General features: G+C 36.3%; 69 protein-coding genes and 3 non-coding genes across 105 annotated transcripts in view; 33 read left to right on the top strand and 39 right to left on the bottom strand.

Annotated features, from left to right (window-relative positions):
• Window positions 1–299: 299 nt before the first annotated feature.
• LOC17876190 (subtilisin-like protease SBT1.3) lies at window positions 300–2,991 on the bottom strand. The gene has a single exon (XM_006279979.2). The coding sequence runs from the start codon at window positions 2,766–2,768 to the stop codon at window positions 429–431; it is 2,340 nt and encodes a 779-aa protein (XP_006280041.1). The 5' UTR covers window positions 2,769–2,991; the 3' UTR covers window positions 300–428.
• An 802-nt stretch (window positions 2,992–3,793) lies between these two features.
• On the bottom strand, window positions 3,794–6,067 carry LOC17876312. Its single transcript, XM_006280409.2, has 3 exons — window positions 5,037–6,067; window positions 4,740–4,888; window positions 3,794–4,201 (listed from the first exon to the last, which is right to left on the bottom strand). Exons 1-3 carry the CDS (start codon window positions 5,967–5,969, stop codon window positions 3,952–3,954), a joined length of 1,332 nt encoding a protein of 443 aa, XP_006280471.1. The 5' UTR covers window positions 5,970–6,067; the 3' UTR covers window positions 3,794–3,951.
• A 2,193-nt stretch (window positions 6,068–8,260) lies between these two features.
• Window positions 8,261–10,281, bottom strand: LOC17877291. Its single transcript, XM_023780777.1, has 8 exons — window positions 10,142–10,281; window positions 10,016–10,037; window positions 9,585–9,895; window positions 9,466–9,501; window positions 9,197–9,372; window positions 8,946–9,092; window positions 8,665–8,859; window positions 8,261–8,571 (listed from the first exon to the last, which is right to left on the bottom strand). Exons 1-8 carry the CDS (start codon window positions 10,160–10,162, stop codon window positions 8,517–8,519), a joined length of 963 nt encoding a protein of 320 aa, XP_023636545.1. The 5' UTR covers window positions 10,163–10,281; the 3' UTR covers window positions 8,261–8,516.
• A 1,400-nt stretch (window positions 10,282–11,681) lies between these two features.
• On the bottom strand, window positions 11,682–12,409 carry LOC17875348 (CDGSH iron-sulfur domain-containing protein NEET). Its single transcript, XM_006281299.2, has 2 exons — window positions 12,024–12,409; window positions 11,682–11,916 (listed from the first exon to the last, which is right to left on the bottom strand). Exons 1-2 carry the CDS (start codon window positions 12,239–12,241, stop codon window positions 11,814–11,816), a joined length of 321 nt encoding a protein of 106 aa, XP_006281361.1. The 5' UTR covers window positions 12,242–12,409; the 3' UTR covers window positions 11,682–11,813.
• Window positions 12,410–12,578: 169 nt separating this feature from the next.
• Window positions 12,579–17,073, top strand: LOC17877262 (K(+) efflux antiporter 5). Of its 3 annotated transcripts, none has more exons than XM_023780772.1 (20): window positions 12,579–12,917; window positions 13,090–13,133; window positions 13,224–13,291; window positions 13,396–13,477; window positions 13,567–13,628; window positions 13,725–13,800; window positions 13,910–13,984; window positions 14,364–14,435; window positions 14,535–14,618; window positions 14,701–14,769; window positions 14,876–14,953; window positions 15,050–15,138; window positions 15,235–15,331; window positions 15,438–15,491; window positions 15,706–15,801; window positions 15,914–16,102; window positions 16,203–16,280; window positions 16,375–16,419; window positions 16,529–16,624; window positions 16,701–17,073. In XM_023780772.1, exons 1-20 carry the CDS (start codon window positions 12,716–12,718, stop codon window positions 16,710–16,712), a joined length of 1,668 nt encoding a protein of 555 aa, XP_023636540.1. In that variant the 5' UTR covers window positions 12,579–12,715; the 3' UTR covers window positions 16,713–17,073. The 3 variants fall into 3 exon arrangements, with proteins under 3 accessions (XP_023636540.1, XP_023636537.1, XP_023636535.1); XM_023780769.1 differs by having other exon boundaries at window positions 12,580–12,917; window positions 16,722–17,073; XM_023780767.1 differs by having other exon boundaries at window positions 12,582–12,917; window positions 16,713–17,073.
• A 433-nt stretch (window positions 17,074–17,506) lies between these two features.
• LOC17875154 (cysteine and histidine-rich domain-containing protein RAR1) lies at window positions 17,507–19,399 on the top strand. The gene is made up of 6 exons (XM_023784871.1): window positions 17,507–17,667; window positions 18,255–18,257; window positions 18,359–18,441; window positions 18,548–18,702; window positions 18,792–19,021; window positions 19,109–19,399. The coding sequence occupies exons 1-6, from the start codon at window positions 17,560–17,562 to the stop codon at window positions 19,208–19,210; spliced, it is 681 nt and encodes a 226-aa protein (XP_023640639.1). The 5' UTR covers window positions 17,507–17,559; the 3' UTR covers window positions 19,211–19,399.
• Window positions 19,400–19,591: 192 nt separating this feature from the next.
• LOC17874605 (probable aminotransferase ACS12) lies at window positions 19,592–21,844 on the top strand. Of its 2 annotated transcripts, none has more exons than XM_023780309.1 (5): window positions 19,592–20,010; window positions 20,094–20,228; window positions 20,447–20,607; window positions 20,718–21,568; window positions 21,692–21,844. In XM_023780309.1, the coding sequence occupies exons 1-4, from the start codon at window positions 19,669–19,671 to the stop codon at window positions 21,565–21,567; spliced, it is 1,488 nt and encodes a 495-aa protein (XP_023636077.1). In that variant the 5' UTR covers window positions 19,592–19,668; the 3' UTR covers window position 21,568; window positions 21,692–21,844. The 2 variants fall into 2 exon arrangements, with proteins under 2 accessions (XP_023636077.1, XP_023636072.1); XM_023780304.1 differs by having other exon boundaries at window positions 21,689–21,844.
• On the bottom strand, window positions 21,650–23,184 carry LOC17875296 (proline-rich receptor-like protein kinase PERK10). Its single transcript, XM_006280698.2, has 2 exons — window positions 22,052–23,184; window positions 21,650–21,916 (listed from the first exon to the last, which is right to left on the bottom strand). The coding sequence occupies exons 1-2, from the start codon at window positions 22,967–22,969 to the stop codon at window positions 21,809–21,811; spliced, it is 1,026 nt and encodes a 341-aa protein (XP_006280760.1). The 5' UTR covers window positions 22,970–23,184; the 3' UTR covers window positions 21,650–21,808.
• Window positions 23,185–24,969: 1,785 nt separating this feature from the next.
• LOC17874805 lies at window positions 24,970–26,887 on the bottom strand. The gene is made up of 2 exons (XM_023784861.1): window positions 26,295–26,887; window positions 24,970–26,178 (listed from the first exon to the last, which is right to left on the bottom strand). The coding sequence occupies exons 1-2, from the start codon at window positions 26,762–26,764 to the stop codon at window positions 25,200–25,202; spliced, it is 1,449 nt and encodes a 482-aa protein (XP_023640629.1). The 5' UTR covers window positions 26,765–26,887; the 3' UTR covers window positions 24,970–25,199.
• Window positions 26,888–30,237: 3,350 nt separating this feature from the next.
• On the bottom strand, window positions 30,238–30,864 carry LOC17875918 (defensin-like protein 11). The gene is made up of 2 exons (XM_006281313.2): window positions 30,739–30,864; window positions 30,238–30,639 (listed from the first exon to the last, which is right to left on the bottom strand). The coding sequence occupies exons 1-2, from the start codon at window positions 30,803–30,805 to the stop codon at window positions 30,440–30,442; spliced, it is 267 nt and encodes an 88-aa protein (XP_006281375.2). The 5' UTR covers window positions 30,806–30,864; the 3' UTR covers window positions 30,238–30,439.
• Window positions 30,865–31,198: 334 nt separating this feature from the next.
• On the top strand, window positions 31,199–34,100 carry LOC17874986 (pentatricopeptide repeat-containing protein At3g63370, chloroplastic). 2 transcript variants are annotated; one of them, XM_023777691.1, is made up of 2 exons: window positions 31,540–31,681; window positions 31,801–34,100. In XM_023777691.1, the coding sequence occupies exons 1-2, from the start codon at window positions 31,641–31,643 to the stop codon at window positions 34,043–34,045; spliced, it is 2,286 nt and encodes a 761-aa protein (XP_023633459.1). In that variant the 5' UTR covers window positions 31,540–31,640; the 3' UTR covers window positions 34,046–34,100. The 2 variants fall into 2 exon arrangements, with proteins under 2 accessions (XP_006281476.1, XP_023633459.1); XM_006281414.2 differs by having other exon boundaries at window positions 31,199–34,100.
• A 1,096-nt stretch (window positions 34,101–35,196) lies between these two features.
• On the bottom strand, window positions 35,197–44,532 carry LOC17874626 (cleavage and polyadenylation specificity factor subunit 1). Of its 2 annotated transcripts, XM_006282110.2 has the most exons (26): window positions 44,105–44,526; window positions 43,873–44,019; window positions 43,484–43,637; window positions 43,239–43,374; window positions 42,732–42,877; window positions 42,303–42,398; window positions 42,102–42,154; window positions 41,800–41,931; window positions 41,642–41,693; window positions 41,430–41,549; window positions 41,209–41,340; window positions 40,768–40,896; window positions 40,470–40,547; window positions 39,957–40,097; window positions 39,778–39,872; window positions 39,368–39,564; window positions 38,488–39,257; window positions 38,268–38,348; window positions 38,091–38,156; window positions 37,896–37,973; window positions 37,191–37,421; window positions 36,863–36,994; window positions 36,591–36,767; window positions 36,266–36,451; window positions 35,677–36,035; window positions 35,197–35,545 (listed from the first exon to the last, which is right to left on the bottom strand). In XM_006282110.2, exons 1-26 carry the CDS (start codon window positions 44,443–44,445, stop codon window positions 35,431–35,433), a joined length of 4,344 nt encoding a protein of 1,447 aa, XP_006282172.1. In that variant the 5' UTR covers window positions 44,446–44,526; the 3' UTR covers window positions 35,197–35,430. The 2 variants fall into 2 exon arrangements, with proteins under 2 accessions (XP_006282172.1, XP_023636900.1); XM_023781132.1 differs by lacking the exons at window positions 35,197–35,545; window positions 35,677–36,035; window positions 36,266–36,451 and having other exon boundaries at window positions 36,644–36,781; window positions 44,105–44,532.
• A 1,800-nt stretch (window positions 44,533–46,332) lies between these two features.
• On the top strand, window positions 46,333–49,935 carry LOC17875893 (65-kDa microtubule-associated protein 3). The gene is made up of 12 exons (XM_023777399.1): window positions 46,333–46,566; window positions 46,716–46,803; window positions 46,896–47,102; window positions 47,191–47,442; window positions 47,546–47,755; window positions 47,839–47,994; window positions 48,121–48,432; window positions 48,510–48,597; window positions 48,698–48,771; window positions 48,865–48,939; window positions 49,038–49,254; window positions 49,338–49,935. The coding sequence occupies exons 2-12, from the start codon at window positions 46,732–46,734 to the stop codon at window positions 49,793–49,795; spliced, it is 2,121 nt and encodes a 706-aa protein (XP_023633167.1). The 5' UTR covers window positions 46,333–46,566; window positions 46,716–46,731; the 3' UTR covers window positions 49,796–49,935.
• Window positions 49,936–52,139: 2,204 nt separating this feature from the next.
• Window positions 52,140–55,047, top strand: LOC17876718 (AT-hook motif nuclear-localized protein 4). The gene is made up of 5 exons (XM_006280468.2): window positions 52,140–53,108; window positions 53,639–53,706; window positions 53,883–54,014; window positions 54,109–54,270; window positions 54,376–55,047. Exons 1-5 carry the CDS (start codon window positions 52,598–52,600, stop codon window positions 54,772–54,774), a joined length of 1,272 nt encoding a protein of 423 aa, XP_006280530.1. The 5' UTR covers window positions 52,140–52,597; the 3' UTR covers window positions 54,775–55,047.
• Window positions 55,048–56,905: 1,858 nt separating this feature from the next.
• LOC111832541 lies at window positions 56,906–57,824 on the bottom strand. The gene has a single exon (XM_023789462.1). It carries the CDS (start codon window positions 57,753–57,755, stop codon window positions 57,051–57,053), a length of 705 nt encoding a protein of 234 aa, XP_023645230.1. The 5' UTR covers window positions 57,756–57,824; the 3' UTR covers window positions 56,906–57,050.
• Window positions 57,825–58,442: 618 nt separating this feature from the next.
• On the bottom strand, window positions 58,443–60,397 carry LOC17874861 (hypersensitive-induced response protein 4). Its single transcript, XM_006279597.2, has 5 exons — window positions 60,168–60,397; window positions 59,946–60,066; window positions 59,754–59,845; window positions 59,198–59,294; window positions 58,443–59,029 (listed from the first exon to the last, which is right to left on the bottom strand). Exons 1-5 carry the CDS (start codon window positions 60,360–60,362, stop codon window positions 58,659–58,661), a joined length of 876 nt encoding a protein of 291 aa, XP_006279659.2. The 5' UTR covers window positions 60,363–60,397; the 3' UTR covers window positions 58,443–58,658.
• Window positions 60,398–60,826: 429 nt separating this feature from the next.
• LOC17875427 (LRR receptor kinase BAK1) lies at window positions 60,827–64,237 on the bottom strand. The gene is made up of 4 exons (XM_006279420.2): window positions 63,605–64,237; window positions 62,668–62,928; window positions 61,650–62,510; window positions 60,827–61,564 (listed from the first exon to the last, which is right to left on the bottom strand). The coding sequence occupies exons 1-4, from the start codon at window positions 64,044–64,046 to the stop codon at window positions 61,083–61,085; spliced, it is 2,046 nt and encodes a 681-aa protein (XP_006279482.1). The 5' UTR covers window positions 64,047–64,237; the 3' UTR covers window positions 60,827–61,082.
• Window positions 64,238–71,449: 7,212 nt separating this feature from the next.
• Window positions 71,450–72,829, top strand: LOC17877036 (protein EXORDIUM-like 3). Its single transcript, XM_006280709.2, has one exon. The coding sequence runs from the start codon at window positions 71,572–71,574 to the stop codon at window positions 72,583–72,585; it is 1,014 nt and encodes a 337-aa protein (XP_006280771.1). The 5' UTR covers window positions 71,450–71,571; the 3' UTR covers window positions 72,586–72,829.
• Window positions 72,830–74,868: 2,039 nt separating this feature from the next.
• Window positions 74,869–76,239, bottom strand: LOC17874736 (protein LOW PSII ACCUMULATION 2, chloroplastic). The gene is made up of 2 exons (XM_006281062.2): window positions 75,811–76,239; window positions 74,869–75,174 (listed from the first exon to the last, which is right to left on the bottom strand). Exons 1-2 carry the CDS (start codon window positions 76,211–76,213, stop codon window positions 75,029–75,031), a joined length of 549 nt encoding a protein of 182 aa, XP_006281124.2. The 5' UTR covers window positions 76,214–76,239; the 3' UTR covers window positions 74,869–75,028.
• Window positions 76,240–76,420: 181 nt separating this feature from the next.
• Window positions 76,421–80,652, bottom strand: LOC17874842 (mitochondrial intermediate peptidase, mitochondrial). Its single transcript, XM_006280033.2, has 17 exons — window positions 80,482–80,652; window positions 80,198–80,279; window positions 80,038–80,090; window positions 79,883–79,937; window positions 79,377–79,515; window positions 79,229–79,283; window positions 78,905–79,127; window positions 78,675–78,770; window positions 78,459–78,578; window positions 78,242–78,367; window positions 77,922–78,077; window positions 77,669–77,785; window positions 77,438–77,563; window positions 77,274–77,341; window positions 77,035–77,170; window positions 76,771–76,936; window positions 76,421–76,697 (listed from the first exon to the last, which is right to left on the bottom strand). The coding sequence occupies exons 1-17, from the start codon at window positions 80,643–80,645 to the stop codon at window positions 76,459–76,461; spliced, it is 2,121 nt and encodes a 706-aa protein (XP_006280095.1). The 5' UTR covers window positions 80,646–80,652; the 3' UTR covers window positions 76,421–76,458.
• Window positions 80,653–81,342: 690 nt separating this feature from the next.
• Window positions 81,343–81,960, bottom strand: LOC17874858 (pectinesterase inhibitor 4). The gene has a single exon (XM_006281908.1). The coding sequence runs from the start codon at window positions 81,958–81,960 to the stop codon at window positions 81,343–81,345; it is 618 nt and encodes a 205-aa protein (XP_006281970.1).
• Window positions 81,961–87,190: 5,230 nt separating this feature from the next.
• On the bottom strand, window positions 87,191–88,902 carry LOC17877254. The gene is made up of 6 exons (XM_006281146.2): window positions 88,735–88,902; window positions 88,592–88,647; window positions 88,075–88,198; window positions 87,873–87,979; window positions 87,543–87,606; window positions 87,191–87,433 (listed from the first exon to the last, which is right to left on the bottom strand). The coding sequence occupies exons 1-6, from the start codon at window positions 88,814–88,816 to the stop codon at window positions 87,354–87,356; spliced, it is 513 nt and encodes a 170-aa protein (XP_006281208.1). The 5' UTR covers window positions 88,817–88,902; the 3' UTR covers window positions 87,191–87,353.
• Window positions 88,903–92,427: 3,525 nt separating this feature from the next.
• Window positions 92,428–94,291, top strand: LOC17876227 (probable pectinesterase/pectinesterase inhibitor 60). Its single transcript, XM_006282041.2, has 2 exons — window positions 92,428–93,355; window positions 93,502–94,291. Exons 1-2 carry the CDS (start codon window positions 92,428–92,430, stop codon window positions 94,197–94,199), a joined length of 1,626 nt encoding a protein of 541 aa, XP_006282103.1. The 3' UTR covers window positions 94,200–94,291.
• Window positions 94,292–95,640: 1,349 nt separating this feature from the next.
• LOC17875596 (probable pectinesterase/pectinesterase inhibitor 59) lies at window positions 95,641–97,683 on the top strand. The gene is made up of 2 exons (XM_006281558.2): window positions 95,641–96,633; window positions 96,924–97,683. The coding sequence occupies exons 1-2, from the start codon at window positions 95,715–95,717 to the stop codon at window positions 97,619–97,621; spliced, it is 1,617 nt and encodes a 538-aa protein (XP_006281620.1). The 5' UTR covers window positions 95,641–95,714; the 3' UTR covers window positions 97,622–97,683.
• A 104-nt stretch (window positions 97,684–97,787) lies between these two features.
• On the bottom strand, window positions 97,788–101,184 carry LOC17877179 (monocopper oxidase-like protein SKS2). Its single transcript, XM_023784709.1, is given in 9 exon segments — window positions 97,788–98,180; window positions 98,267–98,466; window positions 98,556–98,634; window positions 98,726–99,094; window positions 99,181–99,547; window positions 99,737–99,872; window positions 99,964–100,234; window positions 100,333–100,442; window positions 100,885–101,184. Coding segments are annotated over 9 exon segments (1,806 nt in total). The 5' UTR covers window positions 101,050–101,184; the 3' UTR covers window positions 97,788–98,071.
• A 1,523-nt stretch (window positions 101,185–102,707) lies between these two features.
• Window positions 102,708–104,798, bottom strand: LOC17875304 (4-substituted benzoates-glutamate ligase GH3.12). Of its 2 annotated transcripts, XM_023777545.1 has the most exons (5): window positions 104,512–104,798; window positions 104,293–104,394; window positions 103,733–104,195; window positions 103,411–103,597; window positions 102,708–103,323 (listed from the first exon to the last, which is right to left on the bottom strand). In XM_023777545.1, exons 1-5 carry the CDS (start codon window positions 104,796–104,798, stop codon window positions 102,758–102,760), a joined length of 1,605 nt encoding a protein of 534 aa, XP_023633313.1. In that variant the 3' UTR covers window positions 102,708–102,757. The 2 variants fall into 2 exon arrangements, with proteins under 2 accessions (XP_023633313.1, XP_006281771.1); XM_006281709.2 differs by having other exon boundaries at window positions 103,411–104,195.
• Window positions 104,799–106,678: 1,880 nt separating this feature from the next.
• LOC111828646 lies at window positions 106,679–107,564 on the top strand. The gene is made up of 2 exons (XM_023777114.1): window positions 106,679–106,816; window positions 107,183–107,564. The coding sequence occupies exons 1-2, from the start codon at window positions 106,711–106,713 to the stop codon at window positions 107,323–107,325; spliced, it is 249 nt and encodes an 82-aa protein (XP_023632882.1). The 5' UTR covers window positions 106,679–106,710; the 3' UTR covers window positions 107,326–107,564.
• A 229-nt stretch (window positions 107,565–107,793) lies between these two features.
• LOC17875264 (trehalose-phosphate phosphatase A) lies at window positions 107,794–111,450 on the bottom strand. Of its 4 annotated transcripts, none has more exons than XM_006280566.2 (11): window positions 111,166–111,450; window positions 109,760–110,179; window positions 109,521–109,664; window positions 109,344–109,415; window positions 109,139–109,261; window positions 108,999–109,055; window positions 108,816–108,917; window positions 108,655–108,732; window positions 108,483–108,552; window positions 108,225–108,391; window positions 107,794–108,139 (listed from the first exon to the last, which is right to left on the bottom strand). In XM_006280566.2, the coding sequence occupies exons 2-11, from the start codon at window positions 110,045–110,047 to the stop codon at window positions 108,089–108,091; spliced, it is 1,152 nt and encodes a 383-aa protein (XP_006280628.1). In that variant the 5' UTR covers window positions 110,048–110,179; window positions 111,166–111,450; the 3' UTR covers window positions 107,794–108,088. The 4 variants fall into 4 exon arrangements, with proteins under 4 accessions (XP_006280628.1, XP_023644413.1, XP_023644424.1 ...); XM_023788645.1 differs by lacking the exon at window positions 111,166–111,450 and adding an exon at window positions 110,304–111,098; XM_023788656.1 differs by lacking the exon at window positions 111,166–111,450 and adding an exon at window positions 110,304–111,098 and having other exon boundaries at window positions 109,521–109,661.
• Window positions 111,451–114,998: 3,548 nt separating this feature from the next.
• LOC17874702 (root meristem growth factor 5) lies at window positions 114,999–116,180 on the bottom strand. Its single transcript, XM_006281338.2, has 2 exons — window positions 115,416–116,180; window positions 114,999–115,325 (listed from the first exon to the last, which is right to left on the bottom strand). The coding sequence occupies exons 1-2, from the start codon at window positions 115,509–115,511 to the stop codon at window positions 115,176–115,178; spliced, it is 246 nt and encodes an 81-aa protein (XP_006281400.1). The 5' UTR covers window positions 115,512–116,180; the 3' UTR covers window positions 114,999–115,175.
• A 119-nt stretch (window positions 116,181–116,299) lies between these two features.
• On the bottom strand, window positions 116,300–121,215 carry LOC17875880 (E3 ubiquitin protein ligase RIN3). The gene is made up of 13 exons (XM_006280168.2): window positions 121,119–121,215; window positions 120,461–120,770; window positions 120,029–120,106; window positions 119,666–119,752; window positions 119,441–119,562; window positions 118,883–118,979; window positions 118,686–118,791; window positions 118,402–118,559; window positions 118,154–118,291; window positions 118,008–118,075; window positions 117,703–117,921; window positions 117,080–117,446; window positions 116,300–116,776 (listed from the first exon to the last, which is right to left on the bottom strand). Exons 2-13 carry the CDS (start codon window positions 120,695–120,697, stop codon window positions 116,717–116,719), a joined length of 1,737 nt encoding a protein of 578 aa, XP_006280230.1. The 5' UTR covers window positions 120,698–120,770; window positions 121,119–121,215; the 3' UTR covers window positions 116,300–116,716.
• Window positions 121,216–121,384: 169 nt separating this feature from the next.
• LOC17876129 (23.5 kDa heat shock protein, mitochondrial) lies at window positions 121,385–122,285 on the bottom strand. Its single transcript, XM_006281042.2, has 2 exons — window positions 122,069–122,285; window positions 121,385–121,944 (listed from the first exon to the last, which is right to left on the bottom strand). Exons 1-2 carry the CDS (start codon window positions 122,265–122,267, stop codon window positions 121,514–121,516), a joined length of 630 nt encoding a protein of 209 aa, XP_006281104.1. The 5' UTR covers window positions 122,268–122,285; the 3' UTR covers window positions 121,385–121,513.
• A 303-nt stretch (window positions 122,286–122,588) lies between these two features.
• Window positions 122,589–126,667, top strand: LOC17876921 (conserved oligomeric Golgi complex subunit 7). Its single transcript, XM_006279945.2, has 10 exons — window positions 122,589–122,948; window positions 123,216–123,305; window positions 123,393–123,512; window positions 123,595–123,696; window positions 123,788–124,068; window positions 124,212–124,357; window positions 124,784–124,982; window positions 125,092–125,764; window positions 125,855–126,190; window positions 126,263–126,667. Exons 1-10 carry the CDS (start codon window positions 122,664–122,666, stop codon window positions 126,539–126,541), a joined length of 2,511 nt encoding a protein of 836 aa, XP_006280007.1. The 5' UTR covers window positions 122,589–122,663; the 3' UTR covers window positions 126,542–126,667.
• A 706-nt stretch (window positions 126,668–127,373) lies between these two features.
• LOC17876432 (luc7-like protein 3) lies at window positions 127,374–130,474 on the top strand. Of its 11 annotated transcripts, none has more exons than XR_002834023.1 (10): window positions 127,374–127,554; window positions 127,699–127,827; window positions 127,921–127,960; window positions 128,189–128,264; window positions 128,343–128,543; window positions 128,744–128,953; window positions 129,053–129,479; window positions 129,583–129,651; window positions 129,781–129,836; window positions 130,153–130,474. XR_002834023.1 is itself a non-coding variant. In XM_006281752.2 (7 exons), exons 1-7 carry the CDS (start codon window positions 127,512–127,514, stop codon window positions 129,356–129,358), a joined length of 1,005 nt encoding a protein of 334 aa, XP_006281814.1. In that variant the 5' UTR covers window positions 127,374–127,511; the 3' UTR covers window positions 129,359–129,577. The 11 variants fall into 11 exon arrangements, 1 of the variants encoding a protein (XP_006281814.1); XR_002834015.1 differs by having other exon boundaries at window positions 129,977–130,474; XR_002834024.1 differs by having other exon boundaries at window positions 129,583–129,655.
• A 613-nt stretch (window positions 130,475–131,087) lies between these two features.
• LOC111828544 (cell number regulator 6) lies at window positions 131,088–132,630 on the top strand. The gene is made up of 6 exons (XM_023784635.1): window positions 131,088–131,117; window positions 131,194–131,264; window positions 131,344–131,451; window positions 131,680–131,794; window positions 131,933–132,201; window positions 132,296–132,630. Exons 2-6 carry the CDS (start codon window positions 131,262–131,264, stop codon window positions 132,506–132,508), a joined length of 708 nt encoding a protein of 235 aa, XP_023640403.1. The 5' UTR covers window positions 131,088–131,117; window positions 131,194–131,261; the 3' UTR covers window positions 132,509–132,630.
• LOC17877174 lies at window positions 132,422–133,461 on the top strand. Of its 2 annotated transcripts, none has more exons than XM_023784639.1 (2): window positions 132,422–132,507; window positions 132,909–133,461. In XM_023784639.1, exon 2 carries the CDS (start codon window positions 132,983–132,985, stop codon window positions 133,313–133,315), a length of 333 nt encoding a protein of 110 aa, XP_023640407.1. In that variant the 5' UTR covers window positions 132,422–132,507; window positions 132,909–132,982; the 3' UTR covers window positions 133,316–133,461. The 2 variants fall into 2 exon arrangements, with proteins under 2 accessions (XP_023640407.1, XP_023640412.1); XM_023784644.1 differs by having other exon boundaries at window positions 132,490–132,507; window positions 132,957–133,461.
• LOC17876751 (F-box protein At5g51380) lies at window positions 133,403–135,486 on the bottom strand. Its single transcript, XM_006281466.2, has 2 exons — window positions 134,190–135,486; window positions 133,403–133,812 (listed from the first exon to the last, which is right to left on the bottom strand). The coding sequence occupies exons 1-2, from the start codon at window positions 135,359–135,361 to the stop codon at window positions 133,545–133,547; spliced, it is 1,440 nt and encodes a 479-aa protein (XP_006281528.1). The 5' UTR covers window positions 135,362–135,486; the 3' UTR covers window positions 133,403–133,544.
• A 1,047-nt stretch (window positions 135,487–136,533) lies between these two features.
• Window positions 136,534–138,329, bottom strand: LOC17875726 (F-box protein At5g51370). Its single transcript, XM_006280386.2, has 2 exons — window positions 137,148–138,329; window positions 136,534–137,014 (listed from the first exon to the last, which is right to left on the bottom strand). The coding sequence occupies exons 1-2, from the start codon at window positions 138,233–138,235 to the stop codon at window positions 136,738–136,740; spliced, it is 1,365 nt and encodes a 454-aa protein (XP_006280448.1). The 5' UTR covers window positions 138,236–138,329; the 3' UTR covers window positions 136,534–136,737.
• An 833-nt stretch (window positions 138,330–139,162) lies between these two features.
• On the top strand, window positions 139,163–142,481 carry LOC17875767 (leucine-rich repeat receptor-like protein kinase TDR). The gene is made up of 2 exons (XM_006279910.2): window positions 139,163–141,942; window positions 142,052–142,481. The coding sequence occupies exons 1-2, from the start codon at window positions 139,470–139,472 to the stop codon at window positions 142,357–142,359; spliced, it is 2,781 nt and encodes a 926-aa protein (XP_006279972.1). The 5' UTR covers window positions 139,163–139,469; the 3' UTR covers window positions 142,360–142,481.
• Window positions 142,482–142,895: 414 nt separating this feature from the next.
• Window positions 142,896–144,834, top strand: LOC17877107. 2 transcript variants are annotated; one of them, XM_006279463.2, is made up of 3 exons: window positions 142,896–143,064; window positions 143,496–144,163; window positions 144,490–144,834. In XM_006279463.2, exons 1-2 carry the CDS (start codon window positions 142,971–142,973, stop codon window positions 144,143–144,145), a joined length of 744 nt encoding a protein of 247 aa, XP_006279525.1. In that variant the 5' UTR covers window positions 142,896–142,970; the 3' UTR covers window positions 144,146–144,163; window positions 144,490–144,834. The 2 variants fall into 2 exon arrangements, with proteins under 2 accessions (XP_006279525.1, XP_023636471.1); XM_023780703.1 differs by having other exon boundaries at window positions 143,496–144,172.
• A 271-nt stretch (window positions 144,835–145,105) lies between these two features.
• On the top strand, window positions 145,106–149,267 carry LOC17876572 (bifunctional fucokinase/fucose pyrophosphorylase). Of its 4 annotated transcripts, none has more exons than XM_006281851.2 (7): window positions 145,106–145,562; window positions 145,743–145,995; window positions 146,179–146,543; window positions 146,652–146,778; window positions 146,872–147,882; window positions 147,960–148,678; window positions 148,758–149,267. In XM_006281851.2, exons 1-7 carry the CDS (start codon window positions 145,224–145,226, stop codon window positions 149,148–149,150), a joined length of 3,207 nt encoding a protein of 1,068 aa, XP_006281913.1. In that variant the 5' UTR covers window positions 145,106–145,223; the 3' UTR covers window positions 149,151–149,267. The 4 variants fall into 4 exon arrangements, with proteins under 4 accessions (XP_006281913.1, XP_023636434.1, XP_023636447.1 ...); XM_023780666.1 differs by having other exon boundaries at window positions 145,740–145,995; XM_023780679.1 differs by having other exon boundaries at window positions 145,477–145,579.
• A 210-nt stretch (window positions 149,268–149,477) lies between these two features.
• LOC17875322 (sister chromatid cohesion protein SCC4) lies at window positions 149,478–154,245 on the bottom strand. Of its 3 annotated transcripts, XM_023780698.1 has the most exons (13): window positions 154,133–154,245; window positions 153,864–154,035; window positions 152,795–153,386; window positions 152,594–152,710; window positions 152,000–152,498; window positions 151,667–151,705; window positions 151,444–151,565; window positions 151,101–151,247; window positions 150,871–150,960; window positions 150,657–150,781; window positions 150,232–150,437; window positions 150,019–150,143; window positions 149,478–149,924 (listed from the first exon to the last, which is right to left on the bottom strand). In XM_023780698.1, the coding sequence occupies exons 3-13, from the start codon at window positions 153,350–153,352 to the stop codon at window positions 149,730–149,732; spliced, it is 2,223 nt and encodes a 740-aa protein (XP_023636466.1). In that variant the 5' UTR covers window positions 153,353–153,386; window positions 153,864–154,035; window positions 154,133–154,245; the 3' UTR covers window positions 149,478–149,729. The 3 variants fall into 3 exon arrangements, with proteins under 3 accessions (XP_023636466.1, XP_023636460.1, XP_006280081.1); XM_023780692.1 differs by having other exon boundaries at window positions 153,864–154,245; XM_006280019.2 differs by having other exon boundaries at window positions 152,795–153,319; window positions 153,864–154,245.
• A 775-nt stretch (window positions 154,246–155,020) lies between these two features.
• On the top strand, window positions 155,021–158,613 carry LOC17875846 (protein DYAD). Its single transcript, XM_006280083.2, has 9 exons — window positions 155,021–155,071; window positions 155,207–155,250; window positions 155,584–155,665; window positions 155,759–155,859; window positions 155,969–156,669; window positions 156,761–157,144; window positions 157,238–157,358; window positions 157,446–157,529; window positions 157,810–158,613. Exons 3-9 carry the CDS (start codon window positions 155,590–155,592, stop codon window positions 158,272–158,274), a joined length of 1,932 nt encoding a protein of 643 aa, XP_006280145.2. The 5' UTR covers window positions 155,021–155,071; window positions 155,207–155,250; window positions 155,584–155,589; the 3' UTR covers window positions 158,275–158,613.
• Window positions 158,614–160,568: 1,955 nt separating this feature from the next.
• LOC17876565 (gibberellin 20-oxidase-like protein) lies at window positions 160,569–162,418 on the top strand. Its single transcript, XM_006282015.2, has 2 exons — window positions 160,569–161,066; window positions 161,752–162,418. The coding sequence occupies exons 1-2, from the start codon at window positions 160,735–160,737 to the stop codon at window positions 162,398–162,400; spliced, it is 981 nt and encodes a 326-aa protein (XP_006282077.1). The 5' UTR covers window positions 160,569–160,734; the 3' UTR covers window positions 162,401–162,418.
• Window positions 162,419–162,928: 510 nt separating this feature from the next.
• Window positions 162,929–166,483, top strand: LOC17876625 (splicing factor-like protein 1). 2 transcript variants are annotated; one of them, XM_023777781.1, is made up of 2 exons: window positions 162,929–165,485; window positions 166,202–166,483. In XM_023777781.1, exon 1 carries the CDS (start codon window positions 163,029–163,031, stop codon window positions 165,447–165,449), a length of 2,421 nt encoding a protein of 806 aa, XP_023633549.1. In that variant the 5' UTR covers window positions 162,929–163,028; the 3' UTR covers window positions 165,450–165,485; window positions 166,202–166,483. The 2 variants fall into 2 exon arrangements, with proteins under 2 accessions (XP_023633549.1, XP_006280024.1); XM_006279962.2 differs by having other exon boundaries at window positions 166,097–166,483.
• Window positions 166,484–168,787: 2,304 nt separating this feature from the next.
• Window positions 168,788–173,028, top strand: LOC17875383 (ceramide kinase). The gene is made up of 13 exons (XM_006280097.2): window positions 168,788–169,008; window positions 169,115–169,285; window positions 169,371–169,538; window positions 169,626–169,718; window positions 170,244–170,336; window positions 170,642–170,852; window positions 170,943–170,966; window positions 171,086–171,173; window positions 171,457–171,606; window positions 171,826–171,927; window positions 172,061–172,426; window positions 172,508–172,574; window positions 172,647–173,028. The coding sequence occupies exons 1-13, from the start codon at window positions 168,850–168,852 to the stop codon at window positions 172,782–172,784; spliced, it is 1,830 nt and encodes a 609-aa protein (XP_006280159.2). The 5' UTR covers window positions 168,788–168,849; the 3' UTR covers window positions 172,785–173,028.
• A 118-nt stretch (window positions 173,029–173,146) lies between these two features.
• On the bottom strand, window positions 173,147–175,025 carry LOC17876078 (DEAD-box ATP-dependent RNA helicase 35). Its single transcript, XM_006281429.2, has one exon. It carries the CDS (start codon window positions 174,935–174,937, stop codon window positions 173,162–173,164), a length of 1,776 nt encoding a protein of 591 aa, XP_006281491.1. The 5' UTR covers window positions 174,938–175,025; the 3' UTR covers window positions 173,147–173,161.
• A 2,683-nt stretch (window positions 175,026–177,708) lies between these two features.
• Window positions 177,709–181,029, top strand: LOC17876871 (putative U-box domain-containing protein 53). The gene is made up of 9 exons (XM_006279762.2): window positions 177,709–177,949; window positions 178,034–178,158; window positions 178,248–178,369; window positions 178,456–178,649; window positions 178,744–179,066; window positions 179,153–179,251; window positions 179,357–179,737; window positions 179,831–180,595; window positions 180,685–181,029. Exons 1-9 carry the CDS (start codon window positions 177,709–177,711, stop codon window positions 180,865–180,867), a joined length of 2,433 nt encoding a protein of 810 aa, XP_006279824.1. The 3' UTR covers window positions 180,868–181,029.
• Window positions 181,030–181,963: 934 nt separating this feature from the next.
• Window positions 181,964–183,553, top strand: LOC17875850 (acid phosphatase 1). The gene is made up of 3 exons (XM_006280914.2): window positions 181,964–182,605; window positions 182,746–182,955; window positions 183,173–183,553. Exons 1-3 carry the CDS (start codon window positions 182,217–182,219, stop codon window positions 183,348–183,350), a joined length of 777 nt encoding a protein of 258 aa, XP_006280976.1. The 5' UTR covers window positions 181,964–182,216; the 3' UTR covers window positions 183,351–183,553.
• A 71-nt stretch (window positions 183,554–183,624) lies between these two features.
• Window positions 183,625–184,779, bottom strand: LOC17875015 (F-box/kelch-repeat protein At5g51250). 3 transcript variants are annotated; one of them, XM_023776904.1, is made up of 2 exons: window positions 183,811–184,779; window positions 183,625–183,753 (listed from the first exon to the last, which is right to left on the bottom strand). In XM_023776904.1, the coding sequence occupies exons 1-2, from the start codon at window positions 184,777–184,779 to the stop codon at window positions 183,625–183,627; spliced, it is 1,098 nt and encodes a 365-aa protein (XP_023632672.1). The 3 variants fall into 3 exon arrangements, with proteins under 3 accessions (XP_023632672.1, XP_023632675.1, XP_006281431.1); XM_023776907.1 differs by having other exon boundaries at window positions 183,625–184,047; window positions 184,177–184,779; XM_006281369.1 differs by having other exon boundaries at window positions 183,625–184,779.
• Window positions 184,780–185,159: 380 nt separating this feature from the next.
• On the bottom strand, window positions 185,160–190,999 carry LOC17875212 (polycomb group protein EMBRYONIC FLOWER 2). Of its 2 annotated transcripts, XM_023784158.1 has the most exons (22): window positions 190,705–190,999; window positions 190,519–190,614; window positions 190,286–190,433; window positions 190,031–190,086; window positions 189,760–189,874; window positions 189,508–189,667; window positions 189,369–189,419; window positions 189,027–189,166; window positions 188,756–188,818; window positions 188,543–188,664; window positions 188,222–188,286; window positions 188,084–188,136; window positions 187,923–187,976; window positions 187,781–187,840; window positions 187,316–187,362; window positions 187,127–187,227; window positions 186,741–186,960; window positions 186,542–186,590; window positions 186,385–186,468; window positions 185,929–186,008; window positions 185,667–185,756; window positions 185,160–185,577 (listed from the first exon to the last, which is right to left on the bottom strand). In XM_023784158.1, the coding sequence occupies exons 2-22, from the start codon at window positions 190,554–190,556 to the stop codon at window positions 185,460–185,462; spliced, it is 1,914 nt and encodes a 637-aa protein (XP_023639926.1). In that variant the 5' UTR covers window positions 190,557–190,614; window positions 190,705–190,999; the 3' UTR covers window positions 185,160–185,459. The 2 variants fall into 2 exon arrangements, with proteins under 2 accessions (XP_023639926.1, XP_023639931.1); XM_023784163.1 differs by lacking the exons at window positions 190,031–190,086; window positions 190,286–190,433; window positions 190,519–190,614; window positions 190,705–190,999 and having other exon boundaries at window positions 189,508–189,657; window positions 189,760–189,829.
• A 564-nt stretch (window positions 191,000–191,563) lies between these two features.
• Window positions 191,564–193,899, top strand: LOC17875184 (ubiquinol-cytochrome-c reductase complex assembly factor 1). Its single transcript, XM_006280870.2, has 7 exons — window positions 191,564–191,879; window positions 192,300–192,513; window positions 192,621–192,787; window positions 192,876–193,000; window positions 193,142–193,202; window positions 193,284–193,332; window positions 193,508–193,899. Exons 1-7 carry the CDS (start codon window positions 191,721–191,723, stop codon window positions 193,567–193,569), a joined length of 837 nt encoding a protein of 278 aa, XP_006280932.1. The 5' UTR covers window positions 191,564–191,720; the 3' UTR covers window positions 193,570–193,899.
• Window positions 193,900–194,546: 647 nt separating this feature from the next.
• On the bottom strand, window positions 194,547–195,413 carry LOC17875512 (oleosin 14.9 kDa). Its single transcript, XM_006282156.2, has 2 exons — window positions 195,035–195,413; window positions 194,547–194,919 (listed from the first exon to the last, which is right to left on the bottom strand). The coding sequence occupies exons 1-2, from the start codon at window positions 195,343–195,345 to the stop codon at window positions 194,790–194,792; spliced, it is 441 nt and encodes a 146-aa protein (XP_006282218.1). The 5' UTR covers window positions 195,346–195,413; the 3' UTR covers window positions 194,547–194,789.
• Window positions 195,414–196,874: 1,461 nt separating this feature from the next.
• On the top strand, window positions 196,875–198,626 carry LOC17877230 (ethylene-responsive transcription factor ERF105). Of its 3 annotated transcripts, none has more exons than XM_023787374.1 (2): window positions 196,875–197,008; window positions 197,405–198,626. In XM_023787374.1, exon 2 carries the CDS (start codon window positions 197,800–197,802, stop codon window positions 198,472–198,474), a length of 675 nt encoding a protein of 224 aa, XP_023643142.1. In that variant the 5' UTR covers window positions 196,875–197,008; window positions 197,405–197,799; the 3' UTR covers window positions 198,475–198,626. The 3 variants fall into 3 exon arrangements, with proteins under 3 accessions (XP_023643142.1, XP_023643141.1, XP_006281570.1); XM_023787373.1 differs by having other exon boundaries at window positions 196,875–197,172; XM_006281508.2 differs by having other exon boundaries at window positions 196,875–197,210.
• Window positions 198,627–199,416: 790 nt separating this feature from the next.
• Window positions 199,417–200,476, top strand: LOC17876873 (ethylene-responsive transcription factor ERF105). The gene has a single exon (XM_006280985.2). It carries the CDS (start codon window positions 199,610–199,612, stop codon window positions 200,294–200,296), a length of 687 nt encoding a protein of 228 aa, XP_006281047.1. The 5' UTR covers window positions 199,417–199,609; the 3' UTR covers window positions 200,297–200,476.
• A 981-nt stretch (window positions 200,477–201,457) lies between these two features.
• LOC17876529 (putative lipase YOR059C) lies at window positions 201,458–204,696 on the bottom strand. Its single transcript, XM_006280638.2, has 10 exons — window positions 204,094–204,696; window positions 203,906–203,973; window positions 203,683–203,753; window positions 203,356–203,598; window positions 202,840–203,003; window positions 202,692–202,747; window positions 202,556–202,608; window positions 202,368–202,479; window positions 202,025–202,122; window positions 201,458–201,812 (listed from the first exon to the last, which is right to left on the bottom strand). Exons 1-10 carry the CDS (start codon window positions 204,228–204,230, stop codon window positions 201,741–201,743), a joined length of 1,074 nt encoding a protein of 357 aa, XP_006280700.1. The 5' UTR covers window positions 204,231–204,696; the 3' UTR covers window positions 201,458–201,740.
• Window positions 204,697–205,045: 349 nt separating this feature from the next.
• Window positions 205,046–207,603, top strand: LOC17875186 (U6 snRNA phosphodiesterase). Of its 2 annotated transcripts, none has more exons than XM_023789527.1 (6): window positions 205,046–206,327; window positions 206,418–206,510; window positions 206,645–206,891; window positions 206,972–207,076; window positions 207,178–207,234; window positions 207,326–207,383. In XM_023789527.1, the coding sequence occupies exons 1-6, from the start codon at window positions 206,147–206,149 to the stop codon at window positions 207,381–207,383; spliced, it is 741 nt and encodes a 246-aa protein (XP_023645295.1). In that variant the 5' UTR covers window positions 205,046–206,146. The 2 variants fall into 2 exon arrangements, with proteins under 2 accessions (XP_023645295.1, XP_006280896.1); XM_006280834.2 differs by having other exon boundaries at window positions 205,065–206,327; window positions 206,972–207,068; window positions 207,169–207,234; window positions 207,326–207,603.
• Window positions 205,169–205,269, bottom strand: LOC111829104. The gene has a single exon (XR_002832663.1). It is a non-coding gene; the product is annotated as a small nucleolar RNA snoR31 (small nucleolar RNA).
• On the bottom strand, window positions 205,366–205,462 carry LOC111829128. The gene has a single exon (XR_002832686.1). It is a non-coding gene; the product is annotated as a small nucleolar RNA R30/Z108 (small nucleolar RNA).
• On the bottom strand, window positions 205,625–205,734 carry LOC111829096. The gene has a single exon (XR_002832655.1). It is a non-coding gene; the product is annotated as a small nucleolar RNA Z107/R87 (small nucleolar RNA).
• Window positions 207,604–209,207, bottom strand: LOC17875373 (ankyrin repeat-containing protein BDA1). Its single transcript, XM_006279750.2, has 2 exons — window positions 208,643–209,207; window positions 207,604–208,566 (listed from the first exon to the last, which is right to left on the bottom strand). Exons 1-2 carry the CDS (start codon window positions 209,150–209,152, stop codon window positions 207,769–207,771), a joined length of 1,308 nt encoding a protein of 435 aa, XP_006279812.1. The 5' UTR covers window positions 209,153–209,207; the 3' UTR covers window positions 207,604–207,768.
• Window positions 209,208–209,765: 558 nt separating this feature from the next.
• Window positions 209,766–212,899, bottom strand: LOC17876248. Its single transcript, XM_006280230.2, has 8 exons — window positions 212,446–212,899; window positions 211,830–211,969; window positions 211,576–211,675; window positions 211,409–211,507; window positions 210,896–211,240; window positions 210,697–210,789; window positions 210,385–210,591; window positions 209,766–210,291 (listed from the first exon to the last, which is right to left on the bottom strand). The coding sequence occupies exons 1-8, from the start codon at window positions 212,788–212,790 to the stop codon at window positions 210,025–210,027; spliced, it is 1,596 nt and encodes a 531-aa protein (XP_006280292.1). The 5' UTR covers window positions 212,791–212,899; the 3' UTR covers window positions 209,766–210,024.
• A 1,175-nt stretch (window positions 212,900–214,074) lies between these two features.
• Window positions 214,075–216,805, top strand: LOC17877281 (RNA pseudouridine synthase 7). Its single transcript, XM_006280524.2, has 12 exons — window positions 214,075–214,257; window positions 214,329–214,372; window positions 214,469–214,546; window positions 214,634–214,734; window positions 214,841–214,928; window positions 215,166–215,244; window positions 215,338–215,420; window positions 215,523–215,588; window positions 215,821–215,877; window positions 215,972–216,100; window positions 216,277–216,485; window positions 216,569–216,805. The coding sequence occupies exons 1-12, from the start codon at window positions 214,095–214,097 to the stop codon at window positions 216,666–216,668; spliced, it is 1,197 nt and encodes a 398-aa protein (XP_006280586.1). The 5' UTR covers window positions 214,075–214,094; the 3' UTR covers window positions 216,669–216,805.
• Window positions 216,806–216,858: 53 nt separating this feature from the next.
• LOC17875878 (probable RNA methyltransferase At5g51130) lies at window positions 216,859–219,526 on the bottom strand. Its single transcript, XM_006279723.2, has 8 exons — window positions 218,941–219,526; window positions 218,710–218,824; window positions 218,452–218,499; window positions 218,009–218,267; window positions 217,646–217,733; window positions 217,503–217,568; window positions 217,349–217,417; window positions 216,859–217,094 (listed from the first exon to the last, which is right to left on the bottom strand). Exons 1-8 carry the CDS (start codon window positions 219,253–219,255, stop codon window positions 217,005–217,007), a joined length of 1,050 nt encoding a protein of 349 aa, XP_006279785.2. The 5' UTR covers window positions 219,256–219,526; the 3' UTR covers window positions 216,859–217,004.
• A 492-nt stretch (window positions 219,527–220,018) lies between these two features.
• Window positions 220,019–221,999, bottom strand: LOC17876906 (polyadenylate-binding protein 1). Its single transcript, XM_006280989.2, has 6 exons — window positions 221,752–221,999; window positions 221,535–221,637; window positions 221,206–221,273; window positions 220,816–221,007; window positions 220,609–220,724; window positions 220,019–220,425 (listed from the first exon to the last, which is right to left on the bottom strand). Exons 1-6 carry the CDS (start codon window positions 221,905–221,907, stop codon window positions 220,380–220,382), a joined length of 681 nt encoding a protein of 226 aa, XP_006281051.1. The 5' UTR covers window positions 221,908–221,999; the 3' UTR covers window positions 220,019–220,379.
• Window positions 222,000–222,265: 266 nt separating this feature from the next.
• Window positions 222,266–223,663, top strand: LOC17876792. Its single transcript, XM_006280916.2, has 3 exons — window positions 222,266–222,705; window positions 223,178–223,373; window positions 223,452–223,663. The coding sequence occupies exons 1-3, from the start codon at window positions 222,331–222,333 to the stop codon at window positions 223,541–223,543; spliced, it is 663 nt and encodes a 220-aa protein (XP_006280978.2). The 5' UTR covers window positions 222,266–222,330; the 3' UTR covers window positions 223,544–223,663.
• Window positions 223,664–224,040: 377 nt separating this feature from the next.
• On the bottom strand, window positions 224,041–224,619 carry LOC17875455. Its single transcript, XM_006282294.2, has one exon. It carries the CDS (start codon window positions 224,549–224,551, stop codon window positions 224,189–224,191), a length of 363 nt encoding a protein of 120 aa, XP_006282356.1. The 5' UTR covers window positions 224,552–224,619; the 3' UTR covers window positions 224,041–224,188.
• Window positions 224,620–225,882: 1,263 nt separating this feature from the next.
• LOC17875089 (superoxide dismutase [Fe] 2, chloroplastic) lies at window positions 225,883–228,311 on the top strand. Its single transcript, XM_006279610.2, has 9 exons — window positions 225,883–226,026; window positions 226,120–226,157; window positions 226,364–226,441; window positions 226,752–226,940; window positions 227,342–227,513; window positions 227,604–227,722; window positions 227,818–227,844; window positions 227,949–227,972; window positions 228,046–228,311. Exons 1-9 carry the CDS (start codon window positions 225,960–225,962, stop codon window positions 228,244–228,246), a joined length of 915 nt encoding a protein of 304 aa, XP_006279672.1. The 5' UTR covers window positions 225,883–225,959; the 3' UTR covers window positions 228,247–228,311.
• Window positions 228,230–230,585, bottom strand: LOC17876805 (protein FRIGIDA). Its single transcript, XM_006280119.2, has 3 exons — window positions 229,597–230,585; window positions 229,198–229,370; window positions 228,230–229,107 (listed from the first exon to the last, which is right to left on the bottom strand). Exons 1-3 carry the CDS (start codon window positions 230,552–230,554, stop codon window positions 228,415–228,417), a joined length of 1,824 nt encoding a protein of 607 aa, XP_006280181.2. The 5' UTR covers window positions 230,555–230,585; the 3' UTR covers window positions 228,230–228,414.
• A 5,000-nt stretch (window positions 230,586–235,585) lies between these two features.
• Window positions 235,586–238,948, top strand: LOC17875032 (probable pectinesterase 56). Its single transcript, XM_006282292.2, has 4 exons — window positions 235,586–235,731; window positions 235,849–235,956; window positions 236,845–237,109; window positions 238,144–238,948. Exons 1-4 carry the CDS (start codon window positions 235,600–235,602, stop codon window positions 238,836–238,838), a joined length of 1,200 nt encoding a protein of 399 aa, XP_006282354.2. The 5' UTR covers window positions 235,586–235,599; the 3' UTR covers window positions 238,839–238,948.
• A 6,494-nt stretch (window positions 238,949–245,442) lies between these two features.
• LOC17875447 lies at window positions 245,443–247,941 on the top strand. Its single transcript, XM_006280643.2, has 10 exons — window positions 245,443–245,526; window positions 245,729–246,067; window positions 246,167–246,325; window positions 246,417–246,509; window positions 246,623–246,703; window positions 246,813–246,905; window positions 246,982–247,125; window positions 247,226–247,333; window positions 247,467–247,518; window positions 247,613–247,941. The coding sequence occupies exons 2-10, from the start codon at window positions 245,747–245,749 to the stop codon at window positions 247,633–247,635; spliced, it is 1,074 nt and encodes a 357-aa protein (XP_006280705.1). The 5' UTR covers window positions 245,443–245,526; window positions 245,729–245,746; the 3' UTR covers window positions 247,636–247,941.
• A 193-nt stretch (window positions 247,942–248,134) lies between these two features.
• Window positions 248,135–252,578, bottom strand: LOC17875729 (chaperone protein ClpD, chloroplastic). The gene is made up of 12 exons (XM_006281812.2): window positions 251,772–252,578; window positions 251,466–251,626; window positions 251,137–251,366; window positions 250,929–251,037; window positions 250,710–250,840; window positions 250,426–250,527; window positions 250,051–250,332; window positions 249,859–249,962; window positions 249,452–249,746; window positions 249,130–249,363; window positions 248,750–248,986; window positions 248,135–248,629 (listed from the first exon to the last, which is right to left on the bottom strand). The coding sequence occupies exons 1-12, from the start codon at window positions 252,407–252,409 to the stop codon at window positions 248,315–248,317; spliced, it is 2,838 nt and encodes a 945-aa protein (XP_006281874.1). The 5' UTR covers window positions 252,410–252,578; the 3' UTR covers window positions 248,135–248,314.
• A 2,635-nt stretch (window positions 252,579–255,213) lies between these two features.
• Window positions 255,214–257,788, top strand: part of LOC17876012 (respiratory burst oxidase homolog protein C) — a 4,967-nt gene continuing 2,392 nt past the window's right edge. The window contains exons 1-6 of the mRNA XM_006282199.2: window positions 255,214–255,903; window positions 255,997–256,153; window positions 256,226–256,274; window positions 256,428–256,541; window positions 256,634–257,065; window positions 257,143–257,744. Coding sequence (XP_006282261.1) covers window positions 255,318–255,903; window positions 255,997–256,153; window positions 256,226–256,274; window positions 256,428–256,541; window positions 256,634–257,065; window positions 257,143–257,744 — 1,940 coding nt within the window. The 5' untranslated portion in view covers window positions 255,214–255,317. The remainder of the gene's footprint in view (window positions 255,904–255,996; window positions 256,154–256,225; window positions 256,275–256,427; window positions 256,542–256,633; window positions 257,066–257,142; window positions 257,745–257,788) is intronic.

Here is a 257,788-nt window from a genome sequence, read left to right as displayed (position 1 = left end):
GATGATAATATAAGACACGTAACACATCTTGAGTACGGTACTTACACTTAACAAAAACGATCTCACTATAGCACGAGTAACACCAATGCTATTCCAATAGTAAGAACCGTCCATCGTCGATAATATCTTACCAAACACAATCTTGGACCAACCTTGTGTCTCATCCATAACCCAAATCTCCACACCCTTCTCGCAACACACGAATCCTAACTTCCCTTTGTAGTTTATTAAATAAGAAAGATAACTTAGGCTTTTTCTTAAGTGTTCCCATTGTGACAAAAGAAGCGTATGGTTGTGAATTATAATGACAAAGAACAATTCTATTCAGGTTTTAAAGCATTGATCTAGAGAAGAGCTCTCATTACATTAGGAAATTTTATTCGTGGAACTAATGGAAACATTAAAATTATTCAAACAGTGGTTGTTGTCTACAGAGGAGGCAACCACGTGATTATAACCGGACTACGAACTTTATGTGTCGTGCTCTTCCACACAAGACCACCAAACTCAGGCCTATTCATCCGCATTCTTGTCCTGAAAGTAACCGTGTAGGATAGCTTCTGGTGTTTCGAAGTGAAGTTGAGTGTTTTAGGCTGGACAGTGACGGATGCGCCTTTGAAAGGCGAGACAAAAACCTTGTAGCTTGAAATATGAGGACCAACGTTGATCACAGTTCTTCTAAGTGTCATGGATTTAACACGTGTGTTCTCCGGGAACAAAGCTGAGATCGCCGGGTAGTTCAAGTTTCCAGGATTCTTGGCAAGAGTGTGTTTGCAGGTTCTGTTTGAATGTTTTGTGAACACCTTAAGCTGTGAAGGACTTAAATCTTGAGTGCAGAGGAATTCAAAGTAATCTTGAGGTCCAATGTCGTAGACCAAACCAGGATCCATAGCTTTTAATGGATCTATATGTCCTGCACCGTGATCATAAGGCGATGAAGGAGCTGCTCCTGATGCATCCGAAAGAGGTTTTAGTGTGTTGTCGTGAACATAAGCAGTTGTCATGAGAGCTGATTTGACTGCTGCAGGGCTCCAATCTGGATGCCTTGATCTTATCAAAGCAGCCACACCACTCACATGAGGACATGACATTGAAGTTCCAGACAGTATATTGAACTTAACCCTCCTTGGATCAGATGATAAACTCGATGGCGCCAAGTCACCAGTCCAAGCTGCAAGGATGTTAACTCCTGGAGCCACCAAGTCCGGTTTCAAAATCTCTAGTGACAAGAAATTTGGTCCTCTTGATGAGAATGCTGCTACAACTGGTGAAGGTTTGATTCCAATTCTTGTTCCAAGAATCTCTAGTGTCGCCGTAGCTTTTTTACTAGTCATCGCGTACTGTTTGATCAGTTTACCTTCTTTCTCTCCAACAGCAACTGCTGGAAGCAAATGAGAATCTGCAACAAGCTCTTCACCATTTGTTGCAGTGTTGGTCAAAATCATCCCAATTCCACCTGCTTTTTTAACAACTTGACCCTTTTGCACGCGTGGAGTAACACCACGGTCGCATATCACGATCTTTCCTACTACATGGCTCCGATCAAGAGCACCGTCTAAACAGAACGAAGTAGGATCAGGACTACTAGCGTTCCTTCCTAAGTAAACAAGAGGATACTGTTTGTTCTTAGACAAAACTGCTCTGCCTTTGTAAAGGGACACTCCTTTGAATGTTCTCATAGTTCCTAGCTTCACTGTTGCTGGAAAATCTCTGTCCATGGTACTTGCACCAACTGTTGTGATCCATGGAGAAACATTAGTAAGGCTAAGAGGATCAGGACCTCCATTACCAGCTGAACACGAAACGAAAACTCCCATCTCCATTGCTCCAAACGTTGCTATAGACAAACTGTCTCTGGAATAAGTTGAGATCCCACCACCTAATGATATAGAGAGGACGTGGACTCCATCAGCAACAGCTTGATCAACAGCTGACAGAATGTCTGAGCTGAAACATCCTCCTACCCAACAGACTTTGTAAGCAGCCACTCTTGCCTTTGGAGCCATCCCTCGAGCCGTACCATAAGCGAATCCAAAAAGATTAGCTCCTTTAACAGGTGAGCCAGCTACAGTAGCTGCAGTGTGTGTCCCATGACCATCTTTATCTCTTGGTGATTTGTATTCAAGCTCTTCCTCGATCTTCCCCGTTGCAGCCTCATAGCCTTTGTAGAAAACTCTAGCACCAACGATCTTTCTATTGCAACTACGTTTCAAGAACCTTTTTCCTGTTTCACAAGCTCCTCTCCAATTAGAAGGAACAGGGGACATACCCGTGTCGTTGAAGCTCTCACTCTCAGGCCAAATCCCAGTGTCTAAAACACCAACTATCACATCATGGTCGGTGACTCTCTCAGCCCAAACTCTCTCACTCTCTTGTCTTTCTAACCCGAGAAATGTTGGACTTCTTGTCGTGTGAAGCTCGTATCTTGTCTCAGGAATCACAGCTACAACACCATCTTCTTCTTCGAGCCTCTCTGCTTCTTCTTCAGTAAGCTGAGCAGCTAAACCGTGAAAGGCAGTCTGGTAAGTGTAGAGTATCCGGTCGTCACCTTGTTCTCCTTGTTGAGATTTGTGTTGTGTTACAGAGTTTATCTTGGAAGAGTACCATTGTAAGTGATTAGTGTAAGGTGAAGGCATGGCTGATCTATCCATGTGGACAACATAAGTCTTCTTCTGAGAGATTTGAACAGTTTCTGCTTGAACAAAGATGAGATTGATGGACAAGATAATGAAAAGAAAGCATTTTTGAAGAGGGTTTTTGTTAGCCATTGTTGGAGTGGAGACTAGTAAGAGATTCTTCTCTCTATCTCTCTGGAGAAGATAAAAGAGATACAGAGAAGAGTGTTGTTGTTGTTACTTGGATGGAGAAGGTAATAAAGGTGAAGGCAGAGGTGGTTTCCATACATGTTCTGTGTGCACAATTACTAACAAGTGGTTGGTATTGGCAGAGAAGAGTAATTAATGACCTCATGCTTCCTTCTCCTACTTCTATGCAAATATTAGTACCGTTAGGTTTGAGAATTTATGACTCAGTATCGAATTCAATTATTTTATGCTTCTTTGTTTTGAGTATTTTGAGGTTAGTGTTAGCATTGCTCTGATGTATAAACTATGAAGGCATGAAAGATTAATATAAGTTGAGTCTTTGGAGTCTAGGAGCATGTTCTTTGATTTATCACTTTCTCTATTCTCATTTTACGTAGAAAACAAAATAAGTCACATCAAGCTTTTCTCATTTGCTTTGGAATTTTGTGAGGTGAGAATATATAAGCAAGTATTGTTATTTAAAAGTTTGAGACATGAGTCTGTAGGATTCTCTTTGGTAGACTGAATCATTCGTACCTCCTTAAATGAGTCTTTTAACGCTTCAATACAATGCGGTGGATCCGTGTTGCCGTATCTTAAATGGTATTAAAAGCTAAACTTACACAAATGTTGAGTATAATGCTATCTTCTTTGGTCATAAGTTCAATTGAAAATAAGGTTTTGTGACATACAATAATTTTGTGTAAAATAGAGTTTCTATCTCTTTCAATGGAATTGAATTTACTGAGAATAGCAGTGGTCAGCTCAACGGTCTATTACAACATTTAAAGCTCATGAGCAAAATGGACCACTTTTTTTCACTCTCAAGCTATTATCCCAAAAGAAGCAAAGAAACTTTTGATATTTCTGAAATGACTTGTATCAATAGATCAATTATGATTCATTGAATCAATAGATGTATTCAATTCAGTGTTTATGAATTATTCGATTGGATGTTCTTTTCCTATTCCCACCATTTGCATTATCAATGTCTAAAATGTTCATCTATATTCCAACTATATGTCTCAGTCATAATCACTTTATTGCATCAACGAGAACATACTAACATAACATGTAACATGTATAAAAAGAAAAGCTGGAGAGTAAATAACGTACAGATGCAAGCTGAGAGATGAGTGGAGAAAGGCTATAGAAAGCCTTCAATGCCTTGGCGACCTGATTGGACTTCTCTATAGATCATTAGTGCTTCTTCCATCACATGGGCTTGAGCCAAAAGCTTTGATCTCGTTTTCCCCGAGGGATGTGTTGATAGATAGTCTCCTAGTGTGTCTCCACCGAGCTTACCCAGCTTCTCATAAACTGAGGGAGCTACTCGTGGATCATATCCCGCAGATGCAAGCAACAACAAACCAATGTAATCCGCTTCCATCTCCATCCTATAATGTAACACACAAAAAAAGAATCTGAATGCATCAGAACTTGTTTTCCTCCCTCACACCCATACGCATCTTTCATTTTCTGCTACATTTCTCCTCCCATTACCCTAACTACAATAACAGCTACTTAAAACATTAGCTATTGGAGCAGAATGGTTCACTAGATGATTAGTTTGTTTAAAATACATCCAATCTTACCAATTGTTGCTCCTGATATATTTCGAAAAAGAATGTGAAAAACTAATTCTCAAACTGTCCTTATTCGCTTCTTCTCCTACCATGCCTAACTACACCAGCACCTTCTAACGTTAACCAAGTGATTAGTTTCTTACAATATATTGAAGTTCCGAACTGTTGTTCCTGATCATTTGCAAAAGAATGTGAAAATTTGAACCAAAAACTTCCCAAAAAGCTATTTTTCCTCAATATAGACCTCATGAGCTATTTGAGAACTAAAGAGCTATTGCAGTAAAAAACAAAGGATTGACAGTAAAAGAGAGTAGATAATGTTTGATGGGAAGAAAGGAAGAGGAAATACTTTCTGGAGAAAGGAAGCCTCAAGAAAAGGGCAGACATCGTGTTCACAAGATCGGGCATGACAAACTGATAGAGCACCAATTGAAGGATTGCAAACCACAAATTCTTCGTTATTCCCTCAGCTATATGTCGGGCCACCGCATGACCAACCTAATCCCATAAACAGAACAAATCAGAAGAAGAAAAAAAACCATGCTTTCGTTCCACTAGCAACTCACCTAATCATTTTCAGATCAACAAGCAGCCTAACAGAAAACAAAGCACATCTACAAAATGAAAACAATCGAAGGTTTCATACCTCATGCCCAATCACAGTGGCAACTTCAGCATCTGACTTGAAGTGATTAAGCAGGCCAGTGAACACCACAATCTTCCCACCAGGCATGCAAAACGCGTTAACATCAGGCTGATTAACCACAAGAACCTCCCAATTAAGCCCTTCAAGATGAGAAGTGGCAGCATGAGCATGTAAATCTTTCTTCCTGCTTTGTTGAATCCATTTATCATCAAGAACCTGATCTTCTTTAGACCATTTCATATCAGTCATTGTATCTTCACCACTCATAGCCATTGCAGTCTCCTTCGTTCCCTTATCACTACCACCCAAAGTAGTCTCCGTAGAAGCATACCCTAAATCAGTCCACACACGCTCATTACTCAAACCTCTCTGCAACGCATCAATGATCTCTTTAGATATCAATCTAACCCTAATACTCTCGGGATGAATAGCAGGAAGAATCTTTCCCTTGTACTGCTTTTTAATCTCCTCAAACTGATTTTCCCCTAGTAATTTCTCCATAGATTTCGACAATAGAATGAAATGTGTTCTCTTTGTGTAAGGAACCGTTTCTAAATTCCCAAAATACAAAGTGACCAGAGCAGCAGAACCAACCAGCGTCACCGTCAACACTGCTCTAGGGTTTTGAAACCATCGTCTTGGTCCTCGTGGCTTGAAATGACGAACTTGGTATCGATCAACGTAGTAATGTCTCTTGGGCACACTCAGAAACGGGTTATACGCGATTCTATTCGAGTTTTGCCCAAGAGATGTGTATGATCTTAACCCCAGTTCTCTCGAAGGAATTGAAGAGAACCCAGAAAAATTAGTTGTGGGATTAGAAGACCCAGCTGGATTGATTCTCGAAGGGACATGAGATCGAGGTAGACTCTTCGGATTTATGTTACGTCGCAAGGTATCGAACGCAAGTTTTGATCTTCGGTACCATGACATTGCAGCTGTGAACGGAGCTTGAAGAAGCAATTCGGTGAAGAAATTTGCGGATCAAAGCTAAAACTTTACAATGTGAGAGGAAATTTTTTTGGCGAACGTTCGAGAAAGAAGAAGAAGGAGAAAGAAAGGGGGGTTTTTATTCGGTTGTATCCGGTATAAGTTGCTTAATAACCGGAAAAATAAATAAACCGAGATAAAACCTGGTTTCGAGTGAATGAAATTTAATACTACTGTAGTAAATTTGTTGGTGGACAAAGCTATGAACTTAACTACATTTGTTACAAAATTGACTAGATGAAAAAGATAGTATAGTATGTTATGATGTCATATGGTTTAATGATTGTGATATAAAATTATATATTTATGGTAATATTTAACCAATTCAGATAATTTTAAGTTTATATCACAACTTTACAGTTTCACTCATATAATTTATGTGTTTTTTTTGTGTGGTAATGATGTGGAGAATGGATCTTAAAAACAGAACAAAATGTTATTGTTGATTAATTCTTTCCCAGTTATGTAAAGCCCATAAATTATTCAACAATTCATATTGGTAAATCTTTTAAACTAAAATCTCGTGCGAGTACAATATTTAGTTTTATAATGTGAGAGAGGAGGATGAAAAGAAATGTTCGTCTTTAAATTCGGTTTAGAAATGATCTAATTTCATAAATAACATGTCGGTTTGACGGCTAATTCAGCAATTGTAAGTCCAATTAAACTTGTTTGTTGCTTTTATCAAAACATTGATTGCTTTGCTGTCATCAAAGGAGTATGTACATGCAATTCTGGATTCATCCAAAGAACCTTCTGCCAAGACACTATGGAGTCCTTACAGCTCAGATGATTTATCAATGTATGATTAATATGTGCAAGACGCATTATTTGCGAGATGAATATTACCCCTTTTCAAATACTACTTTTCAAAAGTACCTCTTTATTTAAAATTTATCAAAAACGCCACAAAATGTTGAAATTTATCCAAATATGTGGATGATTTATCAACATATGAATATTATGTGCAAGACGCATTATTTGCGAGATGAATATTACTCCTTTTCAGATACTATTTTTCAAAAATACCTCTTTATTTAAAATTTATCAAAAAGGCACAAAATGTTGAAATTTATCCAAATATATGTGTAAATCTATAAATATATACACAAATTACCTTCAATTGAGTGAAAGGCGTATTAGGTATGTACGGTATCTTCATCCTCCAGCTCTAAGAGGATTGGCTCTGAGAAAATAAAATATTAGAAATGATAAGGTAATAAACAAAAATGAATGCACCAAATATGTCCAATTAGCAATGTTCAACTAATCATCTGCGGAATGGCTTTGTTAACTTCTTCTTCTTTGTCATCACATGATATTCCATTAAAGAATGGATCATCAAGAAGCTTAGCTGCGATAGTTTTCCCATTGTTTTAGTGCATTTCCTAATAAATGATGCAGCAACTGAGTCATTGCATCCGTCATAGGGAACCACAAGCTCTGAAATCAACATATATATATATATATATATATATATATATATATATATATAATAATCATTCACTAATAATCATTCACATTAATTCTCAAATAATAATCATTCACTAATTTCATTTTCCAATATTAAAAATTACTTTTTGTGTTTCACTATATTATTTTATATTTAAATAATTATTTAGTATTTATAATTAGTAATTACTTATGGTTTTTATTATTAATTATGTTTAACATTTTTGCACCTTTTCATAAAATGTTTTATCATGAAATGTACTATTTGGGTTTTTATACCGTTTATATTTTTTAATTTAACCGCTATTGCACCTACTGGTCAACCAGTCACAAACCTCCCCGCAAACACACTTATTTTTAAACGTTAAACCAGTCGTTCAAAACGCCAAGTGACCAGTAGTTCTGATAAGAACAAGCCACTACTATCACACACTTTGAATTTCTTCTATGTTACTCTCATCTGTTTTTATGAATTCCGGTTCAATCAATCATTTGGTTTTAGTTAATTCAATTTGTATTTAGTAGGTTTACGTGTGTTGAACCAAGTGGTTTGTCCTTCTCAACGCTTATTTCGGTTGAAGAGTAAATAACATCTTCTTCTTCTTCTTGGGTCCTCTACTCTCTCAATCATCATCATCGTTTATCATCATCACTCACCAAATCACTGAACTGATAAGAGGGATGAAGGAACGCAGAAAAGCTGAAGTTGAAGCAAGTGCTGAGAAGATTTGTGTGAGGTTGAAGACTCCTTAACAGAATGGGATCCAAGTGTATAGCCTACATGCAAGAAACCCCATATAAAGGTCTCAATCTTAGGATTGAACATCTCTCAGGATCTATATATCCAAGCTTACAAAGGTTGTCCTAAGGCTAAAGTAGCTAAACCAAATAGTGAAATACATGAACGCAGTTTCATAACATTATCATTAGGCCACTATTCTTATATAAATAGATATAAACACAGACATAATATTATTAAAATTTTAAATGTGAGCTGGTCGAGAAACAAGTCACATCAGCAGTAGCTGCAGCTGGTCTCTATGACTTGTTCATCTTGCTAGAACTGACAATGCCATACACAGGAGGGCATTCTCTAAAAGACCAAAAAACAAAAATCACAATTCAATGACACTTTGTTGTCAAGAGACTAGAATAAATTTATCAAGAACAAAATTTGTGTGTGTACCTTGCGCTTGCGTACATTCTTGGATCCACATGCTGATTACGACGAACCGGGATATAAGGAATATTCACATCACGAAGGCCATAGTATTCCTCTCTCTTTTTCGCATCATGAACTTCAAGTTTGCATCCTCCCAGGTCACTTCCATTAAGTTTTAAAGCGGCCTCTGTGCCTTGTAACATTTCAATGAAAACATGTCTGTCAAAAGAACGGGAAAACATATTAGCATTTTTAACTTTAATTAGTTCATCACAAAATTGGAGTAAGAAAGCAGTCACATAGACCTCAAGATAGCTGAGGTTCCATCTGTGTAAAAGTATATTCTTCTGACCATTCCACATGGACTGAAATGCTCAAGCATTGCTCTCGCGATATCATCCTCAGAAAGCGAAGAATCATATCCCTTTACGAAAATCGTGCCACTATCATATCTGAATTTACCATGCACCAGTGTCATCAGTGCAATGACTTGCAGGAGAGAATATAATCAACACAAAAGAACACATGTCTCCAAAACTTGTATAATCAATTTTACCTCGCCCCAGTTTCTGGCTTGAATACGACTCTCTCGCCTACCTTAGCAGTCTTTTCAAGAGGATGAGGTTCAGCAGTGCCAGGACGAAATATTAGTTCTGGGGTTACTACAGCAGATTCCTTGCTAGAAACATTACTACTGCTCTCTATGTTAGGAGTATTGGTGTCTGCTTTAGCCTGTACATACATATAAACAGAATACGATTTGTGTTAATTGGCACTTACAGTTACATAAGAAAAAAAATAATATAGAAGATTAAATATGCTTAACTTTTTCTTGGCAGGCTCTTCACCTTCATCACGTTTCTGCCAAAATCAACCAAATCAAACTTAGTGCAAAACACAATAACTAAGCACAATAAGTGAACAAGAAGAGAGATTTTATATACTTTGAATGAGGTCGAAAAAGCAGGTAAATCCTTCTTGGTCGGCAACAAATCAATTGTTGATTTCACAGTTGCTTTGATAGAAGCCACCTCTTCTTTGATAAAACGCAGATCGCCTTTGACAGAGTCCACATATTCTTTGAAAGAATCCACATATTCTTTGACATAAGCCACCTCTTCTTTGAAAGAAGCCACATATCCTCTAATATATTCCACATAATCTTTGACAAAAGCCACACAATCTTTGAAAGAATCCACATCTTCTTCTTTGAGAGAGCCCGCAGCTACTTCGAGAGGATCCATGGAACTCACATCTACAGACCCGATAAAGTGTAAAAAACAATTCAGAGCTAGACTCATAAGCGAGACAAGGAGACAAATCATCCCGTGTTTAGTAAGGAAAATACTAAGCTGCCGGAAAACGAAATTCTAACCTGGAGAAGGAGAAGCTTCATCCTGAAAATCGAAAAGAGAAAAGAGCAAAGTCCGTTTAAATTTTGTATAAAAATTTACCATTGTTAACAGAGAAAGAGACATATAAAAACAGAGAAGAAGATTACTTCGGTGATAGATTTTGCCATTGAGAGCGAGAGTGCTAGCTAGGGTATTCGAGAGGGAGTCTGGAGTCTGGACCCGAGAAGATGGCGATGAAAATATAAAATCTCAGCCGGGATCAACAAAATTCTAAACCCTCTAAATTCTAAATCCAAAAACTTTGGGACCGATACTCGAAAATAACCCAAATCTAATTATATATCTAAATTTAGTTTGAAAAAATACCATATTTCTGTTTTAGATAAAAAAAAAATCTATTGCTATTTTAAATAAAATATATATTTTACATATATAGAATGATCGATTTGTCATGATTTAAATGAAAAGATTTATATTTAAAAAATCAAAATTAAATTTACAATTTAGATTAGAAAATAGTTTAAATTTGAAATATATATTAATTATTTTTTTTAAGATAAAGATTTTTTTTCAAAATATTATAAAAATTTTAGTTGAATATTCATCATGCTTATATCAAAATTCAAATCAAATTTCCAAAATTGAGTCTACTTCTCTAAAAACAATTATAACATAAATGCATAACTTATTTTTTGTCTTCTTCAGAAGTTTTTAAGTTTTTATAAATGTTTATGAGCTAATCATAATAAAAAAAAAGTTTGTTTATATCTTTTACATTGTGAATTTATTTATTTATTTTTAATAACATAATATTTATTATCATTTTAAGAAAATATTTGTGTAAAACATATTTATTCCTATTTTAAGAAATATTTGTGTAAAACATCTTTAGAATAGATAGTTAGATACAAATTTTGTGAAAAAAAAAAATCACAAAATTATTACCTATAATTCAAAATCGATTTTATATTTTTAAATGTAATTTAAAAAAAATTATTGATTTTTAATTTGGTAAATTAAGTCATTTTACATATTAGAACACAGGACATTTTTCCAAATTTCCTCTATCTATATATAGGGTATAATGTCATATTTATATGATGAACAAAATCTTGTGAAAAATATAATGGAATACAGAATACTTGATCAAAACAACACAACATGCCAATTGGTGTCAGAGATACGAGATGAATTTTATTAACGTTTTTATATGGGATAAATTTGTAAAATTTAGAAGAATAAATTTAAAAGTTTAAATCAAAGACTTTGATAGTTTTAATACGTTATCACAAGTAACTTGTCCAATAAAAAAAAATTCAATATAAATTTTTATATGCAAAAACAAGTGATCTAAGAAGAGAGATTTGTATACTTGGAAAGAGGTAAAAAAAGCAAGTAAATCCTCAATTCGTGGGCAGCAAATCAAGTGTTGATTTCAAAGAGGTTATAGTTGCTTTGATAGAAGCCACCTCTTCTTTGATAGAATGTACATCGTCTTTGACAGAGTCCACATCTTCTATGATAGAATCCACCTCATCTCTGATAGTATCCTCCACATCTTCTATGATAGAATCCACATTGCCATTGGCATAGTCCACATCTTCTTTGAAAGATTGCGCATATACAAATCACCCGATAAAGTGTAAGAACAACAACACCACGTACCCACATATAAAAAGCTAGACATAAACAAGACCGTTTCACTAGATAATATAATCTTTTTATTCAATAAGACAAGTGTCAATCAATACATCACCCAAACAAAAAAAGAGAAAGCTACTGCATCATGCAAAGGGGAAACAAGACACAATCGAACAACTACTGTTTCTTGAGAAGAAGAGGGCCAACGTTATCTCCATTAGCTTTGTTGTGCTTCACATGACTCCCATCACACAATGGAAACGTCCCCGACCTCCAACACCTAAACACATCATATCAAATCCATCACCATGCAAAGCTCGTTCTTTTTTATATACATATGCACACAAAATATCCTAGGAGTTAACTATATATATCTATGTGAAAAACCTGCAATAGGGAGTTATGTTCTTGGAAAGCTCGGTGACGACTACAGAGTCAACCACCTTCTCTTCATTCTTTCTGATCTCTGGATTGATTCCTCCTCCTCCTTCTGCTCTCACCACCACCACTCTCTGCTTCTTACGTCCCACCTCTCCGGCACGCTTGACCGGAACCTGTCCGGCGTAACTTATCCCCGTGCATAACGTGCTTGCGAGGGTAGCCATTGGAAAATCTAGCTCTCTCTCTCTTTCTCTTACTCTCTATGTGGTCGTGATTTGTTTATGGAGTAAGAAAGAAGATATGTGAAGTGTATAAAGGGAGACAAGAGCTTGTGGTCATCACGCTCTCTTTACTAAACGATGTCGTAAAGTGTGTTTTTTGTGGCCATTATGATTTGGATTTGTTATTGAACACACCACTATAATGTTATTTTATTGGTGTCGTGAGAAAAGGACTGGTTCTGTCACGAGACTTGTTTAATTATAAAGAAGAACCAAACCAAATTGTAATCGCACGTATTTGACAATTAACAAATATTAACAACCATTCATTACGAAAAACTTTTTTCCATTGATTTAATTTCAAAATTTTGGATCTAAGAAGGAAAAAAACAAAAACAGAATAGAAAACAAAAAGAAGGAATCAATCTGATTTCTAAAGCAATTCGATTCGCGGCGATTCCCAAATCTCTGGGATCAATGGCGAGATTCGTAGTGATTGGATTTACGTTCTTCCTTCTACTTGGTTCGTCTTTATCAGCGAGATCTGATGAAGAAACGCGGGAGCGGTTTTACGGCAACCTTGTCAACTCGACGGCGCCGGGAAACGGCGAAGGAAGTATCGCTAAAATGTTCGATCGGGTTCTGGAAAAAGAGTTTTCCGAAAACGATTCTCCTGAAGGTTAGGTTTCTTCTTCTTCGATCTCCTTTGGTTGAATGTGAAGAAAATAAAAACAATAATAGTTTTGTGCGATGATTATAGCAGAGTTAGTATTTCTAGTGTTTGTGATTGTGATTTGTATTTCGTTTGGTGGATGATGAAGAAGCTTAACATCTTCTTTGTTTTTGCTTAGGATCGGATGGAGCTAGCTTTAACAGCAGTGTTGCTGATCAACAAGTAGGTTTTAGTTACTTGTTATAGTTTTTGAGTTTGAGTTTTTAATGTTCTTGAGCTCTGTATTCAGAATTTTATCATTGTGTTTGCCAGGCTGAAATAGAGACTGTTGCTAAAGTAACGCATGAGAAGGGCAAAAGGAATGATACACAAGAAAATAAGTACGCAGAAGCTTGTTGTAATTGTTGAATATAGCCATGTTAATTAGTGGTTCAGTGAGGGTTTATGACTTGTTTTTTTTTTTTTTTTTCCCTAATGTGTCTAGTGGTACGAGACCGTTTCAACTTCAAGATGTCTTTTCCCTGGAAAATGAAGATTCTGATGATATGACTCTTATTGACAAAAAGGTTTTTTGGAAGACTAAGCAACATTTTAATACTTGATCTCACCATTTTTATATAGTTGCAGCTAATGTTCTTCTTATGCTACTATGCAGAATAATGTTTTTGTCATGTCAAACAAGAAATCTAAGTATCCGATACTTCAAGTAGATTTGAGGTTGGTCTCTCTCTCTCTCTTTTCTTCTGTATTGGAGCATTTTGGTACATACACTGTTTCAGACTTGTGATGAATAGGTTTTGACAATTTTTTCAGACTGATATCAGATTTGGTTGTCATTATTGTTTTTGCTGCTATTGGTGGGATCGTCTTCTCTTGTCTTGGACAACCGGTATGCAACCTTACATAATAGCATGAAATACATCTGATATTAGGATCGTAGTATCTCTAAGTCAATTATCTATTCTAATGTTATGTTATTCTATCTTTATGTGCCTTAGGTCATTGTTGGATATCTTCTTGCGGGGTCAATTATTGGGCCAGGAGGACTGAAATTCATTAGTGAAATGGTTCAGGTATTATCAGAATCGGAAGACATATTTTGGTTGTTATTTTAGACAACGCCATGCAAATTTTAGTGTAAGAGGACCTTAGTAGACCACTTAAGTTTCAGGGCTGTTGTCACATGTTCTATATACTGATCTCGCTTTTCGTTCTCTTACAATTAAGGTTTGTTGGAAATAGAATTCTTCTACTGTATAACAATTAGATGTTTGGATAAACTTTTTGCTTCTTGCTGAACATGTTAAGGCTTCAGCATTGAAATTTGTTCTTCTCGTTTGAGTTCAAGCCATCAGTATGGGTATAAAAGGGTAACTTGGATCCCCACATTCATACGGAAAAACTATTCTGGTATTCATAGTTTCGGTGTTTCCTCTTCTGATGCTATGGCAGGTTGAAACCGTAGCTCAGTTTGGTGTTGTTTTCCTTCTTTTTGCTTTGGGCTTGGAATTCTCAATGACTAAGGTGGGTATCTACATACTGTTTACTGTAACTTGAATAGAATTTCATGTCTACTTTTCAATATCACTCTGATAATCTCTTGTTCTTTTGTTAATGCTGCAGCTGAAAGTCGTTGGCCCAGTTGCTGTCCTTGGAGGGCTTCTTCAAATTATATTACTCATGTTTTTGTGTGGTGTAACTGCCTTGGTATGGTCAAACAGCTCAGTATATGTGCATATACTGCAATCTTGAAATTATTTTTGAAATTTATATCTTATGACATGTGCAGTTGTGTGGAGCAAGGTTGTCAGAGGGGATTTTTGTTGGTGCCTTTTTATCTATGTCATCAACTGCAGTGGTACATTTTCTTTTCTTTAATCTTCTCAATTTTCTACAAAAGCAACTCTTTTTCCCCCGTTTCATCTCAGAGTTTCTGTTTATTATCTACTTGTCAATTTGAACAGGTAGTGAAGTTTTTGGTAGAACGGAATAGTACAAGTTCTCTTCATGGTCAAGTTACAATAGGGATACTTATCTTTCAGGTTTCACTCATAACACTATACTTACAAACTGAATATTTCGTTATATGAAGTTTTTGTTTCCTTTAGCTATTTTCTTCCTTCATCTTGAATTTTCAGGACTGTGTTGTTGGTTTACTATTCGCCTTGCTTCCAGTTTTGGGTGGTAACAGTGGTTTACTACAAGGAATTATATCAATGGGAAAGCTGTAAGTGGGGTTCCATAGTAAAACTATTGTCCAGGAACCTCTTATATATCCTTGTTACCGTATCTGACATTTAACATTTTATTGTTGTAATTTTAGGCTCCTGATATTGTCCATATACCTAACCGTGGCATCTTTGCTAACATGGTCATTTGTACCCCGCTTTCTGAAGTTAATGATTCAGTTGTCATCTCAAGTAAGTTTTACATGAAGTATTTTCCCAGACATTACTTTGACTATCGTCCTTTCTTTCTTCAAATGGGATCCGAATTATTGCCAATGTCTCTCATTATATAATGCAGACAAATGAACTTTACCAATTAGCTGCTGTGGCATTCTGCTTGCTATCTGCATGGGTTAGTAATTCTATCATTTCTTTGCTTTGGTTTTTGATCCCTTTTGGTGCATTATAACATCTGAGTAAATTGGTACCTGAGCTGCATCTTACTAATAGACTACAGAGAAAACAATGATGATTACAATAGACACGGGAGTATTCAAGTATAATAGCGTATTGATGTAATTTCAATTTCTTAACTTTAGTGTTGGTTCCTTGCAAAACTTTTTCAGTGCAGTGACAAGCTGGGTCTTAGTCTTGAGTTGGGATCATTTGTGGCTGGTGTTATGTTGTCTACGACAGAATTTGCTCAACATACACTAGAGCAGGTACTGATTTTGAACTCGTTGTTGTTTTTACGTTGCAAATACTTGGTACAAAAGTGAAGTCTCAAGGTCAGGTTATTGATATTTCTGAAATCTCCCTTACTTTGTGATGTAGGTGGAACCAATTCGTAATTTGTTTGCCGCTCTCTTTCTATCCAGTATCGGGATGCTCATTAATGTTCACTTTCTATGGAACCACGTGGATATCCTTTTGGCGTCGGTGATTCTAGTGATAGTTATTAAGACAGCAATTGCAGCAGTAGTTGTTAAGGCTTTTAGGTACAACATGAGGATATCTTTCCACGTGAGTTTTTGGCCTCTCCTTCTAAATCTTCTATGAGTTCCTTCATATCGAAACCCGTCACTGAACAATCCACGTAAATCTGTTGTCTCTAATTGAACAGGTCGGGGTATTACTTGCTCAGATTGGAGAATTCGCCTTTGTGCTTCTAAGCCGAGCGTCAAACCTACACGTTATCGAGGTAACACTTTTATGCTTTTGTAATTCAACACACCCTTTACCATTTGCTTCTTACTTAACTTTGTGACTTCTTGTTAAAATGAATGACAATGTAGGGGAAAATGTATCTCCTCCTCTTGGGCACAACAGCTCTAAGTCTGGTAAGTTACCTCAACGTACAAATAAGCCTCTTCCCATTCCAGGAGAACATACTTGAAATAATATTATACTGAAAAGCTTATTTACACCTGCAAATGCGGAATGTTACAGGTAACGACTCCATTGCTGTTCAAGTTAATACCGAGTGCAATGAACCTCGGTGTCCTCCTTCGATGGTTCCCTTCTGAGAACAGTTCCCAGAACGAGGTCATTCCCTACTCTTTTCCAGAGCTAAATAGATGTATTGATAAAATGAAATGAGTAATCATCTTAAGGGAAATAGTTTTGTTTATAGAATTTGCAGGAGAAAGCATCATTGATAGAAGTACATAACAGAACCAAGTGATGTCTCTTTTATACATTGACTGAAGAAGATTTAAGAAAGGAAAACAAATTTTGATCTCAAACCGGAAGCTCAAAAAACAATTTAAAACTGACCAAATCAGATCCAGGACTCGCTTTTTTTTCTAGTTTCTTAAATCATATTCCTTTGTAATATGGTATATATCTATCTAGTAGTAATCAGTACCTCTTCTTGTGTAGTTCAAGCGACTTATATAGCTTGTTTATTTGGTGTAAGTTGTAATGATATTAGAGCCTTGTATGCATGCTTTTGAATCCATCTCTCTTTTTTATTATTATTTTTCAAAAGCGTACTCAATTTTATTTTGATCAATCGAAACCATTTAAAATGTCTTGTAGCTTACATTTATCCAACGACAATACAAACTAAGTTGTCTCTAGCTTTCCATTATTAATTAGTGTAAAATATGTTAAAATGACATTATTTAGAAAATGGAGGGGGGGGGGGGGGGTATATTTTAAGTTTTAACTAGTTCTGCTATTATTATAACCTTAAGCTTCTGTTAACAAAAAAAAAAAAAAGTAATATTAGGGCTTCTTCGAGTTATGAAATTTTTACTTTTTTTTTTTTACATAAATAAAGATAATTAAGATTAATTATGAATTTTTGTATATACACCTTCCGTGGACCGTGGCTCCGTTGATTTCTTAAAAGTCAAGATTATGCTAAAGACGAAAAAGCCCCTTTAGTTTTACATACTCCCAAAAACTTTTTCTCACGAATTCGTCGTCCACTGCGATTTCTGCACAATTTCACGAGCAAGAGAGAAAGAGAGAGAATGGAAGTAAGATCTGCAACGAAGAAGCTTCAGTGCCAACGTATTGGCTGCAACGCCATGTTCACCGATGACGATAATCCTGAAGGTTCTTGTCAATTTCATGCTTCTGTACGTCTCTCTCTCTTTCTTTCTCCAAGTCTTAGTTTAAGTTTCTGCTACTCAAACCCTTTTTGATTGATTAGTCCTCCTTCTTATTCTTCAATTCGGATCAATTTTGGGTTTTTTTTATCCGAATTTTATTTGGGAGCTAGCTTTTCAATTTGGAGAATGTGTTTTTGAAGAATTGTGGATTTTTAATGAACTTTTGAGCTTGAGAAGATGAATGGTTAATTAGGTTTTGAACTTTTTGATTAGCTGATTACATGTAGATTCATATAGATGTAAGTAAATAAAGCCTTGAAAACTGCTTTGATTCTCTAATTGTCAAATTCAAAACTCTCTGCAACCCTTTGAATTTAGTGAGCAAACTGATAGAAGGAAACAAAAGTATGATTGTGTGTCTTTGTTGGATCTTTTGGCTTCGTTTAGTAGCTTAACTAACCTATGCTTTGCTGCATATGCATTTGGCCTTTGTTTATTTCATATTCATCTATTGCTTTGAGCTTTTATAGGAATTCATGTTCTTTTACTATTTTGTTTTTTCCGGTGTGGCTTGGGCTGGTCTTTTCACTGACTACCCGTTTTTGTTCAATCAGGGAGTAAGTCAAATTTACTTTTCAACTGTTTATGTTTGTTTTTTTTTTTGTTTCAGACTCGTATGCTCTGAGAATTAAAGCTATGAATGTTTTTAAACTCGCAGCCGTTTTTTCATGATGGAATGAAAGAGTGGAGCTGCTGCAAGCAACGAAGTCATGATTTCAGTTTGTTCTTGGAAATTCCTGGGTAATAATAAATAATACCTCCTCATCTTATAAGCTATGCTTTATCTTTCATATTATGCAGGTTGTGGTTTTATTGCAAAACACTGATACTTTTTTTTGCAATGAAGATGTAAAACAGGTAAACACACAACTGAGAAACCAGTCCTGGCTAAGCCGGCTCCTAAACAACCTGTCACGGTTCCTACTTCATCTCCAGTTGTCAATCCAGCATCAAAAGACTCTTGCCCCAGATGCCGGCAAGGCTTCTTCTGCTCAGACCATGGTTGGTATCTTCACTCTCTCTGGTTTTAAATTCTCGTTATACATTGGTGAATTCAAAAGAATATATGACATTGTATCCTTATCACACAGGCTCCCAACCCAAAGAACAGATCAGGCAGACCTTGAACACACCGGTACAAGCAGAAGAAGAAAAGATTGAATCATTAGCACCTCCTATTAAAAAGGTTGTTATAGACATTAATCAACCGCAAGTCTGCAACAACAAAGGATGTGGCAAAACATTCAAAGAGAGAGACAATCACGAGACTGCATGTAGCTATCATCCAGGTCCTCCCGTCTTCCATGACAGAGTGAAAGGAGTGAGTAACGCCTATCGTTGCTCAGTCAGCTTCTTTGACCCTTTTTTTGAGTTTGTGTTGAATTTTATCAATGTTTTCTTTGTGCAGTGGAAATGCTGCGATGTTCACGTGAATGAGTTTGACGAGTTCATGGAAATACCGCCTTGCGCTAAAGGTTGGCATAGCAGCAGCCCCGGTCAGGCCGTCTGATATTATATTTTTTTCCTGAGGATTTCAATACCAAAGTTTTATCTCCTTTTATAAATGTGTTTTCATGTCCTTTTTAGTTTGATATAGAACCTTTCAATTGTCAGATTATATATGTACTGGTTAAAAAAGTGCTCATGTACTGTGGTTTGAATGCTAAAATTTGGATGAAGAAGTTTTGGATTTGGATCATGATTAGGGGTTTGATTGTTATTTCCAAAACTTAAAAGATCTTTGAATATTTTCACCAATATTGAAAGGGCTATTTATCCAACTTTTCAAACGTAAGAGACAAATTGGTAATATGCAAAAATAATTCGCCAATTTATCTCAAAACTTTTGTATTTATTCAACACTTTGCCACACATTTTTGTTTCTCTCTCTCTCCTTCCACTTCGTTACTCTCAACGAACGGTTCGAATCTCTTCAACGCCGGAGGCAACTCGGCGGAGTAGTTTCCGATGAGGCTGATAGTACCTCTCCGTGGCGTAATCCAAGGCCGTGGTGGTCTCTTCGTCGGCTCTCTCATCCCTTGTTGTCTCTTCTACTTTCTCCAGCTTTACCTGAAACGACGCCGTCCTCCTCCCTCCGACCCGACGGAGTTACCGAGAACATCTTCACTGTCTAATCTCTTCTCCCGCGGGAACTCGATCGGACGAGTTCGAGTCTCCTCTCGAGCAGTTCCTGTGGCGAAACCTTCTGATTCTCCTTATTACATTGGATTGGAGAGAGTCAAGACGGATCCGTACGATCGGATTACGAATACTGATGGGATTATGCAGCTTGGATTGGCTGAGAGTACGGTGAGTGTTGTGTAAATTTTTCTATTCTTTGTGATTGTTTATAGAAACTTATTCATGGGAATTGCGTTTTGCGAGTTTTGTAGCTGTGCTTTGACTTGCTCCAGAGATGGATGTCTGAGAATCTGATGGACTCGATAATGCAATCTGATGATGGTGAATTCGATATTAGTAGTATCGCCATGTATAAACCTTTTGAAGGATTGCTCGAACTCAGAGTGGTAAGTATAGATAACCATTTTGTAGTAAACATTTAGTGCTCTTTGCTTTGACTATAAAACTGTATTAGAGGTTTTTTGATTGATGTCTCTTCAAACTTGTGGATTTAGTTCTTTGGCCTTTGCTTGATGGCGTATGTTTTCAGAACATTGTATGGAGAAATCATATTTCTTCTATCCTCTTCACTGCCTAGTCTAATTTCTATTTTTGGAACTATCAGGCTTTTGCTGATTTCATGTCACGAATAATGGGAGGTAATGTGTCATTTGACCCATCAAATATGGTAATAACAGCCGGTGGGACTCCAGCTATGGAAGTATTGGCCTTCTGCTTGGCAGATCATGGAAATGCTTTTCTAATTCCGACGCCATATTATCCAGGGTAATTTTAGTATAGACTTCTCAAACCAATGTATATCTGATGAAAAGTGCTTGATTCATCCACCAGTTTTCTCATTCTATGTGATATACTTAAGGAAATTGAATTTGCAGCTTTGATAGGGATATTAAATTTCGGACAGGAGTGGAGCTTATACCAGTACACTGCCGTAGCTCTGACAATTTTACTGTAACGGTTTCCGCGTTGGAACAAGCTTTGAATCAGGCTAGAAAACGAGGAAGCAAGGTTTCTGGCATCCTATTTTCAAACCCATCAAATCCTGTTGGAAACATACTATCAAGGGAGACGCTTCATGATATTTTGAGATTTGCTCAAGAGAAAAATATCCATGTTATTTCTGATGAAATCTTTGCTGGTTCTGTTTACGGGGACAAAGAGTTTGTTAGCATGGCAGAGATTGCTGAGTTAGGGGAATTTGATAAGAGTAGGGTTCATATAATCTATGGATTATCAAAAGACCTTTCAATTCCTGGTTTTAGAGCTGGACTCATCTATTCCTTTCATGAAGACGTAGTAAATGCCGCGAAGAAGCTGATGAGATTTTCATCAATGTCAGTTCCAGTCCAAAGGATACTAATCTCTCTGCTATCGGACGTAAGATTTATTGAGGAATACATGAAAGCGCACAAGCAAAGGATCCGGGATAAGCATATTCGGTTTGTGGAAGGTTTGAAGCAATTAGGAATTCCTTGTGCTGAGAGTGGTGGCGGGTTGTATTGTTGGGTTGACATGAGAAGCTTACTGACATCTTACAGTGAGAAAGGAGAACTCGAGTTATTTGAGAAGCTATTAACTGTTGCTAAGATTAATGCCACTCCTGGAACAGCTTGTTATTGTATAGAACCGGGTTGGTTTAGGTGTTGTTTTACTGCTTTAGCTGATGAAGATATCCCAGTGACTATGGAACGGATCAGACAGCTTGCTGAATCATCTAAATCTTGAGGTAAAACCAGATTTTGGGTTAGTGCGGTGCTCTTTTTTTATTGATAGACATTGTTTTGGAAGTTGTTAGAGATTTAGAAGATAAGAAAGAGATCAATGATATGAGTTGCTTGTTCTGCAGCAGAAGGAGTCTGGCATTCAATCTTACAGTACTACATTTACAAGTTTCTTGTCTTTAAAAGAGAAAACGACTTCTGAAATTTTCTATGCAAATTGTGAGGATCTTTATAAGAATTTTCTTCTAAATGAGCTTCAACCTCGGTTGGTATTTTTTCCACTCAAGTCCTTCTATCATTTTGATGCCCGGCACAAAGAGGCAGCAGCTATCAGCTCCATTCTTTGTAAATTCCTGCTAGTTTATCCAGGCAAGTGTTAACATTTCAGAATCTTTTCTCGCGATTGAATTTAGGTATGAGCGTGATATACTGTTACTGTGTATTTGGCTTTGAAAGAGGCAATGAAAAAAAATATTTGAGGGTTTTACCTTGTAAGGATTCTGCTTTCTCATTTCAACAGCTCTTCTCATATAGCTTCTCCTTCGGCTCATCATTATCAGCTCCCCAAGTGTCTGTGGCATCCTCACAGGAAAGCCAATACTCATGTTGTCAGATTCTGTAGTAAGCTTTCCTTCTTCATTCAACGGATGAGTAGGAACCTGAACGTCCTCAGAATCAGCAGCTTTGACCTTTTCTGCTGGAAGGAGACGTGGAAATAGCTTTTCCAAGAACGAAGCTCCCACAAGACTGGAAGCTCCAGTCATGTAACTGCTCGTACTGTCATCAGATTCATAAGTTGGTGACGATGGCGTTGAGCTTGTCTCTCTATGCTGTTTGTCATCAAATTCATCCATTGCGACCACAGTATTGGATATCGAGACCGAGCGGTTTGTTGCTAATAGAGACGGCACAGAGCTGAAGGAATCACTGCTTGCGTCGTCAAAAATATCGCTGTTGGTTTCAACCTCACCGTACATGGGAGGAGGTGGCAGCGGTTGATCCAACGGCTCACGTGGATTAAAATCAACAAAACAAGGGTATGGTTGTCCAGGGGTTTCTTCCCAATCGAACGGAACCGAAGTAACCAGCTTAACCGGAACAGGAACCGGAGGTGGTAATGAAGTCGTCGTAGCGGTTTCCAATGGTGGATGTGGAAGCTGAGGTTGGTTGTTTGAGGAAGCAGGGAGAGGTTTTCCAGGCGTTTCTTCCCAACGGAAAGGAACTGATGTAACCAACTTAACCGGGACTGGAACAGGTGGCGGAAGCGGAGGAGGAGACGGCACGAAGGTGGCTAACGAAGGTTGCCAATCCTTCTTAGGGTAGCCAGGCCTTTCTTCCCATATGAAAGGAACAGAAGGAGGCTGTCTCAATTGTTTTCGAGGTGGCTCTGTTTCTTTGGGTTCCATTTTCAAACATTTGTTTGGTCTCTATTACACAAGTCTTGTTTATTTATAGCTTTTACGAGTCCGATTAGTCAACGTGATGTTGTGTTACTAAAACCACTTTGGTTCAAACAAAGTATGCGTGTTTAAGGCCAACTTTTTTTTTGTTATGAAGATTCACCTAAACCATTTGGTGTCGTGTCACCAAACTTGTAGATCCACTTCATGCTGACTTTATAAACTTCTTTTATGTTATGTCATCATTGTCTGTTCCACTTAAACTCACAATCTAATCCACTAAATCTTATCTTCATAAAATTAATTCAGTTGATATAACTCTTGTCATGTCAACAACATTTGGAGTTTTTTCTATGGATGGAGAGTATGAACATAAAAATACATAATGGTAACACTAGCTTCATATGATTTCTCACAAGTCCAAACCCAAATTTGATTTCTCATTTGGAACACTAGCTTAGCTTCATATTGTTTTTTCTTTTTAGTTCAATCATAAATCATTCAAATCAAGTGATTCTTTCATATACACATTCACCAACCCATTAAGAGAGGCGAGCCAAAGAAAACAAAAAAAAATCAATGAATCAATGGTCACCGTTTCTTTACAGTATACGTTCGTCCATATGACCCCCACATGAAATTTCAGAATTTGTTGCAAGATAACAACCGATAATACCAATGAATACAGAGGTGAAGAATGATTGGAAATGAAAGTAGATAGAATCCTGAAAAGAATAAAACAAACTCTGTAGAAAATACAAAAGGAAATCTAAATATGTTTTATAAATTCCAAAACTATATTTAGAGGAAGATGCGAAGTCACTAGCCTAGGCCACTCGTCTTCGTGATCATGTGTTGACCCCGTCCGTCTAGGTAAGTACTCTACTCAATCCCACCACAAGTCTCCCTCTTATACTACTCAGTTAAGTTTCCAAAGCTCTCTACTGTTCGCTGCCGTTCTAACTTCTCCTACACGCACTCCATGCCGTGTTTGTGCTACGCTGACTAAACAGCGTGTCGTCGTCATTTTAAAACACCCAACGGCAAACATTTATATTAGTTTTCTTCTGGACCGATCTCGTCGATCCATTGTTAGAATCTAACTAACTTAAATTACTATCATGCCAATTAAATTACTATCTTTAAGAATTAACGAATTGTACACTTAAAAACTAAAAAAACAAACACTACTGTCTTCTAGTGATTTAAAAAAAAAAAACATTACTAGCAATGAGGTATGTAGATCTCTGAGTTACAAGATATGTAAGTTTTTAAATTTAAAACTAACTAGAAAATAATTTCGATAACACCTTTAAATTGTGGATTAAGTCTCAAGGTAATCTTAGGAAAGAAAAATACCATGCAGAGAACAATATATAGAATTATACACTTAGGTCGTCAAATCCACAACAAAGGAATATATATTAAAACCTTCTACTTATATATACCGAATAAAATTTTACGTCTACATTCATTTACGACTATGTTTTTTTTGTTTTTGAAACACTTTCTTAACGGGTTAACCTTAACCTTAACATTTAGCATATAATGTCATCTTTAAACATTTATAGAATGGCTATACAGCTCAATTTGCCTATAACAAATCCATCAAAGTAATTATGAAAACACAAAACTTAGTTGACTCTTGATCTCTAGCATGAGCTGGACCCATCTTAACTATTTGATTAGTACTTTCTAATGTAAAGTCAAAACAAATTTTAAAAGCATTTTAGGTGCACTTAATATATTCGACATCTAATTCTATTCTCTAGATTCATATCATCAAATTATTCATATATACAACCTTTTTCTTAAATTTTATATTTCCTTTATAATTTCGGCTCCTTTCAAAATAAAGAAGCAAAGAGCAAATTCAACTTTACCAACCTAATTTAACCATCAGGTTATGCTCCAAAACCTTCATTTGAAAGAGCCGGTTTAGTGAAAACACAGTTTTCCCATGAGTAAACTCATTGATAACCTTTGTAATAACATCTTACAGAAAATAATCACTCAAAAATAATCCAATATCTACATTGTAACACATCACATCACATCTTCTTATATATATTTGTCTCTCAAGTCAAGAAAAAATAAACCCAACCCAATCCACTTTTATCATTTTCATAACTCGTATTATCAAACTAAACCCCAAGAAAAAAAAAATCAAAATCAACCCACCAAACAAGAATCAAAACAAAAAAGGACAAAACTCTACAGTAAAAATTAGCTGTGATTATGACTTTATATGAGTAGTAGTAGTAGTAGTAAGAGGAGACTGTAGATTGAACAGAGCTTTAGCAGTCATCTCTCTTTCGAATCTCCAGATGTAGTTCAACCCAACAAGAAGCTCTGTTATTGCTGCTTCTGTCTTAACTTTATCTGCAAACACAAGTGTCTGAACTAACATCACTCTGTTCTGGCTATTTCCTGATGTCGCCATGTGTTGCTGCTCGAAGCTTCTTTCACTCTGCCACCTTATCATATTCTGCGCCAATGGTAACAACCACCGTAATATCCGACCTAACGCCGCCTTCCACTCCGTCGCTAAACCACCGTCTGTCGCCGTGAAACCAACTCCTTTTAGCCTCGATCTGAGCGATGATCTCACGCTCGCCGGTAACATTGAATACAGATCGTCTCTCGCGTCAAGACCTACAAGCTGAGGTTGCTTTATCATTTTCTCCATCACGACTATCAGATTCGCGTAGTGAAGCGCCACGCCAGCTCCGCCGAGAGTTGTCTCCGGGGGTTTCAAAAGTCTTGAGCTTTCTTCAAGAAACGCAGAGGACGACGGCGTTTTGACTTTCTCCTCGTCGTTTGGGCTCGGGTGGACAAGATTCATAGAGGAAGAAGAAGAAGAGAGAGAACGAGGGAGAGAAGACACGACCGTTGGACCCATGTAGCTAGAGGCTGCGGCGGAGGAGAAGACGGATTTGAGTCTAGCGAGTGCTGTGAATACCGATCTGGCGAGGATCAACACGACGGTGTCGAAGCTTTTGTTCCAAAGAGATCGATCTTTCAGATACTTGACATGTTGCTTCTGTCTCTCAATCTTGCTCTGCAGATCTATCACTTTCATTACATCTTTCTTGTTCTCGTCGTCTTCTTCTTCGAATTCGATCCCAATCTGTAAACTTTGTTTTCTCAGAGAGTTCTCTAGTATCGTCATCTCTTCCATCTCTCTATACAAAGCTGTTGTCACACTCACGTATCTATTTCATTAACAAAACAAAGAAACAATTTTTCAATCAGTCTCTCTGTTGATACTCTGCTTTTGCTCTGTTTTGCTCTGTTTTTGTATGTTTAGAGTAAAGAGATTTGGTTTTACCTTTCGATTTTCTTGTTCTTAGCTTCGCTGTCTTTAGAACTCATGACCCAGCCATGAGGGTCACGACCCATGTCAGCGAACTCATGGAATAAGCGGTGGAAAGAACGTAGGCTGGCCGTGGTACAGCGACTGCTCAGCCTTGAAACAGAGTTAGCTGAGTGGGCTAAACTATCTGCGAGCTCAGCACAGACTAGGCTGAGGTGGAATGTTTCATCTCCGGTGACGATTTTGGCGAGACCTTCTAAGGAGAGAGAGTGGTCTCGAAGAGTAAGGAGATTAGAGTCGGTGAGAGAGTGAGTAAGGTGAAGGAGTTTGGTCATGACACGAGCCCCCTCGAACGATAAAACTCCAACAGAGGAAGTGGTGGTAGTGGTAGTGATCGGAGGTGATGAACGGAGAGGTCGAGTCCGAGAAGAAGGTTGGGATGAAATAGCGTTTTTGAGTTTAATTAGGAAAGTTTCGAGAGCCATTAGTGGTGGTTTAGGAGAGCAAAGCAAAGGAATGATTGATTTGAGAACTTTGAAGAAGAAGAAGTAAAATGGAGATAGTGTGAGAGATAATGAGAGATATATAATGTAATGTAATGTTTCTTTCTTTCTAGGGGACTAAAAAAGTTGAAAGTGTGTGAATGGCTCGTGGGGTGTTCAATCCATCATTACACTTTTAGATTTTTCTTTTAAAAAACTTTGGTATATCAAGAATTTATATAATTTATGGAAATAATGCGTTTTGTTATTCGTTTACATTATTTAAATGATTGGGAGCTAGGAATGTAAAAAGATGTGTATGTCAACTACAACTAGAATCCTCTAAAACCAATTCTTATTTTTTTCTCATTATCCATATTGTAAAATGTAAACACATACATTTTTTTGTCAGTGAGTGTGACCTATAATTTTATGCAAACTTTGTTTCTTTTAACAAAGATCTATAAAAGATAAAATATAAGATAATATAGCATTGTAAAAAAATACATCAAATTTATGTAAATTCTTGAAAATGTTTGATGACAATTACACTAATATGTATCAAAGAATAATGAATCAAGTAGAGTAGTGGTAATAAGGCACATGAGGAGCAAATAAAGGCGTAACAAAAGCATTACGAGAATCATAATGAGAGGTTTCTATATAGTTTAATATATATTATAAACGACAACTAATAATTAAAAAAAAAAGATTGGAGGATGCATGCGAATACGAAATGGTAAGGCTAAGGCAAAACCATTTTGTGAGGAAGACAAAAGTATTGTCGTTAAATGGAGAGGCAACATCCCATGCCTTCATTCTTTATTCTCTCTCTCATGTTTTTATATTTTACTTTTATAAATTATCCCAAAAAATTGTTGCTGTTATATTTTCTTTTCTTTATACTTTGATTTTGGTATTTTCTTTTTCTTTTCATTTGGATGAAAGACACCATTTTTTTTTCCAGGAACTTACATCGATAATTTTTGGTAAAATTATAAATCGAAGCTAAAATCCTGAAAATGATTTTTTGGAATTTGTTATTGAGTATTTTTTTATATTCTTTTGTTACAAGAAATTTGATAGAAATCAAATTTTATTTTTATTCTTTTGAAAGAAATCAATGTTTTTGTTTTCAAAGAATTTACACTGAAAATTTTGGTACGATTATAAATCGAAGCTAAAATAGTAAAAATGATTATTTTGGAATTCGTTATTGTTTTTTTTTCTTTTGTTATAAATCAAAAAATTAAAACTATTTTTACATTTTTCCTAGTAGGATTCTTATTAGAGCATGAATTTTTGTTTTCCTAATGAATTTCCTAACTTAATAAAAGGTTAGTTACTAATACTACCCTAAAAAAGAAATTGCATATATTGTAAATTTTTTTTTGTTCCTTTTGTTAAACACATGGATTTGGATGTTTACGAATTTTTCGGATGATATAAAAATTAAATTTTTTGTTTCAACGAACCGAAACTAATAGACTCGAAATACAAAAATGTTGAAAATATGTCAATTGCATTCTTGAAATTTTGTGTTGTTTTGTTCTAATGGTTTTGTTCGTTTAATCATGTAGTCAAAATATATTCTAACGTTTTCTTCCTAGCTAAATTAGATTTTTAGAAGACCAAATTCTCATTTTTCTCCAGCAGTAGTCTTCCAACAAAGAAAAAAGCATAAATCTCAGTTTAGGACTCTTCTGTTTCATTTGCAAATAAAATAAATCTCATCACCGTATCAATTGTGTATATATCGATATTCGCCAAGTCTCCTAATGACAATTTGACTTTTGCAATAAACAAGATATATTCATTCTCCTATCCTATATAACCTGATTAACTTTTGATCTATATATATTGTATTTGAAATCTCCTACTCAGACTAATCTCTAACTTTTGACTAGACTTCTAAAATCTCTAACTTTGATTATACTAAAACCAGACTAATCTCTAACTCAGACATCAACATATATGTGTGTTCTTTTATGATCACCTTCATATTTTCTTCTTTGTACTAATGCTGATTTCAGCTTCGACCTACAAACTTGAAATATGTTAAAAGATGATTATAAGTCTTACGTACGAGAGTAATATATTATTCTGTACTCAAAATCTATCATATAAATTTTATCTACTACACGTCAAAAAGAGGCAGAAACTTACAATTAATTTTCTCATGATGTGTGAAGATTTTATCTAAATTTGCCTATAAACATAGAAAGTATAAACATGCATATGCGTTTTCAGACAAACTATTTATATAGATGCATGCATGTTCATATTTTAATAATTGTCTCAATCAACAATTATGTCTCTCATGAATATACCTTTCAAAGTAAAATGCATGCATCATGATCTACAATTCTACAACATTCATATCGATCAGTCTTATAATTTACACGACAAGCAGGTTACAACTTAAACACGAATAGATCTGTTATTATAAGACTTGTCTTGTGATATTTGTATATATAGTCCATTAATTAGTATACGTTACAAAAGATTAGTGCTTACACCAATGGACACATCCACTTGTAAATCACTAATACTTGCATGAACTTATTTTATAATGAAAAAACAAATTAAAATTGTATATAATCCTGCTGATGCACCGGGATTTGTAGTGATTGGAGAAAGAGACATCCCGTCAAATTAGCATGAAAACCCCCGTAAACACAAAATTACACATTACATTAAAATGTGTGTATGCATTAATATACACAGCATATCTTGTAGACATATATATCAACCCCACTTGCTTAATCAATCTTACAAAATGTACATAAAATGGTCAATTGAATACTTTCATACTTTGAAATTACGGAGTTGAATATGAGAAGAGAAGGAAGCTTCGTCAGACATATATATAGATTTTGGTTATGAGATTTGAGGTCGACGCACATCCCAAAACGACGGCATTTTTGTTTGCTTTTGACCCGATCGATTCACGATTCTTAGACCAACATTATTGGTAGTATTTAAGGGGTATCTTAGGAGAAAATACCCTTCACAAAGTATGTTGCACAAGATACTTTGTGAAGGGTATCTTCTCCTAAGATACCCCTTAAATACTACCAATAATCTTGCCCTTAGACCTTCTTTGATCATCTCAAGTAATCTTTTGTCTGCCATATTGTTTATATCTATAAGTGGAAAATTTAACGTACAAGACAAAGAAAAAACAATTTTGAATCAAAACGTGTTTCATCCAAAACAGTCTCCACACGCCGCAAATCTTATATACGATTTACGATTTTATATACCATTATTAAAAGTGAGTCTCTTATTCTACACACCGATTTCAGAAAATATATTATTTAACTTTTTTATATATATTTAACAACTTCGTCATTATTCTACGTACCACGTTCACTTTTTTATACATATGGACGGGTTCTTGGAATAGTTATTGATGAAGGTACTAGCATTAGGATCGATAAATCAAAGCAGATGAATACGAAGATCCAACAAAATGAACGAGATGTGTATGATGATTAGGAGTTACCTAGCTTACACCATCATAATTTTATTAATATCACAATCCATAATTCCATATATATAGCACTCGATCACGTACAGAAGACAACATCAGAGCTACAATATATATATGGTTTTCTTGCGTACGTAAAACAAACGGCTGGTTGAATATAATATGGCGAATGAGGGTATATAAAATCAGGAGCAGCCGGGCTTGCGACAGAGGCAGCGGTGGTGAGGGTCAGAGACACAAAAGCCGGCAATGGCTCCTTCGGACATGCACAAGTCGTGGCAAAGGCGTTCTCCGACACCTTTTAACCAACACGGGAAGTTTGGTAGGTGCTCGCATTCCCACTCACATGATCCTTGTGCTTGCGCTTCTCCTTGCTCCATTAATCCTATATGCATATTAAGTGTAATAGACAAATCACAACAACATGTTATATGAGACGTACATAGTTGTAAGTGGATCTATCGAGTATGTATATGTTACTAACCTGTGGAAACCAATAGGATCATCGATACGATGATAATAGTTGAGAAGTTTATCATCTTCTTCCCCATGTTTTCGTTGACTCTAACGAGGGGTTCTGCTTGCTATATAGCTACAAGCCTACAACAAATTAAGAGAGATGTCAATGAACATGATTTATATGTCATACCTAATCGATGACGTGCGAGACACACCATCTCCGTCTCTTGTTCCATTATTTTATATATCTGTGTGAGCTTAAAACCCGCAACACCAAAGCCAACTTGCGAATAAATTAGTTCATCTTCTCTTCTGTGTGATGTATTTGCCAACCTTAATGATTTCGATGTTTTTGGTTTCTTTGACTTGGTCGGCCACGTGTCCTTCTTATCGTATCACCAGTTACACGAAACGGGCCCGAGAATGTATTTAAATGGGCCTGGCCCATATCAGAACCTTATCTGAACTAACACAAGAGTGAACAAGAGCTATGCTGTAAAATGAAGCTACTCTACTCTGCTGCGGCGAGTTCCAGTGCCACGTTTCGTCTCCATGCTAGTCTCCCGATTCGGACAACCCCATATCTCAGTTACCCTGTAAAGCCTGTCCAAGTCGTCTCTTCTCTGAACCTCTCTTGTTTCGATGAAGCTTTTCAACGTTTGGACTTCATCGACGATGAGAACCTTTCCATGGAAACCTATGCGGACGTTCTTGAGCTCTGTGGCAAATTCAGAGCACTCTCTCAAGGTCGCCAGCTTCATTCCCGCATTTTCAAGACTTTTCCTGAATCAGACTTTTTGGCTGGTAAGCTTGTGTTCATGTACGGTAAGTGTGGTTCCGTGGATGACGCAGAGAAAGTGTTTGACGAAATGCCTCAAAGAACGGATTTTGCATGGAACGCGATGATTGGAGCCTATCTTTCCAATAATGACCCTGCTTCTGCTCTTGCTCTGTACTACAAAATGCGGGTACAGGGCGTTCCTCTCCATCTTCACTCCTTTCCTGTCTTGCTTAAAGCTTGCGGCAAGCTTAGAGATTTCCGGAGTGGGATTGAGATTCATTGTCTTCTCGTTAAACTTGGCCACAGTTCAACAGATTTTATTGTCAATGCGTTGCTTTCCATGTATGCTAAGAATGATGACCTATGCGCAGCAAGGCGTCTGTTCGATGGATCCCAAGATAAAGGAGGTGATGCTGTTCTGTGGAATTCTATTATGTCTTCGTATTCCTTGTCTGGTCAATCTTTCGAGACTTTGGAGTTGTTCAGAGAAATGCAGATGAGTGGTCCTGCCTCCAACAGCTACACTTTTGTTTCGGCTCTTACAGCTTGTGAAGGTGTTTCATATGCAAAGCTAGGCAAAGAGATTCACGCTGCTGTCCTGAAAAAATCTACTCTTTCTTTTGATATATACGTGTGCAATGCCTTGATTGCTATGTATACTAGGTGCGGTAAAATGCTTGAGGCAGGAAGGATCCTTCGTCAGATGGACAATGCTGATGTTGTGACATGGAATTCCCTGATTAAGGGATATGTACAGAATTCCATGTACAAGGAGGCATTAGGATTCTTTTGTCATATGATCGCTTCTGGCCATAAACCCGATGAGGTTTCAGTTACCAGTGTCATTGCAGCGTCAGGAAGATTAAGCAATCTGTTGGCAGGAATGGAATTGCACTCTTACGTCATTAAACGTGGCTGGGATTCTAATTTGCAGGTTGGAAACACGTTAATAGATATGTACTCTAAGTGCAACAGCACATGTTATATGCGCCGTGCCTTTCTTAGGATGCATGAAAAAGATCTTATTTCATGGACTACAGTCATTGCTGGTTATGCCCAGAATGATTGTCATGTAGAAGCCTTAGAACTCTTCCGGGATGTTGCTAAGGAGAGGATGGAAATTGATGAATTGATGCTGGGAAGCATCCTTCGAGCTTGTAGTTTGCTGAAATCCGTGCTCATTGTCAAAGAGCTTCATTGTCACATCTTGAGAAAAGGCTTACTGGATACTGTGATACAGAATGAGTTGGTGGATGTTTACGGAAAATGCAGGAACATGGGCTATGCTACTCGAATATTTGAATCAATTAAAGGTAAAGATGTTGTCTCTTGGACAAGCATGATTTCCTCTAGTGCTCTTAATGGTAACAAAAACGAGGCTGTTGATATCTTTCGACGCATGGTTGAAACTGGTTTGTTAGTTGATTCTGTGGCTTTGTTGTGTATACTGTCTGCTGCCGCAAGTTTATCTGCCCTCAAGAAAGGGAGAGAAATTCATGGCTACTTACTCAGGAAGGGTTTTTTACTAGAGGAGTCCATTGCAGTTGCAGTTGTTGATATGTATGCATGCTGTGGAGATTTACAGAGTGCAAAGGTTGTCTTTGATCGGATAGAAAGGAAAAGTTTACTGCAATACACAAGTATGATCAATGCATATGGAATGCACGGCCGTGGAAAAACATCTGTTGAGTTGTTCAATAAAATGAGGCATGAAAACATCTCGCCTGATCACATTTCATTTCTGGCTCTTCTTAATGCGTGCAGCCATGCTGGTCTACTTGATGAGGGTAGAGGGTTTCTGAAGATCATGGAGCATGAATATAAATTGGAACCATGGCCTGAGCATTACGTGTGTCTGGTTGACATGCTGGGTCGTGCTAATTGTGTTGTGGAAGCCTTTGAATTCGTTAAAATGATGAAGACAGAACCGACCACAGAAGTGTGGTGTGCACTCCTTGCCGCATGCCGATCTCATTCAGAGAAAGAGATTGGAGCGATAGCAGCTCAGAGGCTCCTTGAGCTAGAACCTATGAACCCGGGAAATCTTGTTCTTGTATCTAATGTCTTTGCGGAACAAGGAAGATGGGACGATGTAGAAAGAGTGAGGGAAAAAATGAAAGCAAGCAGACTGGAGAAACACCCTGGATGTAGTTGGATTGAGATTGACGGAAAGGTTCATAAATTTACAGCAAGAGACAAGTCTCACCCAGAGACCAAAGAGATATATGAGAAATTGTCCGAGGTTACTAGGAAGTTGGAAGAGGAAGCAGGTTATCAAGCCGATACAAAGTTTGTTCTGCATAATGTAGATGAAAGGGAGAAGGTTCAGATGCTGCAAGGACACAGTGAGAGGCTAGCAATTGCTTATGGTCTGCTCAGAACACCTGACAGAACATGTCTTCGGATCACAAAAAATTTACGTGTGTGTAGAGATTGCCATATTTTTTGTAAGCTGGTCTCTGAGTTATTCAGACGAGACATTGTGATGAGAGATGCCAATAGATTTCATCATTTTGAAAGTGGACTGTGTTCTTGCGGAGATTTTTGGTGACCAATGTTAGTAACGTTTGCCAATTATTTAATGCGATAACTATGGTTTCTGATAATATGAACTAACTAATAAAGTACTATAACTTATATTTGTCATATCATATATGTCATAATGTCATAAGATGCATTACTGAAAATTACGTATACATATGAAGAGAAGAGGTAAAAAAAAAAAGATTCAAATCCAATCATAAAAAATGATGTAAAGAGAAAGGGAGCAAAAGGAGAAAACGCTGACTTGCAAACAGCAGCAGAGTACCAGACGCAGTCACGCTGCTAAGCATATCACCAACATTCTCCTTCTGACTCCAATTATTATTTCTTCTTCCAATCATATTTTTTATGCTATCTTTTTGAACACCTCAAAAACTAATGTGACAATGTTGTTTATTTCGATATGATCCTATGTAGAACCGATCAACTTTTATGATATGAAAATAAAACAATATACAATTCTAAATTCTGATGCATAATAAAGATAGAGTTGTTAAATGGCCAACGAGGGATAGATTGGCAAAAAGATGTTGTATAAACACTTGTTTGGCATTTTGAGATCTCTCTATCAATTTTTTGAGGTGTGAAGTGTATTGAAACGTGTCGAGTTTACAGTATTCCAAACCGGTGGAGTGTGTTTTTTGTTTTATGGGATTGATCGATAATTTCTCACAAAATCAAATTTCAATAACCGAATAGAGAGATTCTTGAAAGAGAAAAGGGAGTTGTAGTAAAAAGGAACAAAAGAAAAGGTTGTGTAAGTAAAATGATGTTACTTTGTTAGACATTCTAAAGTGAAAACAAAAGAAGATTGGTGGTACAAAGAGACAACATGTTACTATGATTGTGTTTCGTTATTTTTTATTCTTTAAACTCGAAACTTTTCTAATCTACTTTTGATTTTTGTTGTACCATTTTGAGTGTGGAGTGGTGAGTGAGTATGTGTGCACGTCTATGCTCTCTCTGTGATGGACACAATGATCAATCCCTTAACAAGCCTGACCTTTTGTTTTGTTTTGTACCACTTTTATACTTTCATTTTCACTAACCCCAATTGCAAGTTAGAAATTACCATTCAGATTGCTTTCTTCTTTTTTAAAAAAAAAGTGAGAAAAGATCAATTTGACAAATTATAAAATACTCAAAATTAGACAAGAGTTGAGTAATTAACTGTCCAGATCTTACGTAACTAAGGATTCAAAGGAGACATGAAACAAACAATTAGAGTGAAGAAGAATCTTAACATAATCTAAAAATGTTACAAAACATCAAAATTCATGATTGTGTTACAGTTACACCATTTGTACAACATAAGCAACTCTGCCTTTTTTGCTTTCTTTGTCGGTCCATGGATGAACAACGCATTACGATCTGCCTTTTTTCTTTCTTCTTTCACAAGAAGCTGGTTCCGACAGAGAGATCAACTAAATTGTCTAAAATCAGAGATCGGGTTGTCCCAACCTGGTGAGCTAGTTCAAGCTGTTCCTCCAATGGAAGAATCTCGTAACTGCAAAAAGATTTCAAAACCATAAGGATATGCGTCTATGATTGTTCTATTATGTGATTTTCGAGTATTATCCTATGCGCTCTCTCATCTCTGCTTTGAAGTCCATTTGTTCTACGGCCAAGAAAACTTACTGGCATAGTAACTCGCAGTCGATTATGCTGTCAGGCCCAGATCGTCGAGCCTTCCCACTTGAGCAAAATTGACGGAAAGAGCGTGGGTTCAGACCCGCAACATGAGGAACGGCATCCACGAGCTTTTTCTGGAGAGATTGTAACCTCCGGAATGTGACTTCATCGAGTGGAGCAATGCAACCAAAACTGCCGTCTAGGGTACCAAATAACGAAGCATAGCGATTTGTTTTATCCGAGCCAGAAGAAACCATCTGCAGACGTTGGAACTTTGTCACATGGGCACCAACGTGAAATTCCGCTCTTGAAAGAAGTTTCTGACCCTTCCAGCTCTCAGCCATCTTTGGTGCAAAATAGAATATCTGTTGGGGATCAATACAAAGTCAATTTACGAGTTAGGGTATTTCACATTATAACATCACGTCCATAAGTAAGGCCTGATCTCATCACGTACACACTAGGCGATAAGAGAGATGATAACTTGCTAACCTTAATTTTAGGTGGAATAGAAAATGGCTGTTGGGGATCGGTACATATAAGTAAGGCCTGATACCATCACGTACACTAAAGGGGATAAGAGAGAGATGCTAACCTGGACATTCTTTTGTTCATCGGAGACAGCCAGGCTAAGCGTACTTCCATCAATCAAGAACTCTGTAGCAAAACAATCGAGGGATCCAAAATCTTTGGCTAGTAAGCTAAGTTGGGACCCTTGTTCCTTCCAGCTAAGAAAGTATATGCTTTTGTGAACATCACCAAGAAGGATGAAATTCTTTACCTGCAAGTAAAAGAAAATTACCAAAGTCAGATCACGCAGAAGAAAACTGATCCTCAGAGCCAAGTCATGTCAGTTTAGTGAAGTAAGCTCATAAAAGCAACACAGCACTAGGCCAACTGGCCAAGAAAGTAAAACGTACAACATTCATGCTGACTACATAGAGCGGCGGAGCATCAAAGAAGGCAACCCCATTTAATTCGGTGCCAGTCCATTTGTGCAAGATGATTTTAGGACCAGATGATATTAGAAGATGACCCTGAATGGAAGCTACAGCTGATATAGCACCTTTTAGCTCCTTTGAGTAGACTTCGGTAACCTACAGAAAAGTTCCTATACAATAAATAGAATATCCAAGATGAAAATGAAAGCAAAGAAAAAGATTCACCAGATTGTAGGCCCAACTAAATATACCACGTTTGGGGAATTATCGCCATTTTTTCCAAAAGAGAAAAGAAGCACACGGCCCCTTGCAGCAACATCCTCCCCTTGGACATAGGCTGTTCCAACAGCAAGAAGTGTTTCATTCTCCCCTGTGCTTGCATTCTGAAACACCACATGGAGTAAGAGAATGTGGCTCGGTTATTGCAATTAAAACAAAGAGATTTGATAGATTTGATCCCTAGATCTGATCACAGCAATAGTCTTTTGATCATCATGTCATAAAGATAGAGAAGCTCAACATTATTCATGGAGGCAGAGAGCAATTATATGACATTACGCGAGTTAGTAGCTAACTCACAAGAAGTGTGACAACTCGCACGGTCAGTGCATGTTCTGAGCTCTGCATTGGGATAGTGGCTTTAGTTTCCCAGGGGCCACCAGATCTTTCTGGTTCCAAAATTCGGATTTCAAATTCTTCTACGGTGTATGTCCGTTGGAGATCATCTGAGCTGAGATTGTGGTTGTCAATCTGCTGACCCGCTTCTTGATCAACTAGTGAAGAAAGAACTTGATTTAATGGCTTGCTGACCTTCAAAAGGGAGAGGGAAATGACATTGCTTGGGTTAGTAAGATAGAAAAATTAATATCAAACAATGCTGGTCAAATAAATAGACGGGTAATGCATAATTGGCAGAGAACTTTCTTTCTTCTCAACAAAAAGAAAATGACTAAATAAGCATGCAAACATAGCATTAGTTCAGGTGTTTATCTATAAGAAAAACAAAGAAGTATGATCTACTAATATTACTGCAGCCAAGAAAGTCAACCAATTTCTTTGATATTAATGAAAGAAATTCAGAGAGGCATCCAGTTGAATCAATTTGCGAAGGGTAGTTGAAAATATGAATTAAGAACAAATTGAGATAGTTAAAAGAGGAAAAACGGGGGAGCTAGGTAGCCATCTCAACCTCAAAAGAGTTCTAAATTCGTTGCAGGCAACCAAAGATATGCAATTCGGATCAGGTAAAACAATTAGAATATATTATCATGCAAACGCGCTCACCGGATATGATACTATCAGCGGGTACAAGTTCTTCTCCGCGTAGTAGGTAACTTGGTGAGGCGTGGCCTTCAGAGGGATCTAGAAAAAATATATATATATCAGGCAATCAATGTGATCAGTCCTTACGCACTTTATTTTCCATATAATTAACATGCGACCACAGTACTTAGAGCTGATTTAAAAACTAGAATTTACCTTCTGCACTGGCCAATAATTATCGTAGATTGATGCTGACGGTAATTGGCAAATCTTCAAAACCCCCTGATACAAGTGAATATGAATTATCTTCCCAAAGGAATTGATAGTCTAGATGCCACAATAATAAGAACAGAAAAGTAACCATAGAAATGTGGTGTAGACACATTATTAAACCTGTGAAGTGACATATATGAACCCATGATTGCAATTCACATTGTGAAGAACAGTAAAGGCCGCAATTGATCCATCGCACAGCTGAAAAATTGATAGCATGAAATGGAGAAACTTGATTCAGAAAAACTAAAAAACAAACAGATTAGAATAATAGTAACCATTGCTTCAGTTCTTTGAGACACAAGAATACAAAAATCCTCTCTAGGTGAGTGTATCATACCTGTGAGTGAAACCGAAGCCGCTCTCTGAACAACATACACCACCCTGGCCTTGAGCCAGAAAGAAAAAAACCCTGGTGGCCACTAATATTTTTGAACATGGTAATTCTTTTGGATGCAACTCCATCTGAAGTCCCCTCTCTTGTAGAGGTGTCCAAGGGGATACGTAGAAATTTCAGATTCCTAAGCTTAGAACTACCAGAGGAATTTAAAGCAGCAGGATGTTCTGAAGATACACTATTCTCTGCTTTGATACTATCAACACCTTCAAATAGGTACGCATGGTAACAAAGAATTGTGCCATCAGCCAATACTGCAAAGAGAAATGGGCGTGTATGTTGCCCAGACCATCTTTGCATAGCTAACTCAACGACCTTTGTGTCCTTTATCTCTTCATTCCTTGACGAAGAATTATTCTCGGAGCTTTTGTTGAGTTCATACTCTAACTCATGAATAGGCATATCAGAGAGGTGGCGTCTTCCAGACGCAAATTTATCAACAGAGAACACACAATTAAAACTAGGCACATCAAATATCTCAAGGGCACCACTTTCGTAACAGAGAACACAGAATATGTCTCCCTGATCTTGAGGTCCACCATCAGTACTATCAACAGCCTCTCCAACACCTGACGAAAGCCATGCATCAGTGCTACATTTCCTTAGCCATGGTTCTGGTCCTTTATCATGGTACAAAGTACAGGCTGATATTTTCCGTTTAGAGCCTTCAAGTACAGATGGACTACTTATGGAAACTGTGCAAGTCGACGGATCTGTAATTCAAAGTTTCATAATTGACTGCTTGAGTAAAATATTTCAAGATGCTCCAGTTATAAGAATACACGATCAACTATTGCAATAAGATACATCTTTCCATACATACCTCCAACAAGCAGACGAATACTGTCATCTGTCATTCTAAGTAAAACATATGGATCAGCGATTGAAACAGATGACACAGTGGAACTTTCAGAACCGGAATTGGATTCTGAGTTAGGAGCTCCAAAGCTTAATTCTTGATTCATAAAAGAACCATCCAGGATACGGGCACCATGCTCAAACACCTGTATTACCCGACGTCTGAAAAAGAAAAATGGAAATTAATATTACACTATTTAGTATCTCCTACAGCTGCATGTAGTAAAAACAACTCAATGACTGAAAAGCCATGGATAGAGCTTACTAGACATCATACGGGAATAATAATAGAAATAGATAAATGTAAAGAGGAAAAATGCTTCTATAACAAACATATCTCAAAAGATGCAGCAAAAACATAATATGTCATCTTACCTTCCAAATAGATTTCCAGCAGCAATTGTTCTTCCCTGAACATAATAGTCAACACTCTCAGTGACTTCTGTGAGAAGGTCAGCAGTTTCAAGTACCTGAAAAGCCAAACAATAAAGTTGTTTCTACGGACAACAGAAGGATCTAATGAAATACGACCAAAACACAGAAGCAAAATATACCATCGTGCGAGCCTCCAAACTTATAATCAAATAGGCATGATATTCATCTTCATCAGCAGCCATTTTAGAAGAATCAACATTATGACCACGGGAGCTCTTGTGATAAACTGTCCATATTCCTTTGCAGCCTGGAAGTTCAACCTACCCCACAACAACAAGCGGAATAGAGTGCTTAGGATTGAAGAGACTAGGTCACATACAGAGAATTACTAAGTGAGGTCCCCGTAAGTTTTAAACTGTACTTTTCACACAATAATTTTCACTTTTCTTTTCTGTATTACTACTAAACAGATAATTACTTCAGTGGTGGATATAATTGTGAAAGATATAACCCCACGAGACGAGACTATCAAAATAATGTCTTCCCTTCAGAGCACACTAACTAATACAATATATATGAAATCATGGTCTATGCCACAGTAACGGGAGTAAGGGTTTTTAAACTAAAATCCCAAAAACTGGAAAATTCCCATTCTTCTCATATACCAGAAACAATTTGAGATATAGGCATACCTCAGTAATCATTTCCGGTCTAATTGACTGCCGAAGAACACATAAAGAACCATTCTTCCCATGACCAGAGCAGCACACCTAAATGCCAAAATACAGATATTTAGTTTGGCATTTACAGTTTTTGGAGAAACACGGCAAGCATGTCAACACTAAAGTTGTGAAATAAAGGATTTCGTTGTTAAGTAAATGAATACTTCAAAAATCGACAACAGTAAATAACGACCCTAAGCAAGTTATACTTTGTGTAAATCATTTCCAAGGCTAGTATAATATAAGAATTTCAAAACAAACGGCTCACCAATTCATGGTTGCTCTGTTTGGAAACCCCAGTGGCATTTGCATCAGCATTAATCCTTAATCCATAAGCAAAATCTTTCACTGGACCAACATTAACTAGTGAATCTCTCACTGCAAATGAAAACGATTTCTGCATTTATTGGAAAAGAAAAGATGAGAAACTTCATGGAGAAGAGAACATAGGATATCTAACTTTAATTGATATAATACATGCTGCACAAAGGCAAACTCTTTCTTCAGTAATTAAACTACCTAAGTCATATTCCGTTCAATATGAGATTTTTTAGACTGAATGATTGCTACTGAAAGCACACACAGATAGAGATATGGAGAATACTGGAAAAGAAGCCCAATTAACATAGTAGTGCCATCTAATGATGGAGAAGAATATGAACCTCAACAGAAAATTCTACAAAACTCTAACCAAGGCAGAACTTGCTACCTGTGCTGAATCGGAGTTGTTTGGAGTTGAACCAAACAGTGAAAGCTCCTCATTTCCAATTGTATCTTGAAAACTATCAGAAGATATCCGCAAACGTTTTGCTTGATGACCCTCACCTTCAATGTCTTCATCCTGCATAAATTAAGGAAATTTTCAAGTTCTGAATAAACATTAGAAAAAAGAAGTTACTTTGACGAGCCTAAGAAAGTTTGAATTATCACCTCATCTCTCAACCCAGGTAATGATGCTGCAGGCCCAGATCTACAGGAAAATTGCACCAGTAAACTGTCACCCAACCGGCTACCTAAAAAGAAAAGGGAATTTCCAACACTGGTAATGTCCTGCAAGAAATGTGGTATATTATCATAGGGAATCTCTAACCGAACTGAATCCAAACTGAAGCACAAGTATCTGAAAGAACATATTGACTAACCGAAGCAAGCACAGAGGCTTTTGATTTGGAAAGATCAAGTCTCTGTACAGCACTTCAAGAAGGAAAGTAGCAGTCAGTTTCACAAATTATAAACAACATAAGTTGCAGGCAGATTTACAAGCGTCAGCAGAATTATTTAAAGAAGATCAAAATATTACCGCCCATCATATATAAGAGTCAGAAGTAACAATTCCCCAGATTTTGTTGACAATAGGGCCACATCGTTTGATATCCAGGTTCCATGGGCAGCATCGAGTTCCACACTGAAATTCGATGCAGGCAGTTCTTGACTGAAAGAAATCAGACACATAAAGAGAACGAAATATGGTTAACAATATAAACGGAGCTTTACAATTGTTAAAAGTTCATTCTAAGCTATAGGATTCTAAACTGGTAACAAGATTATATCCACAAGCAGAAAACATGTTTTGAAGAGTAGAGAGTGAGCGATAAAATGTACCTGCTATCAGCTGAGGAGGCATAATTGTTCAGTGCCAGAGCACAGGAGGCTGACTACAAAAAATAAAGGTATCTCAGATGTGTAAGTAATTATCGAACTTATTCTTCAATAAAATAAATATCAAACGTGGTTGAAGTTGCTGGAATATATTGAATTGCAAACAACAAAAAACAACAAAAAAGCTAAGTAATATTAACCTACCTGACTATGATAATGGATTGTATTTGCACACAACACAAGAACACCTCCAATCGGAGATGGTACTGCAAGTAGTTTGTAGGCATCATGGGGCAAATTCTGAAAAAAAACAAAAGAATAAGAATAAGCATGATCAGGGACTTAAGTCTGCCAAAAGGATTTTTCAGTATGACCATCTTTCCAGTATGCATAAAATAGCTTGTTATGTCCTAAAGAAAGATTAGCCAACCCTTTAAGCATTCTAAACAAAGAACAGAGACGAAAAGACAGCTTATTGAAAAGCCTAGTCATGTAAAACAGTGAATATAAAATTACCTTTAATACAACTTTCATTTCTGCTCTCAACTTACATAGATTAGTAGAGCAACTCAAATATTTGAATTCTTGGGAAGAAATTTATTTTAAGATAGAAAGAGGAAGCTAAGAACATACAATAGCTGACCAGATGACTGGGTGTTGTTTTAATGTTGTGTTGATACTAAGGGCAGAAAGCATGCAAGTATGGTGCTTCCATGAAACTCGCCCAGCCCAAGTATGCTCTTCTTCCTGAAGGATGACAATCACAGGCTCAATATAACCTGAACAAGACACAAGATGCAAAAACACATAATTATAAGAGGAAGCACCACTATTTTTTTTTCACATAATGCATACTAGGAAAACCAGAATACCTAAAATTTCAGACAGCTAGCTATCGCAAAATCAAATAAACAATACATTTACTCTTGTTTCAAACCATCATCATGACCAAAATACATTTGCTATCGTATTGAATTTATAACCAACAACTTAGTAAGCTAGATCCATTCAAGGTAACAAGATTCAATGCAATTTTAAATGAAAGTTGAACAGCTAATAAACAATCATCATAATATGATTCACTACTTATTAAGAGATATAACGAGAACTCCATGGAGAAACCTTGCTTGCTAAACCTACCATGTAGAAAAACAAAATCTTTGACGTGTTTCATTTCCAAATCGCGCAAGTTGATTATGTAAGATGATTCAACTCGGGCAGAGACTGTCCCTCCAGAGCTGAACGCATCATCATCTCCAACTAGTCCAGAGCCAACCTAAACACAAAGCACAAAGCTAGTAAAAGAAAAGATAGGAGGTTGGAAATTTGTAGCAGATGAAGTGACAGTTAAACTGAAATTGATCAAGGATGCCAAAAAATTAAACCTGAGAAGCCTTAAGTATGACCATCTGCAAACCATAAACAAGAACGCCACCACACCTGCCTTGAGGATCCACTTTTACCAAGGGCCCTCGTGGAAAAGACTCTCTTCCTTTTTTCAAATGAAGCCAGTCTGGACCCTCAAAACAATGCATTGAACTGAAAAGAAACAATTAGACAAAGACAATAAGAATGCTTCAGTATAGGAGCCTACATAACTTGCATTGCTAGAAACAATAACACTGCTTCAGCTTAAGACTAAAATTTGAGACGTATCCAACCACAGAACATCTAGTATATAGGTCAATCCGGATGCAATCAAGTAAGCAAATGCAATCCAGAGCTGAAACTAAAGCTGATTAAATCTCTCCCATTAGAAGAAGAAGACACTTACGTCATTCTAAGGCCGTGAATTGAATCATCAAACTCAAGAACAGAGATTTTGGCGTCACGAAATGTCAGTACGATTGAATCTCTCCCTTTAGAAGAATTCCCACCTCCCATAGGTAGAACCGCAATTGACTCAACGTTACCGTGCAACCTACAATCCAACACAAACGGCATCGTCGTCACATTGGAAATCAAAGTCCCCCAGATTGAAGTGACTTAGGTGAACAAAGACGTACCTATAATGACACACGAGCTCGAGGGAAACACCAGAGAGACCATCCATAACTCCACCACGCTTAACAAGCTGCTTGGGATTCCTAAGCTCCTGAGTATTTCCTTCCTCTTGAGCCCTAACCACGTACACCTCAAGGATATTTCCGGCGGTTATAACGACGTTGGGCAATGGAGCGATACCTCGCTTAGTATTATTAGACAACTCGGCTTCAAGATCATCATCATCGGCGGAAACAATCGGAATCTGTAGCGTTGAATCGGAGAGAGAGAGGGTGATATAGCCGGAAGCACAGTTCTCGACGCCGGTCGGCCAATGCATCATCTTGAAGGCCGCGAAACTCATCTTCTCTTAACAGATTAGAAATTTTCAGAAATGGAGTTTGAGAATTGAAATTGAACTAGAGAGATATAGAGATTGAGAGAAGTAGTGTAAAGTGAGCGCAATTAGGTTTTTGGATTTTATGAACATTAAAAAAAATCAATCCTTGAGTTTAAACCCTCGGCTTTTAATTCTAGTTTTTTTTCAGAAAAATGAAAACAACAGTACTCTTTACGAAATTACTTTTTACTTTTTGGAAAATATTTACTTGTGTTATTTAAATTCGATTTTCTACTTTTACTCCTTGATCAACTTCAATGTTGTTATTATCAGTTAAAATACTACTACAAGTATAAATTTCATAATGAAATTTCCCCATGTATATGTTAGGCTTTGACTACAAAGCTACTTTCTTCTTAGGTTCAAGAATAGGAGGGTCGATGTCTATCCCCATGTTAGCTGCAGTTCCTGCAATGGTTCTCATAGCTGATACGATGGTTTTGCTATTCAGATCAGGCATCTTTTCTTCTGCAATTTTGCGCAGTTGGTCTGTTGTTACCACCCCAACTTTACTATGCTTTGGATCTTTTCATCCTTTATTAACACCTACCACATCCACAAGTCAATAATGTTAGAACTTTAAAGAAGTGAAAGAAACTACACCACAAAACATATGAGACACATGATTTTTATTCTCTTACCCAATTTGGTGTTTGTTCCCCGATATATATATACAAATGGTTTGAGAAGAGACACAAATAAATGATCTAGCAAAGCTAGCTTGTATGGCCTAGTTAAAAACTGCGTCTATTACGTAGACAACAACGAAATGGGAATAGTCAATCTCGTTATGAATGATAATGCTCGAACGTTTGCCACGTACCCGGCCCCTTACTACATTCATCCCGGATCCTAATGTTAATCAAAGGGTTTGCTTCTGAGTTTTATTTGGTCTAATAATATATCAGCCAGCTCTGCTTCAGTTTTCTGTATTCGTCTCATTTTTCCTTTGAAGAGGACTCTCTTTTTGCTTTGCATCTAGAGTCGTCGCACTTGTCCTTTGATTAGACAAAACCTTTACTTCATGTTCTGCTTTGAAACAGAGCATTCTCTGTTTACTGTCTACTTCTTACTTTACACCCAAAATTTTTTTTATTGAAACAGAGCAATCTCTACTTCTTATTAAGTACTCCAATTCCAAAGCTAATTTGTTCTGTCTTCCTAGTTTTTAATTAACACTTTTGTGGTTATTTATAGTTCATTGACAGAATTTACCAACCACTTATTAATAACACCAAAATGTGAAGAGACATCTCTTGATTGCTATGTAAAGTAATCCATCTTCCCTTCTTTAAACCATTGAGAATAAAGTATTTTACAAGGTCGCGTTTACAGATATATTGGTATTTGTTTACAACCTACTGGGCCAATGACCATAGAGCTCTTCATGTCAATAAGGTACATGAAAAAAAAAAAAAGCCAATATATTCAGATTACTACGTAAAAAGTCAATATATTCAGAGGAGGTCTATGATTGCAGGGGAGTATATGAATTTGATCGATGGAGAAAATTGATAAATTTTGATTTGGTATGAATATTAGACCGAAATCATTGAAATCAGACCGGTTCTTCTCAAAACAAAAGAGTCGGCTAACAAACACAATGTTTGGAAATTTTCTTTTGTGAGATCTCAACCGTTAATAATGAACAAGAATATCTCAACGGTTAATATCTATTCGCCTACTGATAGCGCGATGCGCTAGATCATAACCCACTCTAGTCAGATTTTTTGAAATTCAAAAGTTCGAAAAAAGTAAAAAAAAATCCTAAATTATACAAAAATTGGAAAAGAGCTGGTTCGAGTAACGGACGAAATTCCCAATCTCATCATCATCACTCTCAATCTCTCTTTCTCTCTCTCTCTCTCAACCCCAAAACCTTTACATCTTCGTAACGGCTCCTATTTCTCTCCTCTATTCTCTATCTCGATCTAGGTTTCTAAATTTGGTTCTCTATCTCCTTCATCTGAATCTTCTTCTTCTTCTTCATAGATACTCAGCACAGTTTCAGTGACTGATTCGATCCATCAAACTTCGAAATCAATCATCAGTTCTGGAAAACCTTAGAGAAATCTCCATTTTCAGGCAAGTGTTTTAGTTTCTCTCGATTCAATTTGAAATTTGTTGCTTCGCAATGTCAAAATTAGTTAGGTCTTCAATCAATTTGCTTCGAATTAGCTGCTAGTTTCGAGATTGACATTGTTAGGGTTTTTTTTTTTTTTTCTCTGTTACAGGCTGAAGCATTTCGAAATGGCTAGTGTTCAAAAGGATCCGATTCTTCAATTAGAGACAACTTGTGGATCTCTCTTATACGAACTCCAGGTTTTTGGGAGATCAAGCGTCTTTTATATATTTGATACTGTTCTGTGTTCTGTGTGGAGTCTTTATGAGATCTTGTTTGATTTGTGCAATAGATTATTTGGGATGAAGTTGGAGAAACAGAAACTGATAGGGATAAGATGTTGCTTGAGCTTGAGCGGGAGTGTTTGGAAGTTTATAGAAGAAAAGTTGACCAAGCTAATCGATGTAGAGCTCAGCTAAGACAAGCAATAGCTGATGCTGAAGCAGAACTAGCTTCTATCTGCTCTGCAATGGGGGAACGTCCTGTGCATATTAGACAGGTGGGTTATAATTTTGTAATGTATGATAGTGATTTACTTAGTCTATGATTATGTAGTTTTCAAATTTAACCTTTTTGGTATGTGTTAGTCTGATCAAAGTGTTGGGAGCTTGAAGCAAGAGCTTGGAACGATTCTTCCTGAACTGGAAGAGATGCAAAAGAGGAAAATTGAAAGAAGAAACCAGTTCATAGTTGTCCTGGAGGAAATAGATAGTATTACTAATGATGTTAAAGGTCAAGGAGAACATGCTCACTCGAAACCACTTATCAATGAGACTGACTTGTCTATGAGAAAGCTTGAAGAGTTACACTGCCAGCTACAAGCACTTCAGAAGGAAAAGGTGAGATTTGATTTGAACTTGCGTAATTTGCTTCTTTGTTTTTCTTTGATTATCTAAACCGTTAGATATGTATTTACTCCTTTTGTGGTGTTGTTTCCCTCAGAGTGATCGTGTGGAAACGATAAGGAAGCACTTGTGTACTTTGTATTCCCATTGTTCAGTACTTGGAATGGACTTCAATGAGGTTGTTGGCCAAGTGAATCCTACATTGAGTGATCCAGAAGGACCAAGAAGCTTAAGCGATCATACGATTGAGAAATTGGGGAATGCAGTTCAAAAGCTTAGGGAGATCAAGATACAGAGAATGCAGAGGGTAAATGATGACTTAATTTGACGAGTTATCTATAATTTTCTTCTTTGTTGTTGCTTAATAGTTGCCTATTTTATTTGATGAAGCTTCAAGATCTAGCAACAACCATGTTGGAGCTCTGGAATTTGATGGATACACCCATAGAAGAGCAACAAGAGTATCAGCATATTACCTGCAATATAGCTGCATCAGAACATGAAATAACTGAAGCCAACAGTCTCTCTGAAGACTTCATTAAATATGTAAGCTGTGGATATGATATTTTTTATATGGTTATATCGTTCTATAAATTCTACGACCAAACCTGAGTGAAGCTTTTTGATGTCCATCTTTGTAACTTATAACCTGACTTCCATTGCAATATACAGGTTGAGGCAGAAGTTGTTCGATTGGACGCGGTCAAAACAAGCAAAATGAAAGAACTTGTTTTGAAGAAAAGGTCAGAACTAGAGGAGATATGTAGGAAAACCCACTTGTTGCCAGTATCAGACAGTGCTATAGATCAAACTATAGCGGCAATAGAATCTGGTATCGTGGATGCGACAATGGTCCTGGAGCATCTTGAGCAACATATTTCTAAGATCAAAGAGGAAGCTTTAAGCCGAAAAGAGATACTTGAAAGGGTTGAGAAATGGTTATCTGCCTGCGATGAAGAAAGTTGGCTTGAAGAATACAACAGGGTTAGAGTCGAAATCATAAAAACTTTTATAAAGTTGCAAAAGTTCGTTTAAGCATTCTGATAATTTTCAATCTACAGGATGATAACCGATACAATGCTGGAAGAGGAGCTCATCTTACTCTCAAGCGTGCTGAGAAAGCTCGTAGTCTTGTTAACAAGCTTCCAGGTAAGTTACTTTTTGCTTTCGATATATCATACATGTTTATGCTCTGAAGTCCGAATGGATTATGAAGGTAGTATCGTGTAATATGCATTCATTAATTCAGGAATGGTTGAAGCATTGGCCTCCAAGACTATAGTTTGGGAACAAGAAAAGGGGATTGAATTTCTCTATGATGGTGTATGAATTCTCTACAAATCCGCTATTGTTTCAGTTGACTATTATTCATTATGTCATAGCTGACCATTTGTAATTCTCATTCTGTGTGTCTAGATCCGTCTTCTTTCTATGCTTGAAGAGTATAACTTGCTGAGGCAGGAAAGAGAAGAAGAACACCGTCGCCAACGGGTATGTACAAGTCCTTCTCCTTTTTGTTTCGATCAGAAACTTTTGACCAATATCATCCTCCTAATCCAACTCTATGAACTGTTTTCTACAAATTAAAGGATCAGAAGAAGCTTCAAGGACAGCTCATAGCAGAACAAGAGGCGCTCTACGGGTCCAAACCAAGCCCATCTAAACCCCTTGGTGGTAAAAAGGCTCCAAGAATGTCGACCGGTGGTGCAACTAACCGAAGACTCTCCTTAGGAGCAGGAATGCATCAGACTCCTAAGCCTAACAAGAAAGCAGATCACCGACATAATGATGGAGCTTTATCAAATGGTAATATAATGAAACCATTGGTTATCAACATAGTACTGAGTAGATTTCTTAATAGCATTGGTGAATGAATCTGAATCTTGCAGGAAGAAGAGGGCTTGATATTGCAGGGCTTTCCACAAGGAAACAGTCAATGAATCCTTCTGAACTGTTGCAAACTCCATTAGTTCGCAAACCATTCTCCCCCATTCCGACCACGGTGGTTGCATCAAAGGCCAACATAGCAACGACACAACAACAACAACTTCCGAAGAACAACGCAGTAAATGAGATGTCATCATTTGCAACTCCTGTCAAGAACAACATTCTTAGGAATCTGGAAGAAGAGAAGATGATGACTATGATGATGCAAACACCAAAGAACGTTGCTGCAATGATTCCAGTCCCATCGACACCAGCAACAATCTCTGTGCCAATGCATACGGCACCAACACCATACACCAACAATGCAAGGTTGATGTCTGAAAAGCCTGAGGTCGTAGAGTACTCGTTTGAGGAACGAAGACTCGCCTTCATGCTACAGTCTGAATGTGGTTTGGTTTGATTGACCATCCTTTGGTTTCAATCTTAAGTTCTTTTATATGTAAAACTCCAATTTGAACGTGGTTTGGTTTGTAAAAAGGTCAATTATATAATTGGCTTTTTCTTTTAAGTAATCAAAATACACGTATGGTTTCTTCGAGACTGAGAAGAAGAAAAATTAAAAAAAAAAAAAAATCTAGTCAACCTAATTTGTATTGACCACTTCACATTATTATTCGAAAATCCCACAAATTATTATTACCTGACTTGTCATAAGTTTGTTGTGGCTTTATTTGTTTGTTTAATCTTTAATCTACTGATGCATTGACCACTTTTTCGTCTCCATGTAAGAAGAGTTCAAACAAGCTTGTGGGTGACACAAGATATAATCAACTTTATAATTTACCTTACACAAAGATACTTCCATAGTTAATGTCTTGCGTTGCCTATTTTTGTTACTTAAGATTCACAGTAATTATATTTTCTAAACCAAACTGTTTTAATTATATGGATAGTTCAGAATTTAGTATGTTCAATAGGATACAAGCATTCATCATCTTTGGATACTTGTATAACATTTATTTGGAAGGCATTTGGATGGTTATTTAGCAAAACATCACTAGATCACATTTTATTTGGATGATTATTTGCATATCTAAATTTTTTTTCTTTGGTTTTTCTTGGCAAAAATAGTACTAATTGCGGATTGCCTATAATGTAACGAAAAGTAAAACCTCTATAAATTAATACTCGATAAATTAATAATTTCTATAAATTAATAAATTTTTCCGGTTCCAATTTGGGACCAGTGTAATTTTAGACACATTTCGATAAAATAATAAGATAATATTTTTTTTGAAAATCTTTTATAAATATATGGTCTCATCGATATTATAAATTAATAATTAGGTAAAATTTTCAATATATATGTATATATAGACACATCAGTTTTTGTTAGAGTTTAATTCTAATATTTTATTATATCAAAAATTGTTAGCATTCTTTTTCAATACATAATAATTCATTTTTCTCTGTAACTGATTATATGAAATACTAATTATCATGATTAAATCTTATTTTTAAATTTTTTTTGAAAAAACTTTCTAAATTAGGAAAATCTCTCTATAAATTAATAATTAGTAATTTATCTATAAATTAATATCTCTATAAATTAATAGATTTTCATGGTCCCAACATTATTAATTTATAGAGGTTTTACTGTATCCTCCGATATTTTCAACTGTACAAATAGTAACAATATTATTGGACATGTGTAAATAAGTCAAATCTTTTGAATTTAAAGCTTATTTTACAGCTAATTCTTAGTTTAAAAGGTTTGAGAGTTTGAGTTTTTTAGATATACTTTTCAAAGTTTTATAAGCTAAATGGATTTATCCAATAAAATTCATCGTTCAGGTTATAACTGAAGAATATAATTATCATAAAATCTGATTTTTACGGAAAGAGACAAAGTGGCTTGGTTATGAAATGTCTGTTGTTTGTAAAATATAAAAGTTTTGCTCCTAGAATGGGGAAATTAAAAGTCTCTAAACGAAATATATTATCATATATACAATTCATAATCAAAGTTGTTAGATCGATACTTAGGTCTAGTCTTATAAGTTATAACATAGGAGACCAAATCAACGACTGAACTATATTGTGCAATTTGTATCATTGTATGTTAATCACCCCCAACAACGATCATGATTTACATATATAGTTACATTTAATTCACTATAATAACTATAGATTAGGCTTTCTTGGTGGCGACTAAATAACCCAATTGACAAAAATAGATAGTTTTTGGTACGGAGCCATTACCAACTAAACTCCTAATATCAGGGATTAGGACAAGAGATTATGTTAGTTAGCTGGGAGGATTTAGAAGAAGGCTAAATATTGGTCAACTTGTTTTGGTATATAGAGTCAACCATGAATAATATTAGGTGACAGAAATGTCTCAAACCTTTTTATATATATATTTTTTAAAATAAAATGTGGAAAACAATCTCAAATTCAAAAGTCCAATTCGTATAGTGTGATTAAAAAATATTTAGCCCCCTACTCATTTTTTTATTAAAGTAATTAAAGTCTTTAGCTGTATCCCAAACTCCAAGACTTGTTAGAAAAAAGAGTGTAATTTTTTTTGAATTTTCTAATTAATCCCCATTATTACAATTTTTTAAAAAGAATTACACTTTTCTCGTTTCTCTCTCCTTTTTGTAAAAAAAAACTTATAAATTCAAAATGTAGGAATGTAATAATAAATAATATCCGCTCCTTTGATTTATATATTTTTTCCTATATTTATATAATTTCTTTTTGATCTCTTTCCATTCTCCCCAAAACCCTAATTTCTCACATCTTTTGTAAAGAAATTTATTTCTGCCTAAAACTTAACCCAACTCGTAGAAAAAAAAAAGAAAAAGAGAAAAAAAAAAAAAAACTACTGGTAATTATGAATGTTTTAGGAGAAATTTTTCTGAAATTAAGATTCCGCCATGGAAGCTTTTGATCTTTCTCTTCTTCTTCACTAGTTTTTTTTTTCTACTTAATTTCAAACAAATACTCTTCCGAAAAAAGAAAGAAATAAAAACTTGATTTTTATTCTTCCCCTTTTCTCTGAATCTTACGTTCTCTGGATCTTTCTTCTCTCTCTCTTTTTCTTTCTCTATCTATATTGTCTATACTTTAAGTGTCTGTCTGAAGAAGCTTGAATCTGTCGTGATCAAACTATATTCGACTTCTCTTGTCTTTTAAAGTTTGTTTCTTTTTTGTTGGGTCTTCTTCTTCCTTAATTCTCGGAATCAGAATCTTTGGGATGGAGGAGAGAGAAGGAACTAACAACAACAACAACAACATCACTACCGGTTTTGGTCTGAAACAACATCTACATGAAGCTCCTCCTTCTGGTGATGGTGGTGGTTTCCACATGGAACCACCACGGTCTGAAAACCCTAATCTTTTTCCGGTGGGTCAATCCAGCACTGCCTCTACGGCGGTGAAAGCTTCTGAGAATGCTGCTCCTCCTTTTAGCTTGACAATGCCGGTGGAGAATTCGTCTTCTGAGTTGAAGAAGAGGAGAGGGAGACCGAGGAAGTATAACCCTGACGGCTCTCTCGCCGTGACTCTCTCTCCGATGCCTATCTCCTCCTCTGTTCCGTTGACGTCGGAGTTCGGGTCTCGTAAACGAGGTAGAGGACGAGGGAGAGGGAGAGGAAGAGGAAGAGGTAGAGGAAGAGGAAGTGTAAGTGGTAGTGGAGAGCCCAACAACAATAACAATTGGCACAAGAGTCCTCAGATGTTCGAATTCGACAACAGTCCTAGTTCTGGTAATGTCTCTATCTCACAACTGTCTCTATATACATTGGTCTCTCTTGGAATCAATAGATGGCTTTTTAAATGGATCGTATGCTATATTGGATCTCCTTTGTCTTTTGGTTTGACTTGTAAAAAAGGAATTGGAATAAGGACAAAGGACAACATTGGTCCTGTAAAGCAAAAGGAATGTTACTGTCCAGTAAACTGGATTTTGTGTCAAATCTGAAAAGGGTTGAATTAAAAGGAAAATGCCCTTAAGAGTAGATGAAGAAGAAGAAGCAGTTTAGGGAAACTAGTTAGGATTCTTTGATGTGTGTGATTAAGAATATACATTTATGTAATATCTCGATTAATTTGTAGGCACTGGTCTTGTTTACATAAGGGCTTTCACTTGACCTGCTTGCTGTTTTGGTTTTAGCAATTCTTCTGTTTGGCAACTAACAACTCAAGATTCCATCTTACTAGAGATCTTTTTCTTGGTTAGATTTTGTGTGTTTTTTTTGCTGTTTTTACTGATTCATTTTGATGTTAACTTTTGCAGGTGGAGGACCTGCAGAATTTGTCAGTCCAAGTTTTACACCTCATGTGCTCACAGTAAATGCCGGTGAGGTATGTCCTGAGTAATTCTCTTTTACTTGTTCTCATTTACTGAATATACGTTAGTATAAATGTCAGTTTAGTGACCTTAATATGAACAGATTGTCACTATGATAATTTACTAAGCTTGTTAATCTTGACTAAGTCGTTTCGATTTCTTACTCTTTTTGGCCCACTGGTTCTAACAGGATGTGACAATGAAGATAATGACCTTCTCTCAACAAGGCTCTCGTGCTATCTGCGTTCTTTCGGCCAACGGTCCCATTTCCAATGTTACACTTCGTCAATCTATGACATCTGGTGGTACTCTCACTTATGAGGTCTGCTCTCTCTCTCTCTCTCTCTTCGCCCTGTCTTAGCTTCCAAGTTTTTTTTTTTCTTTTTACTGAATTATAGCTAACAATTTGTGGTCAGGGTCATTTTGAGATACTTTCTTTGACTGGTTCATTTATACCAAGCGAGAGTGGAGGAACCAGAAGCAGAGCTGGCGGGATGAGTGTGTCTCTTGCTGGACCAGATGGTCGTGTCTTTGGTGGTGGACTTGCCGGTCTCTTTATAGCCGCTGGACCTGTTCAGGTAAATAACTTAGAACCTGATGAGGTGTTGATCTCTTTAATGGACTCGAGTGTTTGTATATCGTTTTAAGCATTTTTGTTTTTGGAACCGATGTATATTGTTCAGGTGATGGTAGGGAGTTTTGTAGCGGGTCAGGAGGAATCACAGCAGCAGCACCAGCAGATAAAGAAGCAAAGAAGGGAAAGACTCGGGATCCCGACAACAACACAAGCGTCTAACATCTCATTCGGTGGCTCAGCGGAAGATCCAAAGGCTAGATACGGGATCAACAAGCCTGTTGTTATTCAGCCACCAACCGCGCCAACACCACCAGTGACCTTTTCGCATGAGCCAAGTACTAACACAGTCCACGGTTACTATGCAAATAACACAGCTAACCATATCAAGGATCTCTTCTCTTCCCTCCCAGGAGAAGATGATGAAGAAGAAGATGAGGATTTAGAAGGTGAAGATGATGAAGAATTTGGAGGCCATAGCGAATCTGACACCGAGGTTCCAAGCTGATGATCGATGACATTGATCAACAACCATGATCTTGAGTTGCTGCGGCTTTTTATATCTGAGATTTGTTTAGAGAGTGTAACGGTATTTTTTTTTTTGCTTCAGATTGTAGTTGTTTTCTTAAACAAAAGATATTTCACTAAAAGTTAGGGTTTATTAGAGGATGTAATCTTTAGGGTTCTTTGACTTGTTTCATTCCTTATTATCCCCAAGTGGGTTGTTGTAGAAGTGCAAAACTTTAGTGTGTGTTCTTCAATCAACTCTTCAATGACTTCATTATGAAACTACCCTTAATTTGATTGATTCATCTTTTATGCAATCTATCTAACATAGTACATCCTACAACTGTCCCATTCATAAATATGTGTGTTCATTGAATCAAGATTTTGTGTATATATGTTACTTTAAAGTTTGGTAAACACACTAGTAGTTGTATTCTACCAAGTTATAAATACCTAATGGATTAAGAAGTAGATACTTGTGTTAGTTTACTAGAGTGTGTAGGTCTTTGGGGTTCTTTGACTTGTTTCTTATTTTCTTACCCCAAGTGGTTGTAGAAGTTGTGTGTTCAGTTCAAATTCTCTTCTTCAATCAACTCTTCAATGGGTTCGTTTTAAATACTCAACTAAACTTCATTGATTCTTCTTTATAGAATCTATATACTGTTTACAACTACTCGATTTAATAACAATGTGTTCATTGAAATGACAAATTTACATTTATCATGTGATTCATATTTAAAGTTTAAAACTTACTTGTATTCAAGTGTAGTTATAAAGACCTCATGGTTCCATATAGAGTTTCTTAATTTACAATAATATTTCACGTTTAATTTTTCTTCGCTTGTAAAAATATTTCAGAAACTGAATATAAAAATGATTTGTTGAAGAGAAGTTGTCAAAAAAAAAAAAAAAAAAAAAAAAGTTGCAATTTAATTTGAGAATTTAAAAAGTTGGTTTGGATACAGTCTCTCCCGACAATGACTTCATTTTGAAACCCAACTGAAACTCAACTCTACTGTTCCGTTCATTGAATTTGACATTTTAAAAAACTTTTTAATGTATATATTTTTTTTCTTTGAACAAAATTTATTATGTCTATCTATGCTACTTTAATTTCTTTAGTGTTGTAAAAAATAAAAATAGTGTTAAATATTTTTATCTTAGATGTAGTTTGAGCATTTATCAAATATTTTTATCTTAGATGTAATTAAATAGTACTTTTAGGTTTACAACTTTTTTTCTTGCGTGGGTCGTGACACATTTTTTCTCAAATCGCAAACTTTTACACATTTGATAATGGAATCTTCTTTTTCTAAATAGGGTGTTGTATTCGAATTTGTTTTTCTAAGCTAGTGAATGAATAATTTTGTAGACATTTTGCTAATTTATCAATTTGATAAAGGCTCATATGGTGGCTGACAATGACAATAAGGAAGAAGAGAAAATAAATAAATAAAAGTATTCAGAAAAATAGCACAAGAAAATTCATATACAAGCCTCCAAAATTTGGCATTTCGCATAATGAGTCACATAATATTATATTTACCAATTTTTTTTAAAAAGAATTTATAATGAAGAGAAATTGCAATTTCATTCAACCAAATAATTGAAAATGTTAGATATCTTCCTTAGTTGGCAAGTGTTTTCAAATAATCTATATAATAAATCCAAATTTGATCTAGAAGATAATCACATCATCTTTGTCGGATTTATTCATATGTTAGCTTATTCTCTTTTTTTTTTTTTTGTAAATAGACTTATGGATTTGATTTTAACTAGAAATATGCTTTTTCCTCTCTGTCGAAGAGTCGAACAAACCACAATAATAAATTGTAATTTTCAACCTACCAAATATGTTATACTTGCATCTACACATATTTACTCTACTCATGAATATATTAGTATTTTCATTTTTTTCATTTGGTACAATAATCTTTTTGGCTGGTTGCAAGAGGATTAGGCGTATTAATTTTTATTTTCTTGGAAAACCATGGCTACAAAATTATCCACATGTATACAAAATCCTGGTTGAATCGGATCAGGAAATATATGATTTGTTCTTTAATTTGATTTTTTTGAGTGTCGTTTTCTATTTGTTTCGTTTGTAACTTTGTTTGATAGTAAAAATTACAAGTAACCAACTGTGATTTGATTTTAATCTGGTTTCCTTACAAATTTACTTTTAGTTTTAATTCATTAGAAGAAAATTACAATTATGTTGTCTTCATATAGTATTAAGAACACATTGTTACCATAAGTATAAACAGAAAACTCTGATTAATTAGTGTAAGAGATAATTACAGGTCTCTTAGTGTTCTCTGATTTCCATTGAGTATTAACTTTACGAATAAACTCTTCAACTCTTCTTCGAAGCACACGTTCCATTTCGCTCTCATTCTCTTCTTCTTCTTCTTCTTCTACTACTACTACTAAGCTCCCTTTCTCGTCCTTCTCCGATAAACTTGAACCGGGTCTCAAACCGGGTTTTTTGGTTAACGATTTATCAGAACCGGCTGGTTTGGAGGAGAGACTAGTTGACTTAGATATCAACCCGGGTTCTTGTAAACCGGTCTTAGAGATGAGATTCGACTTAGTCACCAAAACAGATTTTTGAAAACCGGGTTTAGAAGAGTTAACCGACTTAGATATCAAACCGGGTTTAGAAGAGGGAACTGATTCATATATCAACACAGGTTTCTCAAGACCGCATTTAGGAGAGACATTCGACTCAGATGTTACAAAACCGGGATTGGGAGAAAGAACCGAGTCGGATATCAACACGGATTTCTCAAAACCGGGGTTGGAGGAGAGAACCGAGTCAGGAAACATTGCGGATTTCCGAGAACCGGGATTCGATTCGTCTTGAGAACCCGGTTTATAATTTCCCATGAGGATCAAGATGATGATGAAGTTGCAAAAAAGGAACATGAATAAAGAATTGGAAGTAGTCTTGTTGACAAGCTCAAAAACTGAATCTATCATCTTCTTTAAATCAGAGAAAAAAAAAACACAGAGAAATTGAGAGATTGAAGAAGAAGAAGAAAGGGTTGGTTGGTGTTTTGAGGGAAAGAGACTGGCTTCAAAAAAGAGGTTTAAATTGAGGAAGAGAGACTTCTAAGACAAGTTCTATGATGACAAAGACTGCTGACTAAAGTTGTTGGTATCTTATTTTTTAATAACAACATTTTTATTTAAAACAACTATAAGTGATTAATATCAAACTCCTTGCCAGCTAAGTTGCACATAATAAGTAAGTCCCTAACAACTAATTTAAGTCTTTTTATAACAACACATGGGTCTTTCTTAATTCAATTATTTATAATTACTACATTATAAATCAAATATACTGCTTACTGTATACACATGGGTTTTTTTTTTCCCTTAATATTAAAATATGACTGTGATTTGTGAATAAGATTTTATTTATTTATTTATTCATTGGTTTCAACTTTCAACAATGATTTTACAATTTGTTTATTACAAAAGATGATTGTCTATTCAAAATATAAAGATTTCTTTCTTTTTCCCTAATAGTGCGTCGTATTTTCTCCTACATATCATAAACAAAATATATATATACTGTATGTTTATAAATCGTTGTCAAGATTTTTGATGACAAAAAAAAAAAAAAAAAAAAAAAAAATCGTTGTCAAGATCAAAAGAAACAAAGGTAAAATTCGCTTTTATTCCTCTTCATAAGAATTCAAAGTACTTTGTGTTATTATATATGTACCGTAATAACAACAATATCACCATGGATGAAACCCATTGAAACATAAAAAGAGACAAAATCCAACAAATTCACACTAGTTATATAAATTTAAAACATAGTCTGAGAAATCCAAAGAAACAAATTCAATTCACAACCCCCAAGTGAATCCTCCTTTAGTCATCGTTGACCTGAGCACTAGCCGCCTCCATCAAACCGTTGCGTATCTGGTCGCTGATGTCCCTCACATGTCCAGGACCGTGAGGAAGAAACACTGTTGTGTTCTTTGAAGAGTTTCCAAGGTCTCTTATAGTGTCAAAGTACTGTGTGATCATGATCAAGTCCATTACTTCTTTGGCTGATGTGCCTGTTACTTTGTCAGAGAAGTTCAATATGTTCTCCCTCAATCCATCAGTGATTGCTTGCCTCTGTCTAGCCACTCCCACACCGCCTAAGTATTTGGCTTCCGCTTCTGCCTCAGCTCTCTTCACTTGGAGAATCTTCTCTGCTTCTCCTTTGTAAACACTAGCCAGCTGGAGTCTTTGTGCTACATTTAAGCATAATGTATTTAAGAAGCAAAAAATAGAAATGAAGTCCACAAACTGTAAATTAACCAAACATTTACAACTTTGACAAAACATACTAATAGACAGAGTCCTCTCATCATAAAATGTATAAATTTTTCTATGCTTCAATGTGAAAAACTAAACTTTACCTGCATTGATTTCGTTCATTGCCTTACGTACAGAGGGATCGGGAAGAATGTCAACCATTAGAATGTGCTCAATGCTGTATCCATAAGCCCCCATCACCTGCAGAGACAATTCCAATCATGACCATTACAGAACTCTACACCAGTCCCGAAAGCACGCTACCCTCGAATATATGTTATTACTTTTCTAGTTTTCTCTATGCAATACACAAATCACACATACCTATGAGAACACTTTCTAAGGCTCAAGTTCCACCCATTAGTTAGCTCAAAACTTAGGATCACGATAAAACATCAAGTGTCTCACAAACTGGTACCTATATATTGCCATGAATACAGAGTCTCGAACAGAACCAAACAAACACTAAATGTTTGTAACTTTTCTATATGAAATCAAAACATGTCTACTTGATCACCACTTTATAAAGGGTCAGAATTCACCCATTAGTTAGCTTAACAAATGGAGGATCACGATACTGAAATCTCTATCTTATTATGAACAAAGAGTCTCTAAACATACACAAATGAATGAGATAATAAAAGGAACAACAAGTTATACCTTCTCAAGCTCCTCAAGAACAGACTTGGCAACTTCACCCTTTTGCTCAAATAGAGCATCTAGCGTCATCATTGGAACCAAAGCTCTAACCACTATGATTCAAAAAAACAAACACAACAAACGAAATCAAGAATCAAAAGAGAGCTGATTCCACAACCAACCAAAAAAAAAGATATCAAGCTAAAAAATTACCATCAAAGACATAAGCTTGGATCTGCTCCCTAGGGTTTTGTAGCTCATAAAAAGCATCATCAGCACTAGCTTTCACTACACGATACTGAATCGAACAAACCAGCTGCACAAACACATTATCCTACACAACAACAAACAAAACAAAAACACCTAATTTACAAGAATTCACAACACATAATAAACCAAAAATCCCCAAAGATTCGAAATAAACTGATCTGAAACCTTAGTTTTGGTTTCAATCTTGACATCAAGAGAGTTGATCCTGGTCGATAAAACTCCGGCGAGCCATTGACCAGCGAGAGGGTTAAAGAAATGGCACCCTGGCTCAGCTATATGCTCGAATCGACCCCAACGTTCGACCACACCAACGCTCGCCTGATCGATACAACCACCGAGGATACAATACGCGTTCCCCATCTCTACGCGGCACTCAAAAAATGAAGAAGAAGACCAAGTCCCTGGTTTATAAATCTCTGTGCATATAATAATGATCAATGTCTTTTTTAGCTACCGTCCGATCAAGCGGTTTAAGAGAATTTGGACGGTTAGGATTAGTGAGCTATACTATGTCCACGTCACCAGGATTTTTCCTAGTTTAGATATTTTCGTATAATCCATTTTTGACCAAGGAAATTATATTTTCTGTGTTTTCCAATTATATACTCTTTAAATTATAATTATAATTATTTCGTTTATAATCGATTCAGATGAAAAGTTTCATAGACTTTATAATTTTTGTATCCAGATCTAGATCCAAATTGTGACTTTATAAATTTGATATTGATTCATTCTCAATCTCAAAAATTAAAATAAAAAAAATTGTCTTTTGTTATACTTTTAGTCAGATTTTATATATATTTGACAAAAATTGTGTGGGAAAGTATTTTTAAAAAGACAAAAGTTCCATATTTATCTGGAAGGAATGTACTTACTTGTCTTCTTCTAAGGCTGAAGAGTAGCTTAAGACAGAACAGATCATACCACAAAACAAAAACAAAGTACAACACATTGAACTTAAACGTCAATGGGAAAGGGGAAAAAAGCACCTTTTCTTCACCCTAAACACAAGAAAAGATGACTAACAAACCCTTCCTTGATTCCTAAGATACATCAGAAACTAGCCTCAAGAGAGAGTTCTCAGAGACAGCTACTACAGTTCCCGAGCTCATGAACAACAGCTTCCACGGACGGTCTTTCGATGGGAGATTCGTGAGTGCATAGCCACGCGATTCTGGCTAGCTTTGTGGCTTCGTATTCAAAGAATCTTCCTTGAAGATTTGGATCGATGTAATCATTGAACCTACAAGCTTCAGTTCCTAGCTTAACAAGATGCCTAACCTTCTGTTTCCCGGAGATTATCTGAAACACAAGGACCCCGAAAGCGTAGACATCGGTTTTCTCGGTGAAACGTCCTGTTGTGGTGTATTCTGGAGCGAGATATCCCATTGCTGCACTGTCTTTGAGTGCAGAGAAGACAATGTCGTTTGTCAGAAGCGTGTGGAGGCCTGAGTTTGAGAGTAGTGGATTGTATCGATGGTCGATTAGGACTTTCTCTGCTGAGATGTTTTGATGAACCAATGCTAGCTTGTTTCCTTTGTATGAATGTAGATAGGCAATCCCTAAACACAAACATGAAATGCATAAACAAACTATCAAAGTTGAGAGAATCAAGAACTAAGAAATTGGCTTGGCATAAAACCATACCCTTTGCAATGCCTTTGGCGATAGATACTCTTGTGGACCAATCAAGAACATGTGTATCGCCATCTTTAAGATCGAGATAGCTCAGTAGATTTCCATTGGGAGCAAAATCATAGATGAGAAAGCATTCTCCACGGCCTCTTGAGCAACAGAAACCTCTAAGTCTTGCCAAGTTTTCATGCTTCAGAGACGCCAACATGTTGAGTCCTTTCAAGAACTCAGGTTCTTCGGATTTGCAACTGGTTTTACTAAACCTTTTGATCGCTACAGCCGAACCATCTCTCAAGATTCCTTTGTAAGTCGCGGAGAAGTTGCTTTTTCCGAGCAAATTCACTTCTGAGAAGTACTGTGTAGCAGTTTCAACCTCTTCTAGATTAAATCGAAAGCTCTGGATAACTTCTTGAGCAAAGACACTGAGATTCCTATTGTCTGAAAGTGGATCCCAACCATTGGTATATTCAAGACTGGCTAATGGAGAACCATTGTTCTTCCTAAAGCCTCCTCCTAAGGTGTTGGAAGGGGTGTCCGACATTTCATAAGCGGTTGAAAGCTTCTGTCTGCGTCTGCGATAATGCGTGAACAAGAGGATGCTAACAGCAGACAAGGCAATGGTCGAGACAACCAAACCTATAAGGATTGCACCTTGGTGAGATTTTGGAGGAGCATTACAGTTTGTTCCATTACAAGGTAACCGGAGATTAGCTGATTCTGGTATATCCCGGGATGGGAAACCAGTCACGGTGGCACTGTAAGGCTTGGGTTCCTCGTGAGCTGTGCCATTGCAAGATTTCAAAGACGAGAACTCAGCTCCACATAACCCCAAGTTGTTATCAAAAGCAAAACCTTCATTCAGTCTCTTCAATACTGTCAAATTGGTGCAAAAGAGTAAAAAAAAAAAACATAAGTCCATGATGAGAAACACTACACAAATAAGTCTTAACATATACATATAGCGTAATGTTTCATAAGAATCACTCTTCTAAGCTGTTATCTCTAATAATGAGGGAATCAGTTGTCTTACCAGGAGGTACATTGCCAGTAAGAGAGTTGTTGCGGATGTCGAAAACTCGAAGCATAGGAGGGTTAGCTAACTTGCCTGGCACAGAACCAAACAAGTGATTGTAGCTCAAATCTAACCGCTCTAAAGCACTTAAATCCCCTAAACTCGCAGGTATAGCTCCCGTGAGTTTGTTAGATTGAAGAGCAAGAACACTAAGCTTCCTCAATGAGCCAAGCTCCCTTGGAATGCTCCCTGTCAAGTTGTTGTAACAGAGCTGCAAAACTACAAAACAGTGGAGACCAAACAAAGAATAAAGATCAGTTTAGCAATACAAAAGACATATTTTGAAACTTAGTTTTACCTCATTTTCTAATATACATCAACTTAGAAGTTAGAACTGAATGAAGTCTAGAATTAGAAACCTGGTCATACTACTAATTCAAACTCAAATTTAAAGCCTTTTGGAGTAATTGAATCAATAATCTATATGAACATTATCAATCAAGAGAAGTACAAGTATCTCCAATTGAAGGCCATATCATGTTGGGACCAGTAAGCAAATAATGGTATCCAGTTCAAAGTTTGTATCTTTTAAAAGTAGCAATAAATTTCTTGACTATTCTTCATTGAAGGAAAATTACAAAAAGAAAAATCCTATCAAAAAGACATGAAAATGACGTTTTTGAGGACAGATCATAAAAAGCATTAAAGTCCAAACACAAAAGCCATCTACCATTTCAAATGATTTCAAAACTTAATTCAATAATAGTGAAGTAACTCAAACCCCTGAAACAAGGAGCTCGGATATCTAGATTTCAAATCTTAATTGAACCTTGATGAATCTTGGGACAAGTACTTTGCACAAACCAAAGATCTAAACAAAGCTAAATATAGTATAGTTATTAATTTCAATCAATGATTTAAGATTAAAATTAGATTAGAGTAGAAAAAAACTAACCTTGCAAGCCTTGCATCTTTCCAATGTTTGGAGGAATCTCACCGGAGAGGTTATTAACGTTAAGATAAAGATCCGTAAGCTCCGACAAGTTACCAAGTTCTCTAGGGATGTCTCCGACAAGAGCATTGTAATGCAAGAACAAACCCGTCAAATGTCTAAGCTTTGCAATGTTGGGAGAGATTTTACCAGACAGAGCTTTCCCTTGTAGAGAAATGTTAGAAACTTGTCCTTTCCAATCACAACCAACGCCTTCAAAGTCTTTACACGGATCTCCATTAATGCTCCATGAAGCTAAGTGTTTGTCTTCTGGGTCAAGCTCTGTTTTGACCTCCATCAATGTCTGTAACTCGTCGGTGAGCTCTGCTCCGACTCTGTTACTGAAGTAGACAACGAAGAGAAGAGGAAGAAGTAGAAGACGAAGCAGCATTTGTGTCGCCGTCATTTTTGGTTTTAACTTCTTTCTAGGGTTTGGTTTTTGAGCTTGAGTATATGAAGCAGGGGGTTGAAGAAGCTTAAAGGAGATGTAAAAAGAATTGAACTTTATCTCTTCTCTTTCATCGCTGGCTTTTAAAGTTTCAGTTTTTCAAGGAGAGGAGAGAGAGAGATGATAAAGACACAGAGATGTCGCATGCTTTTGTTTCCATTCAGACAAAAGAAAAATCACAAATCAAAAGGAGTGTTTGTGGTTTGTGTATGGTATGTTCTTGTTTTGGAGATACCACAGATGACTAAAATCTGATCGTTCGATGTTGCTGTTGTTAATACGAACCGTTGGATGTCTTAGAATGGTTTTAGTTATGGTAAGTTAGTTTGTATAGTATTTTGTTTCGATGATCTTGGTCCACTCTGACGAAGGCATGCATGTTCTCTTGGTTTTATAATTTATATATATTTTTAATTCTATTTCTTTTCGGGTTCCTTCTTTTTCCAAAATTCAAATTATATTTCTATCATTAATATTTACTACACTCTACAAATTTAAAAAAAAAAAAAAGATTTTCTTTTCTTTCTTGATAGCACTTCAGAAACAAATATTTCTCCCATATGTTTTTTTTTTTTAAAATGGGTATTTCTCCCATATGTTAACTGAGGGTTCTATTATTAAGTGAGTTTTAAAATTAAATAGTTAAAGATAATTACAATGAAGGAAAGAAAATAGAGACAGGTTCTAAAACTTTTCTTTAAGAACCTCAAATGCTACATGTCTTATTAAAATTTGTTTATTTTTATTTATTTTTTAAAATTTAAAATTTAACTAAAAAACTAAAAAACTAAAAAATAAATACTATAATATTCATATAAGATTCATAAGATGAGTATCTAAGAATTGGAAGTGCTATAATATTGCTATATTTCTAACAAACAAATTTAGGTAAAGTTTACACTAATATTTATCAATATATTTCGATGTCATATTTGGTGATGCTATTTACCCAACTAGTTAATCGTAGTTTTCAAGATTAGTGACTGTGGTTAAATTATATTTTTAACTAACACACAAAAATGCATAGAGGAAAGAGAAATACTTAAAACTTGATCTATGGATTCATATACATCCCAAACTATTGATGACCGATTGAAACCAAAATTACAATAATATTTGTTTCTTAACAAATTAAATGCACAAAGTAAACACATTATAGATACTAAGCATAAACAATTAAGAACTAATAATGTTGAAAAATGTAGGAAAATGCCAAAAATCAAGATAGCATGCATTCAACTTAGATAGTTTGATTAAAACAGTGAATTATGGTTGTAGGCTTTAGACTAAGGCCATGAATGTTTTGTAATTTTTAAATGGGTTTTAGTTTTTAGTTTTTGGTTTTTGGCTTTTGATTTTTTTTTTTTTTTAGTTTTTGATTTTTTCTGTAGATTTTAGTTTTTGCAAAATCTTTAAAAAAATTTTCTAAAAATAAATTAAAAAGAAAATTTATGTTATATTTGTTAGAAAGCCACAAAAATTGGTTTTTGGATTCTATGGAGGAATAAGTAAAATCTACTAAAATCTGATTTTTCTAAATTGTAGGGAATCCAATTTTGCTAAAATCATGAATGACTAATTTTTTAGTTTCTTAGAATCAAAAACCAAAAACTAGTAAAATCTGCTGTCATTCAAAACCTTAATTTCCATGATAGCATTTGGGAAAGTAGCTTTTATTTGTCTAGGTCATTGGTTGTTGCTATATTTGGAAATAGGAAGAATCTAAACATGCAATGATGTTTATTGGTCAACATGACTTGAGAAAAAAAATATATGGACAAAATATTTTATCGGGATATCATATACGCTTGTTTTCCATTAAATAAATTTTTAATAATAACAGTTTGTCGATTTCTTTTTTAGTTTAGTATAATGCCGTGTACATTGCATGTACAAATATAATTTGAATTTGACAAATATTTAGTACAGTAAATCTATAGTTGAGAATGTCTGGATAAAAGAACTGTCTTTAATCCTATGCATGACTCATGTATACTCTATGACTCCTATTCTTCCATGTTTAATTATTCAAGATGCTAAAGTTAAAACAATAACCATAACCTCAAGATAACAAGACGTAAAACTATATAAATCTACTTCCAGTAGCACTAAAAATGTTACGTTCAACTATAGATAACACATTTAGGAGAAAACATAATAACAAGTCCGAATCTTATAACAAAAAGAGATATGTGGATCGATAACACATTTAGGAAAAAAGATAATAGCAAGTCCGAATCTTATAACAAAAAGAGATATGTGGATGGAGTTGGGAGACAAATTGTAAACTCAAAAACAAGCATGCGACAAAGAATCACTTTCAATTGGGCTTTAGAAAATATTGTAAGGAGCGAGTATATATTTGGGCTTTAGTGAAATGATAAAAGTCCCATTAGTGAGAGCCCAAAAAAGAAACTAGTTTCTGCGTCGGAATTGGTATTGAGCTACCTGATCATGATGAAGACATGAACATATTACATAGCACATAGACTTTAAAATATATATTAAAGAGAGAACCATCTTAGTCAAAAAAGGAACGACCCTAATATGATTTTGTACATGCTTTATTTTGTTTTAATGATGTGACTTTCTCATTCCTTAATGATTATATACATTAATTTAGTTTATCTTCTGCTAATACTAACTTATGAGACGATTAGAAAAAAAATTGCATTCTACCATATTACTGAAGTTATGCAACATCTAGGCTATAAATATAAATGTGCATGCAAAAAAAAAAAAAAAGCTTTAAAAGGCTGACAGTAAAATGGCTGAACAACTTGACATGAGAACTCAAAAAAAGAAGTGGCTAGAACTATTTAACTAGGTTCAATTATTTGATTTTTCGTTATATCACTAAGTTTCATACTGTATATGTAAACTGAACTTGTTTAAGGTTATTTAAATTTTCATTATATCACTAAGTTTTTCATATTAATATTTGTCTACTCTTGGTTTATAGAATATACATATATGGTATTGCATACGTACATTATCATCTATACAAATTGCTTATGGGCAAACAAAAAAACTTTGATTAGTTTTCACCGAAGCTGTAAATAAAAAACAATCAGTCATGTCATCATGTGGGTCACGCTCTGTCACCTTAAATTATTGATCCCAACATTTTCGACATATATAACTTTCAAAATAAATAGCAGTACTGATAAAAAAAATACTAGCAAATGTACAACTAAAACTCACAAATTATTCAAATAAATAGTTTGATTTTTCCTGACCAGAGTAGTACTAATAGTCTAAATGTTGACTTATGAACTATATACATACATGTATATATATATATATATATACATCTCTGGAAAACAAAAGTCATCATATAAAAGAACCCGATCCAGCAAAATATATATCTATTGTATATTATGTGGATCAGTTAGTTTCCAAAATTCATCGTTGACATATTATGTAAATAAGTAATAAAATTGCATGGTGGTCACTCACTACTCACTGAATCATAGACCGAATGTGAAAACTTGAAAATAAAAATCTCATTGTCAAGAAAGTCATTTTGCACGTTACAAAATAACTGTAGTATGAAACACAATCTAAGGCTTTGATTGGTAACATGCTTTAACATTGAGTTAAGTTAAGTTAAGTTATAGACTTAACTCAAACATTATTCAAAAATGTTACCAATCAAGAATAAAACTAATTTTCTTGAAGTTAAGTTTGAGTTACAGTGTGATATGGTTGAATTACAAGTTTGAGTTATGTTCTTTGAAAAATTGCTAACTCAAAAGATTATGTAACATCATGAAAAATTCCATGTAGTAGAATTGGAGTATCCATCCATTTATTTTTAATTAATGATGCTTTTCCTTTTCAAAAACTTAATTTTTAATTAAAAACGAAAATTCAGTTATTTATACAAGCATTTATTTATTTTCTGTTTTTATTTAACTCATATATCAATAAAACAATTACTTTTACTATTTTATTTTCTTTAATAATTTTTCTTAAATATTTTCGTAAATTACTTATATGTTGCCAAATTATTAAATTTTTTTTATTTTTTAAATTATTATATTTTTATTTTAGTTTGATTAACTTTTTATATATTAAAGTTATTTAATTATTCATATATTTTAAATTTATATATTTCTATAATTTAATTAAATATAATCACTATTAATTATAATTATCAATTATATCAAATTAACCTTATTTAATGAACATATCACAAGTCAATAATTTTTGTAAAATTAATAAATCATATTTTTATAGCGATTTACTAAATCAAACAGCTGTTCCTACCACATAATATTTACTGCAAGTTACTATCAAATCAAAATATTTACTACAACTCCCATAACTTAAGTTACCAATGGGAGCCTAAATGTCTTGTAAATAAAAATACTACATACACATAAGTAACACATTATGAAACCAATTTAATGCACGATGGACCGGAGCGTAGAGTTGACGCGCTGAGACCCGCAAAATTAACGCGACGTATGTCTCATTCACACACAAACGATGACGTGTCAATGAGAAAAGAAGAAAGGAGGAGTCAACAACAGTGCCAAGTCAGCGTATAAATCCACAAAAAAGACAGGTGGCGCCTGTCTGGCGTCAGTGGTTGTCCTTCCGTGTCACCGTAACGTCAGTGTAGTAAACATGTAAAAGTGAGAAGGATGAGAGAAGTCCCAAAACCAAAACCAAAACCAAAAAAACAAATAAAGGAAATTAGTGGACCAATTTCGAACAGAGAGCTTTCAATCTCAGCTGTACGATTCTTTTTTACTGCTTTGCTGACTCTATATTTATATATATATATTCAATTTTATTTAGGATTTTTTATAGACAAATTTTATTTTCATAATTTTAAAAACAAAATACAAAAAAAAAATGTAGGAAACATAGACAAGAGAGCCGCGCAATTCGCTCCGCGATTGAGACGGCCCCATCCTCCTTATCCTTCCCCCAGGTTTTGTTTTCCTTTTTTTTCTTCTTTTTCCATTTTAATTTTTTGGATAATATTAATAAAAATGTCTTCTTCTCTTTTTATCAACATTAAATAAAAAATGTCTATAATAATATGAACAGCTATTATCAGATTTTTAAAAAAATATTGTCTTTGTTGGGTTATCCGAATATATATGAATTTGTGTGATAGTTTTTCATGTGTGAAAAGAATAAAATATATATATATATAAAAAATACGAAAAACTAAATATTCTCTATATGGGAAACTTCAAATGCGAATTACGGCACTTATGGGATACAGTGATACTACTACACAGACAGTACACACCACCACCACCTCGTATATTGCAACTTCCGTGCTCATTTGTCCCTTTTTTTTATTAAACTCTTTTTTCCTTTTTAATAAGTAAAAACGTATAAACTATATAGTAACATTTTTTAATACTAGTATGATTGGAATTATATAGTCTCTCATAGATAGAGAGATGGTCTAGAGAAATCGTGGTTAGGTTTTAGCTAATTGTTTCCCCATATTTTCTCCTACTATTGGTCGTTATGTCTTATAGAGAGAGATTTGTTAAAATAGTTGAGTCCTGAACTTGTTGTAGTCGTGGACATTTGTATTTTACCTAGTAGTAAAACTATATAAGTCTAGATAGGTACGTAGGTTTGTTTTGTTGTTAGTAGTGTTCAAGACTTTTAGGTTAACTATGATACTGAATTCATATGGATGTTGTCTCTTCTTGTATAGTTTAATTGTATACTGAATTCATATGGTTGGTGTTTGTAGCCTTAACCGATTTGGGTTTTGGCTGTGCATTATAATATTATATAGAATAGAAACATCGACGTGAATATACATTATCTCTGACCCATTGCTCTTTTTGACTTATCCAAATTTATGTACCATAATTTATAGTTACTTATTACAAACGTATTATACTATTGATATAGCTAACTCTTAAACTAAAAATGAGCTGATCGAAGCCAAAGAAAAAAGCCTCGTGAATTTGAATGATATATAGCTGCCTACTTGTTTGGGTGACATGATTTTTTTTCGATTTCGCATATATGCTTGCTGATAGCGAATGATATATACATAAATAAATGAATGAAATTTATGTTTTTAAAAGATAATAATGTTTTTGAAACCATTACATGCAATACAACTATCAAAGCAAAAGTATACAAAAAAGCACATTTGAGAGTGATCATCTAAAAAAAAGTTAAAGCTGGTTCTCTTGTCATATTGGTTTCAAAATTATAGTCAGTTACTCATTCTCTCGATCCGCTGTTGATTAGTCATTACTCATTAGTCATTAGTGACATTAAACAATAGATGGGTCATTATTTGTATAATTCACCTTACAAAAAACCCATATTATTATATATGAAAAGAAAAAAGTAAATCTAGAAAACATAAAACAACTTTTCGAGGGTTATTTAAAAACAGAAAAGCCAATTTTAGTGATTAGTGTCTTTTACACGACGACGATATTATTCCTCCTTCCTATTCATATTTACTATCCTCTCTCAAGACTCTGTCAGTACTCAAATTGCCCAAACACGACAAATAACAAATGACACAACTCTCGTTTTTTTCTCGCAATGATTTTTAATATTCTTACAAATGAAGAGTGTTCTCAAAACTCGTGGTGGTCCTCTAGTCCCTTTTTTTTTTTTTTTAACTCTATATTAATTTTGTAAAGTGAGGTCCATACTCAGGAAAAATAAAAAGAACCAGTTGAAAGTGAAACTTCATATTTACCCCTAAACAAAGATTAAAGATTTTCCCGCGCAATGGGGGAACCAAAAAAAATCAAAAACGAGGGTTTTAATTGATGACGTCAGATCAATAAACAATCGGACGGTTGTTAACGACGCCACTTGTACTTGTCCACCTCACTTCTTCTCTGTCCTCCATTTACATTTCCCTTTTGATTTCACCCATTTCTCTATGCATTATTACTTTACACTTTCAACAATTTTTAATCAAAATTCCATTTTTACTCATTAACAAAAGCAAGTAGTTTAAATATAAATTCCATTTTCACTACAATATATCTTAACAACATCTTATATATATATATACCATTTGTTTGACTGTTTATAATCTAATTTATTTAAACATTTATAACAGCCAACTAAACTAATAAAATGTGATTTTATGATTTCAAACGGTTTGAAAATTAACAATTACAAAAGTAAATAACAAATAGTAATCACGCCAAAACCCAAAAACAAAATAAATTTTAGTATTATAATTTTCGATAATAAGTCCTAAAACAACAAATTAAAATCTCTATTTTGGGATGAATGAGCCAAAACAAATTATATAATTTACATCTTTTATAGTATAAATAAAAATATGTAATAATGAATTAAATAACCCTATATAAACACCTACTCGACACTCCATATCTCTCTACTCTTCAGAGAAGTCGGTCCACCATTCCAACATTTTCAATTTTTTTTTTTGTTCCTCTTTTCTCTCATTTCATTCCCAATTATTATTTACTTTTTTCCTTTTTTTTTAAACATGCATTCAGTTCCGGTGATCCTCACCCTCACCGTACTTACGGTACTCTTAACATCACCGGCGCAAGTTATCGGATACCGTCCATACCCACCTAAAACCAACGGCTCCGATCAAATCTTCGCCTCTTCTAAAAAATTCGAAGGCTCTTCCAACCTCGTCCGCCTCCGTTACCACATGGGTCCTGTCCTAACCAACAACATCACCGTCCACCCAATCTGGTACGGCACGTGGCAAAAATCCCAGAAAAAAATCATCCGCGAGTTCATCAACTCTATCTCAGCCGTTGGATCTAAACACCCTTCCGTCTCCGGTTGGTGGAAAACCGTACAGCTCTACACTGACCAAACCGGATCTAACATTACCGGTACGGTTCGTCTCGGCGAAGAAAAAAACGACCGGTTTTATTCTCACGGCAAATCGCTAACCCGGTTATCGATTCAGTCCGTCATCAAATCCGCCGTCGGTTCTAGATCCCGCCCCTTACCGGTTAATCCCAAAAGCGGTTTGTATCTCCTCCTAACCGCCGATGACGTCTACGTCCAAGATTTTTGCGGCCAGGTCTGTGGGTTTCACTACTTCACGTTCCCGTCGATCGTCGGATACACGTTGCCGTACGCTTGGGTTGGGAACTCGGCGAAGTTTTGTCCCGGGGTTTGTGCTTATCCGTTCGCCGTACCGGAGTACATACCGGGATTAAAACCGGTTAAATCGCCGAACGGTGATGTGGGAGTAGATGGGATGATAAGTGTGATAGCTCACGAGATAGCTGAGCTGGCGACGAACCCGTTGGTTAACGCTTGGTACGCAGGAGCAGACCCGGTGGCTCCGGTAGAGATAGCGGATCTTTGTGAGGGTATTTATGGAACCGGAGGTGGTGGTTCGTACACGGGACAGATGTTGAACGATCACAGTGGTGCCACGTATAATGTAAATGGGATCCGACGGCGGTATTTGATCCAGTGGTTATGGAGCCACGTGGTTAGTTACTGTATCGGACCCAATAAGCTTGATTAGTAGCGAGTGAAATGGTTTGGTTTTGTGATTTAAATTCGTAATTTTCAAATTTGGGATGGAGCAATGTTGGAGAAGAATGAATGAAGTGATCAAGAATGGGGTTTGTGAGTCGATGGCATAATTAAGATTAGTTAAAATGATAGCGTTTATTTAAGTTTCTTGATTATGTTGCTTTACCTTTTCATCTTCTTGTTGAAACAAAGCCAATCTTAATGCGAAATATATTTAAAGGCTTAATACAGTATGAGTTTATAATGTCTTAATGCGAATTATACACGAGTTGTCTTAACAAAAAGACAAAAGTTATCTTTCTTTTAATTTGTTTTCGTTTTCGTTAATCATTTCGAAAATTCAATCCTAATGATTGCAATGATTAAAACATTAATTTTTTTTTTTCCTTCTAAAATTATAATCCTCATGAGAAGTGAGAACGCCTATGTATAAACCCAGTTGATATAGTTAACTTATAGTTCCACTTCCAAACTATAAACTCTTGAACTATGTATGTAAATGTGTCACAAAGGATTATGATTGGAGCGTTTAAAGATTATTATGTATCATATCGTTTGAGTCTATCTATAGTTGTCCTTTGTACGAAACTAACTAGGAGATATTTTTCTCAAGACATCAAGTAGTAAGAAAAGTGTAAGAAAACGAAAACAGAAGACAACAGGATAAATCATGTAAGGAGATATTTTGTTTGGAGGAGTGTGAGAAGAAGGAAGGCTAGGTGAAAGAACCAAACCTAACATAATTGTCCTTTTAATGTTTTCTTTTTTTTTCCCCTTAGACAATCATAACTTATTTACCCTGATTTGAGGCAATTGTTTTTTTTACTTCTTTTTTCACAGTGGCAAATCTTGTTTTAGAGGTGTCAGTTTCATCACAAGTAAAATGGTCACAAAGAAACAAAAAAAAAAAAGTAAAAAACACTACAATTAACAGGGTAAAAGCATCACATAAACTTTCACTTTTACTAGAATCAGACAAGTTGTCTGAAAACACAAATTTACCATTCTCAGTCTAAGTTGAAAGAAAATTACAATAAAGTGTCTTTATGTATGAAAATGGAGAAAAGATAAAAGAAAAAAAACAAAATGTAAGAAGGATTTGTTTGTTCATCATAAGAGTTTTGTATATAAAGAAGTGTTTTGTTAGTGTTTTTATAGTATTTATTATACTATACAGTTAGTAACAATTTTGTTAGGTAGACTTGGTAGTCGTAGTGACTAGGTATACTTGTGTTTGTTGTAATATGTGTGTTTCAGTATACATGTAATCATGAATGCATACGCGTGTAATGTGGTCAAAATTTTGTTCATTGCATTCAACGCCGTTGACAGATTACATTGATGATGGTGTTTGAACAACGACTCTACATATCGTTTACATTGAAAGTCTACCACAGATTTCACAAGTATTGATCAGTGGGTATGTTGTTACTCTGAGCTTAAGCTTGATGCTTGTTTAGTATTAGTGTGATCAGTGTCAAAGAGTCAAAGGGAGTCAGTAGTAGTGTAGCTGGATGTCAATTTTAAGTTAAAGAGTAGTCAGAGAAGTCTACAACTACAAGTCCGCAAACTTAGACGAGAGACTTTGAAAAGAAGCTACGTATAAACAAAAAAAAACATAAAGAAACTTTTTTATAGAGAAAGAAGAGAAGAGAGAATCAACATGATGGTGATGATAAAAATCAAAACAGCAAAAACAATGATAACAAATGAGCAAATCAATAGCACGATGTCTTGATAGTGGGAGCGAGAGACTTAGCGGCGCCTCCTATTAGGTCCCCCCAACACTTGACTTTCACCCTCCAAATTTTTCGGTGACTCCATTATTGTGTTTCTGTGTTTATATTTTTAGTTATTTCCCCTAAAAGTTGTTTACTTTTTAGATGGAACAACAAGTCTCGGACTTGTTCCTTTGGTCATGTATTCTTGTGTCTGGTCCATTCGTATAAGTATAAGATACAGACTCTTGTAGCCATGTTTGATTTAGCCTTAGTGTTTAAGTAAAGAGGGATTGGTAACAAAAACTCGATATTCTTGGAACCGAAACCAAACTGCCCAAGCTGTGATAATGTAGCAGATTTTGTACTGAATAGACCGGATCTGCTCCTAACCTGTATATATGTCCAAAGAATTAAAAACCAGCACGTCCCTACCATGACTGGTCAGGTCAGGTCGGCCCGTGAGCTTTTCTCTGGTATATTCATGGCAACAAGACAATTACTACATACAATGGCTTGGCTCTTGTTTTTTTCTTTCTCATTTTTGTTTATGGTAAAATGAAAATGGCACTGGAATAACTTGAAACTGATTTTAATTTTACATAACCAGCTCTCTCTGCATATACAATGACTAAGGTCCGATCAATACACACACCCTTTAACACCAATCTCTCTCAATCAACGGCAAGCTCTAATATCCATGGTAGAATAGTATCACTCTTGACCTTTCATTTTCTCATTCTGTATGTACTTAAGAACTCCATATGCAGTTGTCCCAGCCACAAATAATACAACTGATGGAGTAAACACTGGATACACATACTTCACAAACAACTTATCTAACTCTTCGGGAAGGAATCCTGCAGAGCCAACACAAACACAAAGGAGTTTTCAATAACTGTGTATCACCACCATGCCCTCAATTCTATCTTCTGTGAATTCTATTCTCACATATTATATGCATGAGTTAAAAAGGAAACCAGTTGTTAATTCTCGCTGTAACCATTTAGTACCCACAAAAGCAAGAGACCAAGCCGTTGTTTCTACAGCAATTGAATCAGGCCTCAGATCACACAGAATCACCTTATAAAGGGATAAACCATTAAGTAAGATGACAAGCTCGACTATAAGATATAGTCTAAGCACGAAAGTGAGTATAGAGCTACGGACTCAAGTTTTCGATATAAGCCTGTCAAGGCAAGTTATGACCAAATATCACTCTTATATGATTCCTTTCGAGTCGACTAAGGAAAAGGTAGTGACTAGTATCCTCTTGACAATTCGTTTCTATCTCTAGCTAAATCTTAGATTTAACACTTGGCTCAATTACGAAACTAGAATCAGACTGTTGAACCTCAGCTCATTGACTTAACAAACGTAAGCTCACCACAAACCTAATGATTGTTCTTGGCTAAAGATTCTAGAGTTATATGCAAATGGCCGAATTCGTATAATCTCCAGCAGGTGTTTAGTGAAAGCTATAGGGAATGAAGTACCTGAAGCGGCTAGAGCAATTCCTTCGATGAGAATGACGATACCAAGCCCAGCCCAAGTAAGAAGAAACGCGTTCTCGTTCTGTCTCTGCTCCTCTGCCTTCGCCGCTCCTTGTTCGCTCATAAACACCGGTTTCTCCACCGGTGTACGCCGATTCACCACTCTCTTCCCTTTCCCTTTCTTACTTCCCGATGTATCCGCCGCGCTAAGTTTCTTCGCCGGAGAACCGAATCCTACGCCGGAAGAGCTCGAATTCTTTGGTTGAGCTGGATCCTCGGTTTTCTCCGTTTCGATTTGGGGATTTTGACATTTGATTGCGAAATTAGGGTTTCTGGTTGTGAAGTGACGATGAAGATGATAAGGTCTCGAGGCGAAGGAACACGAAGAGTGGATTTGTAGCGCCATTTTTTCAGTTGGATTTGTTTTGCGATAGAACTGGATAATACTATAGTTTACTCGAAACGGCATAGCATTTGCTCAAAACCAAACTGCTTGCCGTTTCACTATCAACTAAAAGTTAGTAACTACGTCGTTTTAGGTTGGTCAATGACTCAATTTTGAAAAGGAATGATTCTCTGTTTTGCTTTTTTTTTTTTTTTTTTTTTTGTCGTCCGATTCTCTGTTTTGCTACAACCAAAGTATTTGTTCATTTATAATCTCAGCTCTTTTAAAAGACCTGTGGTTGCAGGGACAATGCCTTCACCATGAACACTAATGATCTCTTTGCCTGCTAGATCCGTAAGTAGCTCAGCTGGATCTTTGGCTCCTCCATGTTTGAAGAATTTCTCTCTCAGCAATGTTCCTGTGCTCAACGAGAGAGGATCCTCTTCACATATTGATTGCCATATTGTTGACGCAAAGCATTTGGCGTATAAGTAGCTATAGTACCCTGCATGCATATATACACCAGAGTTCAAGATACATCTGTGAAATCGCCTTTTAAGTAGATAGATAATATGTACCTGCTCCGTAGTTAAGTAGGTGACTGAAACGAATATGCCAATGTGTTCCTTCGACATGGCTCCAGCTCGTGTGTTGCTGTTTCAGTTCAGCCACGAGATGACTCACATCTCTTGCTGTCTCTGGTTGTTCCCCAAACAGCATTTGGTCAATCAGCGCATAGAACACCTACCAAAAAACCATATAGAAACCGACGTTGAACTCTCTAGCCCACATTCGTGTTTTCTGCATTGAGCCTATTTGAGAGGTGAATCAATTAAGCAGACCTGACGTTGCAGTTCAGTTGCTACAAACATGTTCCTCGCACCTTGTAATGAGTTGACTAACTTCTCGGGTATTGTCTCACCGGTAGAGTAATGCCGGCCAAATCTCTTCAGGAGGCGATAGTCCCATGCGTAGTACCTGAGGGATGCATGAGCACGTTCATTATGTACCACTCGAAGGTTGCAACTCAACTTTGAAAGAGTATTGAAACAATAGTTACATTGTTGGGAATTAGACTCACTCAAATAGATTTGAAGGCATTTCTGCTAAGTCAAGAGCCACCCTGGTACCAGAAAAATGTTGATAATCCTGCCAAATTCAGAAAACATAACAATCAGCAAAGCAGGAGCGAAATTTGAGGGGGGACCGTATGTAGTTTCTTGTATTGATAAATTAGTACAACACCGTTCGTGAGAGCAGAGAGTGAAGAGCATGGCCGAATTCGTGAAACAAAACTTCAACTTCAGAGTGATTAAGCTTCACGACTAATGAATCACGAGCTCGTGAAAAATTGCAAACAAGAGCCAAAATCTGCAATTGGATAAGATTAACAGGCAGGTGTAAGAATATGATATTATTTTCCCAGGAGTCAGTCTACATATTTTTTCCATACAGACGAAGTTTGATGAAACATACAGGAAGTTGGTATTCTGTCTCAGATATCTTGCGTCCTCCTCTGATTGCAAAGCTAGCACACCCAGGGTATTTGTCTTTTCTCGAGTACAAGTCAAGGTAAAAATACCCGAGATCACCCTGCAAGAAACGGTTGCATGATTTGTGAACATGAGGGAGCAAAGATGGGTGTGGTATGAAAAATTGGAGTGAACTATTATTGTTTTGCATCAACAAGACTTATGCAAGGATTATCTTAGTTTTGTACACAGCATACCTCGTTTGGGTGATGAAGAGACAATTTAAGCACATCTGGGTGCCAGGATTCACCTGGGGCCAGAGGAATGGTATGAAATGTTGCACCAAATAATGATTCAACCAGTACTTTTAGGCCTTCAATACATTGAGGCAGAGGAAAATATGATGCTACAACCTGTACAAGAATATTCCAACAGAGCACGGTAAGAAAAGTCTTCGCACAAATCTCTCTTGAGGAAAAAAAAAAATAACCCAAAAGATCCCGAAATGAAGACACAGAAACCCAAGTGCTTTTGCAGCACACTAAACAGATAATTCAAATATTAAAAAACAGCTTACACTGGTGTCAACATCATTGACGGAGGATTTCATCATTGAAGTATAGTAAGTCTCATCCCATGGTTCTAATTCTGCAGATTTGTTACCACATTTCTCTCTTTTAAAGTTTCTAATGGCTATGTATTCCTACAGAGATGGAAAACTAGTTATTAGAGCCTCAATTTTTAACAACAAAAATATCATAAAAGTGCCAGATAAGGTGCAAAGATGAGCTTACTTCGTCTGCCTTTGATCTGACTGTCTTGCTCAATTCTTGTAGGAAGGATGTCACAACCTTTGGCGATTTGGCTAAGTTTGGCTCGACCATAAAGTCAGCGTAAGAATTACAACCCATTATCTGAGAGCAAAAAAAAAAAAGCAGCTATTACAAAAAAGTAAAATGCAATATTTTAACACTGGAAATATACTAAATAGCATCATCAATGAACTTAACCTGGGCAAGCTCATGGCGTGCAGCGATAAGCTTCTCAAGAACTCCGTGATTCGAATGAGGAACAGAGTTCCCTTTAATATATACCATTTTTCTCACCTGAAAATAGAGGTATTGAATTAGAGTGGAGTAGTAACTAAAACTGTTTGATATCCAAAACTGATTGATATCCCACCTCCATCCTTAAAAAGATATCAGAAAAAGTTGATAGAGAAATTAGGTAAAGTAGGCACCTCTTCGTCTGATGTCCATTGCAAAATAGAAGAAAGGGTTCGTTGATCAGTATTTATTCGAAATCCCTTCTGTTTCGACTTAAACATTGCTCTTGTAGACCCTCTTGGACCCCTTTCAGTGGATCGGTAGATAGGGTTGACAAGATGATGCACATGTCGAGGGATGCGTGATGCTGGAAATATATCAACATGTCCTGGATCATCAGCAATGTTTTCGCTGAACCTGGATATAGATCAAAAGGAAGTTAACACTAACAGCACAAAGCACCATGATAATACCAGTTTTTCAATGGAAACAAAACTTGTGTAATTATGGGTACTCACTCCCTGCATGATTGAAAAATATTGGTTGTTAAGCTATTCACTTTATCTAGCTTTTCTGCAAAGAAGAAAAGAGGCATTCAACATCAGGTACACCAGCCACATCATAAAGGCCTAAAGGGTAAAGAAAGAACCGCAATAAATAACAAACCAGGGTCTAGATGAATGCCACCCCGTTCAAAGTCCATTCGGAGGTGATGTGCAGTCCTACTTGCTTCTTTGGTAAGCAAGTTAGAATCTTGCTCTGCTTTTTTCACCGCAGCATACAAAGTATGGTTTGTGTTAAGATGCTGAACATCAATAACCCAGAAAAAAAGTTAAGAAATCGCCAAGAATAAACATAGACACAACTCTGTCTACTCTACTGAGATGGATGAGTCTAGAGAGGTTATATATATCCTCAGTTTGGTAACATTTAATGCCTCAAGTTTCTACAGCTGAAAGGAAAAAATATATTGATTTGCAGATCTTTTTGGACAGCTGCGTATTCATGTCTAAACAAGAAAAAAATGTTCAAAGATGGAGGAAATTTCATATATTTCCTTTTGACATAAGGTAACTACATACTTAACATGTCATTGTTATAGGCATTTCAAGATTCAAACATGTAAACCGAAGAAAAAAAATCAAAGCTGAGCAAATTCTTGGTCACCTCACATGTAGATAATCATTCATCTCAATTGCTGCTTTATTCGCTTCCTCAACAAATTCTCTATCACATTAATAGAGAAAAGTAAGCAAATTAAGAATTTATATATCAAAGAACATAAGAAACCAACTATTGAAAGATCAGAACTAGAGAGAAAAGAGACCTGTCAGGATGGGTTTGTCGACAGAGTTCAGCAGAGTCAACAACACAACAAACCTACCCAAAAAAATTGAATTCAGAAAAACAGCAGTCACTTCAAGTACCATAAGAGCTAATAACAAGAAACACTAATAATAATAACACAACTGCAGCAAGAACCATACCGTGTCTGAAATCTCATCCATGGCTTTAATAATCTCTGGAGACGAAGGCATTCCTGATATGTAGCTCACCAACTCACCAGACCTAACACAATGGTTCCAGAACCAATTTTTCAATAATCATAGAACATCACAACACAGCACAGTAGCTGTAAAACTTCATAGAGCTCTCTAGTGAAACACACACACACACACCATGATTATGACTAAGCTACAATACCATCCCTATCAATATCAATGGCTATTTTGACAAAGCACACACATTACTAATTTGATAAAAATCATACCTTTCAATGGCATCAGCGACGAAGCGCTGAAACCCTTTAGCCGTTTTAAGATGATCGAAGCCGTAGAGACCAGTGGCGTCTCCAGACCCTCCGCTCCGGAAATGTCGGATTAACCATCGGGTCGAATTGATATGCGGCTGCAATCGCCGCGTCAGCTTCCACATTGCTCTGCTTCTTCTTGCGGCTTGTACGGAGGAAGACACTTGACGTTTAACTTGAAAACGCTCAGGGTTTTGGTAGGGGACAAAGCGATGTGCTGCCATTTTGAAATTATGAAAACGGCATGGCGTTTGAGACGGGAACTAAAAAAAACTTTGAAGAGGCTAAAAACTTTATACTGTAGTGTGAAATTGTGATGAAGAAAAATTAAATTGTTGATCTTTCATGTTTCAAGTCCAAATATTTCCACGAATTTTGTGTTTAACACCAACAAGAAGACCATTCTACATTTAGGTCTCCACTCTTCATTACACTTTTTGTAATAATTTTTTTTTTCTTTTCATATTTCGGAATTTCTGAGTATAGTAATTGTAACAATACAAAATCACACTACTAGCTAAAACCAAATTATTTTCTTTTCTAGTAGTGTGATTTTGATGCCATTTGATTCGACTTAACCAAATTAGACAACTCTATTATTCTGGTAACCATCCATAAATATATGTGATCCATATCATACAAGTCGGCGTAATTAAATTAACTCTAACATGATAGAATATAATATAGTAGATACAAGAAATTCATCGCATCAATTTTGACGTGAATAAAAAAAAACATGCACATGCAAGGAGTAGTAGTAAATTAATAATCCATTCAATAATAACTTTCATAACCTTTTCTTCTTATAAAATCGTGAATTAGCTAGTAACGTAGATTCGTAATAAGCGCCAAGGTATTACTAGTCGTCATTGCAAGTTCCTCAACAACCTTTTTAACCTTCTTCGTTGTTTCTTTATTCACTTTCACCTCCTCGAACCCGTCAGTACAAGTCCCTTCGTCGGTCAACGCCGAGCTCACCCATGTCCTAACGTTCGTGATATGCTCAGCCACCGAAGCACCGTCTTTGAGAGTCTTCATCTCTGTGATCGCTTGCTTGAGCTCAATGATTGTGTCCTTCATCTCCTCGAGGCAGTCTTTGAGAATAAGAGTCTCCGGTAACATTTTATTCTTTCGTCCGGCGGTGGATCTCTGAGACTTTTTGAGAAGCTTAGAGACGACGGACGTTGCTTCCTTTGCGGATTTCACGTTGAGGTTTAGCGCGGTGGTGCATAGCTTGATAGGATCGGATTTGATGGTGGTGGAGTATGAGGATAAGGACTTGTAGCATTTGTCAGGTGATGTTGTCGAGTTGCAAGCCGTTTTCACGAACGTTTTGTGGTTTTGGGAGTATGATGGTGGACTGGCTGCTGATGTTTTGTCGATGTTTGTCGATGCTATGAGAATGAAGATGGTCGTTAGAGAGTATAGGAACTGCGACATGTTGATGGTGGCCAGCTTCCAGTTTTTGTATTTTTGTTTTCGTGTATTTGTGGACAAATTGTGTTGGGACGAATTGTGAAACTATGTAGTAAGTTGTGTCTTGTGTGTATCTTATATAATAAGATAAGGTTTTTTCTAACTTTGCCTCACAAAGCGACATTTGGCGCTCTATATGCTTGACATGTGTCATTTTTATTAATTTCTAATTTAACATTTAAAATTATTTTATTTATGATATTGTGTTGAAAGTTATAAGATATGTATTGTTTGCTTTTAAAAAAAGTGTCATTGTTGCAAAAATTTTTTTCCCTAATTTAAGTTTCTATTTAAATTAAATATCATATAAACTAAACATAAAATGGAGTAGTTAAATTTTTTTTCTTTGTATTCAAAGAAAATTGGTATGAGTTTTTTTCCTTAAGATTTAAAGTTCAAAAATCACAACAAAATTTCCTCCTCCTTTTAAAGTATTTTTTCCTAAAATTATTAATATGGGTAATAGATTATTTATAACATATTTATATAAATTTTGGGAAATAAGTTTATAATAAAATAATTAAAGAGAATTATTTTTTCTTTACTTTAGCACGGTGAAATCTACGGTAAATAATGAAATTAGAGAAAGTTTGATCGTTTTTCAGTATAATAAATTAGTACATCTACAATATTTAGATAAAGTAACTATTTAACCAAAAAAATATTCTACTATTTAATTTACTATAATTTAATTTAGAAAAAAAAAATTATTTAATTTACTATTATTAAACAGTTGAGAGAGGAAACACTGTCTAATAGAATACAATATCATGAAATTTAATCAAAAAATAATTATCATATTATTCACAAATCATATATATATAAATAAATTTTTACGCTCTTCTTATTGGTTCACTTGGCATCTAACTTAAAACAAATATTATGTATTATCACATATATAATATATATATTTAATTCCCAATTTAATATAAATCTAAAAAACAATTAAAACACAAAATAGTTGACAAAAAAAAAAACACAAAACACATTTAGTCATATACATTAAACTCACACTTTAATATAAAAACTGAAATAATATAAATTTGCATTAACTATATTTTACATTGAATTTTTCAGCACACAATAAATTATAATTGATTCCCATAATTGTTTTATGAAATTGTAACTTCCATCCTCTAATTCTCTCATCCTCTCATCCCCTATCTCAATTATTATATAAAAAAAGAGCTTTGTGTTTTTTTTTTGTATGAGTTTTAGAAAACAATCAAAATATTGTTTTATAAAAGCTCAACTGTAAAAAAAATAAGAGACTATATGATATACATCTTATGTTATTATAGTTTTTGTTTTTTGAAAATTCATCTCTATTTTATATATTAGATTATCATCATATAAGTAATCATTCCCTCACCCTATTCAATTATATTCATGTATCTTTAATATTTTTCTATTTTTTATATTGTCTATGGCATAAAAATCCATGAAATGATCATTTAAGAATTTGATATAAATAGTTTTAGAAAGTATGATACAAATCTAACATAATTTTAAATTTAATCATACTTATAAATTAAGAAAGTATGAAACAGATGTGTAAAATAAAAGATTTTGAAGGCTATAAAAATATAAATTTTGATTTAAAAATATTAGTTCCAATCATCCTAACAAGAGAATTAAGTTAAAAAGATCCATTTTGTTATATATTTTTGATGTTCGCATAGTTTCTTACATATATATTATTATATGCATTTTTCTTTTTTAATTATGAAATTTCTAATTAAATATGTAACCGTAACACATTTTCCAAATAATTTTTTCTTTCCTCTTTTGTATTAAAATAATTCTTTGTAATTTATTTTAATATTATGCATCATTATAATTAATTTTTGTGATCTAATAAATTATTATATAAATATCGTTAAAATGTTAATGAGGGCTAAGTATTTTTTGAAAACGAAAAAACGTGGCTAAAAACATTTGGTCCTTCAGATTTTTTTTAAAACAAAATATTTTTACTCCTACCGGCTAACTAACCATAACTTTGAAATCTTCTTATACGATCATAGTACAATAGATGAACTTTACATTGAACACTATTTTTGTATAGAAACATACAAAGAAATCAACACTTTGGTAGATAAATTAGAGAACTTACCTGGTACTACCTTAATATATCTTCTTTCAAATTATAATATTTTCCATTTCTACTCTAAAATTTTATTTTTTATTATTTCATTATTTTCCTATAATTTATTTATTTATAAATTCCCATGATGTTATTGTTACATTATTTATTTTTTCATTTAAATTAGAATATATTATTTTTTCTCGGGAATCGTGGTAGAGAGCAAAACGGCTATGGTAAATTGTATGTGACTTTTCTTTTTAATTAACATAACCTATTTTTAAGAATGCATATGGTTCACTTTTTAATTGTATGTGTAATTAATATTAGGCTATTTTGATGCTCTGGATTAATATAAAGGTTGTTGACAAAAAAATTGAAATATTAATGTGTCATTATATAATACTATCCGATATGAAATATTAGAAGATTTGATTTTTTGAGAGACCGAAGGAAAAAGTAATCAACACTTAATAAGCAATGATATTTTTTAAAACAAAAAAAAATGAATATGACACCAGGACAAACCTAAAGTAGATTTGTATAGATTATAAGTTCAAAGAGTTGTTTGTAGTGTGATCTAAGACTATAAATTTTACTCTTAGTATCCTACTGTAGTTGAATAAAAAAAAAATATTCTAATGCTTATTTTAATTGATGATGGAATTTGTTGAATACAAATTAAAAAATTATTTCACTTTTTGTTTTTTTTTGTAAAAAAATACCATTTATAATGTATTTTAAATAATCTATGCAGTAGATAGCAATCTGCATAATACAAAATAATCATGAAACATATACACTTAGTTTTATATTAAAATTTGGAAATATCAAATAAATATTCTATGAGATAGTGCATAGAAATGAAGAAAATTACTTAATTGCTTCAATCAAATTGATTTCCAGAAAATATAGTAAAATTATTATAAATATAATATCAAATTTATCTCGCGCATCGCGCGGGTCTACTTCTAGTTATATATATACAACACACATGCACATTTTGTTGTAATTAAAAATTGAATGTAGATCTTTCTTTTAAAAATAGTTAAAATATATGTATCAAGTTTCTGATATATAATTAAGAACAAAATCGTATTATGCGTATGAGTACGTAACTTAAATTTTCAAAAAAATGGTCAAGAAATCGTAAAATATATCATAGTCAACTCTCAACTGTTCGTTCGAATTAGATAATTCCCAATACGAATGGGTTTTTTAAAAAAATTTTATATAACAGTAAAGATGATTCCGTTGTGAATGTGATTATGGGTTTCTTCTTTTGCTATATATGGTTAATTAGTGTGTACTCAACAACAAAGCCACAGATAACATAGAGTATCATAATATCCGGCATTCATATTGATAATGTTTACATTTTGAGTATGCTAGGGACTAACGATCCCATTAACTCCTCTCATTTACATCTATAATTGTTAATTAAGTTATGATTGATGCCGATATAATTTTCCACCAATTTAATCCTGTTATAAAATTAAACTATGTCAGTTTGACTTTTTAACCATCAAAAACTATTTGTAGATCATGTGAATCTTTAAAAGTATGTAATTTAGTGTGGATTGTTTTATTTTTCTATATATAAACCGTAAATTTATGCATGCATGTTACGAAAATTCAACCGAACTATATGTCTATATCCAAACATAGGAATATATACTACATAGTATCTCTCTTGAGAACACTCCTTTGGGTGTGAAAAAGAGATAAACTTTTCAGAAATAGTGTAGTGTGAAAGAAAGAAAAAAATAACAATAACAATGGACCATATAGTAAGTCTTGAATTGTCTAAAAATAAAACAAGAACATTATTACAAGTTTACTCCGTGATTCAAGCCTAATGAAATGTAAGGTACGTGACACGTGATGTGATGAACATGGATTAGATAGATCTCCTCTTTTGAAGGAATCATAAACTCATTTGCAAATTGGTCTGTCATGCATTACCTAATAAGTAATAACTATACATGATTTTTTTTTGTATTGGTTGGCATTTTACAAATAACTAACTTGTTATTTGAATTGAATTAGCCATAAAAAATTTTATAATTTAAATATATGAAACACGATGAAATTTAAAGTTAACATTTAAAGGGCATGAACTAATCTAGTTGTAGATAACTTGTTTTGAGTAGTTGGACTTTTAAGAACCTTTACAATATTCATTATCTTTTATGCAAAAACGAAGATATAAATTATATAAATATGATGAGAATCTTGGTGTGTTATTTTATGTTTCTATAAATGCAATCCGAATTTCAAGAAAGAGGATCAAATAAAGTCTCAAATGCAAACTCCTAACTAAGTATGGTGGCGGGTGACATTGAACAATGAACATGATGAATAGAGAGTGTTTTCTAATGTTCTACGTTAATTCGAACTGTATTTTATTTATTTTACTCTTGCTTACAAAATACTATCTACTTATTAGTTGCCTCTTTTATTGAGATTCATCTATTATGCTATATGCAACGTATTGAGGACGTGTTTATCAATAATTATCATTACATTAGTATGACAAAGTGTTTGCTTGCCATTTCAATATTTTATTCTATGATCGAAAAAATATATACAAGTTTCGAACTTGAGAGTTTAGCTAGCTAGCCTTGCATGCAGCTGATTGTGTTTGATACTATATGATATAATGATACAATTATAGACCGTCGCATCGCAAACTCGCAATAATATTTCGCATAGTAACATGTGATAAGTACGGTTTCCACATTGGAGCCCTGATTATACTATCATAGAAAACACAATAGTACATAGTACTAATATTAATGAAATGATAATTGGGAAGAGGGCATGACATTAACATGGGCCACTTGGTGTTCTTGGCTGGAAAACAACAATGGCCATGAGTCTCTCATTGACTCTAATACAACAATGTCTCATCCAATTCTCTTAAAGTATATTAACATTGTCGTCGTCTAAGATTCATATATATTGCTTCCCTTAGGTACCGGCCGGTCGACGAGTTATATGTTTTATCATTTCGTAATAATCATTATGTAAACCCATCTTTAATTAAGTGACTAAGAACTATCTAAGTGAATTAGTCAAGGCACTTAATATTACGGTGTATCGCTCTATCAATAATGTGTTTTTGAATGGTTAATTGAAAACGTTATGAATAATTTTTAACAAGAGTTTTACAACTATTCATGTAGTGGAGAAAACTAAACGGTTCAAAATTTCAAATTTCTTCATGTAGGAGAATTACGCACGACAGAACCCAAATTCTCTGTAATCCCTATTCTGCTTTCGTAGGTGGAGACATGTTATTGACAAGGGAACCCGTCACGATGATCACTAATATCTGCACCACTGCTCCTGCATTCGACAGAAGAAAACAGAATATTTATAACCCACGAATGTGTAACTCAAGTAGCATCGGGATGTACTTGAAGAAGAAGTGAGTAGAATCTTCTGGATGTTTTACCTAATTGAGCACTAATGAACCCTACGAGCTCAAGCTTCGCTGTTGTTCCTGAGCTATTCCGTTCCTACAGCATTTATCGAGAGTCAGGTGATAGCATCAATATACAAGCTAAAATTCATCTTCTGAGACACCATTACTACCACAATCACCAGTAGTCCACAACTAGGAAAGTAAAATTCTTTCCTGCTTTGGATCATCATCGGAGCTTTAACAGGTATACCGTATACTTCTAACTAATCGAAGCTTATCAGTTAATTAACTAATTATGCAAGTAAAAAATTGGCAGTGCATATAACTAGAGTGAAAGTTTGTTCGAGTCAGTCCATTTACCTCCATCGTTAATCTGCTCCTAACAGCACAAAACACCGAAAGAACCATAACAATGGTAGATGCAGCCGTATAGAGCCTCAAAAGGTTTACTCTGCTGCGTCTACAACCTTTAAACAGAGACAACAAACACATATAAAGAAAAGAAAAGAGGATGCTTTTAGTTATGCATAACCAGTAGAACAACAAAGAAGAGAGGGTTAACCTAATTCTCCTATCAATGAAGACACAAAGCCAGCAGCAGCAGCTGCAATTGGAAGGGTGTTCATCTCATCCTTTTTAGTTGTTGTCAGAAACGCACACGCTAGTCCGATTAAATAAATCGCAGCCTGCAAAAGCCAAAACCTGAAAGATTTGAGCTAAAAGAGATACATCTCCATGAGATGAGACCATGACAATATTAAGCCTTTTTAACTAATGCTACAACAATTTCAAGAACACTACAATCTCAATGAAATCAAAACTGCATGTAGCACTTTTGAAACCTATGAATTTGCTAGACACTAAACTAAATGATTTGGTTAATTTTGAAACTAAGCTATAGGAGATTGAGCTAATTGCAATTTGTTCAACCCCCTCAATTGTGAGAACAAACTAGTTCTGAACCTTTAAGTGTGATACACCAAACATGAACTGATAAATTCAGTGCTCAAGTATGTAACATTTTGCAAACGCATCATAAAATCGAATTCTAGACCAAATCAATCGAAATCCAAGAGTACCTGAACAAAGATCAAAGGACGGAGACGAGCTTTCTCTTGAGTGACCTTGGTGTAACCTAAACCAAAACGTAACGAACGGATCAAGAACAAATCGAGATTAAGGATCTGGAGTCAGAGGAGACTTTGGGATTTTGTAAACTCACGAGAGTCAACGACCATGCGGTATGAGAAATCGGATCCATCGGTACCACTAGGTCTTCCGGCCGTCGGCTTTCTCTGCTGCATCTTCTCCGGCGAAATTGGTAACGCTCTAAGTTTGGCGTCGATCGGAGATTGAAAGTGAGGTTAGAGAGGGTAACGTCGACAAAGATTTTTGTTTGATGTTTTTGGGTTTGGGTTTGGATTTGGATTGAACATTATAACCGAACTGAACCGTACCAAATCCAAACTAAACCGAGCGAATTTTGGAAGCTACCCAATTTATATATGGTTTAGATTTTTGTGAATGACTGAAAAGTTTTTTTTTTTTTTTGTTAACAGAAAGACTGAAAAGTTATAAGAAAAACACTAATAAATATCCACTTCTAAACATGTTACGTTTAAATATCACTCAGCATTAAACCCAACAAGGAATTCGATATATATTCTTTACAAGTACGTATCGAAAATGCCCAAAACCAACCATATATCGATACTTAATTCAAACCTCTTATTAAAAAATCAAACTCCTATGCAAAACAGTATATATGGTCTTATATTTTGAGCATATATAAAAGTAATTAATATAAAGAACAAAAAAAAAAAAACAGATTTCAGATTTGTTTATATATGAAGTGTTTGTTAGGAAATAGGGAGCCAAGCCAAACACGAGGAGAAATAGAGATAGAACGAAAAGCCCATTGGTGTCTGAATTTGATGGCACATTTTGATGAGTGACGACCCTCAAATTAGGTTTCCCGTTAATTTTGTTGTGGACTACATTGTATCAAATTATCAATACATATAAGAAACCATTATCATATTATTATGTTCTTCAATTACTTTTATCCTGGAAAACTGAAAACAAAAAAAAATCGAAATCACATATAGTGAAAGTGATAAGCGAATATTGCGGTGGGGATAATAATAATAGATAAAGCACATTTAAGTGCTTATCATTAGTTTAGAATCGGTGGTGCAATGGCAAGCAAAGAAGTCAACGATAACTTCTGTGTTCTGTCTCTTACAGATCCAATCCAAACCATAAGTTTCCATTCCATTCCATGTGCTTCTTGACATTCACGCAACTACGTACAACTTATGACTTTTTTTTGCTGATACTTCTATTACATGCCAGAGCTAGTGCTGAAAAATTATGAAGAATATACAACAAAGATATAATTCTTGACGAAACAGTACGTTTGTTTACAATAATCTTAGAGATGATAGATGAAATTTCATAATAAAATAAGCAAGAAAGCATGATGGGATCGATGTATAGTACGAGAAAATGTAGTGATTGCGTGAGAGTGTATGCATGGACATTCGAGAGATCTATCACATGCATGGGTCATTTTTTTCCTACGTATTAATTAGATTTTTTTTTTTTTCGTCAAATCAATATATTGATATCAAAAATTGTTTACAAGATACAAAAAAACATTCTAAAACACCATTATACGCAAATATAGGAAATTGATACAATTTCGATGAAAAAGTGGAAGTAACCCCGCTATCAGATAGCCTTACAGGCAACATATATAATATGTTAAGTCCCTCCTTCACATACTTTTTATTGGCTATCAACATATAGCTGAAACTCCAAAATGCCACTGGCATTACTTTAATTTGGAAACGTGAATTCAATATCGTTGAAGATGTTTTTGTATCTTGTTGCTTGGTTGAAATCAATACATTTGATGCTTCCGCCAAATACCCTCTATGATCCTTTGAGAGTCTTCTTGCTGCTCTATTCCGTTTTGCTCGAGTAAAAAGAGAAAACCAATCACATGAGATGAATGGTTGAAGATGAATAAAGTAATAATACTTTCTCGGTAAAGGTAAGACTTCCGACCAAAGATAATAATCGCCATCACTCAAGTGTTGTTTCATCGTCTTTCTTATTGGACAGTGATGTTCTCCGGTTCTGATTAATAAACCGATCTCTGTTTCGAAAACAGCCCATTTGATGTCTCCTTCATCGATAACAGAGTTGAAATTTGGCCATAATCCATTTTTTGTCCAATCCTTGTGATATGAAAAGTTTCCCCCTGGATCCAATAATCTTAGAGATGATAGATGAAATTTCATAATAAAATAAGCAAGAAAGCATGATGGGATCGATGTATAGTACGAGAAAATGTAGTGATTGCGTGAGAGTGTATGCTAAAAGCATCTTTTTCTTGATAAAAAGAAGAAGAACATGCCATCTTTCTCGACAAGTTGAAATGTTCATTATAAATATGAGATTATACATAATTATTCAACATATATATATATAGTTGAAATTACATTCTATAGTAACTAACTTACATTGGCAAAATGAATGACAAGAATTTCTAGCAGCATATAAAATTAGCGTTTATAATAGTGTCGCAATCGGATTCAATTCGCGTGGTTATGTGTATGATATACGTTACAGACTAAAATATATCGTTTGTGTGAAATAAAGAAGAAACAAATATTTGTACTAAAATAACAATTAAAAAGTCGACACTAATTAAACTAGGGTCTTGGACTCTTGGTGACGATAATGAAGACAATAGAAAAAAAGTTAACAGGTTTTGCATTTAATTGTGATTTGAACGTAATAGTTAATTATGTTTGTTGACGATACATCAATAGCACGTGAAGTGAAGGATCCACAGCAGAAGTGCCAGGAGAGAAAGAAAATGGTATTAGTATGAGCAACTAATTAAGTCTAATTAAGCGTTTGCTTATGACTTTTCTTACTTCTTGGATTCTATATTATTGGACGTTAATAATTCATATTTAATAATTTGAATCGTTGTCCTATATTTTAATTTTATTTCAAGAATCCAAGATCTCGTACGGCGTTCTTCTAGATATTATAACCACTTCAAATCATTTACATATTGCCGGACCTGTCGGTATTAGAAGTTAGGAAAAGTATATATAATTGCATGTTTAAGAACTAGTTTCTTTTACAGCTTATATCAAGTTTTTGTGTTAAATTAAGAATAAGTGACCATTTGGAAGAAGTAAAAATGCAAACATAATGTCTTAATTATCTAACCAAAATTATAACATATAACCTAAAAGAGAGAACGCTAAACACTATTCAAATATTGGTGAACTCATCAAACTGATGAATCTATAATGGGGTTATCCGTAAAGGATATATCTAGCACAAAGAATTTAAATTATGAATTGTGATGGTTGATCTCAATGAAAATGTTTTAATTAACTACTTAACGAGATTATAATACGTAGTCTCAACGAAAAAAGGCTAAATCCTAGTTATCGCTCAAACCCATCTGTGTACTCTACAAGGGACATTTAGCATAAGAACATCTAAACTGTGATGATGAACCCATATTAGTTAATGTACAATACATCATCCATAGGATACTATACATATAATAATGAAATCTAAACATTGAATTGTAATGTGGAAACTCAAAATGAAAGTGATTGAATCGTTCACGCAATAAGAAAAGAGCCATCGAGCTAAGTCCACCTCACTCATGACCTCACAACATATATTTTTATTGGTTAATGTTTGGCTTGTTTTGCTTCAATATTGATATTACCACAATATATAAATATAGATTTAATTAAGTGAGATTAATTGGAGTCATGGTTTCACTCTCTAGTCACTAACATTTTACTATGAGCTACACTCAGTTCCACCTTCTTATACCAAACCACATCACTTAGCCAAAAAAGAAAGCAACATGAATATGGTAATGCACAAAGTCTGTTTTCTATCTCTACATTTACTCTCACTACTACTCTGCCTCCATCCTCTCACCACCGTAGCCGACAACAATTCCACCGGCATTGACCCGTGGTGCGACAAAACTCCATACCCTTATCCATGCAAACGCTACTTCACAAAACACTTTGGTTTTCGACAGCCAACACAAATATCCGAGTTCCGAGTACTCCTCGTGGAAGCAGCCATGGATCGTGCCATATCCGCTCGGGACAAATTGGCTAACTCCAGCAAGAACTGCACCATCGATTGCAAGAAACAAGCCGTCTTGGCAGATTGCCTTGACCTCTATGGAGACACTGTCATGCAGCTTAACCGCACGTTACAAGGCGTGTCTTCAAAACCGGGTCTCGGGAAACGTTGCACTGACTTCGACGCTCAGACGTGGCTAAGCACCGCGCTTACAAACACCGAGACTTGCCTACGAGGCTCCTCCGATCTCAACGTCACAGATTTCATCACACCCATTGTTTCAAACACAAAAATATCCCACCTCATCAGCAACTGCTTAGCCATCAACGGAGCCCTCTTGACCGCCGGAAAAAACGAGAGCATCACCGGTGATTCGAAGGGTTCTCCGACGTGGTTTTCCGGTAAAGAGAGGAGACTTCTCCAATCGCATTCGGTGCGGGCCAACGTCGTAGTGGCCAAAGACGGATCGGGACATTTCAAGACGGTGCAAGCGGCTATTGACTTGGCTGGACGGAGAAAGGTGATGTCAGGGAGGTATGTTATATACGTGAAGAGAGGGATATATCAAGAAAACATAAACGTACGTCTTAACAACGATAACGTAATGTTGGTCGGAGATGGAATGAGATACACCATTATCACCAGTGGTCGAAGTGTTAAAGGAGGTTATACAACTTATAGTTCCGCCACTGCCGGTAATTTTTTTTTTTCACTAATCTTTGTTTTGTTGGCAGCATTATTATGACTATCTAAACTAACGTAACATTCACCATTTACATTTTTTGTTATATTTTTTTCCTGACTATAATCGAACAAATTGGCCAAATTGCGTATGATTTAGGTATCGAGGGACTTCACTTCATAGCCAAAGGCATAGCGTTCCGAAACACGGCTGGTCCGGCAAAGGGGCAGGCCGTGGCACTCCGGTCATCTTCGGACCTTTCAATCTTCTATAGATGCTCAATAGAAGGTTACCAAGACACATTGATGGTCCATTCGCAACGCCAGTTTTACCGCGAGTGCTACATCTATGGAACAGTCGATTTCATCTTTGGAAACGCAGCCGTCGTTCTTCAAAACTGTATTATCCTCCCTCGCCGACCGCTTAAAGGTCAATCCAATGTAACAACTGCGCAAGGTCGTTCTGATCTATTTCAGAACACGGGGATCTCTATCCATAAATCAATAATCCTACCGGCTTCTGATCTAATACCGGTGGTCCGTAGTGTTAAGACATATATGGGCCGACCTTGGATGAAGTACTCGCGTACTGTTGTTCTTAAGACGTATATAGATAGTGTTGTGAGTCCTGTAGGGTGGTCTACATGGACTAAAGGTTCGACATACGGTCTTGACACGCTGTTCTATGCGGAATATAAGAATATCGGACCGGCTTCATCCACGAGGTGGCGTGTCCGTTGGAAAGGGTTTCATGTGTTGAGCAAAGCTTCCGATGCATCTGCTTTCACTGTCGGAAAATTCATCGCCGGTAATTCATGGCTCCCAAGCACCAGCATACCCTTCACTTCCGAACTCTAAAAGGACTTGGTTATAATTTCATGCTTTAATTACAATGATGTAAAATTTAGTAATTCTAAATATAGTTTATATTGCGAAAATGAACCTTTGGCTATGAGCGTTATGAATTCACTTGAGCAAGATCGTGTTGTATATGTGATTGTCTAAGTGGTTTTCTAATAGAAGATTTAATTAAGGACGTTTACGCGTAATAAAGTCGTAACTAGTGGACTTGTTTAAATTATCTGTGTGCTTCTGTTCTTTGTTTCTTTACAGTGATTAATTGCGTGAGTAAGTGTGCATAGGACACTCAAGGGATCACATGGTTTATTTTATATAGTATATTCTTTCGAAGTATTAACTAGAGAAGACGAACATGCCATCTTTCTCGACAAGTTGAATGTTCATAATCAATTGAAAACTATAATGATTTGAAATGTGTATAATTCTAGTAATTGCATTCCCATTCAATAGCTAGAAGCTATAATGGTCTTGGGAGGCTTTTAGATTAAAAATTTGTTAAAAAAACCTCTTATAAGAGTATTGCAAATTTAAAGACTACTATTTATAACATAAGATCGTTTGTGTTCTTTTTAATTTATATTAATTTGTTATATGGACGTACTGTGCATATTTTACGTAAAAAAATGTGAACTAGTCGAAACACTTAAACAACAAATTAAACGATCCAGTCTTGCTGATCATTAATTTAGACAGAGATAAATGTTAACATGTTTTTGCATTGAATTTAGATTTGAGTCTGATAGTTAATATAATATGTTGGTTGACGATATACATAGCATGCATGTGAAGTGAAGGAACAGAGGATAAAAAAGAGTAACTAATTTGTTTATGACTTTTAATTACATCTTGGATTCTATATATATATGTTATTAGTAATCATATTTAATACCTTCAAGTGACGATATTTAATTGTTGTCGGATATTTATAATTTTTATTTTTAGTAATCTTGATCTCGTACGGCATTTTTCTAGGAAACGTAGAATTGTTTAAGAATTTTTAAAACTTAATTACTGATTTTTCAATAGCTTATTTTTTAGTCAAATTACGTACGTAGAAGAAGTAATAATTCAAATTACGAAGAAGTCATAATTTAATAGAGAAATGAACACATAAATTTTTTTAAAAGTTAAATCAGACCATTGTTTAGTAACAACATGCACAATTTTTTACAAGCCAATATTACTAAAAACGAAAAACTTGTTAAAGTATGATGAGTATCTCCTAAAACCCCTCTAAAACAATATCTTTATACTAGAATTAAGTGATAGTATCGTTCACGCAATAAGAAGACAGCAGCCATCGAGCTAGCAAAAGGTAGATCTCATCTCATTCATAACCTCACAATATAAATTTTTGTTTGCTTGTTTTGCTTTAAATGTTAATACGTACACCTCAATATATAATTATAGATTTAAGATATAGATTGGAGACTTGGAGTCATGCATGTTCCCACTCTCTAGTCTCTAGCATTTACTTTCAATTCCACCCTCTCACACCAAAACCACATCAAGATGATGTTACAAAAATTCTCTTCTCAATCTTTACATTTGATATTACTATCACTACTCTGCCTCCGTCCTTTCACCACCGTAGTCGATGGCAATTCCACCAGTGGTCAAGGTGTTGACAGGTGGTGCGACAAAACTCCTTATCCGGATCCATGCAAAAGCTACTTCAAGAACCACAATGGTTTCCGACAGCCGACACAACTATCCGAGTTCCGAGTTATGCTGGTCGAAGCAGCCATGGATCGGGCCGTATCAGCTCGGGACGAGTTGACTAATTCTGGTCGGAACTGCACAGATTGCAAGAAACAAGCCGTTTTGACAGACTGCATTGACCTCTACGGAGACACGATCATGCAACTAAACCGAACGCTCCAGGGCGTGTCTCCAAATGCCGTTGCCGAGAAGAGGTGCAGCGACTTTGATGCGCAGACGTGGCTAAGCACCGCTCTCACAAACACAGAGACTTGCCGACGCGGCTCATCCGATTTCAACGTCTCAGATTTCATCACACCCATCGTTTCAAACACCAAAATCTCTAACCTCATCAGCAACTGCTTAGCCATCAACGGAGCCCTCTTGCCCGCCGGGAACAACGGAACCACCACCAACGCTGGTTTTCCGACGTGGGTTTCCGGTAAAGATAGAAGACTTCTGCGGACCGTTCGAGCCAACCTCGTGGTGGCCAAAGACGGATCGGGACAGTTCACTACGGTGCAAGCGGCTATTGACGTGGCCGGACGAAGAAAGTCGATGTCAGGGAGGTTCGTTATATACGTGAAAAGAGGGATATATCAAGAAAACATAAACGTACGTCTATATAATGATAACATAATGTTGGTCGGAGATGGAATGAGATCCACCATTATCACCGGTGGTCGAAGTGTCAAAGGTGGTTACACCACTTACAATTCCGCTACTGCCGGTAAATAATCTAATCCTTTTTCATTAATTGTTTCTAGTTAGTAGATTGGATCTAATTATAACAAGTTTCTATGTCACTAATAAAAAATTATTCGAATATTCCGTACGATTTGAGTTTTCCAATCGACATAAGTTAAATCATACATTGGGATCGTTACTAGAAATTATATTATATAAAAATAAACGTAACCGTTGTTTTATTCCCCCGCAAAATGAGTAAGCGTTACCATTTGAAATATTGTCATTTTGCTCTCATTGTGAAACAGTTGGCTTACATTGCGTGTGATCCAGGTATTGAGGGACTTCACTTCATAGCAAAAGGCATAGCGTTTCGGAACACAGCTGGTCCGGCAAAGGGACAGGCTGTCGCACTTAGATCATCGTCGGACCTCTCAATCTTCTACAAATGCTCGATTGAAGGATACCAAGACACACTGATGGTTCATTCACAGCGTCAATTTTACCGAGAGTGTTACATCTATGGAACAGTCGATTTCATCTTCGGAAATGCAGCTTCCGTATTCCAAAACTGTCTCATCCTCCCTCGCCGGCCACTCAAAGGTCAAGCCAATGTGATAACCGCACAAGGTCGTGCTGATCCGTTTCAGAACACAGGGATCTCTATCCATAACTCAAGAATCGTACCGGCTCCTGATCTAAAACCAGTGCTCAGTAGCGTTAAGACTTATATGGGCAGGCCTTGGATGAAGTACTCTCGCACCGTAGTTCTTCAGACGTATTTGGATAGTGTTGTGAGTCCAGTCGGGTGGTCTCCGTGGATTGAAGGTTCGGGGTTTGGTTTAGATACTCTGTTCTATGCAGAATATAAGAATACCGGACCAGCTTCATCCACGAGGTGGCGTGTCCGTTGGAAAGGGTTTCATGTGTTGGGTAGAGCTTCCGATGCATCTGCTTTCACTGTCGGGAAGTTCATTGCCGGGACCGCTTGGCTCCCACGCACGGGCATACCCTTCACTTCTGGACTGTAGACTTCTTTCGTTTATCCGTACTTAAATTACAATAAAATAAATTTTACAATCTTTGAATATAAGTAAGTAAGTATGCATATCATGAAACTAAAGTTTTAGCTATAGATGGAAGAACGAGATTTTAAAGACACTGCATGTATCCAGATCACGAGGATAAGGGTAGATATTAATGTAGAATACCCCAAAGGGAAAGCTTTAGTTACAGTTGCGAATAGAGTTGAACAAGGAACATAAACTCCAAATAACCTATAGCTACTAAGAACAAAGCTTTTAGACACAAACCCTCACGAACTAAGGTTGTTTTAGAACAATAAGAAATATAACAATCAATAAAATGAGAGAAACACAACGAACCCAGCAGTTTCGTTATATTCTCCATCTACGTACAGCCCTAACCAATGGGAGATCAAAATACCAGACCAGAGTAGATTTCCAAATGATGCAACAGACTCAGAAAAAGGACCAAAACGACGCCAGCAACAAAACCATCATCATGCTGAAAATTAGTCTCAACGGTCCATTTAGTATTAGTTTTGCAGCAGCGCTGTGATCTTGTTTCCTGCAGGAAAAAAAAAAAAAGAAGAGTTACTTAGTTTTTTTTTTTTTACATAATCTGAAGGAGATAGTGAAGTTTCTGATCCTTACTTTTGCAAGCTCTGAAGAGCACCACAATACAGAACATTTTCAGGCGGATCCATTTCCGTACTTCCATTTTCCTCGGGGTTTACAATTCGCATGTATGTTTCTTGGCCAAGATACCATCTGTCAAGATTCTCAACTCGGATATTCCAAACTCCAACATTATCAAGGGAAACAAGCACAGCAGTCCATGCCCCTGGATAAACCTGAAGCAAACAGTAAAACAAAAAATATCCCAATAACGTAAACTGCTGACCAATATGTGTACAGAGACAGATTGCAAATGAGAAACTACCTCAATCGTGCTTCGTGCTATTGCATCCCAGTTGTTATATGAACCTTTTCTGTCTTCTGACCATATGCCAAAGTCCATCCTGGAATTCCAAAAATTGAAAATCCACATTAGAGCAGTTAAACTGATAGAAAATGTAGAACATGTACCCAGGAGTGGCATGATTTACTTACGCAACCACATAAAACGAATATCCATCAATATGGAAGCTCTGTATCTTGGTATCATTGTTCTGGAAGATAATTTGTATAAAGCCCTTGTATGTCGCGTTGATGATAGACTTGTCGAGACGTGGATGTCTATCATCAAGTGGTCTGTCTGGGAAATCTAACTTATAATCTCCTTTCACTTTATGCTGATCTGCAAGCCTCATGGGGGTGCTTGGATTGACAAATGAAATCCCATTAAGGGTAGCACGAACTGTACCATTGATTTCTGTTGGAGGCAAACTTCGTAAGATGTATGTGCTTGTGATATTTATCTGTCCGTAGTGAAATGATCCTTGCGGATTTGGACGAGCTCCACCTGCAGATGTGTTTTGCCTGCATATGAAAAGAATGAGCATTACAGTTACATAGCTACAGGTTAAATTCAAACATCCACTTGTTGAAGAGTTTTATAGACATACTTTATGGCTCTTGGTTGGTTCATGGCGGACCAAGGGTGAGAAACATCAGTTGCGGGAACTGGCAAAGGACCAGACGCAGGTCCTTTGGAATTGGAATAATGGAGAATGCCAACACCGGTGACTCTTTGCCACACTGTTTCATTAACAAATCTAGCACTCGCCACAATGTAGTAATCGCTTGTAGCGTTTTGGTCCATGGTGACCAAAAAAGAGTAAGACTGTCCCACGTGAATATCGAAATCGGTGAAGTTCATTTGGGAGGTGTAGCGACCCTCAGTTTCAATCAGGAGCATTTTGTGGTTCTGGATCCTGAAGTTCAGGCTTGTCGAGATACCAACATTGTGAACACGGATCCTGTATGTTTTCCCTGCAAAATGTAACTCGAATACTGTAAGAGGGAATAAATCTCAAAGCCAACTTTGATTTGCAATGAAATGACAGCAAAAATAGCTAAAGCTGGAGATCTAATGCACACAACTCCTCAACCAAAATTTGATTAGGATGCAAATGGGAACAGAATGGAAGCAAAATTAGAATACAACTCTCAAAATGTTACCTGGATCAACATTAATAGTCTCATATACAATGCCATCAGGGACACTGCTATTGTACTTGTAAGGACCCTTCCCATTGATGAGGACTCCATCTGGCATCCCAAGTTCTTTACCAGAGTCAAGTATACTCCTTAATGCCTAAAAGAAAGCAGAGTTTCAAAGATGCTGAGACGACATTGAAACTTATAATCAAAAGAAAATAGACTCCAACAGACCGCAGTGCACTTACAGTATGGTTCTGAGTATACCAATCACCAATAATGAAGATGATTTCTCCATCAGGCAGTAGAATTCTTCAGAAATCCCCATTTCTTTGAAATATTCAACATATGGTTTGTGAACTGGATTATTCCGGGGTATGTTTGAAGCATCCGTTATAAATACTTCCAATCTGATCTTTCACCTGAAAATCATAAGTGTAGTTCCATTTCGGAGGAATTGGACAGTTTGTTCCAAGAACACCATCTTGCCACGAGTTACGCCTCATCTGAACACCAGGCCTACCAAAATTTTCAAAGAAATGTCAGGAATCACACAAAAAGTCTAAACTCTAGAGAAGTTAAAAATAAACTGCCAAGTATGTGTAAAGGATCATCACCAAGTGAGTAAAAGAGGCTCATCCAAATGATTGATAACGTTAACATCAACATTGTAGTTCGTTGTAGCATTAATCACAGGACCTGGAAATTTCCCATTGACGGCTATAACCTACAAAGGAACAATCCAATCAGATACAACATAAATCGTGTTTGAAAAACCACAGAGCTTGTAAAAAGATTTCAGTATAATACATTTTCATAAACCCCAAATCAAAATCTAAAGATAAGAACAGTTCGTTTCCTTTGATCAAACAACACAACAAGAGACACGTCCTGTAACGTTTTTATATATATGATGAAATATACTGAAAAAGAAGCAAATCATCATCACCCACTCGCAAAAAAAAACCCCAAGTAAACCAACCACCTCCGACGAACCGTAATGTTAGATCCAGAGCTACAACTAAGATACGAGTTTTAGCAAAATCAAGGACACAAAATCACTAGATTAACACCTAAAACGATCAGATTACGTCAAGATAAACCTCAATTTCACATGAAAAAAAAAGAAGAGAGGGTTTAGGTAGCAAAAACAAAAGTCGAAAGGAGACCTGTTGAGGAACACCGAGAGGAGAAGCGGTGATGTACGAAACAATGAAATCGTAAGAGATGTAAGGATCACCAGCGAGAGAGAAGCCAAAGAGATGAGCGAAGGAGAAGAACACGAAACCGAAAACGAAAACGAAACACCGCGAGAAAAGTTTAGTAGCCGCCATTTTGTAAAATCTCAGTGATTGATTCTTCGGAGATGACCTTCGGTTACAGAAACGACATTACCTGAGCATAAAAACAAAAAAAATCGAAGAAGCAAGAGGAGGAAGACGAAGAGTGTGTAAAAAATGTGTGTGTGGGTTTTTGAAACTTCTCTGACAAAGAGAGAGGTTGAAGAATAAAAAATAATTAATTAATGTTGTGAACAAACAAAAGACAAACTCATAAATAAAGAAGAGGATTTTCGTTGATGATGATGATACACTAATCCCTAAAAGCGCGTATAAAACTTATTACGGGTTACCGAAGTAACCGGTTCGTCTAAACTGTAATTAATCGTGTAAAAAAGGTTAAAATAGATATGTGTTTATATATAAGTGGATGTGAATATATTTACTTACTCGATTAGAGAAGGATTCTCATTTTGCTTTCTAATTTGTATTGATCACCTACCATTTAATGATGTGTAAAATGTGATTACTTGAGAAAGATTCCATAAAAGATGTGATTTTTTTTATTTAGTGTTTTTTGGTAAATAATGTGTGGTATGATTGTGTTCTGCGACATTGGGTTATAAATGTTTGTAGATTTTCCACTTAATTAGTGTTTTTTTTTTGTTTCCTTCTTCTTTTTCTAATCTATTGATACGCTTCTTTCTTTTTATAAGAAAAAAAAAAAAGATATTCTTGCAATTATGTTTTGGGATTAGGGGAGGATCCTACGACACTAACAAAAAGTCATACGACACACCTAACTCATATGTATATTTGTGTAACCTTTAACAAAACAAAATTATTTCTAACATTACTTATAATATTATTTTACGGTTTTCCAGTATAAATTTAATAAAATTCTTTTCAAATCTATATCTGTAATTCAAAATTTCCTAATTTAAACATATCAAACAAGATTACATTTGTAATGTGTGAGTTGTAATTAGTATATATATTTTATTTTCACTATTATTTTTTAATTTGATTTTTATTTGTTTCTGTAAAGTTTTTAATTAATTATTCCAAAAACTTTTATGTACTACGTATTGTTATTAGTTTATTATTACAAACAAATTTATATATGAACTATTTATTAGTTCATTATTATACAAAGCTTTGTATTCATGCATGCTATTATTTGCTCTGTAAATTCCGCCAAGAGTATTTTTATGGTAGTGTATATCTAAAAAGGCTGTAACGTACATATATGGAACTTTAACAATTTTAGAAATTGATTTCCTAATAAAATACTTTCCTTAAGTTATATTACGCTAGCCACTTTGGTATCTATGCTAGGTACTTTGGACACCCATTTCTCTCATATATCGAACTCCGTTTTTGACATTTTAAAAACACGACTATGTAGTGCTCGCTATGTGTCTAAGAACCGGTCATTCGGATGAACATTTTCACCGGAAAATCCACTGGAAAGTGATCAAAATCACTTTGTCAAAAACAAGTTCCAACATTAAATGGGTAGCTAAAGGTACATTATATTGCAGAAGAAACTTCCTTAGTCCTTGCCTAAAAACGTGACATATGAACCAAGCGTGAACTCAGCCGCATAGTAACTAGTAACCAAACCAAATCACGTACGCATGAGAAATGTTAACAAAGATACACATACATATAAAGTTGAATGGTACAATTTTGCCTCGTCCAATATTTGTTTGTCCACGAGCTTTTATTTTAATGCATACACAAGACATAAAAGATGAAATTATGAGGAGAGGGACTTATCAGTAAAGAACCGAGCATGAACCCTTTTCTCTAAAATCCCCAAGGCCTCGGAAGATTTGATGCAAATGGGTGTCTTGTATTGAGTCGAGGAAGCTCCTTGACTGATGAAAAACTCCATGACAGCATCGAAAGATCCTTGTTGCACCACTCTTATCTCGAGCGCTCCAATGGATCCCTCTCTACTTCTATAATCTCTATAAAAACTGTTTAGTGATTCCTCCACCACATAACAACATTCTACTAAAACTTTGTTATCAAGTTGATCAGCAATGTCGTTGTTGTATTTGGCTTTGAGTTCCCAGTAAAGAACATAGTGACCTGGTGAAGTAGAAATATCCGCATAGCTTGTGAAGTCCATTAGCATCAAATCTGATGATTCAAGAACCACTTTTGCATGTGTCACCGCATTTAAAAGGTCTGCATCTGTTGTTACCTCCATATTAACACTTAGCGTCAAATTGCCTCTACGTACAAATCTAAACTGAGGTGCATTGTTGTAAAATCCAGTAACCTGAAGAATATCACCCATCTTATATCTGTGTAGACCTAGTAAAAAAAATCACAATGTTAATTTATTAGTTGAGAATATATGTATACACAAACATTTGAAGTAAAGGTTTAAGTTTAACTCACCAGAATGATTTGTGACCAAGGGTTCGTAGTAGCAACCTAACTTGACATCCACGAGATCAACAATTTCGACTTTGTGATCGCCCGCGTCAACAAGTAGGAACTCAAAATATGAAAAGTTTGGCATAAATGTGTATGAGACATCTTTAGGTTTGCAAAGAGGACTCATATTAATCCCAAACATAGTTTCGGAAGATACATAACTAGACGAAATCAATGGCAACTTGTTGGAGTAAAACTCCAATGTTGGGATGTGTTGAGCCATTTGACCAGTTGCAATGCTTTCAATAAACTTGGTTTTAGGCCAAAGTCTTGGGATTATACCTTCCCAAGATTTCTTGTTGCACTCGTTTTCTATGAGATCGGCCAATTCAGGATTAGGTTCTCCAAGGATCTTTGAAACACTTTCCCTACAACTAGTATCAGTGATCCACTCACTAAGATGACCATAACGGATATTAGTGCAAATTTCTTTCCAAAAGTTCTCAAGAAATATGATTGCTCGGAGCAAAATTGAAACAAAGGCGGCACCAACCTTGACAACCTCGTTTCTTTGAACAATGCCACATAGAAGATGACAGTACAAAGTCTGATTGGTGTCTGGACACAATATGACTTCGTCAGGACTTGTGAATGACCAATGCCAACATGATGGTCGGTTCTTGAAATAATCACTCTTGAAGAAGCTCGTTGTCGCAGCTGCTGATGGCAAACCAGAAGGAGTTGTGTTCTCTGGTGTACAAAAGTTAAACACCATTCCCTTCCCATGCTCAAGACCATCTATATGCCTATGAAAGAAAAAAACAAAGATACCCTCATTCACTTAATTACAAATATTATAAAATGTTGTATTTTAAAAACCACTATTGTGTTATATATCATTACTTGCTTATAACGAGCGAACGGTAACAATAGATGAATTTGAGGTTTTCCAAGTACTTGTTGGTACGAGGAAACATCTTCCTTTTAACTCCGGACGTTCCGGAACTACAGTAAAAATCAACCATTAAGAACATCATCTCTTGAGTATTGAGTATCCACGGATAAGGTTGATTTTCACAATTTGTAAAAATTAAATTAAGCCAAGAAATGTAAATTATGAACCTTAGAAGGAATCCTGTGATGGGATTGCCAGAAATAATATCAGAGGACTCTCCATTCGCGAGACGGTCGATAAAAGGCTTCACATCCTCGTAGGTCACCACGGGAACGTTCTTCTTGAAAAGCTCTTTATCAGAGCTCCCATGGAGAAAACGTTCAAGATACTCGGTGTTAGCATTAAGTGTGAGTATCTCCTCTAATACATTGTCTTGTATTTGCTTCACATTGGACGTCAAGTCCTCCAAAGTCTTTTCGTCTGATCCCTTAATGAGATCAGAGCATAAACTCATATTTGGCTGTCTTTTATTATTTCACTTGAGATCAAGAATTGGACACTTGGCTCTTTATATAGCAATAATGGGGTCATACCATAAACACTAGCATATTGCTACTAATTAATATCTATTGAGTCCTGCGTCCTGACTATTACTATTCTATTAAATACTTCTTTTTCTTTTATTTTTGTTTCCAATTTTATTGGGTGATTCTGTGCCATATAGATAACGAATAAAATACGTCTTTCAAGTTCAACATAGAACAATGAACACATGTCTATTACTACGAGACACTCATACCAATTATAAGCATATTCCAATGTTGTTATAAAAATATCTAACTACAACAAAAAGAATAGTATCTCTCAACAGGGGGAGATCAATTTTATTTGTTTGACTAAACTCTAGTCACTACTCACTAGAGTATACTATACTAGTTCGATCTTTGGGAAACATGTGAAACGATCAAGAAATACGGTAAGTTACCACAAGTGATTTATGTTTGTAACAAAAATATAAATGTGTGTGAGGGTATATCGTACATATCTTCACTGATAAATGTGTCTGAGATAATATATAGTGAACCAAAAATAATTGTGTTTGAGAGTAAATCCTACGAGTCTCAATTCAATCTCTTCAAACCTTCTTTAAGTTCTACTCTTTATTCTTCTTTCAGTGTATTTAAAAAAAAAAAACTGAAACACTCACTGCAAAATTAAACAGTTTTATGCATGGTTGAATACAATTTACATTCAATTCAATTCAAAAAAATAAAAATTAATCAAGTTCCCATGCACCTATGACCTACCTTTACGTAAAACGCACGCTATTCCAACTCACGTTTCACATGTTACTAGACTTGGTTATTTGAAACTTATGCAGTTTTCCATGTAAGAAACATCGGAAGTATGAAAAATGGAGCTGCACATCAATAAGCATACTATTAATTAGAGTTATTATAAGTAATACAAGTAGCAATTATTTACTAGTATCAAACAATGTCATAAAAATTGTAATTTAAAAAAAAAAAATATGTGTGCATAACCTTAAACATGAAACTTGCAGAGTAGAAATAGGAGACTAATAGGAGTGCTTTATCAGTTTATACGGAAATGCATTTACGGTTTACCTCAGATGGGTCACGAAGCGAGTAAAAGGCAATGCTTTACGTATTTGGGCACATCAGAGACTAATATATATCTTATAACCATGATCCGGTCCATCTCTTAAACCTGACTTCACTTGCAACTTAAGTCAAAACTATTTATTGACGAAGTGTTTTAGCTAAATGTGTAGATAATCAAAGGTAAACCTTAAATGCATTATGCATCTTCGTGTTTTCGACTGTTCCCTCATCCCCAATATAGATTGGAAAGTACATCCTCAGGCCTGAAATAATATTTCATAGATCGATTAGCCAAACTAAACCTACCTTCACAACATTTTTTTTTTTACGTAATAAAGTTCACTCAATCTAAGAAACTCATACACCTGAATGAAAAAATGGTTCGTTATACCACACAAGCTAGCTAGAAAATGTTCTAGCTAGATCATGAAGAAAATGAAACACATCAACCTTATCACGCTTCGTCCACTAGTCGTGGCGGTTGGGGAAGTAAGTTGTCAAATACGTTGTACTCTCTCAGAAGGACCTTAAATAATTAAAAATTATGTTGGACCAACTTAAAGAAAGACTTATAACATTTCAAGAAGAGTCAAATACAAATTTTCAACAAAGCAAAAACAAGAGGTCCATAGCTAATCCGCGTGAACTTATTATATTTCTAATCTAAGGAAACGACACTGAAATTCACATCGCAGTTATGGGTTCGTTTCTCTCTCTATATATATATTCATTCAAGCATTCACATTTTACAACCTATCATACTTTAAAAATAAGTATACCCCAAAATATATACTTCAAAATATGTATAAGGTTGTTTGCTTACTAGCTTTGAGTTTCCTGCTGCTCTTTGGTTTACCAAACACAGCAGAGGCTCGAGTACTACTACCATACGAATCTCCAAACCCCAGTAAGTGTTTTTATATGCTCAGTTGGTTTTAAGATTTGTTGTAATTCAATTTTTGGATTTACAAAATAGAAAAATTGAATGGAAACCCATTAGTAGTTTTGGTATATTTTTGATTTCAATTCCAAATGTAGCAAAACATAGCCTCAAATAACAGAATATTAAAAAAAAAATGAATTAACTCTTTTTAGCAGTTTGATTTTAAAATATGCATGCTAGCATATGCCCACACAAAAAAAAAAGGAGTGAAACTTTTTTAGTACTGGTTTTATTTTACAGTTTTTGTTAAATTTGGATTGGTTCTACTACAACTACATTTGTATATATATATATTAAAATTGTTGATTTCTTGTTTTTGGGAAGAAATAGGAGAAGGGGTTTGGGATCAAAAGATGATAAAAGAGATAAAGGCTGAGGTAGATAGAAGTTGTTCATCTCGTGCAGGTGGAAGAGGGCCACCCAATAGACCAGAATCACATATACCAGGCTCCCCAAAACGATGTAATCCTTAGCGATCATATTAGTAGCTAAGTATATATAGTGCACTTTTAATTTGTCCTAAACTGTAATATCTTTTTTCTTTTACGTTATCAATCTTCTCCAAACATAAGAAGGTAGTCGTTTATTTTTTGGTTCTAGGTCTTGAATATCATACATTTGTAGTAGCTAGACCACTTGGTATGTGAGACTTTAAGTGAACTAGAGCAATATGTCCTATGGGTTTTTATGAAATTGGGATCACTAGCCAACTCATACATAAAGCAAACAAATAGATAAGGAGGATAAAAAAAAAACACTAACAGATACAATAGGCAAGAAAGTGGTAAAGGTAAGAAACAAGACAAATGAGATTTAACATTATTTGAAAAGCAACGAATCACTTGTAGAAAACATTGAACTTGTAACGTTCCGTGAGCACAAAATTTTTGATTGAGAAGAATGTGAACGTTATGTGGCACTTTTGTCCTAAAAAAAACATGAAACCAAGATGAGACAAAGTGATTTTGAATTAATTCGGACATGAAGATCAAAGATAAAAAGAAGGATTTACAGTTATAGAAGATAAAGAAATTGATCGGAAAAAAAAGATCTCCGGCATGTTTGGAAAAGCCTTCATATGATCTCTCCTCCGATACCGTTAAGATAAAAATCTCAACGGTATTTGTATAAAGCCGAAAGTAACAATAATAATCCTCTAACTTCTTCCATATTTGTAAATCATATATATATATTAACGTTAACACTTTCTTCTACATCTTCTTCTTCTTCTACTACTTAACCCATTGATCTCTTCCATGTCACCAATGATTTCAGAAACTCCATCACCTGGTAGATAAATCACAAACAGATCAAACTCATGACATCGGGAAGCCGTAGCTTAAGTATTCAGTAGAGTGATTTATTAGTTTACCTCAGACGGGTCACGAAGTGAGTAAAAGGCATTACTGTCTTTGGGCACAGCAGAGACTAATATACCATAACCGTGATTCGGTCCATCTCGTAGTACCTTGAATGCATCTTCGTCTGTTCGATCATCCCCAACATATATTGGAAGAACATCCTCACAGTTACTTAGGCCTGAAAATTATGTTTCAGAGTCAATGATCCAAACCAAGATTTTATAACAGAACAGAAGCAGAGGAGATAGATTTTTATTTTAACTACCAACCAAGAGATTCGAGTAGAAATGTCACAGCTTTCCCTTTGTTCCAGTCAATCACTGGTCGGATCTCTAAAACCTTTTTGGCAGCAACACAAACCAACAAAGAAACAATAATCAACATTGAGACAACTTTGAACTTGTTTTTCTTGAAATTTATAACAGAAATGAGATGTTTTACCTTCCGACCGTGTGTTAGCCGTAGTTTTGGATATGTTCTGATGACATCATCAACACACTGTGCAACCAATCCCCAATTCTGTAACAAATAGAAACTTTTTAAGGAGAAGTGAATTGGTTTAAAGGAACCAAACTGGTTGTTGAATAGAGGGAAATTCAAACCTGTTCTTCTACATTGCGGTAATGGACAGAGATGCAGAACTTGTTGTCTTCTACTTTGACCCCTTTGATATCGTTTGTACTCTCTATAAGAGAACAAAGCACCTGAAAAGACAATTTCATTCAACAATCAAAAATGCTATTACGAAAGCTATATTTATACATTAAAAGATGTCTTCTAAATACTTTATCGATCATCGGTAGAAACTCGCTAGCAGGCTGAAATAGATTTACATCTTTCCCCTGAAATTGCCAAAATCACATATCAAGACTCTGATGTAGCATACAGATATTGCAGAAAACAAACAGAAGGCAAGAAAATAAACCTTTTCGTTGACTGATACAGTACGGCTATGTTCATGGTTCAAAGATTCTCCTGCGGGACTCATGATGTCCATCCCGTGGCTTCCGGCATAATAAAGTTCACTCAAATTAACAAACTCATACACCTGAAGCAAAATGGATCATTATAGCACTCGACCATACAAGAAACTGTTCTTGATGATGAAAATGTAACAAGTAAACATTAACCTTATCACGGCTTCTTCCACTAATGATCGCAGTTGGAAAGTACTTGGCAACGTTTTGCACTGCACTACGCATCTTAACATGTAAAACGGCGTAAACCATATCATTAATTAGGAAGATGAAGTACAATTTATATCTGTTTTAGCAATTGAGTTGAATAGGGAGAAGCTAAACACTTACAGCACTTGACATGTAAGCACAATCAGGTTCCTCAACTATAGGCGAAAGTGTCCCGTCATAATCAAGAAACAGTGCTATTCTTTTACCCTTTGCAAAACTCATGATTTTCTCAAAAGAAGTAAGAGCTGATGGATACTTGAGCTGCTAAAACATGATTACAAGACAAAAAGAAGATTAGCAAGATCAAAATAACGACTCAATGTTCAGGAAAAAAAAGAAGAGGACAGTAAAGGACAAACCATCCACTCGCGATAAGTCATATCTGTGGCATCACTGCTAAAGTTGTCTTTGTTAACTAGAGACGGAGGAGGAGAAGAAGATTTCATTGCATCAAGCCAACCATTAGACTTAACATCATCAAGGACTCCAGTTTTCTTTCTAGGAACGGTTAGCAGAAGGTTACTGTTCGGTGACAGCGCGGCTGCTGAAGAGTAAGGGAGTCTGTTCTGACGAATGGTTAACCTTGCATTGCTTATCGGTGGAGAATCAGTCATTACAGGAGATGAGTGACCAGATTTTATGTCCATAACAACACCAGATGTTACTAGCAAACTGTCGAAGTTTCTCAGAGGACTCTTGGACAGAAGAAGCTCTACAACTTCACTTCTATACTCGTATTTTCAAAGAATCCTCTTCCTCAGAGAAACTTGGAGTGGACCCTGAAATGTAGATGACAAGCAAGAAACAGAACCAGTTAAGACAAAAGCAAAGAAATAAGTGTGATCACTATAGTTCTCTGAAGCTATAACAAGAAAACATTGGATACCAAAGATACACATTGACCTGAAGCTATTATCCAATGAGAAACAAACAAAATGTTTGTAACATTTCTTTGTCTTTATTTTGCTGACAGTTGTACGAAAGGGTAATCAAGAAAACACATTATTCATGAAATGACTTTACTTTGTAATATACAAGAGTATATTGCCAGAGAGATCGCATTATGGAAACCTCTATCAATCAATTCAAGGGAACAAAGTTTTGGGATTATTTCTCCAAATAGAGTTTCTGACTGATACAAAAACTCTCTCATCTTTCACAATTTTGACCAACCAACAATCTACAGCCAAAATATCTAAATCCCCAAAATTTCAATCATCAGATACAAATAATGATAGATTTCTTAAAACATGTGGTTGTGCAGCAGAAGCATTGAACTACCTGTTGTAAAACTACATACAGATTTTTTGAAAAGAAGTAAAAATTGAATACGCTAACGCCCACTAATACACAAAGTAAGGCACATCAGAATATTTTGTATGTTATCGAAGGAAACATAAGTTTTATAAACCAAAAGTTTTTAAGTAAAACACACTTGCAGAATAGACAAACTAAAACATATTAGACCCACCACCAATTTTTCAAATGTGTTGCTCTTAAAGCTTGACAAATCATTGTCACTCTCATAAAATCCAAACACAAAAAGAAACAAAGTACCAAATTCCTAAAACCCAGAAAACAAAAATCCTAAAAAAACTGGTTCAGCCATTTAATCCCCAATAAAAGCTATAAACCCTTTTGCCAAAAAAAAAAAACTGAAAACTTCCAGCTCATAACGAAAGAACAGAGGAAGAGATTTGTAAAAATGGCTACTTTATACAACAAAACGTGATAAAAGACGAAACTTTGAGTTAATAAATATTACCTGAGAGAAATGCAGATACAAGTTTCGAAAACTGAAACCGGAAACGAAGGAAGATTTTTCAAAGACAAATACTTTTTAAAAAAAAATCTTCTTCTTCTTCTCTTTCTCTAGCGGTTTCTCGGCAACCAAATAAGGACACAGAAAACAAATGGGAAGAAGATGATTTGCCAAAAAGAACAAACTGTGAATTAGTGCCCGAGAAAATCGCAGAGAAACTATCCCCAAAATATATAAAAAGTCCAAAAAAATTTCTGATATTAGCGAAAAAAAATACTATAAAAATATTTGATTTTGGGAAGGCCTTAAAAAAAAAAAAGCCGAACGAAATAGACCAAAGAAATTATAAAGTTCAATTTTTTAATATTTCTTTCTCTCCCGACGGTTGTTGTTGACTCGCCAGAAAATTTTCTAAAAAAACAGGTGACGTGTACGTGTATTAGACGGAACCAATGAAACCCGCGCGTGGGAGTTACGTAATACGTTTTAGCGAGTATAGTTACGCCGTGATTTTTATTATATTAAAAAAAATTAAAGAGTGTCTTCGCACGCTGTGTGGTGGTTGGTTTGTAATTAATTAAGTTAACTAAAGAAGATTAAAATTAACGTGCTTAATTAATTAATTTAAGCATGGGTTTACTAATAATAATTAGGTTTAGTTCCAAAAAAACCGTCGATGCATAAGTGGGATCTAGAACTAGGACGTTAGACACGTGGCATATGGGCGAGTGTGATAAGTCGGAGTCAGATCTGACGTGGATAAGTCGGAAATGTGGGGGGTTGGTTGGTTTGGTCCCGCCACCGTGAGATGGTGCGGTCGCTCTCGCTCACAGCTGGTTGAAGGATTAGGTCGGTGACGGTTTTTTATTTTTATTTTCTTTTAGTATTATTATTATTATTATTATACTATTTATATAAATAGTAATAAAAGTCATTTTCTTCTCGTGGAGCGACATGGGATCCACGTGGATCGTTCAGCGATATGTAATTCTGACCATACGATTTCGCTTACGTGGCGGAGATTTTGTGGCCATACGATCATTGAGCTCCATGGGGGATAAGTGAAGGTCATTTTTTTATTTTTTTAACTAAGAATGACAGAATATAATAATTGATAATGAAGTTGTTTAGGGTTTTAATCAAGATTTTAAACTTTACTTTTGGTTCTGTGGTAAAAAAGAAAAAATGGTATAGAAGCAAAATTAACAATTCGAATTGATCAAGACACTAAAGCAATTAGTAGGATTATTTTAAAAACGTTAAATTTTTTACTTATCGTGACTATCGCATCTCTATTGCTTGATTAGCGTTTTGAATACTTAATTGTGGAAGATCATCAAATATGTTGGATTACGTTGTGCACTAATATAATTAACTTCATTAATAGATGAAAGGCTTGTTAGAAATGCTATAGAAGTAAGTAATGTAATTGTTTGAAACAAAAAATGAACTTTAAGAATAATTCATGACTTACTAATTACACTATCAGGAAAAATTCAATATGAAAAATATATTTGTAACACTTATAAATCACACTCACTCGTAGATAAAACAAAACAATCTCAGTCTGTCGAAATCAAATACTTGAATGATGTGTGGTCACAAATAAACATTAAGTGGGTGTTATTGGATACTGGATTTTAATAGAGTCTAACTCTAAACCAAATCTAGTGTTATTTAATAAATGATTTTAAATCCTTTACTTAAATCAAGTGTTATTGGTTCTTATAATTATAGAATCTTCATTAAAAGAGTTTAAAATCAAGTGTTATTGGTTCTCATATTTACATTGTCTTTATCAAAAGAGTTTTAAATCAAGTGTTATTGGTTCTCATACTTATAATTATTAATCAAAGTCTTATGTTATTCAAGTTTGGTGGATTTTCACAAATGATATCATTTGAAAGGATTTAAAATGAACATGAAACTGATTTCATATGTAAATTATGTCAATCCAAAAACCAACCTTCTACGTGAGATTTCACAATCAAATAAACAAAAGTTTCACCCTATCACTCAACGTAATACATATAACTCATCCACCCAACATTTTTCTCTCTTCCTCATTTTCTTTTACGTAGTAGTGTGTCCGTTACAACAAAAATACACACTACGTTCCTCATTTTCCACCCAAAATGAATATGGTTGCTGTGTGATTCATTTTCGTCACTTTGTTTTTATACTAATTAATTTTCACCTTAAAAAAATATGCTAGAACTTCAAAACAGAAAATGAGAAAAAAAATGTGATAATAAAAAGTTTGGTAGAATTTCATTGAAATTGTGAAAATCATTTGTTATAGAATTCAATTCTATTGTTCAAAACAAAGGATATCATTTGTCATTGTAGAAATACACTTCCACGGATTTGTTAAAATGAATTATAATTCAGTTTAAATGAACCCATATTTTAAAAGTCTTATGATTTTTAAAATCTAATGGAGTTGAATTTAACTTATACAACCAATAACACCCCCTAAAAGACATATTATTTGATGAGTGTAAAGAATAATCAGTTGAACCAGTAAAAAGTATGGTTGTTAACGTGTTAATTACTTACTTACTAGTCTTAATTACTTGACCAAATTTGATGATGATGATATGTGTATGAACAAAAAGAACAACACAAAATGAAATAAGAGAAAAGTCGGGTCAACTGACGTAGAGAGGGCTCAGTGTAATATTATATATTTACAAATTACAAAGAAGAAGACGGTCAAAGATTCTGACAAGAAGACGACAAATTAGAGGAACCAATTTGGAAGTGGAAAACGATAGACTGTAAAAAAAAAAAAAAAAAAAAAAAGAGATTTGGCTTTTCGAGGTTGTGTAAGGGTTTCTTTCGATTGATTTACCAATTGAGGGAAGGTCGTAGGACCACTTTCACAGTTGGGGATTCTCAACTCATTTGCTTCCTACTTCCATCTCTTAATTTTTGTTTAGTAATGACGACATTATTATGCTACACAATTAGTATTTGTTTAATGGTTTATTATAGTAAATTGGGAAGAAGATCTTTTGGAAATTGAAATTTGTAGCAGTCAGAATCTTCTCTCGTTTGACGCCGCTGTTTCTGCTCTCTTCTCCCTTTGACCATCCCCCTCTCATGCCTCAACTCAACTACTCTCTTTTTTTCTTCTTGTATTTGTTTAGTTTCATAATCTTTTTACAAGTTAATTTTCACAATTGTTATTTTGTTAATAATCGTTTTTTCTATGGTGTAGAACTATTAATACTTAACATGATTATAACCTATAAAATAACCAAAAAGTTAATTAACTTGAACATCGAAATGTATAATACTTGAAAGAGACTTTGGTCCACGCAAAAAAAAAAAAACAATCATATACAAAATGCCACATAATCATGTAAGTATTCAATTCGCATTTCTATCCTCACATTCTTGTGCAGGCAATGTAAGGTCTCCTTAATTATTCTTAATCTTTGAGTGCTACATATTTTGACTAAGTTAACAAAAGTGGTTTTTGAACTGATTTTACGACGTTTTATTTAAAATTTTACATAATGTGTGTTATTTTAATGTAATAAACATCCAATTTATTATCTATCAAAGTTTTTTATACAGTTTACTTGTATTATTAAAATGCTATTTTCTCGAATGTATTTATACTTTCATCATATCACTGTGAGTTTAGTTATTTTATTTCGTTCCTAACGGAAAGTGACAGGACATGATATTAGATCATTCACGTTGTGAAGTGAAAATATAATCTGAAAACAGGAAACAAAACTGTAACTGAGCCAAAATTGGGCTTTAAACCTGTAAAAGGCCCCAAATAGTCAAATTTTGTGATTGTTTCAGCAGATAATAGACTCTTTTGGGAAAACTTACTCAAAATAGATAGAATTTGTCAGGGAAACATGAACCTATACTTCAAAAAAGAGTTCCAACATCTTGGAAACGTATTAAGAAAATTGTTAAAGGACCTATTTACTCTCTCACATACAAAAACACTCCTAAAGATGAAAAAAACTACAAGAGAGAGAGAGGTTTCAGTTATGACGCGGAGGCCGCGTGGACGGCTTCGGATAATCTGCGAAGAAGAGTGGCGGCCGATGATGGCGGTGCTTCACTGCACGCGGCACAAACCTAGAAACCTTTACCGGTTCTTTAGGTGTCAAACCAGAGACAACATTTTGATCCTAAAACACAGGAAAACAAAAAGAAGCCGTTAGTTTTGAGAAGGTGAGAGACAGATTCAGGTAATACGGAGAACATGAAAAGCTGTGAACCTTGGCAGTGATGTGAACATTGTCGAGGTGACGAGAATCGGAAAGATGCAAGAGCAGAAACAAAAGAAGGATTGAAGCAGCATGAATTGAACTCATTGGTCACACAACAGAAATAGTTCTCAAGGGTTAACGACAATAAGGGTTATAGAACGTAAAAGCACTTACTAGGTAGTAGACACTATATAATAAGAGCCAGTTCACACATAAGTATTTGAAAGTAAGAAAAAGAACACACAAAAAACAGGAATAAATAAGTGTTTTTTCTTATCAATCCAGATGAATGTGCTGGAAAAGCTCATAGGAGAAGCCGAAGATGAGTCAAAAAAGAAACAACAAAAGGAAAAAGACATATAAACCTCGGTGAAAAACGAGCGATTTACTACTTCTTGTCTCCACAACATCTTATTTGAGACCAATCCCCAAAACTTACCGACCACCACGGTAAATATTCTATTAAGAAAATGCAAGCTAGTTCCGAATTGTATCATTATTATATAATATGCGAAAAACTTAAAGCACTTTTTGAAGGCATTATTATAATTTACCTTAATGCTTTTGTCTGCCTCGAGAATGGTTTGGAGGTTGACGATGACTGTTAACACCACTTTTTGAGCTTTGACGCAATCTCCGAGACATCTTGTCTTCAAAAAGTCCTCTTGAATTGCCCAAATCCTGCCTGTTTCTAAAACAAATAACACATGTTAGTTCAAAGTAAAAGAGCTTCAAGAACCAAGAACCCAACATCTGGACCAAGAATGTTCCCTGAGGGATTAGAATGTCTTTCCTCTGTTCCAAGAAGCCATGAAACCTGCACATTCAAGCTCAAGAAACCGGTCTAGTGTAGACAGGAGGACCCAGCTTTAAGGAAACAGTTGAGCAATTGCTGATACCACAGAAAATCTATTGGATCAATAACAATACATTCTGTGGTTTGCTTCTATTTTTTATTGTAATATTACATGCTATTATACAACTGGAGGTAGCATCAGTCCAGAAATGCATTCACACAGACTGGTTACTAACTCCAGAAAACGAAACCTCCAACAAAATAATTCACGCCAGGGCTCTGCAAATATCAGAGCTTTATTTATCACACAATAGCAAATGAACAAAAGCTACTCTAGAGCCTCTTTCTCTTGCAGAGTCTGTTGCCAGCATGCCTCCTATTTACAGCAGAACAACGCTTCTAAATGTGAGATGGTGAGTGAAACTTAAAGACATGGATGTTGCCCGATCCGTTTATCCAAAGCTGGGTAAACCTGAGCTCGAAATGGAAGTGCTCATTGCTTTTAGGCAAACCATCATGATATCTGGAGAAGATTGTTCACTGTGACAGCAGCAGAATTTGTTCTTTGCAGGTCCTGCAATATTGAATCGCAGTAGGTTTTCATATCAAGTCACAATAATGTTACATCTAACACAATTTGACATGTCGTAGTATTAGTCACTTGGCAACAATCACTTGTGCAAACAAGTGAACAACAAATGGCCTTTAGGTTCAGGAAAATCGAGCCATAAGTTTCTCGATGAAAATTATGATTCACAAATACATATACGCAAATGTTATCATTTGATGCAGAAAACTAACTAAATGACCTACCAATACAGCCAAAAATGGTGCATGCTCGTCAAAGTAAATACTGATTGCAGTTTTAATATAATACCTGGAAAATTATTTCATCAGGCACATGTGGCAGGATTTCCCTTACTGTCCCGACCATAGCTAGTATACTTGCCATGTTATTATCTGCACGAGATGCAGTTCTCAGATGCAGACCACCTGTTCTTCCACCACCAGCAGGAGGAACATATGAAGACGAAATCGATACTCGCGAAGGATTCATTGGCCAGAGACCCCAAGAAGCGTCATCGAGTGCATTCAGAGCATAACCTTCCCCAACAGATGCAAGATGTCTCATCATCATCTGAACCTGCCCCAGTCCAACAGATCTGGAGCCACCAGAGGGACCCGCAGCATCAACACCCTGATCTGACCATGTTTGTAGCCAGCTTGAGTCCAGTCCTGAATTCCTATATGAATCAGACAAAGGTATGAACTTTTAATCCTGTTAAAGTGAGCCAATCTTTAAGAAGAAAACCCAAGGGGGTATAAGCTTGGTCCTCTCAAAATCAATAGTTACTTGCTATCAAAAGAACCAAGTATAATTAGACAATTCAGAATATTTTAGCAAGACAATATCAAAGGAAGTGGATGATGTTGTTATGAACACATTGTTACTTTAATGAACTTAAGAAGAAAACATTATGATGAAACAATGAACCCAACCTCCAAGGATCACTTTCAGTGGAATTGGGCGTCTCGGTTGGAAACATCCCAGTGGTTAGTGCATGCACAGAACTGTTTTGTCTCTCAATTTGACGGGCTAACTGTTCATCTCCTAAGACTTCTCCTCTGCTAGAATTCGCCTCACTTTCAGTTCTACCAACAAAAAGCGGCTTACGACATGTAGGACAAGAGTAAACCTCATTTAAACCTTGATCCAACCTGCGTGCGGCAAAATATCACTGTGATTAACAGTTCTCACACAATCGCAAAAGAACAAAGGTGACAGCATAAAAGAGCTGGCATACCATGATCGCAGGCATCCAAGATGAAAAAGATGGTTGCAATGAAGTCTTTTTGCCTTACCCATTGGTTCCTATCATTCGTAATGATCAAAGACTGGTTAGCTACTGAAAAATGCAAAGACGCTAATAACTATCAAGCAGAAGCATACCCGACATATAGCACATTCGTCATCATATGCCCGCAGCTCTTCTGAAGTTGCATCAGGAAGAGCTGCATGAAGAGCACCTAAAGCTACTCGCAGTTTAATGTATCCTTTTATGCGTTTCAAAATTGCACTTAGCAAGGCCTGCCAAAATCAGACGGGAAAATACACAAAGAACTCAATATTTATATCTGTGCATATTAAGCAACCAGTAGAGTGCCACTTTTACGAAGAAAGTCGGTTAAGAGACTTACACGTATGTTGAGAAACAAAACTGCATCCACCAGATGAAAGGCCATTCCATGGAGCCACCAAATGTGAAAATAATGACCGAGGGCCATTACTAAGGTAGCCATGTCTAGGAAAAAACCAAGGTTCCGATTAAGGAGGCCTTTCCATTCCAATAATGAGCCTATCCAAAGGGAAAGAGTTAAATTCAGTAACGTAAACATCAAATACGCCAAAAATATCCAAGAGAATGCATGAAGTTTAACAGAATACATAATTATAATCATACGCAAAAAAAAAAAAGACAAACCTGCTGTCATAGAATCAAGAAACTTTGATCTTTGGCAATCTGAATTCTTGACTGCTAAGTGGTTGATCCACATATCAAGCAGTTGAAACCCGTGAGTCAACAATGCCTGAAAAAGGATCCAGTATGCGATTGATCAAACCTTTATATACAAAGAAGCTCAACAGAAACAATGAATACAGCTAATCTTACTCAAGTACCTGCAAGGTCTCAAAAGCTACACTGCATGGCTCAAAAAGTAACAATAAATACAGAGATGAACCAATTGTATTGTATATCGTAAGGGAAAGCTTTATCCTGCAAGATTGGACAAAAATAATCAAGAGAAGAACAACAAGTTCAGTCTTCAATCACTAGCGTATGAATCAAAGATATCCCTATTCTGCTAATTGAATTGCAGTCTAATAAACGTGAGAAATCTATACATAAATCTTCTCCGCTCAATATAATGGTGCCTGGCATATGCACCCTCAGAACAACTAAAGCTTCTGCTTCATCTTATGAGCAGAAGATTAAACTGCTTTCACCAAAACTTATGTGCATCATTACAGTCGTGCACCATTCAGATACTTAGGTCATCTGTTTTGTTGCCTTTAAAATACAACAATACCTACTTTTATGATTTTGAAAAATATATTTAATTTAGAGAAAGAAACTAGGAGGAAAACTTTGCATTCATATTTTGGAAGGAATAAATAAAACAGATATTAAAGCCGCGACAGATAATTTCTCATGGTACCACAAAGTTTAGGAAATACCAGCACAAAACAGCAGAGAGAACCATGAACAGCGCTGAATACACACGAAAGTATGTCCAAGGAGTAGAAGAAGGAGATGCATTCAATCTTTCAAGCCGATCTCTAGCCAAAGCTTGAAACATCTACACAACATTTCACTACTCATCAGGTGTCTAGAAAACCAAATGCAGCGTTTTCTGATCATAGATTAAGAAGCCATTTTTTTGTGCAATCTGTATGCCATACCTTAAGAGTACACAGAACAGTTAACCAGATTGTCCATAGGACCCCCTGAAATATTGTGGGTGGAACCACCAACGGCAGGAAAGTGCCCTAAACCCAGGAATAACTAGTTATTAACATAACAAAGTCAAACATCTGCAAATTACAACAAACAGAAAAGATACGCCAATCGAATAAAGTGGTAGAAATAATTGTTCTTGTACCATTACTGCTTGTTATTTTAAGTAGAATTTCGTCTAAATCCTTTTTTGCAACAATTCAGACATTCAGTAAAGGAGGCAATGGAATATCATTATATAAGTGAAATAAAATATGGATTGGTTTCGGTAGCAATATACTGTCTTTCATCAAAGCATAAACAACTACCTTGTAAATGATGTAATTGGCAAGTCTTTCCACCAGCTTTTTAGTTTCAATGGCATATAGATCCCCAAAAAACAGAGTCTGCAGTGAATTCATAAAGCTATTAGATCCTCACAAACTTTATATTTCGTTTCACAGAAGCCATTTAAATAGTGAATAACAAGACTTTTAACTCCTTAGCGTCAGAATTACTTGCTTCTTACAATACAACTCGCAGGTGCAAACTAATTTTTCATGCTGTTTCTAATAACCATACTAAGAGCTGTATGTTGCATTCCATTCCGAGAAAAGACACACATACATTCAAAGAAAGCACTTGAGATATCTATCTATGTACGACAAAGGTAAAAAACATCCACTATTAGAGTTTTAAGAAAGAGAACCAACGAAATTAACTTAAAACAAAACCTCGGAAGTAAAAAAGACCACTCTTACCTTGAGAGAAAGAACAAGAAGAATGTACACATTGAGCACAAAACTTGTCAGCAAGGCAATTGTAGTGTGAGAACCCAGAAGCAGGTCAAGGGCATCCTCAGAATCTCCTAAAGAAACGTTCTTGGAGATTAAACCATCAGCTTTATGTCTATCCAGAGACAACTCACTCCAGACTTGTAAACCCACAAAGCTCAAAGCTGTCATTGCCACGGAAATCGGCAGATATCTTAACCCCATTAGAAACTATCACAGCCTTCTCACTCAAACTTAACCCCCAGAATCTCATTTAATCAAAATCGCATGACGTCCCCTGCATCAACATGATTTCACATAAGCTAAGCAAAGCAAAAACTTATGTAAGTTGGACAATTGAGTTTTAAAAAAGATTCAAATTTAATTGAGTTTAAAAACTCCGAGAAGGTCAAATCGCAGCAAGTAAAATTCACAAACATGATCGCCAAGTTCACAAGATCGAGCAATTGAGAAACATAAACATTAAAAATACTAAAATCGAAAGAAACTGGGGAATTAATTAACAAAACGGAGAGAGATGAGCTGGGACGATGAACGATTCAACGAACAAATCGAAGCCGATAGTATCAAACAGGAAGACAATTGATGGAGTTTGCAGAGAGAGAGAGAGAGATTTCGATCAAACCTGAATCGGAGAATGGGGAAAACTCTCTTCAGAACCGGCAATTGCGTCGTCTCTCTCTCTTTCTCAACGGAGAAGGAAAAGTAAAAAAACAGCAAAAATGTCTTTTTTTTTTTTTTTTTAATAAGATAATCAAAATTAATAATTACAGTTTACGAATAAAATAAGCAGGACCAAAGGGTTTAAATTAATAATTACAGTTTAATTTTAAGAATGAAAATAACTTTTAACCGATTCTTTTGTTTGACAAGTTTACGAAGATTCCACAATTAGTGAAGTGTTTAACTCGATTTAGCAGCTTAATTAAATGCCATATCCCTTTGATTCAACAAGGAAGAGAGAACGAACAAATTACAAACTCATTCATCAAAAACACACACACAGAAAAAAAAAAAACTCTAGTCGACGTTAATGTGACGAACATTGTTACGATCATCCTCTTTAATCTTAGGAATCATAACTTTCAAGACACCATTCTTCATCTCCGCTTTAATCTCATCAGTCTTGTATACTTTCTCCGGCAACCCAATCCTACTCGTAAACCTCCGTCGTCCATCATCACTTCCTCCTTCCCCCTCCTCTGTTTTACCTTCTCCTTTGATCACCAATGTGTTCTGTTCCAAAGCCAGTTTCACATCTTCTCTGCTTAGTCCTGGCATATCGATCCTTAGATGCAACGCGTCTTCTTTCTCTTTCACGTCCCAGCCACGTCTGACTCCTGAAGCTCCCATTCCACGCGTGGCTGACATCAATGGGAGTTCGCTTACCTGGTCCATGAAATTGAGCATCTGGCTCAAGCTTCTCGTCGGACTAAACGGATCGAACATGTCTGTGTGATAAAAAAAATGTGCCAAAATGTTCAGATTCTACAGATCTCCGCGAGAGACCTTCAATTTATCCGCAAACATGTATCAGATCGGGAAAATATAATTTGGACGGAGAAGAAGATTTACCTGATAAGAAATCGCCGCCGCGGCGAGAAACTTGTCGGTTTGAGCGGTGGTTCCCTTCGTCGCCGTCTTCATAGTTTCTGACGGCGTTAGTATTGAAGAGGCGAGAAGAAGAAGCAGCCGCTGAACGAACGGCTCTCAAAGAGCGTGGGACGACGCTTGAAGAGAGAAATCTCCTGAGAGCTAGAGACGATGACGCCATTTTTGCAGATTAGAAGAAGCTTAGTAGAGTAATCTAGCTAGTAATTAGATATTTATAAGCTCGATGTATGTTTTTTTAGAGACTGGAGAGTGTAGAGTTTGCTCAAGGATGGTTCTAGAAGTGCGTGGTCTCCAAGTAAATTATATATTTTTTATTCCATTTTCTCTGACGGCCCATCACGTTTGAGCCCAGATTTGTGAATTTATATTCGGTTTATTAAAGTTCGGTTTTGTGTGGGTTGAAGATTTGTTGTACCGACTGAGAACCGAAATCGAAAGTCGGTTTAGATCGATTTGGTTCAGTTTCAAGTTCAGTGGATCTTGTCTTCAACATTGATCATCGAAGTTGAAGAGAGTCTGAGCCTGAAGGTAATTCGGGTGATCATCTCCGATCAAGATGATGCTGGATCTAGGTCCATTCTCTGATGAGAAGTTCGATGCGAAGCGTTGGGTTAACTCGTCGTGCCAAGCGCGTCACCCGCAGGACTCGCTCGAGAAACATCTTGTGGATCTGGAAATGAAGCTTCAGATTGCCTCCGAGGAGATCGGAGCTTCTCTTGAAGAGCAGAGCGGAGGCGCTCTCCTCCGTGTTCCTCGCGCCACACGCGACGTGTTGCGTTTGCGGGATGATGCGGTGTCTCTGCGTGGTTCTGTTGCTGGGATCCTCCAGAAGCTCAAGAAGGTACACATTTTTGCTGATTGTTTATATTCGTCTTGAAGATTGAATCTGGGCTTTTGTTAGGCTCAAATTAGATCACAAAATTATATGCATTAAGCATGGGCAGTGTCATTGAATTAGATCATTAGTCCCTGCACATAATCTAATTAAGTCAGAATTATGTGCATTTGAGTTGGGCATTCTAATAGATTTTAGGTGTTCTGTGCTTTTGTATTTCTATCTCAGCAGAGTTTTGTAATCAGTGTTTCTTATCGAAATTGGGATTTGCAGGCAGAGGGTTCTTCAGCAGAGTGCATAGCTGCCCTTGCTAGAGTGGACAATGTCAAACAGAGAATGGAGGCTGCCTACAAAACACTACAGGTCAGTATGCATAGTAACCTTTTGAATCATCGTGAGGACACTTAGGGATAACTGCCATTGATACTCTTCTTTCTTGTATATGGACAGGATGCTGCTGGGTTAACTCAGTTAAGCTCGACGGTTGAGGATGTTTTTGCTAGTGGTGATCTTCCTCGTGCTGCAGAAACTCTTTCCAGCATGAGAAATTGCCTGTCTGCCGTTGGGGAGGTAGTTTAATTTTTGCTTCAGTACTGAGTGGATTTTTAAGTCTTTTGTCTTCTGCCACTTGAACTCGAATTTTGATCAACAGGTTGCAGAATTTGCTAATGTTAGAAAGCAACTAGAGGTCTTGGAAGATAGACTGGAGGCAATGGTTCAGCCACGTCTTACTGATGCATTAACATATCACAAGGTTTGAATCCATTTATCTGGAAAACCTAACCAATTTATGTTGTGGTCTGTTGCTACTGTTGTGCTAAAAATCCTTTCACCACGTTTGGCAGGTTGATGTCGCCCAAGATTTGCGAGGAATTCTACTCCGGATTGGGAGATTCAAGTCTCTAGAGTTGCAATATTCAAAAGTCCGTCTAAAGCCAATTAAACAACTCTGGGAGGATTATGACACAAAACAAAGGGTAAACAAGCCTGCCAATGAGAGAAGTGAAAGTCAAATGTTGTCGAGCGGCGATGAGTTTCAATTGACATCATCTCAGACATCATTTGCCAGTTGGCTGCCAAGCTTTTACGACGAGTTGCTACTCTATCTTGAGCAGGAGTGGAAATGGTAAATGGTCACTTCTTTTACAGTAACTGTATATATTTACCAGGCCCTTTTAGTGACAGTATGTCAGACCTTTATACCCAAACATGTGATTGCAGCTTAAGTGTTAATCACTGTAGTACGTTTTTGCTTTCCTGATTGTTCAGGTGTATGGTTGCCTTTCCTGATGACTACATGACTCTCGTCCCAAAGCTGTTGGTTGAGACCATGGGTGTACTGGGGGCTAGTTTTGTTTCTCGTGTTAACCTTGCAACAGGAGATGCTGTTCCTGAAACAAAAGCACTCGCCAAAGGTTAGATATGATGTTAGTACAGTTTGATTATTAGGTTTCCTTCTTAGTCTAGTCCTTTTACCCTGCTGGATTGGGATTTCGTTAATTATTAGGTGGTTCTACTTTACCATCGTTTATCTTTATAGATAGAGCGACGAGTATCAGTTTCTTCTACCTTTACACCTTAGGTTTTTAGCTGTTCTTGTTAAGTTTGTAATTTTTTGTGCATAGTGACAAATCTCATGAATCTGTCAATATTCAAGAGAGAGTTGCAGGAAATCTGAACTTTCATATTAAATTTAGAAACTTATTCGTAACATTAATTTATTTATTTAGTGACTGAATTTTTTTTTTTTCAGACATTTGACTAGTATTTTCATTCGTCTTATATTTTTATTTTGTGTAATTAGGAGAATACTAACAATTCTGATGTTTTTCCTTAACCAGGTGTGATGGATCTATTATCTGGAGACTTGCCCAAGGGTATTAATATTCAGACCAAACATCTTGAGGCTCTGATTGAACTGCACAACGTAACTGGTTCCTTTGCAAGAAATATTCAGCACCTGTTTGCCGAATCTGAACTTAGGGTTTTAATAGATACGCTGAAGGCAGTGTACTCACCCTTTGAATCATTTAAGCAAAAGTAAGCTGTGTACTTCTCTATCCCTTATGTCTGTGATTTCATTTAAAAACTTTTTTGGGTATATGGTTCTTCAAGGCTGTTTGTGACATAAGAGTTGATCATCCTTTAGGTATGGGAAGATGGAACGTGCAATTTTATCCTCTGAGATTGCAGTGGTGGATCTTAGAGGGGCTGTTACTCGCGGTGTTGGGGCTCAAGGAATCGAACTCAGTGAAACAGTACGTAGGATGGAAGAGTCTATTCCCCAAGTTGTTGTTCTTCTTGAAGCTGCGGTTGAAAGGTGTATCGGCTTCACTGGCGGCTCAGAGGCAGACGAGCTGATACTTGCATTAGATGACATAATGTTGCAATATATCTCAATGCTTCAAGAAACACTCAAATCTTTAAGAGTTGTGTGTGGAGTGGATGGTACAGGTGATGGAGTTGGCTCAAAGAAGGAGGCAAGTGCAGAGAAAAGGGAGAGCTCTCGCAAGATGGATTTGACTTCAAATGAGGAATGGTCCATTGTCCAGGGAGCACTACAAATTCTTACTGTAGCTGATTGTCTCACAGGCAGGTCTTCTGTCTTTGAAGCCTCTTTGAGAGCCACTCTAGCTAGACTAAACTCCAGCTTGTCTATTGCGTTATTTGGCACAAATTTGGATCAAAACCTATCACATTTGAAAAGTGAACAAACTGCTGGAGATTTGTCTATGGCTGGACGAGCTTCCCTGGATGTGGCAGCTATTCGGTTAGTTGATGTTCCGGAGAAGGCTCACAAACTGTTAAACCTGTTGGAGCAGGTACTGAAAAACTGTAGTCTTGATTTACATCTGAATTAACTATACATTATTTCATGTGTATCGTTTCCTTTTTCCCTTGATATGTTGCAGTCTAAAGATCCACGGTTCCATGCCCTGCCTTTGGCGTCTCAGAGGGTTGCTGCATTTGCCGACACAGTCAACGAACTTGTCTATGATGTCCTCATATCAAAAGTCAGGCAACGCCTCGGGGAAGTATCTCGCCTACCAATCTGGTCTTCGGTCGAGGAACAAACTGCATTTCCTCTACCAAACTTCAGCTCATACCCTCAGTCTTATGTTACAAGTGTAGGAGAATATCTTCTTACTTTGCCTCAGCAGCTTGAGCCTCTAGCTGAAGGAATATCAACCAATGGCGATTCAAACAACGAGGATGCCCAATTCTTTGCAACTGAGTGGATGTTTAAGGTAAGTCTAACTGAGCTTGAATCAACTTCGAATCTTGATAATTAGGATCGTAACCACTGAATTGAAAAACAGGTAGCAGAAGGCGCAACCGCTCTGTACATGGACCAGTTGAGAGGAATCCAATACATTTCAGACCGAGGAGCACAGCAACTCTCTGTAGATATAGAGTACTTGAGCAATGTGCTTTCGGCGTTATCCATGCCGATTCCACCGGTTCTTGCCACTTTTCAGACCTGTTTGGCTACACCAAGAGATCAGCTCAAAGATGTGATGAAATCAGAAGCTGGTAGTGAACTCGATTTCCCTACAGCTAACCTTGTCTGTAAGATGCGTCGTATCAGTTTCGATTAGTAGACTTTGCTAAACAAATCGGTTCTGTCTTTTTTTTTTTTTTTTTTTGAATGTAATGTTAAGGTTCTGTCTTATTGTATTACACTTGTGAAAATTTTGATGCAATAGAAGAAAAAAGTTTCATAATCTGTGTTGTGTAATGAAGCTAAATCTTAAGGATCATGGAATTGAGAGTATTTTTTCTAAAATCCACCATTATTGGATAATAATTTCAATTGTCTTCTAAAATTTCATGTCATTGGATATAAAATCTTCCAAACTGATTCAAAATAGTTTATAATCTACCATGTGCAATTTAAATTTATGCAAATCATATAAATCCGTGATTTATTATTGAACGCGTTTAATTATTAAATTCGTCAATTTTATCTTCCATTTAAATATTTTTAAATACCATTACTTTGTCGTTTTCGACATTGTTTCCATGCATAAATAATTATACATCGAAAATTTGAACAAAATAATGTTTTTTGACTTCAATCTCTAATTTCCAATCTTCTTTTATGGAAGTCCTTAAATGATTGTTTTCAAATTAATTTTGATAAGTTTTTTTTATTTTTAATCTAATTACAATTTTCTGTTAAATTATAATATATCCTTTTCCTAATTATATGTCAAACATTCTTTAAAGAATTTGAATTTCTTACTATGTTGTTTCTTTTTCATTCATTTTTTACTCAATATACTTTCTGCTTTTAATTATTTTGGTAAGTTTATATTTTATTGGAAGCAAAATATACATATACATATGAATTAAATGAATATTGAAAGTAAAAATATACTATACAGTATATGAACTAATTATATAATGAAAATACAGAGTGTCCGATAGACGCCCTTTTGTTCGTGGCGGACGAAACCCTAATCATCACTCCTCCACTTTTGTTCGTCATCCTTTTCTTCAATTTGATTCTGCAATTGCTTTATTCTCTCTTCAATTTGGTTCAGTTCGATTTGTTTATAACCCGCCATGGATGCTCAGCGAGCTCTGTTGGACGAACTTATGGGCGCAGGTGAATAATCGAAGAGCAAAAATCCAGTTTCAGTTTTCATCCTCGAAATTGAGCTCTCCGAAGCTTTAATCTATGGTTTTTATGTGATTAATTTGGTGAATTGTTGTCTAATTAGCTAATAAATGTAAACGAATTTGCTTGCAGCTCGTAATCTGACAGACGAAGAGAGAAGAGGGTTCAAGGAGGTTAAGTGGGACGATAGAGAAGTCTGTGCATTCTATATGGTTCGGTTTTGTCCTCATGACCTCTTCGTTAACACTCGAAGCGATCTTGGTAAGTCTGTATTTTTAACTCCACCGTTGCTTTGTATGATGCTTTATATTCATTTTATCTTAGCTTCATTGTTGTTGTCTCTGGTTCTTTCAGGAGCATGCTCGAGAATTCATGATCCAAAGTTGAAAGAGAGGTGAGACCCCATTGAGATCTTCTGTATGTTTATCTGATATATTACAAATCTGAATAAGCAATTGCTCAAATAGACCATTTACTGTGGTACTCTACTCCTAGAAGCATTTTTGGCTATCTTGCATGTTTATGTTCATCAATGTTATACGTAGAGGTTAAATTTAGGCTTACCTGAGAGAGTGCCATTTATGCATTTTTATCAATGAGTTTTGGTTATTTTCTGTTTCAGCTTCGAAAACTCTCCAAGGCATGATTCCTATGTGCCTAAGTTTGAGGCTGAGCTTGCACAGTTTTGCGAGAAGTTGGTATGTGATGCTTTTCACTTCTATTATTTATTCCATAAGAATGAGTCTTCTGAAAACTAAGATTGGAATTGGTTACAGGTGAATGATCTTGATAGGAAGGTCAGGCGTGGACGAGAACGCCTTGCACAAGATGTTGAGCCGCCTCCACCACCTTCTCTATCTGCAGAAAAAGCTGAACAATTGTCTGTTTTGGAGGAAAAAGTTAAGAACCTTTTGGAACAAGTGGAAGCACTTGGTGAAGAAGGCAAAGTGGATGAAGCTGAAGCGCTAATGAGGAAGGTACCATTTATTTACCATGCTGTTAAGTTCTAAAGAAGCTCTAAAAAATGAGTTTCGAAGTTTTGACAAGTCATACTAGATCTTGGAATATGGTGGTCTTCGTGATTCCTCCCTATTTTAGTTATACCCTAAGTGATGACACATTTGTATGATTACAAATTTAGTGTACTGAGTGCTTTATCTTTCTATAACTTTTGTAGGTGGAAGCGCTTAATGCTGAGAAGACTGCCTTGTTACAACGTCCAACTGACAAGGTACTCGCAATGGCACAGGAGAAGAAGATGGCACTGTGTGAGGTTTGTGGATCATTCCTTGTGGCAAATGATGCTGTAGAAAGAACGCAGTCTCATGTCACTGGAAAACAACATGTTGGCTATGGCTTGGTCCGGGAGTTTCTTGCTGAACAAAAAGTACAAGTCTCTTAATTAATACTTGAGTCTTTTATCATTTAAGCTGTCTTTTTGGAAGATGGGGATAGTGATACTTGTTTTTCTTTCTTTTTTTTCCAGGCTGCTAAAGATAAAGGAAAGGACGAAGAAAAGCTAGTCAGAGGAAAAGAAGCAGATGATAAGAGGAAACCAAGGGAGAAGGAAAGCGAGAGTAAGAGGAGTGGGTCTAGTGATAGAGAAAGATACCGTGATCGGGATCGGGATAGAGATGGTGATAGACACAGAGACCGTGGCAGGGATCATAGAAAGCCTTATGACAGGAGATCGAGGAGTGGCAGAGAGGGTCGTGATCGAAGCAGGTCACGATCTCCTCACGGAAGGTCTGGTCACAGAAGAGTGTCAAAAAGCCCCATTCGCCAGTACTAGTTTGAGACCCTAATGGAAAGTCTAGCCACAGAAGGGTGTAGAAAATCGCATTTGCCACCACTAGTTTGAGATAATGTGTTGTCGCTATGTCTTGGGGCCAGGAATTTTGCAAATTAATGAGGTAGACATTGTGACATCCCCCTTAGTTTCATGAGCATGTGTCTTGTTTTGGAACTTCCTTGTTAAATTTTATGGATAAAAATTATCTTTCTACCGATTCACAGCTATTCTAAGAGTTTGAGACCTTACCCCTTCGTCGGTTGGTTATTTGTTAAGAGGTCAAAAGCATTGAGGTAGGTATAACCATATAACCTTTACATTTTCATTGCATTTCCCAATGTTTGGGATGCTATAGCCTCTTTGATTTTGTTGGTTGGTACTTGGTACCTGTTTCTAGTTTGATATACTTTTCTGGTTGAAAGACTACAGAATCGGGAATATTGGGATTTGGGCTTGAATGACAAAGATACTCTTTGAGGTAACAAATATATGACAGACATCCTTTACTAGAAGTTAGGTTCAGTCTTGAGTTTGAGTTTTGTTTATTCTTGTCGAGTTCTCTGTCTACAAGTAAAGTTTATTCACGGGAGGAATAATAATCTTTGGCTTTGGGGTTAGGTATAACTGTTACATTTCTTGGAACCTTTGCTTGCAAAAAAAAAAGCCTTCAATAAAGTAATCTCTGGGAGGGAATCCAGGAAGCACATTGGATGGGTTGGCATGATGTTTGATATGTATCGGGTAAACTCCCACCTTTGTTGATGAAGTTTTGATAAATCTTTTCTAAATTCCAGTGGTGGATGATTACAATAACATAGTAGGTAAGGAATTCTCTGGTGGAAGCAACAACAGTTTTGGTGGTTTTGTGTTGAGGTCCCAAGAACAGGTCTGTGTTGATGTTTTGGCCTATCTCAAAAGCTGGTGGGGCTTTTTGTAAACATTACAAATGTGTTCTCTCTTTCTTTGATTCAATTTAAAAACCTCAGCTTGTGAAACCCTTGTTTGGGGGTTACCTGGTTTTGCAGCTACATAAGCTTGTCATATTTGGCATGCAAACTCGTAAGTGATGAAACGACTTTGTCTTACCTTATTACAATCACTGGTTGTTAAGTCCAACGCCAAATTTTGAGAAAGAAAAATGACAGGAACTTGGTATTATTGTTGGTGTTGAAGAGCATCAAAAACTATGAAATATTGGATAGATTTCGTTGGAATCAGAATGAAGCAAAAATCACGTTTCATACCTGTCCGTCTTGCTTCAGCTTCCTTCATTCATATTCCAAAAATTTTCACCAAATCTGTTTTTCCTTTAGATATAATTTGAGTAAGGAAGTCGGCAAGAATGAACATTGGGATTTTAGATGTGTAACTTTTTCAGTAAGAAAATTCATTTATCTGTTTTGGTTTTATGTCAATTATATTCGGGTTCCATTTATAAGTGTCGGATCGATTTTGGAGAAAAAAATATTGGTTCAATTTTAATAAAATTCGGTAAAATTTTATAAAAGTTTATATAGTTTTATCAAATATACCTTTAGAAATTTGGATATCGAGTTTATTCTTATAATTTCAATATTTGGTATAAAATTATATATTTAATTATAGTTTTATTTTGGATTTTCGGATATATTACTTAGTTTTGGATTTGGATAATTCGGATAAGACAATTATCCCGAGCGTAGGCTTTAATGAGTCCGGGTAAGTCAACGGAAGAGAAGAAGACCAAATTAGACTTTAACTCCGGTTTGGTAACAGTTTGGTAACATCCCTTCTTTAAGTTTCCTTCTTAATTAAATCTCATTAGAGTAAAAATAAAAAGCCCTTAACACACACAGGAAGAAGAAGACGGAACCTGTGAGATCATCATCATCATCACTCGTCTGTTTCTCCAAATCTCCTTCATATGGTTCGTCCAAGATCCTTTTTTTTTTGTCTCTTTCTTTTTATCAATTCGATTTTTGGCTTGATCTTAATTTTGGATTCAGATGTCGGACGGAGGAGCACCGTCGAGGTATGTGAAGTTGACAAAGGAGCAAGCTCCCGTCGATGAGATTAATCCCGGCGAACTCAATCAGCCCATTGAGGTTTCTCATGTAATTGCCCTCTTCTACTGTTTCTGATTTTCACATTTACGCCATCCCAATTTTTGATATTAATCGATAATGTTAGTTGTTTGCGATAGAGATCCGTGTTTTGTCTTCTTCAATTGATCAATTTTTTATTTTGTGTTTTGTCAATTTGACTTGATTAGTGATTTTTCCAATTCGATCTATTTGGATCTGTGCTCTGATTCGATTCCGTGTGTGCAAACTTGTCCGTAGCTAGCTGTTCACAAATGTAACGAGTGTGGCCAACCTTTGCCTGAGAATTTTGAAGCTCCTGCTGATGAGCCATGGACTACCGGAATCTTCGGTTGTACTGAGGACATGCCTAGTTGTAAGTTTTCACTTTCACAGATCTGTGTTATCATTTTGATTCATCTTTATCTAGAAGCTTAGTTTCACATCTTCAGTGTCATGCTTAGTAGATAGTTTTATAGTCCACTTCCATGTCTTAGATGAAGTCTCTTTACAGTTTGGCAGGGACTTTTTTGCCCAAGTGTTCTATTTGGGCGTGTCTATGAGACTCTGAGTGACGAGGAAACCTCTTGTACCAAAGCATGTATTTGTCATTCCATTGTCGTAGAAGGCGGTCTTACTGCTGCATCCATAGTTGCTTGTGTTCCTGGTATAGATCCGCATACGTCGTTTCTTATATGTGAAGGATTGTTGTTTGTATGGTGGATGTGTGGTATCTACACCGGAAATGTCCGCCAAAATCTACAGAGGAAATACCATCTCAAGGTAAAATCGAAAGCTTCCATAACGAAATATCGATATAAACTGCGAAAAAGGAGTTTTGACGTTGTGTGTGTTTTTGTATGGTTGATTGAAACAGAACTCTCCATGTGATCCATGTATGGTGCATTGTTGCCTGCACTTTTGCGCGGTTTGCCAAGAGCACCGCGAGATGAAGAACCGTCTTTCGGACAACTTTGTGATGCCCATGACTGTTATTAACCCGCCACCGGTTCAAGAGATGAGTGCCTCTGACCACAGCTCTGTCCCCGTCTCACACCATAGCTCTGATCTTGAGATGAGGCCATTGTAGTAAGTCCTCAACCAGATTCAAAGGTTTTTGTTTTGTGTCAGACCTCATCCCTGAACCAATTTTTATATCTAAAATACTAAAACCGATTTGGTTTGTTTCAAAAGAGAGATACATTCTATTTATTTTTTCCAATGTATAATTATGATTTATCTTTATCTTTATCTCAATTTTTTTAATCAGTATTTATTTATCTGTTTTTGAATATTTCTACTAGATATGCAATATTTGATTATTTCTATAGGTAGCTTGCTAAATTTATCTTTCTTTTGGATAAATATGAAAACAATTAAAGAATCTTAAAAAGATAGTTACACGTTTTAACATTATATTTGTTTTATAATAAAAGAACCAAAATACCAAAAACTTTTTTCTTATAAGTAACGATAACTACGAAAATTAGGTACGCAAGTCTCTGCCCTACGTTTTTATTCGTTTAGATATTACAAAGGACCACATAAGAAGAAGAAGAAGAAGATGATCGGAAAAGAGTACGACTTACCTGTGTCAACAACGGCGGCGGAGACACGAGTTTCTGCGTCGCTGCCACGTTTTCAGGCGAGTGTTGAAGGGTTACGTAGACGGAAGAGCTTGGCTGGAGCCGGACAGAGAGATATCTTTTATGGAGAAGATGACGTGGCGGATTTGATGTTTAGAGAAGAGGAAGTGGAACAGGACACCGTCATGAGAGCTTACAGAAGCAACGAAGCCATGAAATCTATCCAAGACACCAGACGAAGTCGAACAAGGTTCTCTTGTTTTCAATGTTTTGACTTTCTCAAACTTTTCTTCTCTAGAGATCGCCGCTAATACAATTATTTATTTATTTTTTCTCTTGTATAAAACATTGTTTCTTGTATATTCTTTAGTGAAAAGCAAAACAAAAAAAAAAGCATGGACACAAGAGTTTTTATTATACATAACAACAGAACATTGCAATACATATGATTTTACAACAGAGAGTAATGATTGATTGATGCCTCAAGAGTATTTCCAAGGGTACATGAGATGCGAGAACCTACGTTACATTGACATAAGATCATCTCTTTTTGAAGAATTTGCTGCCTCTCTTTCCAATACCGGAACCTTCGAGACTAGATGAGAGATGAGACCTTGTGTCTGGTCTCCATGTTAGTTCTTTGAGAAGTGAGAACAAAGACGAGAGTGCCGCTGATATTTCGCTGTCTTTTATGTTCTTGCATGACACTACTCTCATGCTCTCAAGCTCTTCCCAGTGTAGAATTACTGACTCTAAGCCGCTTGTTGTTAGGACTGAGCATCCTTCCAGAGACAGAAACCTCACCTTCCTACAAGGGACAAAATAGTGATCAAATAGCCTATCTACTGCATCTCAGAGTAAAAACTAGCAGAAGAGTTCGATGGGAAATCTTTTCAGGGTTTGCTGGAAGTTATAAGATTTAAGTAATAAAGCACACAACTCAAAGTAAAAACAGTTAATGCTCATAAAATAGATACGTCAGTAACATAAACACCACATTTAAGTTTCTGCTTTTCATTCTTCTGATAGTTAATTGATGAGATCCTGATGTGAAAAAGAACCTACCAACAGGAACACCAGAGAACTATGGCTTCTGCTCTTTAAAGTAACCATTTTTAATAACAATCCATGAACTCAATAGTTGAAGGGAAACGTGTCTAGGGAATTGATCTAAAGCCAAGTTACCTGAAAGCTTTAGCCAAGCTGAAAGAATCATCAAGCAATCCCCAACAATCCTGAATATTAACCTTAGTTACTCCATCACACACCTTAAACAAGGCTCTCATCCCCTCCTTATCATTCAAACAACACTTTTTGAGTTGCAAACTCTCCAGAGCTGGACAAGATCCCAGCAACTTTTCTGGTCCAGGACTAGAATCTATCTTTCTACACGACGTAATTCTCAATGTCTTCAAATTCTCAAAATACGAAAGCGCAGCTATCCAACCATCATCCATTCTATGGTCAGAAATAGTCAATTCCTCAAGCACTTCACAACACTGCCCAATTGCTTTAATCCCATCAAAACTACCCTCACAACCACTAAGCTCCAGCTTCACCAATCTCTTACACCCTTGTGCTAAAATCGTCAAACCTATATCAGAAACCGACGAACTATACAATCCATCTACAATTCCAACCAATTTCAAAACTCTCAGATTCTCACAAGCAGCAATACCACGCAAGAGATTATCACTACACTTGTGCAACTCTAGCTCCTGCAAATCGGAACAGTCCTCAGCTAAACTCAGCAATCCCAATTCAGTAGCATTAATCACAACAAGTTTAAGCAAATCACAGCTCCCTCTTCCTAATACCCTAACCCCTCTATCAACCATTTCACAATGCAACAAATTCTCCTCAACAAAATCCCAATTCGACGCCGAATCGGTAGATATATGAAACGAAATCGACTTGTGACAAAGCAAAATCCCCGAGTTCCTCGAGGGATTCAAACACGCGTTAACCAAATCAACATTCGTAAGCTTGGGAAACCTAGAGACAAGCCTCCCAGACAAGAGAAAATCCCAATCGAAAACCTTCATAGTCCGTAAACGCCGTCCCTGAAGATTCAACCACCGTTTACACACGAGAGAGACATCGCTGCTCTGAGATTCAGGTAGCTTCTCGAGGATCCTGAGGATGATGGAATCTGACAACGAAAGTGTTCGATCGACATCGGAGAATTCAGAAGCGGCGGATTTGAACCTGGATCTCGGTGACTGGGCTTGAATGACGGCGGAGACTACTTGCTTGAACGACGTCGTAGGATGGTTTAGCCATGGACCGGTCCAGCTCGCACGTCTCCTTCTCAGAGGCGATTTAGGACTCGTCGGCATCTTCTCCCTAAACGACATCGTTTTCAGTTTCCTCTTCCTTCCTTCTTCTCTGCTTTGATCTATCTCTCTGGTTTGATTTAGCGGCGGATTACGAACTGTTCTAACGGATACAATGAAAGAGATGTTTTGGGAGAGAGAGAGAGAGAGAAAGAGAGAGAGTTTTGAATTTTATTTAATTTCTTTGGGAAAATAAAAAATTAAAAATGGGGGTCATGGGAATCACGGTGGGATTTGAGTTGACTTTGACTAAAAGAATAGAGAAAGATGGTGTTGTGCACATCTCCACTTAAATTAAATTGTGTAATTTGGTCTACTTTACTTTTTACTAACTAGCCTTAAAACATTGAATTATGTTGTTGGTTATTAGGTTATGATTAGCTTAATATGCGGGTTTAGGATAAGATAAATATATGAAGTGATTTCTTTTTCTTTCAAATATTTTGAAAGAATGTTATGATAGTTACATTTTCATCTCTTGATTTCAAGTATTATTAAGTAGTTAGCAACATAAATCTAATGTTTACATGAACTAGCACAGACATCATATTATAAATAAATTGGTTTTTTAAAGTTAGTCAGTATTCATTAATAATTTGTATTTTTTAATTCCTAAATCTATATTATTTTTTTGTTAAAATTTATTTTTAATAGATTTCATGTATCAAAATGTTATAGTGTTGTATTCAATTCATGATGATATTTGTTTTTGTTGTAATTTATTCTAAGAAAATATTGATTATAATGATTAAATTTTATTTTCGGTGTGTATATTTTAAAATATCATCGAATTAGAAAAATCTTTATATTAATTAATAATACAAATCTAATTAAATTAATAGAATTTCAAAATTTGACGTGAAAATACTTTTCAAAATTGGCGTATTTGAACTAATCGAGTAAAGTTGTCAAAATAAAAAAAACATTGCACACTTATTATTTATTAATAAAAATAATTAAACTTTATGTTGAAAATATCACGTCTTTATAATTCGTTGCATTAGTGGAGAGAGTTTTTACAATATAATTTGTGTGCTATTTCTTTATTATTGTGGTGGATTTGCGATTACTGCAACACAATAAGTTGTATTTGAGCTAAGTTGGTAGCTTTCTTCAGATATTCAAACTCAAAGTACCTAATAACTCAAACAATGTTTTCTGAATCTCTTCTACTATCAATGCTGAAATTGAAATTTAGTATTGTGAACGGCAAGAGTTTTATTACTATACATAACAACAGTAACATTGCCATACATAAGAGTTTGGGACGTATTATTTTTTACAACAGAGTAATGCTTGAGGGAAGAAGAGGATAACTAAAGAGTTTGTCTATAGACTCTATATCAAGAGTTCTCAAGGCACATGGGATGTGAGCACTTACACAATATAACATATGTTCAATGTAGAACACTCTTCTTGAAGAATTTGCTGCCTCTCTTTCCAATACCCGCACTTTCGAGACTCGATGAGAGATGGGACCTTGTGTCTGGTCTCCACGTTAGTTCTTTGAGAAGCGAGAACAAAGACGAGAGCGCGGGTGAAATTTCGCTGTCTTTTATGCTCTTACATGACACTACTCTCATGCTCTCAAGCTCTTCCCAGTGCAGAATTACTGACTCTAAGCCGCCTGATGTTAAGACTGAGCATCCTTCCAAAGACAGGAACCTCGCCCTCCTGCAAGAGAAAGCAGATGATCAAAATGCCGCAAAAGAAGCAAAACTTCTCTCCTAATAGCCTTTCTAACAACAACCCATGAACTAGACAACTGAAGAGAAAACATAAGGAAGTGATCTAAAGCCAAGTTTACCTGAAAGCTTTGGCCAAGCTGAAAGAATCATCACTCAATCCCCAGCAATCCTGAATATTAACCTCTGTTGCTCCATCACACACTTTAAACAACGCTTTCATCCCATCCTTGTCATTCAAACAACACCTCTTGAGTTGCAAACTCTCCATAGCTGGACAAGACAGCAACAACTTTTCTGGTCCAGGACTAGGGTCTATCTTTCTACACGACGAAATTCTAAGTGTCTTCAAATTCTCAAAGTAGGAAAGCGCAGCTATCCAACCATCATCCATTCTATGGTCAACAATGGTCAACTCATCAAGCAGTTCACAACATTGCCCAATTGCTTTAATCCCATCAAAGCTACCCTCGCAACCACTAAGCTCTAACTTCACCAACCTCTTACACCCTTGCGCTAAGAATGTTAACCCTATATCAGACACTGATGAACTATACAATCCGTCTACGCTTCCAACCAATCTCAAAGCTCTAAGATTCTTACACGCAGCAATGCCATGCAAGAGACTATCATTACACCTGTGCAACTCTAATTCTTGTAAATCAGAACAGTCCTCAGCTAAACTCAGTAATCCTGATTCAGTAGCGTTAATCACTACAAGTTTAAGCAAATCACAACCCCCTCTGCCTAATACGCTAAGCCCTCTATCAATTACGTCACTGTGCAATAGATTCTCTTCAAGAAAATCCCAATTCGACGAGTCTGAAGATAAATGCAAACAAATCGACTTGTGACAGAGCAAAATACCCGAATTGACCGGCGGATTCATGATACAGGCGTTTGTCAAATCGACATGCGTGAGCTTGGGGAACCTCGAGACAATCCTCCCAGACAAGACGAAATCGAAATCAAGAACCTTTAGAGTCCGTAGACGACGTCCCTGAAGACTCAGCCAGCGTTTGCAGACGAGTGAGACGTCGTTGCTCTGTTGTGATTCAGGTAGCTTCTGGAGGATCTTGAGGAGAAGAGAATCGGATAAAGAGAGAGTTGGATCGGTGTTGGAAGAAGAAGGTTCGATTGGATTGAAAGGCTTGCCATTTTTAAAGGGTTTGATTTGATGATTTTGGACAAGCTCACCAAATTCAGACATTTCTTGTTTTGCTTCAGCTATATCTTCTTTAACTGAAATTGCGCGTCTTTTATTATTGTCTTCTTAACCCAGAAATAGTGACACTTTGGACAAGGACTAGAAGCGATTTGACTCTTTTCTTCTGGTTCGGGTAGTTCCGGTTTTGGGTTATTTGGTTATACAAGAAAATGGTTCTGATTTAACCCGAAAATAGAATTAGGTCTGGTTTGGTTCAGGTATTAATTTGACATGTACAGTATATTTCTGTTCGGTTTTATGCTATTTAGGTTTGGGTTTATTTTGGTTGCTAAGCGGTTAAAGTTTGCTAAATTTTGGTTCAATTTTAGATATAAATTTGGTAAGTTGGTCAAGATATTGAAAATCTATTTTGGTCAAACACTGATGGAGATCGAGATCTATGGCAACATATGAATTATGAATAAATAAGTTTGATAAATTATATTAAAATATGTAAATGTTTTTACACCATGTAAATTAATTTTAAAACAATAATAAACTTAAATTGTAAATTTTTGTAATCATCGCATCCTACTATAATATAATAATAAAAATCATATATATATATAATAATATTACATAATTTTAGAAATTAAAAATTGACAATTTTCACTCCCTTTCATAAAATTTTGTTTTCGGATTTTTTTTTATTTTCCACTTATTCCAATAATTTTTTTGTTCTTAGATTATGTATGTTTTTCAATGTTTAATACCTAAATACATATGACAAAAGAAGATCGAAATCTTTTACCACCCATTTATTTAATTGTTTACGTTTTACTTGAAAACACATGCTAAATTCAGAAAAATAACTAAAAGAAAAGTTCATTGAGAATAGAAATTGTGATTGACGAACACACACAATAGACAAAAACATGCCTTACCAAAAAAAAAAGACAAAAACATGAATGATGATTAGTAGTAATTTGTTACATTAGTAGTACAAAATTAATCAACTTATTAAGTAAGATTAGTGATTAATAATGAGAAAGAGAGAATCCAAGAAAAAAACAAAAAAAAAACATAGTTAATCGTATATATTTGAGAGCAATCAATGCGACCAGCTTTTTCTCACTCAAAACTCAAAAGCAAAAGCACACTCCCCCATCAAAGTTTCTCGCTTTTCGTCTCTTTCCACTGTTATAGATTTGCATTATACTATCTCATCTGCTGTTTCTTCATCAGCTTTTATGCTTCCTCTCATTGATCTCTCTCACACCCTCTTCTTCCAACTCTAATGGAGTCTTCTTCCAAGCTACATAAACTCTGTGGTTACTTTTATCTTTTCCTCTTCTTCTTGACTTCAGTTGCAGCTGACCCTCAAACAGATTCTCTTCTCAGCTTAAAATCTCAACTCACCGACAAATTCGACAGCTTAAAAGACTGGTTCGTCATCACTCCCGGAGTTTCCGACAAATCTGTCGCATGTTGTTCTTGGTCTGGTGTCCGATGCAACCAAGACTCTACCTCTGTTGTCTCTCTCGACCTCTCTTCCAAGAATCTCGCTGGGAATTTGCCAGGGAATCAGTTCCTCGTCTTCTCTGACCTCCTTGAGCTTAACATCAGTGACAACTCGTTTTCCGGCGAGTTTCCGGCTGAGATCTTCTTCAACTTGACTAATCTAAGAAGCCTTGACATTAGCCGAAACAACTTCTCCGGGCGTTTCCCCGACAACGGTAATGGCTCAAGTCTCAAGAATCTGATATATCTCGACGCCTTGAGCAATAGCTTCTCCGGTCCATTACCGATCCATCTCTCTCAGTTAGAGAATCTCAAGGTACTCAATCTTGCTGGGAGTTACTTCACTGGCTCAATTCCGAGTCAGTACGGTTCTTTCAAGAATCTTGAGTTTCTTCATCTTGGTGGGAATTTACTAAGCGGGCATATACCACAAGAGCTTGGGAATCTCACAACTCTAACTCACATGGAGATTGGATATAACTCATATCAAGGAGTGATCCCTTGGCAAATCGGTTACCTGAGTGAGCTCAAGTATCTCGACATTGCTGGAGCTAATCTCTCTGGCTTCTTACCAAAGCGTTTCAGCAATCTCACAAAGCTTGAATCTTTGTTCCTCTTCAGGAACCATCTTTCTAAGGAAATCCCATGGGGGCTTGGAAAAATCACTTCTCTTGTTAACTTAGACCTCTCAGACAACCATCTCTCTGGAACCATACCAGAGAGTTTTGCAGGTTTCAAGAATCTCAGGCTATTGAATCTTATGTACAATGAAATGAGTGGGACTCTCCCTGAAGTCATTGCTCAGCTACCTTCTTTGGATACTCTCTTCATATGGAATAATTACTTTACTGGCTCACTTCCAAAAAGCTTGGGGATGAACTCAAAGCTTAGGTGGGTCGACGTTTCAACCAACAGTTTCCAAGGTGAAATCCCACAAGGTATTTGCTCAAGAGGTGTTCTTTACAAGCTCATGCTTTTCTCCAATAATTTCACTGGAACTCTATCTCCATCTCTCTCCAATTGTTCAACGCTTGTTCGTATAAGGCTTGAAGATAATTCATTCTCAGGTGTGATCCCTTTTAGCTTTAGCCAGCTTCCTGATATCTCATACATAGACCTCTCTAGAAACAAACTCACTGGAGGGATTCCTTTAGATATATCCAAAGCTACAAAACTTGACTACTTCAATATCTCCAATAACCCTGAGCTTGGAGGCAAACTTCCACCGCAGATTTGGTCTGCGCCTCGTCTTCACAACTTCTCTGCATCATCCTGCAGTATCTCTGGTGGTCTCCCTGAGTTTGAATCCTGCAAAATGATCACTGTTATTGAATTGAGCAATAACAATATATCAGGGATGTTGACACCAACTGTTTCCACTTGTGGCTCTCTTCAGAAGATTGATTTAGCTGGTAACAGCATGACAGGTGGGATTCCTGAGAGATTTGCAAAGCTTCCACATTTGATAATCTTGGATTTGTCATACAATAACTTGAGTGGCTCCATCCCATCTGACAAAGTGTTTCAATCAATGGGGAAACATGCATATGAGGGCAATGCAAACCTCTGTGGGCCTCCTCTGAAATCATGTTCAGCTTACAGCTCAAGGAAGCTTGTGTCAGTTCTGATAGCTTGTCTAGTCTCTATTCTGCTAGTTGCAGTTGCGACTTTGGCATTGTACTATGTTCGTCACAGAAATCAAGGTCAATGGAAGATGGTGTCTTTCGCGGGACTCCCTCATTTCACAGCAGATGATGTTTTAAGGAGCTTTGGTTCCCCTGAACCTATTGAAGCAGTTCCAGCTTCAGTGAGCAAAGCAGTTCTGCCAACAGGAATAACAGTCATAGTGAGAAAAATCGAATTGCAAGACAAGAAGAAGAGTGTTGTTTTGAACGTTTTAACGCAGATGGGGAATGCAAGACACGTAAATCTGGTTAGACTGCTTGGGTTTTGTTATAACAATGATCTTGTGTATGTGTTGTATGATAATAACCTGCATACCGGGACTCTGGCTGAGAAAATGAGGACAAAGAAGAAAGACTGGGCAACTAAGAAGAAGATCATCACTGGAGTTGCAAAGGGACTTTACTTCCTTCACCATGAATGCTACCCTGCAATTCCTCATGGAGATGTGAAGTCAACTAATATATTATTTGGTGAAGATAAGATGGAGCCCTGCTTGGGTGAATTTGGGTTCAAGTACATGCAACATTTGAAGAAAGGCTTTGTCTCTTCAACTGCAAACACAGGTACTTTACCATGAAACACAAATTCTCTTTAGCACTAGTGTATATAAATAGATATAGATCATGTATACATCCTCCTTTGTTCTTCCTAACATTAGACTCAATGAAGCAGATCAGATGAACGATGCAATAAAAACGGAGCAGCAAAAGGACATTTACAACTTTGGACAACTTATCTTGGAAATCTTGACAAATGGTAAGCTGATGAATGCTGGCGGATTGATGCAGAACAAGCCAAAGGATGTTCTTCTACGAGAAATATACACAGAAAACGAAGTGAGTTCTAGTGCTTTTGAAGAAGAAGAAATTAAAAGAGTTGTTGAGGTCGCACTTCTCTGCATAAGAAGTAACCAATCTGACCGTCCTTGTATGGAAGATGCACTCAGGCTCTTGTCTGAAGCAGAGAATAGGTTTAAATAGGTAATAAGGTCAATGTTAATATGCACATAATAAAGGGAATCCTTATATATGTATTGTAATGTACCAAAACGTTCTCTTTCTTTCTTCTATAGACAGGTGTGACTTCTTAGTTACTTTCTGGATCTTTGTGGTTATGATGTTGTACTTGTATTATACGTTCAAAAAACGTATGGTCTCTGTAGTTTTAATAGATTGTGTAAGTGTGCCATCTAAATGAAATGAAGATTGCAAATTCTTACCTTTTATGTTCAGAGTTAACTGGTTTACGCAAGCCACCAGATAGGAACACACAGCTTGCTTCGGTTGTGTTCCATATCTTACAATTTTTAACGGACCCTTAGCCAAACCTATTAGATTAGAAACACTAACTAACTTCCAAGGTCCTACACCTACAACACACACTTCAGGGGTAGTTCAACAGCTCCAGATTTTCGTCCAATCAAATCATATTATTCCAATCCAAGAAAACGTTACTTTACCTATAATAATATCGCTGACGTCAGATCCCACCGTTAGAGCTGACACTTGTACCACCGTTTCCTGCATTTTCCACAAGCGAGGAGGAGAGAAGCTTTGTGTGTGTAGAGAGAGAGAGTGAGAAAGAAGAAAGAATGGGTTTGCTTACGAACAAGATGGAGAGGGAAGAGTTAAAGCCAGGGGATCATATCTACACTTACAGAGCAGTCTTCGCTTATTCTCACCATGGTGACTTTAGATTCATTCTTCCCAAGTTTCTTCCTTTCTTTCTAGATAACTCCATTATAGTATACAAGATCCGATTTTGTTAATGCAGGTCTTGTCTTTTGGTTTCTAGTGGCTTACTTTTTTCGATTTAATCTTGTATGTTTTTGGAACTGTATAAATTCTTAAAGTTAAAGACTTTATCTGGACAGATCTTAAAGACAAGGAGGGTCTTTACTTTTATCTTATTGAAATCAAATCTTTGCATGACCTAATTTCACACTGGCCCAGTATTTTGTTGTTATTCATCTTCTGTTGTGTCTGTCTATGCATTGTTTATGTCTTACTCACATTTTCAACATATTTGATCCCAATTTCCTGTGTTGATGAATGGGTATTGCATCAAAATTGTTAATGGGATTAAATTTGATTGTTGGATACCAATATTTTTGCAGGAATCTTTGTCGGTGGGTCCAAAGTTGTTCATTTCAGACCTGAACACAACCCCATGGAGTCATCATCAACATTATCAATTTCATCTTTCTCTGGTGATGATATTTGCTCGGTATTTCCTGATTGCGGTTTCAGACAACCAGACAGTGGAGTAGTCCTTTCTTGCTTAGACTGTTTCCTCAAGAACGGCTCACTCTACTGCTTCGAATATGGAGTCAGTCCACCGGTTTTTCTCACCAAAGTCCGCGGAGGCACTTGCACAACCGCGCAGTCTGATCCAACTGATTCAGTCATCCACAGGGCAATGTACCTTCTACAAAACGGGTTTGGCAACTATGACATTTTCAAGAACAACTGCGAGGATTTCGCGCTCTACTGCAAGACGGGTTTGCTTATAATGGATAAGCTAGGTGTAGGGAGAAGCGGTCAAGCTTCTTCAATTGTTGGTGCTCCTTTGGCTGCAATCCTCTCTTCTCCTTTCAAACTGCTGATTCCAAATCCCATTGGTGTAGCTACAGTTACTGCTGGAATGTATTGTATGAGCCGGTATGCTACTGACATTGGTGTTAGAAGCGACGTCATTAAGGTTTCCGTTGAGGATTTGGCTCTCAACCTTGACGTGAAGACCATTGAACAAGTTGAAGAAGAATAAAGAAGATTCTGATACCGAGTATGTTAGGTGACAACTTCACACATCTCTTCTTAATTACTAGATAGAAAAACTCTGTTGAAATCACCATCGCACCTCTGTAATACGCGCTTGTGTTTCAGATCCAACACGACAACGTATTAGAGCAGAATTTTTGATAATAAATGTGATTAATGTTTAATCAAAACATAAAAAAAGGCTAAGGATCGGGACTTAATGTAGCATTTTAAGATATAGAGAGAGTTATGAGGATTTTTAGTGTGTTGTTTCTTTCTCTATTGACTATTTAGCTAAACTCTAGAGACTTCAAATTTTGATGGGCTTGGCTTTGCTCTTGTTTGTTGTAGGATGTTGAATATTCTGGAATCTAAAGGCATGTGTTAAAATTCGTCTCTCAAGGGTGCAATCCAAAAGCTGTGAGTAAAAAAATTGTGGTTTGTTCTTGGTTATAAAACTTGTCAATTTGTGTGTACATGATCTCATTTGATTGGGGTTCTGAAAAGTGTCAGTGTCAGTGTCGTCAATGTGTGTGTTCTCCATTAGCTTTACCATTAAGAAGTAAAAAAGAGATCTTCATGCTGTGATTTCTGAGTTTCTTAGAGCTCTGGAAGTGATATAAGAATATTGCTCTTTTGTATTTGTTTCTATGAATATTTTTGTTACCTTATATTTTAAAACGGCGTCGTTTGGAATAGGTTTCCCAAAATGTCAATCTCAGTTTTTTTTCTTCTCAAGCGACGAGGATAGATTTTCTAATAAATCTCTCGAATCACAAAATTTTCATTTAAAGATGATTCGATTAATAAACGGAAAATATTTGTGCAAGTGAGTTAGGTAGTGATAAACACATGCCAAGCAGCACACTGAGACACGCTTTGTGAAGATAGAATAGCTAGAGCGCAAGTTCATGTAGCGGTGCATAAATTACAAATTTTCATAATTTCTTTATAAATAAAAAATTGGTAAGCACGTGGTGTTATTATATGCACTGGTCTTTGACTTTTGACTCGATCCCATCTGTTAAAAAACTTCGTCTTCTTCCTCCAGATTTCTTTTTCTCCCATTTCTTCGCTAAACGAGAATGTCTTCTGGATTCTCGAAAACTAAGCAGAGGAAAAAAGCTGACTTAGCCACGGTTTTGCGCAAGTCATGGTACCACTTAAGGTTGTCCGTGCGCCATCCCACTAGGGTCCCGACTTGGGATGCCATCGTTCTCACGGCGGCTAGTCCTGAACAGGCGGAGTTGTACAACTGGCAGCTCCGGCGAGCGAAACGGATGGGACGAATAGCTAGCTCCACTGTTACTTTGGCCGTTCCTGATCCAGATGGCAAACGGATTGGGTCTGGTGCTGCCACTCTTAACGCCATTCATGCTCTCGCTCGCCATTATGAGAAATTAGGTTTCCATCCTCCTCCCGAGGTAAATTGTGCTGCCAGGTTAGATCCATAATTTGAGGTTTCGCATTGTGCAATAAACTCTCTCTGTGTTTTGTCATCTGGACACTTAAGTGACCTTAGATCTGTTTGTTTGCTTAAACAATATATATATAGCAAAATAGCACTATTTTGATGATTTGATGGTTTTGTTGATAATCAGCAGGTGGAAGTTGCAAATGGTACTTGTCCTACGGAGTCCCCTCCAAAGTCTTGGGTTAGATTCCTCTCTGAAAAGCATGTACTGATGCTTCATGCGGGAGGTGACTCCAAAAGGGTTCCATGGGCAAATCCTATGGGGAAAGTATTCCTCCCACTTCCGTATCTTGCTGCTGATGATCCTGATGGTCCTGTTCCTCTCCTTTTTGATCATATACTGGCAATAGCTTCATGTGCAAGACAGGCTTTCAGAGATGAAGGTGAAATTCTCCTACTTTATTGCTCTGTGCAAGTGACATATTCAAATGTTCTTGTTGTCCATTCTGCAGCTTCCTGCTTAAGCTACATAAACCGGAGAAATAGTGTGTTTTTTCGTGTGATATTTATCACCTATTTTTTTAAGGGTTGTCTGGAGGCTGATCTCAACTTTTTAACTTGTGAAGGTGGTTTATTCATTATGACTGGAGATGTCCTCCCTTGTTTTGATGCATTCAAAATGAGACTCCCTGAAGACGCAGCTTCCATTGTTACTGTGCCTATCACTCTTGATATTGCTTCCAACCATGGTGTTATTGTCACATCCAAATCTGAGTCCCGTGCCGAAGGCTGTATTGTAAGTTTAGTAAATGATCTTCTGCAGAAGCCTACAGTAGAGGAGCTTGTCAAGAAAGATGCAATCTTACATGATGGACGGACGCTTCTTGACACTGGGATAATATCTGCAAGGGGCAGAGCATGGTTGGACCTGGTCGCTCTTGGATGCTCATGCCAACCCATGATCTCAGAGCTTCTAGGAAATAAAAAAGAGGTAATTTTCTCATATTTATGCAGTTTGTTCATAAAGAATGTCCTTGTTCTTGAACATACATTGGCTTCTTACAGATATTTGGTCATGAAATCGTTTCTGACTTTGCAGATGAGTTTGTATGAAGATTTGGTGGCTGCATGGGTTCCTTCAAGGCATGATTGGTTGCGAACCAGACCTATGGGTGAACTTCTTGTCAACAGTCTGGGGAGTCAAAAGATGTATAGCTATTGCACCTGTATGTTCGGACTAATCCCAAGACTAACTAAATTAAAAATATTTCGGTTGCATATGGTCACGTTTCTAATCCCTTTCTATCATCTTGTGTTAGATGATTTGCAGTTTTTGCATTTTGGAACATCAAGTGAGATATTGGATCATTTAAGCGGAGATGCTTCAAGAATTGTAGGTCGCAGACACTTATGTTCCATTCCTGCAACTACGGTTTCAGATATTGCAGCGTCTTCTGTTATTTTGTCTAGTGAAATCTCACCTGGTGTCTCTATTGGTGAAGATTCACTTATATATGATTCAACAGTTTCTGGTGCTGTACAGATTGGCTCACAGTCCATAGTTGTTGGTATTCACATCCCAAGTGAAGATCTTGGAACTCCAGAGAGTTTCAGGTTTATGCTTCCGGATAGACATTGTCTTTGGGAGGTCCCACTGGTGGGACATAAAGAGAGAGTGATTGTGTATTGTGGTCTCCATGATAATCCAAAGAACTTGATTCATAAAGATGGTACTTTTTGCGGTACACCTTTGGAGAAGGTACTTTTTAATCTTGGCATTGAGGAAATTGATCTCTGGAACTCGTGTGCTACACAAGACAGATGTTTGTGGAATGCAAAATTGTTTCCGATTCTCACTTATAGTGAAATGCTGAAGTTGGCGTCATGGTTGATGGGTTTAGATGATAGTGGAAATAAGGAGAAGATTACCGTATGGAGAAGCTCACAACGTGTAAGCTTAGAAGAGTTGCACGGATCAATAAACTTTCCTGAGATGTGCAGTGGTTCCAGCAATCATCAAGCTGATCTTGCGGCTGGAATCGCTAAGGCATGTATGAACTATGGTATGCTAGGGCGAAATTTGTCTCAGCTGTGCCATGAGATTTTACAGAAAGAGTCATTAGGATTGGACATATGCAAGAATTTTCTGGATCAATGTCCCAAATTTCAGGAGCAAAACTCCAAAATTCTTCCAAAGAGTCGGGCATATCAGGTAGAAGTTGATCTTCTTCGAGCATGTGGGGCTGAGGCAAAAGCTATAGACTTGGAGCATAAAGTCTGGGGAGCAGTTGCAGAAGAAACTGCTTCAGCTGTGAGATATGGTTTTAAAGGTAAAATCTTGCTACTGGCGTTTCTACATTATTCTTTGACAGATAAACCTGGATTAACTCTTGTATTTGTTCTCCAGAGCATCTATTGGAATCAAGCGGCAAGCCTCATACCGAGAATCATATTTCTCATCTGGATCGAGTGTTTCAACCAAGAAGGACAAAAGTTGAACTACCAGTTCGAGTAGATTTTGTAGGAGGTTGGAGTGATACACCTCCTTGGAGTTTAGAGCGTGCAGGTTGCGTCCTGAACATGGCTATAACTTTGGAAGGTTCACTTCCAATTGGCACAATCATCGAAACAACAAATCTGGCTGGAATCTCAATCCAGGACGACGCTGGAAACGAGCTACACATTGAAGATCCAATAAGCATCAAGACACCATTTGAAATCAATGATCCATTCAGGCTTGTTAAATCTGCTCTATTGGTAACCGGCATTGTCGAAGAAAACTTTATCAAGTCCACAGGACTAGCAATAAAGACATGGGCCAATGTACCTCGTGGTAGTGGTTTAGGGACCTCTAGCATTCTAGCTGCAGCTGTTGTGAAAGGACTTCTCCAGATATCGAATGGAGATGAGAGCAGTGAAAACGTTGCGAGGCTCGTCTTGGTTCTGGAGCAACTCATGGGTACTGGAGGTGGCTGGCAAGATCAGATCGGTGGATTATACCCAGGAATCAAATTCACTTCAAGTTTTCCAGGAATTCCTTTGCGTCTTCAAGTCGTTCCTTTACTCGCCTCACCACAGCTAATCTCAGAGTTGGAGCAACGTCTCCTTGTTGTTTTCACCGGTCAAGTAAGTAACAACAAGAACTGAGAGACAAACAAAAAACATACAGTTAAAGTCTCATTCATTCCTGCCTTAATTGAAACAGGTCAGGCTTGCTCACCAGGTCCTACACAAAGTTGTAACAAGGTATCTGCAAAGAGATAATCTCTTGATTTCAAGCATTAAGCGGTTGACAGAGCTGGCAAAATCCGGGAGAGAAGCGCTAATGAACTGTGAAGTGGATGAGCTTGGCGAGATAATGTCAGAAGCTTGGAGATTGCATCAAGAGCTCGATCCGTATTGCAGCAATGAGTTTGTGGATAAGCTATTCTCGTTTTCACAGCCTTATAGCTCAGGTTTCAAGCTTGTAGGTGCAGGTGGTGGAGGATTCTCTCTTATATTGGCTAAGGACGCGGAGAAAGCTAAGGATTTAAGACAAAGATTGGAACAACATCTAGAGTTTGATGTCAAAGTTTATAACTGGAGCATCTCTATTTAACGCCAGCCTTGTAATGATATGTTTATTTTGTTTGGGAACCTTTGAAAAGATAATACATTATAAAGAAAATTATACGTGAAAGATGTTGTTTATTTGATAAAGTTGGATGCTTTTAGAGAGGAAATCGAATTTGACAGAGACACAGCAGAAGAATCCTAGGGAACAGTGAACGACGTCGTTCTCGGATACAAAATTCTTTGCTTCACCTACTTGACCAAGTCGTTATCTTCTTCTTGCTTTGGTTGGTTACTTCATAGTTCAGTGAGCAAAGATCAGACATGGACGTGTTCCTTCCTTGTAGTTGTTGGGATAGAAAAGCTACATAGCTTTGAGCAACTTTAAGATATGCAATTTGATTTATCCATTCAGATACATGTCAGACACTGAAACCCACTAAATAGCTGTTGCGTAAAATTGTTCCATATCTTACAATTTTTAACGGACCCTTAGCCAAACCTATTAGATTAGAAACACTGACTAACTTACAAGGTCCTACACCTACGACTGTTCCTTTTTTAATCAACACATCTACACAACACACACGTGATACAAAAATCGTAGGAACCCTGTCTTCATAAGTTATATCCTTCGTTTTCCCCATCTTTTTCCGGTGTCTAAACCAACCAGCCTTGAAGATGAAGGAGCAGGCGATGGACCTTCTACACCAATAGACTCTGGAATGTCCAGATTCGATTGCATTGATCGCCCAGAAGCAACTAGTGATTCCTCTTGTGCATCGTCAACCTGATGGAATTCTAGCCTAGCTTTCGCAACCTGCAAGCAGTAACAAGTATAGTGCGTTATATAAAATTTTGCTAAAGAACTTACTTATTGCAATAACACCGAGGATGTATCATTTGGTCTTCACCAATTCAATGTGATGAATGGATCCACGCGCTTCGGCAAGTTTACTCTGCAACTCATCCCATTTCTTCTTCCGGAATTCTTCATTCTCCATCTCGTTCCCTTTCTCACCCAACTGCTGATAAAGAGCTGTAATCACCAAATCAAATGTTGTGCTCAGAGCCTTGGTCATCCTTTTTTTAAAACTCAACTCTGTTTTGACAAGTTTAATAATAACCTGTGAAGATGGATAGAATCCATAGCTGAGTTGGGATATCATAGAGTTTCTTTGCAAGTGTAAGAGAGGAACGCAGGATCTCTCTGGCCTGCACGGTGTCGTGCAAGGAAAGAGCTAAATTGCCCAGGAGTGTCAAATATTGTGAAACTAGCTGCAGGTTACCCATATGATTATGTGCGATCTGTAAACCCTTGGCTAGACGGTTTCTGCATTGATATCATACACTATGTGAATATTCTTGACATAGTTCTTTCTCTTCCTATGAACACAGATAAGGCGCATAATCCTACTCTAAGATGGTTTTGTACAATCATTATCATTGGAGACAAAGATAGGTAGGGGTCTCAACAGCTGAGACAAGAACCAATGCGCACGTGTATTCGCATAGCAAACCACCTTTGACAAACTGAGAAGTGAGCACATACCTTGCTTCCTGTAGATCTTGTTGCTTCATCAAGAGGAGACCGTATGCGAAGAGAATACTAGCTTCCTCTCGAACACCGGATAGTGAATTCGTCATTCCATTGAGTGGTCCAATTAAATCAAGTGCCTAAAGAAAAATCAAAGGTTTTCAAGCAGCCTTCTTAAGCTCACGGCAATATAGTAAAGCAAGTGTAAACATCCATGAAAATGTCAAACCTTAGATGATGATTCAGCATCTCCAATAGTAAGGTAAGAAACAGCAGCAAAAGCTTGACACGACGCTTGCATTGATGTACTCCCTGTCAGCTGAAATAACATTTTATATGTGAAATCACCATGGGCAGCAAAAAGAAAAATATGTTGACCATTATCAAATCGGCACCTAAAACACCTCATTCCAAAAACTAAGCAAATATCTATCATATACATGAGGTTAGAAATTTTACCTTGGTTGCTTCAAGGCAATGGAAAGCAGCTTCATTGTAGCAACCAACGGAATGAGAGTATTGCCCCCTGAGCATCTCAATCACACACTCAGAAGCTTGCAAAATGGTTGGAAACCGAGTAAAAAAATTTTTCATCTCAACCAAGGCCTGCACAAACAAAACTTAGTAATAAATTTTCCTTTAAGAAAGCATGATGCTAGAAAAGACAGCTAATATGACCTAATGTGAGGGGAACTTGATCGAATATGCATATAGAGCTGGTTAACTCAGATAAATAACTATATCATAGTGGCGTGGTCAAGGGAGTCAGCAACAAATGTAGAAAAAAGAAACGATGATATACCTCTTCTGCTTCGACATAATCTGACCTTGTAAGTTCCAAAGCCACTCTATTCTCAAGGAACTGCATCTGTAGCATAAGAAAAATCGTAGACATCCAGATAGCTGTGCGCCGTAAATCAGTTTCTGCCGAGAGAGAGGAAACACAGAAAAAAATCAATGTAAGCTTCAACATTAGGAATTGTTGCTTCAACTAAGTGTAGGTAAAATAAAGAAGTAGATTGAACCTCTAACTTCGTCAGTAATTCCAAGCTTGATCAATTCATCTGCATAAAACATAGCAAACACACAACATGTCATGCCATGAGATATTGAGATGGAATCCCCTAATCTTCGTAGTTGTGTTTCTAAGAAACGGATGGCTAATTTTCTTACAGAAGCCACATGAACTAGGAGAATGGATCACATATTACACCGATTTAATTCTGAGGCAAAGTTTTCTGGTGATTTCAGTGCAACAAGAGAAAAGAACAAAAAGTATCTAGTGCTGATAAAATGCAATACTAGGAAGTGAACTAAGAGATAACGGGAACTTCAAGTGATAAGGAAAACAGAACAACCTTGAATGATCTGCAATCCAGACTCGATACGTTTTGAACACTCTTTAAAGAGTCCCTTTGGACGTCCAGATATGACAACCATAAGATGGACCAAAGCATAGATGGCACTTTTTGGCAGCCACTCTCCATCAATAGGAGATGGTGAAAGCAGTAGTCTCTCTGTCCATCCACGATCTGTGTTGCCAAAGTATGCAGACTCCAGAGAATTATAAGTGGTAGAAGATGGAGATAATGAGTTTACACGATCTTGAAGCTGAGATTGTCTTGCAGAGAGGGCTGATCTTTCTCTGGAGGGAAGATCGTAGCGGGAGAGACTATGATCTAATGAACTGAGCTCATCCAGAAGTTGCTGGATCTCCTGCATTTTATGAGAATGAGCATTCATGGCCTGGTCTAAGCGGTCGACATGATGCTGAGCGTTCTTATAATCACAGAGCTTGAGGCGATAGAAAACATGCAACATCTCATTGTAGAAGAACAAACCAGGGCAGCGATCAGTCTACAAATGAAACGAGAATTAGTTGATGCAGGACAAAACCTATCAAGCAGATGTGAAATGAGCAAAGAATAAAATTTGGATGTACAGTACCATACCTTGTCTGAAGAAACGGTCTGCCAGATCTCATCGCATCGCTGAACAGCCTTCTCTACTGAATAATCATCAGTCCATTGCATGATATGAACGTGAAGCATAGAAGCTGTGAAGAACATCTGGTTGCAGTACAGACTCAAATAATATTAACATCAAAGATCACCTGAACCTCAAATGCAAAAAAAAAACAAGAGACTATCTACCTGGAGCTCAGTAAAACATATCTGTGAAGCAGAGAAAAAACCAGACTCGAGAGCAGAGAGAGAAGAAGGGAAATCGCTTTCATTAATGAAAGTATTAGCGAGCTGAGAGTTGAAATTGCAAGACCAGAGGTAGGCAGAAACATCCTGAGGGACAGAAGATGCGAGTTCGAGAGCCTTGAGGAGAAGGTTACGTTGAGGAGGGAATGAGCCAAGGAGGTGATAACAGTGGCTGAGCAAGCTATAAGTCCGGAATTTGAGATCATAAGAGGAAGGAATAGACTTAAGGAGAAGAAGAGAGCGCTCGAGATGGGACTTGGCATGGTTGACATTGTGAGAGTAACGGAGTAGAAGAGCAGAGACACGTAGGCGAGACTTGACTTCAACAAGAGGAAGGAAAGAGATTTGACTCTGGCAGATTGCTTCCAAGCACTTTATGGTTTTTCCAATCTCACCAAGCTTCTGGTGGTGATCCGCTAGTCCCCAAAGCCCTTCCGCAATTGCAGCACCTTCCATAGCTTTCTGCCACTGATCGAGAGAGAAGCCAAAGATAAAACTCATTAAGAATCAATAAATCCAAAACATGCCAACAAGTCTGCAAAAAGAAAGTATCACATAACAAATTATCAGAAATCATTAGCTCTTGAAAACGTACAAAGAATTGATAAATAAAAAATGTCGGAAAAAACTGCTCTTTCTACAGAATGATATATAATTATATATAGTGAGTGACCAACACAACAAACACTTGAGATGATGAAAGAAATCACAAAGACCACAGATCAATTAAAAATTCCAACAGTCACCCAAAATCCTTTTAACACTAATTAGCACAGCTCCAAGCACAATAGAGCCAAAGTGCAAATGTTCACACTGTTTCTGCGATTGAAACCCAAACAGAAGAATTAGCTCCCATGTCATCTACTTTGAGGAGATAAAATTTTCTACTTTGCTGGAACAATAGGTATGCACAAAAAAGACCCAATCCTGCAGCTAAAGCTATTAAATTGTGCATCATAACTCAAACTGATCCCAACCTAAAACCCTTTCGAGAGCCTTAGAAAACACATACCACGTTCTCGGTGACCTAGGCCGTGAATTGGGTCGGAAGTTAACCAGTGTGGCTCGTCGAAATCTCGGGTTCGACCAATTTTGCTATCGGAATCTTAGGCTCGTCGACGTTTTTGGTTGACCAGTGTATTTGTTTGACTTCAGATCGGGAAAGTACAAAGCCTATGCACTTTCTGCAATCGAAAACACGGCAAAAATAAGTACTTTGGTTGCTGCGTGACTTGAGCTCTTTGGTCCGGAGGAGACGGTGGAAGACGACCAAGCACTGACCTTTTGTTTATCTCGGCGATCGAAAAAGTCACACTCTCTTTCCTCATCAGACTGAAGGTATCCAGACCCGTTTCTATTGATTCATCTCCGAAACGGATCCCCAGAATTTTCTCAGTATAGATTTGGCCCATTAAGGCCTGTTTACGATTGTTTTCTTTTAGTTAGCATCTTGCGTTATACTTTATTTTTCTTAAAATTATTTTTAGCCAATAAAAGTATACAAACCTTAAAAGTGTACATGTTAATAATGTAAATTGAGATTTGTTGGCTCCCTTAATTGTCACAATTTACAGACAATGGTTAATCTAGAAAAGTGTTTTCACAATACAAATGTATAGAACATAATAATGGAGTATATGATAAACGAATCAAATGTAAATAAAAAGAACATAAATTAACAATTTTTCATTTAACCAAATGTTGTTAACTAAATAATTCGATTTTCCTCACGTGCGTAATCGGTCCCCACTCTAGTAACAGTAGCTTAATGATGCCTTCACCGCGCGTGTCAATAAAAATATAATCCGCTACACTCGATTCTATTATCCTTCATGTCTTACCACCGTCTAAATACTCTTTAAGTTTTAAAACTAACCACGTGGCGTAAATCCATCGGTGTCACTGGGCGTGTGCTTCTTTGTAGAGGATTCCGTACAAACACACACAGTTATGAGGCAGTTTGAGGGCAAATCTGTCAATTTCTGCCAACTTGCTGCGAAAGGAAAAATATCCTCACGTGACATTGCCACACGCACATGAGAACTTGAGTCACTCGACTCACATCTCTCTCTCTCTCACTTGAGTCATTTCATTAATATATAAAGACACCAACAGATTCAGTAAATGCGACATTTTCAAAAAACTTTTTCTTTTTTCTCTGCTCCTTCCTCCTCCGTTACTCTCTCTCTCTCTCTGCAGATACAAGAAAAATCTCTTCTGGTTAGAAAATAATAACAATTCTTCAGATATTTTCTGGGTTTTTGTGTTTATATTTCCGATTCTCTCTTTTCATATACTAATTTCTAAGGTTTTTTTTTCATCTTCACTGATTCAAATTTTTTTTTTTTTTTGAAGATCGACGAGAGTGGAGAGGATCATCGAGAGCAAAAATCAAGAGTGTAAGATCTCTCTCTCTTTCTCTGTGATTTTTTCTCTTTTTTTTTTTTTTTGGCTCTGTAATGAATGGCTCGTCGCAGTCTCTATCACTCTCTCCTCATGACGGGAGAAAAAAATATAATCATCACGTCTTGATTCTGTTGTTGCCTTTGTGTCTCCCACGCGCGTGTCAGAAAGCGCGTCTGTTTTCTTGTTAATACTCGCAGAGTCGGCTTCTTTTCAAATATATTTCTCACAATTCTTAACATTTCCCATTTTTTTGATTCACCAGAGATCACAAGAAAATAAAGTGAACTCACCTCTCTGAGTTATATACTTCTTTTCTTCTTCTACAGGTAACGATGTTCGTGAAACGGAATCCGATTAGAGAAACCACCGCCGGGAATAACACTCCGCCGTCGTCACCGTCTGTGAATGGTAAAACAGTACACTCAAGCTTTCGTTGTCTCCATTTTTGTTGATTTTCTCCGGTTTCTTCATCCTCTGATTCCTGTTTTTTTCTTCTTCTAGTTGCAGTCGCGCATATAAGAGTTGGGTCGTATTACGAAATCGATTCTTCGATTCTTCCTCAGAGATCGCCGGAGAATCTTAAATCGATTAGAGTCGTCATGGTATTTTATGGATTCTCTCTGTTTTTAGCTGTTTCGCCATTAGAGCCGGATCTCGTTTTTTTTTTGTTCGTTAAGGTTTTTGAGTGATTTTGGCGGATTCTGGTTTCAGGTGAGCAAAATCACGGCGAGCGACGTGTCTCTCCGATACCCAAGCATGTACTCACTCCGATCGCATTTCGATCGCAGCAGGATTAACCGGAATAAGCCGTTGAAGAAGAGGAGCGGTGGTGGTGGTCTTATCCCTTTGCTCGACGAGAGCCATGTGATGAGTTCGGAGCTTGCTGGGGATTTGCTTTACAGAAGAATCGCACCTCATGAGGTTTCTATGAATAGAAATTCGTGGAGTTTCTGGGTTTCTTCTGCTTCTTCTCGCAGGAACAAGAGGATTTCTCAACCGGCGTACAATACTAGGCTCTGTCGCGCGGCTTCACCGGCGGGGAAGTGTTGGTCTGAGCTGAGATCTGGAGGGATGATTAAGTGGGGGAGGAGATTGCGTGTGCAGTACAAGAGTCGGCATATTGATGCTAAGAAGAATACGGAAGGTGAGGAGGGTTCTAAGGTGAAGGAGGAAGGGGCTTGCAAAGAAGAGACTGATGAAGAAGATGATGACGATGATGGGAATGAAGCCGAAGGGGCTAAACAGATTGCAAAGGAAATAACTGGTGGAAATCGTAAGAGAAAGCTGACTGAGTCAAGCACTGAGAGACTTGCTCAGAGGGCTAAGGTTTATGATCAGAAGAAGGAAAATCAAATTGTGGTCTATAAGAGGAGAGCAGAGAAGAAATTCATTGACAGATGGTCTGTTGATAGGTAAAGTGAATATTTAACGGATTTGATGATCTCTGAAATTGGATTTGCCTTGGTTCATCTGATTGATTGTGGTTATTTTTGGAATATGAAGGTACAAACTAGCTGAGAGGAACATGTTAAAAGTGATGAAGGAGAAGAATGCAGTGTTTGGCAACTCCATACTCAGGTCAGAGTTAAGGTCAGAAGCAAGGAAGCTGATAGGTGACACAGGTCTTTTAGATCATATGCTCAAGCATATGGCAGGTAAGGTGGCTCCTGGAGGTCAAGATAGGTTTATGAGAAAGCACAATGCAGATGGGGCAATGGAGTATTGGTTGGAGAGTTCTGATTTGAATCACATAAGGAAAGAAGCAGGAGTTGAAGATCCTTACTGGACGCCTCCACCTGGTTGGAAGCTTGGTGACAACCCTACTCAAGATCCTGTCTGCGCCGGAGAAATCCGTGAGATCAGAGAAGAATTAGGTAGCCTGAAAAGGTAGAAGACTAACTTATTGAATTGGTTATATGGTCATCTCTTTTGTTCTCTTATAGCAATTGTGTAAATCATGTTTGTCTTGGTCTTGAGAAGAGCATTGGAGAAACTGGCGTCAAAGAAGGAAGAGGATCAAGAGCTTGCTATCGTGACTACACCTAATTCTTGTGTTACTAGTCAGAATGTGGACCATGATAATCTAATGACTCCAGCAAAGGTAAGAACTTGAAATAGTAACAGATCTCTGTATCTTGTGATACTGTTTTATGGTATTTTTTCTAACATCTTTGTTGCTTTATCTCAGGAAATATACGCTGATCTGCTGAAGAGGAAATACAAAATTGAGGACCAGCTAGTGATAATTGGAGAAACCTTGCGTGAAATGGAGGTATACATATCCCAAATTGAGTTTCTAAACACTCAACACTCTTCTTACTAGTTCTAGCTGAACCATTACTTAAAATGTAAAAATCTTATAATTTTGCTATGATTTAGTAACTATCAAGTAGTTTGACTAGGAAACTCCTTTGGAGAAACGCAATGAGTGCCACGTAAAATGGGTCCATTTAGCATATGTGATCAAAATATTCATCTGTCTCAGTGAGATGCCACTTTGCTGGTAATGAATGATGTAACATTTGTGTTTTCATGAATGAAAAATATTGCAGGAAGACATGGGATGGCTTAAGAAAACAGTGGACGAGAATTTTCCTAGAAAGCCAGACTCATCAGAGACACCTTTGCTACTAGAAGATTCGCCACCAATGGAGTCACTCGAAGGAGAAGTAAAGGAGATGAACAAGGGAAACCAAATCACACAGTCACCTCGATGCAGAGAAAAAAGCAAGAAGCACGATCAACAAGAACGATCACCACTGTCACTTATAAGCAACAGTAGTGGTTTCAGAATCTGTAAGCCAGTGGGGATTTTCGCATGGCCCAAGTTGCCTGCTCTTGCTTCTGCTGCTACTACTGACACAGTGTTGTCAAACAGTAACGCAACGCTTGCTTCTTCACCAAGTTACACAACTCTTTGTCCAGTCAGGCCACTAGCAGCTAAGCGCCCTCTCGGCTTTCCTTTTCCTTTCACCGTAACTCCCGAAGAAGCTCCCAGAAGTCTCTTCAACATTTGAAGCTGTAACAAGAAACTGATGCATCAGTAAGCTGATGTGATTACAAGCTAGCAGGTAATTACAAAGTATCACTTATTAAAATATAAAGAAACCTATTCTTATGGGAATAATTTGGCAAAATTTTGAAATTCTTCATCTTTAATTTAGGGATTTAATGTCTCTGATTATTAAGTATATAACATATATATATATAGAGATAGCCAGAGAGAAATGATTTGAATAGAGAGAGGCTTATCATATCATTTACTAGGAATATATTATTTGAAAGACTACTGGGATATCATAGTCTGTATTACAGATAACGGTTTCTATTTAAATGATACATTTATACTTATTTGATTCAAGTTTTTGGCGCTTTTGATTGATTCCTTTGTTTCTCTACTTTGCAAAATTGAATTTGAGAAACTTGTATTCACGCTGATATTAATTGTCTCCCATGAACTTTAATGTTTATGTTTCTAGATTTTTATGTGTGGATTAACGGTTAATGCGGTAGTTTAATCAAATTTGATTTTCGACAATTTGCAAAAAAATATTAAAAAAGATTTATGATTCGATGTGTATAATATTGGTCTACCAATTTAAAAAAAAAAAAAACTAAAAAAGCATAACATATTCTAAAAAATGGAAAACTACACTGTAGTTGGGAATGATATTAGTGAAAAATAAATTAAAAACAAAGCATTTTTAAATGTTATTTTGCCAAATTGCCAATTCTAAAAGTATTGTTTAACGTATATAGAAATCTTAGTAAGCCACTTGTAAATATCAAACATACTTATAATGTAATTAAATTATGTAATGTGTACCAAAATCAAATTATAAAGATACATCTAAAAACGAATCATAGTTATCTAGAAAGAAGTCTCATGATCAGTCCGATAGTCAATCACTTGTGCGTAAAGAAATTTGACGAAATGGGCTTATTACACAACAAACAGCATTAAACTTGACAGTTGATATATTATATAATATGGTAATCTAAAAAAAAATTCCAACCTTGAACTCAAGAACCAGCATTTGAAAAGCAAATCAGACTAGTACATTCTGGTAGACAAAATCTTATATTTGTCATCTTTCTCTCATAGTAAAAACTCGAACTTTGTTAACCGGTTTGATTTGTCATCATGGTTACTTTTGTGTGAGTCTAGCCATATATACGAGAAATTAAAAATATAAAAAGTTGGTAACCACATCAAAATTATGATATTTGTTTAAGATAATCGAGGATGAGGAGTTCCAAACTTTCCTATAGAGCCGGAACGGACCAGACCAGCTATCTAGCTGTATCTCTCTTTGACCTTGTTTTTTTATTAACCTATAGCATTAGCAAGTGTTTTCTTTTTTAACTAATCTATCTCATTTTTATAATCCAATTTAACTATGTTCATATTCTCATTTACTTATTTAAAAGAAATAAAATAAAAATAAACTCAGTTTTCAACGCAAAGACAACTGTAGGCTGTGTGCCTTAACCATTTTATTTCGGCTGAGTTTTATGACAATTTAAAAAAATACGTTTGTGTGTCGAGGGGACAAATAATTTTAAATTTCATTGCTTAAATCATATGATAACTATTATCTTGCTTAACATTGATATCATACATGTTTAAGAAACTATATATATTATTAGACCGATTAATTTAGGTGCTAGCCCACTACTCATTTTTTTTCGGTCGAACAAAAAACGATAATTTGGTCTTTCGTTTTATCAAAAAGTAAGATGTTCATTTTCTAAATTTAATTAAATTTTTTATGCTTATTTTAGAAAATTGTTCCTCCACAGTCAAATCTTATGCATTACTTACGTTGTAATCTTATTAAACTCCTATGACACATCTATGTTTTTGGTTTGTCTTCTAACTAGCTATATTTTCGAATGTGATCGTTTTTTCATTAGTGTTTAAAAAGGTAACTTACCACCTACATGTTCTAGGGTGTGGTGGATTCTCATTCTCGCACGCAAGGAGTGTTTGTTTAATTACAATTTTAAAAATCTCCATGTTTAAGCGTTTTAATCTCCCTGATTTTAGAGATAAATATACAATATCCCACCACTAAATATTGGAAGAACAAGAATCTCGAATTCTTTAAATTATTCACATCTTTCTTTAGGACCAAACATCTTGAGATGTAGAAATAGTTAGAATAAGAACGATGGTAGTTGGTTTAAATTATTGCAACGACAAAGATTAATTAGCATCTAGATGATTTATTTGTAAAAAGAGTTCAACCAAATTATATAAGAATTGTATAGTGGAACCAATATTATAAACAACACCTAGCTTAGCTATCTTAATAAACCAGCTACACACCTCTACACACATATATATATACACACACGAATAAAACCTATTTGGAGCACCAGAACGAAACTAAGTTTGCATCCCAAAAACATACTTATGCAACATTCATAATCATCGATCCATAATCATCATTAACTTGAAGGTAATTAAATTAATGTCTTTGGAACTTCCGGTGTTTGACATTTCAAAGCCTCTAAGCGAGTCATCGCTGAGGTCACTACAAGATGCGTGTAAGGAGTGGGGTTTCTTCTACGTGACCAACCATGGCGTTTCCGGCGACATGTACCGAAAACTCCGGCGATTCTCCGGTGGAGTTTTTGGTCTAGGAGATGAAGAGAAGATGAAGATGGGAGCCTCTAATTACACTCCACGTTTCATCGCATCTCCTTTCTTTGAAAGCCTCCGTGTCTCCGGTCCCGATTTCTACGCCTCGGCCAAGTCTTCCGTGGATGCTTTTTCCGACCAAGCTACCGATGAAGAGTTCAGGTATACATGCATTACATTACATATATGTTGTGTATATTTTAAAGAATATATAATGACATGCTTGTTGACATTTTCTTTGGCAACACTCAAAAACGATGTCATTTAATGTGTTGAATTAAAAAAACTCGTTTCATATTTTCGATTTAATAATTAAGCTGACTTCTGAACTAATTTATATGCAATCCACCTTTTGCTAAAATATGTTCATACATGAACTCAACAAGTTTTTTTTTTTTATATATAAATAATTTATAGACCGCTTTGTATAAATATATAGGATTGTCAAACAAAAAAAACACAAGTGTGATTCCAAATATATTGGTCACTCTTTATTTTACAAGTGCGCATATTTGCATCTTCTTGAAGCATATATGCATGCACTCATTTATTCTTTGTGATACATTAAAAAAACAAATGTAAAAAAGTTAGGGATATTGTTGTTGTTGTACTTTGTTGTGGTGGTGCATTCTAATAGGACCAATCCTCTAGTTTACTACTTTACTTCATAGAACCACAACCACACTGAAATGTAAGACAATATAGTAATTATATATAGTTGACCTAGCTAGGTGTAGATCATCTTAAAGATCGAGACTTAGGTGTATTCAGCTAAACTTTTTTTTTTCCCTCTAACTTTCACTAGGAATGTAAAATATATGAATTGTTTTTTCTTTGCCTTTTGAAGTGAGTTGATGAAAGAATATGGAGAAAAGATGACGGAACTATGCGAGAAGATAATGAAAGCGATACTCTCTAGCTTCGGAGACGATCTTATTCAAAAATATTACGAATCTGAGTTTGGAAACTGTCATGGCTACTTCAGGATCAACAACTACACGATCCCTGATCAAGAACAAGATCATGATCATCGTTGTGATGATCAAGATTTGATCGAAGGGCTAGGGATGCACACGGACATGAGTTGCATCACGATCGTTGATCAAGACGACATCGGAGGTCTTCAGGTCAGATGCAAAGACGGGGTTGGTATGATGGATATTAACCCTAAAGACGAAGCTCTCGTCGTCAACGTCGGAGATCTGTTGCATGCATGGACTAATGGACGGCTGAGATCGTCTCAGCACAGAGTTGTCTTGAAACGACGTGGTTTTGTCGGTAATAGATTCTCGCTAGCTTTCTTCTGGTGCTTCGACGATGAGAAAGTCGTTTTTGCCCCTGATGAAGTCGTGGGAGGTTGTGATGGTATGAGGGTGTTTCGGTCATTTAAATGTGGGGATTATTTGAGGTTCAGAGAGAGTAATGAGAAAGGCAAGTTCGAGAAGGTTGGGGACACGGTTGAAGACTTTGCACGAATTGAAGACGACCGTCGTTAATTAACTTTTATTTTTATTTTTTTGACATCAATATTTTTAATAATCTTTTCAATATAAAAACATCGTTTACAATATAGTTCAAAATAATTTAACTTAACATAAAATATTATTTAATTTTTGGATTATAATATTTGTCATATTTTTGAAATATAATATTTTAGTGCTATTGGTGACCAAAAAATTAAAATATTTTAGTAGTATTTTTAAAAACAAACTAGTGATAGTGTTTTTGGAACAAAAACTCATTTCAGTAATATTTTGAAAATTACTCTATAACCTAACACTGAAAATTTAAAACAATTATCATAAATATTTAATAAAAATATAATTAATAAATGTATTTCGAGAAAAGTGTAAAAAATTGAAGATTTATGGAATAGAAAACATCAGCCAAAAATTTCATCTATAGGCTATTTGGGCTTACTATGGGCCTAATTTCTTTTCTAGCCCATCAGAGTTAAGCCGCTTCTGTTTAATTTCTGGATTCGCATTGTAATTTTCTAATACATGTGTCGTCGTCAATCTCGTTGTACTCTTCTTACCCCTCCGATAAAATTGAAATCTTTCTCACATACGCTACATTAGCAGCTTCACCTAGATCTGAAACCCTAATTCTTGAGTTTTCGCTATGGAGTCCGTAGACTTGAACGACTCCAATCCTAATTCGCATACCTTAAATCAGCCTCCTCCTTCCTCCAACGGAGATACTGCTCCGCTCGCATCGGATCATTTGAATCCGGATTCTTTGGCTCAAAACGGTTCTTCTGCTCCTAATCCAGATACCAATGGTTCAGTAGCGAAGCCTGAGTTTTTACGCCCTTTGATATCGGAGAACGGTGTCAGCAAGACGCTGAGTGGTAACGATAAGGATCAGTCCGGTGGAGAGGAGGAAACTACAAGCCGGAGGAAACGTCGGAGCCGTTGGGATCCTCCACCTTCCGAGTCAATTAATAACCCTAGTGCTGAAGGGGGTAATGACTCCGGTACTGGGACGAGGAAGCGTAAGTCGAGATGGGCAGATGATGAGCCCAAGCCGCAGATTCAGTTACCTGATTTCATGAAGGATTTCACTGGAGGAATTGAGTTCGATCCTGAGATTCAGGCTTTGAATAGTAGGTTACTCGAGATTAGTAGGATGCTGCAGTCTGGTATGCCTTTGGATGATAGACCGGAAGGGCAGAGGTCTCCTTCGCCAGAGCCTGTGTATGATAACATGGGAATTAGGATTAACACCAGAGAGTATAGAGCAAGGGAGAGGTTGAATAGAGAAAGACAAGAAATTATTGCTCAGATTATCAAGAAGAACCCGGCTTTTAAACCTCCGGCAGATTATAGACCTCCTAAGCTCCAGAAGAAGCTTTTCATACCGATGAAGGAGTTTCCTGGTTACAATTTTATTGGTCTGATTATTGGCCCCAGGGGTAATACTCAGAAGAGAATGGAGAGGGAGACAGGTGCTAAAATTGTAATTCGGGGTAAAGGGTCTGTGAAAGAAGGTAGGCATCAGCAAAAGAAGGATTTGAAATATGACCCTTCAGAAAACGAGGACTTGCATGTTTTAGTAGAGGCCGAGACTCAGGATGCTCTTGAAGCTGCTGCTGGTATGGTGGAGAAGCTTCTGCAACCTGTTGACGAGGTGTTGAACGAACACAAGAGGCAACAACTCAGGGAACTTGCCACCTTGAATGGGACAATAAGGGATGAAGAATTCTGTAGACAGTGTGGTGAGCCAGGACATAGACAGTATGCATGTCCATCTCGTACCAATACCTTTAAGAGTGATGTTCTTTGCAAGATTTGTGGTGATGGTGGACACCCTACTATTGATTGCCCGGTGAAGGGTACTACTGGGAAGAAAATGGATGATGAATATCAGAACTTCTTGGCAGAGTTAGGAGGAACTGTCCCTGAATCATCTCTCAAACAGAGTGCTACCTTGGCTCTTGGTCCTGGAAGTTCGGGAAGTAATCCTCCATGGGCTAACAATGCAGGGAATGGTGCAAGTGCACATCCTGGCTTAGGGTCAACTCCGTCCAAACCCCCATCCAAAGAATATGATGAAACAAATCTGTACATTGGGTTCTTACCTCCGATGCTTGATGACGATGGTTTGATTAATCTTTTCTCATCCTTTGGTGAAATTGTGATGGCAAAAGTAATCAAGGACCGTGTGACTGGGCTGAGCAAAACCTATGGTTTTGTGAAGTACGCTGATGTACAGATGGCTAATACTGCTGTTCAGGCAATGAATGGCTATCGATTCGAAGGCCGAACACTCGCTGTCAGGATTGCAGGAAAAATGCCACCGCCTGCTGCACCTCCGGGACCTCCAGCCCCTCAAGCACCAACTCAGGGTTATCCTCCCTCAAACCAGCCTCCCGGTGCCTATCCTTCTCAACAGTATGCAACTGGTGGTCAACTGCCAAATCCTCCTGTAGGTTATTCAACAGCTCCAGTTCCTTGGGGTCCGCCTGTTCCCTCCTATTCTCCTTATGCTCCTCCCCCTCCTCCTCCTGGTTCTTACCATCCTGTCCATGGTCAACATATGCCTCCTTATGGAATGCAATACCCACCACCACCACCTCCTCATGTGGCACAAGCACCTCCACCTGGCACTACCCAAAACCCATCTTCTAGTGAACCCCAGCAGAGCTTTCCACCAGGAGTACAAGCTGATGGTGGTGCTGCTACGTCATCTGTACCACCAAATGTCTATGGTAGCACGGCGATGCCTGGACAGCCTCCGTATATGAGTTATCCATCTTATTACAATGCTGTTCCACCACCACCTCCAGCACCGGCCTCATCTACTGATCATTCCCAAAATATGGGTAACATGCCATGGGCCAACAATCCTCCTGTCTCAACGCCTGATCACTCACAGGGACTTGTTAATGCACCTTGGGCACCTAATCCTCCTATGCCCCCCTCTGTTGGTTATTCACAGAACGCACCCTGGGCTCCAAAACCTCCAGTTCAGCCACCTGCAGAGAATCCATCCAGTGTTGGAGATTCCGAGTATGAGAAGTTCATGGCTGAGATGAAGTAGCATGTGTGTTCTGAGGATATACTCCTTAGTGGAGAGGTAAGATGTCCTCATTTGATGTCTTTGTTTGTTCTCCCTAATGATTTTGAAATTAATTTTGGAACTGAATAAAGTGGCTTTCAACGTATGATAAAACTTTTCTTCCTCAATTTTTCCAACGTTTTCAAAATTTTAATTCCCAAATGTCATTTTTTAGACTTCCAATTGCAGATGAACAATGTCCTGCTATAGCATGTTTTGTGATTACCTTGAAAACTATCCTGCTTATGTGATTTCTCTGTTCCTAATTTTATCACATGATAACTAATTGCTGTAACTCATAAGCTAATTATTGATGTGTTTGTGAGCAATCCCACAGCTAAAGGTGCATCTGTCCTGGTATTCGATTCTGAAACATAAAATTGGGGAGTTGGATGTTCGAATTTTGTCAGTCTACTCTGTTTGCTCTATGTTTATTCACTAACTCATTATGTGTTTTCTGTTTCATATGGAAACATTTATTTATTTATTTTTTTTTTTCACTTTTCAGTTTTTCCATTTGACAAGATCTAAACTGCCACTAGCGTAGATTCCAAAAGATTGTCTCTCTCTTATTGTATACAGCTCATTAACACGAATCTTTGTTTTGTTGATATTGTTAATTTTGTCAGGTGTGATGTTTCTTGGAGCTCTTGTACCCTGATTTCTTACATCTTTCTTGTTGGCAGTTTGGGACTCACCTCTTAACCCTTGCTATGCTGTTGTAAAATATGCAGAGATTCAGGCTGGAAGCTCCCATTTCAGACAATTGCGTTTCCAGAAGGCCATAAGATTTTTATTTATGTTACTGATAATAATTGCTGCTCTTTTGTAGGACTATATATGTCTGGGGTTCTTGTTTCATTTCATAATACTCATATTTACCGGTGATCAATGTGTTAAGTCTGTCTTCAGCTCTCTTTTACTCACAATTTCTTCTGTGTACTGTTTCCATTTGGAACTTAAAACTTTTGGTGGTACTGTAGTGCAAAAAATATCTATTATCTTTTGTGATGCAAGATACAGTCCTCCCTCTTGCTCTTGAGGGCAAGGTTATCTCTTGTTGTTTGTCTGGTCTCTTGTGTGCATAGGGAATTCATCATTTCTTTCAGGAACCTGAAGACAACAGGGTATGTTGAATAACACTGGACATATTGATGCCGATACTTGATCGTTGTTTCTGGCTAGTGATCCAGATTAACTTAAATAACCTTTATGTACTGATATAATAATATTTCTCAAGCTTTCCATGTGGCAGGTGTGATTTCTGGCTAGTGATCCAGATTAACTTAAATAACGATGTTCTTGTCCTCAGGCTTCTCTCTTATCTATATCTCAATATCTGTCTTAATGATTGCATGTGTTCCAATGTCTGCATGTTTAGGAGTCGGCATTACGTAGCATATGTTGGTTGTAAGAATTTGAATTAGTTAGGAGTCGATAGAATTATAATTAACTGTCTCAAGATCGTTGCGTATCTAACTATTTGTGCATGAAGAAAGAAGCTGCATCTTGAATTTTGTTTGATTGTATGTGTGTAAAGCGTTGACTCAGGGAACATTCTGTGAAGTGTTTGCTTACATTAACCATTTTGGAAAGTGGTGTGGTGTATCATTAACTAGGGATGTTGGCATGGATCGTATTCGAGGAGGTTGACAATTTGGCAAATCGGGATCCCTTGTCTAAGCTATAACAAGATTCAACTTAAGTTGGAATAGCTCTGTTCACTATATTCATCGGAGTTCATGTATATACGGATTGATGTAATATTAACATGGTAGAAACTCTTTAAAAAAAAAAAAAAACAAGAATACCAATTGGTTATTTATGTGTTGTTTTAGTCATCACTCAATCCAACGACAATTATCATAATCATATGATAAACAAAAAACAATTCCCCTATGTTATCTAGCACAGTAAGTCCCACAATAATGGCAAGCAATTGAATCAGCAGAAGCCAAATGTGGTGTTTGAATTAAAGAATTTAGAGAGAAGAAAAAATAATGAATAGAAGGATTTAGTTTTTTTTACTTTGTATTGAGTAATTAACTTAATATACTACAATTTTGTTTTGATTTTTGAACACTTTATGTTTTGATATATTTGCTGATCGTTTTGAGTTTTGATGTTACCAAACTTTAGATTGTATCTTATTTATAATAGTTAATGCTTTGTTAACGTTTCTGCTACATTACTAATAAAAACTAGACTCGGACCCGCGCTACAGCGCGGGGGAAAATTACCGGATTTTTAATCTTTTGTACGTTGTGAGATAATTTATTTGTGTTTGCTTTACTTTATTTTGATTATTAATTAAATTCTATCATTTTTAGATTGTATTTTTTGTGTTGGTTTCAAATATGTTCAAAATTATTTAAATTGTATGATTTTAGTTGGATTGTTAATTTTAGAACAATATGTGACATATATATATGTATAAATATTATACTATGAATCATTTTTAAAGTTTAGGGATTGACCCGCGGTACACCGCATAATCATAAATACATGATTTTAACTTGGACCTTTCATGCAGTTTTGTAAAATTGCAAATCTCTAGAATAAACAAATAAAGAGCCAATGATTTCTTATTTCTTATCGTGTTAAAATGTAAAATCTGTGTTTATGTTACAATTTTCTGGTAGCAGAAACTTATTTATATAGATAATATTTTCTTAGAGTTAGGTTAGCGTTGAAAAAAAGATTAGCTTTATAATCAAGCCAGAAATTCGAAACTATTGCCAAATAAATATATTAAAGATGGTTGAAAATGAATTATCCCGTAATTGTTGTGAAGATCATAGTTAATATAGGAGAAAACTATACATCTAAATATTAATATAAGATATTTAAGGAACATTTTGTTTTGAAATATTATGGATAATTTGATAAATATTTTATATTTAATTCATATTTCTGATTTTTAGGTTAATTTGTTAAAGCAATATACAAAATCATACATTAATGTATTTTTCCTTAAACAAATTAAGATTAATGTACTTTCCAAAACCGATATTGATGGTTTAATTTGTTAGATTTCGAAATAATATATATGGAAAGTGGTATTTAATATCTTTAAATTTTTAATAAGATCCAATTGAAAAATTTCGGGTTAATTTTTTAAAAAAACCCGACCCAAGAAACTTTTGTACTTCTCTTTACTGTAGTAGGGATATAGAGTTGGACTAATATGCAAAAGCAAAATCGTAGGTCCAACTATGCAATTACGTCATAATTTCCTTTTGCAAATCTGATTGGTCGCTGGTGCCATCTTCCGTCTTCGCTCCGCCGTTTGATTTCCGTTAATATTTTATTGACATTAAAAAAAAAAAAACTCGAATTTGAGATAATAATCTTCCGAGCTAAGCTATTCAGCGATTTCGAAATGGAGAAAAGTTATGATGATGATGATTCTAGTTTTCCTCATCCCGGCGGTGGCGACGGTGGATTGAGCAGCCCCTTTTTCTTGGATCATGCTGGCGAAGTTTTGCTTTCTCGGAATCAAGATGGTTTGTCCTGGAAATTTTTGGATTCTTCAGATTGTGTAAGTTTCATGCGAGTGTGTTCGTTGACTTGTCATCTATCACATTTTTTGATTAAGTGTCGTGTTTGTGTGTGTGTTGTTATGTTACTGATTGATTTGTTGACAGGAGGGAACGACTTGTTTAGGAATTATAAATTCTGAAGATTGCAAAACTGAGATCAAATTCTCTGATATTTATGCTGTGGAGTTTGCTAACTATGGCTTGGTGCATAGTCCAAAGTCAGGCCTTAGACATGCCAAAGAATGTTTCCGGGAACGCTTGTTACATACTCAAGAGGTTTTGTTTTGACTCGCTTCCCCTATTGTTTGTTTCTTTTGCTCCTCGAGATTTACAGTGTAGTGAGTCTCTGCTTTGATGTTAGATGTATCGGTTCACTGTGCACGGATTTCAAAGTTCACCAAAGGAGCCTTGTCTTTGGAAACTTGCGGCATTTACTTTTGGGCATATGGATTTGCAGACGTGCCAGAGTTGGATGGATCAATTGAATTACTCTTTGATCAAGGAAGTGGATAGACCAAGAAATCTTTTGGTAAACCTTATCTTGTTAGGCTGTTAGCACTTTTTTGGTCCTATATTTGATGAATGCTTTGACAGGATTACTTTGCCACTTCTTTAGGTATTCGTCCATCCAAGAAGTGGCAAAGGAAATGGCTCCAAGGTCTGGGAAACTGTTTCCAAGATCTTCATCCGCGCTAAAGTTAATACCAAGGTCTGTTTTGGATTTCATCCCTAGCAGAATGGTCATTTAGTATCTGTTTCTGTGAAAGTTGTTATAGGTATGACAAAAGGCACACGGAATTTGATTCTTCGGCTAACTGATTTAATTTGTGCTATAGTAGAGCATTTAGGGCCTAGGGGAAACTGTTATTTATAATGTAATGTAATTGCTTCATTTTGGTTTATCAAGGTCAGTATTTTTGGTTGATTATCCTCTAGTCATACTCTTTTGCAGTAAATGAGCGCATGAAAAGTATATATATATTTCACGTTAGTAGATATTGCAACATGACTTTTCCACAATATCTGCCATTCAAGATGTTTTTAGGCTGTAATCAAATGTGACACTCTGTTTCTACTTTCTATATTTATTGTATGCATAATTCCTTGTGATACTATAGCTCACCCACATAGAGAAGAAATACACATGAATGTTTTCAATTCCAAATGGTATGAATGTTCTCCTTTTCCATGTTATGGTCCTTAGTTCGATATTCTTGATTTACCATTTAAATAGGTGATTGTAACAGAGCGAGCAGGACATGCATTTGATGTAATGACATCCATCCAAAATAAAGAGCTCCATTCATATGATGGCATCATAGCTGTTGTAAGTTGTAAACCTCTTTTTTTCTTTTTTCTTTTTAATGTTTGATTGACCCAAAGTTCTTCTTCTGACAATGATTGTAGTGATTTACTCGCTCAGTGCATTTTTGAAATATGTTTGTGATATGAAATAACCTTCAATTTATAATTTATGAGTAAAGTTATGGTTAGGGAAACTTGATGAAGGTTTTCCACTCCTGTCTGTTGTCACATTTTCTTCCTTATAAAGCTTACTTGTAGATCATATATCTGCTTTTCATCATATGATTTGTTGTTAATTTTATATCTTGAAAAAAAACCTATGTTCAGGGTGGGGATGGTTTCTTTAATGAAATTATTAATGGATATCTTTTGTCGAGACTTAAAGTCCCTCTTCCACCAAGTCCTTCAGATATTTTCAATTCTGTTCAAAGTAGAGGTAGCTCCTCAGTTCAAGAACAAGGAGATGCAGTTCATGGGACTGACCAAAAGGAACACTATCCTCTTCTTCCTGATTCAGTTCAAGAGGTCATGAATTTCAGTATGTAACTGATCACCTTTATCTCATTTTTGTTGAAGCACTGGGACTATTAACGAGTTGTAATCTCTGGGTGTTATTGTTTACCTACAGGGACAGTCAATGGCTCATGTGAAGGTCAGTGGGCTTAGTTCTCTACAAGACATCCAATTACATTGCCTGCTTCCGGTTGTTTTCTTTTCACCCTGACTTGTTAAATCGCTTTCTCTTGTTCTTTTTTGTTGGCAATTTCGCAGGAATTGAAGATCCCAATCATCCCTTCAGTGGTGGAAGGCCAAGATTTGGCCTCATCCCGGCAGGTTCAACTGATGCAATAGTGATATGGTAGGGTCTTTTGAGTTTTATCATCATATATTCGTAGTCATCCTTCCACTATTAAAGATTTTCATGTGCCATTAATGAGAAGATGTTTCACTTGTATCAGTAATAAATTGTAGTTACTTACCAAATGACTAAAAATGCACGTGGTCTCTCTACTGTCTGGTTTCTGTTTTTCTACTCCATACAAATTTTGAAAGATTTGGTGTATCTCATAAACTCAAGTTTGTAAAAATAGCTTTTGATAAGCTTAAACTTTTAAACTACTGTTTATGCGTTCGTGTTACAGCACCACAGGAGCTCGTGATCCTGTAACATCTGCGCTGCATATCATTCTAGGCAGAAAGATCTTCCTTGATGCAATGCAAGTTGTGCGGTGGAAAACGGCTTCAACCTCGACTATTGAACCTTTTATTCGTTATGCAGCCTCGTTTGCTGGGTAATGACTAAACTCTTTTAGTGAGATGTTTTATCATGTAGTAAGGAATGGCAGATTCTATTAAGTTATAAAGCTCTAGTTGTCATCCTTCACTTACCAGCCCCAAGCCTTATCTTTTTATTGTTAGTGGCATCCCCTTTTGTCTAATAAAATAACCTGTGATGTGAAGATTGATTGCTTCGATCTCTAACATGGTTTTTGTACAATTGATTAGTTCAGATACGGGTTTTATGGAGATGTCATTTCAGAAAGTGAAAAATACCGGTGGATGGGTCCCAAACGCTATGATTATGTTGGAACTAAGATATTCTTGAAGCACAGGTACATTCCTAACCAATTTACACTGCCAAGATATGTGCTATACGTTAGTGGAATCTCTGATAAATGATCTATGTTATATTTTTTCCAAGCATACCATTATTGTTTGAGTTGTTGGTTTATATGTTAATGCAAGATCATATGAGGCAGAGGTGATGTTTGAAGAAGCAGATCCAGACAATGGTAAAGCAACCACACACACGCGGAGTAAGACGTGGCCATTTCGAAATACCACAAGACCAGAGAAAATACCATGTCGTGCAAAATGCAGCATTTGTAACAGTAAGGCTGAGGATGAAAATATTATACGCACAACACCTATCTCGTATCCAGAAAAAACAAGATGGTGTAGAACAAAAGGGAGGTTTCTGAGTATAGGCGCTGCAGTGATGTCAAACAGAAATGAAAGAGCACCTGATGGTCTTGTCGTGGATGCACACCTCTCAGACGGTTTCCTTCATCTCATACTCATAAAAGATTGTTCTCGTCCCAAGTACTTATGGTAATGTCTGGTTTTTTTTTCCTATAGTCATTCATTTTATGAGTAAGGCTTATTAATACCCGAGATTCTAATGGGTTACAGGCACCTCACCGAGCTTGCAAAAAGAGGTGGAGAACCTTTAAACTTCGAGTTTGTGGAGTATCATAAGGTTGTAAAACATTCTCCTTTTTAAAGATTCATAACGTGTTGGGTTCTGATCAAAATGTATCCGGTAATGCAGACTCGAGCTTTCACGTTTACATCAATTGGGGAAGAGAGTGTGTGGAATTTGGACGGAGAGATCTTTGAGGCTCACCATTTATCAGCTCAAGTCTTGCGTGGCCTTATACCTCTGTTCGCATCTGGTCCAGAGATATAACAACATGCATGTGAATGTGGTCCTATATGGACCGTTGTGCATAGTGCAAGTGATAAAGCTATATGAGACTGGAAACTAGAAAAGTATAATAGTGAACGTGGCAATTTTACCAAGAAAAGAACTTAGCAAACATATTGTAGTATCCAAAAAAATTCAAGATGTAATGCTACCCTATGATCTCATTATTTATGTTGTGCAGTCAGCAATGGATGAGTAACATAAGTTTTTTCTTTTCTTTTATTAATTAGACATCATGTATTATGTTTTATCCATATACAAAAATAAACAAGAATCCTAATATTTGGAGTGCAACCATCTCTCCTTCACAGTTATGTAACAGCTAAGATGAGATAACTTGCAAATGGATCAAAACAAGATTATATTTCTCCTCTGTAGCCACCAGAGCCAAAATAGTCTTTTCTAGAATTAGATATGGCCACACTCTTTTGGTGCTCAAGTTTTGGACAGTCTCCAATACGATGTCCAAGACCACCACAATACGCACAACCCATGACACCACTTGCATTAGCAATGGTCTCTGCTTCTTCCATTGGATCATTCAGCTCAGCAAGGACAGGTGGAATCCTCTGTTTAGCTTCTTGCAACAAGTGTTTCAAATCGAGCAGCGTGGTTTCGCTTTGATTCTTGTTTATAAACGTGGTTGCTATCCCAGTTTTACCACACCGACCTGTTCGTCCTATCCTATGCACATAGTTCTCAATCTCTGCTGGCATGTCATAGTTAATCACATGTTTTATATCAGGGAAATCTAGACCCTTAGAAGCAACATCAGTCGCGACCAAGACATCTTTTTCCCCAGCTTTAAACGAAGATATTGCGTACTCTCTGTCTTCTTGATCTTTTCCTCCATGGATGGCCACTGCTTCCACTCCTTTCAGTAACAAGTACTCGTGAATATGATCAACATCAGCTTTGTTCTCACAGAATATTAAAACTGGTGGAGAGGTTTTCTGTAGACACTCGAGGAGGTAAACAATCTTTGCTTCTTGTTTGACATATTCCACCTCCTGGATCACATCAAGATTCGCAGCTCCAGCTCTTCCTACATTAACAGTCACAGGTTTCACCAGAGCACTTCTGGCAAAGATTTGAATCTTTGTGGGCATAGTGGCAGAAAACAAAAGTGTTTGACGTTGAGACTTAAAGTGGTCAAAGATTTCCCTGATGTCATCTTCGAAACCCAAATCAACCAACCTATCTGCCTCATCTAGAGTCAGGTACCTGCAAGCATCTAAGCTCATCTTTTTCTTGGCGAGCATATCCTTTAACCTCCCAGGGGTTGCAACAACAATGTGAACCCCTCTCTTGACAACCTCCAACTGTGATCTCATATCAACTCCTCCAATACACAACAATGACCTCAATGTTGGGTATCCAGCCTTGACCAAAGGAGCCACAAACTGCTCAATCACTTCATAAGTCTGGCTAGCAAGCTCTCTAGAAGGGCAAACAATAAGGCCAATGGGGCCTTCTCTAGGAGCAATAGGCATCATCATCTCTTCTTGGAGAGCGATCATGATCATGGGAAGCACGAAAGCCAAAGTCTTTCCTGAACCCGTAAAAGCTATCCCAATCATATCTCTCCCAGACAAAACCACAGGAAGACCCTGAACTTGAATTGGAGTAGGCTGCACAATCCCTTTCTCCTTGAGCGTATCGAGAACAGGTCTAGGAAACTTCATATCCTCAAAGTTCTTGATAGGTGGAGGAACATCATCACCATTAACAATAATATGCAATTGCTTCCTAAGCAAATCTCTCTGTTTACTAGACAAGCTCCTAATATCTAGAGGAGGTTTCCACCCAGTTAACAGAGGCTCTGTATAAGTAATACCTCTGGCAAGTTCACGAACAGACATAAGCGTCTTCTTATCAGATAAATGTTCCATCATCTCTTTCTCTTGTAAGATGATTTGCTCAGTACCACTAACCTCGGGTACATCTCGCTTAAGCTGAGTTGCTTGAACGAGTAAACTGGGTTTGGCTTCAACACGCTTTTCCTTGTCAGCTTCTTCTTCATCCTCTTCCAATTCCGAAGCTTTTCTCTTCCGCCGGAGTATCATATTCTTTGTTTCCATCGCTCGGCGCTCCACTACGGAAACATACTCAACGTAACTATCATCTTCTTCCATGATTCAAGATCCAAATTCTTCTAATTCCTTATTCAAAACGTCTCACGAGAATCGAAACCTAGTACAGAGCTATAAATCAACAATTCTTTTTTTGGCACAACTTCGGTCTGAAGTCTAAACTGCAGCACCCTTATATAGAGAGTTACTGACCCGACCGGAGGTTTTTTTTTTAGGTCGGCCGGCTATCGGGTTTAGACGTCTTGGGCCTATTAATGGGCCTGTCAGCTATTAATGAGTTTATTTATTTGGCCTATTAAGGTGAGTTTTTAAGTTTTTTTTTTGTAAACAAAATTAGTGTTAATCATATCATTTAACTCCTATATATTTACGATTTTTTACTCAAACAGTGTTCTATAATCTGAATCTCACTCCAAACTTTATATTTGTGTGTATAAACCATCACCATCAATATTCTAAAATCTAAAATATATTCCAAATTTTGAGAGTGTTCGTCGTATTTTCATTGTCTAACTTTCGTCGCATGAATATATATATATATGGTATACAACACTTGCGTAGCTGGAGAGAATTGAATAGTCGGTTTGTATCACTAAGACCACTTTATATATTTTTCACATTCATAGTATGCATTGTTCATTGAACTGTTTAAAAAAATGAAATTTAAATAGACACACATTAACACAAACCCATATCATAGGAACGACAAAAAGACGTGAGGACAAGATCGATAGATCATAGATCATGCGAGCAACTAAGTTCAATATTTAATTTATTTTTAAAGCTCGTTTAATTAGGTTCTATATTTTTCATGGTGTAAACTGTAAAGTAATAAAATATGTACATTATTTAACTAAATGGACTAAAGAGTTGTACATATATATATATATATATATATTGATTGGTTATTTGACAGCCATATATATATATACATATTCTTATTCTTAAGACTAGATCCGATCATAACGCTCGATAAGATTTTTCACTCACTAGCCTAGTGAAAGCTTTGAGTGACAAAAAAAAAAGCTAGTGAAAGATTTATATTTGTTATTTTTTCCGAATGGCATGATACCGTACCAAGTAGGCAAGTATATATACTTTTGAAAGGGAGGTCTATTGTTTTGTTGCATTAAGCATGCAAAACAAACAATACAATTTAGATTTGTCTATACATATATTTTATAAAAGCAAATATAATCTAGCATTTTAATGTGAATAATATATAAGTGTAAAGAATAAACACATGAGCATGGGTATCATTTTTTTCCTTCTATGTTTTGGTTTTGTTCGTGCGTGTATATTTTTATTATCAACCACATTTTATTATAAGTAACATGAGACGGTTTCGAAATAATGTTGTCATCTTTGAAATATTTGTATCACCCTACATGTCTTTTAATTTGTTGCATTAAGCATACAATATGAGTCCATGACGATCTTTCACGATTGATAAGTTCATGTTGCTTTTTTAAGTAGGTTTTTTTGTTAAGAATTATTTGTCATATAAATGATATAAGTTCATCTTGTTTAAAATGGAACAACATCAAGCCATGATGTGATGCGGTATCTATTCTTTTCTATTTAGAACAACAATATATTACATTATTAAAAATTTTTAATTTTCAATGAATTGATTCATATACTGTATCATCATATATGTGAAAAGGTATTTCAAAAATATGTGATTTATGTTCTCAAAATTTTATATATATTTTTAGAATATATTCTCTCTTACCTCTATTTACGGTATTATAAACATGATATTATATCATATATTAGTTTCGAAAACAGAGATTGACATTTTCTAAATCTGAAAAAATACTGGTTGGCAAGTTGTCCCTTCATAAGAATTGTTGAGGAACGCAAAAACTTTCAAAACAATATATGTATACAAACACAATATTTTCTCTTGAACACGATTAAATTATATTAAAGGGATAAAAAACCTTATGAACTTCATAATTTTTTTTTGATAAATTATCTAAGACAAGGCCCTCTTCTCTCAAGTGCTATTAATGAATAACAAAAGTGAATCTTCAAAAATAATAATCATGAGTCATGCATGACCAAGTTTTCTTAATTTTGTCTTTTTTTTTTTTTGGTATCAAAGTACTAAGTATTAATATAAGAAGGTCCATAAGATTCTGTGGAATGTCTGTGGAATTGGGAGCACGAAGCCACGAACTTTGTTGTGCTTCTTCGTCTTCAAGATGTCATTTTGACGAAGCCACGACTTCTGTCACAGCTTAAAGTTACATCTTTTACATATATGATCAGGTTGGTCCAATTTTATGATTTTTTTCATGTTTGTTAGATATTGTGATCATGCTTCGCTTGATGGGTTTCTTGTTCACACGCCATTGTTCTGGTAAAGTTCGAAACTTTATGAGCTCAAATCATTAAATTCGTGTTTTGAAACTGATTCTTAGTTGCAAAATTCGTCTTCATGATTCATCGTCCAGCTTTCTAATATCTAAATTGACTTTGGAATGTTTAGATTTTTAATTTGGAGAACATCGATTACGAATATCAAAGCATCTCTTGTTTGATTTATGTTCTGTTTGTATATATTATAACTTGTAGTAAAGATGATCAAAATTCGTTTTGGTTTGGCTCAAGGATCTTCATTTCAGTTATGATGTAGTGAATGACTTTGTCTCCAAATGGGTTTGTGACGCAGGTTGCTATTGTCTCACTTGGTTAGAGGAAATGTAAGTGATGACTAGAAAAATCTTTGCACTGAGCGCCCCTGACGGTTTAGAGGCTCCACAAGAAGGTGCTTGGACTTTCTAGGAAATAGGAATAGAATAAAAATGGACTCTTTTTTCAAAAAATCATTTCTGGATACCAAGCCGGTGGTTGGCCAGCTTTCTAAGAAGGATAGCTCTGATCATGCCTCTCCTTCTCAACCGCTGACCATTGCTATAGCTATTAGTGGGAGCAGTAAAAGCAAGAATGTTGTTAAGTGGGCGCTCAACAAGTTTGGTTCTGACAAGAATGTCGTTTTCAAGTTGATTCACGTCCATCCAAAGCTTACTTCTCTACCTACACCTTGTAAGTTCTGAAAGATTTCTTCTCCACCTGAGATTTTATATATATATGAGCCAGCCTGATACCAGTTTCTGTTTCTTTCCTAAGCGGGAAACACAGTCCCTATCTCTGAGGCACCAGAGGATGTGGCGGCTACTTATAGACAAAATGTGATGCAGGAGACGAAAGAAACTCTTCTTAAACCTTTCAAGAAAATGTGCGAGCGGAAGAAGGTTTTTTTTGTTTGTTTTACTTGATCTTCTTTTGTCAGATAACTTATAGCTAAAGATCGATGAAACTCAAATCAATCTGCTTAACAAAGGTTGCAGTGGAACTTCAAGTCCTCGAATCAAATAGAGTTGCAATGGCGATAACTAAAGAGGTTAATGAGCATTTGATCAGCAACCTTGTCATTGGACGTTCATCACATGGTAACTTGTCAAGGTATGGCCTGAAACTTTATCACTTCCGTTATATTATCTGATCACACAAAGTTTTCTCACTGAAGATATGCGTTGAAACAATTTCAGGTATCATGATATTACTGCAGAACTATCAGCTTTTGTGTCAAACTTATGCACAGTATATGTTGTCTCAAAAGGAGCCTATATTCTATCAAAAGATAGAGTATCGTCAGACACGGAGAGGCATGAAACTTTAAGAGATTCCGGTAATGAGAGAACGGACTCCTCCAGCTGGTCTTCTGGTTCAGGACCAAACTCAGGTTCAAAGCTTCACCAATCTTTTACCAGACACTGATGTGTGATTCATGACTCTTATATGAATATTTCTTTGGTTTTCTTTTGTGCATTCTTTAGATGTAATGTCAAACGCACTCAAATCTAACCCTCATTCTCTGTCCAACAAGAGATTGCAACATCTCCCGACAATAATAAGAGGAGTTTCTGTTCCTATGGAAACTAGTTCTGCTAATTCAGATGATACTAGAAGTATGTCTTCAGATGTTGCCGAGGGTGTAAGCAAGAGAAGTAGCCCTGAAACATCGCATAGTGTTTCTTGGAATCCTCGGTTGAGAGATTTTGATGACAGAAAAGATGCTATGAATTCTTTGTCTATGTCTAGCAACCATGGATACGGCAATGTTACTCCAGGTGGAGATCATTATTTCTCAGACGACCAGGTAAACTAAGTTTTGATAAGATTGTTATTAAACCTCTCATGAAATCGAAAGCATTTGGGAATGATATGTGTTTTCATTGATTTCAGGAAACCCTCAAAGAAATTACAAAGTTGAGAGCTGAACTTAGACACGCTCAAGAACTATATGCAGTGGCTCAAGTAGAAACCTTGGATGCTTCCCGAAAGGTCAGCTTGATGAATCTTTATAAAAAATGGTTAACTTGTATTTGATAAAGCTTCTTTATCTACTGGTTTGTGTGTCTAATAATTCTTCCCACTTTATGGTTTCAGCTAAATGAGCTTAAGTTTGAAGAGCTAAAGCTAATGGAGCACGAAACGAAGGGATTAGCAGAAGAGGAAACACAGACGTTTGAGCAGAAAAGAAGGGAAGAGAGAGAAGCTTCGCAAAGAAGAGAAGTCGAGATGAAAGCAACCCTTGAAGCCAAAGCGAAGGAGAAACTTGAAGAAGTTTCCCTTGTGGCTCCTAAGCTGCAATACCAAGAGTTCACTTGGGAAGAAATCGTCACCGCAACTTCATCATTCTCTGAAGATCTAAAGATTGGAATGGGAGCTTACGGAGCTGTTTACAAATGCAATCTTCATCATACAACTGCTGCTGTCAAAGTTTTGCATTCCGCTGAGAGTAGTCTATCTAAGCAATTTGATCAAGAGGTACCCAATCAAAGTTTCTCTTGCTTGAAAGTTTTCTCTGTTTTTTTATATAAAAAAAGGTGACATTCTAACTCGCGGTTTAATCTCTCATAGCTCGAAATATTGAGCAAGATCAGGCACCCGCACTTGGTTCTCCTTCTAGGAGCATGTTCTGAACGCGGCGCACTAGTCTATGAGTACATGGAAAATGGTAGCTTGGAAGATAGACTGTTCCAAGTCAACAATAGTCAACCAATCCCGTGGTTTGTGCGGTTCAGAATCGCTTGGGAAGTGGCATCAGCGCTTGTTTTCCTCCATAAATCAAAACCGACACCAATCATCCACCGTGATCTTAAACCAGCCAACATCTTGCTTGATCGCAACTTTGTCAGCAAAGTAGGAGATGTGGGACTCTCCACAATGATCCAAGTTGACCCATTGTTAACCCAATTCACAATGTACAAACAGACAAGCCCTGTTGGAACATTATGCTACATCGATCCCGAATATCAACGAACCGGACGGATATCACCAAAATCAGACGTCTATGCTTTAGGAATGATCATCCTACAGCTTCTAACCGGTCAACAGGCTATGGCACTGACATACACAGTAGAGATAGCCATGGAGAACAACGATGACGAGGAGTTAATACAGATTCTTGATCATAAAGCTGGTAACTGGCCAATGGAAGAAACCAGGCAATTAGCCGCTTTAGCCCTCTGTTGTACAGAGCTCCGGGCAAAAGACAGGCCTGATCTGAAAGATCAGATTCTTCCAGCATTGGAGAGCTTGAAGAAAGAAGCTGATAAAGCAAGAAACTCGATATCCGCTGCCCCGAGTCAACCTCCAAGCCATTTCCTCTGCCCACTACTAAAGGTAATAACTTGTTCATAACGTCATCTGTTAACTTGCGAGAGAAGTCAGGTTGGTTGGTTTAAAAATGAAGAATGTTGTTATGTTGGCAGGATGTGATGAAGGAGCCATGTATTGCGGCTGATGGGTACACTTATGACCGGAGCGCTATAGTGGAGTGGATGGAGAATAACCGGACGTCGCCGGTGACTAGTTCGCCTTTACAAAACGTGAACCTTTTGCCCAATCACACTCTTTACGCAGCCATCGTTGAATGGAGAAATAAAAACCTGTAAAGATTCGCGCTCCATTTTGGTGCCTCTCTTTGAAACTGCGTAGCGTTTTACAGCCTAGAAAAACTGCACGCTGTTCGTTCTCATAGTCGTTTTTTTATTCTCTTTTGGTTTGTACTTTGGTAAAGTGGTTGATCGTTGAATGAGTCAGAACATTTGTTGCCTTGCCAGAAGAAGTAAAACATGTGAAAAGAACTTAAATTAAATAGGTTCAAAAAATTCATTTATGTCAACGAAAATATTTTAAAACTTTAAACATCTTAAACATTGTTTAATGACTTTTCTCTTGCAAACGTGAGACACATACAAGTTTGAAGTTTGGATCACAAAACGGATCAACTATATACTTTTAATTAGCCCTTAACAAACACGTTATTGGTTTTTTATATTAAAAAAAAAACTCAAAACTTATTTCGCAATCAATGAATAATTAACAATCCTTTAATGATCAAACCCTGAATTAAGACTATATTCACGCGTAAGCGTAGCTTAGCGTGCGTGCAAGTAGTGTATCATTAGCCGTCCGAATTCTTATCTCCTCAACTATTAAAGTTTAGATTAATGTCTTATACAAAAAAAAAATAACTAACATAATATATTTTTTTAATGTCGAATCTGTCAAAATCAGAATTTGACTTGATTAATCAATTCTTTTTCATTAAAAAAAGGTAATTTGGTACTATGATTATAAGAAATTTACATTTCATACCATAGCACATTAATCATTAGAACAACGTCGATTTTAAAATAAAATTAACGAATAATAAAACTCAAATCATATAACAAAACTTTAATCTGACACTATAATCCAAATCAAACAAAATGCATTACGCCATCAAAAAGGACCCAACAACAGTAAACATCAACGCATATTCGGATCTACCGAATTGCATTTCACTTAAGATCCGAACCCGGAAACTAACAGATTCCTCTTTTTTTTTTTAATTAATTTTTGTTATTTTTATATATTTTGGGTTACTTTAATTACACGTCACCGACCACTCATGTCTTTTTGACATTTCTCCTCCACTCGCTTAAATATGAAACAGAGCACTGTTCATTTCTCACATTGAAATTAAAAATAAAATAAAAAATTCAAAGCTTTCTTCTTTCGTACGATATTCCATTGATCCAATTCGAAACAATCAAAAACATTTCTCTCCCTTTTCTCCGGATTTCGAATTTGTATTTGATTCCTTTCTCCTTTTCCCCATATTCCTCTTTCAAACATATATATATAAACCCTAGTTTTGACTCTCAAGTTTCTCAATTTCATCACAAATACCCAATTCATTTCCCAGAAGAAAACCCTAAATTTCGTATTTTTCCAATTGGGTTTTCGATTCCCGGTGATGAGGATTTATCTGATTGTCCTCGTGCTGGTTTCTGTATTTTCCTCGGCGTTCGCCGAAGATTCGATTCTCAAGTACCCTTCTGAAATCGAGAACATGCACAAGAGAGCTGCCGATGAAGATGTTGATTTGCATTGCACGACCTGGAGATTCGCGGCGGAGATGAACAATCTCGCCCCCTGGAAAACGATTCCGGTGGAGTGCGCCGATTACGTGAAGAACTACGTCATGGGTAAAGGCTACGCCACCGATCTGGAGAGAGTCTCTGAGGAAGCTTTCATCTTTGCGAGCAGCGTCGAATTCTCCGGCGATGGCAAAGATATTTGGGTTTTCGATATCGATGAGACTCTCTTGTCTAATCTTCCTTATTACATTGACCATGGCTTTGGGTATACATTTCTTATATATCTCATTTACTTGGTTCTGCTTATGTGTTCATGTGGCTCTTTTGCTAGATTTTGACAAAGGAGGACAATTTTGGTTAGAATAATAACTTGATTTGTTGATTCTGTTTTGTGTATTTTTGTAGGTTGGAGCTTTTTGATCACTCGGAGTTTGACAAATGGGTAGAGAGAGGAGTGGCACCGGCTATAGCACCAAGCTTGAAGCTTTACCAAAGAGTAATAGATTTGGGATACAAAGTTTTCTTGCTTACAGGGAGAAAAGAGAGTCACAGGCTTGTTACTGTTGAAAACCTCATCAATGCTGGTTTCCAGAACTGGGACAAGCTTATCCTCAGGTATTAAACACAACCATACTTACTCATAGAAACGATGTCGTAGCTTTTGGATTGCATGTCTAGGTCATGCAATGAGTTTGTTTGTTATGCAATGGTTAATTCTAGTTTTGATCTGTGGAGATAGTTTGAGAGAACATACCATCGTCAGTTTCATACATACTGTACATTGTGTGAGTTATCTTTTGTTTATTTCTTTGGTGTTATATGTGATGTGTAGATCTCCAGAGGAACAGCACAAAATGGCGACACTATACAAATCTGAGAAGAGAGATGAGATGGTGAAAGAGGGATACAGGATTAGAGGCAATTCAGGTGATCAATGGAGTGATTTGTTGGGTACCTCCATGTCACAACGATCCTTCAAACTTGCTAATCCTATGTACTATATCCCTTGAAGAGAGTGAAGACAAAGAGAGCTTTCTTGGACTACCTATAAAACATTACGAAAATCGTATATAGACTTACTAGAGCAATCAAAGTGTTTTTAAAGTTGGATTGCTTTCGCTTGTAAATTGTCGAGCAATTAAATGTACTAATAACAGAGAATGCTCTGTTTTATTGACTTGTTTCCATCAAAATAAGAAGATACATAATTACAGAGTAGATTTTCAAGAGACAAAACCATTGATCATTTTTGCATTCACAAAAAGGAAGACATGTTCACATTCATCAGAGAGTAACAGCAAGACCTTTCACAAAATTATATGTTAAAGGGACTGTAAGAACATGATCAAACCATTCAACATTCCCCCATATATTACCATGCCTTTCCAGCGCAATCACCGCACACCAAATTTTCTTCTCATATTTGCCACCAGGCCTATAAGAAGAGGAATCATCGTCCCACAAAAACGCAATCTTTCCACCATAATCAGCCAATATAACAGAAGAAAGCAGAGGGATTCTAGGTAGTCCTACCAAACCCATCAATGTTTTCCACCCTCTCACCTCAGTATCATACCATTTGAACTCTCTCGGACCAGCACGGTACAAAACATTATCTATCTCGCAATAAGAATCTGTAACAATAAATTTACTCACCTCTTTTCCAACATGGTCCCATCTACCTTGCTGGGAATCGTAAGCAACTACCTCTCCCTGAGTCGTCACCAAGTGGAACTTTCCATCAACACATGCGCTCTCACATTTATAAAAGTTACATTTGGTCTCGCTGCAAGGAATGGGCTCAGCATCCCAAACTTGTGTTTTTGTGTCGAACACTTGGCACGAGTTCTTGAAAGAGTTGGAATAGCCATCTTTGCATCTCCCTGCTACATATATCTTTCTGTCAAGGACGCTAGCAGAAAGTGACACTAACTTCACCCGCAAGCTTGGAGCCTCACGCCACGTGTGAGACAAGCAATCAAGAATCGAGACAGTTAAGGTTCCATCGGATCCGCCAATGTTGTAGATATCAGAACCAACAGCCACGAGACTAGAAGATTTTGCATGAGGAGGAGAGTGGGGAGTTGGGACAGTAGCAAGAACATACCCACTTGACTTATTTTTTCTACTGGTTAGGGTTCGATCAGGTTTCAGGCATAGGGTGAACCAATGTGGTTTAGGACCAGGAAAGAAACGAAAGCACACGTAGAGACAAGTCTCGTTGCTGCGGCCTAAGAGTGATCGAGCCTTGTAAAGATCCGGTGAAGCTAGGAGAGATCGAAAGCTCTTGGAGACGAGGGAGAGAGTAGGATAGTACAATCTTGAGATTCGTGCGAATATGCTCACTAGCAAATCATCGGGAAGTGACAGATTTGGGTTAGATTGCCACAGCTTCTTCTCCTTAGTCGTTGTCTTCCTCTTCTTTCCCGAGGAAGACATTGACGGCATGAGTATACGGTTTTAAGTTCGAGATAAAATATATGCGGCCCCGTGGTTTTTTTTTTTTACAATAAATAGGTAAAAGTAAAACCATTACATTTGAGTAAAGATTGGTTTATTGGTTTGGTTCAGTTTACACAGTAATGAGAATATAAACTTTTCTCCTCTTCATCTATTTCTCTTAATACAGTACAATAAACTGTGTTCCACTGAATACACTGATATCCTCAGCGCAAATAACAAGCGTTGAAAATCTCACCATATAAATATAATTGTTGATTGCGAATAGCACTAGTTTCTGTGGCGTTGAGAAGTTGCCTTGAGGTTTAAAAATTACCATCTACGATATATCGGCCAAGATAGGTTTCTGACAAGAGGAATTTACCAAATCTGTCAATTAGTATTGCTAGTTTTTTACCATATGATATCGCGACTGACTGTAATATATAATTTCCGTACATGGAACCAATAGATAATCCTAAATGAATAAGGAATAAGCAGGTATTAGTCGAAGACAAACGTCAAAGATGAGAGAGCCAATGTACACATTTTTTTAGGAAGAGGGGACAAAGTCATGCATAAACATGCTCCTCTTTCTCTTAAAACACCAAAAGTAATTTCAAATGAGACCCCCAAAGGTCTTCTCTCCCCCTTCTTTCTTTCTTCTTTCTCCCTTAAATTTAATGGGTTCTTGGGTTTTCAGTTTCGAGCTGTTCGAGAAAGTTATTACAGTTGTTCATGGTTCGGGCGTCAAGAAGGCCATGATTCCACAGTTTCACCATAAACACTCTCCAGCACCTACACAAAATACTCAGCTTTATCAACACAACCACTTTCTCTAAAACACTTGAAAAAAAACAATGGAGGAAATGAGAGTCAAGAATTACCAAATCAAGTGAGGTGTTCGAACCATGATGGGTCCATGTAATCTTGAAAATGCCTCACATGCCCATGGAATGTGACCATCTGCCAATACTCTGCAATGCATCCAAAACTAAGCGTCAAGGTAATGCTTATCATGAGTCAAAGAACATGGAAGCTAATATTATCCAATACTTCACTTGACTCAGTGCAGAAATATCCACAAGTGACTCTAAATTTTATATAATGTTAATCATCACATGTACTGAAAAGAGATATATGACATACCGCTGCTTCCTCACAAACGAGTTCCACATGTGCATTATCTGCTTCTCATCCTTAGTTACATCAACAAAATCATCGAGCATCTGAAAGAACAAAGGGTTACAGACTTACAGTTACTAATACGAAGAAATATTATTAGCTCTAGACTAATAGAGAATCAGACGAAATGTGTTGACACCGAAAACAAACTATAACACTTCAACTTAACAAATATTATATAAGCACATTGATTTGTTTCTACTGTTCCATATCAAACCATGATGCTTGCTCACATATTTCCTATCAATCTCTTACCATAATAATTTTCCTCCTATAAAACGTTTGCCCATGTCTAGTCTTCAATATTCCTTTCACTTTCACACGAAACATATATCTACCAAACTACTGAGCTTTATCTAGCACATCAGAGATAAATGACAGTAAGCTAAAGCTGTAGAAATATTAGATTCTAAAACATACCCTTCTATCTTCAAAATCTGCCACATCATCATCAACTTCATCTTCACTATCTCGGTCAGAAAGTACTTGTTCTAAAGCCATGGGCTGCGACAGTACACATAGTATAGTCAAAATCAATTACAATCTTCAAAAGCAGTTAACTAAAGAAATAGATCACCTGAGCTCGATGAGAGTGAAAAAACTGTCTCTTCTGAAGGAGGCTACGGCTGGTGGAGAAAAGAAATTGGAAAACTTAGTCACATAGTTTGAGATTAGCAAGCTACTTGTCAAAAGAACAAGGACAAATATTTCCACGCATGAATCATATGTAGTTAAATGAAAATCAAAGACAAGAGAACGACTACAGTCAAACATACTTCCTCAAGTCCGACCGTTCTATAGATAGTTTCCTCGTTTTTGCAAACTGCAACATTGTACTTCCAGCTATCGACTGCACATAATCTGGATCACCGCATGATTGCATGTCTGCAGGACTCGTGCCAGGAGGAACTCTTTGCCCTGACTCAGTACCCCCAATTCTTTCGTATTGCTTTCCAGGTGGGATTCGACTCTTCTCACTTCTAACAGAATGAGCATCTGAAAATAAAAATAAAAATGAAAACCCGTGCCAAATGATCCAATGTTGATGAATGCACATAAAAACGTAAATTACTTATAAATTACAAAACGAAGACAGGCTCTCATAGCAAAAGAAGCCGATACTACAAACCCAAGTAACCATCATTTCAGTCAACATACATACCATCAGTCTTCTCGAGCACCTCACAACCTAGTCCAAGATGAGGCCCTTGCCTTGAGCTCCGTACCTGACTCTTTTGCCTCCTCCGTCTGAACTTTTTTGAACTGTTACATATTGAAGAATTTTTATAGTCTGGAAGAGTCAAATGCTAGTGAGAAAAGTAAAGGCAACACAATAGGCCAAATAACTTACGAAAAAAAGAATGTTTGCTGCTTTGGGTCAACGTCGTCCTCATTAATCTGCGGAGATTTATTTTGCAAACATTTAATTCTTATAAACTGTGCCCAGAATAATCATCAAATCGGAAAATCTATGAAGGCGTCAAATATATCGTCGAACCAACTACTTCAAATAGGTTTGACCATCCTATATAATCCAGTACTTTATTCTACAGTCGAGCTCTGATTGCCACAAGATTTTAACAGCCACAGCGGTATCATGAAGAAATTATTCTCTTCACGTTATTAAAGACAATAGCAAGGATCATAGTGTCACAAATAGTAACAAAACATTCAACTTCCCTTATTTAACCTTAACCACTCAAATGTCAACAACGCATGGAGGATATTAGTTTTAATGAAAAATGATATTGTTATACCCTATAAGATCTACAGCAGAGAAACTAATGAACACAAATCAGACAAACCAAATGCTCACCTCGGACATCATTGGCTCTGTCTTGAGGGAGACATTTACAGCCTGATATTCTTCAGTTACCTAAAAACCAAGTGGAGCAGATTAGTGGTATCCACAAAACAAAAATTGAGTAACAGCTTGACTGAGTTTTGAAGTTACAAACCCAAAACTCGAAGTTGAAGAGATCATGGGTTGATGGCAAGTGATATCTCAGGCCCTACAACATGATTGGGAAGAAAAAAAAAGATTGCATCACTCCAAAGAGTTCACTACAGCTGTATCTTTGACTGAGGGGTATGAATGAGAATGGAAATAAAAGTCCACCTTGAAACTGGCACATTTTACTAAGCAGAATGGACAAGAAAAGTCTTCGGTTACTGCAAAATTATATATAACAGGTTAGAGAACCAAATGAAATATATACATAGGTATGAAACAGGTTAAGGATGATACAAAAGTTACCTTCAGTCCTCTGCAATTTGTTGTTATAGTATCTGTAATTGAAAACTACATTTCGTGTTCTCAACCTATGCAATGAATGTTGAGATTTAGAGTCAACATGAAGAGGTAGACATTCTATATTTTACATAACCGCTTTTAAATTGACAACTATATATATTTCATTAGAGGAGGGACAGTCACAATTCAAGAAAACTGGCAACGACAGATTTAGGGCGATAGCAGACAGGTCAATAGATTATATAGAATTAGAAATACTTATAAAAGATGAGTCAAGAAAGCTAAAAGAGAAGAAAAGGGATTGTCGACTAAACTGAAAATTACCTGATAATTTGCAACAATGACGAGGAAGAGATGTCATTATATGAAAATGAACTATAAGGAGATTTTTCTGTTGCCCCAACCTCTTCTGCAGATATGGTGACTTGCACTTGCTGCGGTGAGCTCTTCAAATAAGAAGTTAAAGATTTATAAGAATACAACTACATAACAATTCCAGGAAAATGGATACAAGAATAGCAAAGTGTGGAAAGTTACCGAGGTGAGGGGATTGCTGGGCACCTGAATCGATACACACTTTTCCTCACTCATAGACTTTAGCTGCAACAATGGACATGTTATTTTGAAAAGACTTTCATCTAAATAATTCAGAACTGAAAACTAGCAGCCCATATAATATTCAGATAAGTAATTATTTCCAATTTACTTTTTCAAATTACATGAAAGAAGTTCAATCCAGAGTCCACATTTCACTAAAGGGAACCAAGAAACACAGAACATAAGGGAAGATGAAGGCAATAGTCTTTACCTTTATGAAGCAAGGCTGCATTTCAACAAGAGATACCGAGTCTACTCTCTGTCCCAAGTCCATGTTTGGAGATTTCTGCCACGACGCATAGAGCGATTGCAGAGGTATTTTGCTCCATAAGCAATGTCCTCCTATATTGCCTGCTAGGAAAAGACGCTTATGATGATAAGAGTTTATGAAGAAAGAGAATTTCAGGAACTCTCATAACCAAGAATCCCTGATCGTTTTGTTAATAAATAGGACTGAGATTTCTCCATGCTATGACATGGAAAATTGGTATGCCTAAATAGACACACCACTTTGCACAATTAAGACGTTATATCATTGAAAAAAAGGAAATACCTGAATGAATCTTGCCTGAATCAATACCAAACTGAGAATTCTGCGCACCAGCTACAAGAAAGAAGATAATTTGATCACGTGATCTGAATACTATATGAATGTCTTAAAATAATAGTATACACCAGTTAATCTTAATCACCAAAGCTGATAAACAAGATAGCTAGTGATCCTGATTTAGACTCCAACGCGAGTCTGTTCATATCAGGGAGAAGAAAGTTGGCTTGGGCTTGACTAACTCCATCAACTCCCAGGCCACCAGTTAGGATACATGCTCGACTGAACCTATATACTGCAGAATACTATAATTTGAGAATTTTAAGTTAGCAAAGAAAAGGAAAGTAACGAGTAATAAAGATCAATACAAATTTCTGGCAGCGGTTCAAACACCTACCTCGGCGACAGGCTTAGGGGAAACGAGTCTAGCCAGTAAAATATACAGAGGGAACAATTTTTGAGTTTGTACACCAGCATCTATAGTGCCCGAGAGGAACACAGACATTTGTATTCTGCACAGCAGTAATATATTGATTACTATCCACCAGTGGGTAAAGTCTCAAAATCTTCTTCCCAAAAAATTGAAAGCATTCATGTCCGGAATGAACCATTGAGGCATAGTCTAATAATTAAACAAAAAAACACTAAAGGAGGTTCTGACAGTATACCTCCTTTTATGTTTGGCCTCAATCTTATAATGCAAACATCGCTGAAGAAACAAGGGCTACAGAGGAGAGAAGATAGACAATGATTAGGACAGCAAAGCAAATGAAGTCTAACTCAAAACTTGTAAAGCTATAATCTTTGTCTCTAGAGAAAGGTAGGTAACAAGAGAGAGAAAGAGAGGAAGTCTGACTCAAAAACTTGTAAAGTTATAATCTTTGTCTGTAGAGAAAGGTAGGTAACAAGAGAGAGAGACATACATTCCTAAGAGAACGGCGCTCAAGGATATTGTAGAGTTCAACAGGCTTGCAATAGGCAGCGAGGCTCTCTTCAGCAGCAACCTCCTCCTCTTGAGAAATACGCAGACGGGAGTCTTCATGGCACATCTGCTCTGTGCTTCTTGAACAACTGTTATTAAGATAAGATTTCCACCAAAATTATGCCTAAATAGATTTTGTCTCTTGTTAACTGAAAAGATGAAAAAGAGACATACGAAGAGGATTCACGAGTGATGAGAGGAATGCCTGGCATTCTCGCCCTACGAGAGCCTCGAGTACAACAATACCAAACCCAGAATCACCATCATCACCTGTAACAATCAGTGAATCATCATCAAAACCCATTAGCAGATATATAATTTGAACAGTGACTTCAAACAAAAATCAGCTATGGGACTAACCCAAAGCTGGGGGGGATTGAGCTAATAATAATAAGGAGGGTCGATCAAATCTAAGAACGAATTTGGGGCTTGAGATGTGAAGAAGAAGAGATTTTTGATAAGAGATCTCGAATCGAATCGAAGGAGAAAATGAAGATATAACTTAAGAAGAGAGAGAGAGAGAGGGAGAGATGGAACAGTTAAAAGCTCAAAAGAAGAACCCTAATTGTGAGAATTATCTTCACAAGACAGAGGCGACTATGACAGCTTGCGAGAGAGAGAGAGAGAGCGTTTTGGTTTGGGAGAAGTGTAAAATTTGGTTTTGTTCAGGCGAGAGAGAGAGAGAGAGAGGAGACTGTATAAATTAAATTAGTTTTTTTTCTCCTCTAAACGAAAATAACGTAAAAAAGAAACCCTGTCTTAAAACTTTTTTACCAACTCTCTCTGTCTCTGTCTCTCTCTCTCTCATGATAATTTTTTTCTTTGGTTTTTTTAATTAGATATTTTTTATAAAAAGTATAAACACTACACTTTTTTTTTTTTAATTTTGAGATAGAGATATTAGATTTTTGTATCATGAAAATTTCGTGCTAGGATTTATTAACACAAAGATATTATTGTTTGTGCAGGCTTTTTTTGGTTGAGATGAAAAAATTGGTTTACTCGATTTCCAGTGATAAATTAAAGACTAATTAAACAAACTAATTAAACAAATTGGTTTACTTTGATAATATAAACCATCTCATGAGTGATGAGAATGCGACGGGAGAAGGTTTTAAGCTTTATTAGTACCGGTTTTGGAGTTATGTTTCCGGTTTGGCGTAAGTTAGCCAATAATCTTCTGGTGGAAGAGGCGCTAACGTGGACGAGTATCCCTCCCATCATCAAAAAAGTCACACACACACATGAGTCGGAGACGGAGAGGGTTTTTACATTGATTCTAGGGTTTTACGATTACTATCTTCATACTCATTTCAGATCTCCTCTCCTCTTCTCTCGGATTCGTAAACCACTACTCTACAAGGGTCTTTTCAAAAATGTTGCCCAGATTAGCTCGACTCGTTACTCAGTCCTCAAAGCTTCGATCTTTCACCACTAACGGATCCATGTTAAATCTCTCCCGCTACGGGTACGCCACTGTTGCTCCCGAGACTGTTGATGCTCCGCCCCAGAAATATTTCCCCAGCAAATCTCCGGTATGATCCAATATCTGCTTTCATTTTATTAAAAGATCCTGTATTCACAACTAGCCACTGTGTTCGTGTAACTCTATGATCCGGAAAGTACTAATTTTAGTGATGCTAAGGTCTCATCATTATATGATTCGATGCTAAGGTCAATTTGATACCCATTTGGTACTAGTTTAATCTCTGCAAATGAGCTGAATCGGGAGCTACAGGGACTTCTGCTTCTTTGTCGTCACCATGTTGCTGTTTCATTTAGTCTTTACTTCTAAGAATTTACAACGAGGTGGTTTTGGATTCGTCCCTTTTTGCTGTTGGAGTTTCCTTTAGGATATATAGATGAATCATTTTGTGATTAGGATTCTTCAACTGTTTCTGAATATTATTAGTGCGTTTCTTTAATGAATTTGTGTTTTGCTTTATGTCTGATAGATAAACTTGGATAAGATGTTTTGGTCAAAGCCATGTTCTTTGGCTCTACCCAAAGACTCTCCTCTCAGGATTGATGAACCAGACTATGTAGGGATCCGTCGTTTCATACTTAAGATGATGATGTTCTATAGCAAACAGAGCATGTCTATCCGTGGGGCAAACGTGATTTACAAGCGGATCATTGCACAAGTTGACAAACCAGCTATCTATGATGGTACTTTATTTGGTTCTCAACACAATTGCACATTGGAGATTTGTTTAAAATTTGATTTGCAAACAGAATATGTTGTTTATATAATCTGGTTCTTGTCTCTGCTGCAGCATTCAACTTGGAGAAAACATTTAAAATAACATTTTCGCTGCTTGTCCTTCATATGTGGCTTGTTTTACGCCGCTTGAAGGAAGATGGACAGGAAGGTGTTGACCTTGGTCAATATGTCTATGAGATCTACAATCATGATGTGGAACTCAGGGTATCTAAAGCCGGGGTACGTGCTATACTGTTGTTTCCTACATAATCTTATTTTCTTAGATTCCTTAAAATTAAGATGGTCTTGATCTTTCTTGAAATTGCAGGTTAACTTGCTGTTGGCCAAGTGGATGAAGGAATTGGAGCGGATATTTTATGGAAATGTTGTTGCCTATGACGCTGCGCTACTTCCAGAAGCTAAACCAAATGAACTACAAATCAAATTATGGAGGTAAAGCTTCAATAATGTTGTGCTTCATGCATTGAACTCAGTGGAAATTACACTGGAAGGTTGTCCGGGTTGAATGTATATGTTGTAGCAGCCGTGAATGAAAGATTTTTCTCAGAACCTCTTTTTGGAATTGTATTGTAGGAACGTATTTTCTGATGATGGAACAACAACACCTGATAACACGGATTTAAAAGCAGCACAGGCATGATTTTCTCCTCTCTATCTCTCTAACAACTTTTAGGCTATGTGTAATTTTTTTTGAGACATTGCTTGTATGTTTCAGGCAATGGCAAGATATGTCCGGAGAGAACTTGGTTCTCTATCTTTAACAGGTGCATACACTAGCCTCCCTATCTCATATATTGCTTTATCAATTGCAACATACAAATCACTTTTGTTTTACTGTAAACTGAGAAGCTTTAGTTGGCATACCCCAGTCTGTGACTCTCACTTGCATTTTCAAATGGACAAGTTTTATCTTATATGGTTCTGTTTCGTAATGCACAGATAAAGAATCCATATTCTCTGGCAATTTCGCTTTCACTCCTTTGGAGAGCAAACCCCTGTGACTTGAATGAAATAGAGGAAGCTGTGGCGCTTGGCGAATCAATCTTTCATTTGTTGCTCTTTTTTCAGCGTTTATATCCAGCCAAAGAAACATACACAGAGAGGAAGATATGCTGGTTGTTAGCATCTAGATGATCATGAAAACATTATGAAAGTTAATAAGATAACTGGAATAGAGCATTTGATGCCATTGGTACTTTAATTCACTAATGCTCAAAGTAATTGCACTTCCCTGCGTTTCAACATGTATTATTTTTACAGGTTATTCTAGTTTTCCATCTTTTCGTTGGGTCTTTGAGGTAAGACAAATATAAGGTGGTTAGCGCAAGAAATGATTTGTACCAATTGAAAGGAGATTTTTAAGTTCGTGACTTGTAAGTGTGACCAGTGAAATTGTAGAACACGTTCGACAAATGATTTGTCGAATAAGTTCATAGTTACAGATTTAAGCTTGCGCAATAGGAGATTACAGCGAACATATGTGAAATGTATACTTTTGCTTATGTTTCAAAGATTTCAAACACATAAAGACTTGGGAGGTCTTTTCTTGTTGCTACTGTCCTTAATGACTTTGCCACATTTCATCTTTACTCGAATGTAATGTTCCATAACTTTATTCCGCATCAGGGTGATTTGTCGTGATGATATGTGCAAGATTTTGAAGATTACAAATCTATAGTATGTTTTGAATTAAGCATCTTAACCGCTGATGTGCTTCATAAGCGTGCTTGATAAAGCTCACTAGTTTGGTAGCATATGACTACTACTGTGAACAATATGGCATATGTAGCTTTCAAAGATTGGATATCTAACTCCATGATCTTAGTAATTGTGTATGGGCTTTATCTTACACTGCAATGCTATGATACATTTACTTTATAATACCCTATGAATTACTGTGACAATATGATTAGCTTGGTCAAACCTTTCTGTATAATCGGATTTATAAGATGTTCTATATGTATCCATAAATAATATATTTGACCAAACTTAGACGACGTACAACACCGTACTCTATATAACAAAACATATATAAAAGGATCAAAACATTACTTATACTCTCACAACAATTAAGAAAGAAAAGTAAGATTACAGCATACGTACGTATTGCATGTTATTGTTACACATTAACACAAACGTTGAAAATAATAAACACAAAGCGAAGAGATCGAACGGTGGATGACAATATAATGTGGAAATGGTTTGTTTACCCTTACGAATTTTAAGAAGCATGTTGTGGTTGTTGGTGATGGACTCCAATGTTGTGCTGTCCATACTTGGTATCCTGAGCTCTGCTCCCCATCTTCATCCGAGCATTCTCTATCTTCTCAGATCCTGACCCCGTCATGTGCCTATACACATTCACCATGTATTCAAATTCTTAATTTCTATAATGTAGCGTGCAGAGTAAGCTAGGTTTGAAACGTAGGTAACATTTTGTGTATCAGTCATGTAGAGTATATATACCTGTAGAGCCAAGAGAAAGCGGTAATGGCGGCTATGCCAAAGCCACCTGAGGCGAGGAATCCGGTGATGATGAGAGTGACGGTGATCACTGCCGGAACCAAGACAGGGCTGAAGATAACAAGCAGAGGAGTGGCCACAGTGAGGGCGATCACTGTTCCGGCTAGGGTTAAGCCGGAGAGGACTAGTAAGGATCCACCGGCTGTGACCGCAGTCGCTGCCTTCACCATCTGCGTCGCCTTCGGATGGGCCTGGCCAAGGGTACTACTGTCTCGACTTATCATCTCGTGATGTGTTCTTGTTTGGTCCGCCATTGATTCTTTTTACGATCGTTCCAAAGAAAAAGAAAAATAACAAAGAGAAGTAGTAATGTATTTGGAGTAGCAAGTAAGCTATCATGAGATATATGAAGGAGATGAGTGAGAGAGCTGGTGGGGGGTCACTTGAGACGTGACCACTTGTCGAGAGTGTTTTCATGCAGCCGTTGCATGTGTAAATGAAAGCAGAGATGGTCTCTTTTGCGACACGTACGTTTTGGCCGTTTTGTTTCTGAAATAGGACACTATTGGACCGGGGAATAATTCACGTGATAGACAATACAATAGTCGATCCTGGTTACATGGTCTTGGTACCACATCTTTAGAGAAGCAAAGAACAGTGGAATCAATATCCATTAGGCCTAACCAACCAAGCCCACAAATGCCTTGAGGAGAAATATAGGCTAGGCCTTGAAGGTAAAATAATGCAAAACCCGTAAAGGAAGGCATGAACTAGCCTTCCTTAAAAAAACTCCTCAAATTAGCCCTACTAAAGTTTGTGAGGCATTTTATGAGAGACGTACGTTTGTGTTATCTGACTTTGCAATTTTCTTGAGTCTATGGTGGTACGATGATGATTAGCTCTTTCCTTAAGAACACAAAGGATTCTTTTAACCTTTTTTTTTTGCTAAAGAGGAATCTTTTAACTTATTGGACCACTATAGATTGGACCACCATAAATTGGTCGTATAATTGATATTTGTCTTCTCCTTTGTAAACGGATATGCGTATTCGTGTTCAGTTTTAGAGTATGCGTATCATGTGTCTCATTGTTTAACAAGTATGCGTATCATGTGTCTCAGCATGCTAGCTGCAAAATCAAAACGACTGTAACTCTAGTTGTTTCATTAATTCGGATATACAAAGGGATCCATAATTAGAATGGTGATCTAAACCTAGACGGTAGTTTCAAATCTCGAGAGTCTTGGACCATGAATTTTGTTTGGACATTTTCTATTTTGATACTCAAAAGTCAAAACGGTGCATGCAAGAATTTCAAACTGTCATTGTCCAAAATAGGCAAGTTGCTCGCTCTATACATAATACAATAACTCTACACTTCATTGCTTAGCCGTGAAAGAAACAGAAATCGAGTAACCAAATTCAGATTAGTTTCAAATATTACGGCGAAAATATCATTTCCTACCACCCAATCTTATGATTCAGAGTGTGACCAAATGAGAATCCAAGGTAAGTGGAGACTAATTCCATGACTAATAGACACAGTCGTGCATCCACTTCAATTCCAAAATATAATTACGAATAAAGTAAGAAGTCTATTTCATTCAAAACCTCTCTACAGAAAACATTTTTAATTTGTGTCTAGGATTCGAAGAAACCTGGAAGCAGAGACTAGCTTGATAAGGCCCCCCTCACAACAAAAAGACAAAGCCTCAAATCCTTTATTGTCTTTAAATAATAGAGTTAATTAGAAAAAGGGCAGTTTTCTTAGCGTGCCCTTTCGTTTTAGGCACTTTTCCAAATCCTTTCCAAAATAGGTACTCAATGCATTGTTAAATGTCGGTTTTACCCTTAAATCAGTGACGTCTTCTTCTTTCTCTTCCTTTCTCTGTGTTCTCTGTCATCTTATCAAAAGAAAAAAATTGAAATCAAAGCTTTTCGATCATGTTCGTTCTTGGCTTCTATGTTCCAAATTCAAGTATGTATCTTCGTCTCCTTTGTCGGATTTATTAATCTGGATCCAGTTTTGCAGTGGCCTTATTCTTCTTCGATTCTTATCGGATTTAGTCTCCGGGGAAAACGACGCGTTCGAGAAGCAGCCGCAACAAAGCAAATCGAGATTAGATTTATGATTTCCTCTCAGTATGTTGGGTTTGATCTGTAATATGTTGTTCGACATAGTATGTTTCTGAAATATTTGACAATAAACTAGTTTTATGGATTCGAAACTTTATAATGATCTATGTGGGTTGATTAGTGCATGTCTTAGGGTTTAGTTTTACATCTCTAGGAACTCGTAATTCACTATCGTTAATGCATGCTTGTTCGAATGATGAAAGGGTTGATATGATGTATCTCCTCCGAATGTTTGCAGGTAATATTAAAAGCTTTACCAATACACTCAAGTCTTGATTCTTCTTCTCGCTCTATATGGTGAAGGGCAATAATGTCATAAACAGTAGATTTTTGCTGAGTTGTACATTGTTACTGTATTACGTTCCTATTTCGAAAGAAAAGAGTTCAAAAGTGCCTATTTTGATAATATTCCCTAAATAATAATTTAGAGAGTCCACTTGCACACTCCAAAGCAGCAAAAGAACTAAACAAAGTCAATATATTGAAAAAAAGGATCCTTCCTCTCTCCAACACAAGAAGCTAACTAGGAACCCTCTCACTTCCCACTTCTATATAACCTCAAATCCCAAAAACCAAAAAAATCTCACATTCAAAACCACAATTGAAAACATAAAGAAGACTCTAATATCATCTATGGCTTCTTTATATCAACAACAACAATTAGAACAAGACCAATCATCTTTAGATCTCATAACTCAACACCTTCTTACTGATTTCCCTTCATTAGAGACCTTTGTCTCCACCATCCACCACTCCACCACCTCAAGTACTCTACGCCAACGCAAGCCACCTCTTTCCACCATTGTAGTTCCTACTACTGCACCAGTGGCTCAAGAGGAGGATGATCAAAAGCATTACAGAGGCGTCAGGAGAAGACCGTGGGGTAAGTATGCAGCTGAGATCAGAGATCCAAACAAGAAAGGTGTTCGTGTCTGGTTAGGAACTTTTGACTCGGCAATAGAAGCTGCAAGAGGTTATGACAAGGCTGCTTTTAAACTACGAGGAAGTAAAGCCATTCTTAACTTCCCACTCGAAGCAGGCAAGCACAAGGACTTAGGAGACAACAACAAGACTGTGTCTTTAAAAGCAAAGAGGAAGAGACAAGTAACAGAGGATGAAAGCCACCTGAGCAACCATAAAGCTGCGAAGAGGGAAGAAGCTCAGGCTCAGGCTGATGCTTGTCCATTAACGCCGTCTAGTTGGATGGGATTTTGGGACGGAGCAGACAGTAAAGAGATGGGAATATTCTCCGTGCCTCTGTTATCTCCTTATCCATCTCTAGTATACTCTCCACTTGTGGTTAAGTAAGCTTCTGAGAGGATCAAATCAGGAAAATTCCAACATTAGGTGCCATTAGCAACTTTGGATTGTCTTAAAGCCTCTAGATTAGCTGATTGTAAAAAAAAATGCTTTGCTACAAGATTCATTCATTCTTCTTAAATGCAATTATTTCTACCTATCTTTAAACGAGTACCTTTTCCTTAAACGACAATAAAGAGGAAGTTCGAACTTACAAGACCTACTAATGAACCGTTCGAACAAAACGACTTTGGTCGCAGTCTAATTATGCAGAAAACCACAAACAAATGCACTTTGCTTTCAACCATAGAACAACAAATCTCATCAGGATCAGGTAATAAAGTGTAGATACCAACATATAGTTTGATAAAGACTGACCCACTGGTTACTCAGGATGGTCAACTAAATTCTTACAAACCGACTCCAAGGGAAGCTGGAAGCCTGGACCTATTTACAATTGAAAAAACGGATCTCATATAGACAGAAATTGTTATCCATGGCCAAAGAGCCCAACAAAGACAAGAAAACTACTTTGGAACCACCGGAATGTTCATATCCTTACAATACACTGGAACCATTTAACTAAGTGTGAAATCATGTGGGTATTTACATATATGTATACACACACGTTGTACTGAAGTACAAAGACAATGAGTCCACAGTTTAAGGAGGACCTGAACCAACAAACATCAAGAAATTGTCTAAAAGAGGCAAGTAGACAGCCACTCGTGCATCCACCTTGGAAAAATATTATTTAACTTTACCCCTAAAAGTTAAATTAAGTGTCAATTTTTCTTTCAAATTTGTCTTAAAAAAAAACCATATTTTAATCTGTGTATTAGATATGAAGAAGCCTGGAAATAGACACTAGCTTGAAGATGGTCCCTCAGGGATAAAGAAAAATCCAAAACATCCCTCCTTTCTTATCTTAAAACTATAATATTTAAAGCCCACTTGCCACACTAAAAAACAACAGTAGAACTAAACAAGTCAAAATAGTTGAAAAGGATCCTTCCTCTTTCCAAGCGAGGAAGCTAACTACGAAACCTCTCACTTGCCACTTTTATATAACCCTCCAATCTCAAAAACCAAAACCCACAATCAAAACAACAATCAAATAGAAAAAGACTCTCCAACATCATCTATGGATTCTTCTTCACATCAACAACAGCAAAAAGAACAAGACCAATCAACTTTAGATCTCATAACCCAACACCTTCTTACTGATTTCTATTCCTTCGAAACCTTTGTCTCAAACATCCATCACAGCACCACCTCCACTCTTAGCCAACGCAAGCCACCTCTTGCCACCATTGCAGTTCCTACTATTGCACCAGTGGCTCAGGAGGATGATCAAAGGCATTACAGAGGTGTGAGGCGAAGACCGTGGGGTAAGTATGCAGCTGAGATCAGAGACCCTAAAAAGAAAGGTGTTCGTGTCTGGTTAGGGACTTTTGACACAGCCATGGAAGCTGCAAGAAGTTACGACAAGGCTGCTTTCAAACTACGAGGAAGCAAAGCTATTCTTAACTTCCCACTCGAAGCAGGAAAGCACGCAGACTTAGGAGACAACAACAACAACAACAACAACAAGACTCTGTCTTTAAAAGAAAAGAGGAAGAGACAAGTACCCGAAGATGAAAGCTACCTGAGGAGCCATAAAACTGTTAAGAGAGAAGAAGCTCAGGCTCAGGTTGATGCTTGTCCATTGACGCCGTCTAGTTGGATGGGGTTTTGGGACGGAGCAGACAGTAAAGATATGGGAATATTCTCCGTGCCTCCATTACCTCCTTCTCCATCTCTTGGATACTCTCAACTCGTGCTTACTTAAGCTTTTGGATCAAACTGGTACATTAGGTGACATCCGCAACTTTGGATTACTTTCACACAAGCAAACATCAAAACGATGACAATAAACTGAGCTTGTAAATCTTAAGGGTTGTAATCATTAGTTGACTGTAATACTTTTACCATATTCATTCATTCACCTTAAATCCAGTTCTTTCTACTATTCCTTTAAATGCTCAAGATGATTGTTTTCTTATAGAACAAGAGGAAGTTCAAACTTACAGGATCATGGCAAAGAACCTTTAAACAATACGATGGCCAAGAATCCAAGACTTCGGTTGCCATCTACTCGTGCAGACACCCATAAACCAGATGCACTCACTTTGCTTCAACCCTATAAATCTCACCATAGAACCAAAAATTGCATCATTTAATAAACTAGATGGCAGCATATAGTTCGATAACAGCTGGCCCATTGGTTACTGATGATACTGAACTACATTCTTACAAACCAGCTCCAAGAAAAGCTGGACTTAACATTCAAGAGAACCAAAAGATAAGATATCTACATTCGCAAGCATGTAGTACATAAATAAATTGACTACAATTCCATGGCCAATGGAAGGGTCCTATAGAAAGAAAACTACTATGGTTCACATTCGCAATACAATGAAACTATTTTAACCAAGCAGATAACATGCTGCAAAACATCAAATCAAGTGCATCTTCGATCAAAAACCAAGTTCCATTTCAGACTCCAAATTCTCTCATTCTCTGTTGGATATCTGAAGCGGTAATTCCACATAAGAATGAATATATATATGTATGTACACACACGCGTTATGCTGAAGAAAACCATTGAACTGAAGTACAAAAGGGAAAAGGCAACAGCTTAAGGAGGTCTTGAACCTACAAACCTGTCTTTGCCAGATCATCACCAATTTCCAGAATGCAGAGATACAGAATGCCCAAGACACAGAAGTTCATTAAGTTTAAAAAACCTACACCATTCCTTTGTCACCCTCTCCACCTGATCTTCGGCTTCCAGATGTACTTTATGCTTAAGGTCAGAGGGGAATACTGGATATGAGAATGTGGTGGCATTTTAGTACTCACCCTGACTGTTAGGACGTTGATTATAAGTGACACCGCCAACTCAGAATGAGGAATTCTTCTAGATAAAAAAATTATACAGTTACACAACTTCCAGTTAAGAACGCTATTTGATACTTTCCATTGCACAATATCGTCATTACATGATACAATTGAATTGAACAAGATTTCCTTTGCTGCTAATACCATGTATCAAATACATTGGTCATAATCAACATCTTGCTACCTGTGCAATCACAGAGAAAATGAGATGATTTTATAGTGTAAACAACAACGTGACATATAAACGCCCGACTGGAAAACTGTTGCTTTACTATAAGAAACTTGAGTCCTTAGTTATCTTGTCCCAGACTCGTGATGAAAGTTTTACTGATCTAGGCATGGAAATGATCAATGATATGCTCTATGACATCTGCTCCTTCTATATGCATATCTTCATTTTTAACCTGTAAATGGCATAACATAGGCTGTTAGACTTCACATTTATACTAGAGAGTATGTGGAGATTCATTCTATCAGAATCAATTAACACTATGCTATCGGTCAAGCTTATAACAACAGAAAGATAACCATCACGAAAAGGTGCAGTTAAAACGCTTAGGAGGGAGAATAAAATGTTATATCTTCCGACACGTGAGAGATGACAGGAGAGACTGACCTGTATAACACTATGGGCAGCGAACCTCTGCCTGCTACTGTGAAAGCTAACATCAACTTTTTCCCATGACACAGAGGACAGACCTTTGATCATTTCTTCTGCAAAATCAGCAAGGCATTATGTTCTTAGATACATCATGCTGTATATTAAAACAAGAAAGCAGACGCAATACAAATGATAGACCAACATATGAATTGTTTGCACTGAACACTAAATTCTTTTACCAGCTAATGAGATCTAAGGTATAGAAAATAGAAATAAAAATCAGAGAACTGAGCAATAAGTTCTACAACAAGAATAATAAACGCCTAAACAGTCAATACATTATCAAGTGCAAGCTAACCTTCTATGTCATCTGAATGATTCTCGCCTTCTGGTATGTCCTCAGCATCACATGCCTTACAGAGTTCTTCGTAAACAATATGAGGATACTTCTCATTCAGAGAATCTTCCCACTGTTAAACAAGTAACAATACATAAATCGTATCAAAATTCTGAATCAAATGAAGTAAACCAGTCAGAGTAAGATACCTTAGGCAATTCACTATCGCGTCTAATAGATGCAGTCTTCCAGCCAACGACGTCTATTCAGATCAAGTGAAGGAAAGGAAATGTAATTTCAAATGCTAAAAAGCACATTTCTACAAGTAACACACATAAAGGATACGATCATGGCCCACATTTGAATAAGCCACTCGTCTTTGGAAGACACGCAGTGCAGATCTGCAATAGAGGAAAACGTTTTCTAGTGAGAACATCTTTGAGACATGGTTCGGTCAACTAACTTGAGACAAATGGAGCATAGGCTGGCATACATGAAATGACAATCACCGGAATCTTCCACCATGCGTCGAAGCAAGGGTGGTTTTCCCTCATCTTCATCTTTCAAGAAAAGGTGGCGGCCCGTTCTTTTAAATATCCAATGGATAATGAGGCCTGCAACTTTCTCAATGGAAGAAAACCCAAAAAGAAACGGGACCTGAAAGAAAAGAACAAAATTGTTCCAATTCCTATGAGAATAACATATAGACATAAGTGAAATGATAAAAACATATTTCCATGGTTCAAGAGAGCAAGTGTCAGTTATATCTTATATGCATTACGTTGGGGAAAGTTGGGTAAAACAAACTGCCTGGTTTAAAGTAACTTTATTAAGATAACATAGGAGTCATGCCCATTTTGTTTGTTATCTTTACATTTTTACCAGAATCATGTTACGCAATGAACTTTGTAGAAGAAAAATCATTTCATATTCAAAAAATTGTAAAGACGGTTTAGCAAAACGACTCAGTACAATAAACACACTATGAAATGCACATAAGAAGAGTTACCTGTTTATTACCCATTGAACCCAAATGTGGAGTAGCTACAGTAATAAAGTTGACAGCCTCTAGTCCACATATTGTGCCTTTAGGAGGCTTTTCACTAGTGTCTGCTAATGAGTCGTTCAAATCTTCCAGATTAGCTGGCTTGTACAATTTCCCAATTGCATATCTTGCAGCAAGCCCTCCCAAAGAATGTGCGACAAAGGAGATTTTCCGGATATTTGGCTTCTTTTGAATAATATCAAGGACCTGACCATACAATTCATTACATCAAACAGATCCAACTTGGCTAATAAAAGAGAGAGAGAAAAAAGTAAGTATGTGATGGCTTACCTCAGTTGCAAGACGTTCACCCATTACATCCACACCATCTAGAGTAAGCGCAGACACATTCTTTTCACTACCTGCTTATATAAACGGTAATATCATAAGGATCTTGAACAATTCAAGTCTAGAGTTTTATGGTTAAATTGCCATCTCAATTAATGGGAATTTCTTAAAAAGGCAACTTTCTAAAATCAACACGAACACCATTGAAGAGAGCAAGGATACTCACAATGAACAAAAACTTTGTCAGGTAGCTTTTTAACGAACTGATCAGCTCCAAACTTCCAATCATCCGTACTACAGAAACCAAATTAAGGAAATAACATTACAATTCTCTCCTTCTATATTACTTCAAACGAAATTCACAACTCCAGCCGGAGAGAGAAGAGAGAGAGAGAGAGAGCTATTGTATTAAACCTTCCCAAGATGCCATGGACCATAACGACGAGGTGATCAGCGGAAGAAGAATCAGAATTCTGACAACTCCAAACATCAAGGCTGCCATCGATAGACTCAGCGGAGCAAACACCGTTCTCCTCTTGCTTCTTCTCCATGGTATCGATCCAAGGAGTCAAACAAAAGTCGGATCAAAATTGAAATCCGAATTCGATCCGATCAGATCCCAGTTACAACCAATTTCAGGATGGTATTCTGGGTACGATACAATGAGCCAATGGGATGAGGAAAATGGTGGGAAGTTAAAATATGAGGATAAGATTTGGGAAGAGTAGAAGAAAGTGTGTACTTGCCAGAGAAGTAACCCGAAGACAGAAACAAAAAAAAACACGATAAAATACCGACTTGAGGTCGGCTTCGTCAGGGACGATACCGACTTCCCTGGGATACTATTTTACTAACTCCATCGTACGCCATTGCTATTTTTGTTTTGTTTTCTTAATTAATTAAATCGAGAAAACTGAAGCTACAGATATTTTGACTATTTTTTTTCGTTCTGGAAAAAACGAAAATATCTTTGACTTTACGGATTTATCCTAATGATAGAGATTATGTTAATTCGTTATGATCGAACTCTGCACATTGAATTGTGTTTCTCCATCCATTGTAATCTGTATTGAAGTAAGAGTTCGAATAAAAGGTGTATACGCCTTTCTTTTGCTATTGATGAGTTCATACAATGTTACTCAATTCGCACTATTGGGTTATACAACTTTTCTTGCTATAGATCAAATTGATTCAAAGCCTTTTGCATTATGATGCAGTCAAATATCCTCTTCTTCACCACATCGTACGTTCATTAACTTAACACAAGTCGCAAAATCGTTTGTTCCTAATTCTTTTTATGCTTAATTACTTGTTTCTATAAAATTCAGGTTAAGAGAATAAAATTCTCATGTTTTTACGATAAGATCAGGCAATCAATAATTAATCTTAACATGATTCAGTCAATTCATTATCAATATTTGCATTAAAGAATTGTATCGCACAAGTTCAACAATTGCAATATTATATAAATTTGTTCTGTATGAATGTATTAGATTCAGAAGCTAATTCGGTTGACATTCACTTGTAGATGCACAAAGCAACTCTCAGATCAAGTGTTGGATTAGATTAATTTTGCTTCATCATTATCACCAACTCTAATTACGTTTCTTCCCTAACTAAACCTAATTCAAATGAAAACACAAACATACAGGCTTCTACAAAACAAAATAAAGTGTACAAGGGAGATCACTCAGTAGTGGCTAGTGATTTTAGGTTCGATTCTGCCAGCAATTCTCTTCAGCTATATCAGAAGAGGGAGCTGTATATCCTCATCGTAATCTCCTTTACACCCCCAATCAATCACAACATCAATACATTTCGAAAACCATTGAAAACCAAAAACAATTCTCGAAAAAAACCCAATTGATTTGTGAAAACTCAATACCAATTAAAAATTATAGATTTGCGAAACCGAATAAAAACAAAATAAAAGGGAAAGAGAGAGGAAGGCTCAGTTCAGCGGGAGTATCGACACAGAAACGAATCAACCAATAATGGATGAAACGCCTCATTCCGGTCTGTTGAGCTTGAAATTTCCGAGTCGTCACTGCCAACTCTATCTCTCTATATATATTATCTATCAACGATCAACAAAAAATCTTTAAAAAGCTCATAAACCCTAAAACTACTAAACATCCTAAAGAAAACGATTAGAACATGAGAAGAGAGAATCCTAGATGCAACTGAACTGATGATGAATACGATCCCGGCGATTGCTTTCAATTTATAAGGGACGTCATTAGGGTTTTCCGTAGGTCTTCGGTAAAAATTCGGCAAAAGCCCATTTTCGGCCCGTTAAGAGGTTTCATAATATGTGCTGCTTTGATTATCCATCATACCCACGGATGTTTTGGTTTAAATTCGGTTCGTTTGAATTTGGTCTAATCTGGTTCAGGCTTGGAATTGAAATCTGGTTTAAAGTTTCTTCTCCTCTGTTTGTTAATTTTTCTCTTTAATTTACGGGAAAATGGACGCATTGAGAGCTTCTTACGGAGACGCTTCATCGGACTCCGACACAGATGATCTTTCTCCGGCGTGTTCCGTTTCTGCGAATTCCGGCGAGAAATCAACCGCTGAGAAGCAAGAGAATGAGTTGATTTCCTTACCTCCTCCGCCGCTTTCGCTTCTCGAATCCATTGTATCCACAGGTGATGCTCACTAACTTGTTACTCTCAATCTGATTCATACGGATAGCTCTCTCATCACTTTTTTCTTTCGTCTTTTCTTTGAATCTGAAGGTTCGGTGGATTACTTCACAACAGAGTCTGGGGTTCGAGTAAGAAACTTCCCTCACGTCGATGGCAATTACGCTTTGCACGTTTACATCCCTGGTAAATATCTCTTTTCCAGAATCTGAGCTTCTGCGTTATTCAATCTATCAATGGTCTTGCTAACTAGGATAAGTATGTTCTCTAGGATGTATTGATTAAGTGTATGATGTGTATCACTTGTTTTTGGATTCTAGTTATTATACCTCCATTGCCAAAGAAGGAGATTGTCTGCTTTTTAAAGAGGGTTGCATCAGTTGTTCCTCAACTTCATTTGGTTGAGGCTGATGTGCCACTCAGCATTCTATGCAAGGATGACCACAAGTTTGAGCGTGCATTGGGGAGAGAGTTCCATATAAGCTTGGGAAGGAGTGTTCCCCTGCGTGTTCATCAAATTAGCTCAGTGGTTTCTATGCTTAAACAAAAGCTTCAGTTTCATAAGAGGTAAAAGATCATTTCTTTTATACCATATGAACCGATTACGATGGGATTTGTGAATTGTTTTCTGTTTTGGTTTTGGACAGATACTTGATTGATTTCAATAAGTGGGAGGTTTTTGTGAATGATGACTGTACTCGCTCTTTCCTTTCTTTGGAAATCACGACTTCAGGACTATCTGAGGTAATGCTGTACAACAAAAAAGTTACCTTGAATGTGAGCTTTATGCATTCTCGGTACCTCGTGTTTGGTATTTGCACTGACGTTCATATCTTTGATTCAGATAAGCAAGCAAATCGATGCTGTTAATGAAGTTTACAAGCTTCACAATCTGCCAGAGTTCTACAAGGTCCACTTGTTATTCTATATAAAAGCTTGATTGTATGGAACTATTGTACCAACACTTTACCCATTGTGTTTGCCTCAATTTTTTCCTATAGGATCCGCGGCCGCATATATCCTTGGTCTGGGCGTTGGGTGACATTAGGAATTCCCTAAAGGGAGCTGTTGACGGGGAACTGAGAAAGCTAAGAGCTGGTGGTTGTGTGCAGAATCGTATATTCGCCACTAAGTTTTCTGGGATTGAGTGTAAGATTGGAAACAAAACACATAAAATATGTAAACTCCCAGATGAATAAGAAAATCCCAATTTCTGTGTTTGAACACCTATATCAGTTATGCATTTGTTAGTGTAACGAAATAGAAGCACAAATTGATATGTTTCTAGGGTATTCCACATTATATGTCTGCATAACTCTTACAAGAAAGGGTCTTTAGATCATAACAACAATGGTGATTTCTCGATAGCGCAACAATAGGTCTTGTAATTAGGACAATGTAGATATTAAAGTGGCTATTATATTACAAAACGTTTCCATGAAAGTCATATCATGGAACAAACTTTTTGTAACCTGGATTCCAAGAATTGTCCGAGCATGTTAATAGGCTTCTCGAGCAACCTCATCAGACTCGGGGTGGCAGCAGCGAGGATGGATGTGATGAGAATGCAGTAAAGCTTGACCTGATCAGGTGCAATGCTGGTCATGGCTGTGTTGTGCGAGAAATACATTGCCATCATACAGATCTGAAGCTGGAACCGCAATGGGAACCCGAGGGTGAGAATGTTGAGCATAGAAAGTGAAACTGAAAACCCAATTGTGTTAAAGAACACAAACATAGTGAAAGCGATTCCATTGAAGGTCCCCATGATAGATTGCCCTGCTATATGAGCTTGTTGAATTGTAGCATTTGCGCTCGTTTTGTTCTGGGATACAGCAGGTATTGAGCTATCTTGCCAAGTTCCACCTGGTGGAGTCAAGCTGGCCTGAAACGTGGCTGTGGCGACTAGTGAAGCCACCACCAGCAATGCGCTACGTGCTTCTGATGGTGAGTCTCTGTGCTTTTTGAAAGTGAAGTACTTAACAAGCTCTTTGTGACTTCCGCACTCCATTGTTGTCTCTTGGCATGTGGAGGTAGAAGTGGTTCTCTCCACATTGGTGGTACCAACGTCTCGCCCTCTTTGAGCTCCAGCTTCGATGAGTTTCTCATAGATTTCTCTATCGCCAGCTTCGCTCGGAAACATAACTAGCAAATCCAGTGCAGAGAGACCCATCTTGTTCATAGCATTCACCTCAAATGACCTTGACTCTTCTGGTATTGCCTGAACCAACACTTCCATCACCTATCAGATTTTTTAAAAGATCAGATTGTGATTCTACTCAAAGTAAAATATTTAACCGCGATATAATTTATCTTACTTGGCGATTTTTTTTCCAGGTCGCAAGATGAAGAGCAGTGTTACCTTGTTCATCTTTCTTGTACAATAAGTCAATTCGATTCTTCTCTGTGATCAAATCAACAATGGCCATGACTGCTCCAGTCTCTTGGTGCAAAACAGCAAGGTGCAAAGCAGTTTGACCTTGGACCGTCTCGTCTTCTACGCAATCAACACAGTTCGACACTAACTCTCTGATCACATCGATTTTCCCTCTCATCGTTGCTAGATGAAGTGGAGTCTTTCCATCTTTACCTTTTAACCGGCAAAACTTCTTATCAATGCCCAAAATTGCCTTCACGGTCTCTACTTGACCAGCTGCTGCTGCCGCATGAAGAGGGCTAAAACCTTCTTTGTCCAAGTCAAAGACAAAACCTGACCGCTGCCGGAGAATCTTCCCGCCGATGACATACTCTTCACGCCTAGGGTTAAAGGAGTTATGGAGAGGATCCGACACAATCTCCTTTGGTAAATGAGTCTCAAAGGCATCCATTTTGGTGATGATGCAGAAGAGAGAGAGGAGATAGGTTTGAATATACAATGAAGGTGTGTACCCATCACTACAATCGCTTGAAGTTATTCTATTACAAAACTACATTTGACATTTGACTTCGTAACATATGTAAGAATTCCTTAAATGGAACAAATGCATACATTACAAGTGTCAGTTCTTGTATATTATATCTTTGTGAGTTGTATTTGTTTAAAACCAGATATTCTGACCCGCAGACCACACCAACCGTACGAGTAGTAGAGACCAAATTCACAACAGTTTTGAGTAATAAAATAAGTTTCAGATAGTCAAAAGACCAAGTCAGATCTTAGCCGAATTGACTTATCTCTCATCAGTTTCACATGATGGAAACTTACGAAACTGTGTTTTTGTTGAAGTCAGTTTGTTAGAACAAGGATACAACAAAAGAATAGAAATCATAGACGAAAAAGCAATAAATCAAGTGAAAACTTGTGTGGTATTTGGTATACTGTTTTGTTACGAGCAAAGTCAATGGTGTAGGCGTGTAGCAAAAGGAGTATATTATCCCTAGCGTGAACAAATCAAGACAACTCCGTTTCTGCCTTTAAGCCTGACTAGTTTGCCATGCATCTTCTCCATACTGCAATTTCTCATTGAACTAAAGAAGAGACAGTTGTTGTTATTAAGCAAAAGAAAATAATAGACACTCCTGTTTCCTATAAATCACTTTAATCTCTTAAGTTTTCTCTGTGGAGGAACCCTTCTCTCGTGGAAAGTTTCACATTAACTTCCTGAACCACAATCAAAATCATATGATCCATAAAAGGGCCGTATTTGGATTGTTCAATTTCAACGTCAGATGCTAATACAGTATCAGATAGCTTCTGCTTCTAAAGACCAGGAATTGCCTCAAGGTTATACTTTTCTTCAGCTTTTGGAGTTTCGCCTTCTCGGCTCTCCTGCGTTTTTGGTTTCTTCAATGCATCTAGAGTCTGGAGATATGTATAGGATGAATTCCGAGGGTATTTGCTGCTAGGATTGCTTATTTGACTAGCAAGAAACCGACGGATGAGTCCCCTCAGAAATGGAGCCATTGTATCTGGTTCATATTCTAGGTAGTACATGATTCCTCCCATACATCCACAGAATAAAGCCACCTGGTTTCATTAATTGGAATAAAACATCACTTCCATTGCTAAAACTTAAATGGGGAAGAAAGTTGGAAATAACAACGGTGGTTTGTATTGTACCTCCGCGTTTTTAATATCGGGAAGAAGGTGACGGTTAATAAGTATCTCCCACAGAGAATCTCCTGCTCGTGGAAGAACGTATAGGGCAAGCTCAGAGCGTCTAGGTTTTTTCTCCAGCATAACTGAAAGGGCGGCTACACCACCCGCAAACCAATAAACGAGCTTGTGGTCCTTGGTTGCAACTTTTCTATGGGCACATATGAAAGCCTGGAGCAATTGGTTAACAGATAATTAGGAGTATGTATTTGGAATGGTTTTAGAAGACTATATGTGCAAAAGGATGGGACACAATCAAATGTCAAAATCAGATACCTGAAAAATGCCAACAAAAGCAGACAAGAAGGAAGTCGATCTAACAGAATCTCTGATTGCATGCCAAGATGTCCGGTAAGGAGACGCCATGAACTGAAAGTGTAGGATGGCATAAGAAAATTTAGATAATGTCTGACGAAAAAATAAACCATAAGATTCTGAATGACTTAAACGGCAGAGTTTTAGGCAAAAGCTTTACCTTTTGCAGGTGTAGAACAACATATGGGACAAATGTCAGGGAGAAGTATAATGGAAATGTTTTCTTGAATGTAGCTGACATTGCATTAGCATTTTGGGCCAGACAGTTAGTGTTTGGATGAATAGCTGAACAAGGAATGATGGAAGCAAACTCTTCCACATTCACGTCAATAGCTGAGTTTTTACTAGATATATAGTCTGACAAGGAGGCTACATCGATTGGACCACCTCTGCAGCATTCTCTTACAGCCTGATAGACAGGCCTTGCAACTGGACCAGTCTTCTGAATAAATTCTCTATATGATTTTGGCAGGGTTTCAGGACGCATTATAAAGGCATACATAACCTGCACCCACCTCATTGCAACAAAATCAGTTTGCAGATAATGATCACTACTAAATCAGATTAGAGAGAATATGCATGGTACACAAAACTTTTCTTCAACATCTGTACCACTTCCATACTAGTATTCAGAACACTAAAACAGGCAGAAAAAGAGACGAATTTCAATAACCTGAGAACATGCAAGAGAAAAAAGTAATGAATCTCCATGTCTCCAATGGCTTCCCCAAAGATGGAATTTGTTCTTTGACTTTGCGGAATTATAAGTCGCCTATTAATAAAAAGAATCATCAGACTCTCAAAATCGTACGACAAACAACACTATGACCATAGATATACCTGGCCTAATCTAGCCAAGAGGTATAGAGCAAGTGTGCGCCGCTGGTTGGAATCATCTAAAGCCAGGACAGACAAACCCGCAATTGAACCTGCTAAGACTCTGCTCCACCCTTAATCAAAGTCATAATAAGGTATATACTTTTCAAGCACTATGCACAAGGAAACAGGAGAAGCAATGAAGCATATAAAAAAAGAGATACAACAATACGAGCACAAAAATACAGTAGCCAACATAAAACAAAAAATAGACTTACGAATTCAATGGCGTCTCTTTCTTTCTCCACTTCCTCAAACAGCATCTAAGGGCGTGATACGAGCCGGTAAAGCCACCAAAAAGTAGACCAATACGACATGCCTCTTCCCTCACTATCAAATCTTTCTCCGAGACAAGTTGCTGCAACCATAGCGCATGTGTGAGTTAATCACATATTCCAAGGACTCAGGGAATTATTAAGAGAACTTGCAGGGGGACCTAAGCAAACAACTTTGTTCCACACATCCTAGACAAAAGTCAAACACCTCACAGGTGCATCTAGCAGAGAGGAACAAACATGTGTATCCCATCTGGAAAATTTAACCGTGTATTTGGAAAATAAGAACACAACATGGCAATGCTTGAAAACGAGAAGAGATGATAGAACTTATATCAAGATTCGAACACCTTAGCCTCTTCATAACAACATCTGAACCATTTTGGAACCGTCTCATATTTCTAAGTCGAAGTCAAAGACCACCATTGGCCCTAATTTCAAAAGAGTCGTATCAATCGATGAAGCAGACTCGTAGGACTCTTAAGTCTCCATAACTTAGCAAACAAAAACCATCGAAATTGCCACAAAAACAATCCCACATATATCTGAATATCCTCACCTTGAGATCAAGAAGCGACGAATAAGACTGTCCCCTAGCGAGCTTGAAAGCGCGAAGAAGGATTCCGATCCCAACTCGAACACCATAAGAGAGAAGAAAGCTCTGACATAAATTGCCGATGGCATTGGCTACACAAGAAACGTCAGCGTGATCACAAAGCTCCGCATGAGATCCACGCGCCGCTGAGCGCTGTCTAGCCTGAAGCTCGGCCATGGCATCGCGTAGCCTCTCCTCCGCCTCGCGAAGCCGGCGCACATCAGCCTCCGAGCTGTCTTGAGATAAAGGAGAAATCGGTGGAGGCGACGAAGAAGGATCCAAAACCGGCTTGGAGAACGAAGAAGGCATCGTGTGGGGGGGGATTGAGGAATTGAATTCGGAAAGCTTTCAAGCTCTTGTAGCTATGGAAATGATGCAATCATAGATAAAAAAAAATGTTGGGAGCAGTGAAGAAGAAGAAGCGATTGGGATATGATGCTATGACACGTCATTAATTTTTGATTTTTTTTGGGTCAATATTTCTTTATTTGGGAAAAATACAAAAAAATATTTTTTTTTACCATAAAACCGAAAGTGTAATAAAAAAAGCAGCCAGTATCTTGCAGGGATTAATATCCATTTTCAGCAGATATATACGTTTCTGCTAGGCATTCTGTTTTTGTTCCAAAAGATTGGATACTCCACTTAAATATATTGATATGGTCTGTGGATATGAATATGTAGATACATATACAAATAATATAAGGGGATGACAAAAAAAAATTCAGACAAATTCAAATAATATAAAAGATTGATTCAATGGTAAAAGGAGGTAAATCTCGCCACCTGGGTTCGAATAGCATTGGTCATAGAGGTTCGAGATTTAACATGGTTTTCTCCGGTTCCACAAAAGTCTTTAGATGTCAGTTTTTTTTTCATAATTAAATATCCACTATTTTGAACTAATTATATTTTTTAATTATTTTTTGTGTTTTCGGATATTTGCAGATAATCAAAATTTTAACGAATATATGATCATATGATATTAAAAATTTCTAAAGTACTAATATACATATCCTAATAAAAACAGATACATGTTCAGTTAACATAATTAATTGTTTTGTCCTAACCCAAAACTAAAACATTCATTTGGAATATTGTTGTACAGCAGTTAATTAGATTGCTCTATATATTGATAATTTTTTTGGTAACAGTCATTTTAGAAAGAAGGAAAATGACAAAACATTTTGATTTTGTTACTTAATAGAAAAATACTTTTCTCATTTTAAAACCACATTTCTAATTCATTAGATTGAACCTCTGATTGCTCTTTGATCATTCCTAAACCTAAAACCAAATTTTCTCCTCTTGATTTTTCAAACTCCCCCTAAATCAGACATATTTGATTTTTGATTAAAGCATACAAAATTTGTTGGGAGAACCATCAAAATTATTGAAACTAATATTGCACAAATACTGTAATAATCAAAATTACTCAAAAAAACTAAACCAACCAAAATTCAAAAGTCCAGACGAATGCTAATTTTTGGTTCCGATATAAACAGTTAACTAAATTTCCGGTTTGGGGGTAAGCTTAAAACTTGGTTATACCCAAAACAGTACCGAGTTAAGATTGACAACGACCACCACCGCTAAGATTAATCTAAAATCCAATGAAACGAAAGCAGCAAGAAGACGACAACGACGACGGCGTAGAGAAGAAACCCGTCTCTACTACAGTCGTCGCCACTAGCTCAAACACCATGAGCACCGACCACCTAATTTTGCAGTCATCTTCGAAACTATCACATAAACAGGACTACATCTTCCATGGAGGTAAAAAACGAATCCTTCTCCATTCTTCGTTATCCCTTTAATCAATCAATCGTTTGATTTTGTTTATGTAGGGAGACGCCATGTGAGACCGTACTACTTCGAGTTCATTTCTCATGTAAGTGTTTTCATCTTTCTTCTTTTAGCCCGCCCTAGTTTTTTTTGCTCATACCACCAGAGAGTAGTCACAGGGAGATTGAAATTGATGATATAGGTGAACAAACGATGGACAGGGAAAACGATTGTGGATTTGTTCGCCGACGAGTTTAAAGGCCGGCCTCGTGAATATTATGTAAGTAATTTGCTCTTTCTCCTCTAATCTCAAGGAATTAGTTTTGAATGCTTTAGGGATTTTATGATATGTTGATGAATATTTTAGGTTGGTGCAGTCAAAAGTGGTAGAATCAAAGTTGATGGAGAGATTGTACCAGTTTCATACATTGTGAAATCATCCCAAAAGATTACTCACTTTCTCCACAGGTTGTTCTTCTTTTAACTAACTTATGCTAATTGAATTCAGTTTTTTTTTCTTTTTTGTTTGTTGCATTGAATGTGATTCAAATTCTAAATGTGTGAAAGGTTTCAGGCATGAACCACCGGTGATGATTGATGATGTTGTGATCCTTCATCAAGAGCCTGACGTTGTTACTGTCTGCAAACCAGCTTCTGTTCCTGTGAGTGTTTCATTAGATAATTTTTCAGTTCATGTTTGTCTCTTGAGAATATGAAACGTGTTTTATTCAGAATGATTGAATTAGACTCTACGCCAAATTTATCTAGTTTTCTTCTAGTTAGTACTATTTGAAGCGTTGTGAAATACGAAATTCACATTGTTGTATAATGCTTTTACTGCTTTTATGGTGTGCGATTTATATTCTGGTAAGGATGCCGATCTTTTCCGTCTTGTGTAGGTGCATCCATGTGGTCAATACCGTAAGAACACGGTTGTTGGAATCCTTGATGCTGAGCATGATCTAGGCACTCTCTTTCGTATCCAGCCAAATATATTTTGACAAGGATGCACAGTTTTAATTTACTCTTTTAATATAATACTATATGAGTTAGCCTTGCATCATCTCACAGCTATTCACCGATTAGACCGTTTGGTTTCTGGATTGCTCATCATAGCAAGAACTGCTGCAAAAGCTGATTTTTTTAGGCAACAGGTACTGGTAGAAGTTACTTTCATTTTGCTGTCCTGTACTGTAATTCCTAAGATGCTATTGGCTCTGGAATGTCGCACTTAGTACTTATCTTGATTGTTTCAGATTGAGGGTGGACTGGTGAAGAAACGTTATATTGCAAAGGTTATTGGCGTGTTCCCAGAAGATGAGGTTTGGAATCTTTCTAACGTTATTGAGGATTGGACATTTTATAATTACCAACTTCATAAACTGGACATGAGTGATGCTCATTATGATATTAATCAACATTAGAATTGATTTGAGGCCAGTCATAATTTCCAAATTCAAAATCTACCAGCTTATCTTGAGCGAGTTATAATATTACTTTGGACTTTTGGTTTGGAAATTAAATTGAAGTAGCTGCATGACTTCGATGTGTCAGATGGTAGTCGACGCTAACATAAATTATAATGGCAGTGAAGGAAGAAGCACTGCAGAGGTAAAGCCACAATATGCCTATAAATTCAAAGCATACAATCTTCCATTAGCCACTTATAAGTAAAAATATCAGAATGTGTATATGATTTATGCAGGACGCCATTTCAAGTGGTGATGATAAGAAGGTGAAGGGGAAGCCTGCATGTACCAAGTTCACTAGAATCGCTACTAATGGGACTCATAGCCTCGTCTCGTGTGAACCTGTTACAGGACGAACTCATCAAGTAAGCAAGTGATTATACATCAGTAGATCATGCGTATTTTATCAGCCCAATATACATAAACTGTGGTCAAAACTTATAAAGCTTCGGTCTCTCTAGATCTTATTAGCCATGAGAATATTAGATTAGAGAAGTTTTCGCCTTTTTGGGTTTCTCATTTTGGTTTGTGACGTTTGTAGATTCGAGTGCATCTTCAATATACAGGGCATCCCATAGCGAATGACCCACTTTATCTCAATCAACAAATAGATAATCTTGAGACCTATATCGCAAAAAGAATCGATGCGGGTGAGAGAAAGATTGTTTCCCCAGATGACTACGTGTATTCCACTGAAGATTTCAGCATCGATCCAATGTGCACAAACTGCCCAAAGTTGATCCCACAAGGGTAAAAAAAAAAAAGAATTGCAAAAACCACCACTGTATTATTGTTTTCATCCAAATGGTGTCTCATATTTCTAACTTATGCAGATATGAGGAGCATGACGAGGCTCTCTGGCTACATTGCGTTCAATACTCTGGAACTGGATGGGAATACGAGTGTCCTTATCCATCTTGGGCATCCCTTTAGCTACATTTATTTGATACTGTAATTCTTGCTACAAACACTTGTGGCAACTGTATTGTACACCGGTTCGACAAATATGCTGATTAGTGCTTACATGGAAGAGTATCAATTTTAATTCATTGGAATCAAAGATTTTCTCATTTATCGATTCATAGTTGTGTCATTATCATTAAAACCGTGTACATCGAAAGAGGACCACAAAAATTGGATTAGAGAGCCTAAGCTGTAGCAAAAGAGTTTACATATTATATATGAAACGAATTCTAACCATGCCATTCCAAATTAGTTTGATTTTCACAAGGCTTTTCAAAAACTCAACGAGACATCTGGTTGTTATGTTCATTTCTGGAACGCGAGAATCTGTCTATCAAACCCTTTGCTTGCACCGGACAAGCTTGATGTAAGATCTTCCACTGTTCTGAAACCAATCTGTGCCAAAACCAAAACACAAGTATGGAACATTAGGATCCCACCCCAAAACTTGCCAACAACATCAGGTTACAATAAAAAAAGCCAAAACTACATCTTTACACAAACTGGTCGTGCTGCATAACAATTCTGATCTACAATTTGTCCAAAACTTTAGTATAACTTTGAACCACACTTATACTATGCTTGAATCAATTTACAGCTCAAGTAGGTGTATGGCCGAACTAAGGAATAAAATTGAGTGGACAGAGTACCTTATCAAGAAGAATTTCTTGGAAACTGTCTGGTCGTAACACAATCTTTCGGTAATTCATTGCAGTTGTCTGCAAACACACAAGCCAAAGAAAGACTCAAACTATATATCTAGCTAACTTGTTCAATTTGAATGACATTTGCATATATACACACCTCTGAGACACGACGATTGTTTTCATAAGATTTCCAAGGCTGAGGTTCCATTACAAAGATACCACCCTGAAAAACAAAGTCAACTGTCAGTTGCGCATATGAAAAGCAAATAATAAACACCAGTTTAAGTACAATATACTTACCGGTTGAAGAAGACGCCAAATTTTCGAAAATAAGGTGATCAACCCATCATCACCCCAATTCAAATGAACCCATTTGGTCACACTTAAACTGCATAAAAGATTAAAAAAAAAAAATCATCAATAAAGCCGTTATTTTCGATTCCAGCATTAGAAAACCAAGACAGACAGGCTTAGTAACATAAGATTGTTTAACTAAAAATCCTGTGAGTCTTTTCTCAACTACAGTTGGAATTTAATAAGCACTTTGAGGTATAAATATTACCAAATAGTGACTGTTCTTTTGTTTCTAGCCCTTCCACAAGGCAGAGGCCAAACACACAAGTGAGTAAAGGAGCAAATTAAGAAAGGAATATAGTAATTTACCATAGAATTGTATCATAACGATTCTCGTCAAGATTTCGGGTTAGAACAAAATTCTCCTTCTGAAACGACACAATCTGAGACAGGTCCTTAGTTTCTGGGTTGTCTGCCTTTGTCTCGCCATTGGAGAGAGAAGTAGATTGCTCCACTGAACCATGTGCTCCATCTTTGCCCTCTGAACTAGAATTCTTTTCACTTGACTTAGCAGAATTCTGCATTCTGACAAACTTCCTAAGATGCCAGTGAGCATCCTCAATGCGACCTTCAATCAAAGAAACTTTTGTTCAATGCACAAGTTTCAAATATATACGTATCAGGAAAATGATATCCATTGTCCTGTGTTGTCACTTGAGTTAAACTTAATATACTTGATTAAATCAGACAAAAAATTCAGTTCCTACATAAAGCAGAACTTGGAAGATAACATAACAGCCAATAGTTCTTACTTGAATCAATATCAACTCCAAGAATGCTCCGGCAACCAAACTTTTTAGCTGAAGAAGTGGGAAAAAAAAAACAGATATCAGTAAACGATAATATTAATGGTCTATGCTAACAGAGAGATTTCAGACACAATGAAAACCCATTCACACTCTTACTAAAGCATTCTAATAAGGACATGTAACTACACCTCACAAAAGGCCACATTTTCAAATTTGAACTAGGAATTGAAAGATGTGAAACAGTTTAAGAGTAGAACATACCAATATGGATAGTCATAATGCCGCTGTTGCAGCCAATGTCAAGACAGTCCTTTCCCTGAAACCACTCTTTCTTCAATACTTTAAGCCGAGGGTCCTCATCTGTGTCATTGCTAATCTAACACATTACGTTTTATCATAAGAAATCCAAAATCAGATACGAACCAATATTAACATCAAAATGATGAGCAGAGTACGAAGACCATCAAAATTAACAAGTGGAGAGAGACTTACTCGGTAGCCATAGTAGTTTCTGTAGTTTCCAAAAGGATAAACTTCTTGGTTCTTCTTCTTCTTGCTTTGATTACAGTTCCCTTGTTGCTTCTGCTTCTGCTCGATTGGGACCTTCTCTTCATTAGCTACAACTTTCTCAATACTCTTCTCATTCTCTTGCTTCGGCTTCTGCTGGGTAGGGACTTTCTTCTCTTCATTAGCTACAACTTTCTCAATATTTTTGTCATTCTCACGGCTTCTCTTTCTCTTCTTTTTATCCTTCTTCTGATCGTTGTCCCGACCCATTCTCTCACTCTCACACTCCGATGGTTTCATATGTGCGACAGAACAATCACGCGGAGCTAGGGTTTCTATGTTACCGGCGATCAAGTCAATGATTATAATCGAAAAAAAGCGATTAGTCTAAACAGAGAGACTCGAAGAAGCTAGCGCTAGAAAGGTTTTTCCGTAGAGATTTAAGTTAAGCGGCGCAGAGCGAGGAAGAAGAAGAAGAACCGTCTTTGAAAACTCGAAAAGGGTTTAGCGAGTCTCTTTATTAAGTTGTTATCCTTTTTTGAAATTATATATATTTTCAAGCCTATTTCTGTAAATATACGAAGTACTTAGCCAGACTTACCTTGTGAAGCCATAAAGGGAACAGTTACAGACAGTTTTAGAGAATCTAGTTAAACAGAATCGGTCTCTAAAAATATATTCTCTCTATTAGGTTGAGAAGCGAATAAATTTTAGTGTCCAATTTGTTTACAAGATCTTTAAAACTGTAATTGTTAAACAAGTGAAACGATACCCAAAAAAATTACTGCAAAAAAGTATATGTTCGATGAGCCATCAAATTTGGGGTGACCATGATAAGGTTGTAACGAACCTTTTAACGGTCATCCTAAATTTGATGCCTCAACATCGAACACGTACCTTTCTTATAGTAACACATGCTTTGTGTGAGTACATGCTTTGTGTGCATCAGTCTATATCATTCCTTTTCTTTGGTCTACACGAAAATTGGGTTGCCTGCTCGAGAATTTGGCAAGAGTTAACAGTATCTTTTTTCCTGGAAAATTAGTTTCGGAAGATTCAAATCTTATCAAAACACACAAACCTAAAATAAAGAGTTAAAAAAATCGCAGTAACTGAGTGGCAGTCATTCTCAATGGAAAGCTTACGAGTTTTTTATGAGACTCGTGTTGAAAAAAGGATAAAGAACAAGGAAACTCAAAATGTTGCTCTTGTCATCAAATATTGTACAGAAATTTCTAAAAATATGATTCCCCCCTCTCTCCTCTCTTCTGCCCATACAATACAATTCTTCTTCTCCAACTCTTCTCGGTTTTAATCGAAACAACTGCGGCGCCCCATGAACCAAGTTGAGAATCGAGTTGATGATGATAAACACTTCCTGAACTGAAAGGCAGCTTGCTACTTTTAACACCAATTTGCCTTGATCAGTACGGTCTGTACCGCATGGCCCGTCTGAACCTGGGAACTCTCCTGCACAAAACCATAACAACCATTGTCAATGATGACTCCTCTCACTAATATATATATACCGAATCAAACATATAAATTTACCATATCGCCTCTTTTATAACAATCATTAGTTTTATATATACAACCCAACCATTCCTGGTTTTGTTTAAAAGAGAGGAATGCAGAGAAGTTTCTGGAACGCACCCATAGGCATATGGAGGATAGAATGGAGGTCCTGGCATAAATCCCCTCATGGGTCTAAAGGGACGCCTTCCTCGAAATTGCTTCATTCCAGGGACATTAGTTCTCTTTGCAGATACCTGAAAATGATTGTAAACTCAGTTTTGTTAATGACATATATATATTTAGATACATAGCCAATGGACTCCATGACAGTAAACGAGTTTTCACCTTTATCTGACGACCATGCAGTTCTGACTCATTCAAAATAAGAGAATTCTGAACAGCTTCTACTTCCACAAATTCCACATAGGCAAAACCTTTAGGTTGACCAAACTTGTCAGTCAGAATCGTAACCCTATTCACTGTCCCACAGGATTGAAAATGCTGCTGGACTTCCTCTGGAGTACATGCATAGTCCACCTAGTATACACAAAACCACAGCACAGAAAAGCAAAAGGAATCAGCGGGGACTAGCGCTTCACAGATACTAATAAAATCCACAAAGATGGGAAATAATGTTTTATGAATTTAAAAACATTATAAGCAACAATCAGTGATACTAAACACTCTTACAAACATAAATGAAAAAGGTGGGAATATTAATGGTGGATGCCTTACATTGCCAACATATATTGAACGTGAATCCACTTCTTCCTTCTCAGCTGAACTGACACCACCTGAAGGATCTTCATTGATATACAACAATAAAAAGGGCATTCACACGATTAGCTAAAGGTATTCTTGCCTGGTAAATTGGAATCGCTTTTCATCACTAAACACACAAAAACTAATTATGATTCCTTCCTATACCCAAACCCAGTAAATTTCATGAGAGATTCGTTGATTCACTACAAGATTCCAATACCCTAATCTATCAATTTAAGGTCTATTGTGAAGCTGAGCATATAAAGATTCAAGATTCTAAGCATGAGTTATAAAGCACAAACCTTGACCAGCACCCATATCTTTCTCAGCTTTGGCTTGCATTTCACGCAAAGCTCCAGCTTCTTCCTCGATCTCCTTAATTCGTTTCTTCATATCCTCCAAGTCCTATCATACAAAATCCAAGCAAAAACAACATACTAAATACAGTGACAAACAAGGAGGTGTCTATATATCTAAAAATTAGATCAAATACAGATCGAAGAAGGAGAATCAAAATACCCTAGAGCTAGAGCCTGGTTCAAGCTCCTCATCTCCGGCGGCGGCTCCTTCTTCTCCGCCGTGCTCTTCGTACTCCTCCGTATCCATCTCTCCTTCTTCCTCCTCTGGGATCTCTCCACCGTACACCTCGTGCTCTTGCTCATCGTGCAACGGCATCTTCGTCTCTCTCTCTCTTACTTTTATCTCTCACTCGGCGACTGTCGTAAAAAAGCGAAGAGAAACAGAAGTTTCGGAATTTTAGGGCTTGAAATCGGGAAAGAAAGGGATGGGAAGGTTTGTTCGTAATTAAATATAACCAAAAAGGATAATTTTGGAAATTAAACAAAATCTTTGAATAGATTCACCAAAGTAGACAACCCAACAAATTCGTCGGTTGGACCTTCCAATGGGCTTAACGTGACGTGGCATCTGGGCCTCACTCGACTGTTTAGATGATCTCGCCAATGATTACGTGGCACATCGCCAATGATGACGTGGCATCTCACCCATTTAACTCCAGTGGTCGGTCTTTACGGCTCTTCTCTGAAACCAAGAACTTCTTATCTTCTTCGGAACAGAGCAAAACAAACACATCCCCCGATGGCCGCCACGTCATCATCACCGCCGTGTAACGTCTCCGTGTCATCCCTCCTCATCCGTAAACCTTCTTGCACAATCCTTAAAGTGTTCGGTTTACTACCGCCTGCGAGCAGGAGTAACCGTAAACTAGACCGGTTAACGGTGACCCGGTCTAATCTGGCGCAGGATTTTCTCGGTGATTTCGGAGCTCGTGACCCTTACCCTGAGGAGATAGCGAGCCAGTTCGGAGACAAAGTGTTGGGGTGCCAAAGCACTGAGCACAAGATTTTGATACCAAACGCTTCTGTTTTGTCTCTCTCTCAGCTTGAATGTTCCCCTGTTTCTCCTTCGCAGCCTCCTTTGTCCGCCGATGATGCCCGAACGCTCCTCCATAAGGTCTGTTTACTAAGCTTCACAATTTTTTTGGTTGATAAAAAAATGTCGTTAAAATTCTCGATCTTTACTATAGTATTGGCTAGTCTACTCATTGCTATGGTTGTCGAATCTGTTATCATTATAAATTTACAGCTATGCTTATCTAGTTCAAGAAAGATAGAATTTTTACATGACGGGTGTGAATTAGACATCTAAAACAATAGATTATTGTTTACAAGTGCCATGTGTTACTCTTCTCATTGCCATGGTTAAGTGTCATGTGTTACTACTCTCCAATCATATAGTTTATGAAGTAGTAGTGTTCATGTTGCTATCTTATTGTAAGTCATAGCCTTTTTAACAATCAAGTGAAATTGTTTTGGCCACACGAATAACAAGCATTGTGTTGTGTTCACATATCTCTTACTTAGATTTGATTAGCTGTGATGATTTGCTATCTCAATTTTTTATGATTATAATGTAAACGATCCAGGTACTGGGATGGAGTATAGTGGAGGATGAAGCAGGCGGTAGGAAAATAAGGTGCATGTGGAAAGTGAGGGATTTCGGGTGCGGTGTTGAACTCATAAACAGGATCCATAAGGTTGCTGAAGCTTCTGGTCATTACCCTTCTCTTCATTTGGAGAGTCCTACCCAAGTTCGAGCTGAACTATCCACCACTTCTATTGGTATGTCAAACATATACATATAGACTTTTAGTTGTTCGAGTTTGAGTTATAATATATGGTTTCTTATAAACAATGCAGGAGGGTTGAGCTTGAATGATTTCATAATGGCGGCCAAGATAGATGATATCAAGACTTCTGATCTTTCCCCTAGGAAAAGAGCTTGGGCATGAGACCTTCCTTACTTCATTATTTTTGTAACATTTTTGTTTGATAATATATATGTTATGTATGTGATGTATTCTTCTTCATTCATCAATGAAATGAAGCTGCTCTACTACTTGTTCATTTCATTCATAAAGGACAGATGAAAATGCTTAAAAGATTTTATAAATTGACAGAAAATATAAGAAACTGTTCATTCATCAATCAAATGAAGCTGCTCTACTACTAGTTCATTTCAAAAAGGATTAGATGAAAATGCTTAAAAGATTTTATAAATTGGTAGAAAATATATAAAAAAACTGTTCATTCATCAAACTAATAAAGCTGCTCTACTACTAGTTCATTTCATAAAGGAAAAATAAAAATGCTTAAAAGATTTTATAAATTGACAGAAAATATAAGAAACTGTTCATTCATCAAACTAATGAAGCTGCTCTGCTACTTGTTCATTTCATAAAGGACAGATGAAAATGCTTAAAAGATTTTATAAAATTGACAGAAAATATAAGAAACTGAACTTTATTATTATTAGATCATTGTTTCTTTCTTTTTGCTGTTGTTGTTCAAACCCAACAACATTCTGGGACTAACACAAATTTTGGAAAAAAAAAATAATGTCTCACATATGACATAACACAACCACTTGTTGCATTCTAGAGTGCGGTGGTTGGAGGAGGAGCGTTTTTCATGCACTGTTGTTTTAGCATAGGTGGGAAAAACGGGTTGAAAGGAAGATTTGGTGTGCAGTTAGCTTCAGCGTCTAGGAAAGCTTTACAACAAGCTGGACCAACGGTCCAAAATTTGCCGGTCATGACGGCTTGTCTGATCTCAGCCAAGCATCCTGGCAAATCCATAACTGTCGACCAGCACTTGGTCAGGTCGGGCATTCCTGGCATTGGTTGGAAGGGATTTGGAAAAGGGAACTGGATCGGTGGAAACTGCGGTAGCTGAGCGTTAACCGAGGCAGCGATGCATAGTGTAACCACTAGGAGAGGAAACACACTCTTGATAGACATGATGGGATTATAAGCAACAAAAGAAATATAAGACTTGAGAGAGAAGTTGCAATACTAGATGATTAGTAGTTTGGTTTTTTGTGTTGATGAAGTTTATGTTTGGCTATGTGGTCATATTTATATGAAAGTTATGGAGTAGTAGGAGCGGATACAAAATTAGGATTGTGAAACGTATGCTAGTTAAACTTTGTAATAAGTTTGGAAAGATATAAAAATGGTCAAAACGTTTTGATTATGGAGTAATTAGACACATTGAATCTGATAGACAGTACTATAAGACAGTAAAAGCAAAAGATATATTTCCTTACCAGTCTCGCTTTGGTTAGAAATGGATAGGAAAAGACAACTGTAGTCTGTAGATGACAGAAGGGAAACAATTAGCAAATTTTCTTAAAAAGCATTAATCATGATTTATATAATAAAATCTTTATTATATAATTCAAGATAATTATATAGGAGTATAAATCTTTATATATAAATCAAGATATTTATATAGGAGTATAATTTAGTAGTATATATTGAAAATAGGAAAATATCCTTAATACACCTAATCCTTGAGATTTATAAATAACTTTATGTTTAAACTTTAAATGTTGATTTTCTTTGAATGAATAAGTTTATTTTTGTTTTTAAGTTAAAAAAATGTTGATTTTTGTTTTTGAGCTAAAGTTACCTTTTATTCACCTCCTTATGTTTTATCCAATAGATTGCTCCATATCATATTATAGTAAAATTTAAATTAAAAAAATAAATAAATAAAACATAGTAAAATAAAATCATAGACAGATTTTTATGTGTAAATAAAGATAATTATATAAAATTAAATAAAAGATTTAGTAGTATATATGGAGAATAGGGAAATATTCTCAATACACCTTATCCTTGAGATTTACCAAAAAGTTTATGTTTAAAACTTTAAATTCTGATTTTCTTTTAATGAATAAGTTGATTTTTGTTTTTAAATTAAAAAAATGTTGATTTTGTTTTTTCAGCTAGAGTTTACCTTTTATTCACCCCTTATGATTTATCCACTAAAACTGTGCCATGTCATATTATAGTAAAATTTGAATTAAAAATTAAATAAATAAAACATACCAAAATAAAATCATTGACAAAAAAAAATGAACGATGTTAAACAAAAAAATGACAAATGATACATAATGAAAACATATTAAAATTTCAGGTGGGGAGACCATTGAATAAATTAATAATTCGGTTTGTGTTTAACTTTTAGTGATAATAAAAAAAAAAATTGATACTAATGAACTTTGACATTGGAGATAAGAAGACTCACTTATCTAAGCAAGAGAGGAGGGTTCAGTACATTTTGTTGCAGGACAGTCACAAATACGAATACATTAAGGGATATCAAACAAACATAATCAGAGTAACGCTTTGAAGAAAGACGATGATTGTTGCAGTGACAGCTTCTTCCTCATTTCTCTCCTGCTCTCCTCTGCTTCTTCCTTGTCAAGGTCTCTCTTTTTTCTATCTATCTTTCTCTCTATCTCTCCCTCTCTATGAACGAACACTTGTTTTTATATGGGTTTTTGGTTGGTGAATTACAGGGCCAAACCGGCGACTGCAATGGAGAAGAAACGATAAGGTTGGTTTTGCTACTTCTCTTTTGTCTCCTTGAAGTTCGAATTAGCTGATAAGTTCTACAAGGAACTTTTTTCTTTAGGTGGTACTGGTAACAGTGAACCATGCAGATATAGTGTTTGATGAAATGCTTCAATGAAACTTGAAGTACTTTGTTTTCGACTCGAATTAAAAATACACATGCTTTGTTTGTTTTTTGAATTGCGCCAGAGACGGTTAGCGACAAAGGTGGCTGTTTCCGGTGTTATTACAGCGGGATTTGAGTTGAAGCCGCCTCCATATCCTCTTGTACGTTTTCTTGAATTTGCTTTCAAGAGTTGAAAACTAGTAGGATAAGATTAGAAAGACACACCGTGTGAGAACTGTGGTTGCTAGAATTAGATTAGAGTTTGTTCTCTCTGGTGCTAATAGTACGGTAGTAATGTTTAATCGTATTGATACACTTATGATGTAGACAGTAGTTTCAATTTAAAAGACGTATGTAAGAAGAACAAACAGGAGACGATGTGAGTCGTACTTAATAAATATAAAAATGATGAGCTTCCTGCTTTGGAATCATATGAGAGATGTTGCTCACTCTGTGTTTGATATATGGCAGGATGCTCTGGAACCGCATATGAGCCGAGAAACCTTGGATTATCACTGGGGCAAACATCACAGAACTTACGTTGAGAACCTGAACAAGCAAATCGTAGGCACAGATCTAGATACATTGTCCTTAGAAGAAGTTGTGCTTCTTTCATACAACAGAGGCAATATGCTTCCTGCCTTCAACAATGCTGCACAGGTATATGCAATATTTCTTTCCACCATTTTTTCTTAAGGAAAATAACCTTTTTAGGCTGCTCATGTAAAAATATTAGACTGGAACCTGTAAGTACACGTTATTTATATAAATGGCAGTATCTGTGTTGAAAATCTACAGGTTATGTGAAAATATTGCTTAGATAGTAGATGCATTTAAACGTTACAAGAAATCACTTGGTTACATAAAAATACATGAGAAAGTGTAGTTTCTTGTGAACTATGGATTGGACAAGAAATAACATCAGGATAAGCGGGCAAACCACCCGACTATACATTCTGAATCAGATTAGGACCACTGGTCATAGTGGCAATTTGCTTAATGTGGGATGGGTTGGTTTATCCGGAATGAATGTGAAATAAAGATATATGAGGTGCTTGCAGGCTTGGAACCACGAGTTCTTCTGGGAGTCTATCCAACCTGGAGGTGGAGGTAAGCCAACTGGAGATCTCCTCAGATTAATAGAGAGAGATTTCGGGTCTTTTGAAGAGTTTTTGGAAAGGTTCAAGTCGGCTGCAGCCTCTAATTTTGGTTCGGGTTGGACATGGCTCGCATGTGAGTGTTTTTAACTTTTTTCCTCTTCCAAATATGCAAACCCCCCAACTTACAATACATACTTAAGCTTCTGGGGACACATTGATGCAGATAAGGCGAATAGACTTGAAGTTGCAAATGCTGTAAATCCGCTCCCAACGGAGGAAGATAAAAAGCTTGTAATAGTGAAGACACCAAACGCAGTAAATCCGCTCGTATGGGATTATTCTGTAAGTGTCTAAACTTCTAATATGAAGATCAAACGTTCTTTTTGGCTATTATGGCTGTTTATATCCTCACACATATGGTCTGTCCTTTTGTGCAGCCACTTCTCACCATTGATACCTGGGAGGTATAATATATGCTACTCATCCCTCTATATCTGATTTGACCTAGATAGATCAGTTTCTTAGTTCGCTAACTTCCTTTTCCTTTTCCTTCTTTTGTGCCAAACAGCACGCTTACTATCTGGATTTTGAGGTATTAATAAATTGCTGAATGATTTTCACTACATTTGAACGCAGTGGTCTAATATTTGTTGTGTTCTACGCAGAACCGGAGACCGGAATACATAAATACATTCATGGAAAAGCTTGTGTCATGGGAAACTGTAAGCACAAGGCTAGAAGCTGCAAGGGTTCGAGCAACCCAAAGAGAACAAGAAGGAACAGATACAGAAGATGAAGAGAATCCAGATGATGAAGAGCCAGAAGTCTATTTAGATAGTGATATTGATGTATCTGAGGTTGACTAAAACCTGTGAAGCATATAACATTAGCATCTGAAATGTTAATTACAGAGAGCAGAAAATTTTGCATTCTTAAGCCCCTTGCATTAACTTAAATTTTGAGACTGTTGGTGGGGAAAAGAATAACTACTTTAAACAAAAACAAAAAAACACAGTGACAAATTTACATTCCTCCTATGTATGGTCTAGTGATGAGTTACTACGAGGAGACTTGTGATTGGATATACCCAAATATCTTTCTTCAGATGGTGAATGTATGTACACCCTTTGTAGACCATATGGTATTTGTTGTTGTCCATGAGTTGGAGGAGTGTACTGTGGTGGATGTCTTCCATGAACCGGAGAGTACTGCCGAGCAAGTCTCTGTCCGTTACCTGGAGAGTAAGAATTTGGAGGCAGATGTTCATATGCATATACACTTCTTCCTAACCCACCAGGTGGAACCATATATTCAGGGGATCTTCTGAGACTTGAGCGATGAGGAAAAGATGATGAAGGGCCAAGGTAACTATTCACAAGAGCTGATATTTCATCACTGTCTTCGTCTCTTTGACTAGGAAAGGTTTGATCACGATAGATAGGAGTATATGATGAAGAAGATACTGGTGGCATTTCCATGGGTGACAACCTCGGACGTTTCATCTGTTCGTTATACAATCTCTTGGAGAGTAACTCTTCCTCCATTAAAGTGATGGATCTTGCTTTCTCTTCCATCTCCCTGTTGAGCTGACGAGTGACATTCTCCAGTTTAACAATTTCCTCTTTGATCTGCCACCCTGGTATTTCTTTCGCAGGGTCTAACTTATGAGTCTTCATACACTGCATCACTGACGATAATGCACCTAGCTGCTTTTCAGCCGCCTCTTTCTGTTAAGAAATTTAAAGATAACAATGGTATGATTCAGATGATAATAAAGAGTTCATAAAGGTACATAATATGCAAGGAAGGGTTCATACATATGCCATCGGTGACTGGGCTTTCTGTTTTTCCCTCTCAAATGACTCCTTCTTCATCCTTAAGAATGAAGTTAGTACTGTAGAAGCTGAAAACTTATCCTCCATCCCAAAGGTATACACCATCTCAAGAGCTTCAATATGCATTCCACGCTTGATACTTGATTCAACTATACCTATGATTCAATAGAATTTTGCGTCAATTCCTATTATATTAACCTTAGTAAATTGACATTGTTTAAAGCGTAATTAGTATTGAACAGCAAAATCATATGATTTCACTTGCAATTCTACTCCAAAGCTTACAGAAAAACAAAGATGGAACTCGACACTTACGGATTCTATCAACAAAAGGAACCACCTTTGCAATGAAATTTATCGAGCGAAGACAGAACATGGTACCTGAAATCATAGGGGCAAGAAAAGGTGACCGCCTCAAAGCACCCACAATCTCATTGGAACCACTCGTCCGTATCAAATCCAACAGGTCCATACTCCTAAAGTCCGAAGGAACACCATAACAAGCAATTAGTAGAAGCAGACCCCTTGCATCGATTTGCTCTGCCACAGCTAATCCTCCTTCACCCATCAGTCTTTTCTTCCACGCAACAGCTGCCATCTCTGCCTCATCTTTCACAGAACTCTCAATCTTGAGCTTCCCTTTACCAGGATCAGGCATTAGAAGAAAAGACTCCAGAATGAGAAGCGAAACTTGTCTCGCAGAGATCATAGGCGAATCCTTACTATATGCTTTACGCCCTTGTAAGTAAAACTTGCCAATGCATTCCAACACAAACTTCGCTGGTTCCTTAGCCAACTTCAAAGCTGCAGGAATCTCTTCCATTAGCTTAGCTCGATGAGAGATATTCCCGCAGATGTATCTGCGCAGACCTTTGCTACACATCAACTCACATAAACGTTCCCCCTCCGGTTTATTCGACGTCTCCGGTACAGTCTCAGCAGGCTCCTGAGACGATTGGCTCACTGTCACGGTGGTCTCAGCAGAAGCATTGTTCCGCGGAGGCGACAACGGCTGATGCGAATTGGAAGAAGCGGCGATGTCAACGCCGTTACTCTTAAGTTCTGAATCAATTGCGTTCTCAACTGACTCGATGTGCTTCCGCAAATCATCGAATTGGCGTTTGAAAGCTTCCACCGCAGTTGAAAACGCAGCCAAATCATCGATTGATTTAAAAAACTCCGGCTGCTTAGATTCACCGATCGTAATATGCTCTGTTTCGAAAACCGCCGGCAATTCTCCCAGCCGTCGCTCAGATTGGTGAGACTGGTGCAGCCGGGGAATCGTCGCCGTAGAGGGTTGCGCAACCCCGGGGATCATAGAACCGTTGCGGAAGGCCATGGGAATGTGGAGAAGAAGAAAAGTTCTAAAATTAAAATAAAAAGCCCTAATTAAAAGTTCTCCATCTGTACTGAGTACTGAAAAATAAATTTTATAATTTTATTATGGATTTAAATTGTAAGATTTTCCATATCATAAAAAAACATTAATTTTGTGTTAAAAAAAAAACATTAATTTCTTAGCAAAATATGAGAAATATTTATTTATAAGATAATATTATAATGTATTGTTTAACATACCTTTGTGTTTATTTTTTTGAACGAAATTAATTAGATATTTGGATTTATTTTTAAAAGGAAGGTTTGTTGACTTTTTGACATTTTAATAATTTAAAACTGTATAAAGCTGTAATAATTTAAATTAAATATTCATAATAGTTAAATGTATGTAGTATTTTTCTTTTTGACATTGTTTTAATAAAAATTTATACTATTAGTTAATAACTTAATATACCTCTTAAATGTTTTAATAAAAGGAAGGTTTGTTGACTTTGTTATCCCTTTAATTTGGTTTTAGATATGTGGTTTCATGATGAACCAAAACCCAAAAGTCCCAGACTGAAGATAATGATTGATTTTTGAAAGACTAGATTAAAGTTTATTTATTTTTGGTTTGCATAACACATCTCCATATGCATGTACGTCGAGCGAATTATCACTATTAAATTATAATTACGGTTTACGCATGTATGTGTTTTGCATTTTACACTTTTGAAGACAAATTAATTAGTGTTTTGAACGTTAAAACTATTCTACGCTGTATAATGTATAATCTCCTATTAATGTTTTTTTTTTTTATGTTTTATATCAATACTACTAAAAGGCTAAAAACGTATATTGATTTATAAAATATATATGCTTAACTAAAATTGTAAAATTGCACTACATAGAAAATGGAAATACACATAACATGAATTTGTTTGTTATTCAGAATGTTAATATGAAGCCCTATTAACTTTGAAGAGAAGATCATGCATGTATAATTATAACAAACAAATATGCAGCCGTATTCACAATGTTAATATACACATAACATGAATTTGTTTGTTATTCATAAGGAAAAATAATTATACATGATCTTTAAGTAAAAAAGAAGAAATTAGAAATTGACTTTGTATATATCAGTTCAGTTTGATCCCCAAATGAACTTTACTAATAGAGACTAATGTCAAAAAAAATCAAGAGATCTTTCTTGAACAATGAACGATCCATGTAGTTAAGGATGTAACAGTCCATGTTCCATACTACAAAATTGCATTGACTGAATCATCTAGAAACGTTTGGTGCAGAGCTTTTCAGTATTAAAGTACTTGGAAAAAACGAATTCTTCTAGAACGTTTCTTCTGGCTTCTTTAACATTTTCTTATGTACTTTCGCCAAATAAAACTTTTGCAGATAGGGCAGATCAGACCACAGAACTAGAGTTATTTTAATTATTAGGTCTACTTTGTATATAGTTCAGTACTAGAACAATAAGGCTATGTCTGCCAAAGATTCGAAGAAATATATATGTTGAACTAAAGTATGAGTATTTGCATTCATTGATGGTTTCATCAAATTCAAAATTACACATGAGAAAAAAAAAAAAGAATTAAAAGATTATAGTTTGTGGTCCAAACCGTTTTTTAATTCTTTAGAGTATAGTTGTTAGTTGGAAAAAGAATGTAGCTTTAATTTTTAGAATTTTATATTAATCTGAAGTATATAAATTCAGATATATACAAACCTAAAATTTAGAAATGTCAACGGAATTCTTATTATTATTATTATTATTATGATAAATTACTGAATTCAAATATTATATATATTACATGTATTATTTAATTTATTGACTACACATATATAAGAAAAATGTTATGGTTTGTATATATTTATAATGATCAAAAAGTACAGCAAATAATTAAATTAGAATCGATGGCATTAAACAGTGACTTTAGGCAAAATAAAATAATAATTTTTAGTAATATACTGTGAAAAATAGCATGATGCACATCGTCATATGAGAAAAAATAGCTCAAATTAAACAAAACAATACGTGTTGGAATCAATGCATGCACACCGTTATAATTATGTTATGTAAATATTTAGCTAAGATACTTAATTATATGTAACACACTGACTACAAGAGCAATTCATGTGTGGTATGGTCGTATGGATAATGGATTCATTATTTTAATCGTGTTACCTACACGTGTGTGTACAAATCAAATCACCCAACCGATTACACTATAACCATATAAAATTTGAAGAGCATAAATATATTATTTATGCATGCATGCATGCATAATCTATTATTTAATATGTTGATATGCATCTTATTACACTACACTTATACAAATTAAATACTACTTAACTATATATGTAACTCATAATCGATCGGCAAAGAAAAATTCGAAACCTATACATAAAAGTATGGTGGAGAACAAGTATTTGTTTGCATATGTACAAATCTGTTTTGACAAAGACACATTTTGACAAAGACATTTTATTAGTTTGTTTGAAACAATGAACTTGGCTAGGAAATCATTATATGAGGGAAATTAATTGATAGAGTTAAAAACTTTAATATGAGTCGTTGAGCATTGATGAACAGAATTAACAAATTTATGCAAATGACATAAACAGGAATTAAGGGTTTTTTTTTTCATTTCTTCGTACAAAAATATATTATAAACAAAACTAGAAAGAAGGGATAACACAAAACAAGTGGTAATAGTTTTTTTCCTTTTTCTTTTTGAAAACAAACAAGGTAATAATTAAATAGTAGAATATCAATGAGAAAAATGAAATAAATCAAACAAATGTATACCTGAACTATTAAAAAATAGGGTCAATAACATCTAGACCCACTTTAGTGGAGTTTGTTCTCGCGTACACCTACTTACTACTCTTACTATACTTTTCTCTAGTTTTTATAAAGGGAGACAAACTTGTGAAGACGAAATCGCCCCCCCCCCCCTCATTTATTTGACTGTTGGATTTCAACTAAATTATTATAGTCCTACGCTCCTACGGCTGGGAAAGTGTTTGTGTTTGTGTCAATAAGCAACACGACACACACACATATATATATATATATATATTGATCTTTCTATTACGCCAAACGAGTTTATCATCTCTGTTTTGGAGATCTATGATTATTTTGGGACATTTCTGTGCTAATCTTATGGAATTTAAAGGGTGCGGTGTTGGATTTTTGGTTTCGTCGGAGTTGACTAAGCTTATGGAATCTTTTTCGGTATGAAGGCTCACCGCAAATGGTAAACCCAGAAGAACGGCCACAAAAACCCAAAAGTCTATGTCGCCGCCGCGGTAACAACAAAGCAAGATCTCCGTCGTTTGCTTCTTGCAAAAAGTTAAAGCACATATTGCTGCAAATTAAGGTAAAATTATCAATTAATGTTATCCACCGAACACTGTCCACATGATTAGAACACAAAGAGACACCACATCTTACTTATATTAGAACACTGTCCACAATTAAGGTAACATTGAAAAATATTGTCCACAATACTGTCACCAAACACCAGATCTTACTTAGATTAAAACATTGTCCACAACATTGTCACCAGAGACCAGATCTTACTTAGATTAGAACACTGTCCACAACACTGTCACCAGACACCACAACACTATCACCAGACACCACAATACTATCCATTAATGTTATCCACCGAACGCATTAGGTATCCACCAAACACTGTCCACAATTCATAGTCATATTCAACCGCCTAGGGGAGGCTTCAGATTAATAGGGTTCCGGCAGAGGAGTAAAGGAGATGACTCTTCACTACCAATCCGGAGGAGGGAGGGTGAACGGGGGATATAGAGTTCCGGTGGGTAAGGGAGACGACTCTTCACTACCAATCTAGAGGATAGAGGGATATTGCTGGGTAATTAAACTTAGTGGCGGCGGAAAGACAGAAGGTTAGAAGGGGGGAAGTGTTGATGGTGGTGAAGTTAACACCGAAGTTGCGGCGGTGGTTCGATGAACGCAACGGCAAAGTCGAACCAAAAACTATGAAACTAGAGTTAGGGTTTGGATGAAAAAGAATGGGAAGCTTCTCTTCTAAATTAAATTTTTTACTAAAATAAAAAAAAAAAAGTAAAATTGAGACAGTAACGAGAGATGGTGTGGAAGTTAGATGGTCTTAAGGATTGATTTTTAACCACAATAAAAACAAAAAAGGTAAATTAAGAGAGAAAGTGAAGAAGTTAGACAGCAAAGAGAGGAGTTAAATTGTTTTGAGGATATGATAGTCTTTTTATGAAGGAAAAGTATAGGTATAGTTGAAAATGGGTGTAATGGTGAATAGTTTAGTTTGAAGTAGGTGTAAATGCTAATAACCCTAAAAAATAAGTTGTATAAGAAGAGTTCAAGTACTTCCTATTTCTCTATTTAAAAGGATCGACCTCTCTCTTCTACTCTCTAATTTATTGATTACTCATAATATCTCATGTATTCTTTAATTTATTATTTTACACATAATGTTACATTTAAATGAAAAAAATGCATAATGTTACACATAATGTTACATTTTTAGTGCCTGCATGCATCTTATTACACTTAGGACAAATTAATTACTACTACTCGATTTGTGACTCATAATTGATCGTTTAATAAAATTTCAAAAACCTATATTGTGGAGAACAACTGTTTGTATGTATCCTTACAAATCCGTTTTTGACAAAGACATTTTATTTGTTTTTTTCAAATAATAAACTTGGCTCTAGGAAGTTATCATAAGTGGGAAATTAATTGAAAGAGTTAAAACTTTAAGATAAGTTGGTGAGCATTGACGAACGAAAGTAACAAATTTGGAAATGAAATACAATGAATTAAGTTTTTTTTTTTCTTTCATATCTCATCATACAATAATATATTCATAATGTACAGGTAAAAATATTAAAAAGAAAGGATATATTTATTATACATGAACTACTACAAGTATTTCACATTTCTCTATTTATAAGGATCGACCTCTTTCTTCTATGCTCTAAACTCTAAAGTCATCACAAAAGAGAGAGAAAACTAGCCTCTTAGCCATGGCTATTCTTCTTAACTCCAAGCTCTTCATTTGCATTGTTGTTCTAATGTCTTTTGTTTCTCATCCATTTGCTTCTGATCTAATTAAGATGGTGGTTCCCTCAGCTGTTTGTGATCTTGATGATTCCAAGGTAATGTAAAAGTACTTCTTTTGTATACCAAAATTTATCAACATCCCTTTAGATATGCTTTTCTATTTACTAATCCCACTTTTTAAAATGTAAACTTCTTTCTTTCATGGCAAAAAGATGATATCAAGTCCCTATGATCTCAAGGAGAAGGTGATTCCTTCAGCTTCTTCCTTTGATGTCATTGAAATGGTGGTTCCTTCAACCTCCTATGATCTTGACTCCAAGGTAATGTAAAACAACACTTCTTTATTGATCTATAAGTAAAATGTAGACATGTATCCTTTAGTATATACAAAACTTTATTGACGTCCTTTCAAATATGTTTTTCTATTTGCTAATCCCACTATTAAAATGTATATATTTTTGTATGGCAAAAAGATGATATCAACCAAGATACTTTTTTCTTTTATTTATAAAAACTGATATTCTAAAAACTGGTATTTTTTCAAGTAAACAACTATTTTCCGGTTGTTCTTAATTTTTGTTAGTGATAGAGTTTTTACATTACTACATTTAAAAAAAAGCTTAAAGTAGCAATATTCAAAATATTATTATTACACAAGAAAGAACTGATCATGAACCAACATGAACCAAAATATCCGAGTATGTAACCAAAGTACACACATTGGTTTGGTTTCAGTTTTAGTTTTTGTCTTTCTTGGGTTTTAGAAAACTATTTTGATAAATGTTGTAACTAAATTTGTGTAGTACTACAGATTGTAGCCTATCATGTTTAACAAAAGGCAACGATAGATTTAAATTTTTATTTTAAAATATAACTTTAATTTGTACAATATGTTTACTCGGATTAGAGGAGAGATGTTGTGGATCAATTTAATTTATTCCTTAGGCTTAATCTCCTTGTCTTTATTTACGAGTGTTGTGTTCTGTTTTTGACTTCATGTTCTGTTTTTTTTTACGTTTCCGAACAATTTCAGTTTTTCAATTCGCATTGATTTTTACAAAACATATAAACTTTACAATCATACATAGTTGGAAAAAGGCCGATATTTTACAATTGTCGCCCAACGTAGATAATTGTTGACACTTTTAATATATGTTTTCCAATTGCTAAGGTTATTAATATTCCCTAATTTTCTTTATATGGTGCAGTCACTCAAGAGGAATCCCGACCTTGTTGTTTCAAAAGACGGTACCGGTGACTTCAAGACCATAAACGAAGCAGTTGCGGCAGCACCAAACTTAAGCAAAACACGTTTTATCATATTCGTGAAAAAGGGAATATACGACGAAATCGTTAAGATTGGCACGGAGAAAACAAACCTAAGCCTTGTTGGAGAGGGAAGAGATTCAACAATCATTACTGGAAGTTTAAACGTGAAAGACGGTACTAAAACATATGATTCGGCAACACTAGGTAAAATATCTCTTTTATCTTTTAAAAATATTATTGATCAACCAATCTTAATTTGAAGAATAAGAGAAAATCATGGATGATAATAGTAACATATACATTTTAAACTAAGGTGAAATTGATGATTTTTAATATTTGAATTTAGCTAAGTTAAAATGTATTATATGTTAGATTAAAGTAAACTATGCACCTTTAGAAAGCAGAATTATTCTTTGTTTGTTTATTTTAACTTACCTAAATCTGTTGATTTTCAAACAAAAAATTCTGTTTTTAACGCATTCAAAATAATACTATTTTGGTAGAAAGGAAAAAATTAGTTAAATGGATTTGAATCAAATTACATAGTTTTTAGTTTGTTGGGCCTTAGTCTTTTGTTTAATATCCCAACTTTATGCAAGTCTTAGATTTAGATTATTTAGGCGAGTAAACTGTCGTGTGATACAGTTTTTTGATTACCAAGTTTAGTAGGTTTTGGCAAGTAAAAAGTATATTCGGTAGAGATTGGTTTGAGAATATATGATAGTTAGCATATGATCTAAATTCGTAAGTATCCTTAATGAATTGAGTGTCATTGATGTTTGGTGTTTGAGTTTTTTTGGTCAAACGTGTCTACAATTTTTTTTAATAATCAAAATGTTAAAATAGATATTTACCATTTGACTATACTTTATCTAGTTTAGAATATTTTTTTTGTTAACGCATATATATACGATGGGTAAGGTTTTATTGAATTCGTTTGTTTCTCTAAATAGAAAAATAGGATTGGAGGTTTGGCATTGGTAAACATAATGAAATATTAAACCAAATAGATTTTGTGAAAGTTTCTCTAACGTCATTCTTTGTTTCTCTAAAAGAGAATATTAAACTAGTTTTATTAAAGTGTAATAGATTAGTGAATTAGAAAGAAACCGAAGTAAACCAAATGAATTTAAGGACTTAATCATGAAGCGGTTTATCAATCAGAACGCATTAAACATATTTGTCCCGAGCTGTATATGGTTGTAATTTTTTCAAACTCTAATGTGATCTATTTGCAGCCATCGATGGTAGTGGGTTCATAGGCCAAGATCTTTGTATCCGGAACACGGCTGGTCCGGAGAAGGATGCGGCTGTCGCCCTTCGAGTGAGCGGTGATCAAGTTGTCTTCTACCGTTGTGACATTGTAGGGTACCAGGATACGCTATACGCCCATTCAAAAAGACAGTTCTATCGAGATTGCTACATCACGGGCACAGTGGACTTCATTTGCGGTCAAGCATCGGCCGTGTTCCAATATTGCCGTATCGAGGTCCGAAAACCAATTGCAAAACAAAGCAACGTGATAACTGCTCAAAAGCGTGACCTCAAGAGCTTAGAGTCGTGTTTTACAATTCAGAAGTGTAACATCACGGCTAGTAAAGATCTTGTTCCAGTTAAAGGAACGGTGAAGTCGTATCTTGGAAGACCATGGGGTGTGTTGTCAAGAGTAGTCTTCATGGAGTCGTTTATCGACGATCTTATCGATCCTGCGGGTTGGATCCCATGGGACAGCGACATTACCCGCCTATCCACTCTCTATTACGGGGAATATGAGAATACCGGACCTGGAGCGGATACAACAAAGCGAGTTCAGTGGAAGGGTTTTAGAAAGATTACTGATCCAAAGGAAGCAGCAAACTTCACGGTAGGAGAGCTCCTTGAGGGACATTTGTGGTTGAACTCAACCGGTGTTCCTTATGACATAGGTCTTTAGTTACATCGTCTTTATGATGTTGTCGACGTTGTTTTAACGTGTAAACCTACTACTCTATATAATGAGTGCTATCTACTAGGAACAAAAGATATGTGGTACCCATATTATCATATAATTACTCTGATTTATAGTAATATGGTATGATCTTGTCAACTTTTCATCCACTCTTTCTGGTAAATTGCTATTTGCCTTATTTAATGTTAGGAAATATAACTTATTACCTTAAGTGGGAGTTTTTGTGGAATCGTTTCTTTCGAGTGACCTGATTTTATTTTTGCACTAACTTAAAGCGCCATAGTGCCACACAATCGTTCTTTGTAGATAACTTGGTTAACCATTGAATACTTTGACCATTTGAAATCTGATATATTGCTCTTTTAAGATTCAAATCATTTTTTTATGGTACATAATATGTTAGCATTTACAGCAAAAATTGAGCAAAATCCGTTATCATTTAAATTTGAAGATATGCTTCCACCCTATAAATAATTTCAAAATTTTCCCCAAAAGAAAAAAATCAATCTCACAAAAGTACGTTGTCTAGGGTTTGGAAAAAAAATTAAAAAAAAATGGTTGCATACATCAAAAACCACTTTTTGTTGATTCTTATAGTTGTTTTACTTCTTTTTGTGGGATCATCGTATGGAAGATTTACTACAAAAGTTACAAAGAGCGAAATCAGCGACATCTGCACACAAAAAGATAGTGACTTCAACGAATCAGTTTGCTTTAAAGTCCTCGAATCAATCCCTAATATTGCATTATTGGATTATTTTAACCTCACCAAATTTTTGGTTAATTATGATTCTCGAAAGTTCTTAGATATGCAGAAGCAATTCCAGTCACTCACAAACAGCACAACCGATCGAAGTTCTAAAGGTTCCTATAATGTATGCTCTGAAACTTTTGCCCTTGCTATCAGTTCTTTTGATACCGCTCTCACATGTTTGGCGAACAAAGACTATTTTACTTTCAAAGTTAACATCGGTAGTACGGTGGACATGGTCGTTACATGTAGAGACGAGCTGTCAACAGTCGTCACGGCTAATCCACAACTTTTTAAAGGTATTTCATTTGTCCAAGACATATCTATGATTATTCTGCTGATTCTAAAACGTTTTCTATGTAAAGGATTAACAATATGTTAGTTTTCATTATTGGGATCTATGTAAAAATAATAATAATAATAATAATCTATAAATTAAATTTGAGAGTTATTAAAGAGTTTTTTCTCTCTCTCTATGTCCACATCATCAAAAGAACATTAAATTTAAAGATATTAACAATTGTGCTAATAATAATAATAATAATAATAATTGGTGTGTTGTTGTTTTTTTTTTTTTGGGGTAACATAATTGGTGTGTTGTTATTCCCTCTTTTTAGTGTATCAATTCATGAAGACATACAAAATATTGACGTATCAATTTTGTGAAAGTCTCTCTACAATGATGAACTAAAAATAGTTAATTTTGACTTCCACCAAATTTTTTAAAATTTTTTTGACGTACAAATAATATCGTTAATGATGATCAACCAAATACCACATCGTTTAAGAAGAAAATAAAGTTGTAAATTTTGAACCAAAATTTACAGTAACGATGATATCTGCTAATTTTAGAAGTTATCTAAATTACCATAAAAGAAGAATATTGAATGCTTTGACCATATGAAATTTAATATATTGCTCTTTTGAATTCAAATCATTTTTTATGGTACATAATATGTTAGCATTTACAGCAAAAATTGAACAAAATCCGTTAGCATTTAAATTTGAAGATACACCTTACACACTAAAAATAAATTCAAAATTTGTCCCAAAGGAAAAAGCAATCTCACAAAAGTTGTCTAGGCTTCTATATATATATAAAGTTAGCTTTTGCTCTCTTCTCATGATGCTACCTAAGCATTCACCTAAGCCACATTTTTGTTTAAACATTAAAATAAATTTAAAATATTCATTTAGTGCATATTTATGTTACTTATTTAATTAATAGAAAGTTTATATAAATAAAAATAAATTATGTAAAAAAATGAGATGTTAAAATAAGAAAAACAATACTTTAATTTTTTTATTAGTGATAATAATATAATTCAACTTTCATTTTAAATTGATCATAATTTAATATTTTAAATATGTTACTGAGTTTTAGAATGGAAGTAAAATTTAAATTTATGGTAGACTAAAACAACATTTATGTAACTGTATATATAAAATTATAAAGAGGAAAAAAAAGTAAAATATTAGTTTATAACATGATAAAAAGAAAAAAATGATATTTCATAAATTGAATCAAATGCTTTTAATCCAAATTTGAGTATTGAAAGATAATAATTAAAGAGAAATAATTATAATATTTTTTGAAAATCAATTAAAAATAATAAAATATCACAATATGAATAAAAAATCAACGAAACAAAATTATAAACCTCCCGCGCGGAGCGCGGGTCAACTGTTAGTTGGAAAATAAAAAATGGTTGCATACACCAAAAACCTCTTTTTGTTGATTTCTATCGTTGTTCTACTCCTCTTTGTGGGCTCATCATATGGAAGATTTACTAAGAAAGTTACAAAGAGTGAAATCAACGATATATGCACACAAAAAGATAGAGTTTTCGATGAATCAGTTTGCTTTAAAGTCATGGAATCAATCCCTAATCCTGCATTATTGGATTATTCTAACCTCGCCAAATGTTTGGTTAATTATGATTCTCGAAAATTCTTAGATATGCTGAAACAGTTTCAGGCACTCACAAACAGCACAACCGATCACAGTTCCAAAGGTTCCTATAAGGTATGTTCAGAAACTTTTGACGTAGCTATTAGTAATTTTGATAACGCTCTTGAATCTTTGGCAAACAAAGACTATGTTACTTTCGCCGACCACGTTTCTAGTACGGTGGACATGGCGGGTACATGTAGAGACGAGCTGTCAACTGTTGTCACGGCTAGTCCACAACTCTTTAAAGGGATTTCATTTGTCCAAGACACATCTGCCATTGTTCTGCTGATCCAAAAACGTTTTCTATGTAAAGAATTACCAATATGTTAATTATCATTATTAAGATCCCGTAATAATAATAATATTTTTTAGATACAGTATGTGGTTTCATGATGAACCCAAACCCAAAGTCCCAAACCGAAGATAATGATTGATTTTTGTAAGACTAAATTAAATTTTATTTATTTTTGGTTTGCATAAAACATCTCCATATGCATGTACGTCGAGCGAATTGTCACAATTAAATTATAATTGCGGTTTACGTATGTATGTGTTTTGCATTTTACACTTTTGAAGACAAATTAATTACTGCTTTGAACGTTAAAACTATTCTACTTTGTCTATATCTAATGTTTATATATAAATATATATTATGTACCTTTGAACATTTTCTTTAGTTTTAAAAACAGCTATATTCACGATACTTCACAAAACAGTGGCGGAGGCAGAAAAATGACTCAAGGGGGTCACAATTTTTTTATTATATAACATATATTTTTTTTTATTTTAATTTTAATTTCAGCGGATCAAAAATATAAAATTTTCAATCAACTTAATTAAGTTTAGCAACAAAAAATTTTTTAACTACGTTAAAAGGCTATTTAGTTTGTCAAAAAGACACAACAATATTTTAGTATCTTAAACCATAGAGAAAATTAATTACATATTTCTCTTTTTAACTAATTTGTGACACAAAACCATTAATTAAAGCAATAATTAATGCTCAAATTTTTTTTTTAAAACAGTATATTTTAATGCATGCACATCATTATAATTATGTTATGTATATTGGTAAGATAGTACTTATTCCCTATGTAACACATAAGAGCATTTCATCTGTGTAAGGATCGTACTATCTATAACATGTGTATAAAAATATTTGTATCAATCACCATACCAAAGCATAAATATTTGTATCAATCACCCCAAAAATATAAAATTTCAAGAGCATAAATATTATTTTTATGCATGCATGCATCTTATTACACTTAGGACAAATTAATTACTACTCGACTGTGACTCATAATAATTGATCGTTGTAAAAAAAAAATGATCGTTTAAGAAAATTTCAAAATCCTATATTGTGGAGAACAACTGTTTGTATGTACCCTTACAAATCCGTTTTTGACAATGACATTTTATTTGTTTCTTTCAAACAATAAACTTGGCTAGGAAGTTATCATCCTCTAATGTCATCGAAATGGTGGTTCCTTCAGCCTCCTATGATCTTGACTCCAAGGTAATGTAAAACCACTTCTTTATTGATCTATAAGTAAAATGTTAGACATGTACTATCTATGGCGCTTAAGAGAGATGGTACTATTTGCAGCCATCGATGGAGATGGATTTATGGCACAAGATCTTTGTATACGGAATATGGCTGGACCGGAGAAGGGTGTGGCTGTCGCCCTTCAAGTGAGCGGTGATCAAGTAGTCTTCTACCGTTGTGAAAACTATGGGTACCAGGATACGCTATACGCCCACTCAAACAAACAATCCTATCAAGACTGCTACATCACAAGCATAGTGGATTTCATTTGCGGCAAAGCTTCAGCCGTGTTCCAGTATTGTCATATCGAGGCTCGAAAACCAATTGGAGCACAAAGCAAGGTCATTACTGCTTAGTCTCGTGTTGGTAAGAGCTTAGAGTTGTCGTATTTTACAATACAAATGTATAACATCAAGGTTAGTAAATATCTTGTTCCAGTTAAAGAAACGGTGGCACTAAAACATTTGATTCCGCAACACTCGATAATATCTTGTTATCTCCTAAAAATATTTTCACCAAAACTAAGAACTAGATTAACTCAAATTAAGAGATAAATTACTAAACTAACTCATAAAATATAAGGATTACTTGAGTAGTTTTCGTGCATAAATATATTTTTTCCTTTGAGTAATGTAAAAGCACTTGTTTATTGGTCTCCCAGGTTCTTACATTGAGTTATTAGCTATTTTAATGTTTTCTTAGAATTTTCAAGTTTTTTTAGCACTTATTCTTAAGAATCTACTATCAACAATTTCCTAATTATTTTATTAACATATTTATAAAATTAAAACCTAAAGTTTTTTACACTAGTTATATATCTATCGAGAAAATGATAAAATTTTGAAAGAACAATGTCAGAAAAAATGAGAAACAAAAGCAAAACATAAGCAAAACCATAGCAAAATGAAGTAATAATTTTTTCAAAATTTAATATAATTAGTTTAAAAACATATATTATTAAATAAACATATAATGACTATGCTCAAAAACTATTTGAGATCCACCACTATACTAGTCAAACTCAAAATTCCACCATTCTTTTTTTCTTTTAAAATATTACTGCTTTTTATATATTTATTAGGGTTATATAAATGTATATAAATCCATAACTGAAAAACAAAGAAAACAACCTTCCTAATTTTTCAATTAGTTCTCTTTCTTTTGACTCAGTTAATGTTACAATTACCCTTTGCTACATATACATATGATAATAAACAACTAACATATAAAAAGTTAAAATTTAACATCAAAAAGTTGACCAAAAAAATTATCTAACATCAAAAATAAACACTGTTCATTACACTATTCCTCACCAAATACTACTAAGATTTTTGTGGTTATTTTGATTAACAATGTAAATCAAATTATATCGCGAAATATTTTGTTATATGCAAATTTACCATGTTAATTTTTTTATTATACAATTGATATCATCAAACTTATATAATAACATCTTAGTTACTTTGATAATTTATGTCTTACCGTTAACATATACCTTATCTCATTTATCAAATCAAAATAATTTAATTGATTTATCGCCGAAGGTAATAGAGAAACACTTATTTTTGCAATTATTTTTTTGATTATCATTGTAAATCATATTATATCACATTAAGTTTTAATAAATTCACTGATCAACAAGCATCAAAAATAATATTTATCACTAGTGACGGTAAAAAGATAATAATATTTCTTATTCTCTTTAGATTCGATATAGGTTATATATCTCTTTGTAAATCTCATTTGAAAAAATAAGGATATAAATATGATAATATATAAGTTAACAAAGATAAGGGTATAAATATGATAATGTATAAGTTAACGGTAATAAATAAATCATCGAAGTAACTAAGATGTTATCGTTTAAGTTAGATGATATCAATCGTATAATAAAATTTTTAACATGGTAAATATGAGTTTGCCATGTAACAAAATACTTATCCTGATATAACCATAAAATTCTCTGTTATATTTGGTGATGAATAGTGCAATCGACGACGGATGAACAATATTTACTTATACCATTAGATTATAATTTGTTATCTCATTAAATTTTTGTTAGTGCATATATATAATAAAGGGTAGTTGTGGCATTAAGTAAGTCGAAAGAGAGAGATGTAATTAGAAAAAAAAAATTAGCAATGTTGTTTTCATTTTTTCAATAGAGAGTACTGTATATGCATTAGTATTACCCTATTTATTATTGTACTAATTAATCAATTCTAACTTGAATTGCTAACGACGTCGTTTCTTCTAATATTAAACGAAAAATACCAAAATTGTCCTTTGCTCCAATTCTTGTACCCTACAGAGCCTCTCGTTGTCACCGGAAACACCCCACTCAAGCAACTCCAATCACTACGCCGACTAGAAACAGGCCTCCTCCGGCGAGCTTTTCCCTCCTCAAAAAGCTTCTTTGGTATGTTGTCTCTTCTTCTCTTTCGATTTTCCCACTTTTATCTTATTAGTGGTCTTTGTTCCAAAAGTGTGATTTTTATAAATAGGCTATTAGCTTTAGTGTTTCTTCGATGACAATATATAATCCTAGACTATAGTTCGTTCTTGTCTCCTCTGTAGTTAACTAAAGTTGTTTGCTTTTTTGTTTCTTCCATAAATTCCAGTACTGTAACTACATTGTAATGAAGTACCTGTCTCGTGCTCGTTCATACATTTCCTTGGGGCTGTTTAAGAAGTCCAGCTATGTCAGTTCTCACATTCCTTGGAATCAGTGCTTCTCCTATATGCCTACAGAAGCCAGTTTAAAGCCTTCATGTGTGAGTGTGCTTGGACTGTCTAGTATTCATTGCTATTCCTCAAGATCAAAGACTGCCAAATCAAAGTTGTCAAGCGCTGTTTCTGCTCCAGATAAAGATAAAGACGCCTTTTTTGTTGTTCGGAAGGGTGACATTGTTGGAATTTTTAAGGATTTAAGTGATTGCCACCCTCAAGTTGGATCTTCGGTGAGTTCATCTTACCTTACAATCTGTTTGTGTATATATACTTTCTTTAGGTGGTGGTTATAACAGAAGCTGCTGCTTTGTTTTCTTTTCCAATGGCAGGTATATGATCTTCCGGTTAACGTTTATAAGGGATACTTGTTGCCCAAAGACACAGAGGAGTATCTTAATATTGTTGGGATGAAGAAACCACTCTATAGTTTTAGGGCTTCAGACTTGAAAGAAGATATGTTTGGAGCTCTCACCCCTTGTCTTTTCCATGTGAGATTACATTGTAATATGCAATTGCCTTGATTTGTGATGTTGGATCGTGAGTGGTTATTAACTGTCTCTCTTTGAATATCTTCTCTAGGAACCAACTTCATGTAAAGTCAAAGTATCTAAAGAGGAGGACACCCCAGTGATGAAGTCTTTAGATAAAACCAAGACTAAAGATAAGAAAACAGTAAGCTAAAAGAACAAGGATTTTTGGACTATTAGATTGTAGTTTGAAGAACTAGCTGCAGTTTTATGATTATGTGGATTCAGCTCAATGCATGTCTATTCATTTTTTTCCAGGATCAACTTCTTTCAGCTTCCATGTCAGTTGATCCCTTGGAAAAGCTTGCTAAGCTGAAGCCATCTGCTGATACCTCAGATGTGAGTGTTGTGTATATTTTTGTATATACTCATACTTCATAATTTCAATGGACTGGATGCATAATCTTTTTCTCATGTTGATCTGTTTCTGTTTCTCCTCATATGGTAGGAAACTTGCATTGTTGAGTTTGATGGTGCATCAAAAGGAAATCCGGGTCTCTCTGGCGCTGCAGCTGTACTGAAAACTGAGGACGGAAGCTTCGTATGAATCCTTTTGAACCACGGTTGTTAATTATAGAATGCAGTTCTGTATCTTACTATCCATTTTCTGAAAACAGATTTGCAAAATGCGTCAAGGTTTAGGAATTGCCACAAACAATGCAGCCGAATATCATGGATTAATCCTAGGATTGAAGCATGCTATTGAAAGAGGTTACAGGAAAATTAAAGTGAAAGGTGACTCCAAGCTAGTCTCTATGCAGGTTTGTCAGTGAAATTTATATATCTTTGTGCAATTAGGTGATTTAATGAATCATGGATGCTTCTTTGTATCACCTTCTTAACGGTTTCTGAATACAACAGATGAAAGGTCAATGGAAGGTAAACCATGAGGTATTGTCGAAGCTCTACAAGGAAGCAAAACAACTTAGTGACCAGTGTGTCTCATTTGAGATCAGTCAAGTACAAAGGGTATGTTTCCATGCACTTCCCTCTCTCCCTTTGTAACTGAATGATATTGTATAGTTCCCGTCGCTTGCTTGAGAACAATAATTCCTACATGGCCTTTTTCTAATACGAGATTTTCCATTGTGTTTCTTTATAGAATTTAAACTCTGATGCGGATGAACTGGCAAATATGGCTGCTCGTCTTTCTGGTTAGATAGCCTAGTCTCCCTTTACTCTGCATATGACATTGTGGGATCAAATATTGCAGAAAGCTAACCAAGTCTATGATGGCATTATTTACAGAAGGAGAAGTTGAAGTGGCTTAAAGGATTATCGATGAACCAGTATAGAGAGATTTGTTTTACTTTCGGTCCACGATACATCCAAATCTGAACAGCCGTATCTAACTGTGAGTTGTGTCAGGGGTCAACCACTATGTAAATGATTTTCTTTTTCTTGAGCATAGGAACATGACCCTTAATGATTTTCTGCTTTAGTGCTTGCTTGCTTGCATGTCAATGTAGAAATCTAATGGTTCCAACTTTTTTCTTTATGAAAAGGATTGACGAGGGAATAAACAAAGACTATAGAGACACTGAACTTTTGTCTACTTGTTCTGATTTGGACCTCTACCAAATTCCCACTACATAAATTTGTTAGTATTATTTACAAAGTTGGGGAGAATACAATATGTCAATAGCATAAAGGTTATCAATTAATGTTACAGCCATTTCCAATTGAGTAAATCCTGATTCACATTATTCTCATCTTTTCTATCACTCATTCAAATGCATGACTTAATTCTAGAACACTAAAAGCATAAGATTACTTAGCTCAAGGAGTAACAGATGATAATAATTAAATAGTTGATACAATTACCTCAGGTACTACTAATCACTATGTATCTTTTATATATACAGGTTTGCAACAATCAATTGAAATTCGAGTATAAAAAGAGTGACTATAATCAAAGAATCTTTATATACAATCATCCAATGGTGAAAACTATGAGATTGATGTCTTGTCTGTAACTCGTACAATGGACGAATCTGGTTTTGTCCGAACCGATGGGTTTCCGGTATCATCAAGGACTACAAAAGCCGTGTCACCAGGCTTGAAGCTCCCAGCAAGAAAGGCTTCGCTGAGTGGATCTTCCACAATCTCTGTGACTGTTCTACGGAGTGGCCGTGCACCGTACGCCGGATCATAGCCCTGTTTACATATAAGTTCCTTGACAGCTTCAGACACCTCTAAACCGACTCCAAGTGCGACGAGCCTTGACTTCAAGTCTTGTAGCATCAGGTTCAAGATCTCCATCATCTGCAAAATCGGAGTTTCAGTTTTATATATTAACCACCCTTACTTCATAAAGTCTCTGTTTTCAGTTTTTATATACACCCCTCCCCTACCATATAAGGTTAGGTGGAGAAAATAACTAACCTGAGCCTTCTCAAGCTGTCTGAAGATGACGATTTCGTCTATCCGGTTCAACAACTCTGGACGGAAATAGTTCTTGAGTTCTTCGACTACCATAGCTTTCATTCCAGTATAAGATGCTGCCTCTTCATCATCTTCGAGAATAAAACCAATTGAACCGTGTCTTCCTTTTGCAATGGCTGTTGATCCGACATTAGAGGTCATTATGATCAGTGCGTTCTTAAAAGATACTCTCCTTCCCTGAAAACAAAGATTCCAGAAACAGAGACAATATGAATTTCAATATCGCAGAAGACTGAGCAAACTAAATCAAACATATGCACAAACGACTTTCAACCCTATACGTCTCTTGAAGTTAAAAGTGTAAACATGAGACAACAAACCTGTGAATCGGTTAGATGGCCATCTTCGAACAGCTGGAGAAGAATATTGAAGATATCTGGATGGGCTTTCTCTATCTCATCGAACAAAACCACTGTAAAAGGACGTCTCCTGATAGCTTCAGTGAGCATTCCACCTTCTTCAAAACCAACATATCCGGGAGGTGAACCTATCAACTTGCTCACAGTATGACGCTCCATGTATTCACTCATGTCCAATCTCAGCATGGATTCCTCCTGCAATAACCAATGAAAAAACCGGGGTTGAAGAATCGGTCCAATGACCACATCATGTGTCAGCATTACATTGTTAAGGAAGTTGTACCGATCCAAAATAATTTGCTGCGAGAGCTTTTGTAAGTTCTGTTTTTCCAACTCCAGTTGGTCCACAGAAAAGCATAGCGGCAATTGGACGGTCAGGATCTTTCAAGCCGACCCGGGACCTCTTAACAGCTCTAGATATGGCAGCTACAGCCTCATCTTGACCAACAACTCTGTTTCTAAGCTGCTCTTCTAAACTCATAAGAAGCATTCTTTCATCTGCAGTGATTTGCTGAACTGGAATTCCAGACCAAGCCGATGCAACGGCTGCAATATCATCAGGTCCCACAAGTATAGGCCTGAAAGCACGAGCAAACTAATGTTATGGAGGTTCCTTCATTTATATTCTTAAAATTATATTTTGAAGGTTTTCCCCTCAAGACCTAAATATGTAAAAGAGTGAAGTCGTACTCATCATCGCCTGCTACAGGCGGGAGCGAAGACTCCTCATCTAGTTCACCAGACTCATCTGCAATGGAATCACCACCATCCTGCTTTAGCCTGCTTGATAGAACCTATATACAGGAACAATTATCAACGCTGTTAATAGGTAATATGATCAACATCTAGGAGTACTGTAGGACAAATGTCTAGTTCTTTTACCACTTCGTGCATGGCCTGAACTGTTCTAATCTCTTGCCAGTAATCATCAGGTGGCTTTGAAAGGATACAGATTGCATCCTCCTTTTTCTTCCTAAAAGCTTCAATACGAGCTCTGCTTCCTGCCTCGTCAATGAGATCAATAGCTTTATCTGGAAGGAATCTATCAGCGATGTATCGTGATGAAAGGTACACAGCAGCATCTATGGCTTCCGCAGTATATTTGCAATTGTGATGAGCTTCATATTTTTCTTGAAGGCCCAACAAAATCTTCACTGCATCTTCCTAAAATTTTGTTAAGATGAATATACTAGATAAGAAAACAGGTGTTGGTTGGTTAATAGTAATACGATAGAAAAATCTGGCTTGGAAACATACCTCACTTGGCTCGTCAATCAACACTGGTTGGAATCTCCTCGCTAATGCTTTGTCCTTTTCAAACTGACTCCTAAATTCGTCAAGGGTTGTGGATGCAATGCACTGCAAATGGTTGATTGATGATAGGCTTAGCACCATATATATTATAGTGTCCCAAAATTTTGAATTCTTCTTCATAGTTGGCATATGCTTGAGTAGAAATTTTGCTTATGAGCAAAAGCCAAAGTGGTAAGATTCATTCAGAAATAAGAGCAGCAGATCATCGATTCATTCAACATGCGTACCTGTAGCTCACCCCTTCCAAGTGATGGTTTCAAGAGGTTAGCAATGTCAAGCCCAGACCCCTTGTTTCCTCTTCCGACTGTGCCAGACCCAATAAGTGTGTGCACTTCATCAATGAAGAGAATGACCTTACCTATGAGAAAACAAAAAGAAAACAAGTGTTAGGAACGTTCTAGGTTAACTTAACAGTCTTTGATGCATTTAGAGTTGAGATCAATAACCTGAGTTTTTAACCTCGCTTATCAAAGCAGTGACCCGAGCCTCCAGTTCTCCCCTTTCTTTTGCACCTGCCATTAACAGTCCTATATCCAGGGACATGATGCGTTTGGTCTACATATAGTAACAAATAAAACTGGTCATGTACATGGCTAACCAACTTTAGATTTAAAAAAAAATATATATTCCATCGGATTAGATGCAGGTGCGCACCAAAAGAAATCCAGGAGCATTTGCTTCTGCAATACTAATAGCTAATCCTTCAGCAATGGCGGTCTTCCCAACACCAGCTTCACCAAGAAGAATTGGGTTGTTTTTAGTTCTACGGCAAAGTATCTGGATAACTCTTTGAACTTCTTTTTCCCGGCCAATAACAGGATCAATAAGGCCCTCACTAGCACGAGCTGTAAGATCCACACAGAACTGTTCCAGTACATTTTTCGCTGATAAACACAAATTTGGATAAAGGTTTATCAGTATCCTTCTTTTCAAACCCATAAGAAACAAATAAAAAAGAATTTCATATTTTTACAAACCATTACCTTTAGTTTTTCCACCAGCTCCAGAACCAGCAATTCCACTATTAGAGGAAGCATCAAAACTCCCTTTAGATGAAGAAGATGGTTCTCTGCCATCTTTAGCCATCTCTGATTTAAGTCTCGTGAGTGCTGCTGCTGTGAGCAAATTCATATTTGCTCCCAATCTATAAATTATTATCACACAATTAATTTTTAAAAATCAAAACATTTGTTGATCGTTCATCTACACAATTTTAGCATGTTCATGGATTTACAAACATTATTTATGAAAATTGTAAATTTCTATAACAATTTAAGGTGAGATTTTACCTCTTGAGGACTCGACCGGCGCTACCGTCATCAACGGTGAAGAGTCCGATAGCGATATGTTCTGGAGCGATATATTGACAATCCATATTCCTAGAGTACTCAACGGCAGCTTCGAAGACTCGTTTGGTACTGATAGAGAAAGGCATGTCCGTGGATTTGGAGTAGGAAGTGGAGGAAACTTCCTCCTGTTTGGAATCGGGATTAGCTTCGTCCCAAATACTCCAAACAGCTTCACGAGCCTTGTCTATGGTGATTCCCGATCCAAGGAAGCCTTGAGGATCACGATCCTCAGCGATCAGACCTAAGAGAAGGTGCTGAGTGTAAACCATGTCTTTCCCCAAGGACTTAGCTTCCTTCTGAGAGAAGATTATAGCTCTGATCGCTCGTTCGGTGAACCGTTCGAAAACAGCCGAAATCGGGGTGAATTTCTTCCGTTTTCTACCGGGAAACCGTCGGAAGTTCGCCGGAGTGGTGGAGAAGCGGTGGATCGTGCGGTTAGAGAGGGAGATTCCGAGATAGGATGAAGCGAAAGAAGAAAGTGAAGAAGCTGCTATGGAGGCAACAGGAGAAGAAGAAGAGGAGGGGAGGAGACGTCGTGAGTGAAGAGTTAGAGGTGAGGAAGTAGTTAAAACCTCCATGATCGTCGTCGTCGTCGGTGAGAAATTTCTTTCTCCGGTGAGATTTTTTTTCCGATTGTGACAAAAAATGATTATTTAGGGAAAAAAAAGGGAAGTAAAGGGGAAGAAGCAAAAGGAAGAGATGGAGTAAGATGACACGTCAAGGCAACCTTTATTTTTTTTTATTTTTTTTTTGGTTATTCGGTTAGTACTTGGGTTCATATTTATATTAAGGGACTGTTTGGCTGGTTACACAGATTAGTCACGTTTGCGTTTTCTTTTTCAGTATTGTGTTTGTATGTATTATGATTACTTGCTAGATACGTATGTTTTTTAATTTTTTTTTTTTGGTTTTTTGACTGAAAATCTCAAAGTTCCATTGCAAATTTGCAATTTCATAGAAAAATTCAATAATATAGTAATTTTTTTTTGATAAATTGATGTTAAAAAGTTAGTTATAATTTTTTGCTATTATTATGATGTTTTTATTTTAAAACTCATATCTCTTGTTCCAAAAAAATTAGTCTTTTTCAGTAAATGTCAATGTCGTGAACTTTTTAACAAAATAAATACAGTATTGTAGTAGTATTTGAATTTTGTTGAAGCAAAGTGATGATACATAGTACCGCGTAGTCATTTATTAATTACTCATAAATACTTGATTTAAACTGAATATGGATAACATTTGTAGTAGGTTTAGAGGATTGCTATATATGGGAATGGGATTTTGAATTCTCTTAAAAAAAGGAAAATCAAAGCATAAAAATCAACAAAATGTTGAAAACGCAGAACGTGAGAAGAAAAATAAAAACAAGAGAGAGAGAGACCAAACACAACACAGCACCATCGGTGGTGAAAGAGAAGCTCAAGTTGCACACGGAAACAACGAAACAACGGTCCCAAAATATACAGAAAAATATAGGGAAAACGAATTTGGTTTAAGAAGAGAGAGAGAGAGAGAGAGCCTAACAGTGACAATTTAGTGTTCCTAATTGTCTCCTCTTTTTTACTTTTCGTTGAAAGTTTTCTAATTATTTCTTTCCCATGTAAATTAGACCATTCTCATTGGGGTATTTTATGAGGTTAAGATACCCCCACTTTTTCAAAAAAAATATGTTATATAAGGATTTTCTTTGGAAAAATGAGAGTATCTTAGCATTCTAAGATACCCCCAATGAGGATGCCCTTATACAATTAGAAAGAAAGAACATACCAAAAATATGTGAGTGTCAATTTATTGGTAACCCAAAATAGTCAACACCGCCATGCATGTGAATTCACTTGTAAAGGTACTACGATGCGATTGCGAGGAATACGTGTGTGTGTGTGTACCCTTCTATTATCTCGTCTTATTATTTGACTAGTTATTTTGGTTTATTAATTAGCCACGTCCTATATGAGTAAGTACTGATTCAATTGCGTAACAAAGGTATAAATTTATATTTTTTCAAACATTAAGAGAAACACCGTTACAAGGCCTCAGGCCCAAACAGCCATAATAACAAAACCAAGGAACACGACCGTATCTGAGAAAAAAACAAAAACTTAGAACCAGAGCAAATTAACTTTGAAAGAACTCAAACCAAGAGCTGAGATAACATGAATGTAAAATATCACTAAAACTGTAAAAAAAGTTAACGTTGTCATAGATGTATATAAAAAAAAAAAAACATTCATGCGATGTACGACATGTCTAAACCTATTTTAACACCAACGACTAGATTTGTACCTTTCAAATTACAGATTTTGCAGCAACAAATACAAATAAATTGTCTTATATATGTACTTTTAAATCTTCCAAAATTGATGAAACGTATATACAAATCATTTCAGCATAAAGTATAAATTCGATATTGTTATTTTAATCTGTTAAAAAATTATTGTTTTTATAATAGTTCTAAATTATTAATGGAGGTCAACATTATCACTAGTACACCCACAAATGACAAATTAATCTTCTTTCTACATCATTTCAAATTTAACATATTCTCTTTCGAAATACAACAACTAAAACACAAACTGTATAATGTATAATATGAAGAAGAACAAAAATATTACACAAAAATAAAAGCAATTTCGAACTTAAAACTTAATAACTATAACTATTAATTAAAACAAAAAAAAAATTAAAATTTGTTCAGCCGTTTCATATTTTGAGAAAAAAATATATACATATATATATATATATATGTATGTATATATTTTTATAATAAAAAAAAAAGTATTTTGTCGAGGGATTCAAACCTTACCAACCAAAACCGTTAATATGGGGGTGGATCATCCATGTTCTGTGGACAGTGTCTTTTAAAATGCAATTTGTACAATTGTTTTGATCAAATAATTACTTTAATATTTATCAAATCCTAAAAACCGAATATAATCTATAATTCTTGAACTTCCAAATATATTATTTTAGATTTCCCATCCAACATTCGCTATGGACTTGTTATAAAACCGTGGACTATTGTTTTAGAAGGAAAAATAAAACTCAACTCTGTTATATATTATTAATGTATAGCATTACAAATGCACGTTACAAACTCAATCAATCAGTTTCGGTTTTTAATTTGTTTAATTTTGGTTGATATTTTTTGCATCATAGATGACAAATTTGGTGGGACAAGCCCGACCACGTCTCTCTTCTTTTATTCAAATTTTTTTTATACTCATCTCCTCTCCTCTCTCAACACTATACTTATATATATAATTCCATCTCCTCCTCTCAAAACTACTCAAGAACATCAAATATTTTCCCGGAAAGTTTCTCTCTTTTTCTTTCTTCCCGAGAAAACCAACTAAGAAAAATGCAAAAGATGAGTTAATCATCGCTTCTCTTAGGCGACATTGAAACTAAAGATTCGTCATTATACTCAGTTTCTTGTTTTTTTCCGGTGAATAGAGAATTTTTCAGGTGACAGTGTTTCAAGAAATGCAAAGAGTGAGCTTTGAAGTATCAGGAGGAGGAGGAGGAGGCTACCACTCTGACGCGGATTCCGGTAACAGCGGTCCAATGAGCGGCGGTGGTCAATTACCACCGATCTATAAAAAACCAGCGAATGCTACTAACTCGAGATTCGCGGCTGAGAACAGTCAGAGAACGCGTACGGCTCCATACGTGGACCTCACGGTAGATGTACAAGACGACAGAGTCTCTGTACACAGTTTGAAAATGGAAGGTGGATCTAGCGTTGAAGAGAGTCCCGAGCTTACGTTGCTGAAACGGAACCGTCTCGATAAGAAAACTACGGTTGTGAAGAGGTTAGCCTCTGTTTCTCACGAGCTTAAGCGTTTGACCTCCGTCTCTGGTGGTGGTGGTGGTGGTGGTGGTAGAAAGCCACCTCGAGCGGCTAAGTTAGACCGGACTAAATCTGCCGCGGCTCAAGCGTTGAAGGGGCTTAAGTTTATTAGTAAGACCGATGGTGGCGCGGGTTGGTCTGCCGTGGAGAAGCGGTTTAATCAGATCACCGCGACTACCGGTGGACTACTTCTTCGTACAAAGTTCGGAGAATGCATAGGTAAAAGACTACAACTACATTGGTCCCTGAGGAGATCCAAGTATGTGAAATGTTATAGTTTTGAATGTTTGAATTGAAATTTCGATAATGCAGGGATGACTTCGAAGGATTTTGCTTTGGAGTTGTTCGATGCATTGGCTAGACGAAGGAATATAACAGGAGAAGTGATTGATGGTGATCAACTAAAGGAGTTTTGGGAACAAATCAACGATCAAAGCTTTGATTCTCGGCTTAAAACATTCTTTGACATGTATGGTCTTCGATTTTTGTTTGTTTTAGTTTCTCTTCTATGTATGTGAATCTGAAAGTGATGAAAATGCAGGGTGGATAAAGATGCTGATGGTAGACTTACAGAAGACGAAGTTAGAGAGGTGAGTAACAGAGTTACCTCTGCTCTGCTTTTACTGTTAACTCTGTTTCTTCTCTTGTTGCCTCTGTTTCACTCTTAACTCTGTTTCTGGTCTTGTTGGCTCTCTTTCACTATTCACTCTGTTTTGGTCTTGTTGTTGTGTTGTGTTTCACAGATTATCAGTCTTAGTGCTTCTGCGAATAATCTATCTACAATACAGAAGAGAGCAGATGAGTATGCAGCACTGATCATGGAAGAGCTTGATCCAGACAATATAGGATATATCATGGTAAGTGATTAGCTTGGAATCCAAGCCTTGGATTGACCATATAATGATTTATGGATAGAGTCTGAAATAGTTTCGGTGAAATCTTGAAACAGTTGGAGAGTCTTGAGACTCTGCTTTTGCAAGCGGCAACACAGTCTGTGATAACAAGTACTGGGGAGAGAAAGAATCTGAGTCATATGATGAGTCAGAGGCTTAAGCCAACGTTTAACCGCAACCCGTTTAAGCGATGGTACCGTGGTCTTAGATTCTTCGTGTTAGACAACTGGCAAAGATGTTGGGTCATAGCTCTATGGTTCACGGTTATGGCTATCCTCTTCATCTACAAATACATACAATACCAGCGTAGCCCTGTGTATCCAGTGATGGGAGTTTGTGTGTGTGTAGCTAAAGGTGCGGCAGAAACAGTTAAGCTGAACATGGCTTTGATTCTCTTACCTGTTTGCAGAAACACAATCACATGGCTTAGGAATAAGACCAGGTTGGGTGTTGTTGTCCCATTTGATGACAATCTCAACTTCCACAAGGTAATTAACAAACATATACTAAAAACCTTTTATGTTTGAACTTCTTATAATAATACACCAATGCTTGAATCTTTAAGGTTATAGCTGTGGGGATTATAGTTGGAGTAACATTACATGCCGGGGCACATTTGGGGTGTGATTTCCCGCGGCTACTAGAAGCAACTCCAGAGGCATATAGGCCTTTAAGACAGTTTTTTGGGGATGAGCAACCAAAGAGCTACTGGCATTTCGTAAACTCGATTGAAGGTATAACAGGACTAGTAATGGTTCTGTTAATGGCAATTGCATTCACACTAGCTACACCTTGGTTCAGAAGAGGGAAGCTAAATTATCTTCCAGGACCATTAAAGAAACTAGCTAGCTTCAATGCCTTCTGGTACACTCATCATCTGTTTGTCATAGTCTACATTCTTCTTGTTGCACATGGATACTACTTGTATCTCACCAAAGACTGGCACAACAAAACGACCTGGATGTATTTGGTGGCACCAGTGGTTCTATATGCGTGTGAAAGGTTGATAAGAGCATTCAGGTCGAGTATCAAGGCGGTCACTATTAGGAAAGTAGCGGTTTATCCAGGAAACGTGTTGGCAATGCACATATCAAGGCCACAAAACTTCAAATACAAGAGCGGTCAATACATGTTTGTTAACTGTGCTGCTGTGTCTCCATTTGAATGGTACGAAACAAACCAATAACTTCATGTTTCTTTACAATGCTTCT

The sequence above is a fragment of the Capsella rubella genome, unplaced genomic scaffold, assembly GCF_000375325.1.
Source record: "Capsella rubella cultivar Monte Gargano unplaced genomic scaffold, Caprub1_0 scaffold_8, whole genome shotgun sequence".
Lineage (NCBI taxonomy): Eukaryota > Viridiplantae > Streptophyta > Magnoliopsida > Brassicales > Brassicaceae > Capsella > Capsella rubella.
Note: the sequence above shows the minus strand (reverse complement) of the source record. Positions and strands in the feature narration are given on the sequence as shown.

Coding starts and splice junctions, on each gene's coding strand:
- LOC17876190 (XM_006279979.2), bottom strand. CDS start 2,768: ATGGCTAACAAAAACCCTCTTCAAAAATGCTTTCTTTTCATTATCTTG.
- LOC17876312 (XM_006280409.2), bottom strand. CDS start 5,969: ATGTCATGGTACCGAAGATCAAAACTTGCGTTCGATACCTTGCGACGT. Junction 4,889..5,036: donor CCACTGTGATTGGGCATGAG/GTATGAAACCTT, acceptor TTATGGGATTAG/GTTGGTCATGCGGTGGCCCG. Junction 4,202..4,739: donor AGGCTTCCTTTCTCCAGAAA/GTATTTCCTCTT, acceptor GTTACATTATAG/GATGGAGATGGAAGCGGATT.
- LOC17877291 (XM_023780777.1), bottom strand. CDS start 10,162: ATGGCAAAATCTATCACCGAA. Junction 9,093..9,196: donor AAGCCAGAAACTGGGGCGAG/GTAAAATTGATT, acceptor TGGTAAATTCAG/ATATGATAGTGGCACGATTT. Junction 8,860..8,945: donor GGAACCTCAGCTATCTTGAG/GTCTATGTGACT, acceptor TTCTTTTGACAG/ACATGTTTTCATTGAAATGT.
- LOC17875348 (XM_006281299.2), bottom strand. CDS start 12,241: ATGGCTACCCTCGCAAGCACGTTATGCACGGGGATAAGTTACGCCGGA. Junction 11,917..12,023: donor AACATAACTCCCTATTGCAG/GTTTTTCACATA, acceptor TGATGTGTTTAG/GTGTTGGAGGTCGGGGACGT.
- LOC17877262 (XM_023780767.1), top strand. CDS start 12,716: ATGGCGAGATTCGTAGTGATTGGATTTACGTTCTTCCTTCTACTTGGT. Junction 15,492..15,705: donor TCTGCTTGCTATCTGCATGG/GTTAGTAATTCT, acceptor AAACTTTTTCAG/TGCAGTGACAAGCTGGGTCT. Junction 16,281..16,374: donor CAAACCTACACGTTATCGAG/GTAACACTTTTA, acceptor ATGACAATGTAG/GGGAAAATGTATCTCCTCCT.
- LOC17875154 (XM_023784871.1), top strand. CDS start 17,560: ATGGAAGTAAGATCTGCAACGAAGAAGCTTCAGTGCCAACGTATTGGC. Junction 18,442..18,547: donor TTGTTCTTGGAAATTCCTGG/GTAATAATAAAT, acceptor TTTGCAATGAAG/ATGTAAAACAGGTAAACACA. Junction 18,703..18,791: donor CTTCTTCTGCTCAGACCATG/GTTGGTATCTTC, acceptor CTTATCACACAG/GCTCCCAACCCAAAGAACAG.
- LOC17874605 (XM_023780309.1), top strand. CDS start 19,669: ATGAGGCTGATAGTACCTCTCCGTGGCGTAATCCAAGGCCGTGGTGGT. Junction 20,229..20,446: donor GATTGCTCGAACTCAGAGTG/GTAAGTATAGAT, acceptor TGGAACTATCAG/GCTTTTGCTGATTTCATGTC. Junction 20,608..20,717: donor CCGACGCCATATTATCCAGG/GTAATTTTAGTA, acceptor TTGAATTTGCAG/CTTTGATAGGGATATTAAAT.
- LOC17875296 (XM_006280698.2), bottom strand. CDS start 22,969: ATGGAACCCAAAGAAACAGAGCCACCTCGAAAACAATTGAGACAGCCT. Junction 21,917..22,051: donor GAAAGCAGAATCCTTACAAG/GTAAAACCCTCA, acceptor ATAAACTAGCAG/GAATTTACAAAGAATGGAGC.
- LOC17874805 (XM_023784861.1), bottom strand. CDS start 26,764: ATGGCTCTCGAAACTTTCCTAATTAAACTCAAAAACGCTATTTCATCC. Junction 26,179..26,294: donor AAGAACAAGAAAATCGAAAG/GTAAAACCAAAT, acceptor TTAATGAAATAG/ATACGTGAGTGTGACAACAG.
- LOC17875918 (XM_006281313.2), bottom strand. CDS start 30,805: ATGGGGAAGAAGATGATAAACTTCTCAACTATTATCATCGTATCGATG. Junction 30,640..30,738: donor GATCCTATTGGTTTCCACAG/GTTAGTAACATA, acceptor ATATGCATATAG/GATTAATGGAGCAAGGAGAA.
- LOC17874986 (XM_006281414.2), top strand. CDS start 31,214: ATGAAGCTACTCTACTCTGCTGCGGCGAGTTCCAGTGCCACGTTTCGT.
- LOC17874626 (XM_006282110.2), bottom strand. CDS start 44,445: ATGAGTTTCGCGGCCTTCAAGATGATGCATTGGCCGACCGGCGTCGAG. Junction 39,873..39,956: donor GTTTGGAGGCTCGCACGATG/GTATATTTTGCT, acceptor TTGGCTTTTCAG/GTACTTGAAACTGCTGACCT. Junction 36,995..37,190: donor TGCGAGTTGTCACACTTCTT/GTGAGTTAGCTA, acceptor GTGGTGTTTCAG/AATGCAAGCACAGGGGAGAA.
- LOC17875893 (XM_023777399.1), top strand. CDS start 46,732: ATGGCTAGTGTTCAAAAGGATCCGATTCTTCAATTAGAGACAACTTGT. Junction 48,433..48,509: donor GGCTTGAAGAATACAACAGG/GTTAGAGTCGAA, acceptor TTCAATCTACAG/GATGATAACCGATACAATGC. Junction 48,598..48,697: donor TCTTGTTAACAAGCTTCCAG/GTAAGTTACTTT, acceptor TCATTAATTCAG/GAATGGTTGAAGCATTGGCC.
- LOC17876718 (XM_006280468.2), top strand. CDS start 52,598: ATGGAGGAGAGAGAAGGAACTAACAACAACAACAACAACATCACTACC. Junction 54,015..54,108: donor GTGGTACTCTCACTTATGAG/GTCTGCTCTCTC, acceptor ATTTGTGGTCAG/GGTCATTTTGAGATACTTTC. Junction 54,271..54,375: donor TAGCCGCTGGACCTGTTCAG/GTAAATAACTTA, acceptor TATATTGTTCAG/GTGATGGTAGGGAGTTTTGT.
- LOC111832541 (XM_023789462.1), bottom strand. CDS start 57,755: ATGATAGATTCAGTTTTTGAGCTTGTCAACAAGACTACTTCCAATTCT.
- LOC17874861 (XM_006279597.2), bottom strand. CDS start 60,362: ATGGGGAACGCGTATTGTATCCTCGGTGGTTGTATCGATCAGGCGAGC. Junction 59,846..59,945: donor CCAAGCTTATGTCTTTGATG/GTAATTTTTTAG, acceptor TTTGAATCATAG/TGGTTAGAGCTTTGGTTCCA. Junction 59,295..59,753: donor TTCTTGAGGAGCTTGAGAAG/GTATAACTTGTT, acceptor TTGTCTCTGCAG/GTGATGGGGGCTTATGGATA.
- LOC17875427 (XM_006279420.2), bottom strand. CDS start 64,046: ATGACGGCGACACAAATGCTGCTTCGTCTTCTACTTCTTCCTCTTCTC. Junction 62,929..63,604: donor AAAGATGCAAGGCTTGCAAG/GTTAGTTTTTTT, acceptor ACTGTTTTGTAG/TTTTGCAGCTCTGTTACAAC. Junction 61,565..61,649: donor CGCCAAAGGCATTGCAAAGG/GTATGGTTTTAT, acceptor GTTTGTGTTTAG/GGATTGCCTATCTACATTCA.
- LOC17877036 (XM_006280709.2), top strand. CDS start 71,572: ATGCATTCAGTTCCGGTGATCCTCACCCTCACCGTACTTACGGTACTC.
- LOC17874736 (XM_006281062.2), bottom strand. CDS start 76,213: ATGGCGCTACAAATCCACTCTTCGTGTTCCTTCGCCTCGAGACCTTAT. Junction 75,175..75,810: donor AATTGCTCTAGCCGCTTCAG/GTACTTCATTCC, acceptor TTGGCTCTGCAG/GATTCCTTCCCGAAGAGTTA.
- LOC17874842 (XM_006280033.2), bottom strand. CDS start 80,645: ATGTGGAAGCTGACGCGGCGATTGCAGCCGCATATCAATTCGACCCGA. Junction 80,091..80,197: donor TGGATGAGATTTCAGACACG/GTATGGTTCTTG, acceptor TTTTTTGGGTAG/GTTTGTTGTGTTGTTGACTC. Junction 78,579..78,674: donor CACGCCATGAGCTTGCCCAG/GTTAAGTTCATT, acceptor TTTTGCTCTCAG/ATAATGGGTTGTAATTCTTA.
- LOC17874858 (XM_006281908.1), bottom strand. CDS start 81,960: ATGTCGCAGTTCCTATACTCTCTAACGACCATCTTCATTCTCATAGCA.
- LOC17877254 (XM_006281146.2), bottom strand. CDS start 88,816: ATGCAGCAGAGAAAGCCGACGGCCGGAAGACCTAGTGGTACCGATGGA. Junction 88,648..88,734: donor CCGCATGGTCGTTGACTCTC/GTGAGTTTACAA, acceptor GTTTTGGTTTAG/GTTACACCAAGGTCACTCAA. Junction 87,607..87,872: donor GGAGCAGATTAACGATGGAG/GTAAATGGACTG, acceptor TAAATGCTGTAG/GAACGGAATAGCTCAGGAAC.
- LOC17876227 (XM_006282041.2), top strand. CDS start 92,428: ATGAATATGGTAATGCACAAAGTCTGTTTTCTATCTCTACATTTACTC. Junction 93,356..93,501: donor TTATAGTTCCGCCACTGCCG/GTAATTTTTTTT, acceptor CGTATGATTTAG/GTATCGAGGGACTTCACTTC.
- LOC17875596 (XM_006281558.2), top strand. CDS start 95,715: ATGATGTTACAAAAATTCTCTTCTCAATCTTTACATTTGATATTACTA. Junction 96,634..96,923: donor TTACAATTCCGCTACTGCCG/GTAAATAATCTA, acceptor CGTGTGATCCAG/GTATTGAGGGACTTCACTTC.
- LOC17875304 (XM_006281709.2), bottom strand. CDS start 104,798: ATGAGTTTATGCTCTGATCTCATTAAGGGATCAGACGAAAAGACTTTG. Junction 104,395..104,511: donor ATCACAGGATTCCTTCTAAG/GTTCATAATTTA, acceptor TTTTTACTGTAG/TTCCGGAACGTCCGGAGTTA. Junction 104,196..104,292: donor CGTTCGCTCGTTATAAGCAA/GTAATGATATAT, acceptor TTTCTTTCATAG/GCATATAGATGGTCTTGAGC.
- LOC111828646 (XM_023777114.1), top strand. CDS start 106,711: ATGTATAAGGTTGTTTGCTTACTAGCTTTGAGTTTCCTGCTGCTCTTT. Junction 106,817..107,182: donor ATACGAATCTCCAAACCCCA/GTAAGTGTTTTT, acceptor GGGAAGAAATAG/GAGAAGGGGTTTGGGATCAA.
- LOC17875264 (XM_006280566.2), bottom strand. CDS start 110,047: ATGGACATAAAATCTGGTCACTCATCTCCTGTAATGACTGATTCTCCA. Junction 109,056..109,138: donor CTGTATCAGTCAACGAAAAG/GTTTATTTTCTT, acceptor TGGCAATTTCAG/GGGAAAGATGTAAATCTATT. Junction 108,733..108,815: donor ACCGCAATGTAGAAGAACAG/GTTTGAATTTCC, acceptor TATTTGTTACAG/AATTGGGGATTGGTTGCACA.
- LOC17874702 (XM_006281338.2), bottom strand. CDS start 115,511: ATGAGTTCAATTCATGCTGCTTCAATCCTTCTTTTGTTTCTGCTCTTG. Junction 115,326..115,415: donor ATGTTCACATCACTGCCAAG/GTTCACAGCTTT, acceptor CCTGTGTTTTAG/GATCAAAATGTTGTCTCTGG.
- LOC17875880 (XM_006280168.2), bottom strand. CDS start 120,697: ATGGGGTTAAGATATCTGCCGATTTCCGTGGCAATGACAGCTTTGAGC. Junction 119,753..120,028: donor CCAATTACATCATTTACAAG/GTAGTTGTTTAT, acceptor TCCTGGGTTTAG/GGCACTTTCCTGCCGTTGGT. Junction 117,922..118,007: donor CTTGGATGCCTGCGATCATG/GTATGCCAGCTC, acceptor TGCCGCACGCAG/GTTGGATCAAGGTTTAAATG.
- LOC17876129 (XM_006281042.2), bottom strand. CDS start 122,267: ATGGCGTCATCGTCTCTAGCTCTCAGGAGATTTCTCTCTTCAAGCGTC. Junction 121,945..122,068: donor CGGCGGCGATTTCTTATCAG/GTAAATCTTCTT, acceptor TTTATCACACAG/ACATGTTCGATCCGTTTAGT.
- LOC17876921 (XM_006279945.2), top strand. CDS start 122,664: ATGATGCTGGATCTAGGTCCATTCTCTGATGAGAAGTTCGATGCGAAG. Junction 122,949..123,215: donor TCCTCCAGAAGCTCAAGAAG/GTACACATTTTT, acceptor TGGGATTTGCAG/GCAGAGGGTTCTTCAGCAGA. Junction 123,697..123,787: donor ATGCATTAACATATCACAAG/GTTTGAATCCAT, acceptor CACGTTTGGCAG/GTTGATGTCGCCCAAGATTT.
- LOC17876432 (XM_006281752.2), top strand. CDS start 127,512: ATGGATGCTCAGCGAGCTCTGTTGGACGAACTTATGGGCGCAG. Junction 127,961..128,188: donor GATCCAAAGTTGAAAGAGAG/GTGAGACCCCAT, acceptor TTTCTGTTTCAG/CTTCGAAAACTCTCCAAGGC. Junction 128,544..128,743: donor CTGAAGCGCTAATGAGGAAG/GTACCATTTATT, acceptor TAACTTTTGTAG/GTGGAAGCGCTTAATGCTGA.
- LOC111828544 (XM_023784635.1), top strand. Junction 131,452..131,679: donor AGCCCATTGAGGTTTCTCAT/GTAATTGCCCTC, acceptor ACTTGTCCGTAG/CTAGCTGTTCACAAATGTAA. Junction 132,202..132,295: donor AGAGGAAATACCATCTCAAG/GTAAAATCGAAA, acceptor TGATTGAAACAG/AACTCTCCATGTGATCCATG.
- LOC17877174 (XM_023784639.1), top strand. CDS start 132,983: ATGATCGGAAAAGAGTACGACTTACCTGTGTCAACAACGGCGGCGGAG.
- LOC17876751 (XM_006281466.2), bottom strand. CDS start 135,361: ATGTCGTTTAGGGAGAAGATGCCGACGAGTCCTAAATCGCCTCTGAGA. Junction 133,813..134,189: donor AGCTTGGCTAAAGCTTTCAG/GTAACTTGGCTT, acceptor TGTCCCTTGTAG/GAAGGTGAGGTTTCTGTCTC.
- LOC17875726 (XM_006280386.2), bottom strand. CDS start 138,235: ATGTCTGAATTTGGTGAGCTTGTCCAAAATCATCAAATCAAACCCTTT. Junction 137,015..137,147: donor AGCTTGGCCAAAGCTTTCAG/GTAAACTTGGCT, acceptor TTTCTCTTGCAG/GAGGGCGAGGTTCCTGTCTT.
- LOC17875767 (XM_006279910.2), top strand. CDS start 139,470: ATGGAGTCTTCTTCCAAGCTACATAAACTCTGTGGTTACTTTTATCTT. Junction 141,943..142,051: donor CTCTTCAACTGCAAACACAG/GTACTTTACCAT, acceptor TCAATGAAGCAG/ATCAGATGAACGATGCAATA.
- LOC17877107 (XM_006279463.2), top strand. CDS start 142,971: ATGGGTTTGCTTACGAACAAGATGGAGAGGGAAGAGTTAAAGCCAGGG. Junction 143,065..143,495: donor CTTCGCTTATTCTCACCATG/GTGACTTTAGAT, acceptor ATATTTTTGCAG/GAATCTTTGTCGGTGGGTCC.
- LOC17876572 (XM_023780666.1), top strand. CDS start 145,224: ATGTCTTCTGGATTCTCGAAAACTAAGCAGAGGAAAAAAGCTGACTTA. Junction 145,996..146,178: donor ACAGGCTTTCAGAGATGAAG/GTGAAATTCTCC, acceptor TAACTTGTGAAG/GTGGTTTATTCATTATGACT. Junction 146,544..146,651: donor TTCTAGGAAATAAAAAAGAG/GTAATTTTCTCA, acceptor CTGACTTTGCAG/ATGAGTTTGTATGAAGATTT.
- LOC17875322 (XM_023780692.1), bottom strand. CDS start 153,352: ATGAGTTTTATCTTTGGCTTCTCTCTCGATCAGTGGCAGAAAGCTATG. Junction 152,711..152,794: donor TATGTTTTACTGAGCTCCAG/GTAGATAGTCTC, acceptor TACTGCAACCAG/ATGTTCTTCACAGCTTCTAT. Junction 149,925..150,018: donor CCATTCATCACATTGAATTG/GTGAAGACCAAA, acceptor TACTGCTTGCAG/GTTGCGAAAGCTAGGCTAGA.
- LOC17875846 (XM_006280083.2), top strand. CDS start 155,590: ATGTTCGTGAAACGGAATCCGATTAGAGAAACCACCGCCGGGAATAAC. Junction 156,670..156,760: donor GACAGATGGTCTGTTGATAG/GTAAAGTGAATA, acceptor TGGAATATGAAG/GTACAAACTAGCTGAGAGGA. Junction 157,145..157,237: donor GAATTAGGTAGCCTGAAAAG/GTAGAAGACTAA, acceptor GGTCTTGAGAAG/AGCATTGGAGAAACTGGCGT.
- LOC17876565 (XM_006282015.2), top strand. CDS start 160,735: ATGTCTTTGGAACTTCCGGTGTTTGACATTTCAAAGCCTCTAAGCGAG. Junction 161,067..161,751: donor GCTACCGATGAAGAGTTCAG/GTATACATGCAT, acceptor TGCCTTTTGAAG/TGAGTTGATGAAAGAATATG.
- LOC17876625 (XM_023777781.1), top strand. CDS start 163,029: ATGGAGTCCGTAGACTTGAACGACTCCAATCCTAATTCGCATACCTTA.
- LOC17875383 (XM_006280097.2), top strand. CDS start 168,850: ATGGAGAAAAGTTATGATGATGATGATTCTAGTTTTCCTCATCCCGGC. Junction 170,967..171,085: donor AGTCAATGGCTCATGTGAAG/GTCAGTGGGCTT, acceptor GCAATTTCGCAG/GAATTGAAGATCCCAATCAT. Junction 171,928..172,060: donor AAGATATTCTTGAAGCACAG/GTACATTCCTAA, acceptor TGTTAATGCAAG/ATCATATGAGGCAGAGGTGA.
- LOC17876078 (XM_006281429.2), bottom strand. CDS start 174,937: ATGGAAGAAGATGATAGTTACGTTGAGTATGTTTCCGTAGTGGAGCGC.
- LOC17876871 (XM_006279762.2), top strand. CDS start 177,709: ATGGACTCTTTTTTCAAAAAATCATTTCTGGATACCAAGCCGGTGGTT. Junction 179,252..179,356: donor CCTTGGATGCTTCCCGAAAG/GTCAGCTTGATG, acceptor TTATGGTTTCAG/CTAAATGAGCTTAAGTTTGA. Junction 179,738..179,830: donor CTAAGCAATTTGATCAAGAG/GTACCCAATCAA, acceptor AATCTCTCATAG/CTCGAAATATTGAGCAAGAT.
- LOC17875850 (XM_006280914.2), top strand. CDS start 182,217: ATGAGGATTTATCTGATTGTCCTCGTGCTGGTTTCTGTATTTTCCTCG. Junction 182,606..182,745: donor TACATTGACCATGGCTTTGG/GTATACATTTCT, acceptor GTATTTTTGTAG/GTTGGAGCTTTTTGATCACT. Junction 182,956..183,172: donor TGGGACAAGCTTATCCTCAG/GTATTAAACACA, acceptor TGTGATGTGTAG/ATCTCCAGAGGAACAGCACA.
- LOC17875015 (XM_006281369.1), bottom strand. CDS start 184,779: ATGTCTTCCTCGGGAAAGAAGAGGAAGACAACGACTAAGGAGAAGAAG.
- LOC17875212 (XM_023784158.1), bottom strand. CDS start 190,556: ATGCCAGGCATTCCTCTCATCACTCGTGAATCCTCTTC. Junction 189,668..189,759: donor CCCCTAAGCCTGTCGCCGAG/GTAGGTGTTTGA, acceptor CTCAAATTATAG/TATTCTGCAGTATATAGGTT. Junction 187,841..187,922: donor TCTTCAACTTCGAGTTTTGG/GTTTGTAACTTC, acceptor CTTGGTTTTTAG/GTAACTGAAGAATATCAGGC.
- LOC17875184 (XM_006280870.2), top strand. CDS start 191,721: ATGTTGCCCAGATTAGCTCGACTCGTTACTCAGTCCTCAAAGCTTCGA. Junction 192,514..192,620: donor CAAACCAGCTATCTATGATG/GTACTTTATTTG, acceptor TCTCTGCTGCAG/CATTCAACTTGGAGAAAACA. Junction 193,333..193,507: donor TGGTTCTCTATCTTTAACAG/GTGCATACACTA, acceptor CGTAATGCACAG/ATAAAGAATCCATATTCTCT.
- LOC17875512 (XM_006282156.2), bottom strand. CDS start 195,345: ATGGCGGACCAAACAAGAACACATCACGAGATGATAAGTCGAGACAGT. Junction 194,920..195,034: donor GCTTTCTCTTGGCTCTACAG/GTATATATACTC, acceptor GAATGTGTATAG/GCACATGACGGGGTCAGGAT.
- LOC17877230 (XM_023787374.1), top strand. CDS start 197,800: ATGGCTTCTTTATATCAACAACAACAATTAGAACAAGACCAATCATCT.
- LOC17876873 (XM_006280985.2), top strand. CDS start 199,610: ATGGATTCTTCTTCACATCAACAACAGCAAAAAGAACAAGACCAATCA.
- LOC17876529 (XM_006280638.2), bottom strand. CDS start 204,230: ATGGAGAAGAAGCAAGAGGAGAACGGTGTTTGCTCCGCTGAGTCTATC. Junction 203,974..204,093: donor GTCCATGGCATCTTGGGAAG/GTTTAATACAAT, acceptor TGGTTTCTGTAG/TACGGATGATTGGAAGTTTG. Junction 202,123..202,367: donor TCATTCAGATGACATAGAAG/GTTAGCTTGCAC, acceptor CTGATTTTGCAG/AAGAAATGATCAAAGGTCTG.
- LOC17875186 (XM_006280834.2), top strand. CDS start 206,147: ATGGACGCATTGAGAGCTTCTTACGGAGACGCTTCATCGGACTCCGAC. Junction 206,511..206,644: donor TTTGCACGTTTACATCCCTG/GTAAATATCTCT, acceptor TTTGGATTCTAG/TTATTATACCTCCATTGCCA. Junction 207,235..207,325: donor ATCTGCCAGAGTTCTACAAG/GTCCACTTGTTA, acceptor TTTTTCCTATAG/GATCCGCGGCCGCATATATC.
- LOC17875373 (XM_006279750.2), bottom strand. CDS start 209,152: ATGGATGCCTTTGAGACTCATTTACCAAAGGAGATTGTGTCGGATCCT. Junction 208,567..208,642: donor CCTGGAAAAAAAATCGCCAA/GTAAGATAAATT, acceptor AAAATCTGATAG/GTGATGGAAGTGTTGGTTCA.
- LOC17876248 (XM_006280230.2), bottom strand. CDS start 212,790: ATGCCTTCTTCGTTCTCCAAGCCGGTTTTGGATCCTTCTTCGTCGCCT. Junction 211,508..211,575: donor TCTTGGCTAGATTAGGCCAG/GTATATCTATGG, acceptor TTTTATTAATAG/GCGACTTATAATTCCGCAAA. Junction 210,790..210,895: donor TTGTTCTACACCTGCAAAAG/GTAAAGCTTTTG, acceptor CTACACTTTCAG/TTCATGGCGTCTCCTTACCG.
- LOC17877281 (XM_006280524.2), top strand. CDS start 214,095: ATGAAACGAAAGCAGCAAGAAGACGACAACGACGACGGCGTAGAGAAG. Junction 215,245..215,337: donor TGATCTAGGCACTCTCTTTC/GTATCCAGCCAA, acceptor ATCATCTCACAG/CTATTCACCGATTAGACCGT. Junction 215,589..215,820: donor GCGTGTTCCCAGAAGATGAG/GTTTGGAATCTT, acceptor TCGATGTGTCAG/ATGGTAGTCGACGCTAACAT.
- LOC17875878 (XM_006279723.2), bottom strand. CDS start 219,255: ATGAAACCATCGGAGTGTGAGAGTGAGAGAATGGGTCGGGACAACGAT. Junction 218,268..218,451: donor TGGAGTTGATATTGATTCAA/GTAAGAACTATT, acceptor CTTTGATTGAAG/GTCGCATTGAGGATGCTCAC. Junction 217,734..218,008: donor CGTTATGATACAATTCTATG/GTAAATTACTAT, acceptor TCTTTTATGCAG/TTTAAGTGTGACCAAATGGG.
- LOC17876906 (XM_006280989.2), bottom strand. CDS start 221,907: ATGCCGTTGCACGATGAGCAAGAGCACGAGGTGTACGGTGGAGAGATC. Junction 221,274..221,534: donor AGATATGGGTGCTGGTCAAG/GTTTGTGCTTTA, acceptor ATATCAATGAAG/ATCCTTCAGGTGGTGTCAGT. Junction 221,008..221,205: donor GTTCAATATATGTTGGCAAT/GTAAGGCATCCA, acceptor TGTGTATACTAG/GTGGACTATGCATGTACTCC.
- LOC17876792 (XM_006280916.2), top strand. CDS start 222,331: ATGGCCGCCACGTCATCATCACCGCCGTGTAACGTCTCCGTGTCATCC. Junction 222,706..223,177: donor CCCGAACGCTCCTCCATAAG/GTCTGTTTACTA, acceptor TAAACGATCCAG/GTACTGGGATGGAGTATAGT. Junction 223,374..223,451: donor ACTATCCACCACTTCTATTG/GTATGTCAAACA, acceptor TAAACAATGCAG/GAGGGTTGAGCTTGAATGAT.
- LOC17875455 (XM_006282294.2), bottom strand. CDS start 224,551: ATGTCTATCAAGAGTGTGTTTCCTCTCCTAGTGGTTACACTATGCATC.
- LOC17875089 (XM_006279610.2), top strand. CDS start 225,960: ATGATTGTTGCAGTGACAGCTTCTTCCTCATTTCTCTCCTGCTCTCCT. Junction 227,514..227,603: donor GGGTTGGACATGGCTCGCAT/GTGAGTGTTTTT, acceptor ACATTGATGCAG/ATAAGGCGAATAGACTTGAA. Junction 227,845..227,948: donor TCACCATTGATACCTGGGAG/GTATAATATATG, acceptor TGTGCCAAACAG/CACGCTTACTATCTGGATTT.
- LOC17876805 (XM_006280119.2), bottom strand. CDS start 230,554: ATGGCCTTCCGCAACGGTTCTATGATCCCCGGGGTTGCGCAACCCTCT. Junction 229,371..229,596: donor TCTTGCCCCTATGATTTCAG/GTACCATGTTCT, acceptor ATTGAATCATAG/GTATAGTTGAATCAAGTATC. Junction 229,108..229,197: donor CCCAGTCACCGATGGCATAT/GTATGAACCCTT, acceptor ATTTCTTAACAG/AAAGAGGCGGCTGAAAAGCA.
- LOC17875032 (XM_006282292.2), top strand. CDS start 235,600: ATGGCTATTCTTCTTAACTCCAAGCTCTTCATTTGCATTGTTGTTCTA. Junction 235,732..235,848: donor GTGATCTTGATGATTCCAAG/GTAATGTAAAAG, acceptor CATGGCAAAAAG/ATGATATCAAGTCCCTATGA. Junction 235,957..236,844: donor CCTATGATCTTGACTCCAAG/GTAATGTAAAAC, acceptor TATATGGTGCAG/TCACTCAAGAGGAATCCCGA.
- LOC17875447 (XM_006280643.2), top strand. CDS start 245,747: ATGAAGTACCTGTCTCGTGCTCGTTCATACATTTCCTTGGGGCTGTTT. Junction 246,704..246,812: donor CATCTGCTGATACCTCAGAT/GTGAGTGTTGTG, acceptor CTCATATGGTAG/GAAACTTGCATTGTTGAGTT. Junction 247,126..247,225: donor CCAAGCTAGTCTCTATGCAG/GTTTGTCAGTGA, acceptor TGAATACAACAG/ATGAAAGGTCAATGGAAGGT.
- LOC17875729 (XM_006281812.2), bottom strand. CDS start 252,409: ATGGAGGTTTTAACTACTTCCTCACCTCTAACTCTTCACTCACGACGT. Junction 251,367..251,465: donor AGCTGGTGGAAAAACTAAAG/GTAATGGTTTGT, acceptor TGTGTTTATCAG/CGAAAAATGTACTGGAACAG. Junction 251,038..251,136: donor ATGCTCCTGGATTTCTTTTG/GTGCGCACCTGC, acceptor TACTATATGTAG/ACCAAACGCATCATGTCCCT.